General features: G+C 37.9%; 7 protein-coding genes across 13 annotated transcripts in view; 3 read left to right on the top strand and 4 right to left on the bottom strand.

Moving 5' to 3' along the window:
• Positions 1–10,335: 10,335 nt before the first annotated feature.
• Positions 10,336–31,543, bottom strand: LOC139727547 (AP-1 complex subunit sigma-2-like). 4 transcript variants are annotated; one of them, XM_071638526.1, is made up of 7 exons: positions 31,400–31,543; positions 25,769–25,947; positions 24,511–24,619; positions 23,750–23,887; positions 19,035–19,088; positions 16,273–16,340; positions 10,344–10,466 (listed from the first exon to the last, which is right to left on the bottom strand). In XM_071638526.1, the coding sequence occupies exons 1-6, from the start codon at positions 31,400–31,402 to the stop codon at positions 16,317–16,319; spliced, it is 507 nt and encodes a 168-aa protein (XP_071494627.1). In that variant the 5' UTR covers positions 31,403–31,543; the 3' UTR covers positions 10,344–10,466; positions 16,273–16,316. The 4 variants fall into 4 exon arrangements, with proteins under 4 accessions (XP_071494626.1, XP_071494628.1, XP_071494627.1 ...); XM_071638525.1 differs by lacking the exon at positions 16,273–16,340 and having other exon boundaries at positions 10,336–10,466; XM_071638528.1 differs by lacking the exon at positions 19,035–19,088.
• Positions 31,544–45,166: 13,623 nt separating this feature from the next.
• Positions 45,167–76,763, top strand: LOC139727546 (cysteine protease ATG4B-like). Of its 4 annotated transcripts, none has more exons than XM_071638523.1 (10): positions 45,167–45,240; positions 65,822–65,992; positions 66,797–66,895; positions 68,357–68,458; positions 70,000–70,152; positions 70,928–71,275; positions 71,771–71,913; positions 74,219–74,275; positions 75,522–75,627; positions 76,177–76,763. In XM_071638523.1, exons 1-10 carry the CDS (start codon positions 45,207–45,209, stop codon positions 76,236–76,238), a joined length of 1,275 nt encoding a protein of 424 aa, XP_071494624.1. In that variant the 5' UTR covers positions 45,167–45,206; the 3' UTR covers positions 76,239–76,763. The 4 variants fall into 4 exon arrangements, with proteins under 4 accessions (XP_071494624.1, XP_071494625.1, XP_071494623.1 ...); XM_071638524.1 differs by lacking the exon at positions 45,167–45,240 and adding an exon at positions 56,427–56,459; XM_071638522.1 differs by lacking the exon at positions 45,167–45,240 and adding an exon at positions 59,662–59,928.
• Positions 76,764–92,411: 15,648 nt separating this feature from the next.
• LOC139727611 (phospholipid-transporting ATPase IF-like) lies at positions 92,412–192,289 on the bottom strand. Its single transcript, XM_071638592.1, has 32 exons — positions 191,896–192,289; positions 178,004–178,126; positions 171,965–172,054; positions 157,623–157,703; positions 144,881–144,988; positions 143,054–143,182; positions 141,648–141,802; positions 140,683–140,747; positions 139,100–139,181; positions 138,090–138,240; positions 136,628–136,709; positions 135,696–135,754; positions 133,433–133,630; positions 129,761–129,933; positions 127,993–128,135; positions 127,316–127,419; positions 126,639–126,752; positions 125,469–125,591; positions 124,450–124,598; positions 122,880–123,033; positions 121,260–121,362; positions 119,957–120,102; positions 119,470–119,529; positions 118,368–118,554; positions 117,696–117,775; positions 116,991–117,056; positions 116,202–116,305; positions 114,229–114,246; positions 113,035–113,200; positions 104,345–104,483; positions 97,868–97,944; positions 92,412–92,824 (listed from the first exon to the last, which is right to left on the bottom strand). The coding sequence occupies exons 1-32, from the start codon at positions 191,929–191,931 to the stop codon at positions 92,711–92,713; spliced, it is 3,579 nt and encodes a 1,192-aa protein (XP_071494693.1). The 5' UTR covers positions 191,932–192,289; the 3' UTR covers positions 92,412–92,710.
• An 11,863-nt stretch (positions 192,290–204,152) lies between these two features.
• Positions 204,153–205,405, bottom strand: LOC139727545 (band 7 protein AGAP004871-like). The gene has a single exon (XM_071638520.1). The coding sequence runs from the start codon at positions 205,068–205,070 to the stop codon at positions 204,153–204,155; it is 918 nt and encodes a 305-aa protein (XP_071494621.1). The 5' UTR covers positions 205,071–205,405.
• Positions 205,406–217,367: 11,962 nt separating this feature from the next.
• On the bottom strand, positions 217,368–218,442 carry LOC139727571 (band 7 protein AGAP004871-like). Its single transcript, XM_071638552.1, has one exon. The coding sequence runs from the start codon at positions 218,325–218,327 to the stop codon at positions 217,368–217,370; it is 960 nt and encodes a 319-aa protein (XP_071494653.1). The 5' UTR covers positions 218,328–218,442.
• Positions 218,443–220,183: 1,741 nt separating this feature from the next.
• Positions 220,184–245,722, top strand: LOC139727570 (ankyrin repeat and MYND domain-containing protein 1-like). Its single transcript, XM_071638551.1, has 17 exons — positions 220,184–220,483; positions 221,392–221,538; positions 222,357–222,915; positions 224,132–224,301; positions 224,847–225,326; positions 225,891–226,108; positions 226,705–226,876; positions 228,022–228,156; positions 228,864–229,016; positions 229,531–229,638; positions 231,272–231,403; positions 232,193–232,300; positions 233,671–233,836; positions 235,491–235,698; positions 238,900–239,001; positions 244,339–244,493; positions 245,289–245,722. Exons 1-17 carry the CDS (start codon positions 220,184–220,186, stop codon positions 245,720–245,722), a joined length of 3,747 nt encoding a protein of 1,248 aa, XP_071494652.1.
• An 11,859-nt stretch (positions 245,723–257,581) lies between these two features.
• The window catches only part of LOC139727568 (uncharacterized), a 31,273-nt gene continuing 496 nt past the window's right edge, over positions 257,582–288,358 (top strand). Inside the window, exons 1-9 of the mRNA XM_071638550.1 lie at positions 257,582–257,594; positions 258,749–258,984; positions 260,020–260,206; positions 261,478–261,714; positions 263,291–263,604; positions 264,858–264,996; positions 265,777–266,096; positions 266,820–266,961; positions 286,697–286,836. Coding sequence (XP_071494651.1) covers positions 257,582–257,594; positions 258,749–258,984; positions 260,020–260,206; positions 261,478–261,714; positions 263,291–263,604; positions 264,858–264,996; positions 265,777–266,096; positions 266,820–266,961; positions 286,697–286,836 — 1,728 coding nt within the window. The remainder of the gene's footprint in view (positions 257,595–258,748; positions 258,985–260,019; positions 260,207–261,477; positions 261,715–263,290; positions 263,605–264,857; positions 264,997–265,776; positions 266,097–266,819; positions 266,962–286,696; positions 286,837–288,358) is intronic.

The raw sequence follows: 288,358 nt of genomic DNA, 5'->3' as shown, positions 1-288,358 counted from the left end.
ATTATAGCACTCCTATACAATAAACATTTTACTTCCACAACTTTTATACACAATTTGTTCTGGATCTGACATTTAAAAAAAAAAAATCCAATTAATGTTAAAGTAATGTCAAGTGGCTATTCAACAACAACAAAATACAAATGTAGGGTTTTCAGCTTTCTTGCTTTCAGGCAAGGAGGTGAGGTTGCAAGAATGGTAGGATAGAATCCAATAATGGGAGGATAGAATTTAGAAATCATTTGCTTTGTATGTTACATCTTCAGGACAAGCAAAAGGTACATTGTGGGGGTACTATTCCTCTCATGTTTTGCTTTATTTAGTCAAGTACTGGGGGGGGGGGGGGAGTGACATTGTAGGAGTATTTGTCCATGGGAGAAAATAACGGGGTACCCCCACAATGTAACTTTTGACAGTTTGAGTGTCCTTTTGCTGTCAGTCAAGCAAATTTGGTGAATACTACACTAAACTTTCCTACATCAACATATCCAAGTATCTTGAGCAGTCTTGCTTCATGGTAGATGTAAGATGCCAACATTTTAACAAATGCTCTCTACACACGTAGGCTTTCTGGTTTCTTGGACATAATGCGTGCCGGGGGAGGGATAGGGGAAGCTGAGTGAGCGGCTAAAGCGAAACGAAGGACGGCGAGGGAGCGCTCCCTTTCTCTCTGGTCTGATCGTCACCCTATCTATGTCAGTCCAAGCTCCTCCAGCACACTCTTGTTCACCTCCGTCTCCTGTGGGTCGCAGAATAGTGAAGGAAACGAGACGGAAATGAAATTAGTATTAAACATGAGACGACTGTAGCGATAACGAAGCACTATCACAGACATGTGTGAATGCAATATTTGATTTCTGGTGGGCTGACTGTGCTGTGTGTGGACTTGTTCTTTCATCACACTCTCCATATAAACTTTGATCATGACAATACTTTCAACTTAGTTGGATCTTCTCTCATTTTTCCAATGCTTTACATTGACACTGGTCCGATGGTCCCAGACCGATAAAAATCACTGTCAGAACAGCAGCTTTTCAGGGATTGCTAGATTTAGTGGCCCAACATGAAAGGTACAAACGTAAAATAACAAAAATTACATTGTCAGGTTAAAAAAAAAAAGTAAAGGCCGGATAAGTAAATTTAATGTTTGGACCAGTAGGGAAAATAGATAAGTGTGCAGCCCTGCCTTATGCCTATGATGTGGATGCTGCTAAAGAGAATTTGGAATCTGAAGGAAATTTGCCCCATTCAGATGACATCAATCATATCTAATTGATATCATTGTAGGTCTTGGTGAAAGGTTTAACATCAACAGGATTTGAGATCATCTAGATCACACCACTGCATGGTGAGGATGGCAATCTGTCACTTGATGATTTCATTCTAAATAAACAATTGTCAAAATCAATGTCTCTTGCAGTCACTGATAATGAAAAATTACTTCCTGGTAAACAAGGTAAACATTTGTAGTCATATGTGCCCTACATTGTGCATACAGATGTACCCTATATGTGCATATGTACATGTACATACTTGTAATATACAGTAAACATAGTATGTAGATTGTGGAATACACAAAATTTAGCTGAATATCCCCAAAACCTTCAGTGCCTTGTCTTAAAATCTAGGCTAAATTGGTTTCTTACAATTATCTATGTAAGAAATGGAATATGATCAATTCACAGAGCATAGGCCTATATATTGTATTTAAAGCAGCACACTTCTCCAAGTAGATGAAACCACACAAACCAAGTCTTGATTTAATGAAAGCCACGTAAAAAAAAAAAAAAAAAACAGTGATCACAATACATGTGAAAGTGAGATGTAATGTGTTGAGTGCCAGTGCTGTATGAGGTACAAAAATTCTCTTCAGTGCTTTTGTATTACAGTCATGTGATGAAACAAAACTCAGGACCCTTCAAATTGTGATTACATTTCATTTGCTTAATTTCCTTGTTTTAACTGAGAGTACACATGGGGCAAACACAGATTGTGCCTTTTAGTGTCTTTTGTTGGTTTCCGCATTTGTGTCATAATTATCTTTTTGTTTGTGCAGATGTGCACAGCAACACAGAAACATTGTGTTAAAAAGCATGATACATTGTGTATATTGAGATATACATGTATTTCACACCTTGGCATCACGGAATGACAATACACACATCCAGTTTATATCACCAGCAAAATCAACTCAGGATTCAACTCAACATATTCAATGTAGAATGAGGAATTGGTGCTGTTTTGAAACTCAAAATTTGTTGAAGACACACATTTCATCTAAAATGTGAATTTTCAAAATCACGCTTTGGCCATTTTACTCTATTAAGTAGGAGCCAGTGCTGCACACGTGTGATTTTCTATCAATTTCGTTTGAGAACAGACCCATGTGTGATCAAGATTATATATATACAGTAATTACGGTATCATTTCTGCTTTGCAGTCCACTGTACAGTAGTACTGTAGTATAAAAAATCGCTACAAGATGACTACTCTCATCTTTTCATAACTACATTTGTAATTTCATGTTAGATGATTAGAAAGAGTATCAGTGGGCCATTGTTTTCAAAATGAACATCAAAAAATCACAAAATATTGCCCTTAATAGAAGGTACCATACGCATACTGTGATAGCTGTTTCAGGACTAACAGACATCTACATTCTCACTGTATTGACAAATTTAAGATGATACACAGTATGTAAAGATATTGCCCAAACTCAAACATTATCCTCCCCTCCAGTTTGGTAAGCTTATTCCACTGGAAGAGTACCGGTAGGAAGAAAGGCTATCCTATGTACACACTGTAGGCCCCCTACCCCCTTATCTCCACAGGAGAGACAACTTAGCATATTACTAAAGTGCAATGGCATAAAATGAACTTGGGTTTAAAAGATTTACAGTCAGAAATATGTCACAAAGCAGGCCTAACGTGGGTTCAGACATTCTATTAGTTGAATGAGTGACAGAAAAAAAATTGACTCTCCACCTCAAATGATTAGTTCACTCTTCAAGACAGAGATGAATATGAAAGAGAGAGAGAAAAAAGAAGAATACATCATATGACTTTATTCCTATCATTACAATAACTCTGTATTCCCCCACGAGAACTGTGAGAATGGTACATGTACACCGTACAATAGCATTCAGATGGACAACCGAACCACCAACTCTGTATTCCGATCTACTTTGTACCGTACTTTCCATCACCAAGACATGCATTCTTTTTCTTTTTTAACTTGCAACTATTAGCTGTAGATATGACATCTACAGGCTGTCTGTATCAAAGTGATTCATAATCAGTCGTGGCTGTTAAACAAATACACACTGTTTTTTCACAAATTTATGGAGTGAAGGTTAGCAAGGAGTTAAAGGCTATGTTGAAAGGTCAATAGAAGTTGCTTATCCAAAATGTTCATGCCAATGTTTTGTTGTTGATTTTGGGTGTATACATGTATTAAAGATACATTCCCCCACTATGTTTTACTTGCTACTCTTCTAAACCCGAAAGACCGAGGTAATAGGATCCCATTGGCACATGATGAAACGGGCCAGAAGGTACTGTTTACCATTGGGAGCAGTGATTTTAAAAATGTTCAAGTTATCACATTTGATGCATACATGTATAACATTTTACATCAAAGGTTGTTTAGATCCCAACTCATATCTTTGAACAATTTTGAAGCACTAAAGCTGTTCTTTTTTCTTTTATCTGCAAATGGTAAATAATACGACAGCCTGAGGGCATTACAAAGACAGTTTACGTGATCTTCTGCTCTTATCAAAATTAAGCATAATATGGCCTTTAGGGTCCCAATCAAAAAAGATACAGGCAAACAAAAACATTCCCACAGCATTCATAACATAATACATGTACCAAACTGGATCCTCACAGCCACATAATGAGTTAAAACGAAAATGATACCCCAAATATTTAAAAAGAAAGAAAGAAAGAAAAAAGCACGTAAACCAAATATGTAGCAGAGAAACCAATAGTGCAAACAAGCTCAGAGCCAACACATGTCAAAAGGCAATAACCTTGCACGTTACAGATGCACGGTTATTGTCTTTGACATGTTCCAGTGACAAAGTGAGAAAGATGGGAGTGAAGATGTGATGGGAGGTTAATTGAAAAGAAAAAATGAAAGGATGCAACGGGCATATTTTACTAGAATGTACGCAAGGAAGTGAAAGGGTCGACAAACTTACGCTCCGATCATAAACAATCTAAAAACAAAACCAAAAAAAAATGATGGTTTGCGGATAAAAGGGGGGAAAAATCAACAATATAGAGTGAGACACACTAAAATCAAAACCAAATGATCACATCATTAGGGGTAATTGTCCGATGAAAGGTATCAAATCATAATATGAGTATATTTTTCACAATGAATAAAAAAAATCCACAGAACTAGAGACTGTCTAGTCTGCAAGAACACCACATCCATACTGACCGCTTTATGTCATTGGGCAACATCTCTCTTCTATTCATCTTCGCCATCATCATCATCATCCATTATCATTATCATCATCATCATCATCATCATCATCATCATCATCATCGTTATCATCAAGAACATAGTCATCATAACCTTTAATAGCGAATACTAGCATTACCATCACCATCACTGCAACCAGCATCAGCAGCAGGAATATAATTCAGGTCTCAACATCACCAACATCCTTCAGATCATATTCACAACGTTTTCACAATCTCTTTTTTTTTTCTCGCAAGAAGCAGTTAACATCGTTCAAATTAGCAGAGCATATAATATTAAATCAGAATAACATTCACACTGTATCCAAACTGCACAATCGAGGAGTACAAGCAAATGATCATATCCTTCCTATTTTCACTATTATTATCATGATTATATTGCTCTATTATTAGCATAAAGATTTCATTGGCATTGTTTCTATCATCTCATCACATTTATGGCAAGTGAGATTAGAGATCTTGTCACCCCAGGGACTATAAATATTTGACCTTTTTTTTTTTTTACAATTCTTAATTGGTGAAATTACAAGCAATGTTTCTTCCTGTTATTCCTTTCTTGGAACAAAAAAAAAGAAAGAAGAAGAAGACGAAATTGGTAGAGGATATGAAAGGAACTCTAAGATAACTCATCAATATAGGAATACAGTGTCAATGGTCATAATCACATAATATGCATACTGTACAACAAAATCACACCTTTAAGTCTGTGCAGGTTTTATGATATCAATAATTAAAGTACATCTTTATTACCAAGGCAAAGTGAATCCAGCTACACAAGGCACGGATTACAGGTGAGTTCACACATAGCGAAAGACATAATGAAAATCATTACTGTGTACAAATGGGCTGATGTGAACACATTTTCCATCTTCATGAGTTTGTGGTTACCTAACACACATGATATTGCTTGACTGTGTGCTTGACTGGAGCTACTTGTACAAACAAGGGAGTCTTGCGATAATTTGCAAAAATTAATGTCTTCTTTTTATTTTCATTCACATGCCTAGAAAAAAAAATGCCTGAAATACTGTAAAAACATGATATACACTGTATTCGCGGCATGAAATTTTTGCGAATTGGAGCCAACAGCCTTTTTTTGCGGCATGAAACTTTCGCGAACTGCAACTGGCATTCAATGCATACTAGTATAGTGTAGACAAAAACTTTCACGTGCATTTTAATTTTGCGAATCTTGGCGCTCGCGAAATTCGCGAAATTAAAATGCACGCGAAAATTTCTTGTTTTACAGTATGTGAAATCTGTCTAGCCTTGCACATTATCATAGAGATGTTACACTGTAAATGCTCATGCCATATGGGTGCTAGGGCAGCATTAGTTGTAATTCTTTTTCTTAAAAAAAAAGAAAAAACAAACTTATCAAAGCACATTTAAATGGAATTTGTAAAAGACAAAGTAAAATATAAATACACAAGAACCTATATTCATCAATGCAAGAACTTGTTTTCAGTAAAGCATTGTAATTCATATATAAGGGAATGTTTACTAAAAAGCAATTCTCACATTTTAAAAAACTGCTTTCATCATGAACATAGATCTCATTTAATATCATTCTTTCAAAATCTGAATGTGGGACAAGTTGTCTTTTATCTGCAGAGATAGTTACTACATTAATATCTCAGCACTAAATTCTGGCAATTCAGAACCTGAGCTTTATCATGATGTATTTCTTTTCTACAAGCCAAAACCAGTGTATTCAAATATCATATTAAAATAAAAAATACATCATACATATTCAGACAGGGAATGCCAGTTCAAAGTGACCCATTTCACTTCCCTAGAGGGTGAGGTAACAGAAGTCTTATTAAATCTTGGCTGCTGTTTTGAACAACAGTATCATGATGAAACGGTAAAGAAAAATCGAACCTAATCACTAAATTCTTGACTGCACGACTTCTACTCTCAAGACTGGCAGGAAACCATCAGTATTTTAGCAAACTGACGTTTAAGGCGAGTGTGAAATGATGAACTTCGTAGTTATCTTCACCGAGAATGACAGGAGATTAAACAGGGCCAATACCGCATGTTGTATGAGCGCATATTATTATACACCACCTTCACAGGCATGTAGCCTTTATGCAAGACTTCCTGAGACAATAAACTTGGGTGCACAATCTTGATCGGTCACCATGGAAACAGAAGCACGATATCAACCCACTGTCATCTTTTTTTTTCATGTAATATCAAAATATATTGTAAGTGACACAAAAGCACTCATTACCATATGCATTCAAAATTGTAGCTACCATTGAATTTTTTTAAGTATATTCTCAATCATGTGCAAAGTTAACATTTTATGACTTCTTTTCTAATCAACTTGGTCTAGTAGGGTTTTTTATGGATTTTATTGACTGTCAACACATTGAACTTGTAGTTGTAACATTATATCCTCAAATAGACAAAACAAATATAAACACGATATCTAAAACTATTTGCTTTATTTTTTTTTTTTTGATTGATATCACCAGTAGAGAATGCAAACTGTGCAAAAAATGTCCACACAACCACAAATATTCCTCCTCTCCTGCAGGCCAATACAAAGGAGGAATTTCCCAGATTTTCTTTTTCTGATTTCTATGACTAAATTAGAGGGAAAGAAGAGCAGGTTATGGGTAACTGTGACAGTTAGCTTACGTCTATTGACAACTTGCTTTGAACGTACATCAAATAGCACTAGTCTTACAGCAAGAAAAACATGTTTGTAAATGAAGTTTTATGTATTCTCTGAAGATATTTTTATAGCCATGAGTGTAGTCAATCACTCAGAAACTGAGAAATTGTACAATGTATGATAGGAAAATACAAGTACAGGTGCCAAGCAAGGTGACTCTCATAGGAAAATACATGTAGATGACCGAATAGAAAGAAACCTGCAAAAGCTGTTATTTTTGCATACAGATATTTTCGCCATTTGACACGGAGGCTATCAGACGTGCACAAACGTATGCAAATCTAATGCAATCAAGATGACGTGACAACATTTTTGTATGTTGTTAAGTTTTCGCCACAAAATTTGCACAAAAAAAAAATAATAATAACCCCTCGCAAAAAATAACAGCTTTTACAGTATGCTTATTATGTATTATATACCTTCATATGTATCAAGTGAACAAACTCATGGTTAAATACCAATATACAGAAGAATAATATAGGAATGTTAATGGTCACTATCTACACCATAAGTAAAGATAAAAATAGATGATAAATTTTCAGTGATACATACGTAAAAATTCTACAATGGAAAAAAATGCATTGCTTTTTAGGCTGAGTACATACTTGTAACTGTAAGAATCAAAGACTACACAAGGCATTTTTTGGTACAAAATAAAAGTGCAATGGTTGATAACATATTTCATAAGCCTATTGCTAAGATATCAGTCTTATATCGCCCATATTGATTTGCAAGTATAATCAGAATAGAATAGAATAGAATTCCATCAATATTTTGTACAAATACTTTTTTTTTTAATGTATTATAGAATAAATGTTAACTAAGAATTCACTCCTACAAACTTTTACTGTCATTTCCTTTTCACGTATAACACATATATACCACTATCAAACCATTATCAACAAGGTGATTTCAGAGATTACGGAGGTTATGTAGTACTCCTTAGTTTCCCCATCCCCTTTGGTGCTCAGTTTGCTGAGTAATAATTATTCCAAAGCTCAAAATGTCAGTTATAAATGTAATATTCATCTAATTATAGGATGTTACAAAGAAATGCAGGCATTGGACTTAAAGAATATCCATGGCCCTACAGCAGTCCAAATGATAAAATCAAACGCTAAACATGACTGCAGTATTGCCAGAAACATACAAAGAAAGCACGAAAGAAATCTGGCAAAATAAATGAAGACTTTATTCTATGAACGCTTACTCGGTGGGACATCTCATGCCAAACGAGACTGTTACTATCCTGAGGCAAAATGCGGAATCAATTTATACGAAATGACGTGGAGATGCCTATACGTTTGATAAAGACGGCTACCAACCGTGTAAAAATGAGTTGGAATCGAAGGAGGCGGTGACTTGAATTGAGTAGCGCCATCTTGTCTGCGAGCACCATTATTTCGTATGAAGGGGGTATGAGAAGCATGTGGCACCAAAGTTAGAGGTTAGATTGCCTAAGACAAGACAAATATTTCAGAGTTAAATCTTATTCTAATTAGTGAAGGAACAGTTGTCCTTATAAAACCTTAACCCTTAACCTTCCCTATAAAATGTATTGAAAACATTACTGTTTAAAAGAAATACCCCAAAAAATGCATAGACAGTGACCTGTATGAATCTTTTTGCACTTCCCTCAAAATTCAGTTGTTGTTGTTTTTTTTTTCTTTTTTTCTCATGATAATAATTATCTCCAATCTAGACTCTAGGTATAACAGCAGATGTCCCAGTTTATAGGTATTACAGCTGATGAAATTAGGACATGGGTAAGTGGGTAAGTGGGGACATGAGTAAGCGCACTTTGAGCAATCCAATGTATCACTGCATCTATAGCATTTGGTTACGTTGCCCTCCGGAGAAAACTCTCAGATATAATGAATGTTACAATACAATCGAGCATTAATACAATTGTAGTTGCCCTCCCCACTGCATGGGTTGCATTTCATTCATGGAAACTGTAAAATGATATAAAGTGTCTTTGCTTACTTTGCTACAGAAATAAAAGTTGACTACTACTCCACCATTGCAGCATGTACTTTCAGCTAAACTCTAGTGGTAACTTCTCTTTGAATAGATTCATATTTCTCTTATAATCTCACAGATTTGAAATTCCACTTTGCTTTCAAGGCCTCATGCACATTTTCTAGCACAATATCCTGGTTACTAAGATGTTAATAATCTTGTATTAGTACTGCTTCAAAGGCAAATCAGAGATTTGAGAATGTCGCCAACTCTACATAAATTGACGTTGAACAAATTAAATTTCTATCCTAGTCAAAGTGTATTGCCACACTAAAACACATTGTATGAAAAGTGTGGGCCACATACATAAGGTATTATAATGACATCTATCCCTTCTTCTCAAGTCGCAAAAGCTTCAACGAAATGCAGAGTTCAATACCATGTATCATACCACACTGATGCAGACATCTGTATACCATAAGGTGCCCCCCTCAAATTACAAATATATAGAGACGACTGGTTGCATCATAACAGGTGCATTTGCAGTGAGGTTTGTAATAAATATGTTTGTGTCACAAAACCCAGCATCTTTATTCCAACTCTGTACCTCTCTCCTCCTTCCCACCCTGAAAAATGCATCTCAACTAGATTGATGAGGGTTCTTGGATAGCTCAGCATGTGACTGTGGCCTCCCCGACCACACCCTGTGTTACATCATGGACCTAGTAGGTCCATGGTTACATCGTGGAGAACAGCCTCCTGTGGAAGTTCCCAGGAGGGCATGCAGAACTTGACAACCAAGTGATGCTGCCTTGAAATAGATCGGCAGCTTAGACCTCATCCTATGAGGTCATACACCCCCCCCCCCCCTTTGTACTACGTACATCCTACCACAGAAGAATAGAGCTTTGTGGACAGATACTATAGACATATTGAGCTTATATTAAATACTTTTACAGAACAGTGTGTAAAACTGAATACCTAGTCTACAAGTTCAAGTTCCTATAAAATCAACCTAAATATTCTTTTAGAATTTGAATTTCTTTATGGCAACTCTGTGTGGCCCCAAGGACCCGGTACTGTACAACGTGTATATCCCACTTATGTGTGTTTTTATGTGCATAAATGTTGCTTGTCAGATGTGTCTGATATTCTTTGCTACAGGTGAACAGTCTTTGGGGTGGGGGAGGAGGTGAAGGATGAGGAGGAGGAGGAGGAGATGGAGAGGGTGGGGTTGTGAGCAATTATTGTCATCAGGTCGAAGGTCAAGTGGGAGTTACAGGAAACCCATTTCCTCCAGGGCATTGCGGGTAGCCTCCAACTCCTACAGGGTAAGAAAAGGGAGACAGAAACATAAAGAAGAGTGTCAATGTCCTGTGTTGGTGAGGATGGAACTATAGAGGGCGTGGGGCAGTTTGTAAGGGGCGGGGTAAGGATGTCCTCATTCAGTTGTTGTAGTCGGGGTGGGGGTAGGTTGGGTCAGGGTCCATCACAATGATCCTAAGATTCCCAATGAGCTACAAAAATGTATCACCTCAAGCAAACTCTTGTGTCTAAAACAGAGAGTAGAAGTGCTTTTGGGGGCTACTTTTCACCTATGATTGAGATTCAGCCATGTTGGTGGACAGGAGTGCTGAAGTAGTTAAAGAGGTTTCTAGTTTTAACAAAAACTTTGTGAGTAAAAACAGAAGATAACAAAACACAGACATTTCAGCTGCTCTTTGCATTTTTCCCTTCTACTGGAAGGCTTCTCCTCCTTTTGGGGTTTTTTGTCATGCTTCCTTCACACCAAACAGTATTTTCTTTTGTAACAAACTTGAGTTTGAATGGTCATGGGGCAAATGTCAGCTACCTAGCAGTCAATAAAATGTAAAACTGTCCCAACTAGTACATTCATATAAATATTTCTTGTATATTTCTCAACACATACAGACACTTAATATCATAATAAGAGCTAAGTGATATTTGAATTTGAATTTGCAGCAGGAATTGATGACTTCTTGAATAGCATGGGATCATTTTGACAGGGAACATAAAGAAATGAAGAAATATTAAACTGTCAGACATTAATATGGTTAAATGAATTTCCCTATTCCCCAAATTAGACAGTATAGATTCCCATACACATTGTATTTACAGATTACACACATACCAGTATGCCCCTGCCGATCTGTTTGAATAATGGATATATATGCCATAATTTTAAATGTGCACTGCAGTAGAACTAGATTTAGCAAAAGCCCGTGAACAGTTTTAGGAAACCATCTTAAAATGTAAAGAAAACGTTTGCTGTAATTTCACCATCAATGGCAGACAGATATTAACAGGTTTAAGAGAAGGAAAATAAATATCCAGTGGAATCTAAGCAAGCAAACATTTTTTATAATATAGTTATGCAAACATTCATGTTATTCTAAGCAATAGGGACTGACAATCACGGTCATAATTGTTGTCTTGTTAAGCACACAAATCTTGATAAAACAATTTTTGATATTTATAGTATATAAAGCAAATTTTTGTAAATTTATACAGTAGTGCACATGTAACTAATCTACACTGGAAATTGCACAATGGTTTCTCAAGAAGAAACTTCTTGTTGTCTAAACTAACGGTATACTGTGGCTATTAGTTCAACCCTGCGAGAAATATGTTCCATGCACAATATCAATGGTCCACACACTATACACATATAGCTGGATGTAGAATTACATAGAGAGATGCACTTGAATGAAGCAACATTGAGTTACAAAATTCTATGCAAGGTTATGTTCACACAAGAAGGAAAGGAAAATTACTGTTTTAATGTAAGATATATATGTGTATATCAATATAGTCTAACAGAAATCATGAAGAATCCCTTTGGGAAGTGGTAATGAAATAGATGTTGACACAATGAATCTCTAACTGTATAAGCTGTTATTTTTCGCGAGGGTTTAATTTTTGCAAATTTCGCGAACCACTGTTGGACCGCGAGTTTAACAACACATGAAAATATCTCGAACTGGCAGGCACTACCGCACTTACGGCAGCCTAGGTTTCAAAATCGCAAAACATCATCTCGCGAAAATGTCCTTGACCTTGTCATTTGAAAACATGGATCTGTACACAAAAATAACAGCTTATACAGTACGTTGTCAAGCACATGCACACAAATAGAGAGATAAGCTCTATGTCACTCACTGTGAAGTAGTGTGTACATTTAGAAAATGTGCATGATATACAATGTGTATTGTATGTATACATAGACACGATTTGGATGAAATTACAAGAGCCCCACAAGGCATGAAGATAAATGAATGACTTGCAAGAGAAAAATCTAATGACGTATGACAAAGAGACAGATCCTGGGAAGACCCATGTGCCCACAAATCATGAGAGAGAATACACAAAGAGAGTCTTTCCTTGATCCCCAAATGTAGGGAGGAAAGGACTGAATACGAAGCTACAGCAGACTCCCATTATAGCGAAGTCCTCGGGACTGGCACTCTTCTTTCGTTATATCGAAATTTCTTCATAACCGAACAAATACATAAAGAGGATAACGTTGTGGCCATAACTTTTACTTCACTGTATCCGGAATTCTGTTATAACCGTGTTCGTTATAACGGGAGTGCACTGTACTAGAAAACACTACAACTGATGTAACATAATGAACCAGTTATGGTAAAAGATGTGTTTTGTCATTAGCTTCACACAGTAAAGCAGCTGCACAAAAATTTCAATACAGGCTTTTGAGAAAGTTTTTCATCAGGGCTGATATTTGTTAATATTTTAAAAGATTGATTTTAGTGCATTTGGAAAACCCCTCATTGTTAGAAAAGATGGTATTTCATGCATATTTCTGTGCTATAGAGAAAGTGAATAATCATAGTCAGCATTCTATCAATAATTTAAAATGTGCACTGGCCGTAAAAGCACTTTGTATACTTTGAAGTCAAATTCCAATGTACATAGTAAGCAAGTTGTCAATAGCAGCTACCACTAAAAACTGAACAGGCTACAATTCAACACTACTACAGATATCAGAAACAAATTTTCCAAGAAAAAAAAAAAGGCAAACATTAACACAGAATTGTGGGAAAATGTTAACAACCAAACCTTCTGGCATGGTACATGTACGAGATAGCACTCCAACATGTGAAAACAGGCTTTGCAAAGCAAACAAGACACATAGGAATGTACAATGTACAAGAACAAGGACTCTGTTACTTTTCAATGGGATGGAAAATCTCTTGGCACCTGTATCCGGATTTGTGTAGCATCCAGCGGACTTGGGGAAACGTTAACTTAGTATTTAATAAAGTATTTATGAAGAGCTCATGGCATGAATTTTCACTATCACCGTACATGCACATCTTTGCAGGCAGGGCACCACAAAACTTGTTCACAGAGGTACAACTATATTTTTGTTTAAAAAGCATGATTGCAGCATTGTAGACTAGTTCACAAGGAGTGACTTACTTCTGATTGGTACATGTACACAGCTTGTCAACATCTTTAATAGACAAAAACATTGTCCCTTGCATAAATCCCAAAATCTGCCCATTCTTACTTTCCTAATAAATAGACTACAGATGTTAATTTGAGAAACAAAGACAGAATACCAAACAAACAAGAAAAAAAAATATCAGTAATACTGACTCTAGTATCGTAGAATGTAAGTACATGTACTACATACAACATACAATTGTGGTTTGCCCATTTCTATATATGCGTGTTTTGGGGGTTTGATGCTTTTACAAGTAAAATACTTCCCCTATGAAAGAGGCACATATTACATACAGTAATCACTTAACAAAGATACAGTAATTAAACCAATGTACATCATAACTACAAAATTAGTAATATTTTGATGTAAAGACAGAACGAACTAAAGATTGCAATCACTGCTGTACTAATGCACCTTATTTTGTTCAAATCATTTGGTTCTCCACTATTTGCTGAATCTCTTACAACAATTACAGTTCTGCGGCCCATCTGTGAACTGCTTCCAGAGTTACGGCATGTTTCTGATGAGTTGCTTTGTGGTGTTCACTTTCTGACATTCAGTAAAAGCAATGACCTTAATTTTGTTATGAAAATGTCAAACTTTCATTTTAAAAAAAAGGTCTATTAAATAACCAGAAAATTAATGTCTGTCTTGCCTCCTCTCCGAATGCCCCGACTGGTTTGACACTAAGTTATAATATACCACAGTCCTTTCGCCCATGTCGAATACAAAGTCCTACACTGTACATATCAATCTAAGATACAAGATTGAGCACTCTCAAAATCCATCCCTTATTAAAAGTGGGTGCATTTTCCTTGCATCAACCAAAATGTCGATTGGAAATGAATGCTTCAGAAGTTGTCATCTCATTTACCACATGCCTCTACGAATTATGGTAAATATCACAATTCTGTCAGTAGTAATTTGATATCAATTTCTGTATTGCACATTGACTGCTAACACACATATTCAGCAATCTGTTACAACCCATTTTACAATGTTCAGATGCACATTATGGCTTCCCTGCTTGCATCTGTATTTTAAACTTTCAAACACACATTCATATATTCTCAAGAATTATGTATTCATCTAAATATGGTACAGCAATGGTGTAATCTTTCTGCACGTCTTAATGTTTTATATAAATTATAACCGTATTTCTGGCGTACTGACAAGGGCTCAATGGAGCTAGATGTATCTTTATGGGAGGGCTGCATATTTATGCATTACTGCCATTTTCAGGTATTGCAATCCATGTACTTCGGTAACATACAAGTTCTAACATTCTCAGAAACACAAAGAGTGTAAGCTCTTTCCTCAATATCAGTTCAAAGATAAAACGAAACCTTAATGAGTTAAGTTTTGAATCATATTAATCATGCTACATCAGAGAATTTCATCCTTTTTTCATTTGGTTGAATTAAAATGAAAACAAAAACTAAAAAAATAACCATTGTTAAAGACAGTGAAAGGGAAAGAGAAGAAAAAACAGAAAAATAAAAATTGGAAGCTCTGTTGTCTAAAGGAACTGGCACGCAGAATGGGATTAATTCTAAACCCTTTTGGTAGCATAGAGAGAATACACAGTAAGAATAAAGAACAGTACATCCACTGCCTTCCAGATAAAAGATAATATACATAATTATGAAGATGAACTGTTTTTACATGGTGTGCTTCCCCTGCCACCGCCCATACCAGTGCTACATCTGTGGTAGTGAATATGAGCTGTATGCATTTCCATGGAAACTGTCTACATGTCGAGAATGGCCGATGGTATAAGTCAGGGCTCCACACTAACTTTTTCTTTTTTTTGTGGCCCGATGGGGCCACCAAAATCATCAATTTCACATTTTTGGTGGCCAAAGAGAAAAATTTGGTGGCAAAAAAAAAAACCAATAACAAAATAAAAGTCTTGTTTGTTTTTTTTTTAATGAGTCACACACTCACTGCATGCATTCTGGCACAAAATGTTACGAATTTATTGACATACTTTTCCCAAAATTTTGGTGGCCCGAGGCTGGCCACCAAATTCGCCCTTTTTTTAAATTTGGTGGCCCGACTTTCATTTTTGGTGGCCCCGGGCCACCGGGCCATCGTTAGTGTCGAGCCCTGTACAAGTACATTTGACAGTGAATGAAGAGACCAGACACAAAACAAATTTAGACAGATGTTGATAAAGACTGTGTCCTCTCAAACATTATGAAGAAACAAGTATGTAGGATGTGATTTTCTTTTTATTACCTACATTGTATGAAATACTAGATTTTCCGTTCCTGATTACACAAATATTGTGGTTTGGCAATTTCTATTTTTCAAATCCTCTCCTTATAATTTCATATGCGTACACTCATTGTCATGTACATTCATTCCATTCTTGTAGGCTACTCTGAACAAAAGTGAACTCTTTTATTTAGTTTTAATAGCTTTATCAAGTGGTTTCCACATCTATACATAGGCTTCAATGCAAGCAGTTTCACATTTCAGTAATGAGAAACTACCGCACTTACGGCTAAAGAGCATGAAAACACCATGAAACAAATGAGAAGGACCAGGAAACGTTAGAAAAATAAGACAGGACAGGCATGAAATTAAAAAATAATAATAATAATACATAATGACTGCATATAACTTTCTTGCTTACTTGCCAGTTTACTTCTGCAATTCATGTAGCTTTGGGCTGAATCATCAATTAACCTCGTAAAAATCAGGCTACAAGAGGAATCGCATTGAGAGATGGGGAAAACAAAAATGTTACACACATAAAGTCAATGAATGAGCTGATTATCGATATAAACCTGTTTTCTGGTTTTGTTTGGTTTTTTTTTTTTAGAGCTGTTAAAAGAGCATTGACACTATAACAAGAAATGATCAATGACTGAAAATATCACAACATTTAAAGCTTAGGAGCAGTCTGTGGGGATGGAAGGAGACAAATCATAATGAAATACAGTTGAACCTCTCGTATCCGGACAAGTCGGTACCGGGGCTCATCCGGATAAGGGATTTGGCCGGATACGGGAGACTCAATGCTTTATACATGTACATATACATACACATGTACTGATGTAGCCCATTGTAGTACCACATGAAGTAATGTGTATACTGCAACCTTTTCATTGTTACACTCAGTATTACAGACCCACTCAGTATTACAGACCTCAAAATAGAGGTTTGTGTTTGCAAGAATGAAATCATTTTCTTTCATAAATTCTTGGGATAATTTACCTAAATAATTATTAAGAAATGTATCAAGTACATGTAATTCATGTGTGTTTGTGTAGGAGTTTTCAAGAAGCTGGGAATCCCCCTTTCCTCCCGTAATTATTTTTTTTAAAAATCACGGCGAGATTGCGTCCGTATAATAGAGAGATCCGGATAAAGGGAGGCCGGATAAGAGAGGTTCAACTGTACATGTATGCACAACTACAGTACTTGTACACCTATCTGACACTCGTTTGAGATGTACACTCATGGCTACGAGACACAAATGCTAGTGGGTGTTCTGATACATGATTAACTAGCTAACCATCTTTAAAGAGCCACGCCATCCTTTGGTCAGTGGTACATGTAGATTTTCACAGATAGTGTAAATAAATGACTATTAAAACACACATTATGGTGGAGTAGAAGTTACATAAACCTGTTTAAAGGATGATTTGATTTTGCTATTTTGCTATAACAAATTTCCCACAGACACCTGCCTGAGTATACTGGTGACTAGTCTTCAACAAGTTAAAAACATTGGGCCATGAAAGTCAGTTTTAGAAAAACAAAGTTTTGGACCTTCAAGTTTCACGTTTTCAAACTGTGGTACTATCAATGACAACCACGCATGCAAATCAGATGAGGTCATGACCCCGTGACCTCACAAGTCTCCTAATGACCTGTACACAAGTCTTCAACAAACTTCTTTCCCTGGAATGACATCAATAAAGAATACTCTGTGTGATTTACATCAAAGTATTGTAGTCAACCAGGTAAGAATGGCCTTTTTAAAAAGGGGGAGAGGTTGCAGCTGCAGAATTAACAACAAAATACATGGTGTTTATATTTTTGTTTACAATATCTAAATATAAAAGTTAAGATGTGATTACAGCATCATTCTCATTTATATTTCAAGCTCCACGTGACCAACCAATGTCAATGTTTTCTGAAGACTTGTGAAATGAATATCCTATAAACTTTCAAATTTTTGTTTAGATTTCATTGAAATCTCTACCAACGCAGCGGGCGGATCCAGGAATTCTGTAAAGGGGGGGCGCAACTAATATTTCTGGTGCCACTTCCGGATTTCATTTCATTTCTTCTTTCTATTTCTTTTGTTTTTAACGAAAAATAAAGGGGGGGGGCATGCATCGGTTGCGCCCCCCTCTAGATTCGCCATAGCAGCAATGTGTTGTTTTGTTGTCGTCTTTAATACTGCTTATTCAAGCAAATTTGCACACAGAATGGCATTGCTCTTTCAGCATCAGAAAAAGCACTGTATCACCCCATAATGTATGACATTCTCTTATTAATATCTAATTAACACAAAAGCATAGCTCTGGAGTTAAGGCCATCAAGCTGTCAGTTGAACTTGGATGGGAGGAAGATGTGAAAATGTTGATATTTGAGGAAAAAATCCATACTATGTACACTTTTAGTTAATTTGTAGATTTGCCTATGTCAGCATTAATATTATCATATCACTTTTCTTTGTTATTCATGATCACAATGCAACAGGGTACTTTATCACATAGACAAGACAAAGCTTGTCTCAGAGAAAACATCATGATGTCTAGCAGTTTGGCAGTGGTTTAACAGTGGCTACCGGGAGTTCCTTAGATTTTCCAAACACTTCAACCACCGAACTTCTTATCTATTTCTGATATGATTTAGAACCTATAACATTTATCAAACATATATTGTGCACTGTAATGCACATACATTTTCTTCTAGACGGGAACACATATATTCAAAATGATCATAAACTTTGTCTGTACTAATATGCAAGGATGTGATCAAAAGTTACTTACAGGCCCGAACAAAACAACATGAATGTACAGAGTATGTACATATATGTATATTCACACATACACTGTAAACAGTTTCAACATGTCCACAAAAACAAAAACAAAAACAAAACATGATTATCAAACTATACCATTAAAGTTAACAAGTTTTATAATAGCTATGACATTCTAAATAACACCCTGGATGATTCTTTGGATGTGAGAGGGTGCACAGCTTGTGGATAGGGGAGGTTTTATTAGTGCAAAGAAGACGATGACTGCGAATAACAATGTGTGATTACAACCAGAGTTGAAATGATAGAAAAGCGCAGAACTATTCTTTGTTTGTTTGTTTTTTGTTCAGCTTTATCTTTCTACAAGGAGGCAAGAAACGAAGGATTCCCGTAGATACCTCGTCCAAGAGATCATCGGTTATGACGATATTGGTTTTCCCACTCAGCTCGAGCTGCAGTTTGAAAATACTTAAAGGTGAACCCCTAATTTCATTTTAACTACAATGGCAGTCACCTTCACATGTACAGTATGCAAATGAAACTGGCATTACAGCTCCTTCCAATACACAATAAAATGTATGTTGTATGTATGCATACATGATAACATACAATGTATGTCATACGTGAAAAATGAAGGCTATTTTACGCAGATATCAAGGGCAATACATGAAATATGTAAATTCAGGTACTTTTTAGACTACATAGTGTATGTGTTAAAGTCAAATTTTGTGCCAATTTGTGTACTATTCAGCAAACTGCAATTCCGCAATATATATATATTTTTATACACACAAACAAGTGCAAGATAATCTCTTTTATAAATAGGCCAGCCCAGCTCTGGTGATCAAATTGAAAACCCATTGCACATGATTGGCTGCAGTATTGTGTGCCGAATGTCACAATTCTTGTCGAGAGTAGAAAGAATGTATAGTTCATACACACAGAGACCATGACACTCCTGCAACAATGAGCAGAGTAGTTTTCATGCATTTGCTTTGACATGCCACAGATACACCATTTCACATGTTGGCTTAAAATACACATGACTGCATTGACCACCAATGCAGCAATCATCAACAAAGTCTTCATTTTTATAGGGCCTTTGTCTATGACAGACCAAGCTTCTCAAACTTTTTTCAACTCGAAGCACACTTTGGCTTCTATAATCTTTTTCTTTTCGAGACCCAGCTACAAGATACATTGATATTGACCTTTTTGATTTCATTTCTTGGCCAACATCACAGCCCACCTGCGAGAGCTTTGCGGGCCACTGTTTGAGAAGCGCGGGTCTAAAACCAGGCAATAATTTTCCTGGTATCGCATCGCAATTTGCTATGCATTTTTACACCACTGCTACACAAACTATGTTTTGGGTGCAGTTTTCTTCCACAAAAGTGTACAAGATACCATTTGAAATATTGTTCATCAGCTGAAACTGCTAGTCAAATTTGAGTTGGAAAATTATTCCCTGAAAAACACAAAACATACAATGTTCATTGTACATTTGTAACCATGGCTTGAAATTAAAATCTGTGTACATGCCGTATATTGCATCACAATAATAAAGGGCGCACGCATGAATGAAAATCATATTCCCGATAGGGCCTACATTGCACGAATGAAATATCAATGCATTTTACCTATAAAAACAAATAAGATGCAAAATTTCTTATGCCAGGTACTTTCAATAAAAATTCTCCTACATCTGTAACATACTCCATATTTCATACAAGTGGGTCCATGGCAGATAATAATGATATCGTATACTTATTGATCACTTTGCTCTAACAATTCTTATTGATAGACCTTTATATCCACCACTCTGCACCTAAGCAACGTAACAGGTCAGATTCATCATTTCACTACCAATCAAAATGCACCATGATCAGCACTACATACATGTACAACCGTACATCACCACACCTGGGCCCCGTTTCATAAAACTTGTTATCAATAACAAGTTACGATAGTTGTTACAAGCTACTGAAATCCCTGCATCTGATTGGCTGAGAGCAAATTTGTCAGAGAAATGTGACAGTTGTCACTATGACAAGTTTTATGAAACGGGGCTCTGATCTGCACACAACCAAGTCTCTTGTACTCAGACACGGATGGCTACAATACATAAGTGACCACACCTTTGATTTGTTTCATTCTCTAACATCAACCACTGAAAAAGATGTCTACAGCACCCACGCACGGACTGAGACACCAAGAGCACACGCAAGGTCATAGACATACACATACAATACATTATGGAGTTACTGTAAAAGCTGTTATTTTCACAAGGGTTTAATTTTTCGCGAAGTTTGCGAATCACTCTTGGACCGCAAATTTAACACGCGAAAATATCTCAAACTAACAGGCATTTAATAGTGCACTTGTGATAGCATTGGTGTCAAAATCGCAAAAACAACATCTCGCGAAAATGTCCATGACCTCCTTATTTGCGAAAATATCTGTACACGAAAATAACAGCTTATACAGTATTTGCTTTCAAACTCTGACATGTTCACTGCAAATTGCAAGTTTTACTCTCAGTTTGTAAACATTATTATTTTTTTTTCCTACACTGCACTTGAATCAAAATGAATGTCAATGAATCTAGGACACTTTCATCCATCAGAATTTCAAAAACATAAAATCTGGTACACTTGTACATTACACAATTCACAATCTGGCATATATTGTACCTATCGACTGACTCTGACCATTTTATGCCATGCACACGTCTTTCCCTGAAAGCCACTGGATCTGCACTGTACCTACAAACTTTATGGTGAGCAGTTATTGATGTGGTTTTGAATATACACTTGTATCCTATGTAAAGCTCTATGTCCAACGCTTATCTGTTTGAAGGCATACAAATACACATTGTAACACCAACACATATGCACACACACACACACACACCACATACATGTAGACCCATACACACACCCACAGACACATGTGCATAATTTATCATACACATGGTCAAATCTGACTGGAGAAGAAGATATTGGTCAAATAACAATTGAAATATTGCACTCCACAGCTAATAGTCCACAGAAACACAAAGTTCAAATCAAAACACATGAAAATGTCACAAACTACATAAAAGAATATGAGTTGAAACATACAAATGCATACGTACATTGTACATGTGTACATTGTACGTGTGTGTGCTAGCAACTGCTCAAGACTACTGAGAGGGAAATGGCACCCCCTCAAAACATCACAAATGCCATCATCTGTGATCGTTAATTGCAGATCTACCGACTACAAAACGTGAATAAACAATAATGTGAACATTTCAACACATAAAATATGTTTATGCGTCGTGTTGGTGCACTCATGCACTACTGGAAATCAGCACGTTGACTTTCACTAGCTGAAAGATGTCAGCGTACCCATAGACACCTGCCATAAGTGTTGCTATGTGATGGATGTAATGACATGATAGGGACTCGTTGCAGCCGGGACTGCTTCCAAGTAATGGGTTATGTGTCAGGGTTCTCAATAGTGTGGGTAGGAATGAAAAGATGTACTATGTATGACGGATTATGAACAAGGAGATAGTGTTATTGTGTGATGAATAGCAGACTCGATCATCAGCTTCTCATCCTGTGTTGATAATGAATAGTTCTCTCCCACCACCCCTCCCCCCATAAAAAAATGCACAATATGAATATAACTATCAACAATCAGAGTTAGTGCCCAAACTTACAATTCACCTCACGAGTATAAATCTGCAACACATCTAAATACTAAATCTACCTTTTTTTTGTGTGTGTACAGAGTTTGTGCACTCCAAACCAAACAATTTATTATCATTTCTTTGTCTTCTTATTCCTTGCTCACTCTCTGGTTTATCTGAGCAACATTTGTAGAAGGAGAAACTTCCATGCTGAGCTGCAAACTGGAAAGTGGAACTTTCAGAATTTACATTTAGTGTGGCATAATCTACACCTTTTGTCTGTGGCATCAAAGCTCAACACAGAACAAGAAGTTGATGATTGTTCCTGCCACGGTATCTATTAAAAGTTCTCTCCTGTATATTATGTTACAATGGCTAAGAATTACTTGTTTCTGATTCAAAGGTGAAGTTTCTGTTAAAGTGGAGAGCAGAACTGGTCAAACCTCTCAAATTTGCCCAAAATATGATGATCTTTTATTGCTTTCTTTCATATAGTACCTTCAGTATCACTGCTCTATTAAAATGGAGGAATCACCGATAAGCAAGAATGAAATGCTAATTTACAGGCTATTTAATGATATATCCAGTTTCCATTATCACATTTCAATTAGAGATTAATTTGGATTCGATCTGTATCATTGTGGCCCTACACTGCCAGAGAGGTTTGACCAATACCATACAGTGTAATGTTTTAGAATTGATGACCAGTATTTATACATGAGAGATTTCCATTATTATCATTATCATGAGACAGTGGTATACAGTACGACCATGTTCTCAGTTAGACCCCATACAGTTACAGAACCAGAAGGGGTTTGAGTGTATTCAGTGTTCGGAAATGTTATCTCTTGTCTTGTATAATATATCACAGCAAATATGTAACAGATTATCAAATTGGATATGTTAAAGAGTCAAAAGAATATGAATTAAAAGTCAATAAAGTTGAACATGCTCATAAAACAAACTTTCATAATACTTCAATGTACTCTGTATGTGCAATTAATGCTAAACAAAAAACAAAAAAAAATAATAATCAGCAACTGAAGTCTCATTGTCACAACAAAAAACAAATGTGAAACAATATTTTTTTTTTTTTCAGCTGCAGAGGAAACAGAAAAATACATGCGGAGATTTGGATCAGACTTTGACTCTGTAAGTCTTGGCTCGTCATAATCTTAGCGTTTCGCCAAAAACCACAACTGATTCAAGTATGATCAGACAATGGCAATTTCTTCAAAAATTGCAATCACATTTGGTTCATGTGAAGTTCTTTTAGTTTTTCTTTTGATTTATTGAATCCTGGTTTAGAAAGCAATGTGATAAAAACATGGTACCATTTCTCCAAACATGGTAGGCCAGACTAAACAGAAATATCTGAAAGGTCAAAGAGACTAAAGAGAAAGAGAAAGAGATAGATTTGATATTAGCACAAACCTCTGAGAGGAGGTCCTGAGCCTGGATCGCTTTCAAGACATTCTTCTTGCTTGTCTCCTGAATCTCCCCACCCAGCATGAGCTCGTCAAGCATGAAGTACGCCTTCTCAAAGTTGAAGATGATGTCCAGCTCGCATACCTGCACAAGGTGAGGGGGGAAATCGTAGGCAGAATGCGTCTACGTAATGTACATACAAAAAAATGTAGATGTACAAACGCAATCATTTCTGACAGGAAACGTTGTAGACACTGTAAGACTCAGCTTCACGAGTCATTAGTTGATTTTTTGTTTGTTTGTTTGTTTTTTTGTCATCTGATCACCACCTACAGGTCATATCAGGGTCAAAAAGTAGTCACATATCTGGTGAGACCTAGTAAATGAGCTTTTATTCTCGTACTTTAATACTGATATTGCTTTTTAACTTAGTAAAATCTTCCACATCCTTTGGTTTAGACTGGCTCAAAAATTTATCTCATCTTCTAGCACTCTTTGCCAAAATTTTACAATTGATTGCATGTGTTTCCCCTGTAAAGACAAGATAATAGTACCAATTACAAGGAGAAGAAAAAAAAGTAGTCAGGGTTGAGGACTGCATTGAAACCTTTCACTCAGCTCAAGTTGGCTAAAAGAATACATAAATAAATACAAAAGAATGTATACAATTATACAGGACATGAATGTTGGGTGCAGGGAAGAGATAAAATGCAGACAATCCTGGGAGGTAAACTGAACAAGCCAAGTAAGAGTTTTACAATACTTACACTTCCAAAATACTTGTCGAGCAGCTCAACGTATCTGTGGATGATTTCTAACGTTAGTAATTCATTGTCATTCTCTTCAATGGCACAGCAGAAGTATAAACTGGCATACCTACAGATGAAGAAGAAAGAATGAGGGCAGAAAGACAGCAGGGATGATTATTCTGTGAAAGCAAAACAATCACTTTTCGCCACTAGCATGCTACTACAATATGGTCAGTTTGCAGAGACTAATGCCCTTATGTTACCTCATGATTACACGAAAGCTTTACACTTACAAAATTGTACATGTACACAATGTCAGTTTTGGGAACTGCACTATTTTGAATAATTTGCAGAGACTCTACAGGATGTACTGAATTAATTCACTTTATGCACTCATGTCACACAGAAGCTTCACATGCATGAAATTATATGTAGTATGAAATACATGTTGCTTGAAGGTTTGAAATATTTTGAAACAATTTTGCATATTTGCAGTGGCACAAATGTACCTTCATTACCTGCCTGTGCTAAAATGGTCTGATGTTCTTTGTCTTCTGTCCCCTTTTCATGTAATTACAATACAACATTCTATACATTTTACAAACTTACTTCTATATCTTTGTATATTGTTCATGTCCTTGGTATAGTAATGTGAAGTAAAACAGTATAATACTGAATGAAGTAATCATGAAAGAGTATTTCCCACCAGTAATCACAATAAAAGCAATGAAAAGACACACATATCCCAAAAAAAAAAAAAAAAATAGAGATTGATTGCTGGAATTATACACCAACAGGTACATAGTGTACCTTGATTTCTTTTGCTCCAATACCTACAAGTGTCTTAACTAAACATTTTCTTTTCTTTTCTACAAGGTCCATGTAGAGCCAAGAAACATTTCAGCATTTACAGAGCAAAGGGATACATGCCCTTAAAATGGTATTATCTCTACAGAACTGCAGTAACAGCAAAACTGAGCACTATAGACATTAATAGGAGTGAAAAGTGGGTAACCATAAATGTTTAGTTCTTGCATCAACAAGCCTCGTGCAAACCTTATAAGACAAGCTCTGGCAATGCCTCTGATAACTTTCTGTAAGGAAGCATGCATACATATGAATATTTACAGTAGCAAACTGCAAACTGGTCTGTTTCCTAAATAGTTTACAATAGCAACAACAAAACAATCAACATCATAGAACAAGCACTAAGTTTCATGGTCATACAATGTTGTACATGACATGCATCCCAACTAGAAAATGTCACATCACTCACCTCTTGTACACAATTTTGTAGTCCCTCCATTCTAGGAAATTGCACATTTTGGGTTTTCTGGTTAGTACTGTAGCGATGAGCTCCCGTGTAATCTTCTTTTTGGCCTTCTCCAGGAACGGTGTGTACCATTTCTGTAGCCGCAGCTTGCCCTGCCGGCTGAACAGCAACATGTACTGCAACTACAACACAAGGGGGAAAATGTTATGTAGAAGCAAATTGCCAAACAACTGGAGGTAAGTTAAAGTACAGAGTAATTTCACCACATGCAGCAAAGTGGCAGAGCTGCTTGAAAATGGAAAATTTGGTTGATACAGTAAGGGTCTGAATTACTGAGGCATCCTTAATTTGTGGTGAACAAGCTTTAAGGGGGGGGGGGCATGAAATGAAAGGAAAAACAATCCTGCAGATGACAGGGTTTGATATTCAATATAACAAAAAAGAAAACAAATGATAGGCTATGACCAATGTGTATCATACAAATTACACAGAAAGGGAGTTAAATGGTCAAGTGGACAATCAATAAATAATATTACTAAAAGCTAGTAACTTTTTAGGCGAAGCTGTCATGGCTGAGCGGTTAAGACCACACAGATAAGATTGCAGGTTTCCTTATGTCCCATGTTTAATAGTACTATGAGGTTCGCATCCAAGCCTGGCAATACAAAGTAGCATCCTTTGCCACTTTGGCAAGACACTTTGTCTTCATTCTTATTGCCTAGTCTTTCAGGGAGACTTCCCAGGGGAGCTATCGATCTTACCCAATCACTGTACATAAAAGAAACCACTTCATTTCACTCATAAAACAGCAGGGATAAATCCAGGTGAAGAGGTCACACACACACACACACACACACACACACAAATCGGCTGATATCTGCAAGAATCTTTTACTTAGGATTACCCTCAGCCCTGCCCCTGGACCGATTACTCAGTAATATAATATTAATAATCTGCCTCTTCTTTCAGTCTTGTTCGATGGCCTCTTGTTACTGCATACTGTACTGTACAGTCACGTTAAATAAGGTCTGCCTGCTGACCATATTACCAACATAATGTCTCTTGACTCTTGATAACATAAATTAAAGTATTTACACCAATGTATGTGAAGAAAAACAACACACTACCAAGTGCTCTATCCATCAATTTTTACTAGGATTTAACGTTAGATCTGCACCGACTAGACATGGACCCGCCAGCCCCGCCCCGTGTGGCGGAAAGGCAGGGGGCCCAAAACCACTATTTCGGCACAATTGGACAATCACAAAACGGGAAAATTAAAGTTGTTAGAATAGGTTTCATTTTTATACCAATCCACGAGACAAATATTCAAGTTTGTAGTTGAAAAATATGAACACATAGTTTTGCTTTATTTTAAAGGTGTGATAATTTCTTCCATGGGGCGTAAATTTCATAATGTAACATACGTTACCATGTCATTCTATTTCAAATGCATTAAGATTGGTGACTACATTCTATGATTGAGATAATTATGCGTCAGATGTGAAGTATACCATCGGCTGCCATGTTTGTAAATGCTGCCTGCAGATGGGAAGGATGGCAAATGACCTGTATGCTACACTGAACACAGCATGTCCTATTGTGTTAAACCTTAGACAGGTAATGTTAATTTGTTTTCTCGATAATTTGACATCAGACTTTCTTCAGAAAATATTTTTCACCATTTATCAGTCCCAAATTGCCAGCTAATTCTTGAGTATCATCGATGAAACATGTGAAACTATATGCGCAAAAATATAGTCGTTATATTCCACGTAACGTATGTTTCACGTTAATGTAACGTAAGTTACAAAGACAATACTACTACATGTGCAGCAAATTTTGGAACATTTTCTTTTTGGTTTTTGTATATATTCTTACACTAATTTCTCTTCAACTCTAAGTGAACGAATATTATAACACGATGTCGCAATATTATGGCGATACAATTCTCAAAAATAACAATTAAAATAGTTGTAAAACTGCAAGACTTTATAACATGTCCTCGTATAAACTCTTCAGTAGAACAGTAATCCGTAACTGTTGATATTTTGAAGACAATTGGCTTCATACTTATGAATTTATAGCATTGAAATGATAAGAGTTGGGAACATGCTGTTTCGTGCCTTAACGGATGAAAATATTGTCATGATGTACGTGTAATATAAAACGAGTGGTGGGTAACGTAGGTTTCACTTTAATTTTATCATAATGAAAGTTTTCGTATGCTTGATGTCTTGTGACTTGTTATCTTCATATTGATGTCTTGTAACTTGTTATCTTCATGCTGTTGAAAGATATGTTTCGAATCCATAACTTTGCAGACTCATCAGCTGTCGCAACAGTTACTCTATGCAGGAACAGTTTGAAAATAGCAATTGCAATAAAATAGTATTCACAAAATTTTTAACACTTGTATGAAACAAGAAACGGCAGAAACGAGATGATTACTCTGTTAAAGTGCTTCGTAATGAACAATAACGCCGTATTGCTTGTATTTAAAATGTCTGAACTCGGTAAAGGAGAGATAGGGAAAGAAGGAACCGAGAAATGTTCTTTGTTAACTAAATAAATGACCACTTTACTAAGTTGACTTTGGCAAAATGAGGTCCATGAAATAACGTCAAATTACACAGTTTCATTAGCACAATACTGGGTAGGATGAATGAAATTGTCATTAGTAAAATGATGTACTCGATTTTCCTTGTTATTTATGCATAAAACAGTATAATCCACAAGGATAACAAGAATAACAAGTCTTGCATTAATAATTCTTGCCGTATCTTGAAATTGTCTCCAGGAAAAATGTTTTGAATCTTTAAAAAGAAAAGTGAAAGGACAAGTTGGTATGCATGCACAACAAAGATACTGATAATGATTATAGGCATGCAGGCCCGTAAGTAGGATTTTTATGGGGTGGGGGATGGGGTCAGGAGTTAGAGAAAGTCGACCACTTCCAGTATTAATCTCCTGACGGGCAGAAAAATAAAAAGCTCCCGTGCCTTTTTTTTTTTTTTTTTTTTTTTTTGGTTTCATTTCTTTTTCCGGGTTTCATCGACTGACAAGCAAGAAAAAAAAAAGAAAGAAAAGAAAATTGAAGAAATGTAAAAAAAAAGGCTTCAGCTCAATTCGATGCTGCCAGTACAAGCCCAATTTCATGTTTGTTTGGTTTTTTTTTAATTTCAAACGGGGGAGGGTGAGTCCGCGATTCATTTTTTTCTTTTTATTTCCTTTTGTTTATATTTTGACTGCTGGCAAAGGGGCGGGGGAGCCTGAACCCCCTCCCCTATAATTACCCTGATGTGGTAGGGTTAAAAAAAAAAGATGTGTAACTTTGCTTCTTTTCTTTGTTAACTATGAGACGGGCATAAGTTTTCTTTTTCTTGAATCTTTGCTTAGAGATATGCTTTTTTGCCATTCTGATTACAGCTAACACGTTCCCTATAATTATGGGGTTTTAATCCTAGCACTGCTCTTCCCCATTGCAACTGTATAACTTCAACGAGAAGGAAGAACAAAAAATGTTAATGTCTTAAACATATAGCTTACTGAAACATATATTACTATAATTACTATTATCATTATCATTATTATTATCATGTAGGCCTGATCTATGATGGTAACAGTAATACAATGTAGTTGAAATTACATTTCTCTAATGCACTGTATTTTTGTTGCCTTTTCTTCATTCAAAATGTGTGTTTCTTCACTTTGAGATCATCAACGACATTACGACAGAAATTTGAGTTTATTTTCTCCATTAAAAATAGTCAGGGAGTAAGTCACCATATTGGTTTATGATAACCAAAGATAAATATAATAGAAAAGACGTATTTCCCTACAGAATTCCTTCAACAATAGTTCTAGAACAATTAAATGTTATTTTTATCCACGCACATTCTCTAGAATATCCTTTTTCAATGACATGAATTGATGAAACTATACGTTACCAAAACTAGAAACTTACGTTACTACATTAATGCAGGGACCTGGTCCACTACTTTTGAATTACAGGTCTGTGTAATCTCTAATCTTATTAGCTATGCATTGAATTTTCTTAAAACAATGTTAAATGCATTGCTTATACCTGAAATATGACATCATTAAAGCCAAGTTGAACATCAACGCCCACCAAACGATTTTTTTAAAGATACTATGATTATGTCCCCTTTTACTGCATCCTCCAAACAAACAAGAACATACAGCTGTAAATGAATTTGATATGTTTTGACGTAGAAATTCATCAACATCATAACTGCAGCAATTAAATTGTCTCAGATTAAATTTCCGTAGATTGTCTTTTATTAACATGACAACATCTTGAAACTTACGTTACCAAAATTTGAAACATACGTTACTTAATAAATTGAGTGATTTATTTCAAAAGAATAAGCCTGTACAGCAAAGTAATTACTGGATTTTTACGGTGAAACCTACTGACTTAATAAACACACAATAAACAGAAGTAAAGATGATTCTATGAAAAACAACAACACATTTCCAACAATCAAACACTTACTCAGTTTTTCAACACATCATGTAAAGGTATTTTGCGCGCTGCCAATGCTCAAGATGCCAGTAAAAGAGGTTGCTGAGCTATCCCATGGCCTCAAATCGACGGCACAGATTCGAGAAATATACATTTAGGTGGTAATTAATGGTGTAATTAAGCTTTCTGTCATTTGGTGGTAACGTAAGTTACATCACGTATGTTACACTTGTGGATTAAATCGTATAAGTTAGCAACATAATGATGAATCTTTTGCCACCCATGGGTATGAGGACAATCTACTCCATAAGTCTCAACTTTAGAACAATCATTCAGAGCCATGCACCTTCATACTTTTTACAAAGATGGTAACGTATGTTACTTCTCTTAAATCTACCTTTTTAAAATCTATATTTGCGAGATTTGCAGTCGCATGTCTTTTGAAGCTGAGTGATGAAATTTTTTTAACATAAACTTAGACCCCTTTTGGTCAGAAAAACAATACAATTGTGTAGTATTCACTGTAATAGCATTACCAAGTTTGCAGTACAAAGATGGTAACGTATGTTTCAGCAGATCTGGCGACACATTTCCATCAGGTAGTTTGTTGTTAAAGAATGATAAGCTTATAAAGTTGTGATAGGTTTTCATAGAACGTTCGGCTACTTTTCTGAAACTGTGAGTAAGCTTCTTCTTTATGCTCATATTTTCCCACAAAGTTGAGAAAACATAAAAAATCATCGTTGGCGACATGCACTTTTGAGCCTGTTGGCCGAACTTAACCCTCCACCGATGGCTTAGTGGTACAATCTCGCCTTCGAAATGATTTCAGTTTTTGTCTATATGTCCCTTGGCATCACATAAAATCACCGGAGCATTTTGAAAGAGCTTTTTATCTCTCCTAGGTGAGAAGGAACATAAGCGACACGATTTTTGACCAATTGCGCCGAAATAGTGGTTTTGGGCCAGGGACGTGACACGCCAGTCCAAGCAACGCAACAATGGGCCGCACCGGCGCACCGGCTGTCTACGGGTCAAGTACTGTACAGTTAACTCAGCTCCAGCGAGGATGCATTGGACATTTCTGAAAAGGCTTCTGAAAACTCCTACTCAGCTAAGTCAGTCATTAATCTACAAAGAGTTACCATTCTGGTGTCAAATATTGTCTTCTCTTCTTCAGTGGTTAGTCTTCTGCTTGATTTGGCCACTTGAATGACGAAACAGTAAGATTTCAGCCAGCACAGCGCTCAGTCATCGGAGCTAATTACGGTGTCTAACCGGTGGGCATGTCGCCATTTTCCTCCACTGGTCCGCGTCTCGTCTGCGTCGCGTCGACGTATATCGCATCGCGTCGTGTTGCGTCGCGTCGCGTCGCGTCGAAGTCTGTTACGGATCTTACGCAATTGGAGAAGCGCAGTAGTGCAACGTGAAGAGACACGGGACAGTCGAAGTGTGCGTGAAATTACGAACTCAAACAAAAATAAATGCACTGAACATGTCTTTTTCTCATTCATAAGTAAGTAGGCCTACAGTTCAGTCAGTAAGTAAAGTTATCATGAAAATATCAGACAAGCAAGTCGATCTCTTATGCAGCATGCAGGGAGCATGCTTCGATATTCAGGAGTTAGGTGGACTAAAACTCGGGCAACTACTAGTATGTCGAATTAATCAAATTTGGATTTTACAATTTTTAATTTTGTACACATTCTCAGAACCTCATAAGTTGATATCAACACAGAATTATTATTCGGGACACATCCAAATCACGTCATCTATATGAGTACGATGTACCTCTATCTATAACCATTGACAGTGAATGAATGTGTATATAACTTCCCAATTAAAAGCCTTTATTGTTGCACTGCTTATACATTGGCCTATACTTCAATTTTCAAGTTAGTGCCACCAAATATATCAGAACATCTAATTACTTGCAGTCATAATAGTACACAAAATCCGAATTTATAAGAAACTGATCATTGAAAGGACAACAAAACTTAAACATTTGCTTTCCTGCTGGAGAATGTTTAGCTTATTATTTAAAGATATTGACCAAGACTTAATTCACACTAATGTATAAAAATGTGAATTCATATAGTAATTGGTTTCAACCCAAGGTCAACCAATAGGTCTACTAAGGCTTGATAAGCAAAATTTATGCCCATATTTGCATCATATCCACCACAGCACCACTGCATGAATCATGATTATATTTGACATGGAAACAACATTTCAACACGGAATGCGTAGGCCTACAACTCGGGACATTCGAAACTCCCGATGGATGTTCGGACGCGATTTATCTGTGGATAAAGATTGTGTTTTGGGGCACAATTTCAAAGTCCATTAAAATTTGCCCAAAGTCCTAACAAGCATGATAGCCAAAAACATATTGCTGCAGGCCTTCGCAAATTTAAGCGCGCCACATTTGAAATATCATTCCTTACTTCAATGATTATATACAGCTGTCAAAAGCAATATCAATTTTGTGGATTTCGCTCTTAGTGCTCGGTATCACATAGGATGACAAGAGTTCATCATAAATGTTTAAAAAAAAATAGCTAAGATGCAATGTAATAATACGCAACAGACAAGGAAACATTTTTGCATACGGTGACTTGAAGACATGCTCTCTTTCACAATTTTGCGTTAAAATTCATTGCTTTCGTTTCTTCTCTTTTCCACTCGCAATCATATACTTTTTTAGAATAAATTCTGCTCTTTACCTTTCTTTCACTTTCTTTTTTTTTTTCACATGGGGCATGTAGTCTCTTGTGTCCTCATTCAAGGCTTCCATCATAGTTTCAAACATTGTTTTGCTATACGGCGGTCTCACGTAACTGATTAGATTACATCACGCTCACAATGTGCATGAGTAATTCTTTAGTGAGAAACATAAAGACATTCGATTACGTCAATTTAATAGAATTTGTTAAAGTTACAGTCATATCTTTTTATCTTACATGTCTTAATTATTCTTTGGCTAAACGTAATCCAGTTGTCGATTTTCGTTGAAAGAAGCGTATTGAATTGTTGTACAATAACTCACGCGTGTATAATCAATACATAATCACAGAGTTTATGACTTGCGCAAAACAACTCATCTTTAGTTATACGTGTTCCTAAACCAACCACAAAATAAATAAATTACAAAAAAAGTAGTCCGTCAAGATATGTAAGTCTGCAAGTGTTATCAAACAATTAAAGTGCTTCTTTGTCTACATTCAATTATTCAAATGTGATATCTTAAGACAATTATTTAAAGAGGTTTTCTTTTTAATTCTATTGTTTAATGTTTGTGTCATCATCGAAAGAAAGTTCATATAGGGCCTACTGGTAAGCCTATAAGATTTTTAAGGCAATAATTACTACCAAAAAAAAATCGTTTTTTCATTATTATTTCATGATATGCTTACGTATAAGAATTTGGGTTTGTATTATCATTTTGATATAATTCTTTAGTTATCTTTTTTACAGGTATTTGTTTAGATTATCTAAGTTTGTGAAGTCATTTTGATAAAAGATTTTGTATTTTCATGTTTTATTGGATATTTGCAATAATTTTAAAGTGTTCAAGTAGTACACAATTTACAGTTAGTTACTTTACGATAAACAGTAATTTACTCTGTAAAAAAAAAATCGAGTGAAAATATTCACTCTTGAAGGAGTGAATACAAAAAAGAGTGAAGTTAGCGTGAAATTGGAGTGAATTTTGAGTGAAAATGTTCATTTTCACTCGTATTGGAGTGACCTCAGGGATCACTAGCTCGAAGATTTTGGAGTGACCCCTGAGGTCACTCTAAAACGAGTGAAAATGAACATTTTCACTCAAAAGTCACTCCAATTTCACTCTAAATTCACTCTTTTTTGTATTCACTCCTTCAAGAGTGAAAATTTGCACTCCCAGTGATTTCTTTTAGAGAGTAACTCTGTATCGCATTATTATTAGGCCTACTAGTAAGCCTATTATGTGCAGAAAGATGTATGAATTATAATACAACAAACCCAGAGACAAACAGTAATATAAGGTTTTCTAATACATGTACTGTATAATTTCTTTTTTCTTATACACTAGGCCCTACATCTTACAGTATATAAAACATTCAAAATGTTCTGTTTTTGTTTGTTTGCTTGTTTTTTGTTCTTCGAAATTTTCTTTGGTTTCATTGCTGGTGCCTTTCGATATTTCATTTTCGTTTCGCACGCAGAATAAATTAAGATGTTATTTTTTTTCTGATTATATTACGTTATCATTGAGCCCAATGCCCATGCACTGTGTGCATTATGACCTGAGCCTGCGAGCTGGTGCGAGCTGTACGGGGCGCCAAGTGTCGCATGGCCTGTTTCGTTACGAAATCGGTCATTTCGTAACGAAATAATGACATTTCGTCGATGAAATGATCATTTCATCGATGAAATTACTAATTTCGTAACGAAGACTAGTAGGCCATGTGACACTTGGCGTCTCATACAGCTCGCACCAGCTCGCAGGCTCAGGTCGCACAGTGGGCATTCATTGGGCTTTAAGAATTGGCCTATATACTTATTCTGAAATCCCACTGTTGATCACCTTATTGTTTTGTGAATATATCATTGCATCAAAGGTATGATATTATATAGTACTAAAAATTGATCGTTGTAATTGATTGATGTAATCCCAATACTCTGAAGGGTGACATGGAATTATAATAAAATGTCTGTTTGTCAAACTGTTTGTCGTCTGCTGTATAACCGTTTGTAGGTCTATTAAATATCATCAGAATGGAAGAAGAAAAACAAGGGTCACTGCAACGGGAGATACCTCAGACAAAATGCTCGATTGCTTCATGGCGTGAGGATGCCATATTTCAGGAGGTAGCAACCGTGTCTACTCAACAATTAATCTGTGTGTATGCCCTCCTGTCCATGAAAATGGCTGAATCGGTGTACACCTGGAGCCCCAGCCATATATCAAGAAGAGAATAAAGTCGCTATTATACACTTACACAAAACGGAAGAGTGGACGGAGGAGGAAGACGTGCATGTTCTAACTGCTATGGGGGGGGGGGGGACAAACTGTCAATCTCCCCTTTGGTTCTGTCTTGTAAAGCTCCCCCTCTGCCTCAGCGACGAGAAACAATGAAGCTGCATGGAAATAGACCATCAGAGCAATCGTCGGTCAGCTGTCAGACAACGCAAGTCTTCTTCTTCAGTTGCGCAAGCGCATCAATGATCCTGTAACTACAAGAACTTAACGAGAATTCGGTATAACTTGAGGGTTCAATACAAAACAAAAAAAAAGTTCTAAGAAGACTATATCATTTTTGGTACGTCTTTCCTTCTATATTAATGTTTACAAGCGTTGATGTTATTTTGTGTGGTCATAAGCTCTTATCTTTTTTTTTTTTTTATCACAGTAAAAGCACCAGAGTGTGCCGTTCTGAATGATGGAACATCTATCGAGAGAGATATCTTTCAACTGATGGGGGGAGTACAACGGAAAAATCGATGATGCATCCTGTTGTGAAGAGTTATTCAGTTTGGAAAATCATTGCACCCAGGAAAGACATTTAAAATGACCGGCATGACTGTGATCTTGATGGCTTGGTCATTCGACAAAAAACTCCATAAGTCTCCTCAACAGAGGGCGGGCAGCGGGCATTTTACCTCTTTCTCAGAGCCGTAATAAAGGGCTCTGCTCTTTCTCTGGTATACCCACTCAACTGGCTTTTCTATTCTCCTTTTGCTCGCGGAGGTGTGCATTACTATTCGAAATATCTTCATTTTTTCTTTCGTTAAACGATTTATACGTCTGGTGCATAACAACCCTCTGGCAACATTCAATTACAAGTATGACTTATAAAATTTCAATATTACACTCAATTGTTATTTCCATGACTAGGTATACTTATTTTTGACACATCAATAACGATACTATTATATCGTTTGTTTCTAAGTGATTCTTTTTTTAAACTTAGGTCTAATGATTCACAAGCAATATGTGCTTATTAAAGTTCACATAAGAAGCCGATCGCCAAAAACTGGACTGTTTGTGTTTTTGAAAGGCTTATTAACCATACTTTCCTATCTCACATCTTTCAAACCCCTAAAAAGGTTGGTTTTTGAGGAATATGCGTTCAAATTTCGTCAAAATATCGAAGCCTTATTCCCCGTTGAGTCAAGACCCCTAGATTATGATGTCACGTAAGGGTATTCCCTCTTATGTCCACGCAAATGCAGTGCTGTCAAAGCTTTAAAATTGCGTCATATCGCTCTCTTATGATGGATTTTATGTTCTAATTTGTTTAAGAATTATTAGAAAAAAATGTTCTAGTGAACGATTTTTTGATACATCACATAATATTCAGAAAATTTAGAATTTTGAGAGGACTTTTTTAGTTTTATTTTGGTTGGAAAAATAACGTCCCGCGTAAAAGATTAATCCGCGAGTGATGCGACTCTGTACGTGCCAGCGCGCGGTACGGTGCGGACGCCAGATGCTGCCAGCAAAGAGCTACCTCTGTGTGTGTGTGTCACTACGTGTGTGTGTGTATGTGTTGTGTATGATGTGCATATCGAGGCAGGAAACTGGGCTGGTGTCGCTTGCGATAGCTCCTATAGGCCTACAACACGCATCACAGCATAGCACGCACCCTGTACTGTACATATCGGATACAGTCACGCTCACAAATCACGTACGTCTTGCAAAACAACCAGACTAAATTTCTGTCTACTATTATTAGTTTACTTGTGGATTGGTTATGATCTTATCGTTGTTCATTTATATGGCATTTATATTTCGAAAGTGCACTCGCGATGCTCGAGTCACTGGCACTATAAAGCCGAGAAGTCGGTTGTGAATACAATCATGTCCGCTTAGCCAAAGTGCGAACGTAACCATGCTCGCCATGCCGGCTGCCCTGGCTTGCAATCGCGATGCTCTCTCGTCCGCTCGGCTCCCCGAATTTTACCGGCGGGGCTGCCTAGCTGCTGCTAGCTAGCTGCGCCTGCATACATACGCGGGGTTCGTACGTGTTGTAGGGCGCTCAATACGGTACATGTGAATCGAATGTAAACTGAATACCGAGCACGTACGTACGCACGCAGCGCACACAGGGTATGACAACACATAGGGGGAGTGGCTTCTGCGCTTGTTACGCGTATTTTCTAACCGCTGTACGCTCATTATCTGATCGCTGGAGATCCACACGCGAATGCAGCTTTTCGGCGTTGTTTGCAAACATGATTTGGGTCACATTTTCATGCGTGCTCGTAAAAAAATGGGGTGATATTGCTGTGATTTCAAAGTTAAATTTCTCAAGATAGAAACATCATTTCGCCATGAAATTTGAAATATGTCTTAATGAATATGTCTAAAATCGAGACGAGGAGCATCCCCGTCGTTTGCCATTCCATCTCCATCGAAAGGCAGCGGCTCATAGGGTTGCGGCACCCGTGGCCCTGCCGCTGCTTCCCCGGCTGGATTGACGTCGACAGCACCTTGCTCTCCCACTTCTCCATCGTCCTCTCCCCAGCTTACATCTTCCCAACTTCCATCGTCCTCGTCTATATTCTCGTCCCCTTCTCTGCTTTTGTCGCTTCATTCCTCTTCACTAACGTACTCCTCAAAGTCCATAAAAAGATCACTCTGATAACTCACTGTTCTCGGCCATTTTCGGAAGGAGTGAAAGCTCAAAATTGATCGACGCGAAATTTCGAAACGAACCGCTATGAAAAAGTTACGATGATACAAATGTGAACCGCACGTACGTACGTACAATGCATACGATACGAGCTGCGAGGTGATACGTCATACCGACCGACGGCCGACCGGATCTACTTTCGCACCAAAACTATGAGGAGAAAATTGTGATAATTGTGTGAAATTTGGGCTTGTTGCAGATCATAGTAATACAAAATAATTGTTTGAGAAGAAGCAGTTCATGATAATACTATTAAGTGTAGACAAACAGTAAAGAGTTGGTGTCAAAAGTATAAATAGCAGAGATTTCAGACTTTGAAAAAAAATTGACAGAAATTCTTTCCCGATGCCAAATGCTTTTCTACAGAGCATCCGGGGCCCGTGGCTCTAACTACCCTGGCGTGACGTCACAACTTTTGGAGTCCCGTACTGTGGCTGGTTTTCGAGGGGGAGGGAGGGGGATGTTTGGGACTTGCAAATAGCGGATATCTAGATGCTTGCGGGGATTTGAGCCAAACTTTTTGCATAATTGGTCAATTACCAACATATATTTCATCTACAAACGAATTTTACGAACATTTATTCCCTTCATATAGGATCTTTAACGAATCGAATTGATACCAGGGCTTGACATTAGCGGTGGCCCGCTTTTCGTCTTCGTCCTTTATCTTGGGCAGGGATCGAGCTTCCCGCAACTGAAAACATCTTGACGGAGCACCGGACAGGACCGACAGGTGGTTCTACGGCTTACAGCAGTTATAGACGCAATGGGTACATAGCGAGCTCCTCTACTCGTGGATCTTAAAGGGGAAATCCAGTCCAAATACAAGTTAGTCTGATAAGAAAGAGTACAATATTACGAGTTCAACGGTAAGATTTTGATCGAAATCGGGTGAAAAATAAGAAAGTTATGACATTTTGAAGTTTCGCTAATTTTTCAGGAAACGGTTCTTGAATGGTCAATATGAATATGCAAATGGCAAAGCGAGCATGTCATACCCTCTCAACCTGCCACTATAGTTTGTACATCACAGTAAAATTTTGGAATTCCCCGTTTTCATTCAAACGCAATTATGCCCGAGGCTCAAATCCTGATATATCTAACTGATCACTATTCTGAAGTTATTCAACCAGGAATAACATCATGTTTTGGACTTAAATGACAGAAACATTGAATTTTCGTCATTTTTTTTACACGATCAATGGAAAATAAATTTTGAGGTTATGACAATAGTCATGGTCAGCCCACTCATTTGCATATTCATATCCACTGTACAAGAACTATTTTTGCAGAAATAAGCAAAACTTCAAAATTTGATAACTTCCTTAAATTCATCCGATTTCAGTAAAATTTTTACTGTTGAATTCGTAAGAGTTTACTCTTTTGTTATCAGACTAACTTATTTTTGGGCTGGATTTCCCCTTTAAATCATTTCCATCCCTAATTCTTGTGAAGTCTGGGAACTAACGCTCCGGTGCTCCTCCTGGTCGACGGCCACGCAAGCCATGTTGATAACCATGTCGGCGAATTCTGTGCGGAGAACAACACAATTTTGTACCGATTACTGGCACATGACTTTGTCACACAGCCGCTAACATTGCAGTGTCCGACCCTCTGAAGAAGTCCTATGCTATATACAAGGCAAGAACTGCATAGAAAGACGAACACCCAGGCCAGTTTCCCCGCAACAGCTGTTTTCGCAGACATCTTCTCAAAGGCCTGGGCAGAGATGAAGCCCGAGTATTCTCTCGCAGGTATACCTTTCACAGGAGAGTACACTAGAGATAAAGGTTGCAGCGTCTGTTCAAGGACGCACCTTCGGTTTAGCTCATCGTCGACTTCGACCTCTTCTCGACCTGCTGTGACAAATTCCGCAACTTCTCCGTCAACTTCAGCTGACATTCAACTTCAAAAGAATCGTTCTTTGTGCGACTAATCGTTTATTGCTCGAATGCTCTCTACTGGTGTATGTTTTATATATACAATTTTGTATATATATATATATATATATATATATATATATATATATATATGTTGTCCTGTTCATTTCCGCACTTGTAAAAATCAATTTCAAAAAAGGTTCACTCATATTCATCTTGAGAAGCCCACAGAATGCAAATCCTAACTTAAATTTAGTCAATAATATTGTCATTGTAATTCTTTGCCCGCACACTCGACGGGATGTTTACGACCATAAAACTATAGCGGAAGACGTACCCGGAGGCAGAAATGAGCAGAGGACCCTGGATCGCCGAACCGAGAACGCACAGTGATTCCACCAGGATGGTGTTCTCGGGTATTGCATTTACATAACCAGTAGATGAATGTGGTTTAAAGGACAAGTTCACCTTCATAAACATAAGGATTGAGAGAATGCAACAATATTAGTAGAACACATCAGTGAAAGTTTGAGGAAAATTGGACAATCGATGCAAAAGTTATGAATTTTTTAAATGTTTGTGTTGGAACCGCTGGATAAGGAGACTACTACAGCTTGTGAGTCATATGCGTACAACAGTATAAAGAAAATGTAAAGAAAATTCAACATATTTTCACTTTTTTCGCATGATAAAAGAACACTTCACTTGCCTCTTTCTAAAGGCAGGGAGAATAATATTACCCATAACATATGTCGGTAACGAGTCGGGGGAATGTGTACTTTTTTCAAAAGATGAAATTTTGTGAAATTCTCTTTATATTTTCCTTATATTGTTGTACGCATGTGACATCTAAGTTATTCACACACTGCAGTAGTCTTCTCATCCAGCGGTTACTGCACAAACATTTCAAAAAATCATAACTTTTGAACGGATTGTCCGATTTTCCTCAAACTTTCAATGATGTGTTCTACTAATATTGCTACATTCTCTCAATCCTTACGTTTATGAAGGTGAACTTGTCCTTTAATGTCTGGACACGGCAAAGCTATATACGGTAGGGCACTGAGAGGAAAAGTTCCAGCGCGGTGTATGGCAACTGTAACGTCACATTCGCAATTTCTAACAAAGTCGGACTGGTCCACCATTCCGTTCAGCTGACGACGACAACGCTGGATAGTTTCCAGCGATGCCTTGATGAGACGTGCGCTATATGGCTCGCGAGATGATACCAGATGGGGAAAGGATCTGCCTCATCTATGGCAACGCCCGCCCTCACGTCAACGCCCAATTTAGTGCCAGTTGCTTTCGAAGACATTGTCATTCGCGGCACCCCTTATAACTCACCTTTCCTCAACCCGGTTAAAATGGCTCATTCCGCTTTCAAGGCTGCCGTGAAGCGTACCCCGAGTCTTCCAGAGTGGCATGCTAGAGTAGGTGATCGTGCTGCTGCCAGAGAAGCCGGCGTCAACCTTCAGGGATGGCGAGTGGGTGTCTTCAGCAGGTTGCCGAGGCCAACGTCAATGTCATCACTCCAGACAAGACAATAGTGCGCACAGTGGTACAATCATGCTCAGACAGACTTAGCACAATACCTTGCACGACAGGAGATTGAAGGATAAAAACGGTAGTCAGAGAACACTTCTTAAAACAGTCAAGACAATCTTAAATCATGTCGTGACATTTGGAATTGAACTCTTTTTCTTGCATGATGCAAACTATATTCAACATAGAAAAGTCAAATATAGGCCTTTAGGCCTATACTTACATAATGTCTTAGGGCCTATATTTTTTTTCACATTAAAACAGGTTTAAACACTACACATGTAAAATTGTCTGGAAATCATGGATCACTGTTTTCGTTTGTTTGACAGTACATAATGTTTGTCTTCGTGTGTACTCTGAGTTGGGTGTGTTTGTATGTGTGTGTGTGTGTGTGTGTATTTATTTATTTATGTATTTATTCAGTCTTCTTTTAACAGGGTGGCCCCATCAGTAGGCAGGTACTGTTCTTCCAGGGGTCCCTGAACATACAAACATAACAGATGACAAAACATAAGTACGACATACTGTACGTGGACAAGTACAGTTCTTCCACTGAGTCCCATACAAACAATCACACAATAACTATACACTGACAATTATACACATACTAATCAAACAAACGATAATACCATGGTGGGCCTACGTATCTATTATAACCAAAAAATAAACCATAAATTTCATCAAAGACTAAAACTGTCACTGAACGTGATTGATACCCCCACCCAAAACGGAAAAAAAAAATCAACTCAACCAGCAACCATCTTATATATTCTTACTGATAACACAATTGTTACCATAGCAATATAATACTCAACATATATATACTGCCCACTGACAATCACATGTATATCGTATCTCAAGTCAAATGCTCAAAACCTGAGTAAAATAAATAAATCAGCAATTTCTATGATTGTCAGTAGAAAATGCTGTTACCATGGCAACACAATGTTTGACAAAAGAAAAAATGAAGTCTATACACAACTATATGATATCATAGACATCACATATCCCAAATTTCAAATCAAATACTCAAAATCTGAAAAAAATAACTGAATTCACAATATAATTATATAATTTTCATTCAAGTTATATTGTTACGATGGCAACACACTTTTCAACAATAACAAAAAAATATGTATAAGTCGTATAATGGTCACATATGCCAAATTCCAAATTCCAAACCAAATGCTAAAAACTCATGCTGTGAGTTAACTAATTCCATAATTTTTGTTTATGATTTTTCATTCAAAATATGCTGCTACCATGGCAACACATTGTTCAACAAATTGTGTGTGTGTGTGCGTGCATGTGTGTATGTGTTTTGTGTGCGGGATGCGGTATATAGGCCTACGTGTGTGTATATGTTGCTCCTAAATGTGGAAAACGTGAACGGTTGCAAGAAAAATGAAATAACCAAGAAATTACAACAGGATCTGAAAGATATATGAAAGGAATTTGAAGGAAAATTTGACAAAAACGATCAATAAAAGATCAAACTGCTTTTGCTGTGGTGTGTGCAGTGAATGTGACGGACGAATTTCATGAATGACGAGAATGAGTGACAAATTACTATTAGAGTATATAGACTTTGTTCGAAAATGATCGACATATTTTAAGACGAATTTGAAACTATAAGATTGGCATATTCCAGATTTTTCGGGACGAAATAGAACCACAAATCTATTAAATCGAATGGAAGAAAAAATAGAAATGAACGGGAAACCTAGGCCTATATGCGAATAGAATCATAACTTTGATTTGAAACCGTCTGGGTGCATGTTTATTTGCGAATTTTTCATTGTGCCCGACAGAGAGAGGGAGTTATGAAAGTTTAGTATAAGCAAATGCACCTCATATAGTTACACGATCGCTAACAAATAAAAACTGTTTTTAAATCAATTCAGCGCAAGTTTGGGGAAAATTACAAACAGAACAATATGACCCTGCATCACACAACCAACAAAAAGTCGCCAGGTACAGTTAAGGGCAGATTCTGAAAGAACAGACTCTTAAGCTTTAAAATACTATAACTCAATTCAAATGGACTCTCTTTACCTAACTATTGAAAACACACACACACACACACACACACACACACACACACACACACACTGCAAAAGTGTGAACTGAGAGAAGAGGCTCTGAAGTACAGGGTCTATTCAAGCCCTTAATCTTTACCGAAACTCGCAAGCTGCTCGATGAGTGGAACAAAAAACAAGATGCAAACCATCGCAGCAACAACAATGAAGGGATTATCAGATATAGCTAATATTGAGCATGCTCTATTAACACGTTCAGTCCATGATTAATGCCAACTCTCAAAGCAGTAGCATTATCTTTTCAAAAGCTATCACGATAGTGTTGAAAGTGAAGAGTGTGTAAAGGATTTTCAAGAAATAAAATGGGTCTTTAAGACATACCTTGTCACATCACTACTCTACAAAACAAAAGTCGCAGAAAAACTGCTGAAAACACACTTTCCCCATTCATTTTGAAGAAGAATAGGTCTTTAGAAAATATGAAAAACTCAAGATTGACCTAATTGGCCCGTTTCACTTTTTTGAGTCCTCACGTAAAATCAAGGGGTGCGAATTTTTGTTGGGTTTTGTGATGCACGGTCACAATAATACAAGAATAAGTCTATTCAACGAATAAAAATGTACAATCCAAGTGACAATTTTCATAACAGCCGACATCAAATTCACAAAATTGAGCAATGAACATTCAAGTACTGTATTCAAGTTAATTTTTAGAATACGGCATACATTTAGCATTCAATTGTAGGAAGCAGCTAGCCCACCTGACTTAGAAACGACGTACACTGCCCTACTACCGTGAGGCCGGCGCCAGGTTTTCAAAAGTAGGGGGGGCACTTCCGGGTTTCATGAGCTAACAAGCAATCTGGGGGCATTTCATGGAACATTTTGTCCGACAAGGTTGTCGGACAAATTTGCTCTTAGCCAATCAGATGCAAGGATTTCAGTAGCTAACAGTTTGTCAGAAAAATATCTGACCAAACTGCTTGATGAATGAAATGCCCCCCCCCCCCCCCCTGATGCCACTTTCGGGTTTCTCCAGCGAACAAGCAAGCAAAAAAAAAAAAAAAAAAAAAAAAAAGCTAAAAAAAAAAAAAAAAGGTCCTAAGCTCACAAAGGCCTTACTGCGCTTTCATTCCTTTTTCTAGTGCCACTTCCGGGGTAAAAAAAAAAAGGGGGGGGGGGCAATTAGGTGACACCCATGTATTCTTATGTAAGTGTACGGATGCAAAAATCTGGGGACCCGATTCCGCCGGCCCTTGCCCTATATATTATTATTATTACAAGTATTATGCCGTATTATTATTATTATTATTATTATTATTATTATTATTATTATTATTATTATTATTATTATTATTGCTGTTCTCACCCTATCACGGTCGTTGAGCGCCTCGCGCCTCAAACCAGAACACCCCTGCCGCAAATTCCAAGCCGGTATTTTTCCTACTTTGCAGCATTGGCAGCACGGGCTTTCAACCGGTACCGCAGGCCCAGAACGAAACACTAAAGTACATGTACTAGTTTTTAAACCCAGCTTGGCCTTCATCAACTTAGATCTAATTGTTCGTGTTCAGATGGCCTTCCATACTTTTGTGACTGTCGTCGATCGACCGCCGACCTTTCCAGCTAACGCTACAGCTCTGTACAAGCCGTACCCAACAACAGCACCGAACCGACCGCACCGACCGTACACGTAGTACGCCGCTAACATAATGATCAATGTGCAACTACTGAGTAACACTGAAATTTACTTCGGAAACGAAGACTGTGGTTTATATGACTTGATGGGATGAGCAGCTGAACGAAACAATGTCTCTTCTGGATGCAAACTTGTCAAACCTCGGTAGATATTGACATCTATTTATTTAATTTGCCTTATCATAAAAATTCTGCTTCTGTTCTATTAATTTAACGCTAGCTAAATCTTGATTCTTGGTTTTCTGTGCATGTCAATGGTCAATGACAATGTAACAAGTTAGATAGTGCAGAGTCATACTCATAGTACTTTAGTAGGTTGCCAGTTGGACATATTCTGCCTTGTCTGAGTGATACTAGCAATCATTTGCATTTGGTACACGTAGCTACAACAGTAAATTTACACCATCCGATTGCAAGTCCTCCACTCCAGGCGGACTCCACTAGAATAGTAAGTAAACGGTAGACAATTCTAAGTAAAGTAGGTCTAGGTACCGTAAACCCTCCACGGCTCCAGCAAGATTTACAGTAAAAAGTTTAGGGTCCTAGAAACCAATCTACCCCTTAAATTTACCAAGTGAAACCAACACCCCTCTAATTATTTAAATTGATTATAGACTAGGGTTTCTAATTTACTACTGGAGTTGTCTAACTTTCAGGCATGCGGCTACGCGCAGTGGTTTTGCATTCTTCACTGGGGATTTGAAGATGTCCAAATATTTTTACAGAAAACCCGATAATAAACAAGATCAATGGCAAAACAATTAGATCTAGAAAATCTGTACCATAGATTTATATGCACATAACGTTAGATAGGAAAAACATTAACGTTAAAGTTTTTATACGTGCATTTCACACATATTGTCAATAGTTCAGTTCGGGAAACCCACTCACAAGGGGGGCCCCTCCTTATAAGTAACCCGTCCCCCTTATAAGTAACCCCGTCCCCCTTATAAGTAACCCCCGGGGCACCCCTTATAAGGAGTCTCCACGCTTTTTTGCAATGCAACGCGAAAATGAAAGGACTGCAGCAATTCGCTTGATTACATGTATGTCCATAAAGCTTCACAAGTTTCCTAGTTACTCACGAAATTTGAGCAAAATCGGTTCGAGGCATCATATCTAAAATCATGGATTTAAATGCGATGTCAAACGACCCATGCGAATGCTGAAATGCGAGCGATTACTGGCGTGAGTGTCGCCAGGCGCGGCGGCGCGGCAATGCTTGAGTGCAGACGTGGCGACTGAGTTTGACATCGCATTTAAATGGACATAATCAAGCGAATTGCCGCAGTCCTTTCATTTTCGCGTTGCATTGCAAAAAAGCGTGGAGACTCCTTATAAGGGGTGCCCTGGGGGTTACTTATAAGGGGGACGGGGTTACTGTAAGGGGGACGGGTTACTTATAAGGAGGGGCCCCCCTTGTGAGTGGGTTTCCCGAACTGAGTTAGAGGGTAGTATGGTAGGTGTGCAACCCACCGACCTGGTGCATAACGACCGACTGCGCATTATAATGGCATTGCGCGTACAGAAAGAAAATGTACGCATGAGATAACGCGCAACGGTGTTCGATTCTTCACTGGGCTATGCTACCGAGTAAAATGAGGCGAAAACAAATAAGTATTCCCTCTAAATTAACGAAATTTAGCAAAATCGAATAAGATTTATCGTGTAACTACATATAACTAGGCCGGCAGTGGCCTACCTTTGCTGACTCGTTGTTAGATGTAGAGTATCCTTCCGTAATAAATTTGACGATTTTGACCGCAAAATTGTCACCGCCGCTTGTACGATCGTGCACACACGTTACACGTATACACATTGACATAATTATTTTGTCGCCCGCTACGACCGTACGAGTTGAAGCAGAAACGAGAAATGAATGTGAAAAAACAAACCGACTCATCTAATTTATTTCAATTACGATGAAAAGTTTCCTAATGAAAATCAATTCAAATTCATCAAACAGTCCTTCAAAAGTAATATGGAAGGACTCAAAATATATTCAAATATTATTGGGGAAAAAATGAGGGCTAGAAAAAAAGCAGCGGCCTGTCGAAAAAACGCATTTAAGTGCCCTTTATACGTATTGCCAGGGTGGTCGGTTGAAATGAGCAGGGCAACTGAGTGCGGAAAAAATGAGAACCCACGCGTTCGAAGCCGCCATCTAGAGCGCGTACCTCAGATCGCATTTTCAGTGTGCGCTTGTGAATCCGGAGTATTTTCTCCACACGTGAGTAAAATTTCAGGCACATTGTGAGATTTTCACGTTTCTATTGATAGAAAAACGTTAGGTGGCCGGTATTATGAACACCCAACCATACTAGTAGGGGTGTTGGTTTCAAGATACGGTGGAACCGAGTGCGTCAAAATAACAACCCACGCGTTCGAATCAGATATTTTGGAGCTTGTACCATAGTTATGGGTAAACTCGGCCTAGCGGGTAAACTCGGCCACTTGTGATGCGCACGATGGGGTCCAGGCCGAGTTCACCCATAACTACGGTACTGCATGTGAGTTCAGAGTATTTTCTTTACGTGACAGTTAAAATTTCAGGCAAATTGTGAGATATATAAAGTGGACCATCAATCTAGAAAAACATCAGGGTGTTGATGTGTTGGACACCCAACTAGACCCCTAAAAACGCTATACTACAATATAGTTAGGGGCCGGCTAGTGTAGACACCAACAGAGTTTAGCTATTAATTAGTGCTACATTCTACATTGTCGTTGAGCGACTTCAGGTTTCTCAGTCAAATTTTAAACTTCTACAAACATAGGTCTAGTAAAATGTAGTAAATTTAGTAGGGCCTATCTAGTAGTAGAACCTCTTTTAGGAGATCTAGAGCCTCTACACTAGTTCTAACTAGTTAGTCTAAAGCAGTAAATTTTACATTAGAGTAGAGTGTCTAGAGTCTAGTGTCTAGGCCTAAAAGTTAATAGTGTACTAGCCCTAACAAGAACTAGTAAAATTAAAAGTTTATCCTTTCTAGAGACTTTGTTGAATTGAGTCCTGCATGACTACAAATACAGGCAACATGGTGCAGAGTATTCCTGTAGATTCTATAATAAAAAACAAAAATCATTAAAAAAAACAACTTTGCTGTATCTTTAAGCTCTACATCTGTGCAATATGCAGAAAATGGGTCAGCTGTGATGAGTAAGTCGCAGTACAATGATTTGTGTCTCTTTTCACGTACTGCTCCTGAACAATGGACAAATGTAGGAGTTTTTTCTGCGGTGGGTTTTTTGTTTTGTTTTGTTTAGTCATTATTATTACCTCATGTTCTTTTTTAGAAGATTACTGGCCCGGGGAATTCCTGCACTAGTCACTCCAATAGCATACCCTGGCAACTCGCTATCAATGCCAATGTCTGATTTCTAGCAGAACATGCATTTATAAACAGTATATTGTAGTGTACAATACACAAACCTGTTGAGGACAGGCTGATCTTGTCACAAGACGCATTTATAGACACTCGCAAGCCCGAGTATACTCCAGACTCATCCTCAACGGGTTAACGAGATGAATGAGTTAGCAGTGAGCAATGTATGATTAAGTATGGGCATTATATCCAGTGTTCCTAAACAGTGTAGCAAAAGTAGAAATGTACAATTGTACTTGTAAATGATATCTGTGATTTCAAGCTGAAACAAGTAAGTGTCTTGTTGGAAACCTGCAAGATCAATCAGTATATGCTAGATAGTAGTATTCCAGTTTAAAGTAAAAGGCAAAATTACTGTAAAATGAGGAATGTTGGCATGCATTTTAATTTCGCGATTTCGCGAGAGCCAAGACTTGTGAAATTAAAATGCATGTGAAAGTTCTTGTCTACACTATACGCATTGAATGTTAGAGGCAACTAGCAAAAATTTAATGCCGCGAAAAAGACTGTGGGCTCCCAATTCGCGAAAATTTCATGCCGCGAAAATGTTGGGTTTTACAGCACAATAATATACCAGTATGGCCTTTGGATTATTGTCAAAGAAATGTAGAGGTCTACAGTACATTTTGTAGTTAGCACAAAGTTTTTCAGGCACAAAGGAAACTAAAGGGTCTTGCATACCTTCCATTGCTTGTTTCCAGATTTTTTTGATGATAGGTGCTAATGGATAGAATTGTTGAACAATACTCGGAAGCACACAATACATTTGTGACCCGCTACGACAAAAGGATCCGAAAGTCGGGGGGAGGACAATTTTCTGAAAATGACATGATATTCTTCCCTTACTCTTCTACTTTGATACCATCACACAACTCATAAAAGTACTCGGTTGCGGAGATATCGATGATTTTATTAGCGCATGTCAAGTGGTTGAGGAAATCAGAGTTTCGAGAAAAAATGCCTTGAAAGTTTTCCTTCCGACGCTAACATGATCAAGAGGAGGCGAGACAGTTTTCACCGCTTGACAATAGAAGGTATGCTCCTAGCGACCCCCGCGATGTTCATTCAAGCTTAGCACCAGCGGTCTATATACGACCAATCAGTAATCAGGATGCCACACACTGACCAATAAGATCACTCCCTCGTTGCTAGGGGCGGAGTCTAGTTGTGGCGCTAAATCCAAATCTTCGGACACGTTTCTGTTACGTTGAAAGTCAGAAAATCATGGCGCAGAAAAACGCTAATTTCTTGCCTTTCCTTTGATCATTTAGCTTCAAAATTTCGACAGATGATAGACAAAACATTAGACTACAAAATTATGGCAAAAAGAAAAATCTGACTGTTTTGACCAATTTTGATAGTGTGACTTCAAACTCGATTTTCTCGGCTCAGCCGCCAGCGACTTTAGGATCCTTTTGTTGTAGCGGGTCACATTTGTATGTAACTGTGCATCACAAACCCAACGAAAAGGTGGACACCCTGATGCTGCATGAGGCCTCAAAATGGTCAAATGGATGAACGTAGTCGATCTTCAGGGGTTTTTTTTATTTTCTGAAAGAGCAATTCTTCCTCTACATTATTCTGAAGTTTGGGACCATACAAAGAACGGGAAGTTGTGTTTTTTGGCAGTTTTTCTAGATCACTTGTGTAAAATAGTGTGATTAGGTGTGTCTTAGAGGCCCCTTAAAACCCTTGACACACTCTTCACTTTCAACTCTGAAAACTCTTGAAAAGATGATGCTACTGAGCACTCTAAAAGTTGACATTAGTCATGGATAGAAGGGCGAATAGAGACGTGCTCAATTTGAGCTTAATCTCATTGCTATGGAGGTTTACATCATGTTTCTGTCCCATTCATTCCTATTGGTAAGAAAAGCCCTTGAATAGACCCTATACATGTACTTTAGAGTCTCTTTTCTCATGCATACACTTTTCCAGAGTGTGTTCTTTCTTTCCAATATTTGTATTAAGTTTCAATAGGTGATCAATGAGTCCATTTGTATTGAGTTAAACCACCTTTTAAAGCTTAGAGTCTGCTCTTTCCAGAATCTGCCCTTAACAAAAATCTATGTCTGGCCACTATCTGTTGGTTTTGTGATGCAGGGTCACACGTACATGTATGATTCATTGCAAAAAATTGGGTGGTTTAAATGTGAGTTTGCAGCTACACATGTTTATAAAACCACTGTTCAATTTGACACAAATGTATGCCAGTAAGACGATTTTACTCATCCGCAAGTGGGGCTTAGTACAATGTACATTGTACACTGTTGTATGTGGCTACAGTCTCCTCAGGGACTACATCAGTACCGGTATGAATTTACAATGTATCTAGCAACCTTCACAATTATGTGGATGTCCTTGTCCCGAATATCTCATTGTAGCAGGGATTGCGTAGGTGTGCTTTGTCACATACATTAGCACGGCATGAGTGCAACCTTCCTTTAATTTCTGATATTGCTTTCTGGAGCCAAATTTGATGGCTCTTCCATGCTTGGGTTTTGAAATCCCTCAAAATTCACAAGCCCCGAATGCATTCAATGCAGATGTCCAATAGAGACAGGGTGTGGCAGATTAACATGCCAAAAGTTTTCATCACGAAAAAAAAAGAAGTTTCATAAGTACGTCCTTCAAGTTCTTGTGGAAATGAGTTTTTGATAATCTGATGAAGCCCCATTAAATTGCAAATCAACAATATCATAACTCAAAATTGTTACATTCTAAAGACACAAACCTATGCAGTGGTATTAAATTTAACCTACTTTATTTCAGGAAATCTAAATGTACTACAGTGTAGAGAAATAGAAAGTTGGCAACTACATTGTATTTGTAGATAAGATGCATTACATCAGCACTGAAATTCAACACAGTCAAACATGGCACATGCAGGAAGGAGGTGAGGCATGTTTACACAATGGGTTATTTCAAAACCACCTGGATTCAACACTTTACATTTACACTTGTACAACCAAAAGGTTTCAGTTCTCAAAACATTCATAGACCTTGAAGTTTGGATAGGAAATAGAGAAGTACATGTATTCTGAACAAATGAGATTGCAGGGAGGGAAATTTTCTGGTGCTAAATGTCTGCAACTTCATTTTTTTTTTCCAGAGCATCATGTGACAGCTTCAAAATAACATTATGTTAAAAAGAGCGACATTGTACGAGAGTCTATTTTCAAGGGATAAATTTTTGGATCTAGCCAGATATAACCAATGACTCAATCAAGAACTCAAGGAGACAATGTCTTGCTTGGCCCTTAACTTTCACATTTCATGTCCTAAAACTAGCAATTATTACTTGAGTGTCCCTATCCTAATTGTGGGCCATTGATAATGGAGAATGCAATTGTACAAATCATACAATGTAGAAACTGCAGATATGGATTGATGGGCACTCACAGTGCTGTGTGCCAATTTCGATACTGGTAGAAACCTTAAAGTTATCATTTTCATGGGCACTATAAAAGTTTTTGAAATGGCATATACACGTGTACGTGTCTGTTTCATTTTTGTACTGGTATCACATAATTATAGTACAATTGCATATTTATGTGAAAATTTCCACATGAATGATGAAATATTCCACCTTTACAATGACTTCAACAGGATGCATAACATGATTGGTAAGCCAAGACAACCCCAATACCAGTAAACAAATTTCTTTTATTAGCAATGACATAAAACTAATTTGCAGTCTTCAAGAAACAGAAGTAGTAAAAACAAGCTTATGATAAAAACCTGTGTGTATTATTATACTCATCAATTGTATTTTTACATTAAATTAATAATTTCTTGTCACATGATTTTCTGCAAGTGGTGTAATCACATTTTCATATATTGTAACACCATTCTCAGACCAAGTGTGAGATATTTTTTGAAACTTGCAATGTGCAGTCAGCATTGAAGCTTTAGCTGATACAAGGAGGTAGGGCCTACTACATGTAGGCTCGCCTAGTATCTCCTAGGCTGATACCAGCATGAACTGTGAAATATTTCATTCACTTGATAATGGTCTTTATTACACTGTACATTATATAATTAAATTGTTGATATTATCAGCAGCTGCCCTGACAGTCTTGAGGATTCAGTGTATATTGTAGTTTGCACACAATGGTCCCATCCTTACAAACTGTAGCAGAGATCCGGGGTGGTCCATGAGGGGTTTCGGCGTGTCGCTGCAACATTCTCCAATTCTTGTGCAACATCCTCAACTCTTGTGCAACAGTCTCAAAAGCCAGCACCATGCTATGCAACATCCTCAAGAATTTGCATCAAGCTCAAAATAAAATGTACAGGGCTGTATTCAAACATGTGCAAAACATGTGCAAAACAAAAGAAACCTCAAACTACCTGGTACTTAGATATTTGTGTGCAAAACATGAGAGAGAACATTGAATGTAAGCAGCACAAAGAGAGATCAGCTGTAAAATATTGCATAATTAAGTACTACAATGTACGTGTACATACTTGTGCTGTGCACTCTGCGCACATACAATTTCTGCAATATTCTCAGATTCTGAGCTTGCAACATGCTCAAATTTCATGTTGTGGACCACCCTGAGATCCCTGGAATACAACGTAGCATTCAAGTTCAATGGGATGAGCAGCAAGAGTGCCACTCGATGAGTTGTTATCCTAGGATTATCAACTATTCTGTCTCAATTCGATGGCCCTGAATCCCAAGTCTGACAGAGCTACACGTACATGCTCTGTCAGAATTTAGAAGTCAAAATTAGCTGTGACTCATATGGCATTGATCAGCTGAAGCAAGGAATGACGGAAACACATGACAGAGATGGGGGGGGGGGATCAGGAAAAAGAAAGGAGCAAGACAGGTAATGATTGAATCAGTGCAAGTTTGAATATATTTCATTTCCATCAATAAAATACATACTGTAAGACACTATATTTTCGCGGCATGAAATTTTCGCGAATTGGAGCGGACGGCTTTTTCCGCGGCATTAAATTTTCGCGAGTTGCCTCTAACATTCAATGCATATACATGTAGTGTAGACAAGAACAAGCTTTCATTTTGCATTTTAAGTTCGTGAATCTTGGCTCTCGCGAAATTTGCGAAATTAAAATGTACGCGAACATTCCTCGTTTTACAGTAGTCTATTTTACTGGCATATAGCAAAATGATATGGATATGCAAAAGACAAACAAAATACAGTATACAGAAATATCAGTGTGAACTAAGTACAGGTTGATAATTATAATCTATGGAATTTGAGGGATCCACTTCAAAAGCTTGGCTCGTGAGGCATGGGCTCCATTTTGTCCAGAGTTAGATTGGATTGCACATTTAGTTGTACTGCATAGACTGCCATAGACTTGCGAGTTAAATCAATTGTACGCTGACTCAGTTTTAAGTCTTGATAAAACATGCCCCTGATGAGGTGCTATCGTTTTGCTGTGCAGCATGCATCAAGTCTCTGATTAAAATGCTTATTATTACTTGTGTAAGCCATATAAAACCTGAAACATTGCACCCAGTCCTTGCAATTTTCGATACTAAAAGTTTCAGAACGAGAAAGAAATGCAAGGCTTTCTGAAAGTGGCTGCCTCATGCTGCATGTTTATTCATTCTCACATGATTTATTAGTGTATTAGTATTAGGTGTTGATGATGAAGGTAGCTGTTGCAATAGATACAGGTCTTGAATCTAGTTTGTTGCAGGAAGACTGTCTACAGTTACTCATCCCTAGGTCTCCATAAGTTTCTGTCCAAGGGCAAGGCAGAAAAAAAAAACAACCTTTAAAACCAAACAAAAGTTAATCTCAGATAATCTAGATAAGATGGGGGGGGGGGGGGAGAAGAGGAGGGAAGGGATGCTTTGAATAGGGTGCTGTAGATATTACACTAAATGCCCATCCACACACAAGAATTGTTATTTGTCTAGGGTTGATTGCAAACCAAAGATAAATTTTATTTCTTGCTGTTCACACATTGGAGAGAAAACACACTTGGCTGCCAGTGAAGCATGTAAATCTTTTCCCTGAAACATGCCTGAATATGAATAGAGCATGACTCCAGACATCCTCCAGGCTCAGTGTATTGCAAATTTTATCTTTGGATTTTGAGAAAATGAATTTAATGATTTTTTGTTTGCCTGCTATGCACGCACACACATTACACAGGGCAAATTGTCTCAGAGTTTTCCTATTTTAAACTCAGGATAGACTGATTTTCACATTGTGGTGTTGTACATTGTTGAATACCGTAAAACCAGAAGCTTTTGGGGCATGAAACTTTTGGGAATCGGAGCCGACGGTCTTTTTCACGGCATGAAATTTCCTGAATTGCCACCAGTTGGCATTCAATGCATTGTGCAGACAAACACTTTCGCAAAACATCCTTGCAAAATTCATGAAACTTTCATGCACAAAAAAATTGTCTGGTTTTTACAGTAATTGGTGATTTGTGTGTATGTGTGTGTATGTGTGTGTGTGTGTGTGTGTGTGTATGTGTGTGTGTGTGTGTGTGGCTACACACTGTATGGCTAGCAGTATTATGTTTTCACATCACATTTCAAAAATGAATTTAAAAAGACTTTTTTTTTAAGGGGGTACATGGCGAAATTTGACATTTGTGTAAATAACATGAGCAGTGTGAGGGACGGAGGAATGAAGGGCTCGTTAACTTATTCTAGGGTTCAGCTTACTGACTTCCTCCTATTTCCTGTTAAAAGAGCAAGGTTCTAGACTAAAGAGGACGTGTGCAGAGTAGCACAATTGACATGAACAGGTGTCTTCATTTTTTTTTCTTCTGTTTTTCGTGTTGAGTGGCAAGAGAGTGCTATAATGTATCCTATGCCATCTGACTTTTGAATGCCTGTGTAATCACAATTACATGGACTGTGGCTGGGATTCACAGTGGGTATTTGACTCCATTGTGAATCAGCGTCGTATTCTGGAAGACTGTGTCTTTTTTCAGCATGGATTTCTGTGGGTGACGAGTACTTTGATTCGTTGTCCCGTTTTGGTGCTTCACCGGTGCTCTTGTGGAGGGGCTGTGAAGGCACCCATTTGGTCAATATTCCTCTGTTTAGATGGCAACATCGGTGTCAATATATAGCCATTTGAATTCCCTAGATCACGCAAGTTACCGATATGCCGTGTCTATTCTATAAAAGCCTTTACGCTGTAAATATTAAAAATGGATGGACTCATCACACTCTCCAAGGAGATTCAGCAGCATGCACTGGTACAATCTTTGTAGGCGAGGAGCATGCAGTTCAGACTCTTCTGCAACTGTAATATAATACATGTCATATTCTCTATTGTTATCTCAACAGAGTATCATCCGGTGGACTCTGGTTGTGGAACTCCTCCTCTTCTCTCTCTCTCTCACGCTTCACGAAAGTCTCTATGCCACTCACTACTTGTATATGAATCATGCTCCGGAAAAATTTCCAGTTTCGTGATTTCACTTTTTTGACTGGATGGCCCCCACAAACATTCAATTCAATCTTTCGGGACAGCACAGCCCTACTCCTTCCTGTTGCCTGAATTTCAGCAGTATCAAATCACCAGCAGATTATTAGGCGGTGCTGTGCGTATCAAGTGCCTGTTTTGTTTATGCTTGTTTTAAACGTTTGAAAGAAACTGAGGAGCAGTTGTAATGCGTGTGCATCTTCTTTGCTCATAGAAACCAATAGGAAAACCTACACGGTGTATCATCTGGACAAAGAAGGATTTCTAAGGAGTTGTGCCATATTGATGGTGTTACTTGAGACTGAACAGTTAGTGCATTGCAGACTTTTATCGGATGATGTCAATCATTGTTGAACCAATGACTGATAATCTTTGATTGCTGTACGTACTTGTGGCCTTCTTCACGGAACTTTAATAGCTGACTGGATGTGCTCTTCCTAATTTCATTGTCTGAAAAGGGGCATCAGTTACCATGGCGACAACCAAGAAAGTTCACTTAGCAGGACTGAACATGCTTTCCTGCATGTCAAGGGATATATCAAGTGAGTACCACGTGTGTCAGTAGTGTGCAATACCTAAATGTCGTCATGTCATATGATCGTGAAATGACACAAACATCTTAGAAGGATCTTGGCAAATGAAATCAAGGCACACATTTTTCTTTGAAAGTTACTCTTCGTTATTAATATCCTGGACATGTTCTCGTAACATACCCATTGTGAGAGGAAGTAAATTAGGGGTCATCCCACAAGACCGACACCCATGAGTCATACAGCCCACGAGTTCGACACTATACAAATAAAGCCCATGAGACCGACATTACTGTAGGTGAAAACAGCCCACGAGTTTGACAGATACAACACAGGGTTTGATGTGTCGGTCTCATGGGCCTTGTTGGCTTAGTGTCGAACTCATGGGCTGTATGACTCGTGGTTTTATAGACTCATGGGTGTTGGTCTTGTGACATGCACTCGTAAATTATACCAATAATACAGAATGTGATGAGAAAGCTTCCAGCTCTAGGTTATATATGTTCCCTGAACCTGTCATTGCAAAGTCATAAATGTCTTGATTAGCCTGAAATATATATAACTCCCTTGCACACTCAAAAGCTGAATGGATAGCAGATGATTTTTTGTCCCCCCAAAATTAAACTTTTTGTTTACAGTTACGTTCTGGAGTCATTTAGTGGCAAAACACACACACTCCAAAAATGACAACAAAACACAGGATGTGGTGAGCTTGTGTGCATATTGTGTATTTAGAAACTGCAAAAAAAAAAAACATTTGTAGTACTTCCTTTGCATGTTTTTTTTTTCTTTAATGAAATAGAAAGGCAGCACATTTTTTTCTTCACATCTTCATCTAGGTGAATTATTTTCTTTTTTTTTTCTGTCATCATATTTCATAAGGTTATGTAGAGAAAGTACACATTAACACACATGGTTTAGATTAATTTGCAGTATCACTGTGCTGTGTTTATATTGAATGTACACTTAATAATGATGATGATGATAATAATAATAATAATGATTGATAATGATTGTTATTGATACTGATGGTGATGTAACTAATCCCACACTTTTTTTTTTTGGGGGGGGGGAAGGGATAGTAGCTAATGAATTCCACATTGTGGCATTGTAGGAGACCCTAAAAAAACAGAAACAAACAAACAAGGAAGAAACAGCAAAATCAGCCCATCCTCATTGGCTTAATATGCCTTTTTTTTGTATGTATAAATTATGAGTAATACATGTATTAATGTAAATTTCTCAGAGGGCTACATGCTTTAAGGCCGTGTCACACCGTTCCGGGCAAGCTACGCGGGCTTGTGGCGAGGAGGTAGTTTCCAGCACGTAGAAGATTTTCAGCGGGCGAACAAGAATGTTTGCAATTTTCATTCATGCCTCGTCATACCGTACGGGGGAAGTTTTGCGGCTTGACTTGCGGGGAAACAAATTTACTCCCCGGAGCTCTCCGCAGTTGGTCCGCACCTGACAGTATCTAGCGCGTAGTTGCCCGGAGGTGCTCACGCAAGTCCTATTTAACCCCAGCCAAGTTTTGAGCATGACCAAAACTTTTTCCGGGTGAGTCGCGGAAATGCCCGTAGAGGTCCATGCAGAACGCCAGTAGGAGGCCCTTAGCGGCAGCACTTCCCAGGCAACTCCCACGCAGGTACTTCGCAGTCCCGTATGCAGCCAAGATAATGAAATTCTGTGGGCTTTCAGCCATTCCAGTAGAGGAATTCCTTCACTGAGTTGTCAGCCCCCACGCGACTGGTACAAAGGTCACACAGTATACTCGCGAGTATAATTTAAGAACGCGTCCAGCAAGTAAGACACAAATTGCGCTGACTCGCTCAAATCCTTTTCCGCCCTCAGGAATGTCCGGTATGCTAGAAAATCCCTACATGTAACAAGCCCGAGTAGCTTGCCCGGAAAGGTGTGACAGGGCCTAAACACGGTTGCGGGTAAAAAAAATGCGTGCGCACCTCCGGGCGACTACGGTTGAGATACATGCTAGGTACTGTCATGTGCGGATCATCTACGGTAGTCAAAATTGTTCTTTGCAAGTTGCACGCAAGGCTTGCCCGGAAAGGTGTGACACAGCCTTTAAGTTTGAACACTTGATGATAGTGGAGTGCTCTTTATCAGCAGAGTACACCATGTATTGCTTGGGAGTGGGCTTTTATATAACAAGTGTAACTTTGGGCGAGCTAAATATAGATATGAGCACATCTTACATTAAGGGACTTCCCCTTTTGTGAGGTCATTGCCAAGTAAAGCAGGTATTGTATCATTCCCATTGATCATACTTCAGCTATGCAAATTACATACTTATTGTGGCATTAGTGGATGAAGTTGTTGATTTGGTTTTCAATGTTTATGTCATTGTGATGATAGGTGCTTAACCCCTTTTCAAAACGTTTTAACTGGTAGTTTATGACAAGAGCGAGAGCAAAACTAATGGGGGGGATGTGTGCTTGCACTGCCATGGGCATCTTGCCTGGAGGTGTCAGTTTCATCTTTTGTAAACGCCTCTCGAAACTACAGAGATTTGAGGAAGTGAGCATACATAGAACTTGCTTTAAGGCAGCAGAGCGCGTGTTCAGAAAGTCTGAGGTTTTGCATGTAACAGCAGTATTAGTATGTGATGCAGACTGTGAGTGTTCGGCGTGTAGACATGATGCTCACCGTCGTGTGGGGGTCAAATTTTGGAAATTCTGTAGTGAATATTCAAAATTACTGACGGGCAAGGAAGTGGACCACGTCTCCCTTCTTCGTGGCAATGACAGCGCATCGAAGACGCAGGATACCGGTCGAAGACGATGACCGCTTCTTGGGTATGAAGTTAGGCTTGCCCTTTGCTTTACTCACAGCCAGGCATTGCGTAATGAGTGCGTGTTTTCAAAACTACCAGAGCACCGATTGCTCAATCAGGTTTTGATACATGCGAGCTAAGGATGGGATATGGGCAAATATCTGCTCTTTTATGCGTATTTAGTAGTCCACAGGAATGCAAGACGTTGGTGATTATGACAAAGCATGATCTGTGCCGTGTGCAGTCTTTCTTTATGGCCCCACAGAATCATTTCTGTATATATCACTTTGTTGATTTAGTAACTTCCATAAAGCTGCCGAGCAGAGGGTACATGGCGTGACATGATGTCATACGTTGTTACATATGATATTTCATGATTGGTGGATAGTAGTTACCACATATTGTGCCGACTGTTAGATGACCTGCTGGAGTCTCCTCATTGGTTAAATGTGCCCACTCGCAAAAACGGACCAGTGTCTCATCGTACACAGGACTGTCAGGGTCACGAAGCTACGAGACGCGCTCGTCGTTCTTTTTTTTAATTACTGTATTTATTTTGAGCCCACACTTTAGAACAGATAGTCGCTCGCCAGCTTGAGTTTAACGAAGTTCTCGAACAAGCACATGGTGCGATACCTTACGTGTGTCAGATGAAGATGACCAAGGGTATGAGGAGACGCCATAAAGGTGGTATGTGCTTGCTACGTACCTTTGGGTTTACGCTAGGTACAGGTAAATTCTGAGACTAATCTGTTTTCTACAAGTCAGAAAGTGTGTTCAGATTTTAAATTTGAAAAAAAAAAGAAGTAATACGGTGTACTCTTGGTAATGTGCATTTTGCAAAGTCATGCAAAATGCGGAATGAGGCAAACTATACAAATCGTATACGGTACATTACATTCCTGTACTACATGCTCTTTATCATTGATGAAATATGTTGATACTTGATACATCATGGCATATCACATGAAGAAATGTTGTAGTATTGTACCAGTATCTGTATCATATGAGATTCAACAACTTCTTTGCTCTTTTTTTTTCGTGTATGCTAGTGCCGAGATTAGGTTTGCCATGAAATACAGTGTACTTGTAATCTGTCTAAAAAAAAACAAAATCTAATTGGTGAATATAATACCATGAGTACTTTATTGTGTTCTTATCTTACTGATCAATATATGCTAGTTCTGGGTTTTTTTCTATTCTTTTACCTAGGCTTAAAAAGATAGCCTATTAAAGAACTACTGTATAACAATATGAATAATGTATAGCTTGCCTATAAGACACTCAAACATCCATCAAAAGTACAGTTTCTTTATTAAAATATAGAAGCTTTTCCTAGGAGGGGAGAGAGAAAGAATAGGTCTTTAAAAAACTTATTGTATCTACAGTATTCGAACATACACTTGTATGGCCATTGTGCAGCATGCTGGGGGAGGATTGGAGTCAACCTCCATTATAAACTCCCAAAGGGCTTATTAATAAAAGAAACTATTAGCAGGTGTATGATATCTGCAGATTTTATATAGGAGCAGTGACGCAGATTCTCACCTGTCTTGTAGAAGGCCCTCATTCATGTTGCTTTTGGATGAAATCAAGCATTACAAGTTTTTGTGTGACAGTCATGCCAGATACAGAATACCAGGACTTTCTGCAGCTCACTTGCTGTTCTAAACTAGTTCACCTACAGTTATTTGTACATAATTATGTATGTCACTATATGTTCTGTGTAAGTCACCCATTTTCCTCATTCTTTTCCCACATCAGCATTGACTGAGTCTGTATGGAACTGAAATTTGATGTAGTTTGTACAGGGCACATTCTTAAAAGTTTTTGTTTCTACAGAGTAAATCTGTTAAACTGGTCCACTATTGCATCATGCCAAAGCTGGCTATCACATGCTTGTAGATCCTTCGCCAGTGCTCTCTGTAGGCATGTCTTTTGTTTATAGAAACATGAAAATGTCCTTATTATCCGCCTTGTACAAATGGCACGTATTGTTTGAACAGCTAACATTTCACATGGACTGCTCCCTACAGTACATCCGTATTCTAACCCGTTGAGGACGAGTCCCGAGTATACTCGGGCAGGGGTCTGTGGGAAATTCGTGTTGTAGCAAAATTAGCCCGTCCTCAACGGGTTATTAGATGACACATCATGGACTTTCATAATTATAGACCTGATTCTGTCTAACTTTGATTGTTGGGTCTATCTTTCTGTAACTTCACTGCTCCATACTTAAAGTGTGTGAATACCTTTTATAACTCTTTCCAACATGATGACCACTCCTTCAAATATTTGGTCTTTACCCTGCACCCTCTACATGCAATGTGTGTGTGTTTGTTTCTTTTTCTTTGCCTTTCTGGTAGTGTTTGTGTACCCTTTGTCATTTCGTTCTCAACATCTGCCTTGGTATCATTTCTGTGTTTAACTCAATGCGGAAGCATCATAGTATTACAGTTATAGTACAGTTGTATATTACTGAGATAGCAAAATGTCACTTAACTTGAAGCTGTCTGAAATATTTGCAGATCATTTACTACAATTGGAAATTCTTTAAAGAGGAATTCTAGACCAGTTAAAAGTTATTTTGAAAAGAAATAGAGTAACATTTGACAGTCACAACAGTGAAAATTTGATCAAAGTCGGATTAGAAGTCCAAATGTCATCTCAATTGTTACATGGGGAAATTGTTTTAAGACTTTGTCTTTAAAGGTACAGTTTACTATTGAGAGCAGTGATTTAAAAAAAAAAAATTGAGATTATCACATTTCAATGTATATGTGTAGATCACTTGTATCACAAAACATCCTAACATGTAAAATTTTGCAATAAAGCCTAAAATATAAGGAGATACAATATGTATCATTATTTTTCTCAATAAACCATAACTGTAGACGGTTTACTGAGTAGTCTAGAAACATTTTTGTTATAACTATTGTTCACATTTTGTATATTTAACAATACTTAACATTAATTATGCTGATTCAATTTTTTACATTGGTTGTTTCTATCCCTAACTCACATTTTAGAACTATTTGAAGTAGTAAAGCTGGGTTTTTGTTTCATCTGCAAATGGTAAATTATAATGCCTTTAAATGTGCCTGAAAATCATGATACTCTGATGTGATGTGATGTGACTGTTCTTGTACAAACGTCCTGTAGAGTACATTTTACCTCTCAGAAAAAAATACAAGTGCTTACATTTGTATGACTGAGACTAGACATGACATACACATGTAGACATAGACAATAGATCTAACAAAGGCCAACAATGGCTATGCACATACAGTACACATGTACATTTGTAACTAGTAGTTGACAGAGTTTGTAGAATTAAATGCTTTTTAGCATGATTTGACCTGTCAAGCTCCTCGCATTGTATTTGCGCTGCTGTTGTCAGCGCAGTTCTCATGATTTGTGCAGGATGTAATAGACACCACAAATTCTGGGACAGTCCAGATTTCGTTATTTATGAGTCACTCCTCCCCCCCCCCCCCCCCCCCCCCCCACCTTACAGCTGGCAGTGTTGACATGTTTCTGTTCAAATTACTTCGCAAGCTTTTTATCGTAATCACTAGCTGAAGCATTTATATGAAGTGCACTTTGACCAGGAATCAAGGTGGGTTTTCATTTCGTACTCCCAAGGTGGTATTGGGGCATTGTTACCTACACTCCCGTAGCAGCATGTGACAGGATATTGAGATATTACTACAAGTACTTCCATCGAGCTCTCTCACTCCCCTGTTAACCAGTTCTATACGGGGGAACCTGGTGATATATGTATTAACCCTATGGGGATTTCAGAATTCAGTATGGAATGGGTTAATACCGGTAGTCAAACCCATTTTAGTGCTCTATTGTTGAGTTGCCTTCTTGTCGTGTCCACCGCCCCCCCCCCCTCCCCCCACCACACCACCTGTTGACTTTTCTAATGAATTCTTTCTGTGAGGAGATACACTATCAACACAAGATATCCTACTGTTATGGGGCTTGAGCCCCCGCGCTCACATGATCACATTTTGGAATGTTATTGTTTTCATAAAGGTCACGGAGCCTTGTCCTTACAGAGTGATGCGTGAGTCAGAGTATGATCACTCATTGGAATGGGAATGAATACGTCTGTGCCAGATGCATGCTGTAGATTCAACACTATACTCTCTGTTGGGGAAAGGCACTCACCATGCATTCTCAGTGTTACAGGATATATCTGTGTGCAACTGACGGGCATTTTGAGTCCAGTTCTATAAAGTCATTGTGCAGCTGATTATATGGCGGTTGATGCTTATTCTGCCCTGCTTTATGGCAATGGAGGTATGAGAGTCTGTTGAATTGTGCTGGTGAATTATGTGGTACGTTATGTTTACATGGAAGTATTTTACAATGTAGCATACGTTGCTTAGATCTGCAGTCTGTAGATCATTCCTGGCAAATAATGATTATTGCAGCAAACATTTAACAAGTGTGTGGGTTTCATATGTTATTTATATTGTTTGATTATTGGTTGTTATTTCTTTTCCATTTTTATTCCATTTCTTTCAAATTTATGGGCTTTACAGTGTCAACTCTGGATTTTCCCCCATTATTATTAGTTCATATCTGTATTAAACTAATAGAGAATATCACAGTATATTTTGAAGCAGAATCTGAGTAAAATGTAGTCAACATGTGAGATCTATGACTACACAATTATATCTACACTGTATAATGGTATTAAGTTAAGCCACGACACATATATGCTTGTCTCTATTATTCATATTACCGGTATGTTCTAAACCCATCATTGGGCACTGACTCAGTGCACGAAAAGATTTTCTATAATCCATGAAGGAACTCAAACTCACACACCAATAGTTGGCACGTACATGTACAATAACAAGGAAATTGTGCATAAAGGTACCGGTACACTGTAAAACATAAATTCCGTATGACTGTCACAGACACTATTGATTTTTGCTTTGAAACGGAGATGAATGCATAAGAAGTGTGTGAAATAATTCTCTGAAAACACAATGGGTAATGACAAAAATGTGAAATAAACATTGTAGAAACACAAAAAGGTATACTGAAAGTAATGCAATTTCAGAGCGTACCTGATCATGGTTGCTACACACTGCATATGATGCTTCATCTTCAATTACAATTCAAGAACAATACAATGTATTTAGCAATATATAGCCATAGCAATATCCATTGCACCCAAGATCATATGTGGCTTGTTTGCTGCATGCTATTCGATACTACTGCTAAGGCACGATTCAATCATCACATACTAGTACTAGCAGCGTTCCGCGTGCCTACTAGAAAACAGGGAAGGTGCTTCAGGCATACCGGTGTATACCTGACTTCTATTTTTTCACACGTTTGATCTCAGAATAGTTTATACTCCAAAATATCTCATGATCTCAGCAGATTGTGTCAGCCAGACAAGTAAGTTTCTTGCTAGAGCTTTTCAGTACAATGTATATTGCGAGGAAATTCCAAATGATGGGACATGAATTTTGAGCTTTTTTATTACAAAGCTTTAAAGGTTTCCCTATAGACTCTCTTACAGGCCATAACTCCATGATTTGTTTGTTTCCTCTTTCTCTGTGTTAATTTTTTACCAGTGCCATGTTCTTCGATCATTCAAATGGTTCCTTTTAGCCACCAGAGATTCACTAATACTTTTAAAAGCCAACAAACCAGTGATTTTTTTTTAATATAAATCTGATATGATGTGCATTGTAAGATATGGAAGGGGGGGGGGGGGGAGTGACAGCTTTTCCCTGTTAATCATACAGAATGCACTTCAACCTACATTGCTCTAATGCCAATTTTATGTTCAGACAGTAATGCAGTTATACAGAGAGACAAAACATAAACCAAAATATTGTGGTTGTTGTTGGCAAAAGTCAGTTGGCAACAATTATTATTGTATCTGTACGATGCTATACATTTTGTACCTGAAATGAAATTTAGCTTTAGCTTCAGTTCCATATCTTTGATGAATAGTAAAGGGTAGTTTGAACAGTCATTGCACAGTGATGAATGAAGAAGCCTACCATTGAATCTGTGTTCCTTCTCTTGAGTCTGAAATATTTTTATTTGATGCAAATTACAAAATGACTTCTTTGTAAGTATGAGATTCAATGCAACATTTGATGTACAAATTGTCTGTAATACCTTCAGGCCTCAAACTTTAAACAAAAAGAGATTTTACTGTATGTAAAGTGATTCATTTTTAAATATGAAGGTGTGACTCAGATTTATGATTACTGTGATGTGTACATGTACACACATTTCTCGTTCTCCTTTCTCAAGTGTAGCGACTGTTTCCAAATTATTACTTTTATTCTTAATTCCTACCAAAACTACTTGCAACACCTGTTTCACTTGAATATCAAGGTTATAATAATGGAAGCACACTAAAAGTGTACACGATTGTACGTAAAAACAAAACAAAACTATTAAACTAGAGGAAACATATTGCTCTTAAAAGAATTGAAAAGGAATATGAAATGACAAAAGAGTTGTAATTAAAAGATGTGTGACCACATATCCATTCTTTTTCAACATGTTCTCTGTTTTCTGTCTCTCTCTGCAGCCTGTGCCACCTACGAAAGTGGCATCGTAGCGTTTGAAGACTTCCCAACAGACCTGGGCCCAATCTGGATCCTGGGACGACAGTATGACCTAAGCCACCAGCAGCGGGAGGCGCGGGACGATGTCACATCACGCCTCTGGTTTACTTACCGAAAGGGCTTCTCTCCCATTGGTAAGAAAATTCCTGTGTACAGAGAGGCATGTCAAATTTAAAGGGATGATACAGTTTCAGTTGAGATGGAGCTTCAGGTTTCCAACGTTTCTTGAAGATGAATTTTGAGATAATGAAAAATGTACGAAATATGAAAGAGCATAAAATTCCAAGAGGAATTCAAAGTTTATTTTATGAAAATGGGTTTTGAAATAGCTGAGATATCCAAAACAAAGCAATCCTAAGGTGGGACACACAATTTTTATAGTAATGTATAACATACTACTTGGCACTGAACCAGTGGAAATTTTAGGAAGATTTAAAGTTCAGAGCCCCATGTTGATTATTAAAAAGCCAGTTTTTTGTGGAAACTTGTTCAGATGTTGTGAGAGAATTGCTTGTGGGCAGAAGTGTTCCTCTCCAAGAAGACTTTGGTGTTTCTGTAGCGCTTCGTCCAAATTATCATGAGCACATTGGCTTTGACATAAAGTTGAATCCTGTTTATTTATCGTGTCAGTCCTTGTCCTTGACATGCTGTGATCTTTGTTGACATTTTGTTGGGGACAAATGTTTGTCAGAACTACAGATTGTACATGTTAGGTCATCAAGCCTCACAAGGCTTGATTGCAAATAATGCAAACATTACTGTAAGTAAGTCCTTCATAGACCTGTTGGATGTCACAGATAAAATGTTTTAGTCTGCCAGCTTTTACAGTTGATTAACGTGGCATGTGCATGCATTGACGACACATGCGCACACACACATTGATGACACTGCCAATATGTTAATTCATTTGTTTATTCTTCATGTTGTCATATCTCCAGGTGGAACAGGACCAACCACAGATCAAGGCTGGGGCTGTATGTTAAGATGCGGTCAGATGATGCTGGCTCAGGCTCTCATATGCAAGCACCTAGGAAGAGGTTTGTGAATGTGTTGAAATATAGATCTTATAGTGAGCATACTGGTTTACCGATGCATATACTGTATACGCCGAATATTTTGCGAGGTTTTTATTTTCGTGAATTTCGCGAGTCAGCTGCTATTCGTGAAATTAAGAATACGCGAAGATATTGACTCTAATACCGATATGAATGTGACGTACGTGTATACACTTCTCCATTCAGTACAAGACTCGACGATCGCGAAATTAACCACTCGCGAAATTGTCGGGAAGTCCCGATTCACAAAAATTTAGACTCGCGAAATATATGGCGTATACAGTATATGACAAATAATCAGTTGCGGATGCTTCTGGACATACAGTAATTATAGTCGGTAGCTATTCACTTTGAATGCTTGTTTAGGTCTGTATGTGGTGAAGACTTCGTTCTGTGTAGTTGCCAAATAAAGGCAATCCTCATGTAACTCTTCAGAATGTCAGAATGTATGGGTTGTTGTTTGTTTGTTTGTTTGTTGTTTGTTTGTTTGTGTTTTGAATACTTGCAATAGCTAACCTCTGTTAAGAAATTATACATATATATTATACTCTGATAAGTTTTTAAGAGAAACACATTTGTTGCAGTGCTGATGGCAAAAGAGCTAGGTTAAAAGGGTTGGTGAGAAGTTTACAGGCTCACCTTATTATCATGAAGTGGCCTTTTAAGCCAAGTTACGAGGAAGTAGGAAGTTCCGAGTGGAGTAGCTCTCCATGTATGTTTATCAAGGAATTGTGAACTCCGGATGTTCAGGGTTTTTATGGTCAGGGGTGTCTCTTTTGAATGTTTAGATTTAGATCTTTTTTTTTTCTTTTAAAATACGGATAGTCAATCTGTTGCCTATGGAAACCTGGCGAGGACGGTACAAAGTCTGCCAAGCATGCAGAGATCTCATCTGGTTAGGGTGAAGGTTACTTCCCATATCGGCTGGCAGTGACATTTGTATCACTGTTTACATATATACACTGTACTGGTTTTCCCACGTTCTACACTTCTGAAGATTATTGTACATACAAATTACTGTATATCTCTGGTGAGATGACAAAACCTTGCATCGCAAAAATTTTCAAATTTCCAGGAGAGCGAACAAAACATTGTAGCCAAAACACTATTACAGGCGGGATCACCTTTTCTTTTTTTGTGCCTTGGTGGTTTCATTTTTGGGGGGGGCAAGACAGCTAGGATTTGGACAGGACATTTATTAACTGATTATCTGACAATTAATCCAAAAAAGGTGATTTTAACCCAAATTTGAGAAACATGTGTTTATCACCCGGCAACTATATATGTATTTCTGTAGATGTTTGTTGATATTTGTGTCTTCTGTTTCTTTTATTGTTTTCATTGTTTTGGTTGTTTGTTTATTTGTTTGTTTATTTGTTTGTTTGTTTGTTTGTTTACTTGTTTACTTGTTTACTTGTTTGCTGTCATGAATCAATTGTACAGAATGGAGATGGAAACACACCGAGGATCAGGGAGACCCTTACAAGAAGATCCTGAGTTTATTTCTAGACAGGAGAGACAGCTGCTATTCAATACACCAAATAGGTGAGGAAGGGGGAAAAATGCATGCTGTTGAGGCAACACAAACTGTCACTGTATATAAATGCCATATGCAATGTATCTAGCGAGTCTTAATTCTTTGCAAATCTGGACTTCCCAACAATTTCGCAAGTGATTAGATTTGTGATTGTGGAGCGCAGTAATGAATGGAGAAAAGTATGCTTTTATGGCGCTCTCTTGTCAAGATCAGCGTTGATAGCTTCGCATTTTGTTAAATTGGCGAATAGCACCCAACTCAGAAAAGTTGTGAAAGTAAAAACCTCACAAAATCTAAAGCATACAGTTCTTTGTTTCTGCTGCCATCAATTTTCAGTGAATTGGTAGGAATTTCTCATATATTATATCTATATATTTGTCACAACTAGACAAATAGGAAATTAATCATAGATTGGACGAGAAAACAGTGATAGCCCAAGACAGTTTTAATACATCTCCAGAAATTATGTCCTTCATCTCCGTTTTGTATTATTCCAGCAAATGCAGTAGGGAGACAATAGATTTGCTCTTGATATTGAATTCAATAGACAATTTCCAAGAGCATATTATAAAGCTCATCTATAACACAAGCAGTAATATCTTTAATTCATATGCATGCAACAGCTAGTAATAATTGATAAACTCTCGACACATTTCCCACTATTGGGAACGTCTAATATGTCCATAATAGTATGCATAAGAACTGCCAGCAATTAGTGTAAAGTGTAGAGTATGCTTGTATGTAGATGTCTGATGAATACTGTTGGTCATTATGTTTTATGTAACACCTATTAGATCTTTGTCATTTGATTGGTTGTTTGATATTGATCATTTGTCCCCTTTTACTAATACAATTGTACATCATCATTCGTGCAATTGTGGCTCCATTTACCATGCAATCTTGGATCCATGCGATTTGCTCCAGTGGACGCATGCATAGAGCCCGGCACACTACATACGTAAAACACTTGCGTTTGCAAATGATTGTGCATGCAATCAAGCATATTAACAGACGGCATGTTAGCGTATAGAACTCAGTGAGCACTCTCTCAATCTCAGATCTCGCACGTTCTCTCTTTTTTCTAAATTAATAAAACATCAAATGACAAGGATCTATTTTTAGGTGTTATATAAAACAAATATTAAATGTTTTTCATTTGTGCAATGGACAGAATACAGTGGACTCCCAGGACTGACAATCTTCTTTCGTTATATTGAAATTTCGTTATAACCAAACAAATAAACAATAAAGAACAAAGAGTGGATAATTTTGCGGCCTGAATTTTTACTTCGTTGTAACCAGAATTTCATTATAACCGTGTTCATTATAACGGGAGTGCACTGTATTTCATTTGGTGAAAGATGAAATTATTGATCCATTCAACTCGGCTGTGCCTCATAAAATGTATCATATACAGTATGTACCAAATTTAAAATGATTGTATTGTAACAATATGGATCGATTTCATCTTTCAACTCATGAAATATTCTGTCCATTGCACTCATAAAAATTCATCATTTGTAAAACCACATAACTCCTGTGCACACAGCTCAAATGGGAGTAGCCGAGGGGAAAAAGGTGGGAGACTGGTTTGGACCAAACACGGTAGCCCAGGTCATCCGTAAGCTGTCGGCCTTCGACACGTGGAGCGACTTGGCAGTCCACGTTGCACTGGATAACACAGTGGTACTGGAAGATATCAGTGAGTATTTTTTTTTAGGACTGGATCCACAGTCTCAGGCAATCATACAAATGATACTTGGGTCTGAGTGCGTCAGTAGGAATTATTTGCATAAGGTAACTATGGAATTGTTAACCCACAAAGTGCAACCGAGTGAGATTGTCGAGATTCCTTATTTTAATACCGCATGCACACTATTCCTTCTGATGTACAAAAAGGCATGTACGTCATTTGTTGTGTAGAATGGTGGACAAATTTTTACCAGAAATCTGAAATAAACAGGTTGATTCTTCTGAAGGGTTTAAAATCTTTTTCAAGCCCCGAGGTTAGAACATTCTGTATGTCTGCAACAGCAAGTTTGCGTCTGTCATAATATCAAAGCCAGAATATGCACCTTGCAGCCTTTGCATCTCATACTTGCAGTGCAAACCCAACTCTACCTCCAATATATGCTTTATCCATAAATGATAGATTTCTATATGCACCATGAATTATTAGTCACTGATTTTTTTTTTTTTTTTTGTCAAAAAGCATTGGTTTGAATAATTCAGTCTATTGTTTGCACACAAAAAAAACCAAAATCTCATTGTTCTGTCATTTGGTGTTATTGGCCATTTGTTTTTATGTTTCCCAAATGGAGCACATTCCCCAAATTTTCTGCCCATGGGGAAATTATGACAAATGGTCCACAACCGCATGATCAGTCATATCCAATTACTGTCTGGTATTGGACCAACTCATATATCATTACATACATGTATGTGTCTTCATGTCATTTTGCCCTATTTCATGACAGGGAAATTGTGCGAAACGACAGCGGAGCTGAGAGTCAGCGCCCCACAGACGAGCAGTGCAAAGAGGAAAAAGTCGCCCGAGCCTGGAGCTAGCAGCGCCCACGTCCGCCACCGGACGCAGGGGGAGCTTGGCGACGTGATGTTGCCCAATGGACTCATGGAGGGGGCTTGCATGACACGTCCGGACCAGGCGTGGCGCCCCCTGCTCCTCATCATCCCCCTCCGGCTGGGGCTGAACGAGATCAACAGCGTGTACGTGTCGCGGCTGAAGCGCTGCTTTCGGCTTCCGCAGACCATCGGTGTCATAGGAGGAAAGCCAAACCACGCCCATTACTTCATTGGTGTAGTAGGCAAGTACAGTGTACATATGGATGGGTCTGTGTGTTTGTTTATTGTGATTCATTTGGCTTCTTGTTCGGCCTTTTCTGTTGAAATACATATCGATATACTTTTTTTTAGTGTGGTATATCTATATAGGAAATTATAAAATGTATTTCCCTCTGTCATTTTTATTTGCAAGCAAAAACTTACATATACTCCTAACTTTGTTTTTTTTTTGTCAAATATTAGTTTTTGTTTTTTTGTGAGCAGGAAGGGCATAAGGGAATGTTGAAAGGAAATGATAGAACTCTTATTTAAAAAAAAAGAATAGAAATGAAAGCATAAGCATTTACTGATAGCTTTTGTTTTTGTGTATATGTATGATATACATACAAAACAGGTTTTTGAATATACCAGTTAATCAATGGCATTGTGAAGACATGCTCTATTTCAAATGTCCAACGTAGTCAGAAACAATTTATTCGTTGTCTCAAACTCCATGACCGTAATGCTGTCTTGTGCAGGAGATGAACTGGTCTACCTGGACCCACACACAACACAGCCTGTGGTTGGCATTGACAAGTGGGCCTACATCCAGGACGACAGCTTCCACTGTGAACACGCTAGTCGTATGCCAATCAAGAACCTAGACCCATCGATTGCACTGGTAGGCAATTTCACATATATTTATGTTTGCCACGACTTGGCATAAAGTCAGTTACCTGTAAGTTGAAAAAAACAAAAACAAAAACAAAAACAAAAAAAACAGGATTAGCCCAAGACAGATGTACATCTCCAGAAATTATTTCCGACACTTCAGTCTACATCATTGTGTGCATGGCAGATTGTCGTTAACACGCTTCCCTGCGCATTGCAGATTGTTAATGTGTTCCTTACAGGAACCTGGTGGCCTGTGTATTATGTCTATGGGGATTTCATAATTCAGTAGGGAACAGGTTAATAATGCGCTTCCCTGCGCATTGCAGAATGTTGTTAACCCTATGCGCGCTCCCATGCCCTAACGACAATCTGCCATACGCAGGGGAAGCGCTGTTACCACAATCTGCCACGCGCATGACGATATATTTTCAGCAAATGCACTAGGGAGACAATAGATTTGCTCGTGACATTGAAGTAAATGGACAATTAGCAAGAGCATAAATCTAGCCTTTAACACCAGCAATGATATATCTAATTCATATAATATATGCATCAAGTAGTAATAATTGATGACCTTGAGAAACATTTCACACTACTGGGAAGGTCTTGTGTGTATAGTATGCATAAAAATTGACGGCAATTAGTGTTGAGTGTAGAATACGTAGCTGTCTGATGAACACTGGTTGGCGATATGTGATTGGACAACAGTAAAGTGGAAACTTAGAATAGTCTCCCAGTCATATGTTTATATGGATATTGAAATGGCCGTATGCATATCTATGGCTCCAAACAAGTTGAATGTCTAAACATTTCAAAGTTTTGTTTGCGGTTAAATTAAATGATGATTGTAAAAATCTCTTCACAGTGGTTTGCCATGTGGTTTTAAACCTCCTTTTGGTTTGATAGACAATAGAGGGCGAGTTAAAACGCTTGGATATCCCCTACACATCAAAGCCTAGTTCTTCAAAATAGTATTTCTATGCTTTTGATTTTTGATTTTTTTGTTATTATGATTTTTTTTTGGGGGGGGTGTGTGTGTGTGGGTTATGAACGTCCAGGTCGCATATGGGTCATATGCCAAGTTACACTGCACTGTGTACCATGCACCGTACACTGTACATTAGTACTGCTGTATATACTATGTACCGTTTAGATTGTTTTATGATTTGTCTGTGTAAACCATACCTTTCATGTGTTCAGGACATTTTTATGCCTCCGCAACGAAGTGGCCGGAGGCATTATGTTTTCGGGTCGTCCGTCCGTCCGTCCGTCCGTCCGTACGTCCGTACGTCCGTCCGTCCCGTTTTGTTTTTGTCGATATCTCAAGAACCGTGTGGTGGTTTTACATCAAACTTGGTATGAGGGTATATCCTTGGGGGATAATACTTTGTGTGGATTTTAGGGTCACAGGGTCAAAGGTCAAAGGTCACAGGTTATTTTGTGAAAAAAAATTGAAATTTCATGTTTTTCTCCATATCTCGCAAATGGTTCATGGTATCTTCATGGAACTTAGTATATATGCTTGTACCGATGGGCAGTGATTATCTAGGGAAGTTGGGGGTCATGGGTCAAAGGTCAGGGGGGTCAAAGGTCAAGGTCAACTCCTCAAAATATCACTACTTTCCTTATAGTTATGCAATGAATGAAGGTTTTTTTTTTAACTTGATGTATACATGTATTACCCAATATATATTCTGTGGGAAGTTTCTTGCCAAAAGGTCAAAAGGTCAAAGGTCAAGTCAAAGTGCTTAATTGCACTTTTTCCTCCATATCTCAAAAGTAACTCAAGGTATCATCATGAAACTTACATATTTATGCATGTTCAACCTAACAGTGATTCTCTTTGGAACTGTGAGGTCAAAGGTCAAAGGCCAGGTTTAGATAATGCTATTTTCCCATTTGATACTGAAATTATACTTTTTCTCAATACCTTGAAAAATTACTCAATGCATAAACTTATAAAAGGGTTAAAAGTCAAGTAAAAATCATCAGTTCCCCAAATACCTGCACTCTGACATTTTAATCATTCATCCAATTGAACCTAGTTCTAGGAAAATGAACATTCAGCACATTTGTGTCAAACCTGTCATTTTAATATTTTGCCAATTGTTTGAAACTGTCATCACACATTGTCAAGACATTGTACTATAGACCTATTAGGAGAACCATGCATTATGGCGGAGGCATATCAGTCGCCGTAGCGATATATCTAGTTGTTTTTGCATCAGCCACAAAGTTCCTCCTTCAGTGCCATACTCCTCGACCTGTTGGTAATGATTCGTTGCATATTAAATTTTGTGTTTCTGTTGCAGAGCTTCTACTGTCACGATGAAAACGACTTCCTTAGTTGGTGCAGGAACATCAAACATGTATGTATAACAATGAAGAGATTTTGAGTGGTAGACCGTAGTCATTTTAAAAGAAAAAAATACAGTACACTCCCGTTCTAACGAACACGGTTATAACGAAATTCCGGTTACAAGGAAGTAAACTTTCAGACCGCAACATTATCCGCTCTATGTATTTCTATTGTTTATTTGTTCGGTTATAACGAAAGAAAACTACCAGTCCCGAGGACTTCGTTATAACGGGAGTCCACTGTACGCTGTTTTCACACAATTAACATTTCTGCCTGAGGATCAATGGTTTTGCTACATTATCAGTATCTGGAATGTTTCCTAGCCATTTCCTACAGGTCTGACATTACCTTGATGTTTAGCTTTAGCATTGAACATTCTGGGCTCATGTTTCATTTCTTAATTATGCTGGTCAACCATGCCACAGACATTTGGGATGTCATGCTATCGGTAATTCAGTCTTTTCAAATAACATTTCTACACTCTGGAAGTTCAAATTGTAATTCTTGACATTCTAATTGTGTAGTAAAAAGGCAGTGATATCCTTTCTGATGATTGTTTATCAGTTTTTGTTTTCACATGTTTGTGAGAAAACATGAATGATAATGAAATTGACATACAAGTGACAAGAAAACATACAAACACTTTGTACATCAAGCACATGTAGTGGCTAATTTTTGATAAAGAAATTAAAAGCACTTATTTTTTTTTTCTGCTCTCCTGATCGGTATTCAGTTATTTGTACTATGATTTTTTAGCCATACCTGAGGGTGATCATTAAAGGTCCTGTTCACCTTTGGGAGCAGTGATTTAAAAAATTTTCAAGATATCACATTTGATGCATATGTGTAGGTCAGTTGTATCACAAAACATGCTACCCTATAACATTTTTGCAATAAAGCCTGAAATATAAGGAGATATCACTGTTTTTCTTTATAAACCATAACTGTAGACGATTTAGTCTGGAAGCATTTTTATTACAACTATTGTTCACATTTTGTATATTTAACAATACTTAACATCTATTATACTGGTTCAAATTTTTACATTGGTTGTTTCTATCTCTAACTCACATTTTAGAACTATTTTGAAGCACTAATGCTGGGTTTTTGTTTCATCTGCAAATGGTAAAGTATGCCTTTAAATTCAAGATGGGGATGTTGTGAAGTACATAGAGGAATGACTTTAAATGAAGGATGATATCGAACAAGAACCAGTATGAATTGTACTGTGTTCGATGTATCTTACAATTCTACAGGTAATATACGAAGGTGACCTGAGTCCGATGTTCGAGGTGGCAGAAACGAGACCCAAACACTGGCCTCCGTTTGAACCGCATCATGCATCTATTGAGCCAAGCTTTGGTAAGTGACTGCTTTGAAGTTTCACTACAGCTTGATTAAACATGTGTCTTCTGGCAGTAGAAAGCTATGACTATCCTATGATGCTTTTAAATTGCGTGGCTCTTTGAAACAAGATAAGAAAAGTTTTAACACTTTATAGTCCATTGGAAGCATGTCCAGATTAAATCGTTGATTGAGATTTTCACATTTCTGGCGTGAACTATTGATAATTGATACTTCCCTAGAGTTTAGTGTGTCATGTGTACATGCCAGAGTAAGATGGGATTTCACAAACATGCTAAGGTTGAAACTGAAAAATGACCAAAGGTGGATGCCATTATACCAGATAAAATGCTGAATTTTTTTTTCTTTGTGATTTTAAAAGATACATTTTGTATCACATACATGCTGTTTTCCGTCACAAAATTGTGAAAATAAAATCAAACCAGAGCTGGGCATCACCTCCTCTGTCGGTTCACGCCTAAGCTTTTTGTGGTTCTGTTTGGCAAACGCGAGGTCTGATTATGCGTTTATTTTATGAGTGGATTGTTTGTACGAATCTCTCTCCAGAGTTCCACAGTTGTGACTACCCAGAGGACGAGAACTCGGAGGAAGACTTTGAGTTTCTATGATGATGACCCAAACATTTGACTGGGGCAGCTAGTCAGCATTATTTGGACTGATGTGATCTCCTCGTCTCTTCGGTCGTGTCCGTGACGCATGCTGTGTGGAGAAGTGGAAGCTCCTCGATTTGGAATTCACTGTGAGATGACAGACTTTTATCTTCTGTCGGACAAGCATCGATTGGTCGATAGATGAAATGGTGCTGCGACGATTTGTGTATGTGCATTAGATTGAGGATGCTAACGATGGAATCATTTTATCGTCATCTTTATGCAGAGAGATGTGACCGCTGGAAGTATGTTTTCGCGAAATCAAGGAAGACTGGCAAAGAGAATCAAAGGATAGCAAGTGATTACAACAAGGAGATTTTGCGTCATTTTGAAAGATAGGGAAAGTACACTTCTGAATGTGCCAGTGTTTACTTCCATGCCTCTTGTCAGAGACTCCCAACATGGCCAGGTGCATGGAATCTGTGGAAAACTGATTCCCTTCTATGCCACTTCTGTGAGAAAGCCAACACATGGTCTGAGGGTTTTGTCATATCAACAATTTTTGCATTATTGCTGGCTTCACACCACAGTCATTTTCTGCGTGGAATGCTCAATCAAGCTGAAGAAGTCGGAATGTACATGTATTTCCCCTTCTTGTTTGGAAATGACTGCCTTTAAATGTGCAAATATATATTAATGAAGGTGGTGCAGTGTGAATGCAACTCAGAATATGAATGAATTTTATGGGAAGAGCTGATATTTCATCCACTGTAAAATGAACAGAGCAAGTGCTGTGTTTCTATTATCATTTCTTCAACATTCTATTTGATGAAATGTGGGCAGCTTCTGGTTACTATATACACACATGCAAACTTGCTTTGTCAGTGTGTGTGTGTATGTGTGCTTGTGTGGATGTGGAATTGGATGTGTGTGTATACATGTAGGTATACATTGTATATGTGTGTTTTAAATAACACCTCAATAGATCTTTGTCATTTGATTGGCTATTTGATATTACTTACTTGTCCCATCTTACTACTACGTCATCATTCATGCAATTGTATCTCTATTTACCATGCAATCTTAGGTCCATGCGATTTGCTCCATTTGCTCCGGCGCACTATGTACGTAGAACACTTGCGTTTGCAGTGTGCATGCGATCAAGCATATTAACAGACAGCGCTTTAGCATATAGTGCTCAGCACTCTCTCCACTCTCTCGATCTTAGATCTTGCACATTCTCTCTTGTATAGAAACTCATAAACCATCAAATGACAAGGATCTATTTTTAGTTGTTATATAAAACAAATGATAAATGTTTTAAAATTTTCATTCGTGCAATGGACAGAATATTTCATTTGATGAAAAGCTGAAATTATTGAATGGATCATTTCATCTTTCACCTAATGAAATGTGCTATCCATTGCACTCATAATTATTAATTCATATATTAATATAGAGGTGAAGATAGAGTGTAAGATCTCTCATCTACAGATATTCTCTGAAATCCATCAAGGAGAATAAAAAGACAGCCACAGACTGCTACCTCACTCCTTCTTTGAGTCAATAAACTTGTCGTGCTGATACCAATGATTTTTCACATTGCATTTTCTCACAGGGATAATTTTAGATGTGGCAAACACGTTTTATGTGCATGTGCTTTTTGTCCAACCAAATTGATAGTGCTCCACGCTTTATTTCTGGTTCTTAATGACTTCTTTTGGCAGTGCTTAAAATGTGTGCAGACTCTGTGGTTTTCCTTCTGCATGAAGTAGAATTTCGAGATGAACAAGCCAGTATTTCTTATAAGTACCCCCCCCCCCCCCCCCATTGGAAAAAGAAATAAGTTCATCAAAAATAACTGATTCTAGCAGATACCACGTACGGCTCCTAAGTATGTGAATTCAGTTGAACCCAATGCCCCATAGGAATACTTTTCCTTGGTATATTTGTGGCTGTGGCAGTCAACTTTTTATTTTACAGCTTCATCAATGGACTTTATGATGTAGTTGTGAAATCTGATCAGTAGTGATCAAACAGTATTTGAATGAATCTGTTATGGCTAATTTTTGCATAGATCTGTGACAAAATTTGAGACCCCATTACACATATTTATATATACATCTTTATATACTTCTCTCTTTTTTATGTGCCATTTCAAAAAATTAATGCTTGATCTATCACATAATCTTCTCATGATATCAAGTATGTGGACTACATGTAATACTGTAAGAGCACTGTTTGGAAATGAGCATACTAGACTCATCTCAGTAGCATACTGGGAGCTTGAATCACTGGCTTCACCAAAGCTGTTAGCTATTAAAAAATAAAGAATGATGGTATGATGGCAGGAAAGGGTTTTATTGACTGTATCTCTTCAATATTACCACAGCCCAATATATAAATACAACAAGTGTTAATTTTTGTTTTGGGGAATACCCCCAGAAAGATATCATCGCCTCATGGGTTTGGAATGCTATTACAAGAAGTTGATCTGTTCATCTGCAGTGTCTTTGGTCTTAAACCGCTCTCCTGCAGCATTTTAAACGCTTTGGTATAGGGTACCTATTTTATCCAATGTTTATTCATTGTTTTTAAATACCATGGAGTGAGTTTGCACGCTGTCACGCCCTCATGCATGACTTTACACGTGTATGTACACATGTATGTGCGAGGTGTCAAACTGTGTTCCCCTAAAATTTGTATTTGTCAACAGAAATTTGAGTATTGTGTATCCCATCGATTGGTCAGTTACAAAGAGTTTGTGTGTCGTAAAAATCACTTTACAATGTAGATGTACGCTTGTATGTTGAGATGAACTGTTGCTCCGTACATTTATGACATACCAGGTAATATTGTCTTCATGAAACTCTCTTAATTTTTGTTGTTTATTAATGAAACAGTGCTGCTTTTTACTTTCCAAACATCCAAGCTTTCAAGAATTGTAAAGTGTTTTCGGTTTAACTAGAGTATAATAAAGTCTCTATACTGTATATGGCAACTGTTTCATACTGGATTTATTTTTGTGAATATCTTGATTAGACTGATACATGTATTTGCCAAAATAATGACATGCCTGCGTATTGCCTCTTGCACTTTACACAAATTTAGTGTGTATAGTTTCCAAGATAGGAAATGACTAACTTTACTCCTTGAGGGGCTGTAATAATTATTGTTCATTCCATTAAAATATGATTCTCTGCTGTGGATTCAATCACCCATGAAATTGTCTTGCAAGTCACATATTTGCAAAGTATGCCTGTGAAGCATGTAGTATAAGCAGTCTAGGCCCCTTTACTATACCATTTACTGAAAGGAAGGTTTGAAAATGGTACGGAGTTTCCTTTATAAAAGGGATACTCAACAAATCTACAATGTACCTTTAGGTAAGGCTCTTCAGATTTCAACTATTTTTTCTTTCTTTTTCTTTTTTTATTAGCCAAAATTGCATCAATAGGGGTCAAATTTAAGATGTTTGACTGCTATAAAAATATTTATTAAATAAGAAACAACTGACTCTGAATATGTACACAGCCAGATGAAGGGAATTAGGGCAAAACAGATTCAAGAATACATAGGGGAATATGAATATAAATATGAATATGGTTGGTTTTTTTTTAACTTTAGGGATATAGCAAATCTGTGTGCAGCCATGGCTTGATAAAGAAATATACATCACTACTCACTCCACAAGCAGAAGAACAAACCAAAAAATCACCTCTAATCCGTTGGTCTTGTGAAACTATCATAGAACCTCGTGTATGTACACTGTATTTCTTTTATTACGATGACTGCAGTGTGTGGATGTTTTACCGGTGTGGAAATATGATGATAGTGTACACAATGTGTAGCTTCTCTGCAGTAGTAGCCTTGTACGAGAGGGTGCTTCATGTCATCAATCATTTCTGCAGCACATGGTCATCAGTGCTATTGTGATGTTGTACATATGGTACTGTTTATTGTAGCTTCTTTCCATGATGTACCGAAATGTACTGTATACGCCATATATTTCGCGAGTCTAAATCGGGAATTCCCGACGATTTCGCGAGTAGTTAAATTCGCGATCGTGGAGTCCTGTACTGCACGGAGAAATGTACATGCGTACGTAAACATTCACATCGGGATGAGAGTCAATATTTTCGCATGTCTTTAATTTCGCGAATAGCACCCGACTCGCGAAATTAGCGAAAATAAAAACCTCGCGAAATATTCAGCATATACAGTATGCTTTCTTCCTTTCTCTGTGTCTTTACATACAGTGCAAAATTCGAAGAAGTTTTGAAATCCGAGTTTGATCCATTATTGCTCACTTATCACAGTAATAATCGACGCATGCATGGCAACCACAAAACAATTGATGAATTCTCTGTAAAAGGGTACTGTACTTGTCTTGATGACGGCATATTGCATGGAGGTGCAGTGATTTATAACAAGGGGTAGGGTCAAAATTGAAAAGTTGCACAATGACCCAAAGTTGGTAAGTCGCTCAATTTTTTTCATTCCTGATGAATGAGTTTCCCAGTGTGCCTGGTTGTTGTCCATTTTAAAACATCAACATGAACATGGATTTAACACAAATGTTTGCACAAGCAAACAAACAACAACAACAACAAAAAACCACACATGTATGGGCATTTAAACACGGAACTCAAACCATTTAGTCTCACCGAACCTTTACAACAGTAACACAACAATATCTTCTTCTTTTTTCACAAAGAATTTTTTTTTTTTTCACTTAAACATTCAGGTACAAAGTAAATGTCACAATATCTTACACCTAGTCTTTCAGCCGCATCTTTTTGAAAAATCCCAGTGTCCATTTGTCCTACGGCATAGGCCTTTTGAATATTGCTTACATGTGGCATGATGAACAACCAAATACAAAATGAGCAATCAACCTTGCCTGGCACTACACAATTATAAGTTTGAATTATAAATTCAGAATTCTATGAAAATTGGCATTCATGCCTGACCAGCTGAGAACAAACGATGTTACTCCACACAGATGAACATGTTCTTTATTGACACTTCTTGACCACTGGTCTTCATTTTGCAACTTTTGAATTTAGACCATATCTCATTATTTTGAAATAAACATGTACTGCCCTTTTATCTATGACATATATAATCCTATTACAAATAAGTAGGGTATAAAATATTACTAGCAGGTAAATAATCTTTCTGATCAGTGGTACCAAGCATGCACTGATTTCTCCAAAGAGAAGAGAGAAATAATCAAACTCAGATTTCCAAACTTTTTCTGAGGAGTTTATAAACATGTACATGTTGCTTTGGCATCCTCAAAAAGATCTGCAGACATGTGGTAGATCTTGTGAAATTATGCAAAGATATCAGTGAAGAACTGTGAAAAGGGGTTCTCAGATACAGTGATCAGCAATTCCAGCACTGGTGCAAGGTGTATCATGACTGGCATTTCTGCTTGACCGACAGATATGAATATCCAATATGAGAAGTTGTTATCCATGGAAAATGAAAAGTATTTATGATAATGTGAAGGTATCCATTAAAAATCCTGCTATCAATTTTACAAAGGTTGTGGATCACTTTTGAGTGTAGAGTTGTTGACTGGATTTTTATGCTGAAATGTACTCGATAGGTTTCCAGTTAATCTCATCATGGTGAAGTCACCATTATATTGGGCCTGCTTAGCCACCATATTATATCTTGAAACAAAAAGCATGTTTTTTCAAAACAAATATTTTCACCCAATTTCACCTCTCGTACTGCGTTGCATTTTTAAATAAAGGATAAATGTGGATGCGCTGGATGTGCTGATTTGATTTTGAGTAAAACCTGCAAAGTTAAAAGTCGAAGGTCAGTTAGCATTGGCAGCAATAGTATTTCATCTGTAATCTGTGCTAGGAACATTCAGTGATAATATAATTTGGTAGGGAAGGGGGAGATGTAATTGAGATTTTCTACCTTAAATGATAGCCATCAAAGTTCAAGGTCAAAGATCATTGTCCTTTGGCCAAAAATGTCTTTTTTTAGCAATCACTGGTGCTAGGAAAGCTTTAATAGGAGTGTCCACGTAGTCCACTGGCAACTACTGTATATACACCATATATTTCACGAGGTTTGTATTTCATGAATTTTGGGAGTCGGGCGTTATTTGCGAATTTAAAGACACACGAAAATATTAAATCTCATACCGACATAAATGTGACATGCATGCGTAGGCCCTGCATTTCTTTGTTCATTTTGCACTCCACTATCGCAAATTTAGCCACTCGCGAATTGTCAGGAAGTCCTGACTCTCAAGAAATTAGACCCGCTATTAAAATATATGGCATATACAGGATGTGGTAAGGAAGAAACGGCGACAATCATTTCATTTCTCCCACACTTTGTTTGTTTGTTTGTTTGATTGTTTCATCTTGAATAAAAATGGGCCATACAATTGTAATATTGTCGGTACTGTGACTTTAGCAAATGTTGAGAGAGAGAGAGGGAAAGAGAGCAGGGCGAGAGAGGTTCTGAAGCTCAAGGCTGTACCTCTCTTGTACATTGTAGAAGCACATCCATTTCACCAAAAGTTTAGCTGGACATGGAAGTTAATGGCATACAGGATAACAAGGAGTGCAATATCCATTAAAGGAGGGGGAGGGGCATTCACCCCACATAACTGGAGTTTTTGAAAAATCCATTGCCTGCAAATTGTAAATCTGTTTATAAGAGTTGAAAAAAAAACAAATACAAAGCCAAGCAGCCCATCATTACTTATACAATTTTTCTCCAGCACTGCAGAACAGTAGCTTGATACTGTGTGAAAGACATTGCCTGCCTGGCAGAAGGGCCCTAAGGCTTTACATGATGTAAACTTGCTAGGGCCTTTCTGCCAGGCAAGCGATGAAGATATGATTGCGACTGTTGCAGTGGAGATGCTTTTGAAGCAAACTGGGAAATAAATGTTTTAGCCGTTCTCATTATTGATGCTAATCTTATACCATCCGGGATGCATGAGAAATGGATGGCATACAAGTGTATGTTGTCTTATGTGTCATTGTAAATCGTATGTTGAGTGTCAGTGTTGTGCATTAATAGTAGATACAGAGAAAGCCTGTTATAATGAGCTCTCTTGCAACAAGACAATTTTTGACAAGGTGAATTTGGTGATCCCAATTTTTTCAATGCTGTATTTAGCGGGTCGCTTTTTAAGGCAATATCATTATAACGCTGTTTCCCTGTACAGTACTGTATGTCCCCCCCCCCCCCCCCCAAAAAAAAAAAAAAAAAAAAATTACATTCGGATTTCTGCATTGATTGCACCAAATATGATTAAATCGTCTAAATTCTACTTCAGGGTCTTAAAATATGACATCTTAGCTCTACATGTATTTTGCAGAAAACCCCATTCAATTTGGTTAAGCATTCATAGAGAAATGTGGATTGTTGTAAAGCATGTCATGAGTCTGATTCTTCCAAGGTGGCACTTGGATGCTCTTGGAACTGCATATTAATGTGTAAACACAATAGACAGAACTTGGAGGGAAGGGATTCCTGACATGCTCTACAATGCCGAAAATCCTCATTTCTCTTTGACCACCAAAGCAACTGAATGGGGTTTTCTGTAAGATGTGGGCAGTGAGTTATCGTTTCATACCCTGAAATTGTGTTTGGATTGAATGACTATTTTTAAAGTTATCGTTGCGGAGAGTACGGCTGTAATTTTTTTGGGGACATACACCGGTGTACAGTATATTTAAATACTGTCAGTGGTACTTTTGGTAAGAAATCAGCTGTATGTCATTGTGAATATAGTAAACTCATCCAATCACATGTAAACAAACCATCTTGAATAAGGCCAGACATCTGCAGAGGTGCTCTTCTAATTCTAGTGACAAAAGCTATTTCCACGGACCATTCGGTTTATAGGTGCCAAGAAGTGGCAAGGAGTTCGAGAACGCTTGGACACTTCTTTTTCCTTTGCCTCAATGTAACTTTGCATACGATGTGTATGTACAATGTACTTTAATTTACCAGATGTACAGAGACTCCAACTCTCCCGTTTTCGACGGGAGATCTCCCGCCGAAAGCCCATTTTTGCGCAATCTCCCGTTCTCCCGTTTGAGATTTGATTTCTCCCGCCCTGGCTCTGTGTCTCCCGGTGGAAAGGATTTCTTACTTATTTCTATCGTATGTTGAATGAAAATATAAGCCTTAGATAGCACCAGAGAACATCTAGAATCCTAGGAACTTCGCGCTTCGCACACATCAACTTGGAGTCTCCCGTTTGCTAGGGGTTTCAGGCGGGAGAATCTCCAGATCAGAAGGTACTTGGGGTTGGAGTCTCTGGATGTACATTAATGAATAATTCAGAGATGATTTGAATGAATGAAAATTATGTAAAAATTTTCTATTTTGTGTATGAGTGCATTGTTAAAGTACATTATTTCAATGAAATAAACATTTATGACACGAGAGAATTACCGGAATGCAGATTCTGTGTGTGAGAGCATCCATGCAGAATTGTGTGTGTGTTCTGGAGGTTTACATGTACAATTGTATGTCAGTAGAGTGTACAAGGTTTGTATGTTAGACTATTAAATCAAAAGCTATTTTTGCTTGACATTACAAATGCTGCCAAAGATTGTCACAGTGCACCTTCATATTTTTATTTTCTTTGTATCATGCACAGTAATATCAGTAATGGGCCTGTGGTCAAACTTAAAGGACAAGTTCACCTTCATAGACATGTGGGTTGAGTGAATGCAGCAATATTAACACATCAGTGAGAGTTTGAGGAAAATCGGACAATCCGTTTAAAAGTTATGAATTTTAGAAGTTTCTGCTCAGTCACGGCTGGATGAAAAGACTAAGTAAGCTTGTGAGGTCACATGAGTACAACGATATAAAGAAAGAATAAAGAAAATTCAACATATTTCCATTTTTCTTGCATAACAAAAGAACACTCGACTTCTCTCTTTCAGAAGGCAGGGGGAATAATATTACCCTTAATATATGTCAGTATCAAGTCGAAGAAATGTGCACTTTATTCAAAAAGTAAAGTTTTGTGAAATTCTCTTTTTATTTTCCTTATATAGTTGTACGCATGTGACATCATACACTGTAGTAGTCTTCTCATCCAGCAGTGACTGCGCAGATACTCAAAATATTCATAACTTTTGAACGGATTGTCCGATTTTCGTCAAACTTTCACTGATGTGTTCTACTAATATTGCTGCATTCTCTCAATCCTAATGTATATGAAGGTGGACTTGTCCTTTAAGTTTATGGAACAGACATTTTTTTTTTCTCTTCATAAGCACTAGAATTACATGTACATTTGTAAGCACTGAAAACTGTTGAAGGGCAAACGAGTGTACAAATGCACAAATCTTTGATAATGTGATGTAATTCTCTTCACTATTTTTAAAGCTTTTTTTTAACAGAAGCTGGCATGAAATGTACATGAAGTCTTGTCAGTATTATTTCAATCAATGATGTTTTCAGAGAGACACAAAAAAGTAATGCATGAGCAACAGAACATCTTGAGAAAATCTAGAAACAGATTTATTCCATAATTTCTGTAATAAGGGCACATCATTGCATAATTGTGAATTTCTAAAATAGATTCTTTAAAGATTAACGAAGCTACAAAATTTTAGAGAAATCTTTACCATTCAAATACAACAATTTTCATATACAAAACTGAGTTTTTCCATTAATTTTGCACAGGATGTGTTTTTATAGCTCTAAGTTACAACTAAAGAATGCACAGTTACAGCATATATTAATTGCTGAGCCATCAGCGTTGGGTTTGATTTGAAACACACACACATTAAACTAGCCCATTGTGTTTGCTTAAAAATACAATCTACCATAGAGAAACACATCATCTGATATGAATTAATGGCAATGTTCATACATCCAATAGTGTTCATTATGATTCTACATCAAGGATCTTTAATAACAAAAGTGAAAGGTTCACTTCCACGTGTTTATGATTAAAAGGGACAAATTTCCTCTTCAATTCATGTCCGCAAAATTAAAGTGCCATTTGGTAAATTTATACTCTAAACATCATACATATTGCAGGGTTTTTATTTAAATTGCAAATTTTGCAAGTTGGGTGCTACATTTTTGTAATTGCAAATTCAATAAAATGCAGAAATATTTAAATCTGATCCCGACATGAATGCAATGTGCTCAGACATATACATACATTGCTGTGCTCCACTGTCACAAATTTAACCAATCCCTGAAATGCCAGGAAGTCCCCCCCCCCCCAAAAAAAAAAAAAAAAAAAAAATCAAACTAGCTAAACATATGGCCTGTGCAGTATTTGTGACAAGGGTGTAAAGCTCAAATTTTGTGATGTTTATTTCTGTACATCAAATCCTTTCTTCAGAATTTGTAACACTGCTTTTGTGGCTTGAGGCCAAATAGAAATGCATTAACCACATATCTACATCAGGTAAGGATACTGTAGTAAAGAAATGAAGAGGAAATTTCTGGATTATTACAGCATATTTTAAATCTTTCTTTTTTTTAAAGTGACATATCAGCAAATCACTGCCATGTTTGAAATGCACCAAACCCTTCGGATTACTGATCATCCCATTTTAGTGATATTCTCATCAAATTCTTTACTGAGGTAATTTTTAATTCATATCAGCATCAATAGAGTACTTTAGATCTTGTTGAACTGCTCAGTAACATCTGAAAGCTCATTCTAAGTATCATGAAAATCTCATGAAATGTATCATTCCACTACGAAAGATATGGAATTGTGGAGTTTGTTTGACACAGAAGGTTCAGTTAGCACATATGCTAAAGAATTAAGTCCATTTCTTGTCAAACCATAGTTTATCCTTTTTTATTTCATTTCAACCAATTAATTCATTTTTGTTTTTTAATCGATAAGCCAACACATACAATGTTTAATGAGATAACTGGTAAGGAATGATAATGTAGTTGATGATAACCAAAAAGAAAACACTACATGTATATGAAATCAAACACAACATAGGCCTATATGGACAGACCAATGTAATGTGCTTTCATGAATGTTTTTATACATGTCTTAAAACAATGTCACATTTGTGACCACCCAGCTCAAAACCAACAAACAGTAGGCCAAAATGAATGTCCACTTTTCTACAAAGTTTAAATGAGTAAGCTCTAAGCTTTAGAAATGACATACAACTTGTTAAAAATTGGGTCTTCCTCACCCATTAAAAAAGCTATTGAAAATAAGATAAGGGGGTATCTTAGAAAACAGCGAGAAATGAGAATTACAGATTATAATCACTCAGGTGAGCTGTGCAGAAATGTCAATGAAAACATGTCCTATTTCCCAGTGAACATTGTGAAAGCAGTGCTTGTAAAAGAAAAAAAAAAATATGGTTTAGAAAAACTGCTAAAATCTTGATTTTGGTTTTGTTTTGAGCTGTCAAATTTTGACAGTAAGTAGAGGAAAGATTACTCTCCTACGTAAGACAAACTTTAAACATTTGAGTCGGTCAACTCCAATGACGAGTTTTGGTCCCTGTTGCAGCAAATCCTAGTCTGTGGCTTTCTGTGGGTTTTGAGCAGGGCGGTGACATTTAATGACAACACGAAATTCGTAAATTTGCTGATAGAAAGACGATGCGAGCATGGTTTCCTGTCCTACGTGTTAATGGCCCTCCACTGAAGGAATGCTTTATAATATATGAAGTTTTCACCAGGAACTTGGTGTTCAGAGTCCAGTGAATATGAAGAGTTTGTTTGCAAAAACCGATAAGTCCATTTTTGTCAAATGGAGATATTTGTGATTAAAGGTCAAGAAAAATAAAGAGAATAATAAGAAAATTTTTGCTTCTTTTGACCATAACTTCAAAAATATACCTTTATATGTAGTGACCAATATATCATTTGAAAGGTATTATTTTGTACTTTATGACAGAGATCGTACTTCAAAATCTTCAAAAATGGACTTATCGGTTTTTGCAAACAAACTCTTCATATGTTTCACAAGATGAACCCTTAGATCCATCACATGCTTTGATCATTGCAACGGGCATAACTTACCAAACTGAACACATTTGAATGGATGTTAATGCACCACATACAACTACCTAACACTGAAATACTCTCCACTGGCTGCTAAAGTGTCAGGTTAAAAACAAAAAACAACAACAAAAAACAGTGTACAGTAACAAAATTTGTCAAAACAGAGTGAATTGAAACACTGATTGCCACATAATCTATGAAACTTTAAGTTGCACAAATACATGGATTTCATTCATATATTTTTCTATTTCCAAAAGAAACATAACTTTTTTTGCAATCAATCTCAATCAATTTGCTGTTGGTAGAGGACATGACATTTTGGAGATGTCATTGGCTTCAGGAGATGGCATTTGGTGGGGAGGATGGCATTCGGGATATGGGATAGCAGAATTGACTGGTATTAATGGGAATAGTATCAAATAATGTATAAGGGTAACATTGAAGGAGAAAGCATTCAGGTAGGGAAAGACAATAATTGGGTGGAGGGAATAATAGCCATTGGTACAGGGAATAGGGCATGGGAAAGGGATACCATTTGGTATAGGGACAAGCACAAGGTACACCTAAAGGAACGGCATTTGGTTATTAAAGGGAGTAGCTTATGGTAAAGGAATGGCAATTGGTATAGGGAAAAGGGATGGCATTTGGTATAGGGACTAGTTTAAGGTACATCTAAAGGAATGACATTTGGTTAAGGGAGTAGCTTATGGTAAATGGATGGCAACTGGTAGAGGGAAAAGTGATGGCATTTGGTATGGGGAATAGGATATGGTATAAGGGATAGCAGTAGTTATAGGTAACAGTTTAATTATGGTAAAGGGATAGCATTTGGTATAGATAGGAAGTAGTGTATTATAAAGGGATGACATTTAAAAGGAAATAAGGTACGGTAAAGGGACAGCATTTGGTAAAGGAAATAAGGTATGATATAGGGATGGCATTTGGTATAGGAAATAAGGTACGATATAGGGATGGCATTTGGTATAGGAAATAAGGTACGGTAAAGGGATGGCATTTGGTGTAGGGATACGGTATAAGGTATAGCAGTAGTTATAGTTAACAGGTTATGGCAAAGGGATAGTTTGGTATAGGAAGTAGTATATGGTAAAAGGGATGACATTTGGTATAGGAAAAGGGGGTGGCATTTGGTGTAACGAATAGGGAATGGTATAGGAATTGCATTTGGTATAGGGAATGACATATGGGAAAGGATGGCATTCGTATTGGAAAAGGGGTTGGGATTTAAGAAGGGACAGCGGGAAATAAGGGAATAAACTTTGGCATATGAGATGGCAAGCACTAGGTGTAGGGACAATAGATCCAATTTTCTTTAATTCCTCATGAATTGATGGAGACTAGAGACGTGGACAACCAGATGATCCAATGCTATGCATTTCCTCTCCCAAAATGCTCTGTTTGAATAAACTTCATTCATGTCTGCATGGCTGAAGATGATGAGTACTAGATGTACAACTGTATAGCAGAAACAAAGGGCATATGTCAGCGGTAACCAAGCCTAAGGACTGAAAATGCAACACGCAAAGCCGAACCTTGGTTGTTGAGCTCAACTAGTGCAAGGTTGACTTGACTGTGCATTACATCACGTAAAACACGTACATTGAAACTATATTTGCAATGATCCAATATAGCAAACCTATGGGTCCTGTGCTTTGCACATTTGCTTTTATTTTTGTCGTTAGTTCTTGTTGTTGTTGTTGTTGTTGTCGTTGTTGCTGGTGTTGTTGTTGGTGTTGTTGTTTACTAAATGGTCCCAGCATCGTCTAAGTTTATATTTGCTGCCCTGTCCCGGTAAAGTAGATAAAATCTTGAAACCATTTTGATGAATAGCATATATAGGAACTTGTACACACAGAGAGCTGCACCCTTGTGTCATACAAGACAGATCATCATAGAAAGACATATAATTCCATTCCTGATCAGCATTTGATTCACACACAATTTGATTTGGTCTAAACAGTTGCAACGTCAAGACACTTCTAATAATTCTGTCTGGCTACAAAGATTTTTCAGATGAAGTCTAATCATAAGATGAATATAGTACAATACAGTTACACTTTGTCTGGCAATGACGGATGGCAATGAATTGTCACATTTAAAGCGTGGATATCAATATCTAATATACAGGTCTTGATGCACAAATGTACTTGGCACAATACAAATTTCCACAATGTTACAAAAATATGACTGCTGTCACACAGTATATTGGTTACGGTATGCCAAGCCTTTGGAATGAAACAGATAATCTTTTTTTCTGAATGTTTTGGGTGATCGAGAATAAGACAGGCGATTTACACAAACTATTCACTCGATGAATAAAGACACTATTTGTGTTTGATACAGAATACCAGTACTTGATTTACATGTGAAAATATATTTACAAACTTTATTAGACATCACTTGAGTGACATACATTGTAGGAGGCCTCATAAATAAAGAGAGAGACTACAATTTAGGACAATGTTGTGCTTTTTTTGTGTGTGTACAAGAGGCATCGAAATTACAATGCCAATTCAAACTCGATCTGAATTGCACTGAATTTACATCAACCTTTCCGATCATCACAAAGTTTACAATTTGTGTATTCAAGATGAATTTCTGCTATCTTTTTCAAGACACAGACCCTATGAGAAATTTAACCTGCATTCATCAGGAAAATAACATTGACCCCATGGTGGTGGAGATATTAGTCAGGAGGCACAAAAATGTTCGGTGAATAATTACCAAGAACTCAAAATGTATTACACCACAATGGTATTAATGGATGAGAAAAGGTGACATGTTTCATACAGGTCTTTATACATTGTCCACTCTCTCTTTACTTTGAAGGCAGCAGCATCTGGCGTGCAGCTTACAAGCCTTACATACTTGTGGTACTGGGTACAAAAGGCCTATTTGCACTAGATATTTGTTTTCTTCTTTTTGGTTTGGTCGATGATTGAAAGACATTGCAAAACGACGTCGGTCATTCTGTGAATACAAGCTGCTCGAGTCTTGAAACAGAGAATATACAGAAGAGCTCTATGAAGGTGAAAGATCACAGATCACACAGGGTGAAAAATACATGTATGATAATTGAAAGGCAAACGGTAACTTTAACGACTAACATATCTGGATTTCAATATGCTTGATGAGTTTCATAATGGGCCCAAAACAAAACAAAACAAAACAAAACAAAACAAAGACACAATCCAGGTGTGTGTAGAAACCAGAGAAGCTAACACACTGCATCTCTTTACCACTGCTACAGTAAATCAAAACATACAGTGTCAGATGTGAAGTTATGTATACAAGAAAATCATGTATACAAGGGGGAAAATTACACAAAATCGAAGACCGTCATACAGTCTTTTCAAAGATGATCAATAACACAAACCAGTGGCGAATCCAGGAATTCTGTAAAGGGGGGGGGGGTGCAACTAATATTTCTGGTGCCACTTTCGAGTTTCATTTCATTTTTTTTCTTTTTATTTCTTTTGTTTTTAACGAAAAATAAATGGGGGCGTGCATCAGTTGCGCCCCCCTCTGGATCCGCCCCTGCAAACAGTGCAGCTAAAGACAAAACAAGAAAGGAAATTGAATGTCTAGACAATGAGGAACGATGACAATTACTATAAGAAAGACAAGAATTGTTCAATTGTTCAATTTATCAAACAATTTGATGCACAACTAGCATATAAACATTGTAAAAAAAGCCCCAGTGATCATGTTCACAATCATGAAAATGTTCTTGCACTATTATTAAAAGGTGAAGGCAGCAACAGCTGTTAAATCTCTGCCATTCAACAAAAAAAAAAGAAAAAAAAGAATATATTCTGTACTGTAGGCACTGTCAATGCATGGCACGTTCTATCTAAAAGTATAATCATATGCTCAAAATAGTCTTTCATTCGTCTTTGTCTCCTCTTTGGTATCAAAAAGGTAGTACATAATGGCAAATTCACAGGCCTACAATCATGTGATCACATCATTGTAACAATAGTACTCTCAGTGAGTTTGGGCACAAAATGGATTAAAGCTACAACACACTGCAGCAATCACTCCTGCAAGTGTTCTATATTTTATAATGTACTGAGTAAATATTCTAACATTGCAGCTCTTTAGATAGAGATGATGATGATGATGACGAAGAACACTGTATGCATCTACCATGCCAAACCTGTTTTACATGAACTTAATTGTTCTTTTACGAATTGCTTGGCATGTGAGCTTGAGTATTTGTTAATCTCTGCACATCTTGATACTATGAAAGACTTTCCTGGTCTGGTTTATGTAACTCCTGATTACCTGATGACGATGAAAGAATTGTTGACATGCCTGCAGATCATTAAATAGATGAATGATTTTCTCTCTCAAGGACTTCTGCAGATGCAAGTACTACAGACATTCATACTCTGTTGAATACATTTTATACTCGGGACATGCATGCACCCTTCCCGCTCGACGTCGTCCATTCAGTGCAGGTTGTTGTTCATCCTCTGCGAACTGCTCGACCTCTCGTAGGTTCCCATGGCAGCCGCTTCCTCCATCTCCATGGCTGGGTTGAGGTAGGCGGTCTTACCCGATGACTGGTATGGAAAGAATGCAAGAAAATAGGACATATCAAGAGTTGATACAGCACAAAGTACTTGATGAAGACCTTGGCATACTTACCAACAGGTTGAATATTCAAATATAATTGGTGATATCAGCAATTAATATGGGTTTGTGGGAAGACACATTGCAGAGATCCAACAAAACAAAAACAAAATAAAAAGAATATCAGTGCATAAAATTACTACTGGAAACAAATTGTTTTGCTTGAAGCACTGTAAAGCTGCTACCAGGGTATTAATTTTTTACAGTGATGTGGAAAGGAAAAGACCATGCACAAAATGTCATTGCCATACTTGCTAGCAAATTCTTGATGCAAAATAAACCAAGCCTTGCATGCATGCACAAAATATACCATTAAAAAAAGCCCATTGAGCATCAAAATTCACTGCAATAAAGTATGTTGAACTTACATCAGTGTACAAAAAGACGCATTTCCGTCGAGGTCATACAACGTACATGTAGTTTTTGTATTCTGTTCCTGTTTCCCCTGCAGATCAGTAATGTCAATCTCTTTCACACAACACTTTTTTTGTTGGCCCGAATTCAATAAAAGGTCGCTTTAAAATCAAAATGATGGTTTAAATTTGTGTCCATGGACCATACAAAAACAAGTGTGAAATAGGCGTACCTCTCACACGCGATTGTCTTCCCACATTCATTATTGAATGTCTGCTGGCATACATGATATGTTACGCCCATTGACACATTTGAGATTTGCAAACAATCCACAGATTGATAATTAAGCATCTTTGTGAATGTCAGCTGATGAGATTATAGTTTGCAAACGAGAAAAATAAGGCCGGTAGAGCCAACCAGCCTTATGTTATTTTCAATTCACCAAGGTCAGTAAAAGTTGTGTGAGAAAGTCTTCTCCTTTCAGTTCTCCACAAAATGACATTAAGTGCAGAAACACTGGTCAAAGTTATTGTAGTCTTTCTTGGTGTGTCTTCATTGCTTTTTAAATTTCATACACTGGAAATTAAGAAACCCCAAAACATAGCACACGCCATAGAACAGCATTTTCTGCACACCATAATCATTCACTAGTGTGAGAAATATTAGGAGTTAAATGCACAGCACACATGACACAATATTGCTTAGAAGGTTAGTGATGAAAACACCTGGTGCACAGCGCTTTCAAAATATCAACTCATAAACCTATACACTGGAATTAAAAATCTTCCTAAGATAAAGGGAATAAATTGTTTGTCCATATTAAACTGAAAATACACAATTGCACTCATGATCGATGAATGCAATGAATATTTTAAAAGCTGCTGAGACTTCTCAAACATCGGTAGCCTATACTCATCCCATGCTAACAATCCTTGAATGCCTTGCAAGACATTTGCTGATAGCATCAGAGGTTAAAGTAAAAAACAAACAAAACTGAGAAATACCAAAATAAAAAGGGAAATGACTAATAAAAAAAAATGAAAATAAAATGAGACACAGAGAGCCCACACAACCCTAGGACAGACAAAAAAAAAAAATAGAATCATATACAGTCATACATTGTCTGTAATAAAGGTTTCCTGATTTAAGTTGTTTGTTTCAGACTTGGCAGTAGAATTTCTGAGTATGCGCAATAACCTATTGTATAAAAACAAAATGGGTAGGTATTGCCTCCAGAATTCAAAGAAAATGCTGCTATAATGGACGGACCATTCAAAATAAAAAAGGAAACACATGCACAAGGCGCAGGGTATGAATTCAGTAGGTATGAATGAATGCTCAGGGAACATTGAGAGTGGTAGCAAAGAGGGAAATATTTTGTTCTTGACACATTTTTTTTTTTTCATGTCAAAATCAGTTTTCAGGATCAAGACGCTCTATACTCAAGAAAAAGTTTACATTGCATGATACAGACACGCTGCCTGCGATGTCTTCATATCAATCTGGAATATTAATCTAGAATTGTATGCTCTTTAATATTTCATAAGTTGTTTCTAATTACCTCGCAAAAGTTAAAACCCAACCCCCTCCCCCATCTCAACCAAAACTATACCATACCTTTAATAGTTCTGCTTTAATCTTGGTTTAATGACTGAGAATTTGAATTACACATGTAATTTCTTTTGTCTAATGAAACATGATCCTAACAAAAGGAGCCTTGCATAAACCTGACAGCATTTCATGGTAATTTGAATATCGTGTGTAATTTAAAATCAGGAAAAATAACTCATCTAATGCATGGTTTCAGGAATTTTATACTGGGTATTGTTCTTGGGCCATACTGACCCCTAAACCTTGATGACTGTGGTGAATGTTTCTGAACAGTCATGCTCAAAACGATTCTGGTGCAAATACGGCTCAAGCTGGCATGCAACAATTGTTCTGTTACCTCCATTCTTCTTCCAGCCAGCAATATGCTACCTGCAGGTATTGAGCACCCCACGCACATGTATCTCTCAGACAAACAAACATACACACAAACATACACACAAACACACATAATATCAGTAAAAAGACACACATTGTAGGCCAACTCATACAACAGTGGCCCAAATTGACATGTAACAGCAATTCTGTACAGCTTGAGTGTGTGGTATGAAATAAAACATTCACATAGCCAAAAGGTAAAAAGAACCATGCATATCATACCACATTCAATTTTCTGCAAAGAAGAAAAATATGCAATCTACACATTATACCAGCACTAATATATTCACATTTTTAAAGGAGACTATCTCATCAAATGAAAAAAAAAAAGCAACAACCCTCTAAAACAATATTGGGTTATGTTAGATTCAAATACGTAGCTCTACTCAAAACAAAACAACAAAGAAAGCCAAACAAACAAAACATGCAAACAAACAAAAGGAGCCCCAGAGGACTTGACACTCCCCAGAGATCCAACACATATCAAAACTAATTTACATGTGTAGATGCAACTTCCCTGCAGCACCCCCATGTGGTATCTCATGGATTGTATTGTAACAACCCCCAGTGGACTTTACCATTACTGACAATGTAGTCTTTCCATGCATAATTTACCTACAGGTCCTACTGGACAGAGACGATAAAAGAAATACGGTACACATTGTTCCAGTTCTCAGTAGCCATGACCTAAACCTACCGGGATACCACCTGAAGCACATGAACAATGTTTGTATCCTACTCCCTCTCCCCCCCACCCCCCCCCCCCCCCCCCCCACTCCCCGCTCCTAAAAATGATTCCTACCAATTTGAAGATCTGATGAATGCACTCTACAAAGCAAGGATTTGGGGGGAAATGGCAATTTCAACATTTTGGGCCTCATCTCAAATGGTTAATTACCCCCCCCCCCCCCCCCCCCCCCATACCACTTGCCCAGTTGGGCTCTACCACTGCCACTGTCCTACGATACAGCTGATGTTCTTTACATGGGCATCTTCCGGAAAACTTCTTGTACTAGTTCTGATCTGGAGAAGATCATTTCAATCTGGAGAAGATCTTTCGAAACTTACAGCACTCACTTTTGGGGAGGGGGGAGGGGGTTGGGCATTGCCCCTGTGCCCAATGGGGGACACCTACACTTCTCGCAGGGCTGTGTTCCCCTAAGAAAAGAATAATTGCTGCCAAGTTTGGTCGCAATTGGACCACTACATTGTAGTTTCAGAGAAGATGCTTAAAAACAGACAACATATATGTCAAACAAGTCATACCACATGCCGATAAAAGAAAAAGAAAAGTTATTGCAAGTGCAACAGCTCACTTGAGCTCTTGGCTCAGGGAACCTGAAGAAAGTGCCCCAAATCTGCAATTCACCAATGAGTTATAAAGTGCAAGGTGTGTTTACTAACAGCAGCAAATGAAAACACACATATTTCTTAGGTTTTCTCTCCCTTTCTTATTAATGCTGACACTTGAAAAAAAAAAAGATACATTTGTAGACAACCTATAGTGCATTACATCACATTTAAAAAATATATTTCAAGCAAGGTAAAAAGAACAAAAAAGTAAGTGCAAAACAAAAACAGGAAAGGGGGAGATCTATCATTCAATTGTAGGCACATCAACAGCATTTCAGCCCACTATACAACAAAAATAGAATTTGCAACTTAAAAGAGCAATTAAAGCCAAAAATTGCATGCAGGTGCAGTATTTTACAATCACTTTGTTAGGATGTAGAACATTATATGCAAATAACATCAAAACAGAAAGACAGAAAAAAAAAGAGTTCTTCGCTGCTACAGAGTTGCCAGGATTTCTTTGTCTTTTTATTTCAATTTCTTTCTTTCTAAGTTTCGAGAGGTGGCTGTATTCTAAAGCATTTCAACACGGAGCACTTTGATGCAACAATGATCATATTCACAGCAACGAGTCTTGTTGAATACATCCTTAGCGCCACATGAAACAAGAAGTACTATTAAAATCATAATGCTTTTGTTGCCAGCATGACAGTTTGACATGTTTATGCTTCACTTCTTTCTCTTCACTCAGAGCTTACTAAAGATAGTTTCTGAGCAATAATAGTTTCACTCTGATATCTATTCTTTTGAATGGAATAGCTGTACTGTATATCACTTGACATTTCATAGTTTTGCAATGCAGCAATCATTTGAGTTGTTTTGAAATCATTAGCAGTCTTTTTCCTACTCACACAGACACAAGAGATACTGTTTTGAGCTAGAAATTATTGTTAGTACTCTTGATGGCATGATGAATTAGAAGCATGCAAAGATGAGGAAAATGAAAGATTAGACACACATATAGGTGAGTGTTAATGTGTTAAAAGTGTGGGGGAATCCCTCAAGAAAATGCACACATAGGACTAATAAAGTGCACAAATATAAGTGAGTGTTAATGTGTATAGTGAAAGGGAACCCTTCAAGAAAATGCACACATATGGAACTATTAAAGTGCAAGGGGTGTGAGTGCGTGTGTGTGTGGGGTGGCGGGGGAGGGGATGGCTTGAGCGAGGGGTTGGTGGGGGGAGGGGGAAGAATGGTTCACACAAATTACACAGACAAGTGCCACTGCCGCACATATGGGACACCTAACACGTGCAAATCCGATACACTCTACGTACCTCGTCCCATATCAAGTTTGAAGGAGAGGTTGAACGCTGCTGCTGTGTGCTGTCGACAACCCGGTTCGAAATTGTCTCTGTCGAGGTGAAATACAGACGGACAAACAAACAAGCAGACAGTAACAAGTGTACGATGAACCCGTAAATGTTGTCATGGGGACAATGTTGTTATGGAGACAATGTTACTGCAACAAGATGGTATGGGAATAAAAGAGGGTGACAGGAAATGCTGGAGGGGGGGGGGATAGTTTTATCAACAGGTTGCAATAAAAAAATCAGTCATAAATATACCCCCATACACACTATGTGTGGGTGGGGTATAATAGGGGTCATTGTGAAATTTATTCTGCCAGGACATGGTAAGATGCTGGAGAAAAAAAAAACAACATCAAACAAATTGTTAGAAAAGATTATTTAAAAAAAAAAAAAGCATACATGAGATTTCTTCAAAACTGAATATTGGTAATTGTATGAATCACTTTTGAACTTGAAGAAAAATATTATGCTTCTTTATTTTTGTTTGAATATCTCTGACATACGGAGCACAAAGTATGCCCAATACTGGATATTTGATATTTTCTTCAAATGTGATCTTCACAGCTAGGGTGGGCCTGGATTTGAATTCACAAAACGTACATGAAAATATGATATTGTCATAGGTCCAGAGCCAGATGAGTTTGAGCAACTGTCTTTTACAAACAGTAGACACAAACAGGTTTCTGAGATGCTCAAGTTTTCTTCTTTTGATTGTGCATGACGTAGTTTCTGAAAAGGCTGATAGAGACTTTCCGACAGTGAAGGATAAGGGATCCACTTGAAAAGTGTACATTTCATCTGCTGAGAACAAAAAGGGCTTTATCGAAATTTTGGGGAGTACTGAGTTATTGGTATCATTTTGTAGAGCTGATCTCCTCTGCACTATGGTAGTATAAAAGTTGAATTATTTTCATTTTCAGTCAAATATTAGAAATTACAACCGCAAGGGCATTACATGTATTTTACCCTATATTTGGAGCAATGTTTATAAATCTATCCACTTTTGATTACATAAACTTTATATTTAATGAAAATTAATTGATTTGTTTTTATCTATGCTCAAATCTCAAATCACAATAGCGCCCTCGTCATTCTCAGCTGAGGATTTGAAGAATTCGATCCACTGAAACCCAGCAGCATGAATGGTGAGAATCTAGAAATGACCAGTAATGACCACCGACAGAAGAGCAAACATGGCCCAAGGACACTTAGGCCCGAATTCACAAAGGTGGTACAATTGAAACCACGGTTCAAACCATGGACAATTTGTATGGAGCCCCAAGTGTTGCATGGCCTATTCACTACAAAATGACATTACGTTGATGAAATGATCCTTTCGTTAACAAAATGGTCATTTCGTTGACGAAATGACTGATTTCATAACAAAATAGGCCATGCGACACTTGGCGCTCCATACAAATTGTCCACGGTTTAAACCATGGTTTCAATTGTACCACCTTTGTGAATTTGGGCCAAAATGTCACAAGATATATGGACACACTCACTCCCAAAGGTCAAATTATGTTATTATTTTGCATTTCAAAATTCACTGCATACCATTCAGGGTGCACTGTGATACAGATCAGACTAAAGAGATATGATTATCATCCATTTCAGTTTTAAAAGCTCACAGTGTCAATATGTTTGTTCATCAATGAAAATAATTTGTTCCCTGTACATACATGTACATTGATCATTTCCTTAGCGCTTTCAAAAGCAAAAAAGCAACAAAACAAAAAATGCATTAATTCAATTCTCTGGTCTCTTGCATTATCTGAATACCTCAGACAGTTTTCATGTATTATTGTTTTTCTCATTGGCCAGATATATCTGATGCCAAACAAGGACCAAGATAATAGGAAACACCTTGAAAATGGGCATTGATCAAACATGATTGAGTTTACAGCAAATAAATACAGAGTGTACATGCATTTTTAAATTCAAGGTAGAAGAAGCATTTTTCTTTTTCTTTTTTATCATGAGACAGTGTTGCTTCTGCGTGATGATTTTGTTTGAACATTTGACTGGATGTCATCATGTCAAAGAAGAGACACAGTTTCTAGCATCAAGAAATATCAAGACATGAACAGAAATACTCTAATTCAAATATTTCCATGGTTATAACTGTCAGATTTACAAAGAGAAAAAACAGCAACAACAAGTGGGAGAAAAGGAAGGATGCATTGCCAATGATTAGTGATCACACAAATGAATAATAATCAAGAAATGTTACTCATGAAGACAAAGAGCACTTCACAGCGTGATGACTGATAAAATTGCTTCTGGTACTCAATACATACATAGGGCTGCCAACGATCACATATTGATGTCAGAGAGATACAAAAGTGCAAGCGGGAAGATGCTCAATTTGTGTTTATGTGCATCTCAATGGACACAAATAACTCCTCAATTGGGACGTTGTTACTAAATTTGACAGGAGTAGGAGAGACACTGAAGGGATACGAGAGTTCAGAGTTTAAATCTTCTCACACTTTATTGCAATTCAAATACACGTACATTGAAATCTTCGCGGTTCAATGATTTTCTCTTTTTTTCAGATTTTTTTTTCAGATTGCTTTCTGCAAGTACTCTCACTTTCCTGATAATGTAAAACGAGAAGTCTTCACGTGCACAAAACTTTTGCAAATTTCGTGAGGAGCCGAGATTTGCGAGAAATAAAATGCAAGTGGAAGTGTTTGTCACCACGATGCATGGAATGCCAGTGGCGATTAGTGAAAGTTTCATGCTGCGAATTTTTGTTTTTTTCTAAAAAAGCCATCAGCTCCCAATTTGCGAAAGCTTCATGTGGCGGATGTTTTCTGGTTTTACAGGACCTAATTTTTCAGGAAGTCTCCTCCAGAATTTGGGTGACTTGGCAGCTCTGCAATATACATGGCTCATGGGATGAACACATTAATCAAGACAGAACAATGCTAAAAAGAGACCAGCACTCCAAAAACCTGCCAACGAGAAACTCCAGCACAAATTATAAAGCTGAATGTTATGCGCACACAAACACACGCTTTGACACAGGAACATCAAATGATGATAGGGTACCCTTCTAACGATGTTCATCAGAGGTGAAAACGGTTGCAGATTTTTGTCCTCCCACACTACATGTACCACTCCATGTGAGTTCATGGGCATTATTCACTCCTTAGAATTCATCCAACTCTTCTGTCCTGGTTCTTGCTTTCATGCAAATAAATTCTTTCTGTGATTTTCTATCAAATATTCACAATCTGTGCTGCCATCATAATCTTAAATAGGTGAGATACTAGTAAGGTGTGTTTGGGTGTGAATCATGCAAAGCTTGCAGTTTTTACTAGTATGACTGGCTCATGAACATTGGGTGTTCCTTATCCACTGCAGTAAGGAATATTATAAAGCAAAGTTCTTGAAATTCAACAATTTTACTTCATTCCAAGTAATCCAAACTTAAGTTCATGCTTCCAATCATTAGACTTTGAGACAGAAAAAGGAATACTCCTTAAAAAGTAACAAAAGTGGGTAAAAAAACACCCTTGTTGATTGATCGAAACACGCATTTTAGGCCTACTTGGTATGGATTTAAAGATAATAAAGTTTTGGTACCTCAAAAGTTTCCCTGAGTTTCCTTGTCTTAGTTTGTGTTTCAGGTTAAAGTACCTTTCATATAACTAACACTGTGAGACTTACTCGCCCCAATGTGCTCTCATGTCATAGTAATCATGCAATAATGGTTTCGTACAATACGTGTATATTGATTGTCGCGGTACTGCGTCGAGTCAAACTAACGGTTCGTTCGAATTTTTCAGAGCCCGCTCTGCTCTGGTACGAAACCATTATTGCATGATTACTAAGACATGAGAGCACTTTGGGGCGAGTAAGTCTCTACAGTGTTAGTTATATGAAAGGTACTTTAACCTGAAACACAAACTAAGACAAGGAAACTCAGGGAAACTTTTGAGGTACCAAAACTTTATATTATCTTTAAGCGACATGAACACATTGCCACCAAATCCCTACAAATCACGATGTTTTCAAAAATTGGAAGAAGGCAACACAGCAAAGAGCAATCACAATAAACATCTGATCTTCAGAGATCTAACACTGCAAATGATAGAAGGAGACTGCAAACTAAAGAACTTTTTGAGGGGAAGAAAAAACAAAAACACACACACTAAATCTCTTCATATCTATTCAACCTACTGCTGGAATTGAATAGTGATGATGAAGGAAGACGTCGGGAAGGGGCGCATTTCATAAATTTGTATCGGCATAGATCTCATATGAAACTAGAAGCAGAGGGATATGGGAAAAATGGCAATGACAAAACGACAAATTAAGACTACCACAGGTATACAGACATTTCCTGCTATAACAATGTCCTTGGCACTAGCCGTTTTCTGTAGTTACAACTTACTGTATATTGAATTTTTGTAGTTGTCGAACAAAGAAAGTATATAAAGATATAATAGATAATAATTTTGAGACCTTAACTCTTGCTTTGTTGTAACAAAATTTTGTTCTACCCGCTATGTTCAAACGTTGTAGTCATTGCTGACACTAGACTGGAGTATTGAAATGTGTGCACATTTTTAATAGCTGGAAACAGCACACAATTGATCTGGAAAAAATTGAATGCCCCCTGATCATGAATTCTAATGTGTACCGTTCAGGTTTTGTGCATGGTCTTAAATTGAAGGCTTCAAAGCTTTCAATGGATTTTGATACCTCAAACATGGACAAGTATGACCTTTGGAAATTTATGTTAGAATGTTGGCCTCCTACAAAAGTTTTTGCTCACAAAAACATAAGAATATCAGTCTTCTTTATTGTATTATGGTACTACTTTTCTTTCCTTTTTTTAAACAGTTTGTGACGATTCCAAGCATTACTTTTATACAAAGTAGCAATCTGTGACACAGTGTCATAGCCACAGAAACTGCAATAACGATTTACTATCACATTAACCTGAAATTTGGCATGCCTCCTAACCTATATGTGCTAGGAGTGCTGATTGGCACAAAAACAAACAAACGAGCACAGCATTGTACACCTACATGTACACACTGTCCAGAGTCTGTGGCACATAGTGAGTTAAGGTCAAATCCTGTTATTTTTATTTTGATTCTCCTACATGTAACATGACTTTATGACCAGCATATCTTTAGCATATCTTTATCTTCAACTTGCAAGTGTAACATTTATGAGCAATTATAAATTAAAATCAATGCTAAAAGACTATTTCATGCCCACTTCTGTCTCACAAATTTGCATGTGGTACACAAACATGCAATGACTCAGAAAAATAATATCATGAACTGAAAATTGTCCCACTCTCAAGTTGCCAAATCATCCTCAACAGATGTTCTTGTTAAAGCTATCGTTGTAACTTATTGGCAGTTTTATTACACCAGGTCATGTATGACTTGGTACTAGGCATTTCCCATTCCTTTCATCCTTACCAACAGTGTAAATTTACCAGTTTGCTGAAAAAAAAACACCAATTACATTAAGAGAAAATAACATGATTTTCCAAACAATTTCACATTCTGCACAATCAAATTGGTCATAAATTCAAATGAGAAAAAAAAAAAGTGAGTATTAGGATTAGCATACTACACTGACACAAACACTTTTTTTTTTTTGGGGGGGGGTTCAGACTTCTTGTTAATACATACATGTATACCCACTCAAGCACACAAATTCATCTATTCCTTTATAGTGATGGGACTTTATGATCATACAGCTTTTTGTCAGGTTTTTTCTGCTCTTCCGGTTTTTGAGACATTTTGAGAACTACTGGTGTGCCTAGCAATAAGCTAAAGCGAGGATGATATATCAGAATTTTCAAAAGAAAACATAAATCTGGCTAAAAGGGACTTTCCTAAGCATGAATTGACAGACTTGGCATATATTACTTGTACAAGTTCAATGCAATAGTCCATGATGTTACTAAACAGACTACATTGTAAGTTAATGCAGGCTTCCATATCTACGTTGCAAAATTTGCTTTTAATGGAATATAGATAGAAAAGAAACATATATTTGTAAATACACAAATGTCTCTGTCTGTCAAATATCAAACAAATCTATAAAAGCAGAATCATATTGCAAAGAAGAGACCACATATATCTCAATAAACACACATAAAATGTTGAAACAGGAATGGTTTTGATGATGGCATTTTCTATCATACTGCAGCTGCAAGTGTATAGACAGATAATATTGTGGCTAGCAAACTACTGCATGCAAACTGCAAGCAAGGGAAAATATAGGGCTGCATGATGAAAGGCTATGGAGAACCTTTATCACACACAACTAACTATAGAGAGATTCGACACAAATTCTACAGCTACTCCACCATCTAGCGCATCAACCAAGAGGCATCCATCTACGACACCCACATCACAAAGACAGCCGTACGAACGGTAACGGTCGGATAATACGTCATACCTAGGTTGGCATTGCTGCGGGTCAGCTCAGCATCGGACTGGCTAAAGCTACTCTCCAGTTTTCCAGAATGGCGGCGGTGCCACCGCACGCACCCCAGGCACGATCCGCCCGATGCGCCACACCACGTGCCATTCTTTTCCTTCACAGATGTCAACCCCCATCGGAGTTTGTTTTTCCATAATGTGTCGGCATTGAAATCATCCCCGTTTGATATGGGGGAACGGGATTAAAGCAAAAGGGGGGAGGAGCGGGAAATAGTTTTCAACGCAGAGAGGTATGGTGAAAATAGAAAGTGGAAGAGAATCGAATGGAGCGATGCAGGAAAAAAAGATGAAAACAATTCATAAATATGAATGGCATGACTATTACTGTATGAAGAATGATTAGTTGATAATATTAAAATCCTGTTAAAGGGATCGTACAGTTTTGGTTGAGACCTAATTTGAGGTTTCTAACATTTTTTGGTGAGATAATGAGAAACCTCTCATGAAATATGAAAGAGCATGTAATTCCATGAGGAATTCAACATTTATTTGATTAAAATTGGTTTTGGAATGGCTGAGATATCCAAACAGAGCGATTCTGATAAAGTGTGGGACCCACACTTTATTATGATTGCTTTGTTTTACTTTGTTTTTGGATGTGTCAGTCATTCCAAACCCAATTTTCATCAAATAAACTTTGAATTCCTCTTAGAATGGTGTGCTTTGTACTATTTCATACGTGTTTTCTTGGTATCTCACAAAAAGTTAAAAGCCCAATTCTCATCTCCACCAATACTGTACTATCCCTTTAAATTCATCAGGGTGAATAGAGCATCTTTACATGATTACTTGTTTTTATCAATTCACAAATCTAACGTACATGTGAATGGAATGTTGCATTCTGAGAGCACAAGTTAGAAAATTCAAAACAAGCAAAAAGCACATGGCATGATGAAGCTTAAATTCGCATTTTTTGAGCAATATGTCACACTATGTATATACAATGAATATATCATATGGTTTATTTTGATATGCAAAAAAAAAAGAAAATAAGTTAATCCACAAATTGGTAGAATATGCAAAAATTTACAAAAAAACTGCTGTTGCATTACATTTAACATACTTAGAATACATCATCATCATCATAAATCATAAGTTTGCTTCATATGAAAAGTAAAACCTAAAATCTTGAAAAATACAATAATAATAAGATGAGAAATTCATGTCAGTATGGGTCATGAAAAAAAGGATTAAAAGAAAGACATGGGAATGTGACATGCCCTCGAATGCCATACACACAAACAGTGGTGGCAGCATGCACGAATGAAGGTTGTCATAACCGGATAATGCAAGCCATGATGCGGGAATATCAAAGGGGGGGTGGGGAGGGTTGAAACCAAAACGTGCTGTTGTTAGAGACATCGTTCAGCGGGCTATTGGGGGCGCCAGTCCTTAGGCAAGAAGCAGCACTTGCTATTAACATCTAGATTTCTTCACAATTACATGTATGATGTGCAGGGAAGGATATTCCCTACTATTCTGTCTAAAAGAAGATTTTTTTTTTAATCCCTTTCAGTGAACACCTACAACTGTACTCTGACAGCATATGTAGACTGCTCTTTCAAAAGTACAAGTTTTGTAGTTGACAGTTATGTATGGAACAGTTCACCATGCAACAAATGCATGACTAACACACAATATTATGCCAATTTCACTTTTTAAATGTACACACAAAAGAGATACTTCATTCAGCCTGCAAATCACCCAAAATTAGTTTCAAGGAAGCCCAAAAGGGAAACATAATGGAACCTCTCACACTTTGCAGTTGGGTTCTAACTTGCTAGGCTTTTACCATTTCTACATCTTTTCTTTCTTTTTTTTTAATTCTGAGAAATCAAACTAACATCTTAAACATGGGAATCTTTTTTCCAACTCAACTCTGCTTTCCTGTGGCTGACACACATATGAAGGTGTTAAAATATGTGACCTAGAAGGGTGAATGTGAATGCACACACAGCTGAATTATGTATGGATGTGATGATATACCCTCTAAATAAATTGTATTTTTCTCTCAAAAATTGAGCATGATTCTAAAAAATTGTCTGAAAGATATGTTGCTAAAATGACATACCCCCTACGATAATACCGCAGCTGTGCTTTATTTCAGTTCCTTTCATTTTTCCCCCTTCTTCTTTTGGAGGACTTTTCAAGAAAATAATCAGATCAACAAAAGCATGACGCACAGTCCCATTAAAGTACCTATCATTGGCCAATTAGAGTAGGATGTTATACAGAAAATGGGAAAATACAACACTTCTTCCATTGCAGGAATTAAAGAGATAAAAAGGGATTAAGCCAGAATGCTTGGATTAACATACGATGTCTCTCAACTGAGAGGAAAGATTTCCAACACAAAGTGCACCTGCATGTAGCAGCATATGAACATGTACAATTGTTCATGTAGCTATCAATAAAAGAAGTTATCTTTAAAATAATAATGATAATAATAATAAAATAAAAAATAGATACAATTCTATACTTCGTTATGTGGATAATGACTGTGATACCAGTTACCCATTTGACATAAAAGGGAAAATTACAGGAATGAACTCATCTATTACCCAGCATACTTTTCCACAAGAAAAAAAGAAAATGAAGTTTGAAAGGGCATAATGCGCCACAATCTGTTTTCAGAGAGAGTTTTAAAGGGCGAAGGGTAGAAATGCCTATGAAGGGACACCACTAATCTGTAGGATTAACAGCATGCATTTACAAGTCCCCAGGAAATTAAGTTGCACAAAATGTGCATGGATGAACCAGAAATGCCAAATAATGGGAGCCAATATATATTCCCTGGGATGTTTTAGTCAAAAAGTTGGTTATTTTTCCCCAAAACCACTGCTATATGAAGTTGAGGGAAGTCTAATACTGTCACCACTTTACCTTCACTGTGTTTGTGTATAGGCCTAGCGTATGTGAACCTGAAGTTAAGCAAAACAAAACTCGATGTCTTTACACTCGTTTCAGATCGTTGTAGCAACTTTAATACGAAAGACATGATAAGTAAGAAATTTCTTAGAAATGTTCTGACTTTCCTGTGAAAAGAAATGACCAAAAAAGTGCATAAAAAATAATGAAAAGACAACTGTGAAGTAATAAAGAAATCACAATTCATACAGGCATTGCTCTTTATATTGCTGGAATAACATGACCTTCATCATCATATAAATCATATAATACATGTACCTAGACCAATTTCGCTGCATCCTCCCAAGCAGCCGTTGCATTCTACCAAATATAATATGGTCCTTCATTTACATTAAAAGGCAGTTCACTGATCTTGACCACTGATCTTGGAAGACTGACCTTCTTCTCACTTTGCTTAGAGGAAATATTTTGAAAATCACTTCTATCCAGCATTCAAAAATGACATCCCCTTGTACACTTTCCCTCCCAAAGTTATGGTTAGAAAGTGACAGCTTTGAGCTACAGTTAAGTAACATTTGGCATCAACCTTTGACCTTTCACCCCTGCCATTTGACCCAAATGATGATTACATGTGTATACACGTAACTCTTCTCTTCCTACACAATTATACCATTCCTCATGGAAATTGATGGCAGGAAAATAAAAATTCTAGCCAAAGTGCAGTGACTTTGAACATGGCTACTGGCATTCCACCCCTGTCATTTCCTCAAAAACATTCCCTGTTTAATTTCACCTGGTGTACCATATATTACCAATGGACATTACTATATCTTAAATTATTGTATGCCTGTAAGACATCTTCAGCCAAGGTACAGTGAATTATGCCCTGACCTTTAATGACATCACTGCATACAATATTTCTTTTTTATTTCTATTCTTTCTGCTAAATTATAATCACCAGTGACTATTTCTGGCTTAAAGTCAAAGTTGAAGGTTCTATTTCTAACCATTTCTGACCTTTGACCTGGAGGGATTTCGGCCGAAAATCTCTGTTTAGCATACATCCATTCAATTAGCATATCTACAAACAGTTGTAGGCCACGTATCAATAAAGTTACACATCAACAAGATCTGTGGCGTCTAGACGAATAGAGGACCTGAAAACAAAATACACGTAGTTCTTCCAGCATCCTCATGGAACAGAGGCACAAAAGCAAGCAGGGTTCCATGCATTTCATTCATTATTCACAACACATCTGTTTTACAGCGAGCAAGAAGTCTGTCATCTTATATCCATGATGCATTCAATCTCAAATTGAGTACTCAGCAAAGTGCTGATGTGATGCATCTCAACCATGGCACTAGTATCACTCAACTTTTCTGCCCTTATCTGCATCAATTCATTTCACCTACACCAAGAGAAGCAATTTGTATGATATCAAATACTGATAAAGTACAAAAAAACAACAACAACAAAACATTCAAAGACCTAACTCTGGTTTCAGAACCATTACCTGATTTTAAAAAAGCTTCTCTATGTTTTTTCTTGTCTTTCTGTAGCCAATCAGGGGCAGCATGCAGTGCTTATTGTAATCTTTGTGCATTATGTCACATTAAAATCATGTCAGTCGATTAGAATGGGGCAGGCAGCATAATAATCACAGTCACAATCACAGATGCTGCAGCAGGGTACAGTAAGCACTGTAGCTTGGCTAATAGGATGTAGTGACACACGCAAATTCTGCTGATCCAGTATTCATTGTTTAAAAAGGCCACGTGTGATCTTGTTAATGAAACTAAAATTTGACAAGGAGTTTGTAGCAGAAAGTTGTGACATAGATGCTGGTTTAAAGCAATATAGAATGCATCCCTCCACTTCTTGTTCATAGAAATTACATAAATGACTACAGCACTGTTTATTTTGTTTCACCTGGGCCCTGTTTTATGAAGAGTTAAAATTGATTATATACTTGATTTCAACTGTAAATCTATGGCAGCCTGTGTGGTAAGGAAATTCGAAATTGATTTTATCTTTTGTTCAAACAGGAAGATAATGCCTTAGCACAAACTATGTGACATCAATTTCCCCACAATAAATCAAATCTCACCCAAATTTTGACTTGTATTTACTGCAACTTTCCATGGCCTCTGGGCATCTACACATTCATGGCAATACACTCATGCCTCATATTCAGTTATGTCAATGTGGTGCCTTATGTACATGGACAGCATTGCACAAGCAGGGAAAAGGGGGGGGGAGGACAAATTATTAAAAGGGGATATCCTTTCAAAAATGCAATTACTGAGGTATAAAGCCATGAAGAAAAAAAAAAAAACAGTGATAGTTTGAGCAAAGCCAGAAAAAAAAATGGACTAAAAAGGATGTGATTATCTCAAAACATGTAAATATAGCTTGGAAAAATAAAATGACTTTGGAATCTCAAATGGGACAGTGTGAAAATTGGAAATACAGTGTATGTCTTGGACACTAAATGTGAACAAATTTCATATTTTCAAACATAATTATTCACTCCTTGATTCTGTTCAATCCTGCAAATAAAAGAATCACCTTAATCTTGTTCTCTATGTATGTCCTTGAAAATACACATATTCAATAAACAAGAGCTGAAGAATCATTAGAATTTTTCCAGCGTACACCCATGTGTTTTTGGCAAAGAAGCAATATATATAATATTATCAAAGGTTCTTCCGAGATGTCACTGACTATTGTACGGCACGGTCATGACCTTCACAAAGGCAACATAAACTGCCAATTTTACTAACACTCAGTTCTCGTGGTAATACGTTAATCACTCTCTTAACTAAAAATTGAATTGAGTTTGCTCAAACCATTCTGTTATTACATTATCAATGTTTCTAGCGAGTGTGCAAAATATGCAGGGGTAGGGAGGGGAGGGAGGGGGAGGGGGATTTTCCTTAAAAACAAGGAAAATATGAAGTTCCACATGAGATATATACCCTAGTTTGACAAACTGGTCCAGGAAGGTGAGAAGAAGAAGAAGAAGACACTGTGGAAGACAAAATGGATATTTAGACACAAATCATACACTTTATGATGAAAAGTAAAGAAGAAAAAAAAATATGCAGTGGACAGATGGAACGACACTCAAATGAATGGTAAAAATGTTGATTGTTGCGCACTTAGAAACAGATCGACACAACATTCAGTATGGAAAATGAAAATCACAGTATATAAAGCTCTACTGGAAATTCACCATCATTATATGGAAGAAGACTTTGTACAGGAAGACTTATTGTTGACAGGGAATAAAACTCCTGGAAAACATTATGTCTACACTCACACAGGTTACTGTACAGGAGGAAATTTTTTGCAGTTTGCTTTTTCTTTCGCATTTTGCGCAACCAGAAACAAGCGTGAAAATAAAGCACACAAATATTTTTTCTTGCTATATGTGCCACTATGTTAGGTCTTCATTCTGCCGAATTTAAAAAAAAAATGCAAATATCCACTTTTACAGTATCACATCTACACTGTATTCCTTGTCATATTTGGCATTCGGATTCGGGTCAGCACCAGCAAAAATGCTTGTGAGTCTCAGTGTGAAAGTTTATATGAGTGAACTACAAAAAAAAAAGATTATCGACAAGAGAAATGAACCAAGAATTTGCCTAAAACCGCTCAAAATCTCTGCATAATAAAAATCAAGTATTTGAGACTGAGTCAAGTCCAGATGACAGTTTCTAATAAAGCTATCTGTCCCTGTCCTTAGTCAACAGCAGATATCAGACAAAGAGTCGTGGGCTGTTATTTGTCAAAATGGAGGGGGAAAAAACCCAAAACAAAACAAAACAAGCTCAGAAGATGAAGGATTAACTGTCCAAAAATTTTCACGTAGTCGTCATAGATAAGGCATGTAAAGAAATGTTCTATTGCAAATATTCATATTATTCATCACTGTGCGAATAATCAAGAACGGTCTCTCATCCACTTTGCGTTGACATATGCACTCTAGTCATCAACAGCAATGTTCTTGGAGTCCATTCAAAGTCGATTTACTAGTACGTTACTTCACTTTTGTGCACATTTCGTCAAAATTTGGGACTTTTAAACACAGGATTGTTAATCGCCGACTACAACGTGACACAAAAAGACACCTGGTTAATGAGCACAAGTGGAAATACATTACTGTATGTATACACCATGATACATTATGGCTGTTTCCGAGGCTTAGAAGGTTAAACATTGATAAACATTGTGAGCAACTGGAATTCCCTTCCATGCAAAAGGCAGTGAAACCTAGCACAAATGTCACAAACATATATCATTTTTTTGTGTAAGTCTTCTTGTTTGTGTCATTAGAGTAATTGGGAAGATGTTGTCTCCTTAAAAAGAAAAAAAAATATGTGTTCTCAACTCTACATAATTTTTTAGGCATAACACACATCTGTTGAAATGTACACCTGTCTTACAAAGGAGAAATACAACAAACCAATCTGAATTAGATGCAGATATGACATCATAGAAGTAAAGAGAAAAAAGTGAAATTAAAAAAAAGAGAAAAATATCAAGTCATACACTGATTTAACGGGTTCCTTACAAAATTCTCAAAGTTCTCATTGACTCCAAACAAGACCATACAGCTCCAGAAGGCAATGAGCTATAGCAAGCAACTGAAAGTTACTTCTAACAACCGGATGACTTGCATGACATTATCTCTTTTGCATCTGGAGTGAGGTAGAGCAGGCTTTATACAGATACCTATAATCTCTCCCTCCTCAGCCACAGTGCAATCAGATACAAGTGGCATTAAATTTAACAGGATTTGGATCACAAAAGACAGAAAAAAAGAAAATGTCCAACACATGATATGAATTTTACTTTAAAATTTTCTCTATACCCTTCATTTTAATACATATTACAGCTGCATCAATATAACCCCATAATGGTTCCTAATTGTGTGAGGGAGCAAGAAAAAAAAATATAAAAAACCCCACATCAATGCCTCAATAAAGGAGCAGCAATATATGAATTACTAATACAGGCAGCAAAAACCATAGAGTTCTATGCCATGGAATAGTAATCTCAGCCGAAGTTGTACTAGCCTTTTGTACCAAACATGATTAATGAAGTCAACACGTTGTTCATACAAATATTGTCTGAATGCTGTCCATCCTTTTCTTTTGTAACTTCTTCTCCCTCTTTCCTCAAACTGTCGATGGATCAGTATACAAATTAGGTATGTCTGTTTCCTAAAATGATCACTATACACCATGAGAGTGGCTCTTCTTGTAAATGCCAAAGATTTCTAACTAGACCAGTTTACTAAACACATTCAAATTTATGGATATTTTTTCCACCCTGTCGTACATACGAGCTATTCTATCAACCTGTACCTCAACACTTTTTCAATACTTGGAATCCAGTTTGCATAAATCAGTTGTTGCTACGGGCAAACCTCGGCAAGCTTTCAGGTTGTCAAAAGGAGCCATTGTCAGAAAAGCATGCATAAAATCTGAAATGTTTGAGTAAACCGGTCATTTAAGACAGGTACACTTGTACCATGAGAGTCACCACATTGAATTCTTCATCACTCGCCTGCAAAGACAATGGAACCAATATCTGTACCCATTTCATCCTTTGAAACAAACCTTCGCACTACATAGTACCCCAAAGGTTCTAACATTGGTGTCTAGGTAGTATCAAAATGCACAGTTATGACAGAATAGCAACCTGCAGGTATAAAGGGCTTCTGGTACATATGGGCACATGGACATAGTGCCCCGCAAATGACTTACCCTGGCTATGACTTCTGGGCTGGGGAAGAAATAATAGGAGAAGACTCTGAGGACGAAGTCGGGCAAGAAGCTGACGATGACAACACCGAGGATCCAGAACCAAACGGTCCAACTGTTCAGGGACTGGAAGAACACCCAGTAGAGGCCGGTGGTGTTAAAGAGAGATCTATCATACACAAACACAAACACAAAGAAAAAAAAAGAAATAGAGAGTAAATCGAGGAGTTTTGTTCTGTGATCATCTGTCATGAAGCATTCTTTAAGAAACATTTTAACACCTTACTATTTCTATCACAATCTCAAACCATCAGCAGTACGTCTTTATTGCCATCTGCACCTATCATTTGTTCATATCTCCTTTATCAGTCGACCAATATTCATTTCAAGCATTAGATCTACCATCATCCTCATCCTCTTCTTCAGTCTCGTTGTCGTCATTATCGTCTTTGTCATCGCTATCTTCACCATCGCAATAATCTTCACCATTATCACCATCATCCTTTATTACCTTCATCTTCTCCATCATCATCATCATCACTATCACCATCATCATCACAATTATCATCATCATCATCATCACTACTATAATCATCACCACCATCATCATCACCATCACCATCATCACCATCACCATCATCGTCACCATCGCCACCATCGCCATCATCACCACCATCATCATCACAATTATCATCATCATCATCATCACTACTATAATCATCACCACCATCATCATCACCATCACCATCATCACCATCACCATCATCGTCACCATCGCCACCATCGCCATCATCACCACCATCATCATCACAATTATCATCATCATCATCACCATCATCGTTATGAGATTAAGACTCAGAAACTCATTATGCACTTATACAATGTACCTCCATCATTTATTTTTCACCACTATTCTTTGCTGTATATTCAGACACTAAATTGCTTCTCAGCTTGAAATGCATGATAAATTAATATGAATTTTATACTGAAACATAGGTTGTCTTGATATACATTATGTACATTGTATACATTTATCATAAATCAAAGTATATCACTTCATAATTTTGGTCATCATGATCATCAACGAACACCATCAGCATCATCTCACTGCTGATAGTGAAGATCTGGGCATGTCATACCATGACCTGCATGAGTACATATTCATGTTTTAAACTTGAATGTTTGTCGAATACTTACATTGGAAAGGCATCATACCTGGAAGAAAAAATGAGACAGAAAATGAACTGGTGAATGAAAAGAGCTATTACTCACACACTTCACAGTTTGCAAAAAGTTTGTGTGTAGGGATAAAACACTGCATAACTATGTTATTAAAGGACAAGTTCACCTTCATAAACATAAGGATTGAGAGAATGCAACAATATTAGTAGAACACATCAGTGAAAGTTTGAGGAAAATTGGACAATCGATGCAAAAGTTATGAATTTTTAAAATTTTTGTGTTGGAACTGGTGGATGAGGAGACTACTACAGCTTGTGAGTCATATGCGTACAACATTATAAAGAAAATGTAAAAGAAAAGTCAACATATTTTCACTTTTTCGCATAATAAAAGAGCACTTGACTTGCCTGTTTCTAAAGGCAGGGGGAAAAATATTACCCATAACATTTGTCGGTAACGAGTCAGGGGAATGTGTACTTTTTTCAAAAGATGGAATTTTGTGAAATTCTCTTTATATTTTCCTTATATTGTTGTACGCATGTGACATCTAAGTTATTCATACACTGCAGTAGTCTTCTCATCCAGCGGTTACTGCACAAAAACTTCAAAAATTCATAACTTTTGAACGGATTATCTGATTTTCCTCAAACTTTCAATGATGTGTTCTACTAATATTGCTACATTCTCTCAATCCTTATGTTTATGAAGGTGAACTTGTCCTTTAAATAAACGCTAATGCTATCCAACATACCGCACACAAGATCTGACTTTAGTGGAATGTTTGACAGAATGACATCTCACATTCTCACAGCCAAAGAAATCTTTACAGCTTTGTATCTTACCTCAAGGCCACTAAACCAAAACACTTGGATGGCAAGTGTTTTATTCTACTTCAAATAAATGCAGGGAATGTTTTTTTAGTACAATCACATGTGACATATAACGTGAAGCACTTGTCTAAGGCCCAATTCAAATCCAGATCAACAAGACAAGTAACTGTACATCTTCAAAAGACTGAAATGTGCCAGTACAGCAATACACCATGATTGGCATAGGTGGACATACACAATAATGGCCCATCTTAAAGGTTTAAAATACTATTCAGAGTTGCCACCAATGTAGACCCTAAGTCAGTAAAGAAAATATGATTAATGATCAATAATAAATTGCACAAGAAATATTCTTCAACAGTTTTGTATGGGATGTCATTTCTTGATAATACAGAAATCCTTTCCCACAGGAGAACAGCCAAAGAATGTTTTGCCAAAGAAAGAACATTAACAAATGAATGATCATGTTTAAATCTCATTATTGACTGGTATTTGAGAAACCCACACAATATCTTGCAATGTGTAACTACAAGATTGAACAAAAACAGAGTATCTGACTGGAATCAGACTAGACCACATAATATCTTGCAATGTTTGAACTTCACGACTAAAGCAAAATAAAATATCTGACTGAAATTTGGATATCAAACCTACATAATATCCTACAAGGTTTGAACTTTACCACTACACCAAACAGAGTATCTGACTAGTCTTTGACTAACCCATGGAACTTCCAGCAATGTTTGAACTGAACAAAACAGAGCATCTGACTAGTACTGTAAAAGTGGGTATTTTTGTGCAACTAATTTTTCACACCTGGCCCAATAAGAAGAGTTTCTCATGTTTTTAATTCTGCGAAATCAAGACAGTAAGAACTGGAACATACGGCATGCAAAAATATTTGCAAGCTTTTATTTTCGCGCTAGTTTCTGATTGTGCGAAATGTGCGAAAATTTCAACACCGCGAAAATTTCCACTTTTACAGTATTTGACTAACCAACATAATATACTACAATATTTGAACTTCACAGCTAAATAAAACAGAGTATCTGACTGGCACTCAACCAACATACATTTAAAAACTCATATGATAACAATAGCTGACAAGAAAGAAAGAATAAAACATCTAATGAGAAAAAGAAAGTCATAAAGACTCACCAGAGGAGACCGGAGTATAGCGCCACCTGCACGAAGTAACCCAGGATCTGGATGATCATCCCTGCTATTTGGATACCATCCCAGTTGCAAATCTCCACACAGAGCTGCAGATATATATTAAAGTGAGAGAGAGAGAGAGAGAGAGAGATAGAGATTATGAAGAAAGAACACAAGGAAGGTGTGGCCAGAGGGGTCAAATAGGAAAACAAAACAAAACAAAAAATGTGAAAGAGACACTGCTACCTTTACTGAGTGTATGATGTTGACTAGCAAAGAGTCATGGAACAAGAGTCATGGGATTCAAAATGCAAATACCTCTGTGACGGAGCATGTCAAATACAATGAGGGGAAGACTTTCAAAAAGCCTGAAATGATGAATTCTCCTACACCGAAAACACAGTAACAGGAATTCTCCTACACTGAAAAAACAGGAAGTGAAAATATGACTTTTTCATTTCATTCCATTTCGTTTCAATACAGCCTAAAATACAAGGAGATATCACTATTTTTCTCACCAAACCACTAAACTGTTGACAGTTTAGTCTAAAAACAATTTTTTAATAACTATTGTTCATATCTTTTTATATCTAACAATACTTGCAAATGATTTTAATGATTAAAAATATTGTGGGGTTTTTTTTTCCTATCCTAAACTCACATTTTAGAACTGTTTTGCAGCACTAACACTGGGTTTTTGTTTCATCTACAAATGGTAAATTATGCCTTTAATCACCATGGGGTTTCTCTGAATCCAATCTAGACATAATTCTTTCCCTTCAATGAACTCACCTTGAAGTTTACTACCAGGACACAGGCTGTTGTTACTATGGTTCCAAATGCCCACAGACCATAATTCTGTAGAAATGTACGAATTAAAGGTCAGAGCAAGGATGGTCACGTATTACAAATTTGTCACGTAAGTATTTACAAACATAGAAGTCAAATAAAAAAAAAGGAAAAGAAAGGATCAAACCCACAAAACCTGAAGTCACATACTTGTGATATACGACCTTACGTCACAGAAACTGACAGGAAGTGAAAATATGACCTTTTTTTCAGTCAAGTTAGATTGTGAAATTAAGAAATTAATTACTTTGAAATAATATGTGTTCCTAGCTCTCTAAAATAATTGATAGCAATTCTAACTTGCAGGAACTTTACTTTCACTTTTACTTAACTAAACTGTTTGAATCACAGCCGTATGTGTATTTTATAGATGTACAAGTACAAAAGCGGTATCAGTGTTCTGATCAGGTCCCTGTAAAACTGAATAAGAAATAGTTATCATAATTATCATCATTATTATTATCATCACTTCACAGGAAAAGAGCTTTTATACATGTACATGTATTCAGTATCTGTTAATGTGCACCACCTCATTCCTTACTCTTTGACTAAGTAGAACAAGATGCACATTTATAACAGTAAAACAAGAAAGAAGTGCCATTTATGAGTATGAGATAGATAAACGCGGCTGTTCAGAGTCTGACTAACCTGCATATTTCGCATGAGGGAGACATCATCCTTAAAAAGCCACATGGCCCCAAAGAAGAAGACTAGAGACTGGTATATACCTGGTGAAAGGCAAAGTGAATTCTTTACTTTAAGTAACTTTCATTTGGGCTTTTATCCAATACTTCTACCATGCCCGAGAATTAAAAATACATAAATCAGAGAAAATCCTACCATTTGTTCTTATAACAAAATGATAACACATTTCATAAATAGGTAACTCCAGCTTCAATGAAAAACATCAATGTTGTGGCTTAGCACAAACTGATAGCATGAGGTTCTATGATTCAGATAGTAATTCTAGCTTTAAAAATCAATGTAAAATTTGTCTGCCACAACCGTTCAAGGACCACAGTGGACACAGATTAAGTATGTCATCCTAGAGATAGTGCTCCATGTTTTTGTGTATGATCAAATAGAGCTTGTGCCGTGCATCAGCACAGTGTTGTCGATATATTGTTCTGGAAGTTAAATAGCAGTGCTGCTGTTGGAATTTTTACAGTTATACGTCATACAGATAATTCAGCTATCAACAAATCAAAGTCAATGGAGGCTCACACGGTCTTCATACTACAGGGGGAACCAATTAATGGATGCCCTCATACAAAAATACACCGGAAGGCGAAAAAGATGAGGCACGGTGAAATCACCTACCGAGCAAAACCCAGTACACATTGTGCCGCATTTTGAAATGGCCGTTGCGGAGATTACTCTTGTAGAGCTTCGGATTGGCAAGGAGAACGTGGGCCGGTAGGTGTTGCTCCACGATGCCGTAGAGTAAGATTGGTAATGCGCAGAATGTGATGTTGTACAGAGTCAGGTACATGCTGTCAAACATGGGCTGCAGGAGATGACAAGTGTTCAAGAAAAACAAAAATGAAAAACAAGAAATATGAACATGTTCATTTCATCCTTAATTCTCATCACAAACAGCATCACTGTAAGTTTTAAAGAAAAACAAGAGTTGAAGTATTGGGACCATTTTCTATAAAACAATCATAAGCACACCATAGCCAGTAAATTTAAGTTATTTATCTCATCTTTGAGTAAGGACAACTGTAATTGCCAAAATCATATCCAAAACCTCTAGATTAAAAATTTTGACTTTGTGACACATACAAAGAGGGTCATATTCTCTTCCGGCATTAATGATCTCATGTCAAAATCTGAAATTCAAGATGAATTTTGTCTGAAATTGCTTAAATGCTTAAGTCCCTTTAGATAACTCCTGCATGACAGCTTTGGTCTATTGTTCACACAATAGATTATCTCTAGTACTCTTTAAGCATCATTTTCTCCCTTTTTGAGAAATTTGCTAGTCTTTTAGGACCTAAAAATAAAATTCTTTTGAAAAATTGTCTTTCGTTTCTCAAACGCTCACAAATACAAGTCTCTTTTACAAGCCAAAAGCCATTGGAAGTGAAATACTCAGGTACTGAGTCACAGACATCGTCTTTTCTGTGGGCATAACTCACTGGAATTTAAATGGGAGGCTGCATGTTGATCGTACAGCACTACAGTCGTCATAACTTCCCCACGCAGACTCTGCACAAAAACCACACAGGCTCAGTTCGATTTCCAAGCCGAAACTACAGAGAATGCACAGCAACTACAGTTAAACTAAGGATTACTTGCACTGATTTATTTGCATCGCCCCCAGACCACTTAGACAATTTATAGCCCAGGCAAACATGAATTGATCATAAAGGGAGTTTATTTCCGACACCACGGAGAGGCAGCATGCAGTAAATCATACCTGTTCTGACATTTCTGAGAAGAAGGAGAAGTAGAACTGGCAGGTGATGAAGGCAAAGTTCTGTGGAAAATAAGAATAAATTATAAACTCAGTGAATGCAATATCACGTAAACATCTTGGAGTGCATAGTTAATCATTCACCTTACAGAAATTTGTTCAATAACTCTTTATAAACTGACGTCAAAGGAAGTCTTTACCAAATGCATGCTTTGAAGTAAGATTATTGACCTACTCTAATTGATTTAAATATTGTTTGAACAAAATATTGTTTTGATATCACAACCATGTGTTCACAGTACTGCAAATCATAAATAAAATGGACAAAACACAGTCATCATTATGCAATAAATCTCTTATCAATGGACAAGAGCAGTGACATCCATACTGCTTCCCTAACCCAGATTTTCTCACACATATTTTAGATTCTGAACAGTTATACTAAAAGATAATTTGAAAATCTTGGGAAATCTCTGCTAATTTGTGGCACCTTGTAAAAGAAGTACTGGACGGTGATGGCCATGCGATGGTAGTACCACTGGCCGTGGACCAGGAGAATACGTAGGAGGAACTTGAATCGGGAGAAGGCGTAGTCGCTGCACCGGACAGCTTGTCGCCCCTCCTTGCCCATGATTCCTGGTATGGGGGAGATTTGGAAATAAGTCAGGATTTTTGTCTCTTTCTCAGAATGCAAAGGACTATTAACAACACTGTGGCAGGGTTAAAATAGAGAAGTGTGCATGATGGAACCTAGATGACACCATTTAAAATCAATGTTTGCTTTACTACAACTAAACGAGTGGCATTTGCTCTTGCCATTCTCCTCTTGACAGACCCACCTCACTATTAAAGCAAGCAAAATTAATATATTCAAAGTACCTATAACATGGTTCTACATGAGCAGTGACTCGGTGTCACCGAAAAATAGATGTCAGGCCACTAAATTTCCAAAATTTGCACAGAGAGTTTCGCTTTTCAATGCATCTTAAAAACTTGTTCACAGAATCCTATTCTCCATGGAAATATATACTGTGAATGCAGTAACTCATTAAGAACAGAGTTCAGGCAAATTTTCTTTTTAAATCTTCATAACTCAAATAATACCTATTTAAGGCCTAAGCAGAATGTAGCACAGCTTCAGTATCTAATGTTTGACTATAGTGACTAACACTCAATACAAAAAGTGTGACACTCAGATAACTACAATGTACATAGTATATGTACAGGGAACTAACATACATATATACAATGTATGTATCAAGGTGCTGCATATATTGTAAGCACTTGCCCGATTGCCCGGGGGGCAAGTGAAAATCAAAGTTGGGCAAGTGTTTTGGAACGATAACAAAAATGATTGCCCAATTTGGGCAAGCAAAAAGTTTGGAAGTCACTTTTTTTCACTTTTTTTACCCCCTACAAACACACAAGTCATCCGTACAGAAGCCCAAAGGTAATGACTGCTAGTGATGCACAGCACTCAAATTTCATTTCAACAATTTTCCAACACTTACATGTACACTGTACATGATGAAGCTCCAATGCAGTGCAACACCAACTCGATTGAACCAAATTTGTTTCTCCAATGTGTCAGCGGGCGAATCAATGTGTGCTGTGTTATTTATATGATTGCGTTTCATCAAATCTTTGACTACAACATTTTCTCATTCTATTTTAACTTTCTTTTTGGGCAGGTAAAATTCATGTTCAGGCCAGGGCAAGAGGGGAAAATAAGTACTGCAGCGTCTTGTGTGTCCACACTGAATGCTCAGTCGTTTGACATCATGACATCTTACCCAAGCCAAGATGAGCTTCTTGGATCATACTGACATCATTCGCCCCGTCGCCTATCGCCATGGTTGAAGGCTTGGATGGCGATTCCTTCACCAGCTTGACAACCTATCAACACAAGGGACACAAAATTAGTAAGCCTAGAGGGGAGAGGCACTTGACATGAAAAAAGGAGTAGGAAAGCAGGTGTAGTTTAAGAGTCTCGTAGGCACGGAAGGATGTGCAAATATCTCTATCAGTTCATAAGTGGCATTAGCCAATAAACCAATTTTACACTGAATGCCCATATACTTTATTTGCAGGCCACCACGTTCCCATACAGAACAGGTTAAATCAGTTGACTAATTTTCTTTAAAGCTTCCAAATAGTCTAGATATTCATGATATCATACTGGACCTGTAATTAAAGGGGAAGGCTAGTAACTGATCAGTGGGAATCAGTGGAAATGCTGGGAGATGATTGTTCCAATCCTTATGGGATTCATTCAAGAGTACATTATATATCTATTGTTGTGTGAAAATTATTTGCTTCAGAATGGTCTCATATTCAAGTAATGTGCAGTTTAATGTTTCCAGGTAAGCATGCCTGGTCAGTGACGGGGCATTAAACTGCACATTACTTGAATATGAGACCATTCTGAAGCAAATAATTTTCACACAACAATATATGTACAATGTACTCTTGAATGAATCCCATAAGGATTGGAACAATCATCTCCCAGCATTTCCACCGATTCCCACTGATCAGTTACTAGCCTTCCCCTTTAAGCAATGGTTTTTATCTTATAATTTAATAATATTCTTTAAAAAAATATGAAAAGATGCTTCTAATTCATACTGATGATTTGTGTGAAAGCATTGGCTTATAACGCCTGTGTGTGATATGTTTTTATTACTCTATTCTGCTAGTGCTGATAATCTCTTTTTACACCACTAGGTATGTATTGCCTCGTTTTCTTGAATGATGAAAGTAAATGACATTAAAAAATAGTGATCATGAGGATATCGAGCACGAAGAGTGTGCAAGTGTTTTACTTTATTTTTTTCCCATCAAATAAACTGCCCCTATTATCATTGACATAAAAGTGGAATATCTCTGCCAAATCTAACATTGTATGAAAGGGATTGTGCTATCATGATGAGCAGAGTGAATAGTGGGACCGAGGATTGGCTTTAACCCGTTCCACACAGAAACCTGCTGGCCTGTGTACTAAGTCTATGGGGATTTCAGAATTCAGTATGGAAAGGGTTAAAGGCATGATTTACCATTTGCAGGTGAAACAAAAACCCAGTATCAGTGCTTCGAAATAGTTCTAAAATTTGAGTTAAGGATAGAAAAGACCATTGTAAAAATTTGAATCAGTATAGTCGATGTTACAGTATTGTTAAAACTACAATATGTGAACAATAGTTACCTGGTATAATAAAAATTTCCAGACTAAACCGTCCACAGTTATGGTTTATTGAGAAAAATAGTGATATCTCCTTATATTTTAGGCTTTATTGCAAAAACTTTATATGGTAGGATGTTTTTTGATACAACAGACCTACACATATGCATCAAATGTGATAACTTGAACATTTTTTTAAATCTGTGTAGCCAAAGGTAAGCTGGACCTTTAATACCTGAGCCTTCTGGAGTGGTGACATCCTACAACACAGCACAGCCTCACATTGCAGGCAGAGATCCCTGAGGGCAATCGTAAAGTTTTCTAGGGCTAGCGCTAGGCTGGGGCCATCCACGACCAAAGCATACTTCTTGCTGGGTTCTAATCTCATCCTACACAAAAAAGGATTAAATATCAAAGTGCAAATCATTGTGAAGTATCAAATATCCAAAGTTATTAAACAGGCACCATATAAATTACAGGGTTGGTTGTAGTTTTTCCATACTCGCATGTATCTAGATGAAAAAGACACTTTCACTGTGCTTGACCATCAAATTTCCATCAAATTCTACACACAGACATTGCTCAACTTGTAGCTCAACTTGTAAAACATCTTTTTTTTTAATTGTTTAACCTCCCTCCATGTTTAAATGCCCTGTAATCATCAGAAAAAAATTATAAAAACAAAAACAACAAACACAGCAAACATAGTGTTTGTTAGGTTTTGTCACAGTTGGACACAAAATAGAAAAGTTATGGGACTGGAAAGTTTCACACGTATTCACAAACTCGTCGCTAATAGGCACAACCAGATGTATGCAAATTGAGTGAGGTAATGATGTCATGGACTCACAAGCCTTTCATTGACAACTTCAATAAATTTCCTTTCTGACCTCAAAATAAAAAATAAAAAAAATACTGTCTCACTCATAATGATACCATAAGATGGTAATAACTCTTTATGAGGAAAGGAGATAGTTGGTACAGTACTGTACAAAAATACCTCTTTTCTTTTTTTTTACTGAAAACATTCTTTTTATAATACTTTTGTCTACAAGACGACACCATTATCTCATCTAATATGCACAATTGAGTGACTAATCTCACTCTACCTTATTAAGATCATGTGAAATTTCACAATTCGATAACTTCATTATTCTATCAAATTCCTTATAGTCAAACATTCATAATTTCCCATACTGAGTTCAGAGACCCCAACTCTCCCGCTTTCGACGGGAGGTCTCCCGCCGAAAGCCTATTTTTGTAAAATCTCCTGTTCTCCCGCTTGAGATTTAATTTCTCCCTCTTGAAATGATTTCTAACTTTGTGTCATTGCATGTTGAAAAATAAGCCTTTTATAGCACGAGATAACATCTAGAACCCTAAAGCTGGACCCCGGCCACAAGGAACTTCGCGCTTTGCGCACATCAAGTTTGAGTCTCCTGTTGCTAGGGGTTTCAGGCGGGAGAATCTCCAGATCAGAAGGTGCTTGGGGTTGGAGTCTCTGTGAGTTTCCACGCTGTCCAACCTATTTGTACAAACAGTTCAGTACTGACTGTGCCTCTCATGTTATAGGTGATATCCACTAAAAATGGAAATTTTTGCACAAGTAATTTTTTGCGCTCGGCTGAGTTAGATAAATCTGGCGTGTTTTTACTTTCATGGAATTAAACTGCAATAAATAGTATTTAATATAACAGGCTAAGAATTAGTGTGCTTTTATTTTCATCAAAGTTTCATGTCACCAGTAATGTGCGAAAATGTCCACTTTGGCAGTATGAGACTGTAAAAAATGACGGAGGCCTCACTGTTCGGCATGTCTGCTCAACGTCTGCGAACAGGTCTGCGCAGACGTCCGCTTAACCAATAGCAGCTCCACTGTACCGTCCTTGAAGTGACCACAGGAGTGGCTGATGTTGACCGCTGTCTCCTGCTTGTCCCCCGTCAGCACCCAGATCTGTGAAGGAGATAATAATTAGCTAGTCTTTATATAGCGCATTTCGCAAGTGTTAGATATCTCATAATGCGCTTTACATGACTATTACTACCCTGGTCACTCGATACACATCACATCACATCTGTTTCAGGGCAATTACCCCCCAGCTAAATACTGGTTAGTGGTAAGGTTAGAGTAAAGATTAGGGTTAGATTTAGGGCATAGAGTTTGGGTTAGGGTTAGGATTAGGGTTAGGATTAGGTTCAGGATTAGGATTAGGGTTAGGGGAAGGGGAAGGGTCCGGGGTAATTGCCCAGGGGGTAATTGCCCTAGACCCCATCACATCACATGTCACAGTGATGCCACATCATTCAACAACATCAAGACAGTTCTTCCAAGATATACATCAAGAATCCCTGAAAAACTATTTCCAAGGCTCTTCTAAATGTGATAAGTGTGGATCATATAATATAATACAAATGGAAATATCACTCAGAAAAATAATCCTGAGATTATCAGATTAAGTTACATTCACTAGTTGATTGTACACACACCTGTGCATGTATCTTCAGATACTGCATAAGCTCTTATTTTCGCGAAGGTTTAATTTTCGTGAGTTTCGCGAATCGCAGTTGGATCATGAATTTAACAACAAAAGAAAATGTCTTGATGCGCTTGAATGATGGTGCATTTACATTAGCGTCAGCGTCAACCGGGAAAATGACATCTCACACAAAATGTCTATGACCTCCTAAGTTGTGAAAACAGCGTATACAGTACCTCCTGGGGTATTGTACATGTACTTTTATGTATTATAGGAGAGGCAAAATTGAAATAAAACTAGTCAGCTTTTAAATGATTCCCGAGTCCTGTTCATTTATGTATGTGTACCTTGATACCGGCTTCGCGTAGCGCTTCCATCGTCTCGGCAACCTGATCCTGCAACCTGTCCTCTACACCAGTAGCTCCCAAAAGATGGAGGTCCCGTTCAATGGCGCTGAAAGCATCATTCATCTTCAGACAAACAAAGGACAAGAAAGGATTTATTTGACTCTCAAGTTTAAGGACTGTCAAATAGAATTGCACAACGCATTCATGACCTAAGATATTCATTCAATAATGTAGTTATAAGAGAAATGTCTCTCTCTCAAAAAAAAAAAATACACAATTTTGTCATCAACAAGAGAAGGAATTGATGACCGAGCACCAGATTTACGCAGGCAGCCACTTTAGACAAAAGACTGCTTCAGCAGTTTCACTGTAATGGATTCTGAATATGTGATATTTGCTACACAGCACAAGCTATCACATGGCTAATACCCTGTACTATCAAACTGACACCTGGGAGGCATTTCATCAAGTGTTTTGTCAGATTTTTTTTTTTCTCTCTGACAAATTTGCTCTCAGCCAATCAGATGCAAGGATTTCAATAGCATATAATAATTTGTCAGAAAAAATATATCTGACAAATGCTTCAATGATGAAATGCCCCTCTGGTGGATCCAGCGCTTACTTGAGTATGACACCTTCATTCACGGACACTGCCATTGGCAGTTACTGCTGTGATGTTGCCACCTTATACACTGTATTCAAAATTATGCCATTAGGTAGAACTATATTAATGTGTATACGCACACTATGCAAAGCAGCGCGGTTATTGGTTTGCGCTATAAAGATCTTGCAAAGATGTAGACTTATTCTTCATATCTGTCCATTGAATTTATCATTTCTGCTTATGTGAGTGTGCTTTGTAAACTGCACAATATACAACACACATCAAAAGCAACTCACCACAGCGGCAGTGGTGGGATTCAAACCGACTACAACAGTTACATGTACAGTGTAACAACAAATTAACACTTTTGTCAATTGCTCCTTTTTTTTAAATCAATTCTCCACATTCACATCTGTTGTCAGCACATAAAATCTAAGATGTATACATCTCACACAACTAGATATAATACTAATGAGGAGGTCGGGAGATCCTATACTATAACAGCATTTACTTGTGCGGGTTAGAAAAATTGCCCGAAAATGTGAGAACAGCAGTTGACCCCTGACCTTTTCTTCCCGGTTGTTCAGTGCCGTGGCCGCTTCTCTCAGCTTTTCTTCGAGCATGGCATAGGTTTCCTCACTGAGCTTCCTCTGACCGTAGCATAGTGTTCGCAGTCCCAGCTGGATAATGACATTGTTTAAAAAAAAGAAAAAAATGAGATGCAATTGAGAGGTTCATCGCAAGAAACTCACTCAACGGTACTTCACTTGACAAAACTCATGTGTCTATAAACGTTTGCATTACATAAGGTTGTAAAGCAGTTCTTGAGACTACAATATACAACTTGGCACTAAAACCAGATTTGCACAAAGCATAATTATCAAACTCAGAAAGGATTTGACACACTTTGAACAGGAGCAGATTTCTGAACTCGATGAGAAATGGTGTCAAACGGGACAGTATCAAATTTACATCAGAATACCCCGATTTAAGGTTTCTTTTACGTGATAAACTCGTCCCCTAGTAACTGCAAATGAAAAGGGCTTGAGTCTCCCATGATAAAGCCAAATTCTGCCCATAGCTCACAAGATGTCCATTTTGCTCGTGAAGATTTACCTTACATCAAACTGAAAAATATCTGTGTAATGCCTAGTTTTAACCAAAAAGGGCATTTCCAACTGAGGGACAAGGCAATATCCAGTAATTCCATGAGTACTGAGAATGCTTTAAATCTTTTTCTCACCATGGCGTAGTCGCTGACGTGTTGGTCAGTAACCTCCTTCTGCCCACTGATGCTCTTCCGTAGGATTGTTGACTCCGCCCCTTTGCAGAGGAGCAAATTCTCTCCTGTGAGCACAGTAAACAACAACAGCAACAACAATCCCACACATAAACACACACACACACATAAAGACAAAGCAGTAAACTGGTAAATTAGAATAATGTACACTCAATGATGGCAGATATAACATCAATCAAATTTTAAAGACAATAACATTAAAACTAACAAAAATACACAACGATACTATTCTTGGGGTCAGGTAAATGCCACTTTGGGTAGTTGGACAAAAAACACACAGGTTACCTCAACATATGCAGAGACTGAGCATGAATGCAGGTGCACACTAGCAGTGTATGGATCTATGCACTGATACAGTGACACAATACGATGTTCACGAACTTGGGACTGTCAGCATTCAGAATTCTCAACCTACTATTGATTCCCTTCCATACTTTGTCAATTAAATTTCTTACATCCAGATAAGATAACAGCAAATGCAGATGATATATTTTAAACTTGCATCAAAATAAATGATGGTATATGTAACTTCGACCCCTGATTACCAACTACAAAGCATACACTATTGTCTCTTGAGAAGAGGTTGAAAATCGACCACTACGATCCGGATATTTTCTCACCATTTGGGGTTTTTAAGATAATGCTCATGCACTTCCGGGTCGGGTCAAACTCCAGGACATTGAGGATCTGATACCTGAGAATGCTCCCTTTGTGCTTGACATCCAGGTATTCCTGGGTTCCTCCAAGAAACACTGTGCCGAATCTATCGATCAAGATGCCATGAGATCACAGGAGAGGAAAGGTGAAGATCTGTGGGATTTGTGATCCCCCTCAAAAGAGATTCATGCTCCAAGTTTTTTGGCTTGGTAGAATTGTAACTGAAACACTTTTTATCTTAAACATACACCCAACACATTCAAATGCTAATTGTTTTGTGGTGTTTTTAAAGAGTAACACTACTATAAAAACACCATAAAACAATTAGCATTTGAACGATCATTGTCAAACAAAATGCCATTGTGTAACTTCTTCAGACTGCATGACTGAGTTGTATAGCATGGCACATGAAAAGTGTGAATCAAACTTGTAGTACAGCAAAGTATTTTCACAATTGTTACCTTAAAAACAATTTTGGTCTAGACAGTCAAAGAAAAGGAGAGATTCAAATGGGAGATTCCGACAACAAAGGGAAGGTAGGGCCAGACGAAGGACTAGAAAGCAGAAACTAACAATTTACAAACAAAATAGAAAGATTTACTGCATACGTAAGTTTAGGAAAAAGAGAAGGATATGAGGACTACAGAGAAACAATAAAAGAGATTCCGCTAACGCTACAAAAGAAACTTTAGAAAATGGTAGAGACAAAAAAAAATTTAAGGACAAATTCACCTTGTATGGATTGAGTGAATGCAGCAATATCAGTACGATGCAGCAAAATAAGACGATCCATTCAAGAGTTATAAATTTGTGAAGTTTCACTGCCACTATCGCTGGATGAGAAGACTACTACAGTTTGTGATGTCACATGCATAGAATGATAATTATTAAGAAAATATATTTGAAGAAAACTAAACATATTTTCACTTTTCTCACACAATAAAAGAGCAACTGACTTGCCCATTTCAGAAGGCAAAGGGAAATAATATACCCTTAACATATCCTTAACACAAGAAGTCGAGGGAATGTGTTTAAGGGGGGAAAAAAATGTGGAATTTTCTTTATATTTTCTTTAGGTTGTTCTACGCATTCGACATCACAAACTGTAGTAGTCTTCTCATCCAGCAATGGTGGAACTGAAACTTCAAAACTTTATAACATTGAATAGATAGTTTTTTCCTCAAACTTTCACTGATGTATTCTATTCATACTGATGCATTCACTCAATCCACATCAAAGAGATGGTATACATGTAGTTTTGGTTGAGATGGGGATTGAGGTTATAGCTTTTTGCAAGATAATAAGAAGCCACTCATATTATATATTAGAGAGCATACAATTCTAAGAGAAATTCAAAGTTTATTTGGTGAAAATTGGTTTTGAAATGGCCGAGATATATATGCAAAAACATTGTAAAACAAAGTGGTCCTAATATAACATGAGACCCACCCCCTCCCTTATCATAACTCTTTGTTTTTGCATATTTTGGCCATTTCAAAGCCAATTTTTATTAAACAAACCTTGAATTCCTCTTAGAATTGTATGCTCTTCAATATTTCATAACATATAAGTGGTTTCTAATTATCTATAAAAAAAAAGAAGCTAAAACCTGAATCCCCATCTCAACTAAAACTACACCATCCCTTTAAAAGTAGACTTGTCCTTTCATACTGAGCACAGATAAGGTTGTAGCATAATCAGTTATTCAAGGGAGACAAAACTATCACTCACTGGCTTGCTGCTTCAACGAGTGCCTTCTCGTCAGGCGAGGAGGCCTCGTATTTGAGCACCCGGTCTTCTCCAACGTTGCCGTTCATGACCCTGCCTCCCTTTGGGGCGCCCTCGTTGCTGACATGCACAGTATGACACAGCGCCATCGCCAAAAGGAACTGGTCCTTGTCAAACTGCACGCGACAAAAAAAAAAAGCAAAAGATACTCAAAAATCATACTGCTTGTCACAACACAAGATGTATCCTGTTGCGTGGGAATTAAGGTACAGCAAAACAACAAAATTTGTTGTTGTTAATGATGTATTGTATAGCTTAGGAAAGCACGGAAGAACAACACATTATTATATCATGTGGCTTGAGAAAGGAAAGTAAAAACCAGTTAATGGGTATACTACGGGTAAGATTTCAGTGCATACTTAAATTTCACCATGGAAACAATTCAAAATACACGTAACTCCGAAAACCAAAGCTTTCTGTATAAAATACTGAATAGAGTGTTGCTGCAACAGCTATACTGTTGTAAATTTGATGGCATTACGATACTTTATCATAAAAAAAAATACTGTTCACTTTTACCAATTATGTGCACATCTGTACACTAATTTGTTTGTATGACTCCTTGTGGAATTACATGACGAACAATTTGTGCAGTCTCTTTTTCATTTATGTATCAAGGTATGACTTTTCGTTGTTGTTTTAGATATTGAACAATGATAGTAGAACCAGGGTAAAAAAGTTTTATGCATATTAGTACATTCGTGCGTGAGTGTTGTTCTCTCGTGCAGAAAGGGTTGTACATACCAGTAAATTAGCACTTTGCTGCTGCCCCCCCCCCCCCTCGTGACACACTGATCAATTAAGGTTCTGTTTTATAGGTATGTTAGTCATTTTTGAGCATTCATAAATGTTCAAGATGACGTAGCAAAACAATATTGTTGCTTCATTACATACTATTACTTTCTATATCTTTTTTTTTTCTCTAGGTGCTCAAACTTTGTACATACAAATGTACACAGCTTCATACAGTGTGGACTGCCATCTCAGAGGAAGTTGTAACTTTCATATCATTTCCTTATCTGCAATATCTTCACACTTTCTGACCTTTAATAGCTGTCACTAAACTGTCATCCATCCCTTTGCTCTGTGTGTTTACACTACACTTGCAGGAGATACAATCTCTACTGATTGACAGACTCAATATGACTGGCATGCACAAATATATTGAAAGGCCACCAGAATTTAATAGGTGTCAACTGTATGACGGACTTTAAGAGAACCATTTTGAATAACACACTGTGCTATAATATTTTGAAATATTTCTCTTTCTTTCTTTTTTTGATCAAATGCATACATATTGAAATAATACCCTGCACTTTTTTTAACCTTTCATTTTACTACAAGCAAGAATGTAATTTCACTAATTCCATGCCCTGGATCTAGACATCACCACAACAGTGTACATGAAGGCAACTGTAGTAGAGGAATCATGTTAACTCTATGTGGGCAATGTTTGCAAGCCCAACTCAGTTGGCAGCTCTTTCCAACTTTGCATATTTTGCTAAAATGCGCAACCCACAGACAAACTGATCGATATATCGTAATATACCACATTACGTTGAAAGAGTCATAGCCACAGCTTTGTCATGAAATTTTACATCACAGCAAAGCTTGAAATTTTCTGCACAACTTTGCTGCACTAAAATTACAAGCTTTGTTGTACTGCATTTCTAGCACAAACGCTTTTATAAAAAGTTACATGACTTTGAAAAGCTTAACATGTGCTGCTGCATTTGTGTCATGCACATTACAGTATGTCCCAAAAAGAAATTACAATGGGGCCCTCCGCAATGACATCTTTAAAAATATTGCATCAATCTAAATACAAATTCAGGGTATGAAACAGTAACTCATTGCCCACATCTTACAAAAACCCCATTTGATTTGCTTCAGTGGTCAAAGAGAAATACAGAATTTTGTAGATGTCGGGAATCTCTTCCGTCCAAAATCTGTCTATTATTCACACACAAGAGCATTGAATTGCTAAAATTGGAAGAATCAGACTCATGACATGCTTTACTATAACAATCCACATTTCTCTGTGACCGCTTAACCAAATTGAATGGGGTTTTCCGCAAAATAGAGCTAAAATGTCATATTTTAAGACCCTGAAGTAGCATTTAAAAAAATTAATCAAACTGGGTGTTACCAATGCAAAAATCTGATTGTAATTTTTTGGGGATGTACTGCAGTAAGTTGCCCCAAAAATTACAATTAGATTTTCGAATTGATAACACCCAATATGATCGACCTGTCTAAGTGCTACTTCAGGGTCTTGAAATATAACATCTTAGCTCTATTTTGCACAGCGAAAATGTGGATTGTTGTAAAGCATGTCATGAGTCTGATTCTTCCAATTTTAGCAATTCAATGCTCTTGTGTGTGAATAATAGACAGAATTTGGACAGAAGAGATTCCCGACATCCTCTACAAAATTCCTCATTTTTCTTTGACCACTGAAGCAAATCGAATGGGGTTTTCTGTAAGATGTGGGCAATGAGTTATAGTTTCATACCCTGAATTTGTATTTAGATGATTCACTATTTTTAAAGATATCATTGCGGAGGGCCCCGTTGTAATTTTTTTTGGGACATACTGTAGAATTCCACAGCTTCATGGAGTAATGACGTACATATCTGTAGTTCCTTCCTTTTTCTCTCCTCTCTCCCTCCCCCTTCCTCTCTCTCTCTGTCTCTCTCTCTCTCTGTCTCTCTCTGAGGTAGTATTCTCAAGTCCTGTTCTGGAAGACCTTACTGTGAAAACGTTGCAACAACGTTCGGAGAACAAAATTCTTTGCCTCGGGCAACGAAACTGTAGGAGAGAGTGAGGGGTACCGTTTTAACAGACACACACTGAAAACCTTCTCCAGTGGCCCGTTGCATAAAAGTTTAATACTATTATGGTAACTTTGCCATCCAATGGTAACTTCCATGGAATTCTTGATTTTGATTGGCTGTTGAGGATTGTTGCCATGGTACTTACCATTGGATGGCAAAGTTACCATAATTGTAACTTTTATGCAACGGGCCCCAGGTAGGTTTCCATGAAGGGAATGTGTCCACTGATGCAACTATCCTGCCAACCAGCCAGCACCGCCTATTGTTCTAGACTGTGCATGCATACAAAACGTGGTTAAAGTCACTGACCTCAACAACATACACTTGTAGAGATCAGTGGTTACAATCCATGCACGTGATCGGCACACGGCGTGTCAATCATTCTCTGTCTGCAATGTTGCACATGCGTGTTGAGTGTATCACAGAAATGTTAGCTGGTTGCATTCTAATGGAAGGCTTGTTGGGGTAATGTTGCGGCAATGTCAGTGTGATGTCGGGGTATTTACCTTAGCTTGCTAGGATAGAATTGGCAAAAGTTTCCGCAACAACCTTTGAGAAACATTCTGTAGGTACCGTTTCAACAGGCAGGGTGAAAAAAGATTACCCGGAAGTTACCCCGGACATTGTCGAAGTAACTCTAATAATTTGAAAGGCCCTGTTAACCTATTAAGGATGGGCTGATTTTGCTATAACGCGCATTTCCCATAGACACCTGCCCGACTATACTCGGGACTAGTCTTCAACGGGTTAAAACAGGGCTTCCGTGTCTAGTACATACCTCATCATAGGACTCGCTGTCTGCCGGCTCGAGGGAGCAGTCCTTCTTCTCGACGTACTTGACGCCGTTGATGGAACACTGCCTGAACTTCATCTCGTTTTCCGTCAGCGTGCCCGTCTTGTCGGTGAACATGTACTCCACCTGGCCCAGCTCCTCGTTCAGGTCGGAAGTGTTGGCCTTGGCGACCTCGTTGGCTGCCTGTGTGAGGGCGCCAGAGTTCAAACAAATTCAGGAGGCGAACGAATCTCTTTTCTTTTTCTTTTGAAAGTATGGTTAATTTCTGTGCGATTCAAGCCATATGATACACATAATATCATAGATTTTTTCTGCACATGTCTAGTACACTGTATGACCACAGACTCTTTCCCTACGATTGGTTCACTTGTCTGGCCTGTCTGGCTTATATCTGTGAATCCAGCATATCTTTGGTTCTGGGACGAGAGAGCCTTAATAAACCTCATGTGTGTGTGTGTGTGTAAGTGTGTGTGTCAGTCAGGGGTCAAGGTTAATGGTCAGCTTCTGAGAAACTTTGGAGGAAAACTTTCATAAAGTCATGGACGTTGTGATTTTTTGTTTCCATATTCTTTGTTTTTAGAACCGCTGACCAGGTTTAAATGCGAACGATAGTCTTAGATGATACTTGAGGTACTGTATATGCCATATATTTAACGAGCCTAATTTTTCACAAATTTCGTGAGTGACAGGGAAAAAATCGATATCTGAAGGGACAACACGAGATCTGGCATACTGCATACACGCCTGAGAAAAACTACTTCCTTGGTCTTATGCCAATTCCCATCAAGAAATAAAAACAAAAGTGAAAGAAAGGGAATGAAAGAATGTCACATGAGGGCTGATATCTAGAGAGGCATCCTTTTCCTCTTTTATTTAAGTAACAGATCACACAAACTTTAATCCCAAGAGGATTATTTTCGATCAGATAATCTCATGTCGTCTTTGCATAGATGAAAATACCAAGTGATACAAGTTTGTTTATTTGTTGTTGTTTGTTTCATTTTCCAACTAAGAAGATGGCTGGAGAGCCTATATTCAGCAGCACTATCTGATCTTCTAAGGGGTTTTGACAAGCTAACTTTAACCAGAAGAGAAGTGATCACAGCATGTATGATTTTTTTTTTTTTGGTATCATTTTTCTGAAGGACCATCTAAATGAAACAGAAAATTTCAAAACTGATAGTATTTGTAAACTTGTCCTAACAAAGTTTGTTGACATCATCACATGGAGCAGGTACGGAAACAACAAGGAAGGATGTGGGTTGCTATATTGTCAATAGAGAGAAGTTGGTCAACCAGAAGAGAAGTGATCACAGCATGTATGATTTTTTTTTTTTTTTGTATCATTTTTCTGAAGGACCATCTAAATGAAACAGAAAATTTAAAAACTGATCGTATTTGTAAACTTGTCCTAACAAAGTTTGTTGACATCATCACATGGAGCAGGTACGGAAACAACAAGGAAGGAAGTGGGTTGCTATATTGTCAATAGAGAGAAATTGGTCAAGGCTATTGTCTAAAGGAAAAAAAAATCCATGGTCAAGGCACTGTACATCTCACATGCTGTAAAACTTGGTCACATGCACTGTTTGCTAGTAAACACTCCACCCTCACATGGCATACAAGTCTATTTGTAGACTACTGTACATTTCACATTTTGCTCTCCCATTATAGCATTAGTGTAGCAACTATGTGGTATCCCCCACCCCCCCCCCCCGCAAAAAATGTACAGAGTGGAATTCATGGCCAAAAAAGAGACATTTCAACCAAATTTTGATGACTTTTAATCTTGACCTATGATCTTGAAAAGTACTGTGAATCTTAACTTTGACCTACAGAGATTTAGCACAAAAAAAAAATCACTGAATAAATCTTGGTTTTCACTTAAAATCATGATAACAAGATCTGTGTGGTAGAAAGACAACAACAACAAAATTCTCTGGCAACCTTCAGTGCAGAGACAAAATACAAAATGTACAAATATAAATTACAATCAACCCTTGCATTACCCAAAAAATTCAATCTGCTCCTGTTTCTTTTTCTACAACTGTAGTGGTGATGTTACATGTACTGATCTTCAATACTTTGTCATTGGGGAAAATAAAAATTACCAAGTGACCTTGAATTTATGGCTCTGGTAAACCTTCATGAGTTGTCACTGTCATCAACAATGAAATATTTATCTTTAAGATTCCACGATATTTTGCATCAAAGAGTGTGGGAGTTGACATAATTGCACAATTCTCACCTCATCATACATTTCAAGGTCCCAGCCAAGGTAGATAGAACCCAAAAACTTCTGCATTTCTGCAAGGATGGAAACCAAACAAACAAACAATTTACTCACAGATTATACAAATGATATTCTGATATACATTGCCATTAGGAGTCATCCTTTATACATGGTAAATCACTCTCCACAATCAAAGACATGACTGTGTCAAATTAGTGTACTACATTGTACATGGGTAAAGTCATTAACACTGAATTAATTCAAGTGAACATTTCAATAGTTATACAAAATAAACTTTAACAACCACTGTAAAGGGATTAAAAGATTATCTTACAATTTGGCATACACAAAAGGTTTGAAATATTCTCTTCATGATCACTGTAAAGCATCAATGCCACAAATGCCTGCTTTGCTATGTTTCGTTAAAGTGTTATGCACACTTTCCAGCACAACATGGGTAGAAAATTGAGGAAAATGATTAAAACTTCAAATATGGTTCTACAAACAATGTGCAAAACAGAATTTCTTCACTATTTTGTGATGTCAAGTTTTAGAAAGTTGTTCTTTCAGAAAATACATGTACCATTAATCAATGAAGGACTTTGCTTACCCAAAACATACATTTCTGGCCTACTAGTAAATTGGTTCCAACCTGAGACTTTTGGGTAGGCATTATGATGTACTATTACATATCAAAGATTAAATTATACTTGACATCTTTGCTATTCTATTGTAGAACAATTGTCAAACAATTTTCAGAAACAATAAACAATACTAGTAAGAGTTAACAGATCAATTCTTAATTTAAAAAAAAAAAGTTTGAAATGAGCTGAATTGTAACATGTCATAAAGCTACTCAATGTACAGGCTGACTTCATATCTTCCAAAGATATGACCATACGAAATGAAAAACTACACATCTGAATACGGAAATACAAACTGCTTACCAATGGTGACGTATAATGAGATTGGAATGATGTAGTTGTAGAGGACAAGGAAAGACAAAAAGTCCTCCATAACCTGCAGGAACTGCAATCAAAGACAGAAAAAGCGAGAGAGTAAAGTCAAGACAATTCATACATTTCCCTAATCCAGTTTGGTGATGACTGTTTACTTGACAATCACAATGTTATCTTGATCTTTTTAACCCATTGAGGACGGGCTGATTTTGCCACAACATGCATTTTCCCATAGATCCCTGCCCGAGTATACCCTGGACTTATCCTCAACGGGTTAAAGTTTGGGACATTTTTAAACATCATTACATGAAGCTGCCATCACAGTTTTTCCCAAGACTCTCTCTGCTGGGTTCCTTGAGGAAACCTTTAGATCCTCTACAGAGCCTAAAATTATAACTCATTTAATTCTCAACAAATGCAAAACAAAGGGAAACTGACCAGAAAGATAAATAATTTGAGTGAAAAATAAGCAAGTAAAACGGGATTCCATCAGGACTTGAACCAGAGACCTTCGGATTGCTAGACCTGCGCTCTTACCAACTGAGCTATGGAAAACCCTATTACGGTGTTCATTCTAGAAACTTCTTAATTCTCAATGTTTGTATGGTCAGACGCTTACATAAACTTGACAAAATCCCAACAGAATCGCATTCTCTTTGCTCATTTTTCATTCACTTAATTTGCATGAACTTTTGATGACTCAAAAGTATTCCTTTCTAAAATGCAACATCTGGGGGGCGTTTCATCAACGAGTTCGTCGGAGTTTTCACCGACGAATTTGCTATCAGCCAATCAGACGCAAGGATTTATACTGACAACTGTCAAAAGCTAATGAAATCCTTGGTCTGATTGGCTGATAGCAAATTTGTCGGTGAAAACTCCGACGAACTCGTTGATGAAACGCCCCCCTGGAAGTTCATAGAACGATTAGTTAAATACAAGTGTTTGTGTGCCCTCCAAGGAAACATCGCATTGCATCGGCATTGCATACAGTGAGAAAGGTAGGCGTAAGTCTACATCATCTCAGTACCTGATTAACACAGCGGCGTAGTAGGCATTATAGTGTTGGGGGTTTGTGTTGATGTTCATGCATAGCACATTTCGCACGCAATAATTGCATTTGTTGTGTTTTTGTTTTTTCACACCTCCAGTTTTCACGGAATGCAGACCTTCTAAAGGAATGTAATAAATGATAGAGAATGAAACAGAGAGAGGAGAAAGGGCTTATGTGAGATATTATGATCCCTATAAAGTATGACACCTGTAAAAAAAACCTTTGTCTTGAATGATTACGTGCGTGTGACCACAACTACAACCAAACTACCACTTGAAGAGGAACAAAGCACAGTAATAACAACATTGTCCCTCGTCACGAAATTTGATTGTCACTTTGCACGTAACACAAATTCCATGAACTTCCAAAGAAAGAAAGATTGTATAAAGGACCTACCGTGACATTATAGTCCGCCTTTGCTACTTCATAGAAGTACCATGAGTGTGGAACATAAGGCCTTGCGTTGTAGTAGTACTTTAGACCCGTACAGAGAGAAATCTGAAAAACTAGTACTGCTAACATGAAGAGAAGATAGTAGTTCATAATTCTGCCAATAAAAAATGGAAAGAAAACAAAAATGTATCACATACATGTAGTACACGGATGCACTGCAAATTTTGCTAGCATGAAATCATATTATCTAGCTACTGAATCAATATGAATTCTATCAATTGATTTGAAGTTATTCATATAATTAGCTGAGTTTAAAAAAAAAAATGAAAAGCCATTGAACATATTTCTTCTTATTGTGAAGACATAGGTCCAACAGGTTCAATACATATCATGCATTGATATAATCATGTATACATACAACTGTATGTATTAATGAATCAATTCATGACTATACCTCAGAGTATACTACAGCTTATAAAATTTTAATTCATACAAAATGATATGTTTCTCCTTGTGAAAATACTGGAGAAATATGCTTAAGGGGTAAATAAGCAAGCAACATATTTTGTGGAATAGATTAACAATTTGTTTAGGGGTTTTTTTTACCCAGATATTTGATAGCATTTGGAAGATATCTGAAGCTATTACAAGCAAAGCAGAGAATTCTAAGGAGTACAGTTTGTTTCAAATTCAGAATACACATCTTTGAACAATGGTGTAACAATGGATTAAATAAATGACTGCACACAGGACTACCTAGAATAAACTATAGATTAATTAACAATAAAGTAATGGACTTCATAATTAACATATGACATTTACTACTATCATACACAATCCTTTTATAAGTATGACATTTATTTCTGAATCTTACTTGTAGCAAATATCATGGTACTACACGCTGCATAGCGATAGGCACAGAGGATGAAAGTATTAGAGAAAGATCATCATTACTACCTATTTTTGGTACTTTCACTAATGTGAACAGACATATTTGGTGGTGAAATATTTACGTTTCTACGCAGGAAAACTTCTGTCCCTTTGTCTTTGAGTTTAAGGCCATTTTGGTTTCTTCGCCTGTGTAAACAGCACAGCCTGTTGAAAGAAAAAAACAAACACATGTTACACGAAATCCAAGTGAGAAATCCCATCCCAACTTGTACTACTGTCCGTACTGCTGTCTTCAATCAAGTTACTAAAATCCAGATCAAAAAAGAGGCACACAAATAAGACATCAAAAACAATAAATAAATATATAAAACACACACACACACACACATACAGTGTATAAATGTACCTGTATCTCCTTCTTGGGGCTGGTTAACTCATGAAGTGCTGTTATTTGCATAGTTAAAGAGGAACTGTATGAAGTGCTTTTCCTCAACACTCTGCTTTTCATTGATTATCATGAGAAAAACAGGATATCATGAGATGCTTACTTGTAGGGTTTGGTCAAGATTTTTGCAAATCTCTCGGGGAAATAACATTTTGGCAATCAAACCATTGGCACAGCATTTTTTCTTCTTTTTTTTTCTTTTCAAGGAAAGGATTGACATGTGATTTGATCGTTGCTACTGTATATATCCAGTTCTGTGTTCAATTGGCACTCTCGAGAATAAATTAGACCCTGCATCACAGAAACACTAAAAGTCCCCACAAATGGATTTCTAGTTAAGTGCAGATTTGAAATAGCAAACTCTAAGCTTAAAAATGATTTATAACTCGATACAAATGGGTTTTCTTAACCTATGTAAATAATGGAAAGAAAGTCAACACTCTGGAAATGTGTTTACTGAGAAAAGAGCTCTGAAATATTGGGTCAATTCAAATGTTTATCAAATCTCACCATGCTGTGCCCTCTGCTAAAAAAAAATGGGACAAAAAACAGGATGTAAAACTTCATAGCAACCACAGTGAAGGGATTATCACATTTGGCTGAAATTTTGCAAACTCTCTTAGCACATTCTATTCATGACTAGTACTAACTTTTAAAGCAGTAGCACCATCCTTTCAAAAGTTATGCGAGTTAAAAGTGAAGTGTGTGCAAAGGGTTGACAAGGAAGGAGAGGGACCTCCAACACATTCTGTTTAAATTAAAAAAAAAAGTATTGTAGAAAAACAGCAAAAGCACAATTTTTCAAAAAATAAAAAAACTAAAGATTGACTACATTAACTAATGTCACCTATTTCGAGTCTTCACATTCATAATATCGGGCCGTGCGACTTTGTTGGTTTTGTGATTTTTTTTTCGCTGTTTTGTGATGCCCTGTCACATATATAATATACAACTGTAGTCATTACCAAGTTTTCAATTTCATAAGAATTAGCTAGCAAAAAAGCATGTGAATATTCATTACTCAACCACTTGGTAAAAAACAAAAAAAGGAAGCTCTGTCAGAATACTTTCTTTCTTGCAGTCAAACACTATCCTCAGGCTTCACGTCATGTCTTAGCTGACAACTTTTGAAAAAAGTTCTGAAAGTCATCAAGAAGCAATCATGAAGGCTACAAAAGGACTACATATCACCAATATTTACTACAAGACATGGAGAAAGCCTCCAGATTCCTATTCAATCCTTTGACACATTGTACTTACCGTACACATATTCTGTATTTTTAAGGCGGCATCCACGTAGTAAGACATTTTCTGCATTTAAAGGCCTGTTGAGCAAAGAAAGAAAAGTTAAGTGATCTCAAAGAAAAATGAGCCTAGAGGATAACTTTAAGTACAAAGGCAATATCTGCGGCATCAATCAGAAATACATTTCAGAGCATCCACCGTGTAGGTCAAACCTTGTGAATTTGACTAGTCCTCTTCTGCAGTATGTGTCGAACTTCGATGCATATGAGCAGAAATTATGACCTAATTTTCAGGTCAAATCTTTTTGAGGAATTTCTCCAAAGAGGTTTCAATTCAATATGCTTCCAGTCATTACAAAACAATATCTGTCCTGTCTATCTACTGAAATTCACTTAGGCATGTGACTCTGAATAGATTTCTAAACCTTGACCTGACACAATACCATTGTACAGATATTGTAGGTCTGATAACAACTTATTTTGAATCTAGCACAAATCAGGTGTCACTGTGTGTGTTGACATATATACACTGAGGCCTCACTGTTTAAACTGCTACAAATATACATTGTATGTTGATTCAGTAGATCCATGCCCTGTGAGAGCAGGCAAAGTGAAGAGGTCACTAGTACACTGACCACAGAGTAAAGAAGTCTGTACACTACCCAGTGTATTGATACTTTTCCAAACCCATCACAAATTCTCAGTCTTTTCAATAAATGAAAAAGGTTTTTTGTTGTTTGATAGTCAATAAGTCAGTGTATTCGTCTTCATCCAGTGATCTTTCCATGCATAGTCTAACAAGCCTGGTATGAAACCCCCATAGTCCAATGTACAAGCTTTAAATGTATGTGTGTACCTTGTGTTTGTAACAAGACTATGTCAGTATACACACCAAGCATTATCTTTGATCATCTACAATCTTCATAGATGGGTGAAAATTCTGAATTACTGGCAAAGCACTGAAATCTCACAAATGCTTACTTTGTAACAGGCACATTGGTATGTTGGTAAAACGTTATCCTCCCCACAAACCGGTAGAGGTCTGTGATTGGCTGCTGGCACTCGACCTTGGCCGACAGAGCATTCAGACTCTCCTCGTTCTGCAAGATGGCTGTGTCGGGCAGGGAGCGAAATATCTGCAGAAGGAAATGTGGAGGGCAAAAAACATAGTTTCTACTCTGAACACAGAGCAACTAGCTTAAACATCAAAGAGAGTTTGACCATACACTGCACGTGGGATAGGTCAAGTAAGTGTGCGACTGTGCTGACATGGCTACAAATAATCAGCTATAGAAGACCTAATAGCATGAGGATACCATGAAGTGGGAAGGCTGGCCTGGCTCGGATACACACTGCATTCGAGAGAATACCCATATTTGACTGTGTACAGCTTTATCACCAATCTTTATGAAAGCACACACACAGCCCAAGAACCTCAACTGGGACTTGATCATTACAGATGATCGTACATTCGATTGCACGTATATTCACTGACTGGCGCTATTCATAGTTTATGAATGTACCCCGGTGGGCAGTAAATGAATCAGGCCACCTATAAATCCTCAAGCTATCAGGTCGTTCACCCGTTGAGGATGAGCCCCGAGTATACTCCAGCAGGTGTCTATGGGAAATGCGTGTTATAGCAAAATTAGCCCATCCTCGACGGGCTAACTGTGTCCTGTGTTCTTTTGTTGGGGTGTGGTATGCCTAGGCGATATCATTTACCGACCTATTGCCTGTCACCTGGCGATGAACCAAAGGAGGTACATGTACATCATATAGGATCTCTCAAAGTAGATGCAAAATCATCCATGTGAAACTTAAAGTAGACAGACACAATGGCTTTTAATTTAAACAGTTAGATTTGAGACCTACACACCATGCAGAGTGAGCACACCTTGTTGTTGATTCACCCACATACTCTTGCACGAAAATGCGACAAGGCTATTAAAACCAGTAACTCCTATACACAAACTGGCTGTCATGACAACCAATCACGCAGAGCTTTCCATCAATTCTTTCAAGGGATGACAATTTCCTATATCTGACAAACCTTCAATTACCATTTATGTCCATCTGATTTGAATCAATCTTTGATATTGAAATCAACGTGAGCTGGAAACACACTCAACTAATTTGGCTGTTTCACAGCTCAGAATGAAGAAATAATGCATTCTTCATCTTTGTCTTCTCTTTGTGAAGGACTTTTACAATGGGAGGGTTGAAATATGCAATAATCAGCACTCAGGGGATAGAATACCACTTGAATACTGGAGATTATCTTAGTAGATACTCTATCAGATAAGCATCACACCACAGTGAAGTGATGGGAGAAGCGCTGACACCAAGGCCACGTCTTCCAAGCAAGGACGAGTTACAACACTGACCTTCAGGTTAGTTTCTCCGTCGAGATTGGCCGTGGTCACATGACAGTCGCCATCTTCCCGCACTGACGACAGCAGCATCATATCACAGGGTATCTCGTCATTATTGTTTACCTTCACGATATCACCGACCTGATGGCATTTATCATTGAGAACAAAGGGGAAACAAATACAGCCACTAGAAATATACACGCACATGTGAGGAAATGTATGTAATTGTACACATTTGTAGCATTCATCATCAAAACAATTGACAGTCGTTCAATTTTACAAACTTTCCCATGTGTTATCACACTGGTCCTCAAGAAGTTATAGTAAAACAGTAAGGAGTTTAGTGCAACAGGGGTGTGGGAAACCTTGCAGGAAAGGAAAAAGTCTGACAAATCTGAAACTTATGGGGGGAATGAAGTGCATTGAACTGTGAATATTTAGCATGCATTTGAATTGCAAAAAAGGTATGAAAAGTGGATTTGGGCAGAGTAAAAATATCTGAAATCAGATTAGACTTGTAACTCTCTCATCCCTGGTGCAAAGAAAAATTGTCTTCAGACAAAATGTTGTTCATGCATGAACAATTGATGATTGCATACAGCACATATAGGAAAATTATTACATGTGCCATGTAGTGCACCATAAATTCCAACCTAGCACATTTAGAGTGTACAAGTTTAATGAATAGATTAGAAGAGTTTTGATGACTTCATAACTTTGTATACCTGAAAGCCTCTTTGGAGTTGACAACATGTCTGGAACTCATTTCTCATCACACATTATGAATAAGTCCATAGGTTCCACAATATTTTGCTCCAGTCCTGCAACAACTACTCCCACGAAATATCTGCTCTCTATTAAAGCCAAACATAAATTCTACTTTACACAGACATAACCCTAACCGTAATCCTAATCCTCACATAAAACTAAACCTAACATGCTATCACAACTCTAACCCTATTAAACCGTAAGCCCTAAGAGAAAATAAGACCAGAGCAATTGTCGCAGGAGTAAATGTCATAAATGTACCCAAGATCATATTCCCTATGGGAAGCTCTTTTGGGATTGATCCCCATAAGATGCAACACATCCAAATTCATTCTGATATACAGGATGTTAATGTACTGTAACATGTAAACCAATCCTGAACTTTTCAATACCATCATATTTTTCATGGTGTAACTGGAGTTGGCATGCCTTGAACTCATTTTTTCATGACACATTAAGAATTAGGCTCCATTTTCTTTAGAAAGCTCTTCTCGGATTAATGTCCATTGAATATAAAGATATGACACGTCCCAATTCATACTGACACAGGATGTAACACGCAAACCTTTAAAGGCATAATTTACCATTTGCAGATGAAACAAAAACCTAGCATTAGTGCTTTAAAATAGTTCTAAAATGTGAGTTAGGGATAGAAACAACCACTGTAAAAATTTGAATCCGTATAATCAATGTTAAGTATTGTTAAATACACAAAATGTGAACAATAGTTATAATCAAGAATATTTCCAGACTAAACCATCTACAGCTATGGTTTATTGAGAAAAACACTGTTATCTCCTTATATTTTAGGCTTTATTGCAAAAATTTATATGGTAGGATGTTTTGTGATACAACTGACGTACACATATGCATCAAATATGATATTTTGAACATTTTTAAAATCATTGCTCCCAAAGGTAAACAGGACCTTTAACATGCCTTTACCATCATCTTTCTTCATGGTGAAACCGCATGATGCACACGGTGAATTTAATATCGATAAACGCATAAAAATGAACAACACATAAAAAAGGAGCTGGTAGGCGGACGAGTTCATCGCCTTTCACTCACCCTGACATCCCTCGATTTTACTTTCTCTGGCATGCCATCACGTACGACGACTGTCGCCCGCTTGTTCACTTCGTTGTCCGCCTTGTGTCGTAACCAGTCTTCGTAGCCCTGCAAATGATACCAACAGAGATGATGGGTGATATTGGAACAGTATAGGTTTGAATCAAAATTACCATGGAATCACACAAGGTCATCATATGTAACATTAAATTCATACAGTTGCACTTATATGGTTAAAAGGGGTACAAAAAGTAAGCAGTACTCACATTTGCATTTTCAAAACCCCAATATTAAATATATTTCGTTGTTCTTCATTCATGCATCTTCAACAGCAATGCCTTATCCTGCATGAGAACCAAATTAACACTGGATATCATGGTCGGATCATTACTTGACTTCAAAATGTAATGTACACAAAATGTTACACGAAAGTGCGTGTATGCCTGTACTGTACTTGCTCCATTCAACCTGTTTACATTCTGCCAGTACTGTGGCTGTGTTTACACATCAACAAAACCCTGCATTGGCTTGATAATTGTCAAAGCTTTACATCACGTGCCATATTTGATTCAAAATCCTCCAGTGTCATTAACTATGAAACTGTAACTAGCTCCTGTGGGCCCTATCAAAGATAAACATTACTCGGTTCTTATCTCCCTTTTCTCGCCTAAATAGTACTACCTACTTTAAGTGAGTACTACTGGTTACACAAGCTGAGAGGCTTAATATTATAGATGTTTGCTTTATTTTGGCATTCTAAGACTCCTGCAATATAAAGCCCACAAATCAGGACCATACATACCCCTTTTAACTTTTAATTTTTTATCCATAAGGGTGACGTTGCCAAGTGGCATTTCATATAAATTATTAAAGAACTGCGTAAAGCGAATTATGCACGTTGTACTACTAGTATTAGATGACATTTCATATAGGAAAACATGCAAGTTATGCCCGACCAAGGGGAAGTTGCATTCCAATGTTGTTTGGTTGGTTTTTGGTAGTTTTTTTTTGTCAATCATAATAGAATTTTAGCAATGATTGACAGATGATGTCACTGGTACAATGTTGGTCTGGAGGGTTTTTGGTTTTTTTTTTTTTTTTTTTGGGGGGGGGGGGCATATATCCAAGCAAATGAATTGAATTTATTCCTACATCATGGGACGGAACACCCTGAACTACACAGGTAGTTTCTGGTAATTAGAACAAAAATAGTGCCTCAGAATTATCGGCTGAGAAGCAGAAGGGCTTTATCGCAATTTGGGGAAGGGGGGGGGGGATATTGAGTCATTGGTATCATGTTGTAGAGCTTGATCTCCTCTGCATTATGGTGTCAATTTTAAATTATGTTCATTTTCAGTAAAATGTCAAACCTCAAGGGCACTATATTTTATCCTATATTTGGAATATTGCTTATAAATCTACTCTCTTTGATTACATACCCCTTTCATTTCATGAAAATCGATTGTTTTGTTTTTATTTCTGCTCAAATCTCAGAACACGATAACGCCTTTCTGCTTCTCAGCTGACAAAGGAAAAAATCTACTTTTTTGCCACATAAGTGATGATCAGGGTATTATGAATCAATACAAGTCAACATGCATATTTTGCACGGCATAGTCCCTTTCAAGAAAAACGTGGAACTTTCCTTTGGGCTGGGGGGGGGGGGGGGTAATGCAGCCATCCTTGGAGCTGCTAATAACAATGTTGCTATTTCACCTCGAAAAGTTATCGTATCCAAGCACAACACAAAGCCTGCAGGTGTCGCCTTCTAGTCTATGCAGACTTACCTTGCACTGAACTAATGAATCCCAACCTCCCATTAACTACAAACAATACACTGTGATTCTTCCATTAAAGGGCATGCTCTTATGTCACTGTCAGTTAGAGCATTCAGCGTCAACTGAACAGATATTTAACGGCACCTCAGCAAGTGGTAATCACTAAGGTCATAATCTTCAAATCTTAATTAATTTTAAAGGTTCATTTCTAAAGTATACACTTTTATGCAATAAATTGCCTGTAATCAGCACTTCCATTTACATTTGGTGCCCTTTAATTTTTTTCCATGTAGTAATCTTTACATCGCACAAAAGTCTTTAAGGATCATCGATACACATGTGTGCTTACTTCACTGAAGGAATTAAATCAAAGTGCATATCCACTCTATGTTGGATTTAGTTCACCTTTAACAATGGATTGTAATTCAAGAAATAATTCACAAATGTATAGTTTCGGACAATTTGGACGGTTCAAAAATTGTCTATGATCAACGAGATTGAAATGACCTCGAGATCCAACAAGGTCACCACAATTTCTCCACGATTCAGACCACAATTTCAATAAGGGCGCAATGTGTGATCTAGACATAAATAAAAATTCCATGATCAGCTACTAATGGCCAGTTGTGGCATGCACAGCGGATCACACACATAACAGTGGGAATTTCCCAGCATGATATAAACCACATCCTGTATTGGTACAGGGAGGTGCCATCTCCCTGACTGGAAGGTGCCTTTCCCTATTAAACTACAGAAGCACTTTGAGAGCGCAGACCTCCGCCAAGCATGCAGCCCATTTCCACCCACACTGATCTTGTTCTTCAGTGATTTCCACCCATACGTACTGCACTGTGTGCTGAAAGCCGCCCAATTTCCCAATATAGAAGCCTTTGTTACATCATAAATCCTCAGCTGCACAGCGCGTCTCACCCTAGCAGAAACTAGAGCACGCGCTCTAGTGCTCGCATGCAAACCTCAAATACGCGCAGCCTGAACTCCCAAGTTCATTGACCCTACCTGCCAAAATAACAAAAATCCTTCATAAATTCCCCAAAAATTCTCGGATCACTACCAAAAGTTAATCGTTTGTTACTTGTGTCATTCTCAACCTTTCCTGCAAGTTTCATCCCAATCCGTTAACTACTTTTTGAGTTATTTTGCACACGGACAAACGAACTAACGAACTAACTAACGAACAAACCAACGGAAACGAAAACATAACCTCCTCCCTTGGCGGAGGTAATAATCCACTAGATTATTGGTATAACAGTATACATGTACAAAGTATTGATAGTAGTGTCTTGTATAAATTCTATATATCCTGAATACTATAAACAAGTAGGGCCTACACCCACACACCTACTGAAATTTTAAGCAGCTTTCAGGCAAGATAACCTTCGAGGGCCCGCCCAGTTGGACAGTACATCTGCCCCCCCCCCCCCATAGTCTAAAAGCAATTATGACAAATGTGTGATGTCATTGAGCCACTGTAGTAGAGCAGATAAGCCCTCAAAATCACGTGAATTGTGCAAAATTTGACTAAAGCATGAAACTTTCACCAGTGTTAGTACATACCATAAGATTTATTTTAAGATCGGGAGGTAAGTCTGATTTGACCTCTGATGACCTCCAGAGGTCAATGTACTTTAGATATCAGAAAATCGATGTTTTTAGACATTTGCAAATGATATATGTGGTTATGTTGCACTAAACATGCATTTATACCACAGAGAAATCATTTCCAGATTCAACAGAGCACTGACAGGTTTTTACCTTTGACCTCTGATGACCTCCAGAGGTCAATGAACTTTAAATATCAAAATATCGATGTTTTTAGACATTTGTGAATGATATATGTGGTTATGATTCACTAAACATGCATCTATACTTCAGGGAAACCATTTACTGATTCCACAGAGCATTGACAGGTTTAACCTTTGACCTCTGATGACCTTTGGAGGTCAATGACCTCAAAATGGTATATTGATCTGTGATGTCATTGGTTAATGGTAACCATTGTTAAGATGTACAAAACAAGCATATCTGTCTTACAATGAAATTGTCTTCATATTCTAAAGAGCTGACAGGTTTCTACCTTTGACCTCTGATGACCTTGAGAGGTCAATGACCTCAGAATATCAGAATATTGAAGTATGACATCATTGGTGAAAGGTCAAACATGGTAAAGATGTACAAAACAAGCATATCTGTGTACAATGACATCGTCTTCATATTCCAAGGCACACAGACGAGTTTCTGCCTTTGACCTCTGATGATCTCGAGAGGTCAATGACCTCAAAGTATCAGAATAGTTTGGCATCATCAATGGTAAACATGATGATGTTTTAGAGAGCACTCATAGGCCCTGTTTATTAACGAGCCATTACCGTTCACCTATGAAAATCACACAAGGTCAAATACCTCGAATGAAATGTGAGGATGTTAATATTGATATTGCGATAGTTAATAGTTAATAATTGTTTATAATGTAGGGCTTACAAACCATTCATTTCTGTTACCAAAAAAAGTGGCTACTCATTCCGCAGAACTTTTCAGGTAATTATCTAAGTCGGGTATGTGCACAGAGCAAGGGGTGTCGATCTGTTTTCACGTGGGGGAGGAACTTGGAAAACATGTAAAAGCATAAGTTCATGGTGCAAAGGAATGAAGCGGAGGGGGAGGGGAGGATGTGGGTGGGGGATTGGATTTTTGCAGGTTTAGACCTGAAATCAGTGATTCAGTGTAGCTCTTGTCTAATGTGTGCGTCATCACTTATACGGAAGTTGATGGGGTGTGGGCGCATCTCACCTACCCTCCTCCCAAAGACGAAGTTTTTTTTTTTTTTTTTAAGAATCTGATGCATACGTTTTGGGGAATATTTGGAAAATTATGGATCACCAAGGTGTACCAAGTCTATATGGATGGGAACCCAGCAAGCGCAGCGTTGGCGAGGGTAGGGTATTCCACTCCCATTCGACAGAGCTCTTGTATTTTGAGAAATGAGATTCAACGACCTGGCACACAGGCACTTTTGAAGGAATACCTCGAAATTTGTATCAAAAAGGTGTAGTAAGTCAGCCATCTATGGAGGAAGACCAATCGACAGAAGGATGTGGGTGGAGGTATCCCCCTCCCACATTATGGAGCTTTTGCATTCTTTTGTTTGCAATTCAATGATTTCGTGCCACTCTTGGTTGAACTACCATTTTGAAAAAAAAAAGTCCATACCCAAATGTGTAGCCATAATCAATGCATGGAGGAGAGGTTGATACAGCGAGAGGAGGGTATGAAAGGGGCTGTCCCCCAATCCTTCCCATGCGAGGGAGCCTTTGCAGTAAGAATAGAAATGTAAAAAAAAAAAAATCTAGTATACACATTTATGATGGAATATTTGGGAAATTATTAGTAAAAGGAGTGTACCAAATCTAAGGGTAGAAACCGAGGAGGGATTGTTAATTGAAAGATACACTACCCCCTCCAACAAGAGGGATTTTCTTTAATATGTCGGAACTGAAACTAAAGATCTAGTACATACTTTGTGATGATATAGAACAAAAATGGGACAAAAGCACTGAGCGTATATGGAAGGGGACATAACGAAAGATAGTGTGGGGGAGGGGGTATGCAAAGGAGATTATGCCTTTTAATCTGGTGCATACAACAGCTGAAATGTTCAGTGACAATTCATTTTCTGTCAAAAAAAAGTGAAGAAAAAAAATCTCAATCTCAGAAAATACTTGGAGGCAAAGTTTTATGTCCCCACCATTCCCCCTCCCATATTTTCTCGGGAGGCGGGGCAAATGCCTCTTGCCCTCCAAAATGAACAATCGTGCATATATAGGAAAGCCTTTTCATCTTTGGAATTCAAATAAAAATATCTCTTAAAACATTTTTCATAGAATAAGGGAAATTATCATTCCCCAAAGTATGTTATATCTGTGGAAGGAACCAAGCAGGGGGAAGGAGTCTATCGAAAGGAGATATCCCCTCTCAAAGAAGGGAGATTTTGCATTTCAGAATTAAATTTTAACAATCCGATGCACACTTAAAGTGAAAAACTTGGGCAGTTTTCTGTCTAAAAAGCAAAAAACAAAAAACAACAACAAAAACTAACAACAACAAAACATAGTCCTCATCTCAGAATTTAATGGGGTGGGGGTCAACTATCCCTGCCACCACCCCACCCCTCCTCCAAACTGATGCCCCGGTATGTGCATGTGTTTTATTCCACTTGTTGAAAAGAAGAGAGAGTTTTAAGAAACAATATTGTTCAGTGATCGCTATCCCAGTCAAGTAAATTGTTTATCAATAAGGTGATTTCCTACACCTGTATACCTTAAGATGATGTAGGCCTGGTATTTGCCTTGCACGTTATTACATCTATTTCTTTTTTAGTATTCTCGTTTACATTTTGATGTGAAAGTTGTTTACTTTGCCACGATTTTATTTGTACATAGAAAAAATAATCCAAGACTGAAAATGAAACTGATACAATATTTAATGATTGACATGATGCACATATTGTGTATTTCTATAGCAATAAAAGTGAGCAATTCAAAAGGCGTGTACTCATTTCACATGAACATTAGCGATGATCCTCTGACCTCTGGAGGATATTGAAAGATATGCATCAAAATGTAAGAATGTTGATGTCTGGTCTCATTGGTTTGTAATGGCCAGCTGCTTATGAAATAATAATTATATTTAAAAAAATTCATTTTGTGTGTGTGTGAGTGTGTGTGTGTGTGTCCAAAATTGTATGCAGAGTATTCCACACATTTTGACTTCCATCTAGGACAATGAGCGGTTACTTTTTTTTCTCAACTATAAATACACTGTAATATCAAAATCTATTGAAAAAACATGGTGGCGGCTGGGTCTAACACATTATCATTCCTTTTCGTTGGAGATCCATGCGGGATGGTCAAAACAAACATAAAAAATAGATATCTCAAACCTAATTGTTATAACAAAGCATCATATCCTCATATACCCAACCCAACCCTCTATGCCCAGACAATGTAAACCACCCCATGGACTTACTTGGAGCTTTAGAATATCCTTTGTCAACAGAGAGAGACATCCAAACCTTTGCAGTGCCGACTAAGATCTGCCATGGAACTGATTGGTATTGGCTCTGCATCATTGACAGCAGATCTCGTTTCCTATTCTCCTTCTTCTTCTTCTTCTTCTTCTTCTTCTTTTTCTTCTTCTTCTTCTTCTTCTTCTTCTTCTTCTTCTTCTTCTTCTTCATTATACTGTGTAATCTTGTAATATTCTGCCATGGAGCCTTTTCTTAATTGGTTAAAGAAGGTATCCAAAGAGCTATATGAAGCAAAAAACAACAAACAAATGCAAAAACAAAAAGAGAGACATATGTACCTTTAATAACAGAGCTGAATATTGAGTATCTCTCTCCTGAAGTGTTTCAAAGAGATACAAGAGACAGTGGCCGAGAGTAGCCGTCACCTTTTTTGGGAGTAGGCCTACTTTGTGTTCTTGCAAATGATGCCTGACATTTTTAGTCATTTGCCCTTTTTGAAGAATGCAGCAATAGAGCCACAACTTCCTGCGGAGTGGATATTGTGGGGTTCTTGATGCAGAACATCATCGCTGAATTTGCCTGAGCAGTACTTTCTTACAGGAATTGCCATTGTAGTTTTGTTTTGTTTTGCTTTGTTTTGTTTTTCAAGTGTGGCTGTAACACTGCTTGTTTTGCATATGATGGTCATTGCAGCTAAAGAGTGCATATCTTCTCTGGATCATTCCAAACTTCATGATGTTTCACCTGGGTGAATGGATCCCAGATGATGCATGCATATTCCAGGACAGTCCTGAGCGGCATGGAGTAGCAAAACACCTGAACTTTATGATACTCGTATCTTCGTCTGGAGAGAGTCTTTGGTTGAAGTATAACCTTTTTAAGCTGCTGTGGTGATTTGATTCCAGCTGAGCCTCCTATTGGAACTCCAAAATATTTAGCACAATCCGCTTTCTCCATGGTTTGCCATGAATGCTTATCTATTACCTGGGTAGGTCTCGGATGGCAATAGCTAGTTGCAATACACAGGATTGCTTCATGTGGAATGCATGTTGGGCCTCACAATATGTCGAAGTTTTCAAGATGGTCCATGATGTCGCAGCTGTGGACTGTATACTCCAGGACTATGAGTCATTCATCGCAGTCATACTGTAACAACCCACCAGTTTTACACTGGCCAATACAGGCCCACCAGCTCGAAACTATGCAAATATTGCCTATGAGCTTGACACTTAGGCAAACCAGTCCCATAATGAGTCCGACAAATGGGGGAAAAGATCTATGAGACTTACACGGAATAGATTAAACACTCTGTATATCAGTCGCGTGGGCCTTGTTTTCCTCGAGTGTCGAGATAATGGCCATATTTGCCTATATTTGTTAGTCTACATAACTAACCCAAACATAACAGTTGTATTTGAGGTCACTGCCATCACTCAAGAAACTTAAGCTATATTTCTGAAGTAATTGACCTCTCACATTTCAGAGACCTGTTACTATAAATCAATGCTCTGTGGAATATGCATACATACTTTGATCAAAACATCAATGCGTGATTTGTACATGAATAAGCATTTACGATTACACCAATGAAGCCAAACATCAGTACAGGTAAGCCTACACATGTGACCTCAGTGACCTCTCATTGTCCTGAGAGGTCAAAGTTGGATAAAATGCACAGGCTAATGACCAATGTTCCATGGAATGACAAGATTCTTCTATTATAGCATAAATGATTGTACATCGGGTATTACAAAGTTGACCATTGACTATACATAGAATATCAATATTCTGATATTTTGAGGTCATTGACCTGTCACCTTCCTCAGAGGTCAAAGGTAGAGACACGTGAGTAATTTCTCTTGCTCTGTGGAATAGGAAAACAATTCAATTGTAATACAAATGAATATAACATCTAAATCATGTTTGTCACCAACCAATTGCACCAAATATCAATGTTCTGACATTTTGAGGTCATTGGCCTCATCGTAGGTCATCTGAGGTCATCAGAGGTCAAAGGTAGAAATCTGACTTGAAAGGCTCAGTGGAACATTGAGGCAATTCCTCTTACAAAAATTAGTTTTTAGTACATAATTATCGTGTTTCAGTTATGAGTGACGCATTAAAATATCAATTTTCTGACATTTTGAGGTCATTGACCTCTGAAGGTCATCAGAGGTCAAAGATAGAAACCTGTCAGGGCTCTGTGGAATATAAAGACAATTTCACTGTGACAAAAATTAAGTTTTAGTACATCATTACTGTGTTTTATCATTAACCAATGATGCAAAATATCAATTTTCTGACATTTTGAGGTCATTGACCTCTGGAGGTCATCAGAGGTCAAAGGTAGAAACCTGTCAGGGCTCTGTGGAACATTAAGACAATTTCACTGTGACAAATATTAAGTTTTAATACATCATTACTGTGTTTATCATTAACCAATGACGCAAAATATCAATTTTCTTAGATTTTGAGGTCATTGACCTCTAGAGGTCATCAGAGGTCAATTCAGACTTACCTCCCGATCTTAAAATTAATCTTATAGCCTGTACTAACAATGGTGAAAGTTTCATGCTTTAGTCAAATTTTGCACAATTCTTCGGCTTATCTGCTCTACTACTGCTACATAATATCTTTTAAAAATGCATAAATCTGTGCAGATAATCATACAGTCTGTTAAACATCAATATTTGGAGAAGGAAGTGTCTTTGAATCAGCACAATTGGCCGAATGGAAAATTTACATAAAAGTACATTTTGTGGCACCGTGACGAAAAACCTTTTGGATGAATTGCATACATGTGTCCTGTCGGAAAGCATGCCTCGAGGCTATTGTATATCCTGTAAACAAGATAGAACAGGTTGTTTGGATATTGTCTTAAACTCCATTACATCATGACTTGACTCGTGGCTCCACATAGCAGACTTCGTACCTAGGTGACGGTGCACCAAGGAGTAATTCTCCTGAAAATAAGACCACACCCTCAGGAAATTCTACCATACTGCTCAGTGGCTAGAGTAACATTCGATGAGTCAGGGGACAGTCAAGATATCCTCACTTCATCCATTAGCACTGTTTGCACAAGCAATTACGCCAGGTTAACCATCAACATAGTGCGCACCAAGGCTGTCATAACTCAGAAATCTACGTTGAATGTACGATCACGATCCCATAACGTCGTCACAATCACGCCAGCATATGTGACCCGCGACAACGGTTTCAGGCAAAAGTCGCAAGAGCAAATTCCCTCCTAGGCGGGTTACAAAGATTTTGACCATTATTTTTGTCGATTTAGGTTTTTTGCAGAAATCGAATCTTTGATATGTTTTCTACATCTACACTAAATTTCAGAGCATAAGACTAAGTTATTCCTATCGAAAATGGAATTTTAAGCACCCTATGTTGGATCGCACTCGTCAGTTTCGAGCTTCTTTCGAACGCCGCGCCAATATCCCCAGCGTTGCTACGGCGCATGGTCTCGCATGCGATTGGCTGGTGCGTCGCATACATTTACATAATTCGGCTTTTGGAGACACATTACCAGTTACAGCGTTTGAGGAATGCTTTGTCCACGCGTGCACGATTACATGCTCAATTGTTCTTTCTATAGTGGTTTATAATACGCTCTGTAGGCGTGCTCTTCGTTTGGCTTTCTATCCAAACTATTCTACCGCAATGTTCGACAACGGAAGTGAAACAAAAATCATGTAGCATGACATAATCGTGTGAAAAGAAAACTAAATATTCTCACATGTGTCTACTTGTACATGTAGTAAAAATTATGACAGCAGACTGACTTAATGGAAGGTAGATGAGAGGAAAGGAGCGGTTACATGTGACCAATTATATTCAAGTACTACACGTCAAGATCGCACCAAACATACGAGTCGTGTTTGTTGCATGTCTTTTATGCATGTCTTGAAAAAACAAAACAAGCAGGAAGCGTGACCCTTGCCAGCACTAGCAATTTTCTCCCTTCAAAAGGGTCGCCAATGAAAAAGACAAATCAACCACAATGAAAACGCGATGTGTAAATGTGTGGATTCGCCACCGCTCCTGTTACATGCACACGGTCATGGCATGTGGATGCCATTGCGTAATGCGTACACCATACACAATGAACTATGTACACCATACGTGCAATTATCGTGTTCGCCATCTTGAAAGACGTACTGGTAAACAAACCCGAGCGAAATGCATTGTTTTTTGGCTCCATACGCTAAGCTCCGAGGAAGGTGCCCGGGAAATTTGACTCTCTCAGTGAGCCAATCAGAAGGTGATGTGGTTGCTAGAGGTGGAGCTTAACATCGATTGGCACCATCGTACGGATGGGTGATTCTCCCCTCGCATCGCCGCTCGGACATTGTCTTTGAGAAAGAGGTGAATCTTCAAAGCCTGTTTTCTCGCAATTTTGTCAGGCTAACAACTTAAAAAGTGCATTTTATTTCTCGTTCTATGCCCACTTATGGTGCCGAAGAATAGAAGTGTTTTATATCAATGCAAAGCTTAGGAAATGGGCTATGTGATTCAGTGAAAAATGGATTTTCAAAATTCCCGACTTTTGCCTGAAACCGTTATCGCCGGTCACATATTATCTTTCATCACAAACTGGAGCAATTTGTGGCATACAGTCAATTAGGATGCCTCTGCTCCTTATGCAATCGTATTCTGGTACATAGTCCATCATTTACATTTTGATAAAGTTCATTGATCTTGACCAGTGACCTTGAGGGTTGAACTTTAGCCCATTGAGGACGGGTTGATTTTGCTACAACATGTTTCCATAGACACTTACCCGAGCATACTCGGGACTCATTCTCAACGGGTTAACCCTCCCTGCAAAAGAACTACTTCTCAATCTATTTTTTTCCAATACACCGTGTACATATCATCACTGGACTTTTCTAGTTAAGTCTGAGCCAGATAATGACATTATTGGCTAACTAAATGTGTGGTGATCTTTTACCTTTCACCCCTATCATTTCAGGCAACCTTATGTTAATTCATTTCCTATCCTTCTTGCAAAATACTTTACTATCCATTGGACCTTAAGAAATAATGCACAGTAAAAGAAAAAGAAATATTGCATATATTATATATATATATATCATTATATTGAATTTAAAAATCTTATTTTGTTTAAAAATAGGGAAGGTGTACTGGCATACTTTACATGTTACATCACACAAAAGACTTTTTTGGGGGAGAGGGCTGACTTACAAGAAATGTAATAAACAGGGTATTAAAGGGTGTGTACGGTTCTGGTCGAGGTGAAGATTTAGCTTTTAACGTTTTGTGAGATATTCAGAAACCACTCTATGAGATGTCAAAGAGCATGCAGTTCTAAGGGGCATCAAAAGTTTATTCAATGAAAATCGGTTTTGAAATGGCTGAGATATCCAAAAACAAGGTGAAACAAAGAGGTAAAGTTGGGGCATGTCGCCTTTCATTATTAGCACTTTTTTGGATATCTCAGCCATTTGAAAACCAATTTTCATCAAATAAACGTTAAATCCTTCTTAAAATTACATGCTCTTTCATATTTCATAAGAGGCTTTTCATTATCTCACTTAGGAATGTTCAAAACATGAATCCCTACCTCAACCAGTACTGTACAGTCCCTTTAACTTAAAGACACAAGTATGTCTGTGGGCAGAAAGCGTCTGAGATAATGGCATTGGTGCATCTTGTTCTAAGATCACTGTTTTGAGAAACTATATGAAACTGAAAATTCCAAATCTTTGTCTTCTGTTTCACTGTAAGTAAATACAATGTACTTGAATGGTCTACTTCTCTGACAGTGCTCTTTTAATCAAAGTCAACTTGGTATTAAAATTGATGGTCCATTCTGTAATTCTACATGTTACCTATCAGGAAGGAATAAAGCAATCATGGACTGTGCAATTAATTTTTCGCTTACCTGTTTGATCATAGACACACCGACAACAAATATAAGAGGCAGTATACTCGTCCATGGGCTGACGGGTGAATCAATGACAAGCTGAGATAAAAAGATATGAAAATAAAATATTAGAATTAACGGACATGTATGGAATGAGTGAATACAGCAATATTAGTAGAACACACTGGTGACAGTTTTAGGAAAATTGAACAATCCGTTCAAAAGTTACGAATTTTTAAAATTTCAGTACCACCATCACTGGTTGAGAAGACTAATGTGTTACGCTTTGTAATGTCTGCATAGAACAATATAAAGAAAATACACAGAAAATTCAACATATTTTAATTTTTCTAGCACAAGAAAAGAGTACTTGACTTGCATTTTTTGGAAGGCAGGGAAAATATTACCCTTACACTACATCAGTAACAAGTCAAGGAAATGTGTATTTTTCATAAAAGATACAACTGTGGAATTTCTTTTCTTTCTTTCTGGGCTATACATACACATAATCATATATATGGTGAGTTCACTTCCACAACACCAGAATAAAACTGATTTTCACTCTACTCCTTTCCTGCGTTGCTCTGGTGGTTGACTTACTGAATTTGGGCAGCAAAGCTTGGTTTGATATTCCCTCTACCTCAGTGAGCATAATTCCCCACCCCACCCCTAAAACAAAAAGAAAAGGAAAACTCCAAAAGACCAATTCCAGTCTCAGTATGCAAAACATATATGCTTCATGCACAGTTCCGAGATTTTAATATGAGCGTCACGCTTGCATTCAAGTAATTTTTTGTATGCCAGTGTATGAACGGCAGCAAATCTGATCAATTCTTGCACTGCGATACAAAAATAGAAATAAAGACATTCCTTGGGTGCAAATGGGCTTTGTCTTGACTGTGTTATATACACACAACATACGATGTATACACTACATTGACTGTATAAGATGGATCTTCAATAAATTGCAGTATTTTGGAAACCGCTAATATCATGCATGCAAGAAAAAAAGTCCATCCAGAGAAGCTACTTTCATACACATTTTGCAGATACTACCACCATGCCCATCCCCCACACTGTTCTGTCTTTGTTTTGTTTTTGTGTCAGTGTTTTCACCATAATATTTTGCATGAAGTAAAATGGTCACAGCTTAGTGCCATCATACTAAAGATAGATTTTACTCAATGCCACATGCAATTAGCTAATGGCTTTTGAAAAAAAAAAAGTTCCTGAAAATATCAGACGGGGAGAGCGAAAAGATTAGCGCACTAGTTTCCAACATGATCCTCAAGAGTAATCAGACTTCTTGTACAATGTAGGAGGGTTTGGAATTTCATTGTCACTGTGTTTATACAGAGATATTCGGATGAAGTTTACGGTTCACAGCTTAAAAAACATCTACATGCAGTAAATGTACAAATTTTTGCAGTGCACTAATTTTCACACATTTCGCTGTTCTTTTGGCTAGCGCGAATTCTGAAACCCGCAAAAATATCTTCACAATTTTCACAGCACATTTTAGATAAGTTGACAATCATAAAAAATTCAAGAACCTGGGGATATGCTTTTGTGCCACTCAATGCGAAAAATTAATAGCTCAAAAATATGGTCATTTACAGTATCGTAAACAGACTGATTAGGGTAGAAATAGTTACTGAATCAACTTATTCAATGCCAAGTATGATAAAGTCACATGTTGCTACATGAAGTGTCAGTAACAAATGTCATAGGTACATGTTCGTGCCAGGTTCGATGGGAACAGACGAATACAGTACATCACCAACAAAAAACAAACGAACCAACATAAGGTCTATTCAAGACCCTATGACAGTCAGCATGTTAAATTCTCATGGTATTTTAAAACTGCCGGTCTATCTCCATTGTACTGGTACAATACAATATTTAATGCAATATCTATTACACTGTATGTCTGTTCTTGAAATAGCATTTAACTCATAAATCAAATTGATTAAAGTAGAAATGGGTTTACAGTCGATTGTCTAAAACTAACATGCAATCTAAGAGAGCACTTAACTTGTACGTATACCAGCACAGTTCACGAATACCGGTAATGAATGGATGCTAAAGATACAAATGATGTATTTAAGCCAGCTTAAAAAAACAAAACAAAACAAAACATTCTTGTTTTACTTGGCATGCAATACATTTTTGAAACACAAAATCAACAAATAACTAGAGAAGCACTCTGAGAGCGCAGACCTCCGCCAAGCATGCAGCTCATTTCCATCACTGATCTTGTTCTTCCATAGAGATATCAGTGATTTCCACCCATGTACATACTAGCATGCTGAAAGTGTTTATAATAGTGTGCTGAAAGTCTCCCGATTTCCCAATATAGAAGCGTTTGTTACGACATAAACCCTCAGCTGCACAGCGCGCCTCGCCCTAGCAGAAACTAGAGCACACACTTTAGTGCGCGCATGCAAACCTCAAATACGCGCAGCCTGAACTCCCAAGTTCATTGACCCTACCTGCCAAAATGTCAAAAATCCTTCATAAATTCCCCAAAATTCTCGGATCACTACCAAAAGTTAATCGTTTATTACTTGTATCATTCTAAACCTTTCCTGCAAGTTTCATTCAAATCCGTTCACTACTTTTTGAGTTATCTTGCACACGGACAAACGAATGAACGAACGAACGAACGAACGAACGAACGAACGAACGAACGAACAAACGAACAAACCAACGGTAGTGAAAACATAACCTCCTCCCTTGGCAGAGGTAATAATGCAATTTGTTGTTTGATTTATTGTTGTGTTATGTATCCCTCTGCACCTCAGAATAGAAATGTACATTGTAAGAGAGTGATGGTGCATATTGAGTGCTGTGTAGTATCATTTTGTATCTTTATATCATGAAACATAATGCTTTTGTTGTGTGAGAGGAAAGTATATTATAAAAGTGGAAATTTTTGCACTATGGAAACATTCATGCATTTCACACGACCAGAAACCAGCACAAAAATAACAATATGCAAATATTTGTGCATTTCACATGTTCCATTAATGTCTTGACTCTGTGGAACTTCATCTCACCCAGCCGAGCACAAAATATCACCTGCACAAAAATGAACACTTTTACAGTACTTTATTTTTTAAACCTCACCTCTTGAGTTTTTGTTTGTTTGGGGATTTTTTTTTTTTTTTGCATGTCGCTTCACAAACACTCTTTCAGGGTTTCCACAAAAAAAAAAAAAAAAATGGACTGACCTTTGCATCTCCATGCAGATTATGATGGTTATCAAATTTTTGTGGCCACACACAGGAATTATCAGTTTTTGAAAACAGTCAATTTCAGCATGTGTAGTGGTCGAAAGCAAAATGCACTGGATATAAAAGCAGGCCTCAAAAAAAAAAAAAATTCTTCTCATTAAAGCTGAACTTTGGTGAGTGCCAAAAACCTTGGGAACAGTTGTAGCCTTTAAGGTCTCCACTCAAAAGTAAAATGGATTCGATATCCAGACAGTGTCCAGGCACTGAAGGTCAAAAACTTGCTATTAATCAGAGAGCGGCTAAAAAAAGGTCTACAATCCCGTTCACAAACACCCAAAACTAGCAGGTTTTTTAAATTGATTTTTGCATTGCGAGACCAAGACCATTAATTCTTGAGTGGACACACACGAAAAAGATTACTAATTCTCACGATACACATCTCAATGCTGAAATTTTTCAATCTTGCTTGCTTTCTTTTTTTTAATCTAGCACTAATTTGCCCCATGTGGCATGTGTGAATGGCTTGAAAAGAAACGACAGATTTTTTAATCCCATAGAGCAACTCGCCACACGACAGATAGGTCCACACACTCGGGTGCTCGAGGTAATTTTCAGAGCATTGTTAGCTTCATTTGCAGTCAAATACAGGGGGCTCCTATTTAAGCTCTTGTCACCTACAGTTTTCTTTAATTTGTTATATCAAAATTTTTTTGTACCCGAACAGTAGAGTACTGCAAATTTAGAAATCGTTACATGCCATTAAATTTTCGTGAATTACTCATGGAGCCAACATTCTTTAATACCTGAATTATATGCATTGATTGCCAGTGGCAATTTCGCAAAAAAAAATTCATACTGAAAAAAGAAAAATTACTTTGTTTTACACTGTTTTTGGCTTTCTCAGCCATTTTCATCAAATAAACTTTGAAGTCCTCTTAGAATTATATGCTCTTTAACATTCATTTAGTGGCTTCTAAGTATCTAGCAAAAAGTTAAAAGCTGATTCCTAACCTCAACCAATTAGTCTATCCCTTTAAAACCTCCTCCTTCCTTATATAATACAATACATCCTGTACATATGGTGTACATACATAATAAAAATGAATATAACCTAATTGGGTCATCACTTTTTCCGACTAAACATTATGCCGCAAATCAATTGCTTACTGGGAATTCTTACTGGTAAATTTGAGGATGTCTCCGAGTCCTGCAGAACTTAAAAGTGCCAATGAGAAGACAAATTCCTCATCTTCTCGACTTCTTGGGGTCAAAGAGGGGGAGATGACTTTTCGAACCCAAGAAGACGAGATCTCTGAACTTGTCCTCTTGCCTTCTTGCAACAAAAAAGGTCAATGAGACAAGAGATTAGCCGGGTTCACACGTACATCAATTAGCGGGATACAAATCTCGAGATGTGCATCGCGATCGTCATCCCGAGTTTTTTGCACGTGTGGACAGAAAAAACCCGAAAATTAGCGGGATAAGCATCGCGATGCTAATCCCAAGAAATTTTGCGCTGGTTCGCCAATTAGCGGGATAATTGGCCCCGCGCTGGTACGTGTGAACGGTCGGGATTAGAATCTCAAGTTTTTATATCCCACCATGCAATGCGCACATCACAACAGCGAGGCCTCTGCGAAGAGGTCCTTCATCTCTTTGGAGCACAACAACAACAGCGCGCGAACCACACCACTGACGCGTAAAAGACAATGGACAAAGGTAAGTGCGCGCAGGCAGTGATAGAGAAGGGCGCTGTGTGACCCAGATTGCAGGCTTTGCTGTTATCTCTATCGGCAATTAGCGGGATAATTCGGTACGTGTGGACGCTCGCCGAATTAGCGGGATACCGATCGCGATCGCTATCTCGCTAATTTGGTATTTGTGGACGCTCGCAAAAAAACTCGGGATGTGCATCGCGATCATCATCGCGCAATTTTGTACGTGTGAACCCGGCTATTATCTCATTTTCTTGGTGGCACTTACAAGCTTCCTTAGATTCCCATAAAATGCTACCAGTTTGAAACATTTGCTTCCTGTCTTCATACTGTCTTTGGTTTCTATGGGCAAGCTATTGTGACAATTGATGTACAGTCAGACAATTAAGTTATGATACCCTTGTTGATGACACCGTGCTCTTTTAAAGGCACTCAGTCGTGGCGAGTGGTTTGTGCGGCACGGAGACGAACGCAACACGCTGCCTCCCCCATTCTGTATCAAATGTAGTGACCCCGAATGAGAATAGCGCTAGCTCAATGGGTCAGCGAACAAAACGCTAGGCTACAAGAGAGCTCTCTGTGCTAATCTCCTATAACCCAAAATGGCTGTCCGAGCGAGCCATGAGAGCTTCCGAATGGACGCACACTCTCAGTGCGCATGCGCATGAAGAGAGGCCAAAAGAGCCACTCGTCTTCTGGCCTCTCTCCTCCAATCACCGCAGCTTGCAGTGACAATATATGTGTATGATGCGAATACACACACGCACACACACACACACGCGTCTTCTGGCCTCTCTCCTCCAATCACCGCAGCTCGCGGTAACAATGTTTGTGTATGATGCGTACACACACACGCACACACACACACATGTGTCTCAGTGGCAGCATTGTCCCATACGTTTATGGATATAGCACCGAGTCTGGCATTGCGCAATTACATGCGCAAACTTCGGTCGTTCGGAGTTTACGTACCATTAGGGATGGCGATCGGCTGCCTTTAATACTGGCTGTTTTACGCCATCTGCCAATGACTTATCTCATACTGTAAGCCTTTCAACATGGCTGGACAAGATAGTTGACCCCTACATGATAACAAACCAAAGAATTCCCTTGCTCTTAAAGGGATGGTATAGTTTTGGTTGAGATGGGGATTCAGATTTTAACTTTTTGCAAGATAATTGGCAACCACTTATGAAACATGAACGAGCATACACTTCTATGAAGAATTCATTACAAAGTTTATTTCATGAAAATTGGTTTTGAAATAGCTGAGATATAAAAAAACTAGAAATGTCGCTATGGCGACTGATGCCTCCGCCATAATGCATGATTCTCCCAATAAGCGTATAGTACAATGTCTTCACAATGTGTGATCCATGACAGTTTCACATAACTGGCAAAATATTGAAATGGCAGGTTTGTCAGAAATGTCTTGAACTGGGTTTGCTATATTTTTCTAGGAGTGTAGGTACACATATTTGGGGAATTGAGAATTTTTACTTGCATTCTGACGGACCTTTTTGTAAGTTTATGCAATGAGTAATTTCCAAGGTATGAAGAAAGAGTGTAATGACGGTACAAAACATTTTTTTTTTCCTTTGGGGGGTGGGGAGGCATTGAAACCTAGCCATTGACCCTTAACCTTTGACCTTTGACCTTCTGGCTGGAAATTTCCCAGAGAATCTCCATCAGGTAATGCATGTATTAAGTTTTGAAAGTAATAATGCAAACATTGCATATATACTAGTATATGAGGGAAATAGTAAAATTTTTAGGAGTTGACCTTGACCTTTGACCCCCTGACTATTGACTCATGACCCCTAAATTCCCTAGATAATCCCTGCCCGTCAGTACATGCGTATGTACCAAGTTCCACAAATATACATTGAACCATTTGCGAGAAAAGTGATATTGCAACATTTTCACCTAACCTTAGACCTTTGACCTTATGACGTGAAACCCTCTCTGGAGAATCTCTACGCAGTAGTACATGTCCACACCAAGTTTCAAGAAAATACCTTTGGGCATTGCATGGATATGGGGGAAATTGTAACATTTATAGCATTTGACCTTGACCTTTTGACCTTTGACCTCTTGCCAATGTCACTAAAGTCTACTCAACTTATTGTCACATCATACATCATCCTTGGACCAAGTTTGGTGAAAGCTGCTTCATCCAGTTTTGAGTTATCACATAAACAGATGAATTTCAGGATTTGACCTTGATCTTTGACCTTTGACCTCTGTCCGATTTCACTGAAAAACTAATCAAGTAATTGTCCTATCATACATTATCCTCCAACAAAGTTTGGTGAAATTTGCTTGATCCAGTCTTGAGTTATCGCGTAAACAGATACAATTTCATGATTTGACCTTGACCTTTGACCTTTGACCTTCAGCCGATTTCACCCAAAATCTAATCAAATAATTGCCCCATCATACTTCATACTTGGACCAAGTTTGGTAAAATTCCAGTCAATATTACTCAAGTTATCGCGTAAACGAAAGCGGACGGACGTACGGACGTACGGACGTACGTACGGACGTACGGACGTACGTACGGACGTACGGACGGACGGACGGACGGACGGACGGACAACCCGAAAACATAATGCCTCCGGCACCACTTCGTGGCGGAGGCATAAAAAGGTAAAATAAAGTGGTCCTAATAGAAGGTGGGTCCCATCTTTTCTTAGGACCTCTTTATCTCTGGATATCTCAGCCATTTCAAAACCAATTTTCATCAAATAGACTTTGAATTCCTCTTAGAATTGTATGCTCTTTCATGTTTCCTAAGAAGTTTCTCATTATCTCACAAAAAAATTGGAAACCTGAAGCCTTATCTCAACCAAAGCTATACCATCACTTTAAGTTGTGCGTTGAGACAGAAATGTCACCCACAAAATGTACCTCAATCATGAATGCCGCTTGTCATTTTACAGTGTAAATACACATATTTGTGATGGGGCAATTTTAGGAGCAATATAAAAAATGTCCTTTGGTGTGTAGGTCTATATGCATGGTGTTTGAGAGGGAGCGATACGTGCATTCAATGCATAGAATTAGTACTAAAAACAATGGTTTTTTTTTTTTGTCACCTTTCTCTCCGGCGAAACAGTGCAGTAATAGATACATGTATGTATCACGGGTACTTCAGTAGGCAACATTCTCATTCACAAAATACTGTGGTATTTCTGGCCTCAAAAAAACACCTCTCCGAAGTAAGCACTGCGCTTTTAACATCCCATGCATATCTTTGACTAGGAGAAGACAGGGAGTAAGTCAGTTCACGTGAGAATATACCGCAGTGCGGTTGGTATTTCACGACATGATTCACACTCAAAGCTCACATTGTGTATTTTGTTTGAAGTTTGATTTATCATCCTTAATACCATGGTTCTTTGTGAGGTACTTCACAAGACACTTAGCGAGGTATTTGCATTCACATTACGAAATACTGCACGAGATAAAGCGGTATTTTCCCATCGGTGTGAATGGGCCTACAGTCTACTCACTGGCAGTATCTGTCACATCATATGACTCTCTCTCTCTCTCTTTCTTCTATCCTGTAATTAGTTCTCTACAGGAATTGGTAAAAAGGCCAGAAAAAATAAACACAGTCATTATCACAGGAAATTGTGTCTGTTAACTGGTCTGCTTCAATCTTATTGCCCGAAGCAGAATACACTTCACCGACTGACTGAATGATCATCTCGCAGACCATCTGACCTCAAGTTCATAGGTGCATTCACACTGGAATTACAGAGGCATAGAATACATTTGTACCACGGTGATTTGATAGCATCATTCTTATTGGCAATTAAAATACTGTAAAAGTGGAAATTTTTGCAGTGTGGAAATTTCGCATGGCCAGAATCTTGCGCGAAAATAAAAGCACGTGAATATTTTTGCTTGCATTATATACCACTACGCGATGTCTTGATTCTGCAGAATTTAAAACAAGTGAAATTCATCTTACTCAGTAGAGCGTGAAATATTGCTCACGCAAAAATATCAACTTTTCCAGTAGCACCATAGCAGACAACACGATAATTCACTTAGTACCATTATCATTCAGGAAATACCATGGTACATGTATTTCTGTACAAGCACTGTGCATGCGCATATCTCCAACGAGAAAAGTCACAAAGTAAGTCAGATCATGCAAGAAATACACCCCTGTATGGTTGGTGTATTTTGTGGCACGATTCACACTCAAATCTTACATGCTTATCACATGAGAAGTTTAATGCTACCCTAAATACCACAGTCTTTGGCAACGTATTTCAGGTACATGTACATAAATATAATGCGTTCACATTGTGAAATAGAGTCGTATTTCACCGTCAATGTGAACGCATTTCGTATTAAAGTAACCAGGATGTAGTCTCAAGCTGCGCAGGGTACTCAAGAAAACCATGACAGTTTCGGCTTTAACAATGACTGACTTTAAAGGGATGATATACTATTGGTGGAGATGAAAATTGGGCTTTTAACTTTTTGCGAGATACCAAGAAACCACTTATGAAATAGTACAGAGTATACCATTTTAAGAGAAATTCAAAGTTTATTTGATGAAAATCGAATGAAAAATGGCTGAGACATCCATAAACAGAGCAAAACAGAGTGATTGTACTGAAAGATGGGTCCCACCTTTTATAAGGATTACTCTGTTTTGGATATCTCAGCCATTTCAAAACCAATTTTCATCAAATAAACATTGAATTCCTCTTGGAATTAACATGCTCTTTCATACAGAAGAGGTTTCTCATTATCTCACCAAAAATGTTTAAACCTGAATCCTCACCTCAACCAGTACTGTACAGTCCCTTTAATAATGACGGACTTCACGCAAGATGGCCTTTGACATACTTCACATCTCCAGTAGTTAGCCACTTCCATTTTGATGGCAAAGCGGAAACTATCTGTGTGTGAGACGAGACCACTTTCCTGTTTTTGTTTACTCAATTGCACCTGGCTGGATATTTAAAGATCGGTGACACAAGAAATTAGTGTTGATAAATCAATAGTGAGGCAATAAATCTTTACCTAAAGCAGAAAAAAAAAACTAGAAGAAGTAGAAGAGGAAAAGCTAGAAAAGCCAGAAGTAAGGGCAGTAGAAAAATCTAGAAGCACTTGAGGAATGCTAAACTCCAACATGCCATTTTTAAAATATCATTAATGCCATAAAACTGGGATGCATCTTTTCAAGGTCCCCTGGCATCCCATTCTCTGTTGATTTTCCTGATATGAATAGGTTTACAAGTCACAAATTTTGAAACTGCTTGATCAAAGTACATGTCAAATTCTTTTAAATCTTGTGATATTTCTTTCTTTTTTTTTCTTTTTTTCTTTTTTGCTGCTGCAACTGAGCCCCAACTCCCCACCCCCATCCCCCCCCCCCCCAAAAAAAACTTTCTTGTTTTTTATGATGCCATACACAGTAGATGTGAGCTGAAATAAATACCATAATACCACAGGTTATCACATTAGGGGTAATTACCTTGACTGAATGCTACTAGTATCCCCCTCACCATAAGACAGATCTGATTCCTGTAGTGTAACACCTTCTTACAGAACCCTTCAGTTATGATATTCATCGCTGTATTATCGTGGAAAATATTTCAAATCAAGTGCATCTTTGGCAAGAAAAATAAGTATTTTAAAAAGTTATAAGGGTCACCTGCTGTACCTGGTAAAGATGGCGAGGTGTAAACCACCATTTTATTGAGTTGTGCTCATTTCAGTTCACTTTACAGGGAGTGACACCAAAAACAGTGAGAAAATTGCATTTTTTTTCTCTTTCTCTTCTTTCAAAGGCATAATTTGTAAGAGCATAATGGGTACAGAAGAATTGTAAAATGAAATGATTTTTTAAAATTCATACATATTTGGATGCATTTTCTTGGGAAATCCCCAGCACTTGCCCTCTGATTCTTCTGCACAGCATGCTGTAGTACCACACAGGTGAAAACTGTGCATCTTTGTGGCAGAAAAATAATGATAGTACACAAAAACTGTGTTGTGTCGTTACACAAGCTTGAAGGCAAACTCCAGTTGCATTGCGCCTACTGTATGTGCATTGCCACCATAAAGCTAGTCTATGATTTAGACAGCTTGTTTCGCTACAGCAATTAGAGTATTGAATGTATCTACTGTACATGCTGTATAATATATTTTGTGTGAAGTTTTTATTTTTGTGAATTGCATGAGTCGGGTGCTATTCATAAATTTAACAACATGCAAAATTATCGACTCTGATCTAGATATGAATGCCACATGCCCACACACGTTTGTTTATACTGTACTCTGGACACAATCGCAAATTAATCACTCACGAAATTGGTGGGAAGTCCTATTTCGCAAAAAAATTAGACTGGCTATGGCATATACAGTATTCATTCGAAGCATGCTCGTTGGCCACAACTTTGTCCCTTGTGTAATCCAAAGTTTCACATGTCACATGTAAACATATGATAACCAGGAAACAAATGGGTACAAATCAATACAGATCATGTGGTACATGTTATATTTATGTAATATTACCAGGCCAGAAGTTATTTCCTTGTCCTATTGTATCATCCTATATAATGTATCATGGCGCCAAATCTTACCCTATACACTACAAATATATTATCATACTGCAATGCACACAACTCGATCGAGTTGAGTGCACTTACATGTCTTATGTAATAACACCATATGTGTGCATCGTCACAGGTCTAAGTGTATTCATGCATGCGCCATGCAAGCATCACATGCTGGGCAAAAGTCTCGAAAAGAGTATCTTCTATACTCCTATCTCCATCTCCAGAAACATCTGGTGTGCTGGACGAATCGGTCAAATTCAGACAGCGTTTTGACACGTGAATTCAAGGCTGGATGATTGGGCAGCTCTTTTCAAGGAGACATATCTACCTTATGATTTTATGTCTATTAAATTGTCATTTATGATACCGGTTTAAAACAAACAGACTGTCAAATTTGGATACTACAGATAGGCAATAGGACTTCAGAGTTAAATACATTTTCTCACTCAACACTGTTACATTGTATGTACATGCCTTTGTCAAACAATTTAATGAGTTGTTGAATTCACTATCACAAAATACAGTCAAAACCATAAAAAAAATAGTTAATTTCTTCTTCTTTTCTAGAGAAAATAAGTAATTTTAGCCTTGTACATTGGTACAATACATTTGCACAACACAAGACAATATTATTTCCACAGTTATCAATTTTGAAAATATAAGTTGACTCATATAATCTGCAACCAAATAGCATTGCGAATATACCACATAGTCACAACCACAAACTCAAATTAATGGAATAACCTGGAAACTCTTCTCTTGATCTCCTCACAAATCTTTACTATTAAAAGTTTTCTTGTTGGAAATGAAATCATTGTTGTACCCCTCAAATCAGCTCAGTGTTGTGTAGTAATCATCATGCAGTATGATTTCTATCAGTAGAGAAATCTGTCTAGTTTTATATCACTGATAGAGTCATATTTTTTTACAATAATTCTACCATATCAAATCTGCATTATGTATTCTCATGGTTGTGACCAGCATCACAATTCCCTAGCTGAAAATGCGTGAATCCATAAAATTCTGTACAGACACTTTGTGGTATAATGCAGCTATGCAAAGACAAGAGGCAGTGCATTTCACAAGACGCTCTTGTTACTTGACGGTGTGATATATTTTGAAGAGTTCCCACTTGCGCTGTCAAATGAGATATTGACAGGCTGGCAATTAGCTCTGTGTGTGTGTGTGTGTGTGTGTGTGTGTGCATTTATTCTGGTCACTATTTGACCAAATTCACTCAAAAATTAACTGGTCTGCTCTTTAAAATGGAAAGTTGGCATGTTGACACAGTTTAGAGGGCCCCTTTTTGTATTGCTTAGAATACCAAATGTGACTACCAGTGGACAGTGGAATAGATTTTTTTTTTTTGGTGGGGGGGGGGGGGGGGGGGCAAATCAATAATTTTCTGGCAAACTCACAGCAGTCACCCTGCCAGGCTTCTACCCAGACGGCAATGTGCAACACAATGTACTATTTTAATGCACAGACCATTGACTGTTCAGAAGTACAATCAATTACATTTTACACCATGCAGATACACTCCACTTGAGCTGCGTGCATTGCTTTATTCAGTGCTTATGCTTTGCTGCTTTGACCGTAATGTGTTCATTAGTCATATAATTTCTGTTTGTGTACCATTTGTTGAGTGTTATTTTGCATCGTTATAAATGCAACACACACTTCATGTGACAAGTAATGTGATGGCATAATCACATTTTGACAAAGCATTGCTTCACAACATTCCATATACCCATGTTTGTGTTAGCTCTTTGAATTCCAGAAGTCCTCTGCATTTTCCTGGAATACATTTACTGTACAAAAACTACAATAAAACAAATATGGCATCTTCATTCAATGCTGATACAACAAAGTCCCGCCATATTAAGGATATGGTGGGATAATTTCATGTGAATTTTACACACACACACACACACACACACAAGAAAGAATGTGAAAAACAAAAACAAAAATGCCCGGGATTATGTGTGGCTCGCCTCTGTGCAGTCATTGAACAGATGAATATTTCACGTCAGGCACCAAATGTTATTTTTCTAGTTTTCTTTTTCTTAACTGACACTGAGCTCTGTGATGATTTGTGGTCCAAAGATCAAGTTTACAGCAGTACCACCAAATGCAAACATGATAGCAAAATCAAACACCGATGCCACTGATTATTACAATAAAAACACACAACATTGCTTTACAGGTAAAAAGGCAAGTCTGCCGGAAAATTTTGCAGTCTGACACCATTAATCATTAAATGAAATGGGATGATCCACAAAGCAATCTTGTATCTTGTAAAGGAACAGATTTTTATCCACCCAAACACATTATTTTAGCAGTGTAACACTGCATATGTACATATGCATCTTTGTATGGTATGACAATTTGTCCACGCTTTCGTGCAACTGGCTAACACATGTACCATGTACACATCAAGTACATTGTCAGAAGCACAGCAGCCACGATCAAATATTGGTGGTATTAAACTCCCATACAAAAATAACTAGAGCACTATAGATTATTGCACTTCTCACAAGTGCAATTGATAAATTATTTTGGCGGTCTACCAATGCCTAATTGATATCAAATTTTCACAGTTTGAATTAAATGGAAACACCAATTAGAGTTTGAGTTACATTTCGTAAAAAGAGTAAGGTCAGACAAACAGTATGTTCAGATTAATTGAACAACAACAAAAAAAGCAGCCTTGCCTTCCATGATTACTCACAGGGATATAAAAAGAGAATACATCACTCATGAATATACATGTATGTCACACAGTCGACTCGAGAACTACATGCTTTATTCTGACTTACCTGTAGTACGGCAACAGTAAGAAAATAAAAGTTGGCAATTCTTCTGAACTGTTCAAACAGGTTCTTTGGGAAGAAGTTCAGAGCGGTATACTGTTGAGATGAATGACAGATAAAAATGGGGAAAATCAATGATGCATGCACATGAAGCTTTCATAATCGCTAATGATCTATTGGTAAAATAATGAATTTTACTATAAGTGTTCATATTGTACAATGTGAAATGCAATAGCTTTTCATCCTGCATGTAAGGGCATCATTGCTTATTAATTTGGTAAAGATCAGAAACAAAGCTTCTTGTGAAAAAAAAAAAATATATATATATATATATATTCATATATATATATATGAATGATATCACAATAGGACAATATTCTTGCACATCATTGTTTCGACCATTATAGAGGAAACAAATAACAGTCATGTTGATGTCAAAGATCCAACTAAAGCAAACAGGCATGGTAACTGTATTATCACCAGCTGACAAATAAACTTTTTCTCAGTGAAAGAGTATGAAAATATCAGTATAAAATCAAGTGCTAACGGCAAGCACACATCTATGACTTATAGGGATCGTACAGTTTTGGTTGAGACCTAATTTCAGGTTTCTAACATTTTGGGGTGAGATAATGAGAAACCTCTTATGAAGTATGAAAGAGCATGCAATTCTATGAGGAATTCAATGTTTATTTGATGAAAATTGGTTTTGAAATAGCTGAGATATCCAAAAAAGAGCAATTCTAATAAAGTGTGGGACCCACACTTTATTACGATCGCTTTGTTTTACTTTGTTTTTGGATGTTTCAGTCATTCCAAACCCGATCTTCATCAAATAAACTTTGAATTCCTCTTAAAATGGTATGTTCTGTACTACATCATAAGTGTTTTCTTGGTATCTCACAAAAAGTTAAAAGCCCAATTCTCATCTTCACCGATACTGTACCATCCCTAAACTGCACAATATTAGTCCAGCGGATATAGAGCACATATAGGGTGAATCATGCACATAATGGTAAAAGCACCATACTTGGTACACATGTACATGATGCCAATACAAGTCATTTCTGATATGGAAGCCACTCTGATTCTGCCTGTGGCGGCCGTGGCGGCCATTTTTCAAAATGGCCGCCATGTGATATAGCAATGATGTGTATTTTGGAAACTTCAAGTCCGATTGTCGTGATTCTTGTACCAATGTATAGGTTTTGAGGGTCAAGGATTCCAATAAAATAATTTTTGAGAGGATAAAACCATGGTAACCTACTTATTAGCGGACATTTTGAAAAAAAGGCATGGCTGCCGCTCTACATTCTATTCATATATCTTTAAAACCAATGGATGCATCTTCATGATTCTGGTACAAAAATATGTTTTTGAGGTTCAATTATTTATATGGAAACATCTTTTCGTGTATACAACCATCACATCCTATATGTTTTGGCTGCCATTTTAAAACATGGCCACCGCAATGCTACAGTTGTATACTGTACGTCTTTGAAACTAATTGGGTCAATGATTTTAAACAAGCATTTGCTGATGAATAGAAGTAACACATCTCGTTTTCAGGTCCATTTTGATAAATATGACTGCGACACTACATAGAGTATACACACACACACACACACACACACTTTTTTTTTGTTTTTCAACGATGTTTATTCTGTTCCATTCAAAGTAATAGAAAAAAAAATAACAATTTTCATTTGCTACAATTGAAATGACGAAAATATACATTTGTGATCATAATAGCAAATTTGCTATTGCTGTACATAATGACATAACAAAAATTACACTTTCATGAAAATTATCAATTTACATACAGTCACTTCCCCTATGCTCTCAAAAAAATTGCTTAAATTTAACAGTGATAATTCAATTCTTCTAGCATTAATCTTAATAATCATCACACACACACACACACGCACACACACACACACACACATTATATACAGTGTGGCATAGAATTAATGGAAACGCGAGTTTTCGCAAATGATTTGCACATTTGCATTACTTTATGCAAAAATGAATGACATAAAATTATAGAGAATTTATCTAGAAGAAGAATGACACCAAAATCATCAGATTTGGTTGAGTAGTTTTTATTCTACAGATGTTTTTGTAAAGACGGGTTGAGCGTAAATTTCTTCGCTCAATTCAACAAATTTCAGCATCGAACAAAAGCCACTGCCTTGGGAGACTAACAAAGAATTGAGGCCGCACATCATAATGTGGAATGCTTGAATAGGATTATTGTCAAAAATTCACCTTCAATTGTTGGGTAGTCTCCGTTGCTGAGCTTTGATAAAATAAAGTAAAAAATTAATGATCAACAAAAACATGTCTAGAAAGAAAAGAACTCAACCAAATTGGACAATTTCGTTTTGGTTTCGAAAAAAATATTCCTTTCCGTTTGCTGAGGGGCCACCATATATAATTATTATTATTATATATATATATATATATATATATACACCCTAATTTGCCATATGTATTGTCCCATTGACAAGAATCGTTCACCTTTTATTGGTAAATGAACCTCCTTTGTTGTTGCGGCGTTTAGTTCTGTATTGTTCATTGATTGTTGATTGATCATACCTCTATCACATTCACTATTCAAGTATAGGTATTGAACATCACATAAGTACAATTGTTACATAACTGGAATACTATAAAGATAATTATGTTGAATATCAGGTAGGTAGAGTAAATGGTGAGAATGGAATAGAAGACTTTCCCCCAATTTTGGATGCATAGACAGGAGAGCACAATAAGTGTAATGTCATGTAGTTTCCAGTCACAAAAACATGATTATTGCAGTCTTATAAGACCTATTGATTTCTAAAGTTCTCAGTTCTTTTTCATTATTTCATAGTATGACCTTGTCAAAACTGTTACACAAAATTATAAGGAATTATATAAAGGAATCGAATGAGCTCTGACAATCCAAAACAATTATTGTTCGTGATCATCCATTGATGAGCAGTGATGAACATTAATGCATAATTATGTAGATGCAGGTGCGCTTTGGAGAATGTCTTCAGTATTTCTACTGGTGCTGATGGTAAGTAGAAAGATCGATATACTGAATATTTCATTCTGAAATTTTATCTTCCAATAATTATGAACCCCAACATTTGTATTTCTTTGAGGTTTTCCTTAAATTCATAAATTAGCATAATTTTTCTTGTAGTTTATATTTTGGATGGGTGCTGTTATGTTATAAAATTGCGTTGAAACGCCCACTGTCCATTTACCTGTAGAAGTTGCTTTTGAATTATGAAACCTTAAAGGGGAAGGCTAGTAACTGATCAGTGGGAATCAGTGGAAATGCTGGGAGATGATTGTTCCAATCCTTATGGGATTCATTCAAGAGTTCATTGTATATCTATTGTTGTGTGAAAATGATTTGCTTCAGAATGGTCTCATATTCAAGTAATGTGCAGTTTAATGCTTCCAGGTTAGCGTCCCTGGTCAGTGACGGAGCATTAATCTGCACATTACTTGAATATGAGACCGTTCTGAAGCAAATCATTTTCACACAACAATAGATATACAATGAACTCTTGAATGAATCCCATAAGGATTGGAACAATCATCTCCCAGCATTTCCACTGATTCCCACTGATCAGTTACTAGCCTTCCCCTTTAATCCTTATTCCATATGAGAATGGCAAATGCATGAAATATATATTTGTATAGTTTCTTTGGGGTTAGGGTAGGGTGAAATTCAGTTCAAGAGGCTAAAACCATTGATAAAAATTAATGCATATAAATCAACTATAACAAGTAATGTATTCAGAGTAGAACAACTACACACAGAAACAGATGATTTGATTTTTCCTTGTTCTTGTTCTTTACAAATTACTGTACATCAAAAGGTAAAATTCACAACCACAGATCCATTTAACGAAAATGTTTGTCACATTTCGAGAAAAAATGTACGCATAATTTTTTTGCTTTACCTCTGTGAAGCATATTTACATAAAATGTTATCTTTTTAAGTAATTGGTAATTGGGTTTATTTGTAGGATAACATGGCTTCAAAAGCAAAACTCATTTCAACCGAGACAAACCAGCTCCCAGGAAAGAAACAGATTGGACCAAGTACATCATATTCATATGTCAAGATGATGACACAAAAAAACCTATCATGTCCAGCTTTGTCTAAAAGAAATTATGTTGGTATAGGATACAAAACTTTGGCAGAAGATCTGATTTCTTTTCATGAGGCTGATTCTTTACCCACTACGCTGCAAATTACAATTAGATGTAAACCTATAAAGATGTATTGTATACTACCTATTGTATTTACTTTATCGTTTGATGTATAAGATTCAGTGCAGTTGTAAGTATCAGAACAGCCTGGTCAATCATGAATTTTACAGGCATACATAATTGTAGTGTGTTTACATTTTATGTAAGTGACCCAATAAGCTTTAGAAGTTTTCTCACACTTAGTGTCATATTTCCAAAGGAAACAGATGTACTATGGTTGGAAACTATGATTTTCATTCCATGGTCCAGGGACCAGAGAAAGCGAGAGTCTATATTTCTAGAAACTGTATAATCGTGAGAAATATGTACTTCAGACGTGAAATTGTGAAGATCACAGGCATACATAATTGCAGTGTGTTTACATTTTATGTAAGTGACCCAATAAGCTTTAGAAGTTTTCTCACACTTAGTGTCATATTTCCAAAGGAAACAGATGTACTATATTGGTTGGAAACTATGATTTTCATTCCATGGTCCAGGGACCAGAGAAAGCCAGAGTCTATTATTTCTAGAAACTTTATAATCGTGAGAAATATACTTCAGACATGAAATTGTGAAGATCATGTTTTTCACATACACTGTACACACATAAATCCTATAAAGGAAGTTGAGCATATTTTCCAAAATGCTTCCAAAGTTAACTATGCCCAGATGTTCCACATTAGAATACTAAAAATGAGTGAATAAGTAATTGTTGAACTCTAAAACAAACGTTTACACCAGAATCAATCCACAATGGGCATCCCGATTTCATAACACTCGTACGCTATATAACTGGAGAGAGGCCATATTTATCAAATGGCCGCCAAAACAAAGGATGTGATGAACCTATTCACTTTGCTAAAACATCATTAAATTGAAAACCTTCACCCCAAAACTATACTTTTATAGTTCGAAGGTATACAATATTCATTTTCGGTTGTATGGCAGCCATATGCATTACAATGGCCGCCAAAACGTAGGATGAAGCGATTCATATTCACTTACAGTTGAATTTATGGGAGTCCTTGACCCCAAAACATACTGAAAGTTGGTACCAGAGTCATGACCCTTTGTCCATACGTTTTAAGGATATGTTTTTATCTAACATGGTGGCCATATTTTTTTCAAAATGGCCGCCAATAAGTAGGTTGCCAAGGCTTTATCCTCTCAAAAATTATTTTATTGGAATCCTTGACCCTCAAAACCTATACTTTGGTACAAGAATCACGACAATCGGACTTATAGTTTCCAAAATACACACCATTGCTATATCACATGGCGGCCATTTTGAAAAATGGCCGCCACGGCCGCCAAAGGGAGAATCGGAGTGGCTTCCATATCAGAAATGACTTATATTGGCATCATGTACATGTGTACCAAGTATGGTGCTTTTACCATAAAGTGCATGATTTTTTCTATATCCGCTGGACTATATGTGGTTGTTCACACTGGATGCATGGAGGGCCAGTGATATATCACTCTAAAGCCACTGCATGGAGTAATGTGTTACAGAGCATCAACCCCGCAAAAGATTACACAAACGTTGCCCTTTTAATAAAATGAAGTCAGCATAAATTTTTTTAGATCAAAAAAGAAGGTGATAGATCTGTTTATGAGTGGCATATCTGTCATACATAAAAAACAAAGATCTTGCCTAATGGTACCGTTTATTAAATGACTTTGGCATTATTTTATGAACAGCTGAGAGACTGAAACCAACTTTACTCAGCATTCTAAAAATTCTCATTACAGGCTGGAATTCCATCACCTTGAACTTTTACTTACCTTGGATGAAATAACTGTATTGTCTGGAAACTTTTGCGGGATGTACACTTCATCCTGGTTGGGGGGTGGATGGTTCCCTACAAAGATGGTTCTGTTTTCTGGTACATACGCTTGAGTTATGCCCTGTTGAAGAAAAAAAAAGAAGGAACAAATATATACGTACAGGTACATGTATATTTACACAGGGAATCATTTTCCTGCTTTTGCGTAGCAATTTGCCATGCATTTTCAATGTGACTGCACAAAATTCTTTGGTGTAGCCATTTGAGAACATAGAATTGTATACCTTTTTTTTTCCTTCAAAGTATCATTCATCCACTAAAATTGCTATCCAATTGAGGAGGTAAAGTATTCCCAAACAAATGCAACATAATGAACATTATAGACTTAATTAGAAAGATCATCATGGAAATAGTAATTATCAGGCACTCAAATTAAGTGCACTATGATTTATATTCATACCATACACCTCTTATTTTATCATGACAACTCTAATCACTGTACATATTTCTGTACCCATTTTTCACATACAGCAATTTGAGAACTTGCACATTACTAGTATTCAATATCAAATGCAACAAAATGAACATAAAAGACTTGATTAGAAAGACCATCATGGAAACAGTGGGCCTACTTAATTATCAGGCCCTCGATTGATGTGCACTTATGCTATATATATTTATACCATATACCTCATACATCACAACTCATTATCACTATATATTTCTGTACCCATTTTTCACACACACTGCAATATAGCCCTTATTCATACCATATAACTTTAAATATTTACAACAACTCGTTATCACTACATATTTCTATACCCATTTTTCGCACACAGTACAATATAGCGCTTACACATTAATCAATATCAATCTATATTACACCCTTTGTGTGTCCAATATACTTCCCGGTAATGGGCCGCAACCATGGCTGGGAATGTACGCTCTAATTAACTTTTCCCAAAGTACCATGCTTCAGCGATAAATCACTGCCCTCTTCACTCTTTTCCTTTCCTGTTTCTACTCCCCAACAGATCTTATTACAGACAGTATTTCCCTTCAAAACAGTGGAATTCACACTGACAGGAATTAGCAGGATACAAATCTTGAGATTTGCACTGTGATTCAAATTTGTATGATATTCGCCTGTGTGTGTGTGTGTGTGAGGGGGGCGGGTGGTGTAGGGGGGATTGCAGTTTGTAAACTGTTGACTATTAAAAAGCATGCTTGTCACAATATCACATCCACAAGGTTAGAGGATTACAAACTGTATGAAACTAAAGCAGTATGTTTACACAACACAGGAATCCATGAAGCTTGCTAAAGTGTAATCATGACCTCAGAGCTGGGGCTGTATGTAAATGTGATGAAGGACTCCTGTGAGCTCGCTAAATCTGACTCAGAGCTACACTAGTTACATTCAGACGACAAGCCCTAACCTCAAGGTTAGGAAACCTCAAGGGTAAGCTCTTGCCCCCTAACTTCGACGTGCGTCCACATGACGAATCTTAACCTCAAGGTTAAACTCCTGTCCCTTTGAGGACGTTGATTTTTGTGTCCACACGGTGCTTAACTATGAGTGGGGACCCCACGCAGCTCGTGGTTAGAGCGCTAACCATAAGATATCTCATGGCTCTTAACATGGAGCTAACCTCATAACCTTGAGGTTAGCTAACTACGAGTGCGTCTACACGGTCCCCAACTACAAGCTTAACCTCGAGGTTTCCTAACCTCGAGGTTAAGGCTTGTCGTCTGAACGTAACTACTGTAAGAGCTGTGTGTGTTATGCAACATAATGAGCCCCCAGTGAGTTGGGTCTGACACTAGGCTAGCCAGATCCTGAGAGCCGAAGCTGGTACATGTATAACGCACTATGATGGAAGAATAACAAAATAATAAACAGTTTGATCCACGCCCTTCTTCTGAATGCACCATCCTGATAACATGCATCCATTTCACTTTTTCATGATGTGTTAAAGGAATTGTACAGTTTCCGATGGATAAGACTTCAGCTGTTTAACATTTTTTGAAGATCATTTTTGGGGATGAGGAAGCCTCCTAGAGAGCATGTAATTGTCAGGGGAATTGAAAGCTTAGGTGATGAAAATTGGTTTTCAAATGGCTGAGATATTCAAAACGAAGTGATCCTAATATAAGTTGGGACCCACCTTTTATTAGGATTGCTTTGTTTTAACTTGTTTTTGGATATCTCAGCCATTTCAAATCTGATTTTCATCAAATAAGATTTGAATTCCTCATCTAGAATTGTATGTTCTTCAACATTTCATACAGTAGTTTCTAAGTATCTTGCATCTCAACCAATAGCTGTACCATCCCTTTAAAGCAGAAGGTAGGCTAGTTGGTTCAAGCAGTATCTTGTAAATTTCCTGACATCTGCTGCCTCTTTGTCAGAGTTTGTTCTAGACTAAAGCTACAGTATCTGTATGTTCACATTTCAACCGAAAGGATGACAGCTACCATCACCGACAGGTGAAACTGCTATTTCACAAAGTAATTTAATAGATAAAGTCTGAGCATACTGGTAGTTTTTATTACTAATTACTATCTGATGATAAAATCAGACAAGTGTAGTGCTCGATTGCAATAATTCCTTTTTCATGCATATAATACAAATGTAAGCTGGCATTGGTGCAAGATTTAGAAGTGAGAAGCTGAAGGTGTGCACAGCTACTACCAGTGAAGATACCAATCTGTGTGCATGGGTGGACCAAGGACACAGAAGAAGGGATATGTATTTGTGAGATTCTTGTTAGGTAATGCTGCACAAATAATCATTGCTAGGTGTCCATCTACTGTGAGTGAATTGATGTGTGCAAAGGTCAATTACTGCTGTTCACATGCACCCTGCTGACTACAACCCTGCTAGCTCTTATCACCGAATTATCCATTACTTAACTGCAAGATATCTTGTGTTGATAATGATACAAAGTTGTAGCTTGATATCAATGCAGAGTGTGAGCCTAACTAATAACAGCTAATTCTATTACATATGTGAGGAAATATTGAGAGAAAACACACACAAACATACTTTTTTCCCATAATTTCTATTATGAATTTTTGATTCCTAATGAATATCTAGTCACTTTGAATGTGCAAAACAAATCAAGCTAATAAAAAATATACATACAAATCAACTCATTATATGATTAAAGAAAAAGATAACTGAACACATACATGTACATGCTCACTTTTTTTGTCAATCTTTTATTTTTCTTTCTTTTTCATATGAACAATATACATGTAGGCCCTACAATGTGGACAAATGATAGTTTATTACAAAATGATACAAGTTTCACTATGATAACATAAATTCCACATTGTCAATATTACAAATGAAAAAGAATTTAGTATATAAAAAAAAATATGGGTGGGTGTAACACACACACACACACACACACACACACACACACAAACTGAATGTGCAGCATATTTGATGACTTATCTGCAACAGAAATCCCTGTGCACTTGAGGTTACTGGGCGATCTGTCTGAAGCAAGTCACACAAATTGTATTCCGAATTACTCGTACGTCCTCATGTGTATTCAAAATGGCATGGGGCACTTGGTTGTCAAAGTCAATTTTACAGAGTTTGACAGCCACCACAATAACATCTGGGGAAATGTTAAAAGTTAACAGAACGAGACCTAGGGGGATTAAAATGTACAGCATTTTGGGCGGTGTGACCTTCACAGAAATCTCTCTGCACTTGGGGTTAAACACCAATCTGTCTTGTGAAAAGAAAGCAGACAAATATCATATCTCAGGGCTCGACACTAACGGTGGCCCGGTGGCCCGGGGCCACCAAAAATGAAAGTCGGGCCACCAAATTTCAAAAAGGGGCAAATTTGGTGGCCCGCCTCGGGCCACCAAAATTTTTTGAAAAGTATGTCAATAAATTCGTAACTTTTTGCGCCGGAAATAAGCAGTTAAATTTGTTCAAAGGATGGATGAAAAGGACTGAATGAATGCCTCAGAGTGAGTGTTGCAAGTTTGTTGAAGTTTATTTATGAGTAGATATGTCCAACTTCTAATTCTTACTATCATAAATCTTAAATATTTGACTCATTTAAAAAAAAGGACTTTTAATGTTTTTTATTGGGTTTTTTTTGGGACACCAAATTTTTCTCTCGGGCCACCAAAAATTTGAAATTTAGGATTTTGGTGGCCCCATCGGGCCACCAAACAAAAAAGTTAGTGTCGAGCCATGTATCTCATTGTACAGGTAGGCCTATCGATGTCTTTAGTGACATGGATCACTTGATTGACAATGTCTACTTCTACTGCATACATGTGAATTATAATTGTTCAGCAATTTACTGAAATACAGTAGTACCAGTCTACACCTGTGTAGTAAAGTAAAAATTTTGTCTACTTATCAACATGTACACTATCTCATCTAGGACGGCAACATTATCAACTTCCTTTAATATCAACATTGTAAAACAGACTGTGACAGAGTAATATCTAATTCATCACCTCATATGTTCAATCTGACCTTTATAAACGATGTATTGAATGCAAATTTTTTTTCTTTTTTTCACATCTAGTGCATTATGGTGGCATAAACACATAGACAAAAGAATCTCCATTTAGTCAATTGCATTTAATATTATATATCTACATGTATACCTGAATAAACATCTATGTGTTTGTGAGTATATAATGTCATAATTTCCTCTCTTTCGATATGAATGCTCATGATTTGGTTTTTACACAACTTTGCAGGGATGAACAAGGCATACCACAACTGTACAATTTAAGTGCCTCAAAAGGCTTGCTTTTGATATCAAAGAGATTATTAAATTAAAACTCCCTGAACCACACCAGAGCTTTCTGATGTGGCTGAAAATGGGGTTGGCACACTCTGGCACAGTACACTCCAGCACAGTTCACTTTGTTTGCGAATGAAGACGGCCTTTGATCGTAGTGTCCACAGTTCTTTTTTTAAATGAAATTTCAAGTACAGACGGTGATGAGCACGCTCCCAGCTACAATGAGCACCAATTACGACGCATACATTCTGGTAACAATAGGCAGAAGGCTACGCACATCCCTGCCAGGCATGGTAGTCGCATGGCTGTGAGATTAATACTGCAGTACATAGAAGGACTATAATATCACCAACATGCCTCAGTCTAGGCTCATATCCAATGCGAACCTTTATTCACAGGAAAACCATGGCAATTTATCATCACTCAGATCAAATAATAACCCATTTAATATAATTTTTGGAGAAAACTAAAATCACATGGTCTGTAGAAAGAATGATAAGACATGTTCATCGTATGGAATTTGAAATGCTCTTGCTTGAACATACAAGTAAAATGTATGCATACGTACATGTATGTCTCCCTGGTTTGTTGCTACAGACTGTATGTTTCTAGGACTTGTAGCCTTTGTTCACAAGCATAGTTTACAAGCTCATAATGGTGGTAATACAATAATGCACTCTCAGATATAGGCCTATTCTTTCTACTTGCTTTAATGGTCATGTGGTCACCATTCAACAAAGAAATAATTTTTGAAACAAGGTTAGGTTGTATATGACTGGCAGGTGAACAGGAACATGGCCTTGAATATAACAGCAAAACTGCACATTACATCCCATTGCAATACATGAAGACTAGATACTGGTCCTTAGCCACAGAATTTTACCTCAGTGAATAGCTGAGGACTGATACACATGTTGCCCCTGGCAACAAGGAACATTCAGCAGCCTCTTGACTGAGATACGCAACAGCCTTATATCTTGCCATTCTGATAGCTGCACTGTGGAAATATACTTTGAATTGCTGATCTCAAGCAATGCAACACACACACACACAAAAGAGAAGAAAAAAAACATTTAAAAATGCAGCGACACTGTACAATGTACACTGTAGTTTTATACCAAATTCAAGTAAAAAAAAAAAAAGGACATTTTTAGCAGGGAATGATAGACCTTTCTACAAACATTAAATGTACCCAAACAACCTTCTATATCTTGCCATTCCAATAGCTACACTGTTGAAATATACTCTGACAAGCAATGCAATACACACACAATAAAGAAAGAAAACATTTTAAAATTATGCAGCAACATACACTGTAGTTTTATATTGAATTAAAACTAGTAAAAATGTACATTTTTAGCAGGGAATGATATATAGACCTTTCTACACACACTAAATGTAAAAACTACTTGAGCACAAGATTCCCTCTGTTGTAAAGTGTTTTCATAATGTACACACACACACACACACACACACAAACTCACCTTGAGCAACATGATGTAGATACCCACACTAACTGTTTCACCACAGGTTAACATTCTCACTACTGATCTAACATAATATAATTTCAGTCAATGCTAAAGGGAAAAAATCATATCATATCTTTTGCATTTTTTCTTTGCAGCAAAGTGCTGTGCTCTGAACAACCCTTTACTAAAATCACTAGTTTAGAGGTAAAGTTTTCAGTTGAGGTATTACTGAACGAGAATGTGAGACTTGACAATTACACTAGCAAATAATGTCTATAGTTCATGATGTCAAATACACAATATTTACAAGGGTTTATAAGTTTTCCTAAAAAGTAAAGAATGTACCAGTATGTATATATCACCTTAACACAAATCACAAGTTGTTTTACAACTTTCATTCATGATTGAAGACTGAATCTTCCTTAAAACTATATACCATGTAAAATTGTGATTATATGAAGTTTGTTTTCAATATACATCGTACATTGTACATTGTATTTTGAAGGTTAAATGAGTCGAAAGCCTTACAAAGGTTAATTACGCAGTATACCTTCCTATGACTGCCTGCCCTATGACGTCAGAGATACAAAGTAGGGTAGGCACTGATAGATCTGTTTATTGATTAACTAGGGAGGCACACCTCTTGGATATTTTTTCCCCTTGTGGAAAGCTCATACTTATGCTTCACACACACACACATTTAACTACTACAAAGTGTGACTTTTGAATACTTAACCTTTTCATAACTAGTACTTGTAAATGTAGACAAATGGTGAGTTTTAAAAGAACACACAGCAATGACAGTCACATTCCCCAATTCTACCATTTTCTTCTCTGAACTGAGCAAAGTTATATGTACAATGCAGCTCAGACTAATAATAATAATCTTATGCTGGAAATGAGTGACATCAGTTACTGTATACGCCATATATTTCGCAAGCCTAAATTCTCGCGAATCGGGACTTCCCGACAATTTTGGGAGTGGTTAATTTGCGATCACGGAGTCCTGTCCTGAACAGAGTATGTGAATCACATTCATATCGGCATCAGAGTCAATATTTTCCGCGTTTTAAATTCGCGAATAGCAGCTGACTCGCGAAATTTGCGAAAATAAAAACTTCGCAAAATATTTGCCGTATACAGTAGTTAGCTTCCCACTATGTTTCTGTCATTGAATCCATGCATGTGAAAACCAAAATATGGGAATAAGATGTTGTTACTGCAAGTTCAGACAATGTCGGGCTTGAAGGCCCTGTAATAAATCAATGGCAGCGTGACTTCATATGTTCCATAATAGGCATACAGTATAATAAAGCAAGTTTAGTTTTGATTGTACAGAAAATTACGAGTGTGATGTACTGTAGGCCTACATTGTATTCATTCCCCCTGAAAAGCTTTGGACTGTTTACTTTTAATACTGAACAATTCATTCACCATAAACGTTCTGCCTGAATACATTTCAACAGTTGCCACCATGTAGCACTAATAATCAGGGCAACTCAGGCATAATATATGAACTTTGCCCTCCTTTTGCAAAGATTACTATCCCAATCTCAAGAGATCCAACGTTAGAATCATCCCTATAAATTTCACGAAACAATTTTACAAGGCCTATGGTATAAGACAACATTTACATGCATTGGAATATAATTTTAAGCTCATACTACAATGTATGTAATACCTGATGCATGAATTCATGAAGGACTATCTTTAAGAGCATATACAAATGTTTCGGTTCAAACAGCAAAAATTTCCTCTTGATAAAATTATGAACTTAAAACAAGGATTGACACATCATGTACACAAATGTCTGAACAAACAAGCAGCATAATCATATTGTCAGCCTTTTGAAACAACTGATTGTATCAAGATACATGTAGGACCACACGAAGCTTCGTGACTATGGATTACAGGTACTGTAAAACGAGGAATTTTCGCGTGCATTTTAATTTCGCGAATTTCGCGAGCGCCAAATTTGCGAAATTAAAATGCACGCGAAAGTTTTTGTCTGCACTACATACATTGAACGTCAGTCGGTGGCAATTCGCGAAAATTTCATGTTACCAAAAAGGCTGTCAGCTCCAATTCGTGAAAATGTCATGCCGCAAATATATCATGTTTTACAGTAGTCCTTCTGTCAGGCTCAGTGTAAAATACATGAGACAATACACTACACTACATTGTGGCTGGCCAGATTTGGGGCTATGGTGGCCCTTTGTGCTGTGGTGGATTACCAGGGTACTAGTGCATGATGCACTGTCCAACAATAAATCCTATCAAGGTACAGTTTTATACATTCCTTTCGTATTCTTGCAGCTTTCCTGACTGAGGAAAGAAAAAAAAATAGTCCCCATAGCTACAATTGCTCCTACACTGATAGAGTTTTCTCTTCCATTAGATAGGCACCCTGCATATTCCCCCCCCCCCCCCACCAAAAACAAGAGACCCGCGGGTCTAGCGCTCACCTGAGTATCGCAAGTTCACCTTTCACGCAGTCACTAATCTAAATTATTCACAGCTCTACCAAAATTTGACCAGGCATTCTCAAGTAGAAGATGAAAATGTACAATAAGGGCCCAATTTTTTTAAGATTCCTTAATTTGGGGGGATTGGGGGCCCCCTGGGGCCCTCTGGGTGGGGCATGGTGCCCATTTTGATAAATTGAGATCCTGACCCCCTAGGGATGCTACCTGCCAAGTTTGACAAAAATCCATCATGAGGTTTTCAGGAAGAAGATGAAAATGTACAATTCAGGCCCCCATTTGGACCCTTCCAACCACCAAAGTTTGACAAAAATCCATCATGAGGTTTTCAGGAAGAAGATGAAAATGTACAATTCAGGCCCCCATTTGGACCCTTCATAGTATTAACTTAGCTCTATCACTTCTGGTTCTAGAGAAGAAGATTTTTAAAGATTCCTTAATTTTGGGGGGTTTGGGCCCCCCTGGGGGCCCCCTGGGTGGGTCATGGTGCCCATTTTAACAAATTGAGTTCCTAACCCCCTAGGGATGCTACCTGCCAAGTTTGATGAAAATCGGTCTTGGGGTTTTCAAGAAGAAGATGAAAATGTAAAAAGTTTACGCACGACGCACGACGCACGACGCACGACGGACGCCGGACGAAGGGCGATCGCAATAGCTCACTTGAGCCTTTGGCTCAGGTGAGCTAAAAAGCGATGCTCTCATTCATGAAAATTCCAAGCTCAGAAACTGTACGGGTGGTGACAGGTTGGAATTCACTTGACAATTCATCATTGCCCTTTCTGACAATCCTAGCATATATACATGTAAGCTTTCTAATTGCCAGGAACAACCTTTCTGTTTTTGTAAACATAAACAGTATTAGATAAGATTCGAATGTGACAATATCTAAACCAGTCTATGGAGAGGTGACATTTTTATGACATACAAATGCAGTTAATGCATTGCTTTGGGGATCCAACAGGTGAATGTATTGAAGTGGAGTGGAAAGTACCAGTAGTGATCCCATCATTGCTTGGATTTTAGTTTCTATTGTCAATTACTGTAATTGGACTCAATGAGATTTCAAGAGATGGGTACTTGATGATGACTGTTACTTTCAAAAAGAAAAAGGCACAGTGGGTGCAAAATTACAAATTTTTGATTTTTCTAAATATCCACAAAGATTTCAGGACTATTAAACCATCAGTGAGGTACAGGAATATGAACTTGGGAGTGGCCCACTGCTACAAAATAGTCCTAGATTTACTTTGCAAGTTTGTTTTCTCACTAGGTAGTTGGAAAATCACTATTGTCATGGACTGCATAATAAGGTTCAAGCTTGCTATTAAAGGGACATTCCAGACGATTTTCATAATTTCACATCATGTAGTACATACACTAAATCAACAACTCCATGTATAGATTTGTGGAATTTATTGTGGTTATTGAGCAGAGAAACAATGCTTTGAAAAACCTTAAACAAATTACACTGAACAAGGATGATGACATAGGAGGTTCACATATTTCAGAAATGTAGCAGTGTAATTCCATTACAATACCGCTTGCTTGCGAGTTCACCTGTGTATAATCTAGCATGCCTTCCTCTTTTGTTCTGCTTCCTTGAGCCCCAACTCATGAATTCTTATGGTGACTCTGCCATGTCATCATCCTTGTTCATTTCAATTTGTTATACATTTTGAAAATGTTCTTATTCTTCATCCCAATCATCATGAATTCTGAAACTCTGTCCTCAGTATAACTAATTTATAGTTGTTCAAATATAAAAATCTGAAAATCATTCGGAGGTCTCCTTTAACTGACATGCCCAAATTGTACCCTGACTAGAACAAGTTTAGTGTGTACTATGTGGGATGATTCTATGATAGTAATGGGATTGGGGAAAGACTTCCTTTATAGTAGATCGCTTTTTTGCTAGCAAGAAATTTATTTGCCATGATATTGTATAAAGTATCTCAGAATTACAATTGTATCTTTCAAGATCAATTAAACTAAAGTCACATATTGTTGGTTCAGATAAGTAAACAATCTGTAATATCACAAATATGAGTTTTCTAGCACAGATTTGAATTTACCAAAATCCGTAATATGTCAAACATGTTAAGGGGGAGATTGTTCCATAATGCTGGTGCTATTTCTCCAAGAGCCCAATCAGAAAACTGTTCCCCAAAAAATCAAATAATGAGTTTTTAAAAAATAAATAACTATAAACGTGTGTGCCCATTGTCATACTCATTAGTGACAGGAGGAGGTACTGCAGAGCTACGTGTAATAAAGAAATAACACTACTCTGATAAACAGTATGCACTGAAAAGTCTAATCTTTTGATTAATCTACATGTATGGGTTTTTTTTTTAAGTTAATGCCGACATGAAAATAAATGAAAGAAAGGGGAAATTTATGAGACTAGTTACATTGTAAAAAGCTATTGACAGCCCAGTAGAGCAACCAATGTGAATGTTGGTTTACTTTAATACTTATTTGACTGGTTTGTTTCTATTTCATATCATTTGCCAAGGAGGTACTTCTGTTTTAAAAACCTTAGTTCAACCAAGGAGGTACTAGGGTACCTCCTTGGTTCAACACTCTGGAACAGGCAACACCTTCATAGAGCTGATCCCGATTACATCACTGCATAGCAGACTGCAACAAAACAGTGACCCAGGATGCCTAGCAACGTAGTAGTTCAGATGACGTGTACTGATCAATCAGATACTACATGTAACATTATGTGAATTACATCAGCAATATGGCCATGAAACATTTACAACCAGCAATGTCCTATCCACGTAATCATGGCTACTTCTTTGAATGTGTCAAAATGACATAGGAACAGAAGATTACTGGCATTAAAAGTCTTCACTACATTTGGACATGGATGTTGTAACATTTCTTTCTCTATACCTTTCATGACAACTCTGAAGCAATGCTTCTGTTTTGTGGTTCCATGTTGTTTGCTCCTGAGACAATTGCTCTGTAGACAGTGAAATATCTGCACACAAAGAAAAGCATAAATTCTACCTACAAACAAAACCCTAACCCTTATCCTAATCCTCACATCAAACTACAAATCTTAAAACCCTATCACAACCCTTACCCTATTTAAAGTCCTTGGATAAAATAAGACCAGAGCAATTGTCGCAGGAGCAAATGTTGTGTCACCCTGTTTTGCATTCTCACTCAAGAAAAAAAAAAAACAACTTTTCTTTTGGTTGTTCCTTCTTTGACTGTCATCTACACCATTAGTAAGGCCCACAACATTATTCTTTCACAGTAATCCAAGCATTCAAACAATTTTTTTTTTAAAAATCTTGCAGGAAGCTGAAAACTCTGCATTTCGTAGTTCATTTAGATCTCTCCTGTGAAGCTTAGCAATACCAGTACTTGATGCCCTATAAGATGCCCTTCCACCTAAAAAAATGATAATAATAATAATCGAATAAAAATGATAGATCTATAATAATAATTATAAAATAAAATTATAAATTCTAATTATAAAAATAAAAATAAGCCTTGAACCTTGAAGATGTAATCCCGATAGCAGCTTGTCTATGAAGCTAAACTGGGATGGATATGTGCGACAGCAGGTGACAGTCATAGAAGTATAACTAACAGTGAAAAAGTTGTACGTAAGTACAGTGTTAAAGTGTACAGTGAAAAATGTCTCGAAAGCAATCAATTATGGAAGTAAGAAGCCTGTGGCTTTGTTTAGGAAAGCATCAAAAATTAAGGTACCTGTATCCAAATTTTTTTGATAATAGTGACAACTTGCTACATTTAGAATTGGGTATTAAAGCTTTGTGTAGAGTAGCTACATTGTAACATTTACAAATTTATTCATCTGGAATATGCATAATATACTAATGATTACAAAAAAAAAAAGATTGGTACACATCAACAAAGTTGATAAAAATACAACATGTTTCAGTTTTTTGTTTTTTGTTTTCCTTCTGGTGTTTTTTTGCCGAGTCAAAAGTTTAGGGAGCAAGGGATTCTCCATAGGATGCAAACTAACTTTTTATTCACCAACAAAATTATCAGGTAGATGTCTAGTGAATGGAGTGGTGACATGAACCTGATGTACTCATAATGCCAATCCGTCACCATAGCAAACATGAATACATGTACATTCAGAAGACCTATCACATTAGATTACCAGTGGCTGGTTCATTACAAGCTCGAAGATTCTGCAGACACTTCACCATGGAAAATTAATGGAAATCCACCCTATGAGATACAAATTCAACACGAACTAATTTCTTTTGCCTTCAAACTACAATGTTGTAAATCTAGTATCTTATAGTATCTAGAACCGACTCAAATGTCACTAAATTCAAATTTTCATTGTGATGATTTGATATTGAAGAAAATGGATGTTACAAGTGTACTTTGAAATCAACTTGAACTGAACTTCACCATGCAGTCATGCCGTCTATAAACGAAAGTATTAAAAGATGAAAATGGTGGCACAATCTATGAAAGGACAAAACTCTTCTTGATCATTGATGAGGAAATGCAAATATTAAAGTTTATTGAAATTGAGTCCCTTATTTGCAATCATCTATCATCATCAAAGTAAATTATTAAAAATTTCGGCAAAGTGCACTGCCGACCTTTCTACTACAGTGACAGAATCACAATCAGCTTGTTGATTGTAATTGTGGTCACTATAACCTGGAAGAAGAACTATCATGAATGTGGAAAACAAAATCTCTTCGGCCCAATTCTCTTGGCATGCGTTTCCTAGCAACGAAGGTGATCTATAGTACAGATTCAATTTCTATGCATTTACTTGAATGGTTTTGAAATGTTCTGCTAATCAGTGCTATGTTCTGCAGACGTGAAGTAGATTCTATCTATCCTTCATTGCCACATACAATTTGTATTGTGGTTATTTCTTCAAAATGTTGTCATTAATTTTGCTGCGACCGAAACTGATCCTCCCTCTCAGAAGACTCAATATTGAAAGTCATATCAAATGAATACAGGAACAGCACTACCTAGTACGTAAAATGTAGGTAGCAGTTTATTCGATTTAATAGCTCTCATCACATTTTCATGAATATTTTACACGTAACGTTAAAGGCAACGCTTCAGGGAATTTGTATGATGACAATTAGACCCCAGTAATTATTTAGGGGAACTTACCACGAAATCAGTTGCCGCTCTCAGCAAATTCGACATGTTTATGTTAAGTTCCGGATGATCTTTCAGTGAATATGTTTCGTTTTGTGTAGTACAGTCTTCAGTTAACCGGCCGGCCGTCAATCACCTGGGCAACATCATCAAAAGTGGGCTAAATCCTCGTTCCAAGGGCGGAAAGCTTTCGTGTTTATCTGCGTGTGTGGTGTCAAATTACTGGTTACGACGTAAACTGAGAGCATTACACCAACCACCTCCCATACCACCACTGCACCAGTCGGCTGCCAAGCTCCTTACACCATTAAATTCACTAATACGCCGCCGTCCGCCTAGCCTGCAGCTGATGATGCATAGGAATTGTATTGAACCACTCCAAATGGCGTGTATTGTCTCTCCCAGCTCTATGACGATCGTTATGTTTTTTCACGGTGCAGCGCAGGGGGAGAAAGCTCGAGGGAGCAGCCGCCAGGCGCTAGGCGGCCTGATGAGACCTTACCATACCATTGTTGTTATGCAACAAGTGCACAAAAGGGGGCGCGAGACCATTATCAACGATGTCTACGTCTGAAACATAATCTCCGCGTACAGAAAAGAAAAAAAAATCAAAGATAATACCAAAGACCGTACACTCTGTACGATCTTTGATAATACAGTGTATTCATAGTGTAATGATGATTGCAAGGACATATGAAGAAAATAATATTTTCGTTCATGATCTATAATATCATTATGGTCGTTTTAATATCTTCCTATCATTCCATCCGTATCCCCCCAAAAATGTATTTCGACCCGAATTGCACCATACTTCTGAGATACAGTTTGTAGATATGGTTTGTAGAGAAAACGAAAGGAATACACAAACCATGTGGATTTGTTGTTGTTTTTGTTGTTATCTGTTGTTATTGTTGTGCTTTGGTTGCAGATTATCGACGACTATTCATTCATTGAAATGGCAAAATCACCAAGTTCTATCATACTGGGCCAAACTTTATGTGTGGCTACTGAAATATACATTAAAAAAATCAACAAGAACTGTATTGGGCAACGCGAATGTGGACAACTTTGCTGTCATGTTTGCAGCATACATATTCTACTACAAAACTTCAAAACAAAACTTCAAACTACAAAAAAAAAGTCTTACTGATTATAAATATCCAACTTTCTTGCATTTCATATTACCGTCTCTGTGTAGAATTATTTATTCTCATTTTCAACAAAGAATATTAGTGTACAAAACATATTCATGCAAAAAAAAAAAGAATTATTCTACTTTAGTCGCTGTTTTCACAATTGCTTTTTATTAGTTACTGTCTCTATGATCAACCATCCGAAAACAATTTGAGCGTAATCAAAGTATGAATGTATTTCAATTTCCATTGATTATCCTTTCTGATCTCCACCAGCTTCGATATAGATATTCAACAAAAATCAAATTTAATAAAAAGCCATTTCAACAAAATTTCTAAGCCCGATTTCTTCTTGTGAGTCTTTACATTCTTTATAGCAAAGTCAAACTATTGTTCAAACTAGAGCATTGCTTCTCTTATTAGCAAAAGAAAGTAGATACATGTTACACTCTCTAAACGTTCGGTTCAGTGTCCAGATCTAGAGACAAACGCCATCTTAATTCATTTTAGATGTTAAAGCCACAGCTTACAAAACGTTGGTTCGACCAATTGTTGAGTATGCTTCCACAGTTTGGGACCCATCTACCAAGAACCTAATCCACCAAGTGGAAATGGTCCAGAGAAGAGCTGCGCGATTCACTTTAAATCGCTACCATAACACCTCGAGTGTCATCAAAATGCTACAAGAACTTGATTGGACCACTCTGGAACAGCGCAGAGAAAATAACAGGCTAATTATGATGTACAAAATACACAATAATCTTACTCCTCTTTCAGCACAGGACTATATTATCAAACAGGCTACTCAGTTGACGAGAGCCTCGCAATTACCACACTCCTATCAGGTACCATATTCGAGAACTGAATCGCATCGCCATTCGTTCTTCCCAAGAGCTGTAAGGAACTGGAATTCTCTGTCGTCAGAAATTGTTTCAGCGCCATCTGTGGGATCATTTCGATATCGTCTAACGGTTGATCACAGTGGCTAGTTATTTTCGTCAAATTTTATATGTGCTTGTAAATATCTGTAAATAAATTGTATTATAATGTAAATAGCACCAGTCTGCAAGAATCTTCGGTCTATTGAAGGAGGCAGACCTCATCAGAAGAAGAAGAAGAAGAATTCAATTCAATTAATTTATTTTCATTCTCAGTTTTCTTCCAACAAAACATAACTCAGAATAAATCAGGAGTGATATCACAAACATAAACAGTACATTATAGAATGCACGAATCGATAATTAACAAACATAAACATACATATTAACCGGCAAAATACTAAGTTATGTTAGAGGGGGAAAAGAGAACTGACAGGTTCACTAAAAAGCAAATTGTGGACCACTCAGGTGTTTCTTTAAAAATACTTACTGTAACTACAAATACTTAACACAAAAATAGAAATACAGTAATATCTTTCTCTGCGCAGGGGCCTCAAAAGATTGTACAAAGCAATGTCTACATCATCTTAAGATATTGATTATAAAACATTTTATTTTTTGTTGATAATAGTTTTCTTCGGAGTCGTACATTTTCAGGAAATGGTCCTATCCCGTATATCCCCAAAATCACGACGGGACCTTTGCAACGATTACTTTAGAAATCAGTGAATCAATCTATAATTTCAGGGTATGAAGCTATAACCTATTATCCACATCTTACTGAAAACCCCATCTTCGAAGAGCATGTCAGGAATTCCTGAATTTCCTTCCCATGTTCTGTCCATTGTGTTCACATATTTTGCAGAAAATATAAGAAATAGACCCATGACATGCTTGATCCACATTAAACATATTGTCTGTGACCACTTAACAAATTGAATGGGGTTTTCTGCAAAAGGATAATAGGTATAAGACAGTGGCAGATCCAGAGGGGGCGCAACCGGCGCACGCCCCCCCCCCCTTTATTTCGTTAAAAACAAAAGAAATAAAAGGAAAAAAATGAAATGAAACCCGGAAGTGGCACCAGAAATATTAATCACGCCCCCCTTTGGAATTCCTGGATCCGCCCCTGTAAGATGTTATATTTCTAGACCCTGACATAGCATTTTAAACAGCTTAATCATTTTGAAAGTTATCAGTGCGGAAATTCGATTGTATTTTTTCTGGGGGGGGGGGGGGAGTGATACTGTACAGTTCTGCTGGGAGAATCGATTATTTGACATCGTATTATGATAGACATCTCAGCAGTGGCGGATGGGGGGCGCAAACGGCGCGCGCCCCCTTTATTTTTCGTTTAAAACAAAAGAAATAAAAAGAAAAAAAATGAAATGAACCCGGAAGTGGTACCAGAAATATTTGCCCCCCCCCCCTTCCACTTTAAAGAATTCCTGGATCCGTTCCTGCTCAATGTATGGAACAAAGTCTCAGTACAGTATATCAAATTATGATGACATGGTTGTATGTTGTGTGTGATTCTGTGATATTATAACTGTTGTGACCGTGCATCACAAAACGAACAAAAAGTCGCACCCCTTGATTTTACATGAGGATTCCAAAAAGTGAAATTCATTGGTCAACCAAGTCAATCTTACATTTTTCATATTTTCTGAAAGAGCTATCCTTCTTCTACATTATTAGTAAGTTTGGGATCATGCCATGAATGGGAAAGTGTGTTTTCAGCATTTTTTTTTTCTACGACCCATTTTTTTTTTTTTTTTTTTGGGGGGGGGGAGATAGAATGATCAGATATATGTCGTAGAGTCCCCTTTCATTTCTTGAAATCCTTTACACACTCTTCATTTTTATGTCCACTAACTTTTGACAGTGTTGATAACTCTACTGCTTTGAAAGTTGGCATTAATCATGGGCAGAATGTGTCAATAGAACATGCTCAATTTCAACAGCTTAATCCGATAATCCCTTCATTGCTGTTACTCCAGTGGTTTACTTCCTGTGTTTTGTCCCTTTCATTACACAACTAGCATAGCTTTTGGTAAATATTAAGGGGTGCACGTCACGAGACCGACACCCACGAGTCATACAGCCTACAAGTCATATAATTCACAAGTCATACAGCCCACGAGTCATACAGCTCATAAGTCATACAGCCCATGAGTTCGACACTAAGCCAACAAGGCCCACGAGACCGACACATTACGCGCCGTGTTGTATCTGTCGAACTCGGGCTGTTTTAACCTCGTGTCGAACTCATGAGCTTTATTTGCCTATATAGTGTCGAACTCATGGGCTGTAGGGCCTATGACTCGTGAGCTGTATAACTCATGGACTTGTTTTCAATGTCGAACTCGTGGGCTGTATGACTCGTGGGTGTCGGTCTAGTGGGATGACCCCAGATTAAGCGCTTGAATGGACCCTTTAGAGACTCTTTTCTCAGTTCACACTTTTCCAGAGTGTGTGCTTTCTTTCTATTATTTAGATAGGTTAGGAGAGTCTATTTGAGTTGAGTTAAACATCGTGTTAAAGCTAAGAATCTGTCCTTTAACAATCTGCTCTTAACTGAACTTCCATATCTGGCGACTTTTTGTTGGTTTTGTGGTGCAGGGTCACTTATAGGTTTTTTTTTAATTGACGCCATAAAATATTCGGCTCGTATCGACTGTCGGCTCCTCCCTTTCACATTTTGTCAATTTTCTCAATATTTCTGATAATGATTTAAACAGAAACAATAAAATTGGAGGGACTGATAATCATATCCGAAATCAACAAGCACAAACTGTCAGAAGTAAAAAAAAAAAAAAAGTCTATACTTACTTGCCCGCGAATTAGTTATGTAAAAGAATGACATATTCTATACATTGAACAAACTAAGAGACGCTATACTTTCATTCACTCAGCAAATCCTGGCTCTATTTTGGGAACACTGATCATAATAAATTATGCAAAAGTGTTATTCTGGGTTAGCCCTCCGAAAGTCTTTGAAACATACATTTTTACAAGAAATTAACTACGTGCCAGAAACTTTTGAGGATGCTTTTGTTCAGGTGAATAATATACACCGAACATGAGATTATAATAGTTCGGGAAATTCATCGACAGCTAAACTCAAGTCCTTCAAATTTAGAATTCCTTGACGGGTCTTATGCTTTGGCGTGTCTTGTCTTGAGAAAAAATAATCATAGAAGCATTTTAAATCAATGTGGAAATCTGCCATCTCAATTTAAGACTTTCGTAATCTCTAATATGTCTGAAACACTCATTCCCGTTTATCATGGCAGATGCCGTCATCTCTTAGAGTAAATCACAAATTTTACAAGCTATGCTTTTCTTGTGAATTCCTCTTTTTCATTGTATATAAAGTTACAAAATAAGATTGTATTATTTACTTGTTTATCAATTTAAAAAACCCTGATATCATTATAGGCCATAATGTTTTGTATATGACGGTAATGTGATTCAAGGTTCCCTATATGTACTAATGTAAACGTTATGTTGAAGATCAATCACACTCAAGAAAACAGAAGTAACGACACTCAATGTTCAAAACCCTCAAAGTACATACAGGCTAATAGAGAAGATCTTCCCACAATTGGATGAATTCACTTATCTTGAAGTACGATAACACACGGTGGCGGTGCAGGAGTAGACATTAAAAACCGCCTGAATAAAGCAAGGACTGCATTCTCTATGCTGAATCTCATTTGGAAATCTCAGCAGTTCAGCACCAAAACCAAGTAAATGATTTATCAAAGCTGTGTTCTCTCAAATTTCTGTATGGATCAGAATGCTGGAGGATGACGAAGAGCGACATTCAAAAACTGTCAGTTTTTCACAACAAATCACTGAGGAAAAAATTTCGCATATTTTGGCCAAATACAATATCAAATGAAGAGCTTTATGACAAATGCCAGTTGGAATGCATGGACACAATCATCCAAAGAAGACGCTGGAGATGGATTGTTCATGTGTGCTCAGGAAGGAACAGGACAACATTACCAAGACAGCGCACTACTGGACTCCAGAAGGGCGGAGGAAGAGGGGGAGACCCAAAAACACGTGGAGAAAAACACTGTGGAGAGAGAGAGAGAGATGAGGGACCTGAACCACACCTGGTGCTGGAGGACACTACAGCGCCTGGCCATGGACAGAGCCAAATTAATGCAGAGACTCCAACTCTCCCGTTTTCGACGGGAGATCTCCCGCCGAAAGCCCATTTTTGCACAATCTCCCGTTCTCCCGTTTGAGATTTGATTTCTCCCGCCCTGGCTCTGTGTCTCCCGGTGGAAAGGATTTCTTACTTATTTCTATCGTATGTTGAAAAAATAAGCCTCAGATAGCACCAGAGAACACCTAGAATCCTAGGAACTTCGCGCTTCGCACACATCAACTTGGAGTCTCCCGTTTGCTAGGGGTGTCGGGCGGGAGAATCTCCAGATCAGAAGGAGCTTGGGGTTGGAGTCTCTGTTAATGGCTGACTCTTGTTGCTGCCCTACGTGCCTGTGGCATAACGGACAGTAAGTAAGTAAGCAAGTAAGTAAGTAAGCGTTATGTATATTGCTTTGTATCACTTTATATGGAAATAAAATCATTTGACTTGAATTTGAATTGAATTGAATCGAATCCGGTACAAAATCAGGGAGAGAATCGCTAAAGGCCTTTGTTGCTTCTTTGATTTACTTCAATTTCGCTTCCAAATACACCTGAATCATTACAACATGCACCCATATTATTTCTATCTTATCATAATTACTGAATGTCAATATGAATATGGTCCGTTATTCCATTAAGGTTTGAAGTGCTCGTTACAAGGTTCGGGGCTGCTATGTATTTTTTTTTAAAGGAATTATCACGAGCAGAATGCCCCACGCATGGCAATTAACCCCGGCAATCAATAGATTTAGGTCAATTGGGTTTGGATTACAAAGTCATGTGCATTCATTTATACACTAACATATCCTGTAACTTAATGTTTGCAAGTAACCAATGACAATCCTATGTCCATGTTCATACTTGAACAATAATCTTTGACCTCGAGAACTTTGCATGAACTTAGGCAGCATCTTTACATTGTGCTACCATATGGCATTCTCTTGGACTTCAGACCTGACTCCAAGGCTAGAAATATCTATATTATAATTAAATGGACAGTTCAGTGATTCTCAAACTTTTGTGTTTTGTTTTGTTTTGTTTTGTCTTGGTTAGAAATACCAAAGTCCAGTATATCTTCATCTCATGTATAGCATCCCCAAGTATATATAGATACGTGTACGTAAAACCTACGTACAAAAAACTACCAAACAAACAACCAAACACCCTCTTAATTACTAGTATCATCCTGAGGAATATTACTACAAGTACATCATCCAGAGTGCTTCAATTATACGACGACGAATAAGAATCATTCAAACCTCTTCTTGGTTCTCTAGCTGTGTACATAAACTCATTTTCCTCACTGCAGGCATCCAGTCATTTTCATGCAATAATGTGTCAAAGACAAGAATTTTTCCACAAACACATGCATACATACACCTGTATAATACACACACACACATGCAGTACACACTTTTTTTGATAATTCTTTATTCAAATTTCGTTCAATTTCATATCACAGAAACAACTAGAAATGTCGCTATGGCGACTGGTATGCCTTCGCCGTAATGCACTGTTCTCCAAATAGGTCTATAGCACAATGTCTTGACAATGTGTGATGACAGTTTCACATATACTGTACATTTTGTATCTGGCAAAATATTAAAATGACAGGTTTGTCACAAATGCATTGAATGAAACTTTCCTTAACTACAAACTGTAGGTTTATTTGGATGAATGGCCATACTGTCTAATAAGAGTGCAGGTATTTGGGGGTTTGTACCAAACTTGTGAAATAAGTTTGAAGAAGAAGTGAAATTTAGCACTTTCACTTGACCTTTTGACAAGAAACTTTCAAGAGAATCTGTATTAGGTAATAGATGCATAAACCAAGTTTCAAGAAAAAATCCTGCAGGCATTGCACAGAGGTAAGAGGGAAATAATGACATTTTTATGAGTTGACCTCTACCTTTGACCCCTGACCTTTGACCCATGATCCCTTAATTCCCTAAATCATAACTGCCAGTCAGTACATGCATATATACTAAGTTCCATGAAGATACCTTGAAATATTTGTGAGATATGGAGAAAAAAGTGAAATTTTAACATTTTCACTTGACCTTTGATCCTTGACCTTTGACCTCATGACCCAAAACTCTGGGGAATCTTTATTTGGTAGTTCATGTACACACCAAGTTTCAAGAAAATACCTCGAGGCATTGCAGAGATATAGGGGAAATAGTGAAATTTTGAGCATTTGACCTTGAGCATGTGCATCTAAAAGTTGATAGGCACAACTTCGCCCACTCATACATATACTGTACAGTGTACATGCCAAGTTTCATTAGGATACCTCCAACGGTTTTTTAGATACGCTGTCCACAAAATTGATTACGGACGGAAGGACGGACGGATGGACGGACAGATGGACGAACGGACAGACGGACAACCCGAAAACATAATGTCTCCGGCGACACTTCGTGGCGGAGGTATAAAAACAAAACATCATACAAAGACAAACTGCATTATTGTTTGTACAGTGTATCCACACACAGTACACATACACACAAACACTGTCTCTCTATCACACACACACACACACACACACACACAAATAAATTCAGCAAAGTTTTACATCATGTATAATAAACACCAGAGCAAGTAATGTCTAGAACAGAAGTTTATTGTAGGCCCAATAGTCAAAGCAGAGTTCTCCTACAGGAGGAAGCCTCTGTATTAACATGGATACAAACAACAATACTTTCACTGCATGCAAGAGTGCAGTGGTTTCAACAGATCTGTTGTTAATGCCATAAAATACAGATTGCTGAAAGAGTTGACCTATCAAACGTTGATAGACTAGTACAATCAAGGGAGCTTGAAAAGAAAATGACTCCCTTGGTGAAAACTCAGTCGGCATAGTTTTAATAAGACAGGTCTGATATGCTAAAAAAAAAATTCAAGAAGGCATCTCATGTGGTGTAATGAAAGAATCAAAAGTCAATCAAATGGTACACTGTATGCCTATCACTTTACAAGTACCACAGACCATGTGTATAATCCAGCTACATGTTTTTCTTTTTGTACTGTGCCTCAATAATAATCTGCAATGATTCACAGTGACACGCAGAACTGTATTATATAGGACAGGTCAGAAAGTTCATAATATACACAAGTGTGTACATTGTACATGTACGATGTCTATCCAAAGAAAATATACAGCACACAATGTACACGTACATGTAGGCCTACCTACAAACACTCACCACGACATGATATACAAATGACCCTTTGAATACTGTATTTGGGTCTGACATTATAAAAATAGAACTTAGGAATGGAAGCTGTACATCAACATAAAGAATCCATTCTCCGAAAGACAATTGGTCTGGTTTTCGATGGTATTGTGAATACATCTTGATATAAAAAATGGAATGATAATAAAGAGAAAGAAATTTGAGAGATAGTGCATAGTAGTCTGTGAAAAATATAAGCTTTGGTAAAGTTGATACTATCAAAAAATAATATAACCTGGAACATGACGTTTATTATATTATATTGAAACACTTCAAGTCCAGGTCACTGCTATGTATCAGAAAGTCTCATTATATGATATATATGCATCAAAAGATATATAAAGCAACATGAGTTTATCAAGCAAAATAACAGACAAAAGCTTTTAACACTTTTTTTGGTTCAAAATGATACTTTTGTGTGTGTTTTTTTTCAAAAAAATCCTAACACATGTCAAAAAATCTTTCTGGAAAGCATTTTCATTTCATCCATGAAGTAAACGGTACAACACATGGTATGTCAATGCAGGTGTACATAATGTATGTGTACCTTGGGTTCCAATTTGTACACTTGTTTAAAGGAGCTCACTAATCTTATGCTGAACTTTCAGTATGATATGCAATGTACCTAAGTTCGTCAGGACACATGGTACTATACAATATTGATATACAAGTACATTGTACATGCATTTTTAGCTATGTTAAATGCTACTGTCTTCTCAATTGCAGAAAGAGAGATATTTATACCCTTGCCTTCAACATATTGACAGATGTGCACTGAAAAATGGCAGGGTGACGAGAACAATTCAAAACAAAATTTGAAGTGTCCAACAATCTGACCATTATTTGAAGTTCCTTCAAAAGCTGGATGAAACGAAAAGCCCTGCATCAATGCATGTGATGCATTCAGCTTTGCAGATATATATTGCCATTATGCATAAAAACAATGTATTCAATACCCTGAACCAATAGATCCACTCACAAGTTTATCCTGATTCCATATTGTGTGCACAGCTCGAACAACACCTAAAATCTCAACTGATTACACTTCCCATACTATATTCTACAAGCACTGCATTACTGTAATGGTTTAACATCATTCCGTAAAGCTCAGTTCATAATACAACAGCAACCAAATGATATTTATACTACTGACCAGAGCAATGACATATTTACAAAGTACAATGTACATCTTTTTTTTTTCAAAAGATAAAAACACCACTTGCACGTGTGTAGGTTCTCATACACTTGCTCTTCCAAATCCAACCTCTGAAGAGGCCTGTCGACAAAATTTTGAATCCTGTTAATTCTAAAAATGAATTGCATTGTTGTTAAACATAGATAATCAAACAATGGAATACAATCAATTGCCAATATTTGAAGATCCACACTCAGTCACAGATTTAAAGTTCAGTGCTCTCCCATCAGTACATGAGACTTTTTTTAATACTTTTGATCAACATCTTTATCTATTTTGTTCAACTTTCAAAAGATCAACACAAACTGATTCAGGGCCCCGTCTTATAAAGCCTTCAAATCAATCACAAGACCCCAAATCAATCGCAACTTGCATTGCAGCACACACAAAACTTGTGATTGATTTCTATCACAAGTCTTTATAAGACAGGCCCCAGAATGCGACTTCTAAACAAAAGCAAATGATTTTTTCCCATCAGACTTGACAGTGAGGAAACTTGATTGTCCCATGACATCAGTAAAATGTAAAAAACACACAAAAAAAGAACATAAAAACCTTGCACTTCATGTCAACACATTAGGATTTTTTTCATTTGGATCAGTTCTCACTAGGAATCAATGATTGACATAATAAAAATACATTCCACAAAGTAAAATACTACGGTTTACATTGATTTTCGTGTACAGATTGTGATATTTACAAGTTTATTACATAGCAGATGCTATCTATCAATTACTTGAAAATACAAACGTTGAACAAGAAGTTCTCAATATTCTTGACAATATTACTGATAACATACAAATATGTACCTGAAAGTCTAAACCATAGAATGCTTAGAATGCATTAATACAGTATTCAAAATCAATGTACATGTATCAATGCAAATAAAGACCATACCCAGGACACAAGTTTTTCACACAGTGTGGACTACAACACTATACTTGTAGTGCATTTTACAATCTGATTTTCAGCGTCTTTTACCTTTGAGAACATATATTGTAAATTGGATCTCTGTCTACTGAAATATTGCAAGTTTAAACTTAAATGTGTACGAATGTGTAACAGACATAGTTCAGCATTCCGCCTTTAGTTTTGGGTGGACAAATTTGTATAATTTACAACCCAATTTGGGACATGAGAAGCAAAATATGTACGCATACAAGTTTCCTTTTAATCACTAATACTAGTGCTATGTATGCACGTTCATTGAAACTCCTTTTCTATGACTTTCAGTCCCTTCACAAACTATGTGACACAATTTTAGTACTGGCAATTAATGCTGGTTCCCCACTACAGTTTAACATGACACCATCCATTTCAGTATCGGATGAGTGACATAGTTATCCATGGTCAAATTTTAGTGTGGACGGTTTCTTGACAGACTCGTAGGGAACATTAAGAATTATACATGAATGTAGCATTTTAGCTCACTTTGAAATAAAAGACTGGACTGTCTTTCTTTAGAGGGAGGAAAAAGCAGCACACAAATAATACTTGAAAACAAAACTTCAATTTTTCTGGTACATGGTTGCCAGTTAAAAACATGGTTTACCTCCAGACTGGAGACCCACTCCCCCCCCCCCCCCCCCATTTTCAGCCTTGCAAAAAACATGCAAACACAGTAGAAGACCAAGGGCTGTTATGATTATTTGCTGCGGGCCTACTTTTTCGCCAAACCCTGGAGGAGATCAACGGGAAGGGGAAAGATAATGGTAGAATTCTTTTCTGCAGCGATGGAATTCAGGGTCTGGAGATAGCGCAGTTGAAGGGCGGTGGGGGACTCAGAGATGGTGTCAGCAGCTTCCTTCAGGGCACGCGAAGCATTCTGCTCTCCTTCCGCTGCGATGATCTTAGCCCTGGCATCCCTTGTAGCCTCAGCTTCGGCAGCCATGGCCCTCTGCAGTTGCACTGGGAGGCGGACATCTTTAATCTCGACACGCTCAACCTTGACACCCCAGGGGTCAGTGGCCTCATCAAGAGTGGACTGCATGAAGTGGCTGATTCCTTCCCGATCAGCAAGAATCTCGGCCAGGGTCTTCATTCCGAGCACATTTCGCAGTGTGGTCTGAGCCAGGAATTGCGTGGACTTGTTGGCATCCTCGACCATGGCAATGCTGATGGAAGCGTTGCTGACGCGGTAAAACATAACCGCATCGACCGATATGGTCAAGCTATCTCTAGTGAGGATTTCTTGAGGGGGAACATCATAGGAGACTGTGCGGATATCAACCTTGTGGTAGTCTTCAACACAAGGCAGCACACAGAAGATGCCAGGCCCTTTGGCACCTCCAGACACCAGACGCCCCAGTCTAAAGATGACCGCTCTTTCATATTGCTGCACAACTCTGAAGATGACAAAGAGGGAAAAGGGCAGGGTGCAGATGACGAGAAAGATGGAACAAATTGCCAAGATGATGTAGCAGCAAGTTATTCCATTGCCGTTATCGTCAGTTATAATTTGGGGTTCATTTTGCTGTTGACTCGATGGGCCTGCGCCGCCTTGCTTGTCAGAATATGATGCCATTTCTACGAGACCTTGCTGCTCTTGGTCGGGTGTAACTCGATTGCTCATGTGCATGGATACCAGTCAGACAGAAGAGTGAACTGTAAACAGCCGACACAGAAATGCAGAGGTTAATGTTCTTGTTGCTTGTATGCGAATTACAGCTCAGAGCCGAGGGACAACTTCTTTACAAGTCCTATCGTCCGGGAGTGACAACAACCCTGGAAAGAGAGTGGCGCAGCTCAGTTGGTGCAAACGTACAGTACAGTCCAACACCTGTTGTAGGTCATCAATAGCCACACGGCATGCACGACGAGGCCGAGGCGACTGCGCACATCAGAGTATCTGGGTCCAGGCAGCTAGAGACCGTCAACCTCGAAAGAATGGTGCCCTGCTGACGACCGCAGTCTGGAAATTATAAGTTCGACAGCTGTAGGTCGAGTTCACAATTAAAAGTACATGTACTTAACGTTCCAAATCAGTTGTTTTAGAACACCGGGATCCGATGCTATGGGTGTGGCCAAGGGCGCCGGGCGCTTCCGTCCGTTGTTGCTCGGCAACCTGTCGATGTCGCTGGTTGTACTACTGTGTGCATACGTACACACTACCACGTCAACCGACAATCAATGCGACCTAAACGTGCCAGGCAGCACCAATGCTTAGCTTTTAATACGCATGCAAATGCAGCCATAGTAAAGCAGCCTGTACAAACATCGAGTAGCTCCATGGTACAAACAACGCGTCTCGCGTCAATGGTTTCCGGAGCTATTGTGGCGCCCCAACACAATTAAAATAGAATTGACGGCACCGAGTTACATAATTGGTATGGAAGGTGAAAATAGCTCCATAACCATAAGACCTCACACCTATTAATAGAACGGACCATTTAAAATCGCACACACCTTGTTTTATCAAACAGACTATCTATTAACAGGTCCTAAGGAATTGAGGGTAAATTATCAGTGATATATTAAAAAAATAGCAATACTGGCCTGATAATTAGGCCTACCTGCTGTTGATGATGGGGGGGGGGGGGGGTTAACCTCTGCATAATAACAGTCCAAAGCACCTTATAGGGCCTACATGGGGAAAAAGTGAGTGTGTAAGAACCCTAGCCTTCACTGAACACACCTACATGATTGAGTATTCAACATTTCTTGGGAATTTGTGGACATGCATCTTAGGTGGGTTATGCAATATATCAATTCTTTCCTTTTTGTTTTTTATTATGAATCTCGTATTAAATATTTGAACATTGTAATTTTCTATCAGGGCATCGTAAAACAGTTTATGTGTCCTGTGAATCTGCACAGTGCAAAATCCCTGAACATGCTATCCTTCTCATATTACATAAGCCGCGTAGGCCTACTGGAACGCATCGTAACTATAACTGCCATGATACAGTATTGTAAATGCACCCCTGTATTTTAACAGACAGTCTGGGAGTAACAATAGGCCAGGGGCGTCACCAGCTTTTTTTCAAGGGGGGTGCGTTTTGACACTAAATGTAACGAGATTTTTGGACAGACATTTGGAATATAGGAAGCTCTCAATCCCTAGACTTTTACTGTTTTTTGAGGGAAACAAGCGGGGAAAGGGCACCGGCGTAGCTAGGATTTCATCTTGGTGTGATGGGGGGGGGGGGGGGGGGGAGGAGGGGTGTTAGTATGCGAGGGAGAGAGCAAGGGGGAGGGGAGGGTATGGAAGAGCCTGTTGTCCCCCCCCCCCCTCCTCCCACGGTGAGAACTTTTTGCATTTTGATGTTTATAAATGGTGCAATTTGATGTAGTTCTTTTGCGTGTTTTTATCGACTTGAAATAGTCCCACTTGTTTAAGGTAGCAGTACATTTTGATGGAAATTGTTGTTGAACAATGTGCCTATAAACTATATATCATTTCAATAAACTTCTTGTATTGATTCTTACCCTGATGCCATGAACGCGACCGAGCCCGAGCAAGCGGAGCGAGCGAGGGGGGAAGGTGTGGGAGGGGGCCAACCCCCTCCCACGGTTAGAACTGAGATTGCATTTTGATGTTGTAAATGGTGCAATTTGAAGCATGCTTTGCTTGTTTTATCGACTTGAAACAGTCCCACTTGTTTAAGTTAGCAGTATATTTTGATGTAGATTATTGTTGAACAATTTGCCTATAAAATAGTATCATCCAAATAAACTTCCTGTTTTAATATTTACACTGAATATCATGAACGCGGCCAAGCAAGAGCGAGAGGAACGAGCGAGGGGGAGGATGTGGGAGGGAGTGTCCCCCCCCCCCCAAGGTGAGCACTTTTTGCATTTTGATGTTGTAAATAGTGCAATTTGAGGCAAGTTTTTTGCGTGTTTTATCGACTTGAAACAGTCCCACTTGTTCAAGGTATCAGTACATTTTGAAGTAAATTGTTATTGAACAATTTGCCTATAAATGGTATAATTTAAATAAACTTCTAGTAATAATTCTTACACTGATGTCATGAACGCGACCGAGCCAGAGCAAGCGGAACGAGCAAGGGGGTAGGTTGTGGGAGGGGGTTGTCCCCCCTATAAATGGATTATGGAATGATGGTGTGAAACGACAAGTTACTGGCAGCAATATCAGGAGAATGGCATAACGACTACATGCGAGTGAGCGGGGAGAGCGAGCTTGAAAATTTTGACATTTTACAGTCAAAAAACTGCCGTTTGTAGCCATATTTTTTTGCTTTGGAGATTAAGGGGGGGGGGCGCACCGGGCGCAACTACTGGCAATTACTGGCAGCAAGATCAGGTGAATGGCATTACAATTAAATGCGAGCGAGCGAAGAGAGCGAGCTTGAAAATTTTGACATTTTACAGTCCAAAAACTGCCATTTGGAGCCATATTTTTTCGCTTTGGAAATTAAGGAGGGGGGGGGGGGAGGGCGCACCGGGCGCAACTGCCGGCAATTACTGGCAGCAAGATCAGGAGAATTACATAACAGTTAAATGCGAGCGAGCGGAGCGAGTGAGCTTAAAATTTTTGACATTAAATTTTTACAGTATAAAAAACCTACCGTTTGTAGCTATATTTTTTTCGCTTTGGAATTTAAGGGGGGGGGGCGCATCGGGTGCAACTGCTGGCAATTACTGGCAGCAACATCAGGAGAGCATAACGATTACATGCGAGCGAGCGGAACGGGTGGGCTTGAAAATTTTACATTTTACAGTCCAAAAACTGCCGTTCTTAGCCATATTTTTTCGCTTTGGAAATTAAGGGGGGTCACCGGGCGGAACTGCTGGCAATTACTGGCAGCAACATCAGGTGAATTGCATAACGATTAAATGCGAGCGAGCGAAGAGAGTGAGCTTGAAAATTTTACATTTTACAGTCCCAAAACTGCCGTTCTTAGCCATATTTTTTCGCTTTGGAAATTAAGGGGGGGGGGGGGGGGTGCACCGGGCTCAACTGCTGGCAATTACTGGCAGCAACATCAGGTGAATTGCATAACGATTCAATGCGAGCGAGCGAAGAGAGCGAGCTTGAAAATTTTGACATTTTACAGTAAAAAAATTGCCGTTTGTAGCTATATTTTTTCGCTTTGGAAATTAAAGGGGGGGCGCACTGGGTGCAACTGCTGACAACTGGCAGTAACATCAGAAGAATTGCATAAAGAATAAATGCGAGCGAGCTTGAAAATTTTGACATACAGTCCCAAAACTGCCGTTTGAAGCTATATCTTTTTTGCTTTCGAAATTAAGGGGGGCGCACCGGGCGCAACTGATGGCAATTACTGGCAACAATACAGTGCACTCCCGTTATAACGAACACGGTTATAACGAAATTTCGTTATAACGAAGCAAATCTTCCGGTCCCAAAATTATCACCATTAAAGTCTATGGTAAAAAATTCGCTTATAGCGAACACGGTTATAGCGAAATTTCCGTTATAACGAAGTCTTTTCCGAGCACCACAGACAAAGAAAAACAAAAGAAATGTGCTCCGTTATAACGAAATGCGAATTGCTTTCGAAAATACCTAGCGGAACAAGCATTTAATAGCGTCTCTGCATGTGTGAACGCTTCACACCACTGTGTGTTCGCTCTTTGTGTCACGCACAGTTTAACTGAGGGGAATTTGCGTTTATTATTGTGATACAGTTATCCCATCCCATTTCACATAGCTTTCCGGTGTATGAGGAGTATTCAGCAAACAGAATATGATATACGTGGTTTCCTTGTTTTCGTTATAATTATATCGTACTTGTTCGGTTATAACGAAATTTCGTTTTAACGAAAGAAAACTGCCGGTCCCGAGCATTTCGTTATAACGGGAGTGCACTGTATCAGGAGAATTCAAATGCGAGCGAGCGGAGCGAGCGAGCTTGAAAATTGTGATATTTTACAGTCCCAAAACTGCCGTTTTTAGCTATATTTTTTTTGCTTTGAAAATTAAGGGGGGGGGGAGCGCACCGGGCGCAACTGCCGGCAATTACTGGCAGCAACTTCAGGAGAATGGCATTACGACTAAAATGCGAGCGAGCGGAGCGAGCGAGCTTGAAAATTTTGACATTTTACAGTCCAAAAACTGCCGTTTGAAGCTATATTTTTTAGCTTTGGAAATTAAGAGGGGGGGGGGGGTGCGCCCCTCTCCCTGGATCCGCCACTTGTAGTCAAGGGTGTCGGTTTATGTTCATGACTGGGGGAGGTATGACCAGCGAGGTGGCGTCGAAGTGACCAAGCGGGGGAAGGATGTCCAAAATCTGCACTTTAGAGCATCCCCTTTAAATTGTGCGTGTTTGTTTTTGTGTGTGTATTATATACATGGAAAAGTTAGGAATTAGCCCAGGTCAAGTCTTTTTATTGGCAATGCAAGACATTTCAAAATCAATGATCTATAGCTTTGATATAACGAAGTGTAAGGTACAAAGGTGTACAGTCTACATCACATTGCGCAACATTGTAACGACTCTTTTTGCCGTTCGGATGTTCTGAGTACACAGCGCACATCCTGCTTATATGCAGAATGCCAACCAGGAATCACGCTGAATCACAATCTTTTGTCGGGTCCGGGCTTTTTGAACAATGTTTCTCACTATATACCTATTTGATTATGGTTAAAAGAAATCGTACAAAAATATCTAATTTCTTGATCACCCTTTCATTCAAAAGCAGTTTACTACCCCCCCCCCCCCCCCCTCCCCTCCGTAGTTACGCCACTGCTTTTGGGTGAAATAATTGGACAGATTTCTAACAAAAAAGCAAGAAAATCTTTTCATCGCGGGAATTATGATTATGTAGGGTGGGGCAAATGGTACGCTTACCTTCCAATATTTTTATGGGGGCAACATTTTTGTTTTCTTTCAAAAGCAAGAAAATCTTTTCATTTCGGGAATTATTGATTATGAGGGGGGGGGGGGGGCCGGCAAAATTAAAATATGCTTGCCCCTCCAATATTTTTATGGGGGTAACTTTTTGTTTTTCTGTCAAAAAAAAGTTAAGAAATTCTTCTCGTCTCTGGAATTATGGAGGGGGTGGGCAAAATTATATGCTTGCCCCTCCATTTTTTTTTTTTTTAATGAGGCTAAGGCTCGCTCTTGGGCTGGCAATATGGATTGGTCAGAAGTAACGTACATAGACCCTACATACTTGTATAAGTAGCACACGTACATGCAAACGTGTATGTGCTCCGTATCCATAACGGATGTACAGTACGGTCGATAAATAGTAAACACTGTATAGAATACTAGTAGATTTGTATAAAATCAGTGCTGCCAGAACCAGGGGTGCGAATTGTTTTTGCCCAGGATATTTTTGTCCCTGGTGCAAAATGTTATTATATAAAAAAAAAATGAAATAGAAAAGAATAATTATTTAGCGTCCGGCGTTTTTTTTTTTTTTTTTTTTTTTTTTTTAAGGATCTGAAGGGGGTGCGTTCGCACCCAACGCACCCCCCCTGGTGACGCCCATGAATAGGCCCATCTTAAAACTAAATTAATGAACACGCCTTCAATGTTTATACATTCTTTTTAGATATCCAAACAACCTGTAGACATATGTCATGTATAATTATCACAAAAACGAAATAATAATCCATCTCATTTCATATAACATACTAACAGGCATAATGAACACACGTTGTTTCATAAGAGCTTAGAAATGAAAAATGGAATGGTTGTTAAAAATGAACTTGTATATTATGATGAGGTCCCATTCAAAACTTAGGAAGAATATATATATATATGTATAATATATATATATATATATATATATATGTATATATGTATATATGTATAATATACATATATATATATGTATAATATATATATATATATATAATATATATAATATATATATATATTATATCTGCACAGTGCAAAATCTCTGAACATGCTATCCTCAGATTACCGTAAGCTGCTGAACATGTTCTTTTATATTCTCATATATAATATATATATATATATATATATATATATATATATATATATATATATATTTATAAGTATTAGTAAACGTATAAAGCAAATTAAAATGTGCAAAAATATGCATTATCAATAGCCATAATAATAAATAGACTTGAAACATGACAACCCACACAGTAAAGAGCGCACGAAATGAAGGAAATGAAGCAAATTTAGTGGGACAGAGGGAGAGAGAGAGAGAGAGAGAAGAAGAAGAAAGATAAGCGAAAAGCAGGTCAGCACATCAGCAATGCAGGGTGAAATACAACGCAAAATTTCAATTCGGATTGACTGACAAAGGGTTGAGAAAACATAAGTTATGGAGAAATCCCATTAAGTTTGTACATGCAGCCAAATCTTTCATAGTTTTTTTTTTTCAAGATAATTTTATCATTTAGCACGACTTTCGAGTAAAAAAAGGACTATAGATCAAAATACTGGCGCTATTCTCATCGCAGTCTTGCTTAGCACACACGCTTGTTCAAGATGTAGATAAATGAAGATTTTGGGTTGTTTTCACATTGCCTCTCACCCCCCGCCTTCAAGCAGGATAAGAGCGAGAAAGTTTTCTCTAAGAGATGGCGCTATCACACGGCTTACTACGAGGTTCTATCGGAACTCTAGACTTGTTTGACGCAGTGGCGTTTATGGAGTATTCGATACCTGCTCTTGTTGATAGCGCCTGGTCGGCCATTATATTGTCTCCATGTCTCACACCTGTTGTTGTTTTTTTTTCAATGAGAAACATGTGAAATACATGTCTCACATCTGTTGTTGGTTTTTTTTTTGCAATGAGAAACATGTAAAATACAAAACAAAGTGTACAAATATTCGTTTTCATTTCATTCCATATCATTGTTCCGTCGAACAAGCTTATACGCTTTATGCTCCTTGGAAGCGCCTAACCAACTGAGAAAAAAAAAGGTCATTAACCCTTTCTGTGCCAGGGGTTTTGGATACTAGTGTGTACTATGCTATGGGGTTTTCTTTGCCAATCAGAGAGCAAAGCACACAAAGGGTTACTGTACCATAATGTGTACAATTGAGTCAATACATACATGCATACGAACTGGCTTATTCTCTAAATACACAAACTGAAATCACAATCATACACTTTTACCCTCAAACAACCTTTTCAGTGTGTAACTGTATGATAGTTATAGGCCCTATTATGTTCGATTGAAAAGCCAACTTCACCGAAGATTAACGATTTTTTTTTCTGTTAACTTCGTTACTGCAAATCCAAATTCAATGCGGTCTAAACATACGCATAAAATTAACGTATATCATTATTGTATCTCTCTAAAAAAAAATCGAGTGAAAATTTTCACTCTAAAAAGAGTGAATACAAAAAAAGAGTGAATTTCGAGTGAAATTGGAGTGAATTTTGAGTGAAAATGCTCAACTGTTTTGGAGTGACGTCAGGGATCACTCGAAGATTTTGGAGTGATCCCTGACGTCACTCCTAAATGAGTGAAAATGAACATTTTCACTCAAAATTCACTCCAATTTCACTCGAAATTCACTCTTTTTTGTATTCACTCTTTTAAGAGTGATTATTTTCACTCGATTTTTTTTAGAGAGTATAGTGCTGAACGTGTTTGATTTCACCAGCCCTGACTTATCTCACTATCATGATGACATCGATGATTTCACTGTCGTTTTCAGCATAATATTATGTCTATTTTACAATCAGATTGACAGAATATAGGCCTACCGACATCTTTTTCCTTTGCTATATTTTTGTCTGCTCTTCGGACCAGACTGGACAGGTATACTGGAGGCTGATGGAAGAAGAGCGACGTGTCGCTTCCCTCAATCAAAATATTCCGAAAAATTGAGTCTATTATATTACAGTCGTGTCACCCCAGATAACTATACTGACGATAATTCTTATAGATTTAAATTTGTAGGTATTTTGATGATCTCAAATTCATAAATTGCTTTATGATCCTTCTTCATAATTTCTCTTTTAGTAAAAACATATTATTAATCTCAAAATCTTCCCCGCGACATTTAAATTCCCATTCAAAGTAAGTGTCTAGAGTATAAATGCCATTCAATATACGAAGATGCAAATGTTTTATTCAAATGTTTTCTCAGATTCGTTGATCGCTTTGATGATCCTATAATAGTTCATAATTTCTCCTTCATCAAAACGGTGTCGTCTCAAGATTCTCCCTGCGACATCAACTTCTCATTCAAAGCGAAGTGTTATGACCCACATGTCACTCAGATGTAATACGAACAAAATATCTGTGCCCCATTATTTGACATAGATTTATTTGTCTACGATCCTTGTTCAATCTATACTTTACCAAAAACTATTTTAACCTCAAGATTATCACTGCTACATTAATTTCTCATTCAAAGCAAAGCAACCTACGTACGCTGCTCAACACAATAAGAAGACTCAAACTTGGATTCAGTGTATAAAGGAAAGTTCTACTACTTTATTACATCATCTCATTAAATAAATCGTACAAACAGTGCGGAAGCTGTACAAAGACAACTAGTACATCGTTGAAGAATTCAAGAAAGGAATTGCACATCATAGAAGTAGAATCGTTTACGCATGCTTTTATGAGACAGTGACAATACTATTAAAACACATCAGATGGTAAAACGTTATGTGTAAAATAAATCGAAGTGACGATGTCAGAGTCTCAATATGCTAGGATTAGCACCAGGTGTGAGCATGGTAAGCAACTTCGCAGAATAATAGCAATAACAATCACAATAATAATAATAATAATAATAACAATAATGAAATAATAATAATAATAAGTCTTATTTACCCAGGGTAGCCTCTGAAGTGTTGCCACTGCTCTACCAGAGGGCCCTGCTATTATTATTACCCTAGCGTTTCCAGGTATACCCATTTAAAGGACAAGTTCAACTTCACAGACATGTGGGTTGAGTGAATGCAGCAATATTAGTAGAACACATCAGTAAGAGTTTGAGGAAAATCCGACAATCCGTTCAAAAGTTATGAATTTTTAAAGTTTCTACTCAGTCATGGCTGGACGAGAAGACTACTATAGCTTGTGATGTCACATGAGTACAACAGTATAAAGAAAGTATAAGAAAATTCACCTTATTTTCACTTTTCTCGCATAACAAAAGAGCACTCGACTTCTCTCTTTCAGAAGGCAAGGGGAATAATATTATCCTTAACATACATCAGTAACAAGTCCAAGACATGTGCACTTTATTCAAAAAGTAAAATTTTGTGAAATTCTCTTTTTATTTTCATTATCGTTGTACGCATGTGACATCACACACTGTAGTAGTCTTCTCATCCAGCAGCAATTGCGCAGATACTTAAAAAATTCATAACTTTTGAACGGATTGTCGGATTTTCCTCAAACTTTCACTGATGTGTTCTACTAATATTGTTGCATTCACTCAATCCATATGTACATGAAGGTGAACTTGTCCTTTAAACATCTGGGTCGAGAGGGACATAGTGGGTAAAACATCTTGTCCAAGGACGTGAGCATGCCACTGGGCGGGATTCGAACTCGGGTCCTCCGATCAGGATTCGGGAGTCTTATCCACTATGCCACAGCGCTCCATGAGCAGGTGGTTTGTTTTTTTTCATAACCAGTTTCCATGGCAATGAATAACTTGTTGCCATCCCACTTTGGCATTCTATTAAGGTAATCATTACAGTAGTGACATACGTTTTGTTTCAAAACAAGAGAAATTCTCCTGTAATGCGCTTACGACTGGAATGCCTCCGCGCCTTCGCACGTAATCACTCTAATAATCCCTGCGGGCGCAGGATCTTTCAAAACTTTTGAACTGTAATCTTGAGGGTATATAATTATAATCCCTAAAGCCCCTTTGAAACAAGGGAATATAATTCTGGCTTATGAAATACCCTTCTTAGCAGATGACAATCCAAATTAAACTTGCTCTTCCTTAGATCTATACAGCTAGACATGGCATTTAACCAAATTTCAGTGACCTTTTACTTTTATCTATTCGTTATCCTTCCTATAAGAAGGAAATGACATGAATTATAGTCACAAAATAATAGATGGAACAGAACTATAATCTGATTGTCATGTGATGAAATTATACAAATTAATGAAGAAGTCAGTCTAAGATATGCATCTTCTTTATACAAGAAGAACTCTTATATATTTTAAAGAATAAAGTGCAAATATATAAACCTTACATTGCATGATAATAATTATGCGTGACATGACTATGTAGATATGCAAATATTTTATATATACAATTACGATTTTGAAACTTCATAACTATTCGTACTGTATCACTTCAAATGCCCATGGATAATATACAAACCCATACACATTTTCACAAAGGAATGGCTGGGTCATTAATCACACAGTGGTCATGTTTAAAGGAGCTTGTAAAAAGAATTAATCATAATAATTGGGAATCGGGTAATAGTACATGCACTGACGCAGCTGAATTTCTACGCCCACTTCTGCATCGGGACTTGCGTATAATTATGGGCTGAGCAGAAATGATCAAGACTGCTTGGAATCGGATCCCTTGTTTTATGTCATGCTGACTGCTTCTCTTTTTTTTCCCCTGTTTATTTCTCTGACCATAAACAGTATTTGAACAATCTGGACTGCAACATTTATTTACGCGAAAAGAAATATATATTGTAAATTACAGTAAATAGTGCACACAAACCATGCAATGCATGTAACTAATCTATAGAATATAATTTATATACAATACTTTTGTCAGTACATGTATAGAGTGCGAACATTCCGGTACATAATGTATAGGTGATTTTAGTCACCTCCAGTTGTATATACTGAGGCCTTCATCTATAAGTCTAATTATACGAAGCAAACAACACATCACATCATAACTTGAAGACCCTATAAGACAATGCTAGATAGTTTGGGAATACACAAGACATTATCTGGGGACATTGTCACAATCAACATGTACAAGTCTACCCTATTCGTGTTCTGCGTCTATAAAACTGATATGATATCAAATCATCACTGTGTTTCGTTACTTTAACTGAGAAACGTTATAAAAAGTATATTATAAACACCCAATTGAAGGTCAAAGATCAAAGAATAGAAGGCTAGCTTGGCATCATTTTGCATGCGCAAAAGTGTAAAATCACGCAAACACGATATACAAACGCACCCATTTTAGATTTCAAAAATCGGTGTCAGTTCAGTGTAAGACAAGAGCATTTTTGAAAATACTTTTTCATTATGTTTTCATATTACAGATACTGTTAGCGGCTCGCAACCACACAATATCTTTATTGTGCACATCGGACATGGTGATGGTGCTATCCCTCCCTCCCATTGACCTGCAGGTATCTTCACCAAATTTCCTCATTTTGTTTTCATAATGTCCTGTAGGCCCTACTATTCATATCCAGTCATTATATTGCAAAGTAAAAATGACTTAGAGGGGTCATGCTTGATTATAGTTAATAGATCGTCCAGTAGAAACAAGATTTACATCGTAAAGTTTACAAATTTACATTATTATTTTATGGTGTGTGTTGTGAGATGATGACGTAAATCACAACCCTAATTTGCATAATTTATCATGTGCTTGCAAACAATATCAATACAGTGAAAACATGGTGAGATAAAGAAATGGCATAACTTTCTTATGACAATAATTATGCCGGACTTTAAAGTAAAACTTAATAATTTTTTCCCATCACAATAACCTAGACATGGAGCTCTTATCGTAATTCATTCTGTCGAGGTATCTGGAATGTGCAAAAGCGCGTACACATCAGAAGATTAAGAGGTAATTAGTGGCATATTATGTTACTTTTTGGATCAGTTTCCCCTTGCCACAAGAACGTGCAGGACTTTATAATCGATTTTGTTATCTTTATACAGTTAAACTTTTCACTTTTGCCGTTAGTTCAAAAATATTGAAAATGGGACGGCATGCAAAACAGGGTTACGGCATTTGGAATTTAAAACTTACAGAGTTTTGCTCTTATTTGCGCTCTGTAACAGATCAATGGGCAGGGGAAAGATAATGGTAGAGTTCTTTTCTGCGGCGATGGAATTCAGGGTCTGGAGATAGCGCAGTTGAAGAGCGGTTGGGGAGTCGGAGATCGTTTCAGCAGCCTCTCTCAGAGCACGCGAGGCATTTTGCTCTCCTTCCGCTGCGATGATCTTAGCCCTGGCATCTCTTGTAGCCTCAGCTTCGGCAGCCATGGCCCTCTGCAGCTGCACAGGGAGGCGGACATCTTTAATCTCAACACGCTCGACCTTGATACCCCAGGGATCGGTGGCTTCATCGAGACTGGACTGCATGAAGTGGCTGATTCCCTCACGATCGGAGAGAATCTCGGAGAGGTTCTTTGTTCCCAGCACATTTCGCAGTGTCGTCTGAGCTAGAAAGCGCGTCGACATGTTGGCATTCTCCACGTTAGCGATGCTGATAGTCGCATTATTCACGCGGAAAAATACGACCGCATCCACTGAGACGGTCAAGCTATCACGGGTGAGGATCTCCTGTGGGGGGACGTCGAAGGAAATGGTGCGAAGGTCTACCTTCGTATAGTCTTCAATGCAAGGCAAAACAAAGAAGATGCCAGGCCCCCTTGCTCCGCCAGATATTAAACGCCCGAGACGAAAGATGACAGCCCTTTCGTATTCCTGCACCACTTTCAAGCAAACAAAGAGGGAAAATGGCAGCGTGCAGATGACCAAGAGGATGGAAATGCAAGTGAGGATTAATCCACAGCAACCAAGTCCTCCTTCCGGCTCACCCGCGCCAATGATGAGATCTTGATTTCCGATGTCGTTGTTGGCGTTGTCAGTGCTGGGGAATTGTTTCTTTTGCCTGGAATCAGCCATCAGTCTGATATCTGCGTCGTTCTCTGGTGCAACTTGAGTGTTCATGAGAGATGATGGTTTCACGGACGTCTCCATCCAGGGTCTCTTCAAGGATGTGTCGATATCTACCGACGATAATGATGCTGTGTTGGGGTTTCTATAATAACCAGCTTCTGCTCCTATAATTACGTATTTTCAAACGTTTGCAGGAAACGTGAATTTGGCCCGATAATGCTCGTCTTCTGCAGGCTCAAATTTATTATGCATGTGGAAGAATTTGTAAATCACGTACGATAAAACATTGGCGACGTTTGTGCACAAAACGGCGGAGATGCGAGCTAATGATGTACGAGCGCAGGGTAATGAAGATGATGATTCGCGTCATATCAAGCCACTCCCTCTCCGTAGCTCCGATCCTCCGCAGCAAACCTCTTAGCTGCTGCAAGTCGATTTCATCCGAAGAGCCGTTCGTCCATTACACGTCGGTGATGGATTCGACGACTATAGCTTGAGGGGACAAAGACATTTTAATATGATGTGCGTTCAATACAAGTGCTGTGTTTGAATATCAGGAAAATACCACTAAACAAACTTATCGTTTCCACACCAAAAATTTTTTATCATTGCATTAATAAGCCACATATTGCTGCTTAAAGTATTATTAAGTGCACCCACGTTCCTGTATTTTGTTCAAATAGACGTGTCCAAATATGTTGATATGCTAACATGGCGACACACAGGGGGAGAATAAATTAGCTTGAGCTATCGTAAACAATACGAGCCGACTCGACTTCTTCACGTAAGTATGATGATGCTTGAAAGTAATCTTTTCTTCTTGGTCAATTAGATCTACTATATGTCGGTGACAAACCTCATTTTGTTGTAAACATCAGTCGAAACATTAATTCTACCACGAATTTACTGTGTCTGTAACCAGAGTTTGTGTATGTCGCAGCGCAGGCATACCGTGAGATCAGCACGCTCTCCGCCTGCGCCACGCGCCAGCGGGGCCGCGATGCGATGCGATGCGAATGCCTTGCCAGTGCAGCGGCTTTCGTTCGCTGCTCGAGATCCACAGGATGCGGTAGTCGTGTGTTTATACTGTAGACCCTAGTCAAAGTTTATAAACGCAAGTCTTCTCACTTAGTTTCAAGGCTGAAGTTTTGTTCACGGATGCGGTGCCAACAGTTGATGATATACTTGTAATCCATTATCATGTACAGGCTGTGATGTTTTTACGTCAAGGGCAAATTTGGGTACAAACGAAAGTCTCCCCAGATCTGAATCAATGTGACAATGAATGTAGATCTACACAATGACTATTATAGTATTAATGTAAGTTATAAACTACAAGTGGAGAGCGAGCAAGTTAAAGATTCAAATGTCCTGGACATTTCCTCCTATTCCTCCAGGATATGTAGATAGTTTCTTGGCATCTTGCTCTCTTTTTTTTTTCATTTTGCAGAGGAGATATGATCTTTTCTCCAACCCTCTGAATGTTTGGTGGCATTGGTGCTGCTAAATAGCTGTACATCATGTAACCCTAACTGCGACCAGCCCGAACGCGAAGCGTCCCACCGTATTACTTTGTACAAGGAGTGCCCCGGGGTTAATGTAACCCCAACCCAGGGGGCTCCGTTGTACACAGTTACTGTACATGTTAACTGCGACCAGCCTGAACTGTACAATGGAGCACCCATTATTACCCATTGACGTGATTGATATGGCAGATCTGGATTTCCATATTATGGATTCTATCCCACGTTCAAATGACCAAAGCTGCTACAATTTTTCTACTAATGCCACCATGAGTACAAGTTCACCATCTCTTTTGACCAATTAACAGATTACTAATATATACACAACCTCTCACTTAAATGACAGACCTATGACTCTCATCTTGTTTACAGATATCTGTCTGCCTGGGTCAACAGATAGATGCACACGCCGCCATGCCTTCCAACATGGAATTCTTCACCTTCCCGAGGCTGAAGTCGGCCAGGAAGGAGCAGGACAGCAACCATATGGACTACAAAAGTGGCGCCACCTTCTCGGGCCAACTCGACGGTCGGAAGCGGGAGGGGCACGGCGTCTTCGTGTGGCCCAGCGGCGACAGATACACCGGCGACTACGTGAACAACGACAGGTTTGGCAAGGGGGAGCAACTGTGGTCAGATGGGTCCAGGTTTACGGGCGACTTTGTCCGGGACACCAGGCATGGGAATGGGGAGCATGTTTGGAGCAATGGTGAAGTAAGCTGATGTACATAGTGGCTAGTGTACTTCCAATCAAGTTAGTGGCCCACATCTCTACTAGCTTACTGCTACAAGCTCGTCTCAGTAATTTTTACGTTGTTTTCTCTTTACCAACAACAAAGCAATTTTGTTTAGTTTCACAGGGCATGCACTTGATTATTTTTTATTTTTTATTTTTTTGCTTTCAAGTACTGTAAAACGAAGAATTTTCGCGTGCATTTTAATTTCGCGAATTTCGCGAGCGCCAAGATTCGCGAAATTGAAATGCACGCGAAAGTTCTTGTCTACACTGCATGCATTGAATGCCAGTGGTAGTTCGCGAACATTTCATGCTGCAAAAAAGGCCGTCGTCTCCAATTTGCGAAAAATTCATGCCGCGAATATATCATGTTTTACAGTATTCTAGTATGTTCATAATTTGTTTTACATTGATTTCTTGTAGAAAATATATGTACAATGTAATATTTGAAGTAGAATTTGATATGAATAGAATTGATACATATGCATGTACATACATATGTACATATATGTATACATATATAATACATACTTATAACCGTATACATACATTTATACTGTATCATACATCTAGATATAAAGTATATTGAGCATACGATCAAACATACATTGCAATTACAATGCAAGTGTCCTTTTGCAATGCAATTTGAACTCAAATTGCTCTTATTTGCCAGTCGACTTTCCAGCAACTTGTCCTTAAGTTGGCGATAGTAGTCTTTGGATGATGAAGATTTTGAATATTTGCCATTTTGGAGAAATGATCCCAGCTCTTCTCAAACTGTCATGTGTTTGTTACCATACGAGTATATATTGTGTGATGAATATATGTAAATATTTCCCCTCTGATTTCCTTTGTGGGATTCTGTTGTTCTTTATTTTCCAAATAGACCTTCAAGGGATCCTATTTCAAGGACCATCGGCATGGCAAGGGAACCTACACATGGCCTAATAAGTCAAAATTTGTGGGCACCTTTTACAAAAACAGAAAAGAAGGCTATGGTGTCTTTGAGTTCAGCAAAGGCAATAAGTTTCAGGTGCGTAATATGATGATCTTCCCTGTTTGCTTACATGCATTCTTTTGGTGCTCTATCTCAAAGTGTGTCCATATCAAGAAGAATATTATACAAATGATGCACAGGATAGAGTGCGTTAGTGGAGGCGTAGCGCACTCGAGGGTATTTACAATTGTGAAACATGCACGAGGCGAAGCCGAGTGCATGTTGCACTACATTGTAAATACCCAAGAGTGAGCTGCATCTCCACTAACGCCACAAAATAATCCTGTGCATCATTTGTTTTATAAAATGGGTCGAAAACTAACAGCATTTTTCACGTACCTTTGTGGGTCAATACCAGTCAGCTACATGTAGCACTCGCTCGAGAGAGTCGAGTCAAGCACGTCGCACTCGGAAATCCTGCACATGTAAGTACTGTACGTATAAGAGTACTGCATACGTACGCCACGAATATGTTATGCACACACAAGAAAGGCCGGCCGGCAGCCCGAACTAGAAGTTGTTTACAGGATTGACAGCGCGTATAATAGCGCGCAACGCACTTGTAACAACTGATGGAGTGCGCACTGGTACTGCAGTGCAATGGTACTAAAGTAATCAAAGCCCACGTGACTCATTTCAGCGCTTCCTATTGGCTACGTTCTTGAACCCATTTTATAATAATCATTGAAAACCAGTGTACTTGCCTATAACTTTCGATGTACAAGTGTCTAGTCTTGGTTGTCACTGCTCTTATTAAAATTCTAATCAGCAATACTCAATGAGGAAAGACACTTGTAAATGACTTCAGGTACTGAAGCAAATTTCATATAGACTGTCTTGATGTTAACTTGCAGGGTTTGTACATAAATGATGAGAGAGAAGGGCCAGGCATTTTGTCCTACCAGGATGGAACACACGACGTGGGACTGTGGCGAAAGGAGCGCCTCGTCAAACTTTGCAGTTGCATTGATGGTGCCTTCACCATGGCTTCCCACAAGGACTTTGACTACAACCCCACGGAGCACGTCCTTTCACTACCCATGGTGGATCCACGATACACCAGCTTGTCCCAGATGCTCAAAATGTCGCGTAGTGAGGGGCAGAGCGACGCAGACAGCTCTCTCAGGAACGCCATGGAGCGGCTGGCACAGATCAACTTTAAGACGACTTTTGATGTCTTCCAGTCGAGTACGCCAGACAGCGTGGACATGAATACGCTCACTTACGATAAGGAGGAGTACGACCGCGCATTCTTCGGCGAGGCAGTCGAGGGCGACAACAACAGTCAGAATTCGCAGCAAACTCTCGTGGCGCTGAACAACACGCCTTCTCTCATAGAGATGCAGCTCAATGTCATGAAGCATAAGAACACAGAGAACACAATGGAGTTTTCTGTGGATGATCTCATGAAAGGTATGAAAGGTCACTCAATATGCACTATATGGCCAGAGGTACAGTACCTTGTGATCTACTCTGAAGGTGATGAAACATTTTCACTGCAGAGTTGATGCTGTCAATTAGATGCAATGAATCTGAAAGTATGAATACTGTAGAAGCTGTTATTTTCACTACAGATATTTTCACGAATGAGCAGGTCAAGGACATTTCCGCGAGATGTTGTTTTCTTGAATTGGCACCAAGGCTATTGTTAGTTGCACTATTAGCCTAGCACAGGGCCTCACTTTTGTGTGTTGTTAAATTCGTGGTTTAAGAGTCATCTGCGAAATTTGCAAAGATTAAACTTTCGTAAAAATAACAGCTTATACATTAGTGTGTTAATGAATGAAAACTATCTAGACACGAATCAGAAGTTCAGAACTATGTAAGAATTTTTGTACAGTCAAACTTTTGCAGCTAAGAGCCAGAAGTGAGCAGCAATGCAGCCTGTTGTAGTGGCCCAGTGAGGAGGCTGAAAGCTTTATCTCTGCACAGTCTTAAAGGGTCTGTGCAATCCAAATGTACAATATGTTGACTTCTATTGATGCCTATTGGTCTGTATGTAACCATATTACTGAATAATTCGTGAAAATATGCATTGCTATTACTACCAGCGATTGCTCACAACAGCATCACATGTCCTTTTTTTTATGCAAATGGTTCTGACAATTTTTTAACCAAGCAATGAATGGTAAGGTACATAATTGTTTTGATTGCTCAGCTCAAGTGTTACAGGAGGATGATGTACACAGCTGGAATATGATTAAAGGTGATCTGGAGGATTTTTGTAGCTCAGTAAGGCTTATAGGGTGCAGAAATTAAAAAATTAAGAAAAAAATGCTTAAAGATATGATAGGATATATTTTCACTAAGTATTTAGTGGTTTGGTTAAGTACAGACCCAAGGGCAACAATACTGTAAAAATTGAAATTTTCGCGGTGTGGAAATTTCGATGCAGTTCGCGTGACCAGAAACCAGCGTGAAAATAAAAACATGCAAATATTTTTGCACGTCGTATGGTCCATTGATAACTGTCTTTATTACGCGGAATTAAAAACACGCCAAGTTCATCTTACCCAGCTGAGCATGAAAAATCACTCGTGCAAAAATAAACACTTTGACAGTAGAAGTCAACATATGTTTATATTGCAGGGAACTTTTAATCGTTTCATGCTTGCTCCCACTCCACCAGGTGACAGGGGTGCGTTCCTAGAGAAGGGTCCCATCGAGGTGATGTCCGAGGAGCTGATCAAGGCCTCTGCAGCTGGTGATTACAATACAGTCCACTGCATGCTGTCTCAGGGGGCTGTCAATGTCAATGTAGGAGACAAGAACGGCCACATCTCTCTCATCGGAGCTGCCGTGAGTCCCATGACCTCTTGTTTTGTCGGCTGAGAACCAGAAGGGTGTTATCGCAATTTTCGGGGGTACTGAGTTATTGATATCATGTTGTAGTGCTTGATCTCCTCTGCATTATTGTGTGAATTTAAGATTATTTTCATTTTCAGTGAAATGTTAAAAATCAAAACCACAAAGGCACTGTTTTATCCAATCTTTGGAACAAGGCTTATAAATCTACACATTTTTGACGAAGTAAACCTTCATGAAAATTGATTGCTTAATTTTAATTTATGCTCAAATCTTTCTGGTACTCAGCTGACGATTTAATCTTTTTCACCCATTTTCAAATTTTGGAGAAATTTAGACTTAAAGGATATCTCTCACTTTATTTTTGTTTTTCTTACTCTAATTAAAAAGAAAGAACATCCAGTAGAGGAAATGCAAACAAAACACATGATTTTTATATGGGGGTAAAATGTGTGGTTTCTGTGCTAGAAAATGACAATGACTGGTCAGCAAAGAGGCTCCCTAAAATTCAATTGTAGATTGCCCTTGCTTGATTTCAGGTAAACATGCACCGCGACATCATCAATTGTCTCCTCGACAACGGAGCTGATGTCAACAAGCTCAATGACGAAGGTCTTTCGGCGTTGGCTGCCTGTCATGTGCTCTTCTACCCCATCGCCTCCTTCCAGTTCAACATCGCCGAGCGCTACCTTCCCGTGCCGCGGGGCGAGGAACGGATCGAACTCCAGCTTCCCACGGAGGGTTCTCCGGATGATGCCAGTGAAGAAGGATGCCCCAATGGTTCATCCCCTGCTAAACACCCTGACGATGGCTCGGAACGAAACTCTCGTGCTAGCGAGAGGGCACGGTCGGTCATTGGCGACGATGGTGATTTCTATGATGTCGACACCAACAGTCACAGGGACGAGAATCAGGACGCCGGGACGTTGGACGGCACTATTCCCGAGTGGGACCCAGACAATGAATCAGTCGAGGAAAGAGTCAGCGTTAAGAAGCAGGGGAGCCTCGGCCACAGAAGGGTGTGTGTTATGTCTAGTTTGTGGATACTTGTATGCTTTACTGCTTTCCCACAGATGGAGAATCAACCTGTCTGTTCTCTGTCAACCTGCAAAAAGAATCTTCTTGAGGGCATTGAAGGCTCTTGTAGAATTATGGGAGGAATGGGTTAAGTTTTCCACAAATGACATTTCCAGACATATATTTACAGATCAAGCAGTCATAACCAGTAGCAATTTTTTTTAAATTCTTGGAGATAGAAAAGTAATTTGGGAATATTTCTTATTGCAGAGATATCTAATGTCTGTTTTCAAGGCCAAAAGTCAAGCTCAATGATACTCATGAATAGAAAAGGTAAATGTAAGACTGTGTGATAATGGCAAAGTAGAGATTGCATGAGAAAGGGAGGCATCCCAGTCAAATGTACGACAGTTTAAATTTAATTTCAATCTTTCAAATTTCTCAGGCACAATTACTCCATAACACTTGTAGTCAAAGAATAACTTGTGCCTCATTAAAAAAAAATCGATTTCAGATTTCAAAAATGTTCAGACCCTAATTTTCCCCCATGCTCTTAATCTGTGCAGCTGTCATCGAAACTCTATGGCGTGTCCTCCGAGGTCGCAGACACCCACGATTTCGAGACGAATGACAGCCTCGTCGGAGTCGGTGTGAAAGTCACGGAGGACATGATCGAGCGATGCGCTACGGTGATGAGCAACAATCCGAGGATCGTGAGCAGGGGCATCTCACAGCAGGAAGATAATCTGGATGAAGCCCGGCGTCGAGCTCTGGCAAAAGCGGAGTAAGTGCTCTCGTTTACGATCTAAAAGAAACAGGAAACAATGGCATTCCTTGCAGCCATACAATTTGACCGTTTATCTGAAGTTTCTCGCTTTTTGCACACTGTGGATTGTGGGATTGTGGGATTTTATCACAGTATGCTGTGTTAAAATGCATGTAGTCACTCGATTGGAGAACCTCTGAGTGTGTGTGTGATGTATGAATGTGTGGTCACACAGAGCAATGAGAAATGAAAAAAAAAAAGAGCTAAGAAAGGGGTAATGGCATTGTTATCATTACATGAGGTGTATGTTAGTTATGTAATATGAAGAGAATTTTGAGTTTTATCTGTAGTTTGAGGCAGCATTTTATGCTTCAATAGGCCAGAACTGTTGAAGAGCCACCCCTTTCCGCAAAGTGCGTGCATCTAATCTTTATTAACCTGGTAGTGATTAAATCATGTCTTGTAAAGAGTGCCATTGAGAAGAGTTCAAATTATTTTTCTTTTTATCACTATGATGGCAAGGAGTTTTGTTCTGTTTTTTTTTTCTCTATGTGTTTGTGTCTTTATTTTTTTTTTCCATTATTGTGATTGTGACCTCAATTTCTCATTTCCAGACATGCAAACATGGAGGCTACCATACGACTCTTGCTGCGCCGAGGTGCTGATCCGAATGCCTCCAGTGTGCCCATGCCGGTTCTTTTCTTCGCCATAAAGGCTGCAGATGTTGAGGCTGTTTCCATTCTTCTAGAGAAAGTGGCGGCTACCGAAGCGAGGCTGTCACCTGATGTAAGTGTGACAACTTCATGCAAAAATGTATGCATATAATGCAAGGGTGTGAGTGCGTCAGTAGGAATTGTTTGCATAAGGTGACTGTGGAATGTTTAACCCACGAGACTGAGTGGCCTCAAGCCGAGTTGGTCAAACATTCCATAGGTACTGCTAGTTACAGATGCACACTGTTCCTACTGATGCATGAAAAGACATGTGCATCATTTGTTTACAGAAAGGGGGACATTTTTTTTTTCTTGCAAGGAATCCAGTTTTTGATCATGTAACCTGATGGTAACTTTACTTGGATGCATTTACTTTTGGCTTGCAATTGATGCAAACCATGCATCCAGTAACTATTTGATACACAGTAAATTTACTGGATGCACAATTAGCTAGCCAATAGGTGATTCTTTATACTGAGTGTGTAAAAGTTTGCCTTGATAGTGTGTGAACTATTGCTATAAATGTGCAATTAATAACATGTTTACAGGGGCTCTTGTCAATGAGGCAACATGCAGCCAGTAAAAATCAACACACAACTCTCAAACAATGAGGTTGCACAATTTACTTGACGCGTTTTATAATAAATTCTTTGTGTTCTTGTCATGATAGGGTATGCATGGCACTGTTGAAATTATAGATTTGTGGGTTTCTTTGCAACATATTACTTTGGCATTGTGCATTCACCCATGTGTTAAGAGTCATAATCTGTAGGATTCTTGACTGCAATTGTGATTTCAAATCTGAATGTCTTAAATATTGCGTCTATCTTGCAAGCAGCATTCTTGCCATTCATGCAGAGTTAAGAGTAATTAGAGTGGAAAATTACTCGCAAGTGTAAAGCTTAGAGTTTTGAGCAGATAATTACAAAGAAATCTGAAACAATGACATGGGTGATCTCATCAAGTTGTCAGAGAGACGGGTCACAAATTGTCGGTTGAGAATGATAAGGGCGTTAAGGTGCCTCAAACATTATGGCTTTAGTGGCAACTTAACGTCTTTACTCTTATCATTCTCACTCGACGGAATGCTTACGGCCGAATAGCATAAACAAGTGCCACACTGGTCTTATTTACTCTACACTGCAGTTGTACCACACTGCAAGATATTCATTTCCTCATTGCATTCTGGAAATTTAATTATATCTGTCCCATTTACAGAAGGAAGGGCTGAATCCCCTCCATATTTCCTGTGCAATCAGAGGACCAGAAGGGGTGGAGATCACAAAACTCCTGTTGAATGCTGGTGCCCACCCAAACTCCAGAGCCCTGGACAAAGATCTACACGAACACCTTGTGAGTCAGTCGATCTGTGCACAGATTCATGTTGAGAATTTATCATCTCCCACGTCACAATCTCTTTGCATTTTGTTGTCTCTTTTGTTGCATTTTCATCTCGCCACGGCCAAGAGCGCTAGTGAGCTACTAATGTAGGACCATTGTCTGTCATCCATTGCATGTTATTTGCCATATTGTCATGAATCCTCCATATTTTTTGTAATCATTGTTATCATCCTTAAAGCCTACCCTGAAATTCTGAATAAATTGGGCAGAAGTCATTGCAGGATGGGGGAAGGGGGAAAGGGATGTAAATCTGTTCAGGGATGTAAATCTGTTCAGACAGTGGAGATGGAACCATGGGGTCTCCTATCTCTTAGGCCAAATTATCAAGTATCTTCCCAAGATCCAAGATAGTAAACTTGTGAACCCAACTGCATTTTATTCAGAGTGGTAATTGCATCTGTTGCTGATCTGGCAATTTGCCAGTAATCAGAATTATTGAAACATGCAAAAGACATCTTACCCTTCAAAGTACCGTCATAGGTTTTACCATGTTGGATCAGTTAAGTTCTTTGATATGACTCTCACAGACTTACATCACAATTCTTAACCCGTTGAGGACGAGTCCCAAGTATACTCTGGCAAGTGTCTATGGGAAATGCGTGTTGTAGCAAAATCAGACCATCCTCAACGGGTTAATCCTCTTCACTTTTCTCTCACAGGAGGATTTGACCCCACTTGATCCTGCCATCAAACTGAAACCAGGACTCGACGGCACCGTATTCCATTACCTTCAGGAGCTGGAGGCGAAGGGTGATCATAGCGGTGGTCGCACCCCTCTGCACATTGCTTGTGACAGGGATGATGACTATGAGGTAATGTTATACAGTTGACCTCGCTTAATAAGTCGACCTCGCATAAGTCGAATAATCACCAAAATCGAAGGTCTTGTCAAGTCTTCTTCTCTTGATATTCTTTTGTTTTAAATCCCTCATTAGTCGAATTTTCTCGGAATTTTTTCTAAGTCGAAGTGATTTCTCCATTCCAAATAGATTTAACTGAGGCAAGGTGGACTGTATGTTTACAAACAAAAAGAAATCTGTTGAGTACATCCAATCATGCCATAAGATTTCATCTGAATGTCATGGCACTTACCATGAGCTTGGTGGTATGACCCATTCCTCAACTGTGTCTTAAACAAGCGTTTATCAGACATTAGATACTAGAGGAGACTATTTAAAAAAGAATAATGGTTGCAGGTATCGTAGCTGTTTGTGTGTTTGTTTGTTTTTTATATTATTGAGCAAATGTTATGCCCTGAGCTTATTCAAGTCTTACACATTTGAAAACTAACATCTTTTTCCATTCTTTGTATGATCAAATGCACAGCTTGCCCGTCAGGTCGTTCACCTTCTCCTGGAGCATGGAGCCAATCCCAATGTCCTCTGCAAAGGGCAGTCACCCCTGTCATTGGCAATTGCAAGTGGCAATGACCTTGTGAGTACACACAATCATCTAAACCCGTTCCATACTAAATTCTGAAATTCTCATAGACTTAACACACAGGCCACCAGGTTCCCGTACGGAATGGGTTAAACTTGTCCGTACTTCAAATGATACACAAATTCTGATTTGCGAGAGCTGAAGAGGGACATTGACAAACTATTCTATTCATTATGGACCGAGTGTTATAATTATACAAGCGTTGCTCAGTAGAGGGCGCTGTTGATTAAGTGTGCGGCACAGTGCATTATTCAATTCACTTCCATGCGCTCTACGAGCATGTGCATATTATTGGTAGAACCATAGACATCATTGCATACTTGGCGGATCCAGAGGGGGGCGCAGCCGGCGCACGCCCCCCCCCCCTTTATTTTCCGTAAAAAACAAAAGAGATAAAAAGAAAAAAATGAAATGAAACCCAGAAGTGGCACCAGAAATATTAGTTACGCCCCCCCCCCCTTTACAGAATTCCTGGATCCGCCCCTGCATTGCCAACACAATCATTATAAAGAGACTTGTAGAACATGCACACAAGTATTGACCCGTTGAGGACGGGCTGATTTTGCTACAACACACATTTTCCCTAGACACTTGCCTGAGTATATTCGGGACTCATCTTCAACGGATTAAGGTTTAGACAATATTGATAAAAGACACAAAAGACACATTTTCTTTTTACACAATGTTCTTACTGATGTATAGCATTTATGATGCATGTGTTAGCATAATATTAATACCATACACACTTAAATCACCTGCATGCTATTTTGTGATGTTTTGTCCAGTAGTATGTAAAATCCTCAGCAACTGTTGATTATTACTTTTTATAACTCTGTCTTCAAAACTCTGTCTTCAAAATACACCTTTAGACTTTGAAGAGAAAGTTGAACAGAATTTTGATCTTGATTTTGTGGCAAGATCTGTGTCAACATCTTTTTTTTTTTTTATATTGATAGTGTTGTACTGATAAACTGATAAAGATCTGTGAGCTTCACAGGAGAAGGGAGTGAAATGTACAAAAATGAAGAAGGAATAGAAACAGAACAATGAAAGAAAACTTCTGTTTCTATTATTTTGTACACATCCACATGCTCAATCACACAACAAAGCTGACTTGCCCTCCAATGGCATCAACCCCACAATCGATGTTATGAGACTTTGTATATGAAATTATGGGATTGAGTAGTAAAGTCAAACCTGTCTATATAGCGACCACCATCTATAGCGGCCACCTGCTGTATGCAGCCACTAAACGCAATTCCCCCCAAGAGAAAAGCCATGTTAGGGACCCTGTCTGTAGCGACCACCTGTCTACAATGGCCACTTTTTCGTCTCCCTTGGGTGGCAGCTAAAGGCAGGTTTGACTGTATATGATATGATATTATGTCATAACATTTGTACTGCTGGTGGAAAGCAAAATTCCACAATTGGCTGGTTTACAAATCATCAATATCACCATAAAAATAGAATTTGTGCTGTAACAGCTTAGTGTTCCTTTTTTTCTTGATCGTCTTGCTTTGAAAGAAAAGATTGTATAGACTTAGCAAATAAGAAATTAGCACTTTGATACCTGATTACCAATCTTGAGACATGATATGTCTACTGGTATGCTTTGAATCAACACCAGGCAATTGATGAGCTTCTCAGCTTCGATGCCAACCCGAGCCTTCCCCTAGGGCAAGCCATTGGGAGTGCCCTGTGTGTGACTGCCAACACCCAGTTTGAGTTCAGACGTATGCCTCTCCAAAGGATAGCCCTTGTGAGTATCCTGACACCCCCTCAAACTCTCAGCATTGTTTACTACTTCAGCCTGAAGGGGATTTAAATTTGGGGCTAAAGGCTACACTCAACTAGAATCTACATCAGAAAATTACAAATACTGACTAATTTTCATGTACATGAATTAAGGTGCAAGATGAACTGATGAATCTGTTCAAAATGATGGTATCTGTAGTGTATTTCATGACTTTGAACATGTGTGGCAGTTTTGTGGGCAATTGAAATTGTGACTGAGAGCCAAATTGATGGAATAAGAAATAAGCAATATCTCTCTTCCAGAGAAAAGGTAGCAATTTCCCACTTTGGAGACCATAAACAATGCTTTTCTGTTACGGGAGACAACAGATATTTGTGACTTATTGATTGTGCAATATCGGTTGACTTGCAGAATTTTCGGAAAATGGAAAATAACAGGGAATTATACCACCGATACAGTACACAGTATGATATCGTTTGCTTTACTGTAAAACACTTAAGTTTTTCTTGTGCATGAAACTTTCTGGAATTTTGTGAGGAGCCAAGAATCACGAAAGTAAAATGCACATGAAAGTGTTTGTCTATACACAGTGAATTCTCAAAACTTTCATGCCCCAATAGAGGCAGTTTACTGCTCCAATTTGTGAAAATTTCATACCACAAATGCTTCTGGTTTTACTGATAGAAATACTACTGATTAACAATCAGTTAATCAGTTGCAATAAAAACAACTTGACAGAAGAATTTCATGAATTTTGATAAGTACTTTATCTTATTTTTTTCTTGTCCATAGATTGACAAGCTGGTGGAAGCAGGGGCCAACATTCTCGCTCCCATAGCTGTAGGGACAAAAAGACAGATGGGTACAGCGGTGGACTACGCCTACTGGATGTTTAATCAGGTGAGACAGTCATGAATATTCATTTCCATCTCGCTTGTTTCACAGGTTTAATAGAAATAGACGTATAAAAACTGCCATTTGCCTACTGGATGTTTAATCAGGTGAGGCAGTCATGAATATTCATATCTATCTTGCTTGTTCACAGGTTTAATAGAAATATAAAACATAAAAGCTGCCATTTGCGTACTGGATGTTTAATCAGGTGAGGCAGTCATGAATATTCATATCCATCTCGCTTGTTTCACAGGTTTAATAGAAATAGACGTATAAAAAGTGCCATTTGCCTACTGGGTTTTTAATCAGGTGATACAGTCATGCATATTCATTTCTATCTTGCTTGTTTCATGGGTTTGATAGAAATGGAAAATATATAAACTGCCATTTGCCTACTGGATGTTAAATCAGGTGAGGCAGGCGTGAATATTCATTTCTATCTAGCTTGTTTCACAGGTTTAATAGAAATAGAAAATATGAAAACTGCTATTATCCTATTGGATGTTTCATCAGGTGAGTGACGCTCCATTCATGCATCACTTGGCAGTTATGAATATTCATTTTCTATCTCACTTGTTTTACAGGTTTGATAGAAATAGAAAGCCTAAACTGCTATTTGCCTTTCAGAAGTATGTTACAGAGATAGATCCTCATGTCAAATTTCTGTGTATAGTTCAAAGGTAACTTTAACCTGACATGTTCACCATTTTTTATAAAATACCTACTAATTTGTCTGTAGGCATTTATAAGCGAGACATTTTGTGTTTGTTACACCAGGCATTGCCATGGTAACTGTTAAAAACAAATATCTTGTTGAGCAAATCACTCTTTCAGTGAGAAGATGTTGTCACTGAACGATACTCATATCATAACCTATGGATGTTTTCTTTGAAAAATATGTTTTTAGGATGGGCTAGGAAGCAAATAGTCATCACTTCCTCATAATGTAATATTTTTTTTCTCACTTTTTTGTTAGTTTGATTGCAGTGTGAACTCTTAATTATTGCAACAAACTTTGAGCAGTTTCCTTGGACTTGGCACATGTTTTGACTCTGATGGTTATTTGCGCAATGAACCATTGCCATGGCAACTGCATAATTTGTGAAAACAAACTCTTTGTAGAGTGAACTATTACCACTGGAACATGTGCCTCTGTTTGACCTCGTGTATTCTCTCAGGAATCGGAGGGGTATTTATCGTTATGTTAATTAACATGAGACTTCTTTGACAATTCTTTTGTGTTTGTCTAGACAAATGCAAACCACATAAGTGTCTGCAAGATTCTATATCATTGTTCAAGTGTTGATCTGTTAACGCTGTAGTGACAATAAGCAAAATGAAGATACAAAGCTATTGAAGTATCTTTGTTTTATCAGGATCGACGCATAGCGCACATGCCCTACCACGCCCTGACTCATGCGGAACGCGACACGTACAATGCACGCCGGAAGCTGCTAAGTCACCTGGGAGAGATTCTCCGTGAGGCGGCTGTCAGACGAGAGAGAGAGAGACTGGATAAGGAAGACAGGGAAGGCATACGAAGTAAGCACGCTGCTCTTCTCTTTCAGTGGATTGTGAGTTAAAGGGATGGTACAGTATTGGTGGAGATGAGAATTGGGCTTTTGACTTTTTGCAAGATACCAAGAAAACACTTATGATATAGTACAGAACATACCATTTTAGGAGGAATTCAAAGTTTAGTTGATGAAAATCGGGTTTGGAAAGACTGAAACATCCAAAAACAAAGTAAAACAGAGCGATAGTAGTAAAGTGTGGGTCCCACACTTTACTAGAATCGCTCTTTTTTGGACATCTCAGCCATTTCAAAACCAATTTTTATCAAATAAACATTTAATTCCTCATAGAATTACATGCTCTTTCATATTTCAAAAGTGGTTTCTCATTATCTCACCCAAAAATGTTAGAAACCTGAAATTAGGTCTCAACCAAAACTGTACGATCCCTTTAACCCCTACTGTGCTTTGTTCAACGATTGCCAGGTCCACATCCATGGGAGTACTTTCTTTGCTGACTGACACATATGATTGGAAACTAATTGCCAATGAATACCATTAAACATTCCTAATTCCCTTATTCCCTATTTTGTCACTGTGGCCTTCCTGTAGGACTGAGGCACACTGTTACACCATATTGATCTGGCTAACTATTAAGGTCAAGTTTGTAGGATTTATCTGAATGCTGACAGCTAAGTGCCACAGAGTTGTCAAAATGCTCTAGTTTCTTTTTTTTATCATGGCACTGTGTATTGAAATGTATATGTAACATATTTAAAGACCCAGCTTTGAAATAAATCAATATTTCTTCCCCCTGTTTTTTTTGCATAGAAATGGTCAGCAAATGGTACACAATCAAAGTTATCAACATAACAAGAACTGTTGAATTACATCTTGTAGCATGTCATATTACAGAAAAAAAAATTACAGAATAAAATAAAGTACAGTGTATATGTAGAGGCCTAAATAATTTACAGAATGTATTAATAGACACTGTATTCTTGCCATACAGTACATGTATTTCTTCTTAGATTCGTGTTGCTACATATTTATCCTTTCAATAAATTTCACACACAAGATTTACCACATGATGAGAATACCTCGTCTAAACCTGAACTTAATACCATTTTGAATGTTTACACAAGAAGCAGGAGCTGTGTTGATGCATAACAGCAACAAAATGCTACCCTCTATCAGTTATGATGATCTGAAGACTTACAACTGTGCTACCAGACAGTGGTTGCTCAGAATATTTATAAAAGGGATTAATTGTGCAGATAAGCAGATTGGCTAGTAAGGCAAAGTAGTGGCATACCGTGTACAATGCAGACCCTAGTAAAGCAGTATTTTGCTCAGGTTTGTCTTAGATAGACTGAATTTCTAGTAATCCTGATCTTTTCATGACATATTTAGTAATCTGAGCGTATTCTTGGCATGGACGAAGCTCATGTATTGTTTCATCCCACAGTGGTAGTGTCCAGTAGCAGTCAGCATATATTGCAGTATATACAACCACAAATATTCCCCAATGGCAAATGTTGTGAAATGGGTACAGTTTTACATCGTAAAACCTAAAGTAATTCAATCGTTGGTTATTTTTGTATTTTCACCTTTCTCATATATCTCTTATTTTTGCATTCATTTGTTCACCTCTGTGCCCCTTTCTGTCCTCCTTTCTCAAGGTCTAAGCCCCAGTCAGGGGTTTCTCTACACAGGGGCCGGAGCCAACCCCTCGGACACCAGCATGGCAAACGCCAAGAATTCCTCCAAGGTCTCGTTGTCGGGCGGAGCAGCGGAGGGTTCCAAACAGGTGGCCTTCCACACCACCATCAAGGACAGCACTGGGGCAGTACAGCCCCTGGTTGACCGGGACGAAGAAGTGGCAGTGAGGTGAGTTCAGGGAGGGGGTGGGGTGGGGGATGGGGAGGAGGAAGAGGGGGAGGGAGGGAGAAGGGAAGTAGGGGGAAGGGAAGTAGGGGGAAGGGAGGGATAATGGATGGTGAAGGGAAAGGGTGGGGGGAAGGGGAACGGTGGAAAGATTCATTGTTTTCTTCTGGTGTGTTAACCACACCTTTTTCTTTTCACCATGGGAAACAAGCAAGAAGGGCGGGGCACTTAGCACAGGGGTGACAGGTGTTATAGAAAGATGTGTGTTCAGAGAGATCTCGAGATCCAAGGGATATTTCTGCTACGTAACGATGCTTGTAGTTTGCAGTAATGCTAAAGACATGCTCCAAAACAGCTTTAATGGCTTAGGAGGACTTATTTCTTGGATAAAGTTTAGAAAATCACAAACCCAGTTCCATTCCTCCCCAAATGCCTGCATTGCAAACTGTACCTGCTCCCAAGGCAACTCTGGGTAGATCTAACTCTCAAGCTCACTAGTAGATGTATGTGGAAAGACAACCCCTACACTATATCTCATGTTGGTGTTCATTCGCTAACCTGGAAAGGTGCGTTTTCATGTTGGATTACTAGCATCAAATTATGGTATTTTCTCATCGTTAGACAACATTTGAGTCAATATTAGTCACGCTTTGCTTCTTGGCTACCATTTTACCCAATGTGCCTGCAAATATAATCATGGCTTCCACGCATGCATTCTAGCCCCCAAACACAACTTCTGTCAGCTGCTTGTTATTCATCATGCCTGTTGCTTTGTAAAACTCTGAAATGATTGTGGTTTGTCACTCTGCCATTTGTGATAGAATGAGCAGCTTCAGATTAAAGTTTAGTGCTCTGTCTTCGTATCTCACACCATATTACTCCAAAGCGATGCTTTGCTGCTACCAATAAACTGTGATGTGTACCCATCTTCAATTAAATGATTCTGCCACTGTTGCCTTTCATCAGTGAAAAAAAAAAAAAATTGTTTTCTTCATGTGCGCCTTATAAATTTCTCGCTTGGAATAACAACAAGATGCTTTTAGGAAGTTGAACCTCAGGCACATTTTGACAACCAATACTTGAATACCGACCGTCTTCTTTTGTTCTCAAAATACCTGTTTTGAAAATGAGTCATATCTACTTGCGTGAACATAGATGACTGTAAATCTGCAGTAATGTGGCAGTCCGTAGGCTGTACAAGTAGATAGCAACGTGCAAGAAAGGACAGATACATTTCAGATCAGATATAGACATAAATGTATGAATAATGTGACATATATTTAAAATTGGGTTCTTCTCATGTCTTTCGCCTTGAAGTGAAGTAAGGCAAATGTTGATGCTGCACATGACATAGGTGGTTGGAATTGGCTGCAGGCTGTGTTTAGGACTCCGAGCTATATTTTTGTCTGTTTATAAATTCAATTAAAAATGGGCATGTGTAAATCTGGCTCATCACAGGTAGATATTTCATTGTCAAGAAATGATATTCATAGTTGTTGTTTTTTGGGGGGGGTCAGTTTTGTGTTATTTTGTGTACTCAAAGGAAGTGAGTAATGTTATCCAGCAAGTATGAAGGAAAGAAAGAAAAAAAGAAGAAGAAAAACAAACACCCGAGGTTAGTAGTGAATCCATTAAGAATGGCACATGTAATATTGAACATACCTTTCTGTATATAATTTTTTTTTTGCATGCATTTCCATATATCAAAGACTTCCATTGCCATATAGGTCCAGGTAAATATGATGCAATCATTTAGAGGCTGCATTGAAAACAGTGTGGGTTAATGTGGGTTTATGTTTTCAAATTGTTTGTGTAACTGGGGACCAGGTTGATATCTGGCTGTGATTGTGGTTGACAAACTTTGGAGCAACTTCTGTGGTACTCACAAAAGTTGTAACATTAATATCTCCATGCATGTATGTTTGTGTGTGTGTGTGTGTGTGTATGTTTAAGGACTTTATACTTCACCACAATAACATTGGTTGCTATTGCGTTTTGCATTTGACAGTGAGAGAACAATAAGTGTAAGGAGGGGGTTCAAGTTCATGATATCCATAGCTAGTTATCAGTGAATGCATGCGACTATTGGCATTGCACTGTTAGAGGATAGCAGTACCTTGCTATGTAACGCCATGAGTGAGGATTAAAAAAACAAATCAAAAACAGTGGTGAACTCGAACAGTTGGTCATACTTGCACCCATAGCTGCAATTATGGGTAGCACATTACACTCTGTTCACAAGTCTGTAGCTGATCAAAAATGTTTGTCAATCTACAGGTTAATTTTCAATTAGTGTGATAGCATAGTTACGGAACGAGAGTGACTGTGAATCAAAGATGTTCATTATCAAGGTGTTTGCTTACAGTGCTGCAAAATGGTAAAAGCCAGGACCATCCCCTGATTTCAATCTGCTATTTATACCTGTTACAGTAGGTGATAAAATCAATTTTGGATCCTGGTATCCTAAAGCTGTGTACTTTAGACATTTAGCACTAAACTAGACTCAGATAGCTGTGGTCATTTTACCATGGACTCTTTTTGATGTTAATTGCAATAAGAGAGTTAGAAGAGTTCAAATTGTGACATGGGGTGTGTAACATCCATCTTTATTCAACACGTGCATTTCAAAGCAATTGAGACTACACTGAAAAATATTTCACAGATAATGAAATACATCTAAAATAGCGAAAGGAAATCTTTCAAAGAAATCTCCAACACACATGTCTTGCAGAGAGAAGTTATTGTCATGTTTTATAAAACTCTTTATGTGCATGTTTACAACAAACCTGATTTAATCTTGGTGATTGCTTGTGCCATAAACATTATTTTTCTAAGTTGAATTAACAATATATAATCATATACTAATGTGGATGATGCTCTTTGAAAGAAGGTATTGTTAACCGAGATGGGTTTCTTGTTTCATTGGACCTACCAAATACCAGTTAATGTTAATACAGATGTGTTGTGTTCAGTCTGCCTAATGATCAAACATAATCTTTAATCCTACAATAACAACGACTGTTATTTTGTCTCTATTTGAAGCCTGATGTAAACAAAAACATTTGACATGAATTTGTTAACCATTCATCTTTTCTCTTTCACCTCTCTACCCAACTTTAATCCCCCCTTTTTCCTGTTACATGCATGTTGCTCATTACCCTTTGTGGTGGGATGGTTTTCGAAATTTGCCGTCCGTCTGTCTAGTGGTGAAGGGGCAGTCTTAATGGTGGTGGATATGGCAGAAGGTAGTATGGATGCCTCGCATTCTCAGCGGCTGATCAAGCACGCGAGCAGATCGCATATCAGGTTGGAGACCAGTGTGTATGGCCAGTTTGATCACTGAGAAGCACGGGGTGCATTTATTTGCTATCACGGAAAAATGAAGACATAAAATCTATTGGTTTAATGCTTGTGTGCTTCACACTATATGAAATTTCCTCACATATCACTTGCCATTTAGTTCCACAGAGTGCATCCAGACACTAACACCAAGCTTACAAAGCTTGTCTTAGTAATGTGTGATTATATTATAATGTCATTAGTGTGCACACCTCTTCCTTTCAATGAAGTCTTCACATCTTTTTTTTTTAATCTATCGTCACTGATAATACAGTACCATTTCCATTTTGCAGTTGTTTAGTAAAAAGAGTTAGATCTTACAAAACAGAGCAGTTGAAGTTTCATTCAGACATTTAAACATGACAAAATATTATGGAATTGTAAAGTTTCATATGTTTCACAAGCAATTGATATTATGTTATCATTAAATATTAATATGCAAATTACATAAGACGGTGATGTCAGCACCTCACAACTCTCCCCTGGGTTTACACAGAAGAATGTAAAAAAAAATTATGTTCATGGTTGATAAATTAATTTTTTGCATTTTTTTTAAAGATTTTTTTTTCTTTAAAGAATAGTGTGATTTAGCATGGTTTAGATGCCTCTCTTCATTTCTGAAAAACACTCTACACACTTTTCACTTTCAACTCTTGAAAAGATGGTGCTACTGCTTTGAAAGTTAGTATTAGTCATGATTGTATAGAATGTGCTAATCAATGGAGTTTGCAAAATTTCAACCTAATCTGATAATCCCTTTTTTGTGGTTGCTATATAGTTTTACATTCTGTTTTATATCACTTGTAGAGTGCACAGCTTGGTGAAATTAACTACTTAAAATAGACCTCAGACTTCAAAAGCTCTTTTCTCAGTAAAAACTTTTCCAGAGTGTGTACTTCCTTTCCATTATCTAAATAGGTTTGGAAAGTTCTATTGTGTTGAGTTGTACATCATTTTAAAGCTTAGAGTCTGCTCTTTCATAATGTGCACTTCTTGAAAATCCATTATGGAAGACTTTTTGTTGGTTGTGTGATGCATGGTCACTTATGAATTATCACAACATTGTGATTTTCTTATTTTTATATCTTCATGAGCTCCCACACATTTTTGGTTTTTTTTATATAGTTATATAAATCAACTTGAACATTTATAGTGGCTTTGTGTATTTCAACTCAGAAATGATAATGGCAGTACAGCATTTGTTTTCAGTAAGTTCCTGAGATCAGTTTCTTGATAGACACGTAGCAGTGAAATCTGAAAACTTTTTATCTGTTCAAGACAATTTGGTGCTACAACACACTTTGCTTTGATTTTCTGATCAGAATTATTCTGAATAGCTTAGCTAGAAGTGTGGTGCAATACTCAGAGAATCACAGTGGTATAGGAAGATAATCATAGTGAGTGGTACTGTACAAAATAAATGTCTGTATAGCATTTATCCGTTTGTACCATCCATTACGAGCTTAACCAATTTGGATCGGCATGTACATACAGGATATTGCTGGTACCTGCTTTCAAAATTATGGCAGTTCGTGGTCATAAATGAAAAAATAGTGTGTGCATGCAGAGACTATGGCATTGTAATTTTACCTCACTCAAAGAAGAATCATAAAACAACATGATGTGATATTATCTCTCTTGCATCGTATATCAACCATGCTATATTGCAATATATATTTTGTACATGTAGGCTACATTCTGTTCACCGATTAGCCCCCCCCCCCCCCCCCCTCCTTCCCCAACACAGACACACACGTAGTACAGCACCCTTGACCAATATATTCTTGTATTGTTGAATAGACAAAATCACGTTTCTTCAATGCACTCTTATTTAGATACACCTCTGTGTGCACTGTGTTTCCACTCAACTCATTTAGATGTGTCACTTGCATGTCCAATCCATTTCACATCATCTTCTGTTCCTACCACCTAATGTACCATTCCAACATTTAAACACTGCTGAAAAATAAATAAACAAGACTGTCACATGCTTCTATACACAAGCTCCAATTGTAGAGATTAAAATAAAACAAAATGAAACAAAACAAAAATGAAACAAAATGGAATATTATTTCTGGTAACCCACCAAGTTCTGGTCAAATTGTGCTGCATTTTGTCGCTAATTTTCAATACACTTCTGAATTTCATGGAATATTTGATGTTACTGGTAGAAGAAACTAGTTGAATTCATTAAATGTGCACAGAATCATAGAAGCATTACAGAGTTTGCTCATTCAAGAATCAGTTATAGATTAGAGATTATTTTCTAAGCTTACCTTGTGAATCATAAGGCATAGAAAAAAAAAATGGATCGAAAACAAGATACAGCACTGAAAACTATAAAGATATAATGGTTGTGCAGACGTGACAGATGATTATCAGTGAAATATGAATGACAGTTTCTTGGAAAGGGTTGCTTACCCAGTGCTGGTCTTGTTAGCACCATAATCACATAGAAGTGTGCATCATACATTCTCTTCAGAGATTCGTAACCCTTTTAATGTGCCCAGGCATTTAATATCTATGCATGTACTTGCCATGCTTTTTCATCAGTATTCAGACATCCATCGAAACTTGACCTCGTAAATTTAGCAAGCCCACTCAGGTGTAGTGATGTGCCTCGGTCCAACTGGTAGGCCCTGGTAACACAGTTGGGATTATAGGGGGATTAGGTAATCTCTTTCAATTGACAATCAATTTCCTTATACATCTGTGCTTGTCAGCAAAGAAAACACTCCAGGATGTGTGTCAATTGGAGAACAGAAAATACAGTAATGGACAAGCATGGTTTGCTTTCTACAAGTAATTAATTTTGAACTAAATAATTTTGTCCAAATAGTGTCAATTGGTGGACAAAGCTTATTTAAGGGTCAAACATAGCTGCTTGCCACAAGTAAATTTGGGCAAAATAAGTCAATTTCTCTCTCTATGAATCCTGCAGGTGAACTCATGCTCTTGAAGGAAGAAACTGTAAAGTCTAATGTCAATGTGTACTTTATAAAGTGAAGCAATTGAGAAAATGACATGGTTCTTTGACAGCTCATAATTCACTTTTCCATGTATTGATAAAAAGATTGCCTCATATGCATCATACAATATGCAGGGCTCGGCATTAGCTGTGGCTCAGTGGCCCCGGGCCACTAAAAACTGATGTTGGGCCACCAATTTCCAAAAAGGGTTATCTTTTGGGGGTGGCCCGATGGGGCTCCTAAGATTCAGAATGGATTGTTATGTTTCTTTTTATTATGGACTGATATATTTGTTTTCAGGCAACAAATATTTGATGTTTAAAGATATCGGTGGCCTGAATTTGGGTCACTAGAGGAAAAAAAAAAGTTAGTGCTACTTGAGAAAAGGTTAGTGCCTAGTCCTGCAATATGACACATTTTTTCTGTTTTCCTTTTTTTTTTTTAAACTCCATGTAACTCTGCATTTAAACCTAATGTTGCCTGTACAGGGACTGAAGTGTAGTCCCATGCATTGATTGTTGATCAATACTCATTGTTCTCACAACTCTTAAATTACATTAACATAACACCTTTAGATTGAGAAATAACACAAGTATCTTATCTAATCTACTGTAGAATCTTGATTCTAGTCGCATTTTCTAACATGTATTTTACAAAGTTAACATATCCATGTTTTGAATGCACTAATACTGATCTTTCCTAACTTACAGCAGCATTTCTTAGAACTCTGGAGGTTCGTTTACCCATTTTAAGTCAGAGAGAATTTATAACTGTCTAGTGAAATGTGAAAAAAAAGTTCATATTCATATGAATGACAATTCCAAAACTATTATGCAGCCATTAGTGAATAGTCCTTTTCATTGAGCCCCTGTAAATAAGCCTTTTTCAATACTTTAACCAAAGTTTGGTGCAGTTATTACTGCATCAATCTGAAGATGACTGAAAATGGATATGTTTGCAAAGTACTGCAACACAGCAGTGACTAAAGGCTAACAACTGACTCTATGATGTCATTGTCATTGTGTTTTGCTAGTAAGAATTCTGGAAACCAAAAAGCCAGTCCATTTTCACATACATTTCTCTCAACAAAATCTTATTGAAACCAAGGCATTGTAGAAATTGATACCCCAGTGAAAGTTTAAAAATGAAAGCTCAACTTTTATTCTGTGGACAACTGTTGAAAACTGTGCAGTTGTATCTTGTTCATGCAGAATGAAATCAAATTTTACATTAGTAATTTGAAATGCTGAATATTCTGCAAATGCAAGCTGGTTTTGTGAGGTTTTGTCAGTTGGAAGTTTGTAGCATTGTTATTCATCTCCAGACAGGCCATCATAATTTCTCGCTTCCCTAAGTTTTATCACCATAACAGATAACAAGACTTAACCCCTTCCTTTGCAGTAAGAGTTCACTTTGAGTGTGTGAGAGTTAATAATGATTCTCAACAAGCTAACATCTCATTAACATTGTCCTATTTTAATTTGACTACAGACAGTTTTCATAGATTAAGACAATTTGTATCAATGTGTCCAATGCATTTTTTTTTCATAAATGTTTTATTTGTACACCTTACTGAGCTCATTGTGAGCAAAATTATAATTCTTATTGGGGGGGTTTTCTGTGTATGACAGCATGTTTGTTGTTTGAGTTTATTTAAGTTATACTTGGAATCATAATTGCCATTTTGTTGTTGTGCTGACAGAACAGTGTTATTGTTTTCCTTAAAATTTCATGGAAAGTGCGTATAAATGCCTTGTAATTTAGCTACTGGTAGTAATTTGTATGGCACCCTACAGCCACATACAACGAGAAAACTCTACATTAGATTTGAGCTTGTCAAATTAGACCATTTGAAATGCCCCATCCTTATACCTACTCATGTATTGTGATATGTAGGAGTAAAGAGATATCTTTTTTAAAAGCACAAACTAAAAGTTGGAGATATTCATTCATGAATTTATTGGGTTTAAATCTTTTTTAAACCCACCAACAAACAAGCAAACAAACAAAATCTATGTTCATGGTGGCCCTCATATCTTTTTTGGTCAGAGTATATGTCCACATCACAGACAATACATCTGTAAACTGTTCTAGCATTGCAAATGCATCATTTGACCATGGAACTACATGCTCTTTGAATAAGCAATGGTGCCTACTGTATTCAAATGATTTTTTTTTTTTTTTTGGGGGGGGGGTGGAGGGTGTTATATGTATCTTTTAACTAGCATATCATCAGGGACCAGAAATGTTGAAATTGATCCAAGAGAGTTACTTCACAGTATGCTCTTGGAATTGTCAGTCACAATTTGTAATGTCCGTCATATTTCATACTCAGAAAACCGCTGTTTCGGTACTGTTACGAGTGCGGCCGCTCCATCGGAGTACGCCTCTCAGCCTGCACACGATGCAAAGAAGTCTACTACTGCAGCAAAGCCTGTAAAATCAAAGCCTGGAACGCAAGGCACAAGGAGGAGTGTCTACGGCTTGGTGGTAATGTCTCACTTGCCTTTTTTGTCAAAGAAATTATCTTTTATCCCAATATGTAGGATTTGCATTCATTTATTTGTTTAACACATACAAGTTTCATGAATCTATGGATGTCACAGAGCTCTGAATTTTTCTTCTGTGTGCTTTGAAGTAAATGCCACCCCAAGCTCAAATTCAAGTAGAATGTTATTTATCAACATGACAATTCAAGGGTCACTATCAAGGTGGACTAAGAAAATGAAAAGTTATGGAATCTCTGTAAATTTTGTTTTGTTTTGTTTTGTTTTTTCAAGAGGGTACTAGATATCAGCCATGGTCTCGTGTGTAATTCATCCATGATAATGCTGTCTTGGATTCACTGGATTCTCTTTCAGTCACTCAGATTTTTACAAAATTTCCTCTTTTGAATGAAGTTGAGGAGAAAGCAAAGCAAATATATCCCTTGAATGCTATCATTCATTTGCATACAATTAATGAAATGATTCGACCAGCACTTGCTTCAGACTGCAGTAAAACAAACATATTCTTGTGCATGGTGTATGAAATTTTCACGAATTTCACGAGGAGCCAAGATTTGCAAAAGTGAAATGCTCAAACATTGAAAAATGAAAAGTGTTTGTCTGCTCATTGGCAATGCATTGAATGACAGTGGTGATATGCAAATGTTTCATGCTGCAAAAAAAAAACCTGTCAGCTCAAATTTGGGAACTTTTCATACTGCAAATGTTTTTGGGTTTATGCAGTAGTTTTGCTGAAGGTGCTGTAATGAATGATGTCGTGTTCATCTGTCCCTCGCAGGACGCAGCCGAAGTCCGAGTCCAACGAATCCCGCCGCTGGAGGAGGCTACAATGCCGCCTATTCTCTGCAGAATAACACTGGGGGTAGAGGTCAGGGGCCTCATGGCAAGGTCAAAGGTGAAGAGAGCACATCAAAGATGAAGACTGTGGCTGGGTCAAGTGTCAGAGGTCAAACGGGAGCAAGAGGTCAGCAGGGAGCCGGCTTTGGAAACTCCAAAGGAGGTCTGGGCTTCGGGAAAGCTGGTGCTGCTGGAAAAAGTGGACAGAGTCCCGGTGACAAGGGGTCAAAGGCCAAAGGTCAAGGTCAGCAAGGAGGCGGCGGCGGTGATGGGAGAACGGTAACTGGATTCTTGAACAGTCATGTGAATTCTGGAGGAAGGGACGGACTGACTGGGGTCAAAGCAGACTGTACGGAGAACTATAGCTTTGTGTGAGCCACGTCGGCGTTGTCATACCCTGTAGAAATGTTTGCTGATATTACGATCGAGACTGCCTCTACTGTGGGCTCATCAGACAGCTTAGGGCTCAACTCATGTAGCTTCTTGGTTGGTTTAGCCTCCATGAAGGACAATTTTCCATCCATTTGTCCTACGACACTGCTGAATATGCAAGAAAATGATTCTGCCCTCCCCCCTTTTCTTTTTGATCAAGGTGTTATTACGACAGACTGAATGGTCATCCTACAGGGCTCTTGGGGGCGAAATATGTTTTGACTGGTTTAAGTGTACAAACTTATCATTTCCATCTATCTTCTGAAAGCTGTATCATGCTTTGGAAGTGATGCTTTAGAGGATGAAGTTTGATAGTACTCTGCAGGAACGGTTCTCAGGAATGGAGATCCCAGATGCTCTACTTGTGTCCTTTATGGGATCAAAGAAAGTGGATCACAAATGGTTCAAGAAATAGTAAAATGTGATCTGTAGATCAGGATGTAGTGCATCCTAGTTGTTTTTATGTGTAGATACTGTTGGAGGTTGAAAGATGATGTAGTTGTTCATAGTAATTTCAGAGGTTTTCACACAGGATCCCTTTGTGGTAACCATAGGAGAAATCAACTGTCTGTCATCTTGAAATGCATGACCTGATTATAACCAAACTTAACAGGAGGCAATACAGAGTTCATGTAGAATTGAATGCAAGGTGGCTGTTTCAGCAATCGGGTGCTTTGGGACATGACTCCCATGGGCTTCAACACTGTGTTTGATTTGGATTATCATCTTTTCAATATCCAAAAGTGGTATAGGGAAGCTGTGCCGTATGTACCAGCTCTTTGTAAGAAAGTGTGATGAATATTCATGGACCCTTAGTGGTCAGAGGTTGTCACGATGCTACAGACAAAGGTATGTCAATGGCAATGTATTTATACAATGTACCTTCCGTAACACGTCAGGTGTTTATACATGGGAAGCTCAATTTGCAAAAGCCTTACTACATCGCTTTGAAAAGAGAAAGATGCTGCCATAATTCGCTACCCCTCATTTCACGTGCCTTCAATTTAAAAGCCTTCTTTTTACTTCAAGTGAATGGGTGAATGATTCATATCTTATCTTTGTCTGTCACATTTAAGATTTTTTACATGTGCTTAATACATTATACTTACATTTGGCATGACAAAACTTCTGTAATATAACGATATGCAAGGAAATGTTCTGATCAGCGATCAGGGTCTGTGAGGCATGACTATCACACCAGTACTTCAATTGCTTCTCAACACTGTTGTCGGCTATTCCAGGTAGGGGAGAACCTGTCGTTATAATGAGCAGCTTGGGCCCACTAAAATTTTCACTTTATGTTGGCATCTCGTTATATCAGGGATGAAAACAAAGGACTACAAAAGGAATGAGACCTGCAGGATTACCTCGTCATATCAGTTATCTCACTATATATCCAACCTCATTATACAGTGCTATCCCGTTATAACGAACATGGTTATAACAAAATTCAGGTTATAACAAAGTAAAAATTTAGGCCGCAACATTATCCACTCTATGTATTTCATTGTTTATTTGTTCGCTTATAAAGAAATTTCGATATAAGGAAAGAAAACTGCCGGTCCCGAGGACTTCATTATAACGGGAGTCCACTGTAGTGAGGTTCCACCAGGAAAGTCTTTCCCACCTCCCTGGTTTCACTGTACTAGAGTACACAGTACTAGAGTGCACCCCCATTATAATAAACATGGTTATCGTGAAATTCTTGTCACAATGAAGTAAAAGTGCAGGTCTAAAAATTATTTATATATCTTTCTGTACTTTACTGTTTTTGGCTAGAAGGAAATTTTGATTTCACGAAAGAAAACCACCAGTTCCGAGGAGTTTGATATAACGGGATTGCTCAGTATACAAACGACACTCACTGATGAGTTTAACTGTGGAAGGCAGCACATGTGTGAGGGTATTTCCCTTGGTTTGAGACAATAGCATTTTCACCTGTACCATTAGGAGCTGGATCTAAGTGCAAGACTCCATTCTTTTGGGTTTTCAATGTATACCATGCATAATTCTTGCCTGCCTGGCAGAAGGGCCCTAAGGCTTGCGCGATGTAAACATGCTCGGGCCCTTCTGCCATGCAAGCGACAAATTTCTCTCACAAGAAGGGTCTACAGTACTGACATTTTTCTTCTAACCCATAAACTGAAGCAATTGAATAGTTTTTCCTAAATTACCCCACATCAAGTTTCATATCACTTGAGCTCCACATGGTGCATATATGAGGGCCGTGTGTTGACTGTCTATGCATAAGCAGAGAGTGACATATTGCAAATCGCAGCAGGTCGAACAGTAGAACATGGCACTGTAACATGTACATACTATAGATACATTGTCAAATGCTGTGATACAATCATGCCTTGCCGTCACAAGTGTGCTGTGTGACTCCCGAGTGCTGACTGCACAAAATTAATGCACGAACTCATTGCGTGAATGCTTGTTAATCCGTCCGGTATATTTTTGAAGCCATCGTAGTGCGCCATTTATGATTAATGCAAATTTTTTATCCGTCTTTCATTGAATTATATCTATTGTCTTATATACATGATATTCATATAGTTTTTCTGATGTGTTTGAAGTGTCTTTCATGTAATTGTTGTGCTTGCACGAAATTCAACAAGTGACAATACAGAACTGTCACAATTGTAACTCCTGAATTATTATTCATTCTGTATGCATTGATCTATGCAGCTCAGTATTCTGTGGAGACACCAGTCATTGTGATTACTTCCAAGTTGTACACCTTGAGATTTGTCCTGTATTTGCTTTTAGCTATTGGAAAAAAAAAAATTGTGTTTTAATTCAACTTTTGATAATTTGTGTGGCAGGTGAAAGAGAAAGAAAAGGGCAGGTTGTTGTTCTTTTTGTTTTTACAGTTTTGATTGGTGAGAGAAGATAGCATGATTCTAAAAAAGAACAAAAATCCGTAACAATCCTTAGCGAAATAAGCTCTCCCTGGCTGCTGAAGATTACAACAATAATATCGTATTGAGGTCTTACAGAGGGGAAACCTCTTCATTGTAATATGCACCATATTCACCAATAGCTTTTTTTTCTGTGGATTCTGTTTTAATTCTATTCTCTATTCAGTGGACCAATCCCACCAAAACATTTCCTATTTGCTGCGATGCCAGGCAACTCGACAAAATGAGTACATTTAGACACCCAGCTTCAACAAGGACACGCTCTAAAATTGATGGCTTGTCTAGAGGAGGAGAAAAAGGAAAAGACCCTAATGGTCTTCGTCGAGTGGACTGTAAGATTCTCTTAAAATGAAATGCCTGGGGCGCTAGTCCGTCACCTCCTGTTTGAAATAATCGTGATATGTTGGCTCAATTATATTTGTTTCTCATCGAGAGCTGTCTTTTCACTGTTCAATGTGTAGCTATGAATCCATATGGTGTTAAACTATCAGATTCCATGTAAAATTTTCATTTGTTTTCTGTAGTTGCCGTCGTTTTCAGCAACAATGCGCAGGGCAGGCAAATTATTGATGCCCAAGTGGATATAAGGCACTCCAAAAATCTTTGGGTAATGTTCATTATTCTGAAGGTTTGTTAATCCGAAAATGAAATAAGATTCATTATTCTAAAGGTTTGTTATAGGGTGCATTAATCAGAAAATGTAAAGACGATACGTACTTATGGACCATTGGAATCATTACGAACCTTATTTCGTTTTCTGAATATGGAATCTTTGGAACAACCTCTTTTCATTTTTGAATTATACAATCTTTAGAATAACAAAATGTAACCAAATCTGAACACTCCACACTGTTTTAGAAAAGAAATTTTGCTAGTATTTGTACTGCTATCACACCTCGTAGTGTTCCAACGTCAAACATACATTGTAGCTCTAAACAGTGTTATATAAAATAGAATGAGTGTTTTGTTGTAATTTTTTCTTTGAGTAAACCAGAATAATTGTGAATGTTTAGTGGGAGCAACAATCTATCTCTGTGGAACATCACAAAATTCATGGCTGCTGAGTAGATATCAGAACTTTCTGTGATATAGAAATATGTATTTGTATATATGTATTATATCAGGAGAATATTTATCAGAGGGGTAAAGTTGAGGTGTGTACTATCTTCAATTTGTCTCCCTCTGCATATATATATATATATATATATATGTATATATATATATATATATATATATATATATATATATATATATATATGTTTATGTATATATGTATATAATACAGTTATTGAACGACAAATAAGAGACATTCCAATATTCTGTGCTGCCGTCCATTCCATACAGAAAAAACAAAATTACCAAGATTTAATTGTTCCTGAATATGTTTCATGCATCATCAAAGTTGCACAGTACAGGCTGTAGTACAAACAGTGTACATGTGTATTGCCAAACTTGTAAACTATTATCGCTTATACAAATATAGTACATGTACATGTATAGATACTCAATTTCCACATGCTTATTGTTCATGTAGTATGAGGACTGTATAGAGTAAATGCAATTTGCTGTTCAGTGCAAAATAAAAGTGCACCTTGTGAATCGAACGAATGTGTCTAATTATTCATTTATTTTTTAGATGTAGCGTAATATTATTTCATTTCACTTGAAATAAAGTCTGTGTGAAACTACAGTGTAGTAATAAACATTTCTTAAATTGCAGTTATGAATATATGTATATATATATATATATATATACACACTCAGCAAAAAAAAAGTAAACACTTTTTTAAGTTTACATTTCTCATAGAATTTTTGGCAAAATGTTAATTTATTACACGTATATACTACATGTATATGAAAGGTAATTTTATAATTGGCTATCAACTTGGTATGTCAATAAAAACGAAAACTTTATGCATGAGTGACCACCTTTGTTTTCCTCTTCCAACGCGCAAAAGTAAAAATTGTATAAGTTGTAATTCATGCGTAAATGCTCTTCCATGTAACAATAAGAACATTAAAGACATTTAACACAATAAAAAACATGAATTCAGAGGCAAAGTATACCTATAATCTTTATGATATTTTTGAAGACCAAAAAGATCAAAACGACAAAAGTCAAACACATCACTTTTAATACCTCCTCCTGTCAACACACAATCTTATGGTTCACAATCTTTTCAGTCAGCATCGCCTCAACTCTGGAACAGTTTACCTGAATGCTTGAAACAAACAAACTCTATACACAAAATTGAATCCATGTCAAAAACTTGTTTGTTTATTGAATAGTCTTATGTCTCATGTCTAACCATCTCTGAAACTATGCCCTCTTTCTTTCTTTCTTTCTTTCTTTCTTTCTTTCTTTCTTTTTTCTTCTTCCTTTTCTATTCTTCCCCGTAGCGCTTAGAGACATTTCATGTGATAATGCGCTGTATAAATATTGTGAATTATTTTTTTTTTCTGAATATTTCATCACGATTAACATGAACATGTGAAACTGCACTTATGGCCAATCAAAGTCAGACGCCAGTCTAAAATTTCAGTGATATCCTATTGATGTTAGTTGATCTCATCTGTGATATTGCATATTGCAGACGAGAAAATATTTTCTGCCCTTGATGTGCTAGCAGCGAACAAGTGAGAAAGAACCATGCAAGCTATAGGCCTTTGTGATTACTACCATGTCTTACGAGATTTAACATAAATATATGTCTGGGTGAATCTTCTATCAAGGGGTATGATGTCTATAATTATGATTAAAGATAAGAACCACGGGATTTTGTGAGAAGAATCTTAACGAAACGGCAATGTGACAACACTTCGAGAAGCCAGAGAGTTCCAGTTTGCGCATGCGCGGAGAATTTAGGGTAAGACCATTGTACTGACAGGCAATGGATTCAATGAACATTTGTAATGTAATGATTATTTATGTGATCCTTATACCGTATTACTGGTTCGTGCTTGCCAGCACGTACACCTGACAGCAAGGCTGTGCCAGGTTGTCACTAGGTGGTTGGTTATTCCTCGTCTTTAACCTCCTTCACAACTATCTCCCCCCCCCCCCCCTTTGAGCCCATGTCCTAAGCTGCCACTCAAAAGTAATTGAAGTATGTGCAAAACTGGAGGTGCCCCACAGTGTAGGAAGACAATTGATCCATGTGTCGTTGCACAATAACTACCGTAACTGCACTCTCTTTAAGAAGATTCTGTCTTTTTCACGGTAATAGCATGTCGCCGCTCCTGCTCAAGAAGACCTGCACATTCTTTTAAAGACAAGGGGATGCGCGAATAGAAATGGCGCAAAGACTTATGAAATGAGAGTCCAGATTACTCGACTTCACATGTCTGTACACTTATCTGACATTAAATTGATAAGAAACCACACTTGATGACTACAACATATCAGTGTCATTTGCTGCAAGTGATCGGAAAAGGATAAATCGGTTTTGTTCCAAGGGTACAGTTTCAAATCCTTTCATCACGTGCAGCTCAGATCCATTATTTTGCCCACATTTATGAACGGGATCTACTATTGTTTAATAAGCTTCATCGTTAGATGAACTTTCATTTCCTTAATGAATAAAGAAGAAAAACATGGTTGACATTATGTTATGGATATCTATTCAAAACGAATCATTAGACTCCTTAAAAGGACCGCGGCATCGACCCCACATCATCAATGAAGTCTTTTTTTGCATCCCTAGAAAACTGAAAGCTGCTTAGATTTATGTATTATAGCAACTTCGAATTCCAGTTCAACCTCCTTGGTTTATCGAGATACATGTTGGAAATAAAGGTTGAACAGATTCAGGACGACGCAAAAGTTTGTTCACTCTTAAATTGCTGCAGGGATTTTTCATCAAGAGATTGATTGGAAATGTATGTTCCATTTTACCTCTGGTTAGGGTATTAAGTCCCCATCTAATCAGCATATAGCATCAATTGATTAGATAATAAACCCAAACAGAAGTACAAATAATCATTTTTCGAGAGTGTGTACGTTCTTCTAAGAAATCAATAAGGCCTATGATAGCAATATCTATATCCGAAAGCACACACAGGGGAGCGAGATTTGATTTTTGATTGAATGATGACTTTATCACTAAATTGACACCGATTTACATGTCAACAAAATGTTCAAGAGGTAGATAAGAGTAATCTGAGGTAGACTGAATCCATTAAAGTATGTCATTTTGTATGTTAGCTAAAATGATGAATGAGCGACAATTACCAAGTTAACTTCAAAAGTAGATATATTTCTATTATTCTAGTATTAACGTGATTAAGGGCTATTTAGGGCACGAAGGGTTACTTTGTACATAATCATTGTATGTGAGAGCTTAACCGCTGTGCGCATTTTCATCTGGGGGAAATGCAAAACGAGATTTCCCTGAGAAACGGTGGACAGTCAATGTTCGAATGCGTTCACAACTTTTTGAGTTGGGAAAGGGGTGGTATAGTATTGGTGGAGATGAAGACTGGGCTTTTAACTTTTTGCTAGATACCAAGAAACCACTTGTGGAATAGTACAGAGCATACTATTCTAAGAGGAATTAAAAAAAATTTGATGAAAATCTGTTTTGGAATCGCTGAGACATCCAAAAATGAAGTAAGACAAAGCGATCGTATTAAAAGGTGGGTCCCATCTTTTATTAGAGTCGCTCTGTTTTAGATATATCTCGGCCATTTCAAAACCAATATCCGTTACATAAACTTTGAATTTCTCTTGAAAGTTCATGCTCTTTCAAATTTTACGAGGTTTCTAATATGTCACCAAAAAATAAGAAACCTGAAGTTAGGTCTCAAATAAAATTATATACGGTCCCTTTAAACAATACAGTTTGAGTATATATCATGACAATCACACTATTCAGCCAAGATGACGAGCAGATCACGTGATACATACACTTGACATAGATTATCATGACCCCCTTGCTTGACATGTCCTTATCACATGAAATGGGAAAGCATTAAGTTTAATTAAGTTTAATCATTTACTCTTTTGAGTTCTCTTATCATGCTGACGACAAATAACATTATTTCATTATTTTTTTTTCGATGCGAGTATCAGGTGTATTATAGTTTTGGCGGTCGATGTTTTCTGGTTAAATAGATCGAGACTGTCACTTCTGCAGTCAGAACAACGTCGATCGCTGCTTGGAGAATCAAAGTCAGAATTGTGTGTTTTTTATCTGCATGGTTGCCGACGCTAATAGAAATAGAAAATTTTGATCCGTATATCCTGTTAAACAGTGTGAAATACCTATAACTCTCCTTTAAAACAAAATAGACAGACTAGGTGCAGAGAAGGCGGTCCAAGACCTACGGAAGAGGGCAATTTAATAGCAAAGTGTGTTTTTACAAAGTCGTTGTTGCAACTTTCACAATGATTCGCCTGAATGTGTGTGGAATTCTGATAATCTGTGTTGCGCTGCATGTTTGCATGGACGTAACGGAAGGTAAGTACTTTTCTTCTATTAAAGAATAAAAGAGCGCACACTTAAGTGTTTCACCCTGCCAGTCAGCCCCGTATGGAGCTATCGCGATATTATAATCAGGGTATAGTCGTGCCCCAAGTAGAGCAACAGTTCGTTCAATTTATATTTTACAATTCTAAGATACAATTGTGTACATTCGCTTATTTATATCAAGATTGAGTGCTTTGTAAATAGCACCACATCATCATGTGTAATCTAAAAACTATGATTGCTGTGTAACTGTCAATGTTATATCACTCAAGCTGTCCTAGACAACCACGCACAGAGACGGCGGAACGTTGTTATTATTATAATCATTATTATCATTATTATTATTATTATCATTATTATTATTATTATTATTATTATGATTATTATTATTATTATCATTATTATTATTATTGTTAATATTACCATTATTACAAAGTATTGGATGACTACCATCAGATGGCTAAATACTTGCTGGAAAAAAAAAGACATACGTTGAACCATACAGGCCTAACAATGCCTAAAGGTCCTGATATCATTCAGGAAATAATGCTCTGTTTTGATAATGTAGTTTAGAAATTAGATCAAAATACCAAATGTTTTCAAGTAGGTCCTATACGCTTCCTTTTAGTCACCGGTAATGGTTAGTCGAAAGGGAATAGGCCCTAAAATGGTGGTTTGTTTATCCCTGTAAACTCGGTTGTTGAGTTCGAAATGACGCTTTTCGGTAGACAACAAACACCTGCTACGGTATCATTTAGTTAACATTTTTTCGCCATCACAATTATCATTGTGGATGTAAAGTTATTTCTTATTTGAAGCGACAGAAACAAATAAATGGGAGACCTTTACATTATACATATCATCATATGTAGGGGCAAGCGCGCCGGAACATTTTTTTTTTTTTTTGGGGGGGGGGGGGGCAAAATCTTAACGGGGACACATTACTAGTATGTGGCGGTGTGAAACCCTCGGCGAGGGAGCGAAGCGACCGAGCGGGGCCGGGGTACCACGGTAGGGACTTTTTGTTAAAACAGAGTACAAAAGTCGCGTTTAAAGAGCATATAAAAGCAAATTTATAGGAAATTAAACATAGTGAAAAAATAGTGCGAAGGATTATGATTATAACATTATGGGGGTACATTTCTATGTGACGGTGTGAGATCCTCGGCGCCCTTGCGTAGGGGAGAGTGGGGAGAAGTGGGACAAAAATTGTGATTTGATGAATTTTCTCATATAACTTTTCTGTTATTTGGAATGGGGTACTCATGTCTCGGATTCAAAGGCTATATTGATGCTAGGCAACATAATGGGTTGTTACTTCATATTCCTAACAGCAGTGTCATATTTGTGTTGCTATTGATTAAAACGCTTCTGAATGGGGAGGATTTTGATAAAGTGGGATAAACAGAGACTATGGGGTAGACAGTATTATAAGCATATCATATAATGTGTTTGTGTGTCTGCGTGCTTAGACCCTATGTGTATGAGTGTGTGAATATTTACACATGGAGAGTATTATTGCAAAATCGTGATATATCCATTATGGTCCGTCAGAGAAAGTTACATTTAAAGCATCTGAAATTTAAAGAAAATGATAAGAATATCTTTGATATCATTTATCATAACTTTGAATGAAGGGAGAAGTGGAACATTGATGGGGCCCCAGTTTACCACAGCACCCCCCCCCCCTCAATTCAAAATTGCGGCTAACATCACAGTAACTTGAGCTAATATTTGCAAAATATTTAAATGCAAATTATTGGAACTTAAAAGTTCCAACTTATAGCGTGCTAAGTACCTACTAAAGCTATACGATGTTTTCAGAAAGGACTTCACACTGAATGCAAAAAAAAAAACCCTACAAAAAACAGTGTCAGAAAAAAATCATTCAAAATTAAACCTTCCATCAGAGTTGTTGCAAAGCAGTTACTATGTGCTTTTACTCTAATGCCAAATGCCTAAAAGGCGATAAGTCTCGAAATCTGATTAGTTCTAAACTTTTTTTTGAGATATGAGAGGCGTCCCACTTCTCCCACGTCCAAGTTCACTCCACTCTCCCCTTAACGTAATCTGATTCTCCACTTTTTGTATTTAAGCAATTAATGTAGTGACTTAGTAAGATTTCAGTTGCACGTACTTACCTATCTACTCTTAGCATGGCCATTTCAAAGCAAGGCCACAGAAGCAGTGCCAACGGTATAACACCAGCCCAGCTTTAATAGGAGACCACACCAACTGGTGTGTGCTGTAAATGTGTTAATTCCATTTTTTTTTCAAAAATTATTTACTATATAGGAAAGTCCTCGATCGTCATGTTGAAGGTCAAAATCAACAAGAATAACAGTAACTAATAAATACCTATTCTGAAAAATACAGTGATTTTGAAGTGACATCCGGTGGTCTTAATCTAACACTACAAATGAGCCCAGAAAATTTAACACCAGCTCGGCATTTCATATCTAATATAACCAGAATTTTGCAGTGTATAGTTTCTCAAGGGATTTGCTTACTACCGAGCTCACCAAGTAGCTAAAAGCTTTAAATTGAAAACGAGTACACATAGCACCGCTTAGTGTGAGATTTCACCCCCTGTCTTTAACAGGTATAAGTTTGTGTGTGTGTGTGTGTGTGTGTGTGTGTGTGTGTGTGTGTGTGTGTGTGTGTGTGTGTTTTAAATCACGACAGGCCAAGTCAGCTTCCTGTTTGATCTGACAATATTTTTCAAAATGTACAAAATTTCTGACAATGAATCATCATGAAATAACTCTGTGAAGTTTTGGATAAAGTCATGTGAATATTCGACAGTCCTAATGATTTTTTTTTTCAACTGCGATAGACATAATGTAGAACGGCGGGCCTCACTGGATTTTGTTGAAGATAACACAAGCCCCGGACGGACATTAAGAAAATCATTTCGAGAGCTGCACATAAATTCCACTGAAGCAATAGCTGTTTGGTTGTTTATTTGTTTGTGTGTGTGTGTGGTTTTTTTTTAAGGAAAACAGAATATGGTCTCTTGGAGACACACGGAACCAAATGGAATTAGGGCCTATTATACTTAAGGGCCTCTGTAAGGATGATTTCACATTTCACTCCATTGTACTTTTTGTTTGTTTGTGAGTGTGTGTGTATGTGTGTGTGTGTGTGTTCATGCTGGCAATTGTTCAGGTGTTAGTCAACCTTCTATATACATGTATTATAAGATACTAAAACAGCGATCAATTAACTAATTGGTCTATATGGTGCAAGAACAGAGGTCTTATAGAGGTGTCATTGGTATCTATGACGGAAGAGTCAAGGTTTTTAAAGATAGATATGAAAGATACGAGAAGAGCACGGACAAATAAGCATCGCAACATTATTGTTTGACTGTACTTTGTGCATAGATATGTGGAGATTAAGCACATCTTACCATGGCACTGACAGGTACCGACATCAAAGTCGCTTACAATGATATGTATCATGTAAATAATAGATAGGCCATGTAATGTAAAGTCATTTATTGTATCACAATCAAATACAAACATAACAAATATGTGTGTGTGTGTACATCCAATGTGTGTGTGCATGTGCGAGTAAAACTGATATAAAAAATTATACGTGCATTTATCTATTATGCACGTATAAAGGGTTGAAGAATTGCAGTCCGCTGGGTATAACCAAGACCGGGGAAAAAAAAAGGGGGGGGGTAGGGGTTGATTCAATCCTCCCCAGGCCACAGAACAACCATAGAAGCCTGGCCTGGTTGCGGTTTTTTTTTTTTGGGGGGGGGGGTGCGGGTGAGGTAAAGTGCTGCCGTTCTATGCCAAAGACCCGGGTTCAATTCCCGGCGGGGACCAATTTTTCAACTCGTGGTCTCTTACCGAAATAGAGGAATAGTACAAGAGGAATAATAATTACAAAGTAGGTACCGTTTTTCTCTTTCCAGTGGCGGATCAAGAGGGGGCGCAAGAGGCGCACGCCCCCTTTATTTATCGTTAAAAACAAAAGAAATAAAAAGAAAAAAAATGAAATGAAACCCGGAAGTGGGACCAGAAATATTAGTTGCGCCCCCTTACAGAATTCCTGGATCCGCCCCTGCTTTCTTCATGTACATAAACATATATATTTCTATATATGTATATTAATATCTATATATATATATATATATATATATATATATATACATATATGTATACATACAAACACACACACACATATATATATATATATATATATATATATGAATGAATAGATCTTTTTATCTTTAGATATCAAAAGAAAGAAAAGAAGACCTTTGTCTTCATCCCCTTATTTCGTGACACTTTGTATCACTATTACCACCAGTACGCTGAACTGATATTACAGAACAGTACTAACGTCAAGAGAGAATCATGTGGACTCTAACCCTGCAATGATTTGTACAGTGTGAAAGTGACTCTGTCTAAGCTGGTTGAAAACTGCTCTTGCAGGACACTTTAGTACCCCAATTTTTGTACCCCCCCCCCCCCCCCGGGAAAAAAAAGATCTGCCCTGAACTCTACATTTGGTAATGTCCAAAATTCAAACTTGTAAATAACTATGTATATATGTCCATATAGGTCACTGGCTTATAAATGACCTAAACCACCCATGTGTTCGGGACTGCGATACCAACCCTGCACCGATGACCTGCCGGTACAACTGGACCATCGAGAGTTACTTCTCCGTGTCTCGAGCGTGCTACCAGTGCCCGTTTGATTCCTTTGACTGCTCCCGAACAGACTGCGTGCCGATGGCGGGTTACGCGCGACCAGTATACTCCGTCAATCGGAAAGTGCCCGGACCGTCAATTCAGGTACTGGTGTGGAACACCAGGGGTGGATCCAGCTTTATGCTAAGGGTGGGGGGGGGGGGGGGACCCACTGACGATGGGTAAAGACAAAACAAAACAAAACAAAACAAAACAACACAACACAACACAAAAAAGGAATAAACACACAAAACAAAAAAGACGTTCCGAGCGAGGAGGGGAGGGGCTAAACCTTAAGCCCCCTACACCCCTAAACCTCCCCCTCGTTGATTCGCAACTTAACACCAACTAACACAATGAATACAGATAGGAAAGATCTACCGTAGATGTTGACTGACACAATGACCCTTGTCTGTATGGAAAAGAGGTGGAATCAGATTAGGGATCGAGGTGCGGGTTGGGAGGGGTAAAAAGAAGGGAGGATGGAATAACTATTGCTCGAAAATGTTCAATATGCAGAAATGTTCCTTTCCGATTTAGGGGTACGCTTTTATGTTTTTATGGTGTTTTATGTTGTCTTTAGGTATATTTCTCGGAAGCTACCTTTTTTGCTTCTCATTTATAATCCATTTCATTTATTTCCAAGCATACATTTTTAATCTTCTTATTACGTTTTACATATTTCCCTTAATGTGACATTGTTATTCATTCATTTTTATTCATATCTATTCAAATACAATAATCGATAACATATAAAGAATTTTTCGTGGGTGTTAGAATGTTTTAGAAGACGTCGGTTGAGAATGATAAGGGCATTAAGTGACCACAAAACCCATAGTGTTCGAGAAGACTTAAAGCCCTTCTCATTCTCAACAGACGAAGTGTAGAATTGACGGAATGTAATATCTTATATGATGCATGAAAATATTACGTTACGTCAGTTCTACAGTCATTGAAAAGTTTAGACTTAATTTGTCTTAATTTCAGTTATCAATGTATCGATTAATTATCGATACAGTGTATGTGCATTCCAGTAATTTTATTTATCACGTCTCTTTGAAGTTCAGTTTTGAGAACTAATTGAGTACATCGCAACATTGAATTTCAATTGTTTTTCTTCCGATCACGTAATCCTTCCAGGTCTGCCAAAATGACATCATTGAGGTGCGCGTGAGTAATGCCCTGCAGAACGAGGAGGGGACGTCTATACACTGGCATGGGTTTCATCAACGTGAGACACCATATATGGATGGCGTGTCAAAGGTCACCCAGTGTTCAATCCCCTCCGGTCAGGAATTCACCTATCGCTTTCACGCCACCGAGGCAGGTTAGTGATCCACTCGAAATTATACCCTCGTTTTACAGAGATTTTCTCTCATCGGCCACTCATCGGAAGCTAAAGTTAATCACTTCCGGACACCCATCGAAGAGTATCGAATCGCCGTCCGATGGATTGTCTCGTGTTGGTCGACAATCAGGTCAGTGTCAGACATGTCGGGCGGTGGTCCGATGAGGCAAGATCGTCCGATGAGGATGGCGCGCGACATGTCTGATATATATACCTGATACTCGACCAACCAAGTCGGATTAATCAGAGTGTGACCCGATACACTTCCTAGGGTGGCCGGAAGCAACGATCTTGTGGAGGTGTCGTAGCTGAGTGGATAATGGCGCTCGTCTGTGAACGACATGAGCGTGGTGTGGTTCGGGGGTTCGAGCCCATGCCAAGCCTGACACGTTTGCCCTTCAGCAAGGCACTTTGTCCACATTGCTGCTCTCCACCCAGGAGTGTATTAAAGTGGGTACCCGGCAGGATAAGAAAGCTTTTGTTGGTTGATCAGCATAATTATTCGCGCCTGTAAAATGACTGCGACTGGTTGGAATGCTCCCAAGGGAGTGAAGAGTGAGCACTGTCAGTGCTGGTTGGAAATAGTGACCGGGGTAATAATAGTCTGTAAAGCGCATTGAGACATTATAACAAGTGGGAAATGCGCTTTATAGAAACCAGATATCATTATTATTATCATCTTTGCTTCCAATGAGTGACCGATGAGGAAAAATATCTTTGGAATGGGTGTATTACATAATCATTATCTGATATTACAAGTTTTCATCGCTTCAGCGATGATCCAAACAACTTTGACTGACATTGACATACCCCGGTGACAGATTACACATCTATATCTTACAAGTTATCATAGGCGGCGATGGGGGGGGGGGGGGGGTATCCCCATTATTTTTTGTTCCCGGATTTTAAAGCTTTTCAAAACATTTTTTGATATATAATTAGTATTTTTAATAGATTTGGATATCTGAACATATTTGCTGGCAAAAGGCAGAAGATAAGGTTACCCAATCACCTTCGAGATATGAAATTATGAGCCAGATTTTAATCCAAGTGAAAAATGTTATTTAATTTCTGCTATTCATCTAATTGTGCCATTGGTGATTCCAGAAGCAAAATCTTAAATTGAGACATAATACAATTGTATATTCTTCTGGCCACAGAAGCGATGATCAAGACTTTATGAATCAACTGAAGTCAGCACTCTTTAATATGCATCGCATAGTCCCTTTAATGTGTTTTTATGTATGTAGGTACGCACTGGTGGCACTCGCACAGTGGCGTTCAACGAGCCGATGGTATATACGGCTCCCTCATTGTTCGACAGACTTCATCCTCCGATCCCCATCGACATCTTTACGACGTCGATGATACTGGCCATGTCCTCGTAATCGCTGACTGGTCGAAGGAGCCCGCAACAACGATCGCCGCGGGACTGTTCCATGGCGTGGAGGTAACGGACGTCGATGGTATTCTCATCAACGGCCGCGGTGAGTCGATCTCTAAAAACTGCATGATAGTGATGATAGAGAACGACATTAAGACAGCGCTATTTATCTGCAAAGATAGGTTTTATTTCTATCTATCTTTGTTTAATTTGGAAAGACAGGTCTTTAGTTCAGATTAGAAGGTTTCATGGCTGTAACAATTACTATACGTTTATACATTATGATTTCATACATTATACATCATAAGCCTACATTCACATTAAACATTATAAGTTATACACCTACATAAATAGGCCTACATTATACATTATACATTGTAAATTATAACACATTATGCTATAGGCGCCATACACACATTACCACTTTTGATCCGTTATAGTTTAAAAACTGTATAATATTATGAGAATCACTGTAATTGATATGAGTAATAACTGAATTGTGCACAATTTAGTTGGAGGTGATTTTTTTAATACGAAAACATAAATCAGTTAAATCTAAAATTAATTTTAAAGTTAGGTTCCAGATTTTGGTCAAATTCCCTCTGTACAAAACTAGAACTTCACACTGGAACCAGTGATGTGTGTATGTGAGTGTGTGCTTACAATGACCCTGAATAATGGACATGAATACCACCTGTTCGGAGCTCTGCTGACTAGGCTTCTGGTCTCTTACTCCAAGGCTCCAATGAATATTTAATCGATAGTTCATGACGGATTGCCCTATACAGGCACTGCTTTAGTCTATTCGTGGTAAAATATTGTGAAATGCATGTACATGAAAAAAGTAAGCATATTTGTTTCCATGTGCTTGCATAGTATACACTACATTCCAGGATAAATAAAGACCAGTTGTGATAGTTGAATTCCTCATGAATAAATGATAAAGCATTCAAATCCTGGCCATTTTATAGAATCATTGTCTGGGTGTTAAACATTACACTCCTAAACTCTCCAATAAAATTGACCCTAGCTCTGCAAAGTTCGTTTTGTATACAGAGGGTTGAAAATGCAGCAAAATCTAAACCCTAGAAATGTAATATTAATCTTGAATTTGATTTTAAACTGATGATTTATGCTTTAAAATTCAAACTACCTCAAAGTTTTACACTATTCATCTATATTGCTCATGTCAATGCCAGTGTTATATGATAACCATTGAACCAGTTTTTGACATATTAAGGATAACAAAATGGGATTTTTTTATTGTAACTTGTAGTACTTCCCTATACATTTTTCATCCATACGTCATTCATCCAATATTTTTGACTTTTTAAGTTGGACCTGCGGACCCTACCCTCTTCAGTCTTCAGGGCTAATATGGGCTTTTCGCGTTTCTGTATTTTTCTGTATTTTTTTTTTTCGTTTCGAAATGAAAACTTAAACGACTGCTCGCGTATTTACCGCAAACACTTTTATGCCTAATTTTGATCTTAGGGGTTTTTCAAAACAGCCAAATAACCAAATTAGATTTCCTTTTTTTTTCATGTCTGACTGATGGGAAAAGTCGATAAGTTTTCCTAAAAGTGACATGTTATTGAATACTATAGTGTTTAAAAAGTACACTCGGATATTGTGATATGTCCGGAGAGAAAAATCACCCACAAGATCATTTTGTGCAGGGACCAACCAGGTGTTTGACAACGAAGACAAAGCAAACGTCACGGTAGAGCATCACGAAGTGTACGTCAATTCCGGTTTGAGATATCGCTTCCGGGTCATCGGGGCTATGAGTGACACCTGCGTCTTGACGGTTTCGGTGGACTACCACGAACTCATCGTCATCGCCGCTGATGGTGCACCGATCGACCCCCTAGTCGTTGACCGCATCACCATCTACTCCGGAGAGCGTTACGACTTTGTACTCGACGCAAACCAGGAGAAGGACAGTTATTGGATTCGCGTGGAGGGTGGAGTGGCATGCGCCTCCTTTCAGGTGAGATTAGCATTTCAGACAAGTATGCTATACTTCAAAGGTTCAGGATTCTCATCGTACATGATAAGAATCATATATCATTATGTAAGGCATGATCATTATTATTATGTTATTCAACTAATCATTCCAGAATTTAATACAAGGCTTCATACAGGGGCGGATCCAGGAATTCCGTAAAGAGGGGCGCCCTTACAAAATTAAAAGGGGGCGCACGAATCCTTCCCCCATTTTTTCTTTTTATTTCTTTTGTTTTTATAAAAAAAAATAACAAAGGAGGCACCCGGTTCGCTCCCCCTGGATCCGCCACTGCTTCGTGTAAGTGACGGATAGCTGTTGTGTTTCTACTTGTGAAAAAAGGGGGAGTGTTAAGTAAGCACATCCAACGTCAACTGATGTTTCTTTCTTTCTTTCTTTTTTAAAAAAAAACTCTAACACTGTAGGGTGAAGGAAGCCTATCAAGAATCGTTATGTAAACATCTTTGGTAATTTCCCTCAATTTCTGAGTTTTCCTTTTCTTCCTTCACTTTGAAGATAAATATACAAATACGCATTTTGAACTTAAAATGAGCTGACTCTAAATCAAATTCCTTCTATTTGACTGTGGAAAAGGACTATCATCGATGTGTTCTGTGGTCAAAGTGTGTCGCTTTTCTTGAAAAATTGAAACTTTTCTCACCAGTCAATAAAAGTTGGTAAGCCGACCCTTCCCTGATCATCTCTTGTCTTGAGTCCAGCACTTGATTACTTGTGATTCAATAAGATGTGTATATGTTAGGGTTACAGCTTGTTATTCCGAAGGTTCGTTATTCCGAAGGTTCTTTGGTCCTGAGGGTCGTTATTCCGAAGGTTCGTTTATTTTAATCCAAAAATGTGATGAGGTTTGTTATTCCGAAGGTTCATTAATCTGAAAAAGAAATAAGATTCGTTATTCCTAAGGTTCGTTAATTCGAAAATGAAACAAAGCTCGTTGTTCCGAAGGTTCGTTACGGACCCTATATCACTTCGGATCAACGAACTTTCGGAATAACGAACCCCACTTCATTTTCGGATTAAGGAACCTTCGGAATAACGAACCCTATTTCATTTTCGGATGAACGAGCCTTCGGAATAGCGAACCCTATTTCATTTTCGGAATAACGAACCTTCGCGATAACGGACAGCACCCATATGTTAGAAGTAGTTTCAAATCAGTATGTGATGAAATTGTTTGAAGTGAGTTCTCCTGTCTACTTGATTATTGTATATTCCTGAAGGAGTTTGCGATCCTCCGATATGACGTGACACCGCTTGATGTTGAACCTGACGAAGACAAATCAATAAGGAGTGAGGGCGTGACGTTAAACCCCATGGATGGCACAGACGGCATTCTTATTTCCAACTTGGGGGATGCAGGTTAGTAAAAATCGTGATTGCGCTTCAACTCAGCGTCTACCATAAAAGAAAATTATGTATGTTATTATGTATATTATCATATGTATTACATGTTGACATTTTACGACGTTAGCATAGTCTATATACACTAGTATAATGGCTTATGTGCTTACAAAATCTGGAAAGACATTAAATATTTGTATTCTTTTACTAAATAGAATATCATTTAAACCCGTTGATATCGATTTGCTAGAGAAACACACACACACACACACACACACACATCCATCTGTTCATTTTGGAAGCGCCATGAGCAATGAAAGGTGGACCTGTGCGGTACACAAGTAGCCACCATTTTATCATTATTATTATTATTTCAATATTGTTCTTGTTGTTGTTTTTGTTGTTGTTAAATTCAGCTGTAGGGTGATAGTTGTATGTTATGATATGTTGAGGGACACATTTTCTGTAATTACCTTAATTTATAGTTCGATTTCTTAAATGACGCTGAATTGTCACACAAGTATTTTTTCGGGAATAAAAATGATTCCCGCGGCTTTCGGCTATTTACTATAAATATATCCAAATCTATAGGTGCACTATTTCCATAATCAATACTTTTTGTTAAGATGATGATGGGGACTTAGGGACAGCAATGTTTCTGTAAATTCAGATCAGTTTCTCGGTATAAACAGATTTCTGCATCTTTTATTTTGCATAATGTTCGCTTTGCATCCTCTTGTATTTATTTTGTGTGTGTGTGTGTGTGTGTGTGTGTGTGTGTGTGTGTTTGGCTCTCAGAAGAGACACTGGACGACCTAAGCCAAGTTGACGTCACTGAATACATAGAAATCGGTGCTATAGGGCGCAACGACGCCAAGGGGCTTCACGACCATCTCTTTTACCCGTTCGAGAACGCGGGAGAGGATACGTACGAAGCAAGCCGTCTGTTCGTCCTAAATAACATCGCCCTGACCCTGCCCGGTGTTCCCCTTCTGACGCACGCAGAAGAGGTGGCTAACTCGATGTTCTGCAATCCTGAATCTCTTTTGGCGGATGGAGTAGATTGTTCCACAGTAGGCTGCGAGTGCATACATACCCTCAGTTTTAGACAGGATCAGGTGAGATTTTTTTTAAGGTAGACGCATTATGCAGTATATTTCTCGCGAAATGTGAATGATAGTACAGTATATAAGAATTTGATGTTGATTTAAAGAATGCTATAACACGCTTGGAAATACAATGCAAGGGACCGTTCACGTATGGGTATACAGTGTATTTAAGCAGAAGTAGTCTGTAATTTGAGCTTTGATTAATTTGTCTGAAGACTCTTCAGATCATAAATGGAAAGTCTCTAGTCCTATCCGGCCCTCCTTTATCCGGGTCGCTCTATTATCCGAATGCGATCTCGGCGTATTTCCATTTTTCTTCAATCTGATAATTACGGAGAAAGGGGGGATTTCAAACTGAAACGAAATTCCTGCACAAACTCACATGAATTACATATTATTCCCAACATAATTAGCATACACTCACATCTTATTTTCATTCAAATAAAATGCATTCAGACATTCGCTACCCCCTAATTTTGGGCTGAGAGCAAAGAAAGAGTTTCAGTGTTCGCTGCCTACAATAAGTTCCATGTAGGCTACCATGTGCAGTGTGCTATGTACAGTGTAGCTATACCATTGGGTAGGCAGCTGCGAGTCTCCCATATTCGGCCAAATCCCTTATCCGGATCAGCGCCGGTCCCAACATGTTCGGATAGCAGAGGTCGGACTGTATTTGGGGTTTTCATTTACGGCTTCCCGTTATCATCTTGGATTTCTTTGTTATTGATCAAGGTTGTTGAGTTGGTGTTTATCAATACGGGAAGGGCTGTGGCACATCCTATGCACCTCCATGGGTATTACTTCACCGTGCTGGGAATGCAGTCTTTCTCGGTACCAATCACGGCGGAAGAGTTCAAAGCTCTTGACGAAGAAGGTTGGGTTATATCATACACTACTATATTTGCTTTTTGCTTCTGGTTAGAAATCAGTTAATTCTATAAACATTGTGTGACTGTGTTTTTTACTTATCATATATGAATACATATACGTATATTATGAATATATCATACTTATATACACATACATGTATATATATGTGGGCCTATATACACTAATATATTGGCATTTTTGTTTCTGGTTAGAATCAGTTGATTCTATATGTGTGACTGTGTAATATCTATCATATATTTATATGAATATGTATACATGAATATATACATATACCTGTATATGTATATATTTCATAATATCATATAATGATAATAATAATAATAATAATAATAATAATAATAATAATACATAACATTTATAAAGCGCTTAATATCATATTTGTAAGCGCTGGGGAAAAACAAAGATAGAGAACAAGTGAAGAAGAAAACAATGAATAAGGACATCTACAAGATATAAATATTTATATACATAACGTACATGGTATTATATTATATATATATATATATATATATATATACAGTATATATGTATATATATATATATATATATATATATATATATATATATAAACAATTATACAGGTATTTCTTGTTATTTGGTGATTTTATTCCATACCAAGCATTCCAACTATAATTTTTAGTCTTTATTAACAACGATTTTTACAACCACCACTCTGGCAACACTAAATATAACTTATGGGATATACGCGATGTGCAGTTGCCGTCGGAGAAACAATATTATCATATACAGCAATCGTCTTTGCGAATGGATCTTGCGTATAAGCGAGATACAAGTAACAAAGGGAGTAGACAGAAAGATTCGTCTGTCCGGAGGAGTTTTTATCACTTTTATTTACTTTTACCGCCATCCTCACTCCGCGGAACATAATATCTCCGACAGAGATACATACCGATCTTTCGGTGAACCAGGGGAGGAAATTAAGCACAAATGTTTTAAGTGTCCAGATATACACCAACGAAGGAACCATTAGTCTATATAGTTATATTTAGGCTCAAATTCAAAAGGGACACTTATAGGAATACACACAATGTCTGCATCTTCACATCAAAATGGGGGCAAATGTGATTTCTGTTTTGTTGTTGTTGTTTTTTGCGTTGTGTTCTCTGATTCACGATATAAACAAAAATATCACAGCCGGTAAACTTTGTAATGGCCATGATAATTTGACAACACAATACAATACAATCCTGAACTGATTTTAAAATACTTAACAATTGAATATTCCTGTTAAGTATTTTGGTTGCCAATGTCATTTTCCATCATCAATAAATTTTTACATTATTGATTACGTATTATGTAAGTTGTCTAATAATATTGGATGAGTTTAATTGGGAGTAGATTGGGGTGGTAGTAAGTCGAGAAAAATTGCGCAATTGATTGCACCATCAGTTGTATTACGTAACAGGGGCTATATTAGGTAAATGATGACATCAATTCTTGCGTAACGGATGACCTCATCGATTGCACCATACAGGGTGACATCATGGCCGCGTTTATATCATGAACTCATCGATTGCAACGCATGGCGCAAGAAAATATTAATGATAGATATCCGCACATGTCGCAACATGTCGTGACATAGTATGAGATCATTATAATGATCAATTACGTGAGTGTTTTGGGGGGATGAGATAATCGATTGCAACGTGGCTGGAATGACGCTGCATCACCACGTGGCGCAACATAGCGTGACGGTCGTGGGCATACATAGTGACAACATGAGATCCTATAACTCGGCGTGATAGGGTAGCTCGCAGCAGCGCCGTTTCATGATATGATGAGGATATCGCAGCATCCCTAGCCGGTGCATTGAAGAGAGTGAGCGATGTAAGTGAGAGTGAGAGAGAGAGGTCAGGAGTCATTAACAACGAGGTCGGTTGGGTCTGCTTCCGTCTCGGTGCGAGGGGAGAGAGGGAGAGAGAGAGAGGATTGGTAACGAGGTCAGCTGTGCCTGCTGCGGTGACGGAGGGAGAGGGAGAGAGAACTGAGACAGTCGCGTGTCGTCTAATGTCAAGAGGTCAATCGTTGCACCGTCTGAACTTAGACCGTGAGTCATCGGGAGTAACTGAGGTCATGGTGGGAAAATACCGGTTTGTTTACTTCCTGGGAACGCTGTTGCGTACAGGTGGCGCAATGCCGAATATCGCGAAGCGCTGAGAAATATATTTTTATTGCTTTTAATGTAAGTATAAGCGGTTAGGGAGTATAGCGATCAATACCATTGAGGTGCAATCGTCGGTCAATCGCTGCAGCGGACGCGTGTATTAGGATCTAACCTATAATAGAATAGCGAGTAAAAGTAAGATGGAGTGTTTAAGATGACGATGATATCAATAAATATAGGCCCTACATAGATGTGTGAGTATAGTTGATCGTGAGCACGAACATTTACGACAGTTCTACAACGACTACCGGGGAATTTCTGTCGGTGTAATCCCTGCTGGAATTTTATATAATTTCATACATACCATGAGAGCGTATCGACCCATTATTCGTTTGTTGTTGTTGTTGTTGTTGTTGTAGGTGTAGTGGCTCTTAAAAGAGCCTTTGGCTTACCAAAGCCCGAGAGATTTAGGCGTTGAGTTTCCGACGGTTCTCGTCGCGAAGGTAGTCCACTAGGTCCAGGAAGAAGAGTATGAGACCACCCTGCTAAGGAAACAAGAAAGTCTTGCTTGTCGCGCACAGGACACGGGAGACTATGCCGAGGCACATATTGAGATGAACGATTCCAAGACATAACGTAGAATAAAATGACATCATCCACACATGGCGCAACATAATGCCATCATTTGGTTTGATCGTGGATAGTGTCGTGGCTCGCAGAAACGCCCTTACATACGGCCTGATGGGGAAAGTGAATTGAAGAGAGTGAGCAATAAGTGAACGAGAGAGGGGCATTTTTTTTTTCAATTAGGATATGAAGCTACAACGGAAGCTCCATGATACGGAAACCTCTGCCCCCCAAGTCGCGTGCCGCTGAGGTCAAATGGCAACCGAGAAATGCGCGAGAGGAGGTGGGTCAACAGGTCAATCGTTACACCGGTCGCGTGCCGCTGCTATTATGAGCTTTGACCGTGAGCCAATGGGGGAAACTGATGTCATGGCGATGTTTAATAGAGAAAATTACCTGTTTGTTTACTTCCTGGGGACATTTTGCAGGTGTTGCGTTGCGTACAGATGGTGCAATCACAAATATTAGGAGGCACGGAGAAACAGCTCAGAGAGAGCAAGGCTTTATCATTTCATCGATGTGACTGTGCTGTCGGGTGCATTGGCCACTTTCTAGCTATATCAGTGAACTTACTGGACAAGTAAGCGTCGTATGTACAAGTGAGATGATCGATAGGGGAGCCCACAAGCTGCCGATTAAGACGCATGTATATCCCAATGACGAGTTGATAGTGAACACGAGCCTACAACCTTTATACAATGACTACCGGGGAATTTCTTACAGGATTATTTAAACATAGAACTTACCATTTATCTTGCCCTGCCATAATAGCATGCCACGACATCGTTATTCGTTCTTTCTTGGTGGCTCTTCAAAGAATCTTTGGTTAACCAAGGGGGGAAGTTTGGGTAGATGATGGTATCAATATGCAAATACAGATAAGTGTCGGGATGGCCAGTTGATGAAGAGCACAAGCCCCACACCATTTTCATCCGACACGTGCCGCAACGCTCTGCAATATCCATATGCAATATCCAGCGGCTCCATCCATCCACTACCTCTCGTGTCCTTCTATTTTTTTTTTTGTCTTTTATCTTCACTCCACGCATTAAGCTGCTTTCCCCCCCCCCTCTCTCATACACACACACTCACACACACACACACACACACACACACACACACACACACACACACACACACACACACATACTACTTTGTTTCTCTCCTCTCTTTTCCGGCATGACAGCGACTTAGTGTAGGGATTTGTTCAGGGTTTTTGTTTCGGATAAGTTTGGTTATAGGTCTTTTTGTCTTAGTTTCTTTGTTTCATCCATGTTCAATGCTTATCAGTCTATCGATCATATAATTTCTTGTATTACGTGTGGGGGGAATGCAGCCTACAAGCTCAGCTTTTTAGCATTCCTCCCCATTTCCAACATTTTCCTATACCTACAAGTTTTCTGTAAATTTATCCTTTACTTTGTATGATGAAATTTATGCACTGTATTCAATTTTTGTAATATATTTATATGTTTTTGTTGGAAATGAAAAATAAATGAATGAATGAATGAATGAATGAAAATCAAGAGGATGCCATTGTTTTCCTAAACGCTGTGCAATATGCATGTACTTATGTCCTGAGCTCGCCATAAAGAATTAAAGGATATCATATTGTGGCAGACGCGTGTCGCTGACTTTAGAATAGTGAGCAAAAAGTGATCGTTGGGCCATTTTTTGGCTAGGTCAACCACTGGCTAGTACGATTCGACGGGGAAATGAGAGTCACTTCGAGGGCGGGTATTTTTTTTTCTCTGCACGTGTGTATTGTGTGTGTGGCAACATCGTTACTTCTAGGTATAACATAACAAGTAGTTCAAATCGTACAGTTAATGATTACAAAACCAACGTTTGGTCCGAATTAATAGCAACTCTAGCTGATGTTAAATCCAATATCCCATTGGATGAAGAAATCGCATTGAAGTCTCAGCGACCAATAATAGCTTAACAACCTTACCCACTGGTCTATCAACGCTGTCTCATACGAATCATCATCGCCTGTTCCCTGGGTGTCGATATAGAATAATTTCAAAAAGATGATATTCGCCCATGTAACGACGCATACATTTGCTGTTAACACGCCTTTACAAGTCCATTTTTTTTCTTGCCGGCTACAAGCACTTTTCAGAATGCTGCGATGGATGAAACAAAACGTGTATGGTATACGTGTACATGGTAAAGGTACATGCCTAAATGGGCCGGGTGAAACTATTGGTACAGGAACAGGGGCGTACATGTATGATAGAAACATGTTGTAAGAATCGGTCTAATGAGAATTGCCAACCGAAGACCCTGTTGCAACCATATTGATATTGTAAAATCACAAGTTCACGCCACAGAGGTTTATAAAACCATTTGAGCGGAATATTTGAATACTGCATTGACTCACGAGGCGAATGAGTTGTAACGTAGCCATGTATAATTACGATGGCTCCATGATTTTATGCACAAGTTATACACGAAGAAAGACTTTACATGGGATATTACGTGATCGTGTATGCCTTGTTTTCAGTGGGAGGTAGATTCAATATACAGTATGTATGACAGTCATTTTGTGGCACGCAGAGTTTGTGACTATACGACAAGGACGCCTACTAAATCGTGTGTCCTGTGGTGACTGATTAATTAGATTGGAAAGAAACATAAGTGTCGAATTATAATGCACGAATAATCAGAACACCAAAACATATTACATTCAAACATACATGTTCAACTGTAGCTTCTGGTAAGAATAAAGATCTTTTCAGAGAACTTTAATCCTTCCTTTTTGTCTCACAATTCACTTTAAGAGTTTGAAAGAACAGAATTTTAACCCCGAGATGCGTTCATTCTCAAGCTGTCATTAAAGACTCAGAGTAGGAATCAATCATGAAGGGCTTCGTCTTCTTCCGGGGAACGTTGGTTCAGTGGGATCATCATTTTCATGCTGGCGGACTGGAACCTCAAGGAAGTAATAGCGAGTTTTCAGCACCTCAGCTTGTCTACAGCCAATCATGTCCAAGCACCTCAGGTTGTCTACAACCAATCATGTCCTCTGCGAAGAACAGGCGCGTCATTGCAAAATACTGTTAGAGAAAGGATAGGAAACTTTTTTTTTCTGACATGGACATACTAAGTATTTAATAATATTCCAATAAAGGGATAAAATCTAAATCGTTGACATGGGTGTATCATCTTAGTAGGTCGTTGGCAGGAGGAGCACCCGACACGAGCGATGGAGATGTTCTTGCCTTGCCCCGCAAATACATCACACTCCCCTGGCATGAACGCGGCGATGCGAAACAACGGTTCATAACGGATAGAGTATCGCTAAGCATTCACCTTTAACTCTAGGAGAGGCATTTCAAAAATTGTTAGAGAACAATTTCGCATTGCAGAAATTTAGGCGTATGAGAGGTTTCAAAGGTGAAAAGGCGATGTGGAAATCAAGGTTCTGAAAATCCTGCGTGATACACATTGCAAAACACAACTTGAAGTGGTAGGAATCTTGACCAAACATAACGACGGAATAGCACAGTTATCGTTCGAGTATATGCACACGTATTATTCCGAGCTTAGTTCATGTTTGATCAATGACAATTGTGAGCGACACAATCATTTTATTTAAGAGGGTTTTCATTGCCGCAAAAAGTAGAAGTCGCAGAAATTGTGTTGAATGTCCCTTACAGAAACACATGAACTTTACAATAACTCAGCATATTTCCAGTCATTCGTAAAGCTTGGCAAGGTTGGTTTTTGCGACTGATGCGTTGAACTGTCTCAATGTCATGGTATCAGAATGGGTTTAGCTTTGTGCAACTTTATTGGACATATTTCTATGCAGTCTTTGATGTGTCTATCTGTTAAAACAAAAAGAATTCATACGATTCGCCAGAGTTCTTTGCATAATATTATCTGAAAACAAGAATATAACCCAGCATTGTATTTCTCTAGTTTGTTTTCTGAATGCAACAATAGCTGCGAAGTCAGCCTGACGGGTATAAAAGGTTTCATTTACGTACAAAAAAAAAAAAAATCAGTAGAAGGAAACAGACGTAGCCTACCTTATGATTAGACTGGCAGGACCAGCTAAATGATAGTAACAGTAGAAACACGAAAGGCAAAAGTTGCATTGGGTTTTGTTTTTTTGCGTTTATTTGATTAATATTTCTCCCGAAGTCAGGTAGCAACAAATTTAACGTCCTTGCAATTAAATGAAATGATTGATGTATTACTGCGACACGATCTAACGATTTGATTTATATCAAAGTTATTTCATGTTATAGTCAACAGAAGTAGAAATCCTATAATAATGACAAACGTAATCTTGCATTTAGCCGCGTCAATAGCTGATGACAAAAGATTCGATCGAAAGTATAGTTACTGCCTTGTACAAGATTTAGACACGCATTGCATTATATAGTATATAGTGGTTCATGATAATTACGTTTGAAATGATGATTAAACCACGCATACTTTGGTCTACAGTTACCTTTTGCAAATATGCGTTTCTGCTTTTGCGCTTCAAAATACTTATAATGAAACTTGTGATAGAAAATCCAGTTTGTTACTGTCATAAGAAGAATGCAAATACAAATTGACACCATTCAGATTAGTAACAACACCCACTTCTTTTTTTTTTTTTGCATTAGTAGTTCAAAGTTTGCTTGTTTGTTTTTTGGTGTTGTTGTTCTTTTGAAAGCAATTCAACACTGTCTCACATGAAATTATGTTGTACACACTGAATTCTAACGTTAAAACCAGTGGTAACTTCACATATTACTCGGTTTCATACGTGTAGCTATCATTAATTGTTCACTCCTATTATACAGATGGAATAAATGTATTTCAATGTCCTCGCTCGTTTGAATAAGATATATACGCGTCTATCGAATTTCATTTGAGTGAAGCTTTAGCACTGCAAAGACATTCGTCAACCACACACATACACACACACACACACGCACGCACGCACACACACACACATACACAAAACAGCATTGGTCAAACGTATAGTAGTTGCTGAAGATTTCCAAATTACAAATCGCGCTGAAGTACAACTTTGTTACAGTTTACAAGGCCTATGATTTGATTCACAACTGATATCATTATGAGAGATAAGATATTTCTCTGTTGAAAAACAGAAACTAATAATTGCGGATGTATTTTTCAAAGTGAGCTATTCATTGAACATTACTGAAAACGTAAAAAGTGCATCCTGAAAATTGATATTAGTCTTTAAAAAATGCAAACGGTCAATGTCAAATAAACGTTGACCACGGTGCACCCTACTAGCTCTGTAAAGCAAACATCATTCTGCTTGAAATATTCGATATTTGAAGAAATGAACAAATCGCTTGTCATTGTTCCCATACAGCGATGAACCATTAAACGTCTTTGCAACGAGTCAGATCATTAAAGTGAGCGCATTATTACTGCATGCTGCTGAGAGAAAAGACAAGTATATCTGTGGTTCAGTTACCAACATGCAATGCACGCATAGTTATAAACACAGATTCCAGGTCTGACTTGACTAAATAGTGTTTACATCGATGGGTTGGCATCCAAAGATTTAATAATCACGCATTTGAAGACATGATATCTATATGATTAGGTGAGTTCGTTCTTCAGTTTTTATAGTTTATAAGTAGAAGAGCTGGTGTGTAAACGTAAATACTTATAGCATAATGGTGTAATGGTAACGAGTGATTTAAGGTTAGGGGAAACCCACAATCATGCCACGTTGCAGTGTGAGAACAAGTTAGGGTAGCGAGAGAATGATTTGAGACATCTTGTGAAAAGAACTTTTTCGTAGGATTAAAAAGAAATCGGTCATTCATCCGCGGGAGAGCTGTAAATAATTACGGTATCGAAGTGGCTGATATAGCTGGAGCAGAAAAATGTTCCAACGAAGCCTATGTGTCAATTCGGACCCCCGGTCTCCCGTACTTTCCACATGTTAACCAGTATTATTAAACATCTGTACTTTTGAAGGGGACGTCAAAACCGTATCAGGCAATGCACGCAAGCGGCATCATAAGCAGAGTTTCTTACTAATCATCCCTTTCGACTGATAAATCGAGTGTTGTCAGGTATATCTTCATGGCTACCTCTTCTTCTAATGGGTATATACGTGAAAATGCCTAACAGAAGATGTACTTTCATTTGACCCCAACAGGCCATAATGATTATCAATGCATCTCTGTATATGAGGTAACTCGATCAGAGCATAATATGTGTAGTAGCATCAGGTTGGTACTTCAAGGAAATGGTACTCAAAGGTAAGAAAGTGACTCGTTGAGAATAGACATGCAGGTTCATGTAATATCACCTTCAGCAGCACTCGTGGACTTAACCTTTTCACCATCGTTGCTGTTGGAAGGAAATACCCACTTAGTTATATTACAAAACACGAGTGCAATTGTACCTTATTTTGCTTCACATTATTTTGGTAAGGTTACTTGAATAAAGGCTGGGTGGACTCGTTTTGCTAGGAAAAGCTTTCGATAGCGTTACACTTGATAGACTTTAAAAAAATAACTATTACACTTGACGTATTGAAGAGGATCAATTTTGGAGACTTGTGTAAAGTCGATTGGTGCAATCTATACCTCTATTGGAAAATTACGTTACAAATAATTCTTATTTTCTGTTGTGGATATCAGAGAGCACAGAGCGAATGTACGATGATTCTATATTTGGTGGTTTACGTACTGTAATTGACGCTTATGATATTTGGGTTTTTGTGTGTGTGTGTGTGTGTTGGGTGTTTTTTTTTTCATTCACCCAGAAGGCGCAATGGGTAACATATTTACTTAATAAACTTTATGTAACATCGTGGTTTTGCACAAATATCGGTATATCGTTGAAGTTAAAGTCGGTTCAGTTACAATTATCATGAAACCGTCCTTGGAAGAACCCATCTTTAGTTACAGCGCAACGGAGGTTGTTCCATTTCTCTGTAAGACATGGAGTTGCGAGTGAAGTTTTCATTGTACCGCCGCTGCGGCATTTGGCGATTTGTAGACCGGTTTGGGCGGGATTGTGCGTTCAAGCAAACTATGCGAACGTTAAGATAAAATTAGCCAAGGATGGGCTTGTGAGATGGTGCGAATTAAAACAGTAAGGTCATGATCATTTTGACTCGTTCATGTACAAGCGTAAGAAAGTTTGGTTGTCCATATTCTTTGGCGTGATTGGTTTCTTACTTCAGTAAAGGCAAGATACATGAAAACATGACGCGCATGTATTGGAAATCATAACACCAAAGCTAGTTGAAATATATACCTCTGGCAGAACGAATCGAGTTGATTGATTACACGTTGAAAGTCGACCTGTGACTGACGATTTGAATACAGCTTCAGTTGTAAAACGCAGCCATTCGTTTTTACCGTCAGTATGATAATTATACAATATGTGATTGTGTACGAAGATAAAGCGTGGCTGACTGTAAAGGACATACAAAGATTCCCTTTTTTTTTCTATCACATTCGGCAGCATTGATGCTTAAACACACGAAGAAATTCAAGATGACTTAACGTTATTCAAGATTATATCCAGACAGGTATTAAAGTCATAGGATGAAACACAGTATGATGACTTAACAACTCTTCTGAACATAACCAGTACACTATGCAAGATAATGAAACCTTTGTAAGAAATGAGATATCGGCATACATGAAAAAGAACGAGTTATTTTCTCAAGACCAACATGGTTTTAGGAAATCATGTATAAATCAACCGCTGGAAGTGACAGAAGGTCCGAAGCTATGGATAACAGGTTGAGGATTGACTACATGCATACTTAGACTATAGCAATGTTTCCCGTGTGGCATCCTCAAGAAAAATGCTGTGAAAATAGAGATTCACGTGCAACGTCGAGCACCAAGTCTATCTCATAAATGTGTCTCCTGCGACGTCTGCAATACGCATAAGGGCTTGAACACATACCTTCACTATAGCCTATACAGACAATGACAGACGTCATAGATCAGACATGGAACAAACCTTGATACGTGTACAGGGAATTGACGCTCTCCGGTCAACTGATTTCTTTGGCTTTTCATCTACTAGCGGCCGAACAAAGAGCTCATCCATTTAAGATCTCGAAGGAAAATTTCAAGACAAAGTTGAGGCTACACTCTTTTTTTCCCCCCAAGAGTGATAACAGAATGGAACAGTCTAACACCTTAGGTAATAGTGCGCTCTTCCATTGACACATTTGAAATAAATCTTAGATATGGGCAAGTTCCACTAAAATGCCCCAGCTGTACAGAGCCTTTCACCCAGAAATTGTTCATCTTTTTCGATGCAGAGGGGTAAATAAGTTTGGTATAAACTTTGAAAGTCCACTTCCAGGGTATGATTTCCGAGGCGTACGTGTACAGCGGGGATTGAGAGATGCGTTATGATTTACCTTAATCATTTACTGAATTGATCTTTACGAGTCCATCCCGGGAATAATATTGTATTGGGTATTTTGTAAATCCAAATTGTCATTTCATGGTTTGTTTTGCGTCCATGCATCGGGAATATTTCTAACTATAAAATCATACTTAATGACATCCTGTAGGGGGATTTGAAAAGCTAGTAACAACTCCTAACCCTCCATCCGAGGCGTAAATTGTTTGAAGAATCTACTGTACCGACTTTAACTTCAACGATATACCGATATTTGTGCAAAACCACGATGTTACATAAAGTTTATTAAGTAAATATGTTACCCATTGCGCCTTCTGGGTGAATGAAAAAAAAAAACACCCAACACACACACACACACAAAAACCCATATATCATAAGCGTCAATTACAGTACGTAAACCACCAAATATAGAATCATCGTACATTCGCTCTGTGCTCTCTGATATCCACAACAGAAAATAAGAATTATTTGTAACGTAATTTTCCAATAGAGGTATAGATTGCACCAATCGACTTTACACAAGTCTCCAAAATTGATCCTCTTCAATACGTCAAGTGTAATAGTTATTTTTTTAAAGTCTATCAAGTGTAACGCTATCGAAAGCTTTTCCTAGCAAAACGAGTCCACCCAGCCTTTATTCAAGTAACCTTACCAAAATAATGTGAAGCAAAATAAGGTACAATTGCACTCGTGTTTTGTAATATAACTAAGTGGGTATTTCCTTCCAACAGCAACGATGGTGAAAAGGTTAAGTCCACGAGTGCTGCTGAAGGTGATATTACATGAACCTGCATGTCTATTCTCAACGAGTCACTTTCTTACCTTTGAGTACCATTTCCTTGAAGTACCAACCTGATGCTACTACACATATTATGCTCTGATCGAGTTACCTCATATACAGAGATGCATTGATAATCATTATGGCCTGTTGGGGTCAAATGAAAGTACATCTTCTGTTAGGCATTTTCACGTATATACCCATTAGAAGAAGAGGTAGCCATGAAGATATACCTGACAACACTCGATTTATCAGTCGAAAGGGATGATTAGTAAGAAACTCTGCTTATGATGCCGCTTGCGTGCATTGCCTGATACGGTTTTGACGTCCCCTTCAAAAGTACAGATGTTTAATAATACACGTTAACATGTGGAAAGTACGGGAGACCGGGGGTCCGAATTGACACATAGGCTTCGTTGGAACATTTTTCTGCTCCAGCTATATCAGCCACTTCGATACCGTAATTATTTACAGCTCTCCCGCGGATGAATGACCGATTTCTTTTTAATCCTACGAAAAAGTTCTTTTCACAAGATGTCTCAAATCATTCTCTCGCTACCCTAACTTGTTCTCACACTGCAACGTGGCATGATTGTGGGTTTCCCCTAACCTTAAATCACTCGTTACCATTACACCATTATGCTATAAGTATTTACGTTTACACACCAGCTCTTCTACTTATAAACTATAAAAACTGAAGAACGAACTCACCTAATCATATAGATATCATGTCTTCAAATGCGTGATTATTAAATCTTTGGATGCCAACCCATCGATGTAAACACTATTTAGTCAAGTCAGACCTGGAATCTGTGTTTATAACTATGCGTGCATTGCATGTTGGTAACTGAACCACAGATATACTTGTCTTTTCTCTCAGCAGCATGCAGTAATAATGCGCTCACTTTAATGATCTGACTCGTTGCAAAGACGTTTAATGGTTCATCGCTGTATGGGAACAATGACAAGCGATTTGTTCATTTCTTCAAATATCGAATATTTCAAGCAGAATGATGTTTGCTTTACAGAGCTAGTAGGGTGCACCGTGGTCAACGTTTATTTGACATTGACCGTTTGCATTTTTTAAAGACTAATATCAATTTTCAGGATGCACTTTTTACGTTTTCAGTAATGTACAATGAATAGCTCACTTTGAAAAATACATCCGCAATTATTAGTTTCTGTTTTTCAACAGAGAAATATCTTATCTCTCATAATGATATCAGTTGTGAATCAAATCATAGGCCTTGTAAACTGTAACAAAGTTGTACTTCAGCGCGATTTGTAATTTGGAAATCTTCAGCAACTACTATACGTTTGACCAATGCTGTTTTGTGTATGTGTGTGTGTGTGTGCGTGCGTGCGTGTGTGTGTGTGTGTATGTGTGTGGTTGACGAATGTCTTTGCAGTGCTAAAGCTTCACTCAAATGAAATTCGATAGACGCGTATATATCTTATTCAAACGAGCGAGGACATTGAAATACATTTATTCCATCTGTATAATAGGAGTGAACAATTAATGATAGCTACACGTATGAAACCGAGTAATATGTGAAGTTACCACTGGTTTTAACGTTAGAATTCAGTGTGTACAACATAATTTCATGTGAGACAGTGTTGAATTGCTTTCAAAAGAACAACAACACCAAAAAACAAACAAGCAAACTTTGAACTACTAATGCAAAAAAAAAAAAAAAGAAGTGGGTGTTGTTACTAATCTGAATGGTGTCAATTTGTATTTGCATTCTTCTTCTGACAGTAACAAACTGGATTTTCTATCACAAGTTTCATTATAAGTATTTTGAAGCGCAAAAGCAGAAACGCATATTTGCAAAAGGTAACTGTAGACCAAAGTATGCGTGGTTTAATCATCATTTCAAACGTAATTATCATGAACCACTATATACTATATAATGCAATGCGTGTCTAAATCTTGTACAAGGCAGTAACTATACTTTCGATCGAATCTTTTGTCATCAGCTATTGACGCGGCTAAATGCAAGATTACGTTTGTCATTATTATAGGATTTCTACTTCTGTTGACTATAACATGAAATAACTTTGATATAAATCAAATCGTTAGATCGTGTCGCAGTAATACATCAATCATTTCATTTAATTGCAAGGAAGTTAAATTTGTTGCTACCTGACTTCGGGAGAAATACTAATCAAATAAACGCAAAAAAACAAAACCCAATGCAACTTTTGCCTTTCGTGTTTCTACTGTTACTATCATTTAGCTGGTCCTGCCAGTCTAATCATAAGGTAGGCTACGTCTGTTTCCTTCTACTGATTTTTTTTTTTTTTTGTACGTAAATGAAACCTTTTATACCCGTCAGGCTGACTTCGCAGCTATTGTTGCATTCAGAAAACAAACTAGAGAAATACAATGCTGGGTTATATTCTTGTTTTCAGATAATATTATGCAAAGAACTCTGGCGAATCGTATGAATTCTTTTTGTTTTAACAGATAGACACATCAAAGACTGCATAGAAATATGTCCAATAAAGTTGCACAAAGCTAAACCCATTCTGATACCATGACATTGAGACAGTTCAACGCATCAGTCGCAAAAACCAACCTTGCCAAGCTTTACGAATGACTGGAAATATGCTGAGTTATTGTAAAGTTCATGTGTTTCTGTAGGGACATTCAACACAATTTCTGCGACTTCTACTTTTTGCGGCAATGAAAACCCTCTTAAATAAAATGATTGTGTCGCTCACAATTGTCATTGATCAAACATGAACTAAGCTCGGAATAATACGTGTGCATATACTCGAACGATAACTGTGCTATTCCGTCGTTATGTTTGGTCAAGATTCCTACCACTTCAAGTTGTGTTTTGCAATGTGTATCACGCAGGATTTTCAGAACCTTGATTTCCACATCGCCTTTTCACCTTTGAAACCTCTCATACACCTAAATTTCTGCAATGCGAAATTGTTCTCTAACAATTTTTGAAATGCCTCTCCTAGAGTTAAAGGTGAATGCTTAGCGATACTCTATCCGTTATGAACCGTTGTTTCGCATCGCCGCGTTCATGCCAGGGGAGTGTGATGTATTTGCGGGGCAAGGCAAGAACATCTCCATCGCTCGTGTCGGGTGCTCCTCCTGCCAACGACCTACTAAGATGATACACCCATGTCAACGATTTAGATTTTATCCCTTTATTGGAATATTATTAAATACTTAGTATGTCCATGTCAGAAAAAAAAAGTTTCCTATCCTTTCTCTAACAGTATTTTGCAATGACGCGCCTGTTCTTCGCAGAGGACATGATTGGTTGTAGACAACCTGAGGTGCTTGGACATGATTGGCTGTAGACAAGCTGAGGTGCTGAAAACTCGCTATTACTTCCTTGAGGTTCCAGTCCGCCAGCATGAAAATGATGATCCCACTGAACCAACGTTCCCCGGAAGAAGACGAAGCCCTTCATGATTGATTCCTACTCTGAGTCTTTAATGACAGCTTGAGAATGAACGCATCTCGGGGTTAAAATTCTGTTCTTTCAAACTCTTAAAGTGAATTGTGAGACAAAAAGGAAGGATTAAAGTTCTCTGAAAAGATCTTTATTCTTACCAGAAGCTACAGTTGAACATGTATGTTTGAATGTAATATGTTTTGGTGTTCTGATTATTCGTGCATTATAATTCGACACTTATGTTTCTTTCCAATCTAATTAATCAGTCACCACAGGACACACGATTTAGTAGGCGTCCTTGTCGTATAGTCACAAACTCTGCGTGCCACAAAATGACTGTCATACATACTGTATATTGAATCTACCTCCCACTGAAAACAAGGCATACACAATCACGTAATATCCCATGTAAAGTCTTTCTTCGTGTATAACTTGTGCATAAAATCATGGCGCCATCGTAATTATACATGGCTATACGTTACAACTCATTCGCCTCGTGAGTCAATGCAGTATTCAAATATTCCGCTCAAATGGTTTTATAAACCTCTGTGGCGTGAACTTGTGATTTTACAATATCAATATGGTTGCAACAGGGTCTTCGGTTGGCAATTCTCATTAGACCGATTCTTACAACATGTTTCTATCATACATGTACGCCCCTGTTCCTGACCAATAGTTTCACCCGGCCCATTTAGGCATGTACCTTTACCATGTACACGTATACCATACACGTTTTGTTTCATCCATCGCAGCATTCTGAAAAGTGCTTGTAGCCGGCAAGAAAAAAAATGGACTTGTAAAGGCGTGTTAACAGCAAATGTATGCGTCGTTACATGGGCGAATATCATCTTTTTGAAATTATTCTATATCGACACCCAGGGAACAGGCGATGATGATTCGTATGAGACAGCGTTGATAGACCAGTGGGTAAGGTTGTTAAGCTATTATTGGTCGCTGAGACTTCAATGCGATTTCTTCATCCAATGGGATATTGGATTTAACATCAGCTAGAGTTGCTATTAATTCGGACCAAACGTTGGTTTTGTAATCATTAACTGTACGATTTGAACTACTTGTTATGTTATACCTAGAAGTAACGATGTTGCCACACACACAATACACACGTGCAGAGAAAAAAAAATACCCGCCCTCGAAGTGACTCTCATTTCCCCGTCGAATCGTACTAGCCAGTGGTTGACCTAGCCAAAAAATGGCCCAACGATCACTTTTTGCTCACTATTCTAAAGTCAGCGACACGCGTCTGCCACAATATGATATCCTTTAATTCTTTATGGCGAGCTCAGGACATAAGTACATGCATATTGCACAGCGTTTAGGAAAACAATGGCATCCTCTTGATTTTCATTCATTCATTCATTCATTCATTTATTTTTCATTTCCAACAAAAACATATAAATATATTACAAAAATTGAATACAGTGCATAAATTTCATCATACAAAGTAAAGGATAAATTTACAGAAAACTTGTAGGTATAGGAAAATGTTGGAAATGGGGAGGAATGCTAAAAAGCTGAGCTTGTAGGCTGCATTCCCCCCACACGTAATACAAGAAATTATATGATCGATAGACTGATAAGCATTGAACATGGATGAAACAAAGAAACTAAGACAAAAAGACCTATAACCAAACTTATCCGAAACAAAAACCCTGAACAAATCCCTACACTAAGTCGCTGTCATGCCGGAAAAGAGAGGAGAGAAACAAAGTAGTATGTGTGTGTGTGTGTGTGTGTGTGTGTGTGTGTGTGTGTGTGTGTGTGTGTGTGTGTGAGTGTGTGTGTAGAGAGAGGGGGGGGGAAAGCAGCTTAATGCGTGGAGTGAAGATAAAAGACAAAAAAAAATAGAAGGACACGAGAGGTAGTGGATGGATGGAGCCGCTGGATATTGCATATGGATATTGCAGAGCGTTGCGGCACGTGTCGGATGAAAATGGTGTGGGGCTTGTGCTCTTCATCAACTGGCCATCCCGACACTTATCTGTATTTGCATATTGATACCATCATCTACCCAAACTTCCCCCCTTGGTTAACCAAAGATTCTTTGAAGAGCCACCAAGAAAGAACGAATAACGATGTCGTGGCATGCTATTATGGCAGGGCAAGATAAATGGTAAGTTCTATGTTTAAATAATCCTGTAAGAAATTCCCCGGTAGTCATTGTATAAAGGTTGTAGGCTCGTGTTCACTATCAACTCGTCATTGGGATATACATGCGTCTTAATCGGCAGCTTGTGGGCTCCCCTATCGATCATCTCACTTGTACATACGACGCTTACTTGTCCAGTAAGTTCACTGATATAGCTAGAAAGTGGCCAATGCACCCGACAGCACAGTCACATCGATGAAATGATAAAGCCTTGCTCTCTCTGAGCTGTTTCTCCGTGCCTCCTAATATTTGTGATTGCACCATCTGTACGCAACGCAACACCTGCAAAATGTCCCCAGGAAGTAAACAAACAGGTAATTTTCTCTATTAAACATCGCCATGACATCAGTTTCCCCCATTGGCTCACGGTCAAAGCTCATAATAGCAGCGGCACGCGACCGGTGTAACGATTGACCTGTTGACCCACCTCCTCTCGCGCATTTCTCGGTTGCCATTTGACCTCAGCGGCACGCGACTTGGGGGGCAGAGGTTTCCGTATCATGGAGCTTCCGTTGTAGCTTCATATCCTAATTGAAAAAAAAAATGCCCCTCTCTCGTTCACTTATTGCTCACTCTCTTCAATTCACTTTCCCCATCAGGCCGTATGTAAGGGCGTTTCTGCGAGCCACGACACTATCCACGATCAAACCAAATGATGGCATTATGTTGCGCCATGTGTGGATGATGTCATTTTATTCTACGTTATGTCTTGGAATCGTTCATCTCAATATGTGCCTCGGCATAGTCTCCCGTGTCCTGTGCGCGACAAGCAAGACTTTCTTGTTTCCTTAGCAGGGTGGTCTCATACTCTTCTTCCTGGACCTAGTGGACTACCTTCGCGACGAGAACCGTCGGAAACTCAACGCCTAAATCTCTCGGGCTTTGGTAAGCCAAAGGCTCTTTTAAGAGCCACTACACCTACAACAACAACAACAACAACAACAAACGAATAATGGGTCGATACGCTCTCATGGTATGTATGAAATTATATAAAATTCCAGCAGGGATTACACCGACAGAAATTCCCCGGTAGTCGTTGTAGAACTGTCGTAAATGTTCGTGCTCACGATCAACTATACTCACACATCTATGTAGGGCCTATATTTATTGATATCATCGTCATCTTAAACACTCCATCTTACTTTTACTCGCTATTCTATTATAGGTTAGATCCTAATACACGCGTCCGCTGCAGCGATTGACCGACGATTGCACCTCAATGGTATTGATCGCTATACTCCCTAACCGCTTATACTTACATTAAAAGCAATAAAAATATATTTCTCAGCGCTTCGCGATATTCGGCATTGCGCCACCTGTACGCAACAGCGTTCCCAGGAAGTAAACAAACCGGTATTTTCCCACCATGACCTCAGTTACTCCCGATGACTCACGGTCTAAGTTCAGACGGTGCAACGATTGACCTCTTGACATTAGACGACACGCGACTGTCTCAGTTCTCTCTCCCTCTCCCTCCGTCACCGCAGCAGGCACAGCTGACCTCGTTACCAATCCTCTCTCTCTCTCCCTCTCTCCCCTCGCACCGAGACGGAAGCAGACCCAACCGACCTCGTTGTTAATGACTCCTGACCTCTCTCTCTCACTCTCACTTACATCGCTCACTCTCTTCAATGCACCGGCTAGGGATGCTGCGATATCCTCATCATATCATGAAACGGCGCTGCTGCGAGCTACCCTATCACGCCGAGTTATAGGATCTCATGTTGTCACTATGTATGCCCACGACCGTCACGCTATGTTGCGCCACGTGGTGATGCAGCGTCATTCCAGCCACGTTGCAATCGATTATCTCATCCCCCCAAAACACTCACGTAATTGATCATTATAATGATCTCATACTATGTCACGACATGTTGCGACATGTGCGGATATCTATCATTAATATTTTCTTGCGCCATGCGTTGCAATCGATGAGTTCATGATATAAACGCGGCCATGATGTCACCCTGTATGGTGCAATCGATGAGGTCATCCGTTACGCAAGAATTGATGTCATCATTTACCTAATATAGCCCCTGTTACGTAATACAACTGATGGTGCAATCAATTGCGCAATTTTTCTCGACTTACTACCACCCCAATCTACTATTGGGCTAAACATAATTGAATTTGTCGGCTGACAGTTATTAGATGTTCATTTCAAACACCTCTGATTATATTGGTCAATAATGAATGCAGGAAATATAAGTCGCAATCTAAACAACCCCCCGCGGAAGGATACCCTGATGGTTCCTCCTGCAGGTTATGCGGTGGTGAGGCTTCGAGCAAGTAATCCCGGATGGTGGCTGATGCATTGTCACTTCGACACACATTTATTGGTGAGAGTAATGACTTCCTTCAGTATTGTAACTTTATATCAACAGTTCAGTTCCATTCAATTCAATTCAATTCAATTCAATTCAATTCAATTCAATTCAATTCAATTCAATTCAATTCTTGTTTCGTTTTGCTACAAGAACATTATATTCCACTTTCTTTTGTAACAGAGATAAGGTTTCATAAGAAAAACAATTCAAACTGAGAAGAGTATAAGATAATTGTGGAACCTTTAGTAATAATACATTGTCACGACAACTTAGGTGATGGAAGCTAGGTAGACAATACGCAAAGTGCAATAAATGGAGGGACCCACTATTACTCACTAAAAAGGCAAAACTTGTAGAATGTGGTAAAGAACATCAATATTCGTAATGTCTGGTTTCAATTAAATTTGATCCGCTGGTCCAGTGTCATTGTGAAAACAGTCTTAGGCATCTCCCTTAGTTTTTGATGTCTTCAAGTTTTTATTTCATTGATACAATATGATCAAAGTCGAGTCAATACATATCATCTCCCAATTCCAGTTTAAAGAATTAAAAGTTTGAAGTATACAGGGGCAAGCCTTATTTCTCTCTTGATCACACTGAATGTATTTTATGGAGTTTATGCATTCAACTTCAACAGGAACAGTGTGAAGAGGATCACTCACCACTTTGATTTGAGATCAAACGTTGAGGCGAAATCGTCTTTTTAAATTAATTTTGAAATGACCAGCTTAATGGGAGACACTAGGATATGTTTGAAGAGGTTGGTCCAGAAAGACGAGTGGACAATTCTTGTCTTTCCCCACCTCCCGATAGTGGCTTGACAATACCATTACATTTCTTGATTTATTCTCCATAATGTCGCTTAATTTTTCTTCGTTTATCAATTTTTATTAGTATTCTAAAAGTTATTTTTTACAAAAAGGTTACATCTGATATATCATATTACGCTTTAATTAAGCTACTTTGGGAACACACACCTTTAATTTCACCTGATCAATCGACTGATTCTGAAGTAGATATTTTCGAAGACATGCTAATTCAGTACTTTGTTTTGTTTCATTTATTCCGTTTTGCAATATTTCCATAAATACTGCAGCAAAGCTTTGTATCAAAGCGGCTCCATCCATCCACTACCTCTCGTGTCCTTCTATTTTTTTTTTGTCTCTTATCTTCACACCACGCATTAAGCTGCTTTCTCCCCCCCCCCTCTCTCTCATACACACACACACACACACTCACACACACACACACACACACACATACTATTTTGTTTCTCTCCTCTCTTTTCCGGCATGACAGCGACTTAGTGTAGTGTAGGGATTTGTTCAGGGTTTTTGTTTCGGATAAGTTAGGTTATAGGTCTTTTTGTCTTAGTTTCTTTGTTTCATCCATTTTCAATGCTTATCAGTCTATCGATCATATAATTTCTTGTATTACGTGTGGGGGGAATGCAGCCTACAAGCTCAGCTTTTTAGCATTCCTCCCCATTTCCAACATTTTCCTATACCTACAAGTTTTCTGTAAATTTATCCTT

The sequence above is a fragment of the Diadema antillarum genome, unplaced genomic scaffold (assembly GCF_040938485.1).
Source record: "Diadema antillarum isolate AM-2024a unplaced genomic scaffold, OU_Dant_1.0 seq00000136_RagTag, whole genome shotgun sequence".
NCBI classification, from domain to species: domain Eukaryota; kingdom Metazoa; phylum Echinodermata; class Echinoidea; order Diadematoida; family Diadematidae; genus Diadema; species Diadema antillarum.
The sequence above is the reverse complement of the archived record's forward strand: the minus strand, read 5'-3'. Positions and strand labels throughout refer to the sequence as shown.

Bases quoted from the DNA above. Each gene is read 5' to 3' on its own strand.
- LOC139727547 (XM_071638525.1), bottom strand. The intron at 24,620-25,768 runs GTGAGTGATGTG...CTTCATCTGTAG, and splicing joins TACAAAATTGTGTACAAGAG to GTATGCCAGTTTATACTTCT. The intron at 19,089-23,749 runs GTTTGTGCTAAT...TTCAAACTGCAG, and splicing joins CTCAGGACCTCCTCTCAGAG to CTCGAGCTGAGTGGGAAAAC.
- LOC139727546 (XM_071638521.1), top strand. From the start codon at position 63,507: ATGGCGGTTGATGCTTATTCTGCCCTGCTTTATGGCAATGGAG. The intron at 71,914-74,218 runs GTAGGCAATTTC...TTTCTGTTGCAG, and splicing joins TAGACCCATCGATTGCACTG to AGCTTCTACTGTCACGATGA. The intron at 75,628-76,176 runs GTAAGTGACTGC...ATCTCTCTCCAG, and splicing joins ATCTATTGAGCCAAGCTTTG to AGTTCCACAGTTGTGACTAC.
- LOC139727611 (XM_071638592.1), bottom strand. From the start codon at position 191,931: ATGTCGAATTTGCTGAGAGCGGCAACTGATTTCGTG. The intron at 141,803-143,053 runs GTCAGTGTTGTA...TTCCTTCTGCAG, and splicing joins ACGGAGAAACTAACCTGAAG to ATATTTCGCTCCCTGCCCGA. The intron at 124,599-125,468 runs GTACACATACAT...TCTCCTTCACAG, and splicing joins TACGCGAAGCCGGTATCAAG to ATCTGGGTGCTGACGGGGGA.
- LOC139727545 (XM_071638520.1), bottom strand. From the start codon at position 205,070: ATGCACATGAGCAATCGAGTTACACCCGACCAAGAGCAGCAAGGTCTC.
- LOC139727571 (XM_071638552.1), bottom strand. From the start codon at position 218,327: ATGGAGACGTCCGTGAAACCATCATCTCTCATGAACACTCAAGTTGCA.
- LOC139727570 (XM_071638551.1), top strand. From the start codon at position 220,184: ATGCCTTCCAACATGGAATTCTTCACCTTCCCGAGGCTGAAGTCGGCC. The intron at 229,639-231,271 runs GTGAGTACACAC...AATCAACACCAG, and splicing joins TTGCAAGTGGCAATGACCTT to GCAATTGATGAGCTTCTCAG. The intron at 232,301-233,670 runs GTGAGACAGTCA...TTGTTTTATCAG, and splicing joins CCTACTGGATGTTTAATCAG to GATCGACGCATAGCGCACAT.